Raw genomic sequence first — 276854 nt, forward strand, 5'->3', positions numbered from 1 at the left:
TGGACACAGATGCTCCAGGACCAGGAAAGAATGTTTCTAACTTCCTTCCTATAATAACATGATGTCCTTTTGAAAGGACATTGCTTTATTTGATAAAGATTATCTACCCCCCAAAAGGGGGGGATCTTAACAGCAAACATAATACATAATGATGACATATTGAACAAGAAAAGAAGGCTGGCTTTCACACTGTAACTCAGCACTGCAGGGGATGTCCCAGGCAGGACAGCGAGCAAAGATGAAGTTTGGAGACTCAGAAAACAAACAGGAGTCGTTTCTCACAAGTGACAGGACTCTATACATACAGTTGAAAAAGGATCTATAGATAACCTATTAAAATTAATGAGAGAGTTTATAAGGTAACTAGCTAAAGACCAGTACATGGAATGTTGTATTTGCATATAACAACAGCTGGCATTTAGAAAACAATTTTTACCTTTAGTAAAAAATGCAAATATCTAGGAATAAATCCATCAAAGATTTATATGGTGAAAACTGCTGAGCACTTTTTATGAGTTCCTTCATTCCTCACAACAGTTTAGATAGCTGTAAATACTACTATTATCTCATTCTTATTTTACAAATGAGGAAACTGAAGCACAGAGAGGTTAACAAACTTGCTCAAGGTCACACAGCCACCAGGGGATGAAGCTGTGCTGAGAGCTTGGGTAATCTGGATTTGGAGCAAAGTTAGGCCTAAAACATCTGGATCGAGGGCATACTGAAAGCTGCACCTTCACGTTTGAGGCAATTCAGGGAGGAAGAGAAAAGATTTTTACAATTACTAACTTAAATATTTATTTGTACATTATTTGTTGACTGTCTGCTCCCCATCCCCAACTGTAAGCTCTATGAATAAGCGTGGATACATATCGTATCTCTGTACCAACACTGGGTTAGGGACATAGTAGGGCTTCAATCAACATGTACCGAAAGCCTGGATAATGTTCTTATTTGGATTTGAGACACCAGAGAACGAGGGTATTGATATGAATTCATTGAAATTTCCCAAGAATTTATAGAACCTCCAGATTCTAACAAACTGTGAGCTTGTACCATCAACACTTGGGGTTCAGCGCTGTGTTTCTGCTTCCCCCATGTTAACAGCTTGTGTGTGCTTAGTCGCTCAGTTGTGTCCAATGCTTTTGCGACCCCACAGACTGTAGCCCACCAGGCTCCTCTGTCCATGGAATTTTCCAGGCAAGGATACTGGACTGGGGTGCTACTTCCTTCTCCAGGGGATCTTCCCGACCCAGGGACTGAACCTGTGTCTCTTGCATTGGCAGGGGGGTTCTTTACCACTGCACCAGCTGTTAACAGGCTGGCCACACATTATTACAAGTAACAGGTTAGGAACTTTGCTTCCTGGTCTTGGAGCATCTGTGTCCTCCCATCACGGGACCTGACACTCCATCCTCTCCGCTCTAAAGGTTGTAAATGTTTCCGGCTTGGCGGTGGTCTGGCCTTTAAGGTGACGAAGGACAGGACCCTAGAGCAGCGGCCCTCATCCCTGGGCACACAGAGTCCATTGTTCTGGAGTGGGCCTGGCATTGGGGTCTGTCTATCGCTCTATCACCCCTTGACTCGCAGGCAGTGGTGAGCAGAAAAGGAGGCTCTCCTTAGTCTGGGGTGCCTCTCACTGTCCATCACCTTGCATGGGGACCACCTGCTCTGTCAAACCAAGGCAGAGTGGCTGCGTTTCTGGAATTCCAGTTTAGGAGGCAACGGCTGGCAACTGGTTGAAGGGGCGTCCGTCCCAAGGCCTCGGCGCCACCTGCAGGGAAGGGTAAGAAATTACAGATCAAAGCTGCAACCAGTGTGGTCCTAGGGCTGAAGGGAAGGCTGAGAAGCCATGACCTCTGCCCCTCCTACTTCCGAACAAGCTGAAGGACACCCTCAAAGCTTCCGCTGCCCACACATGAGCTCATCCCGTGTGTGCTTCCTGGATGTGCGGTGAGTCCACGTCTTACTGTTGCCAGGCTTCTCTCCCTAAAGCAGGGCTGGATAGTGCTGCCGCCTTGCTGGGGGCAGAGGTTGGGGCTGGGGGCGGAGTTTGGGGTTGGGGGCGGGGTCAGCATCCTTCCGAGACTCCGCCTGGCAGGCGGAATCAAGTCCTACGCCTCCCGCTGGTATCCACAGCCTTCCATGGGCGGCCTCTACTTAGCTGAACAATCTTATCACGCACTGACTTCTCTCCAGAACTAACACTTCAGCCAGGCTCCTTCCGCATACCTGAGCCCACGCATTCACTGTTTTCCTTCCTGTTCCCCCTGCCAGATATATCCTTTCTCAATTTTCACATTTTATTTTACAAAGTCCATTGTATTAGCAAGGGGCTTCCCTAGTGGCCCAGATGGTGAAGAATCTGCCTCCCAATGCAGGAGACACTGGTTCTAACCCTGGGTTGGCAAGATCCCCTGGAGAAGGGAAAGGCAGCCCATTCCAGTATTCTTTCCTGGGAAATCCCACGGACAGAGGAGCCTGGTGGGCTATAATCCCTGGGGTCACAAAAAGCCAGACACAAGTCAGCGACTAAGCAACAACAACATTGGTATTAATAAGTCCCAAAGTTGTTATAAAGCCCTCCAGTATGATTCCTGCAGCCAGAAGTGAGTCTATCCTGAGTGTTTAATGTGACTGTGTGAACCATTTCACATTACAGTTCTAATCACTGAACAATATTCCATGCAACTGAGGCACCATCATTTGTGTGGACATATTTTTACTGTTGGTATTTGGCTTGCAGTGCCCAAGGCTTTTCTCCTGTTTTGAAGTCCCCTGAAATAGAATCACTGAATATGCATCTTAGGGCTCTGGACAGGGGAAGTCAAATGTTTTCTAAAAGACGTTCAGCACTAGCTGCTGCTGCTACTGCTGCTAAGTCACTTCAGTCGTGTCTGACTCTGTGCGACCCCATAGACGGCAGCCCACCAGGCTCCCCGTCCCTGGGATTCTCCAGGCAAGAACACTGGGGTGGGTTGCCATTTCCTTCTCCAGTGCATGAAAGTGAAAAGTGAAAGTGAAGTCGCTCAGTCGTGTCCTACTCTTAGTGACCCCATGGACTGCCGCCTACCAGGCTCCTCCGTCCATGGGATTTTCCAGGCAAGAGTACTGGAGTGGGGTGCCATTGCCTTCTCCGTCAGCACTAGCAAAACATATCAATTCCACAAAATATATCATGTAGTATAGTGGAATTGATATGTTTACCTTTAATTTCAAACCTACAGAAAATGTGAGAGAATGGTATTATGAAATCCAAGCATGCTTCACCTAGAATTCACCAGTTGTTATTTAGCTACAGCTTCAGCAATATGTGAACCGTGAACTTCCTGATGTTCAAGCTGGTTTTAGAAAAGGCAGAGGAACCAGAGATCAAATTGCCAACATCCGCTGGATCATGGAAAAAGCAAGAGAGTTCCAGAAAAACATCTATTTCTGCTTTATTGACTATGCCAAAGCCTTTGACTGTGTGGATCACAATAAACTGTGGAAAATTCTGAAAGAGATGGGAATACCAGACCACCTGATCTGCCCCTTGAGAAATTTGTGTGCAGGTCAGGAAGCAACAGTTAGAACTGGACATGGAACAACAGACTGGTTCCAAATAGGAAAAGGAGTAGTCAAGGCTGTATATTGTCACCCTGCTTAGTTAACTTCTATGCAGAGTACATCATGAGAAACGCTGGACTGGAAGAAGCACAAGCTGGAATCAAGATTGCTGGGAGAAATATCAATAACCTCAGATATGCAGATGACACCACCCTTATGGCAGAAAGTGAAGAGGAACTCAAAAGCCTCTTGATGAAAGTGAAAGTGGAGAGTGAAAAAGTTGGCTTAAAGCTCAACATTCAGAAAACGAAGATCATGGCATCTGGTCCCATCACTTCATGGGAAATAGATGGGGAAACAGTGGAAACAGTGTCAGACTTTATTTTTTGGCTCCAAAATCACTGCAGATGGTGACTGCAGCCATGAAATTAAAAGACACTTACTCCTTGGGAGGAAAGTTATGACCAACCTAGATAGCATATTCAAAAGCAGAGACATTACTTTGCCAACAAAGGTTCGTCTAGTCAAGGCTATGGTTTTTCCTGTGGTCATGTATGGATGTGAGAGTTGGACTGTGAAGAAGGCTGAGCGCCGAAGAATTGATGCTTTTGAACTATGTATTGGAGAAGACTCTTGAGAGTCCCTTGGACTGCAAGGAGATCCAACCAGTCCATTCTGAAGGAAATCAGCCCTGGGATTTCTTTGGAAGGAATGATGCTAAAGCTGAAACTCCAGTACTTTGGCCACCTCATGCGAAGAGTTGACTCACTGAACAAGACTCTGATGCTGGGAGGGATTGGGGGCAGGAGGAGAAGGGGACGACAGAGGATGAGATGGCTGGATGGCATCACTGACTCGATGGACGTGAGTCTGGGTGAACTCTGGGAGTTGGTGATGGACAGGGAGGCCTGGCGTGCTGCAATTCATGGGGTCACAAAGAGTCGGACACGACAGAGTGACTGAACTGAACTGAACTGGGACTTCCCTGGTGGTCCAGTGGCTAAGATTCTGTGCTCCCAATGCAGGGAGCCTGAGTTCAATCCCTGCTGGGGGAACTAGATCCCACATGCTACAACAAAATCCCACATGCCACAATTAAGATTTGGTGCAGCCAAATAAATTTTAAAAAAGAAAAAACTTAGCCACAGTTGCTTTACATCTCTCTCTCCATATATATATATATTTTTTTTTTTTTTGCTGAATAATTCATAAACATAGTATCATGGTATTTCATTCATCATGAAATACACTCATCATGGTATTTCTCTCTGAAATATTTCATCATGTATACCCTAAGAATCCCTGGAGGAGAGCATGGCAACCCACTCCAGTACTCCAGTATTCTTACCTGGAGAATCCCATGAACAGAGGAGCCTGGCGGGCTACAGTCCATGGGGTCACAAAGAGTTAGACACGACTGAGTGACTAACGGGGGGACTGGACTGATACCCTAAGGACAAACTTCTCCATAATCATAATGCTACTACAACCCCCAAAATTTAACTTTGACATATCATTGTATAATGCAGTCTATATTCAGATTTCCCCAGTGGTCCCAATAATGACTTACAATTTATCTTTGTCCAAGGTTCAACTGAGTGTCATGCATTGCATTTGGTTGGCCCATCTCTTGTCTTCTTTCATCTAGAACCTCTTCTGTACTTTTTTCTTCCATGACATTGACAATTCTTTTTTCTCTTTTCAGTGAAGTATATAATTGATTTACAGTGTTATGTTAGTTTTAGGTGTACAGCAGAGTGATTCAGTTACATATATATATATATATATATATACACACACACACACACATATAGCATATATAAATATATATATATATATATATTTCAGATTCTTTTCCATTATAGGTTATTACAAGATACTGAATATAGTTTCCTGTGCTATACAGGAGGTCCTTGTTGCTCATCTATTTTATAGATAGTAGTATCTGCTAATCCCAAACTCCTAATGTATCCCTCCCGCCACTTCCCCTTTGGTAACCATGTGTTTGTTTTCTGTGTGAGTCTGCTTTGTAACTAACTGAGCTCATTTCTACTATTTTTTAAAGATTTCACAAATAAGTGATAGCATTTGATATCTGTCTTTGTCTGTCTGACTCACTGAGGTGTGATAATCTCTCGGTCCATCCACGCTGCTGCAAATGCCTTTGTTTCATTCTCTTCTACGGCTGAATAGTATTCCATCGTGTATGTCTCATCTTCTGTATCCATGCATCTGTCAGTGGACATTTAGGCTGCTTCCGTGTCGTGGCTATTATAAGCAGTCCTGCTATAAACACTGGAGTACATGTATCTTTTTTAATTAGAGTTTTCTCCAGATATATGCCTGTATGTTTAGAGATATCTCCAGACACATGCCCAGGCATGGGAGTGCTGGATCACATGGTAACTCTATTTCTGTTTTTTAAGGACGTTGACAATTCTTCACGGGTCAGTGCATTGTCTTGTACAACATCCCATTATCTGAATTTGACTCATTATTTCTTCATGACTGATCTTGTGTTCAAGACTCTCATCCAGTCCAGGGGGTGCTGAGTGCCCTCCATTGTTTTATATCAGGCTGTTCAGGGTCTCTGGGTGCAGGGAAGAAGTTGGGGAGAGGAGAGGCTTCTGCTGAGAACCATGATTTCCAACCAGCAGAGCGCCCCTGGCTCATGGCTGGGGGTGGCGGGGCACGTGGGAAGTACAGTCTCCTCCCTGAGCCTGGGGAAAGGATGCGGATCCAAGCAGAGGGGCCGGGGAGGGGTCCTGAGCCTTTGTTCAATTCCTTCCCCCAGGAAAGGGAGAGGGGGCAGTGCAGCCCCGGGCAGTGGCATGGACCACTGTGGAGCTGGGGGTGGGTGGCTACTGGCCCTCGTGCTGCTCAACCCCCTGGCCCTGCCAGCCTCCTCGGCCGTGTGGGGCCAGCCAGGCGAGTGGCAGCCTGTGTGCCCGCCGTGGGCATAAGGGCAGGAGGGAGCCTCAGCTGCCACCTCCAGCCCCACCCCATCCCACGTGCATGTTAGGTGGCCTACTGTTTACCCATGGCTGGCACCTGTCCAGCATGTACTGACGAAAGCTGGTCTGCTGTGGGGATCAGACTTTTGTCTGATGCTACGAGGGAGGGCATGGGGACAGAGAGAGACGGAGAGATGCCTCCACCAAGAGGGACACTGCAATGTCAGAGTACTTGGCTGGTATGTGAACTTGGGCCTTGGACTGTGTGACCTACTGCTGGTGACCCTCACATGAACTACACGCCCCCAAACCTATGCACGTTTCTAACCGGCAACTTTTCTCCTAAAATCCATCCTGTTTTCTTTACTCTCCCATCATCACGGCTCTTCACTTGGGGCCTCTCAACCCTGGCCGTGACCTCTGTTTGTGAAGCCCTTTATCAAGACACATTCAACGAATGTGCCTCTGACCCTGGCCTGACCTTCAGCCACAGCACCCACTTGTCACTCACAGAGAACTGGCCTGTGCCAACCCAGTGCCCCCTCCCTTTCTCCTACTGACCAGCTAAACCAGCCATCCATACAGATGTTCCTGCCTGCTGTGGGGACTTCTCTCAGGTCAGGAGCTCTCAGTCATCCCCACCTTCCTGCTCACCACTCTGCAAATTGCTCCCCGTCAAGATGCTCACTCCCTTCCCCAAAGAAGGAGCCAAAGAATCCTGAAAAGCTGGGGACTTCCCTGGGGGTCCAGTGGCTAAGACTCTGCAATCCCAGTGCAGGGGCCCGGGCTCAATCCCAGGTCAGGGAACTAGATCCCAAATGCCACAACCAAAGATCTCACACGCCACCACAAAGGCCCCTGAAAAGAAGACTCCTAAACAGATGGATGTGCCCTAACCCACCCCAACGTGCCCAGGCTTTATGCATCTGCTGACTGACTCAGCCCTGCCACCCACTCCAGGCTCCTGGGGCCCTTCCTACCCCCATCAGCATCAATAAAACCTCCTGTCTCCTAGGAGAAAACAAAATGAACAAAACCATCACTGGCTACCACTCCCACTGAAGGTGAAAAGTGAAAACCACTCAGCCGTGTCTGACTCTTTGTGACCCCATGGACTGTATAGTCCATGGGATTCTCCAGGCCAGAGTACTGGAGTGGGTAGCCACTCCCTTCTCCAGGGGATCTTCCCAACCCAGGGATCGAACCCAGGTCTCCCGCATTGCAGGCGGATTCCTTACCAGCTGAGCCACAAGGGAAGCACTTACTTCTGCAGCTCACAATCATGACGCTCCGTGAGGATTTAGGTTGGAAAGATTTGAGAATAGTTCTGCCCCAAATGAGTTTTATAAAATAAGAATGAATGTGCTTTTTAATTAACATTAGATAATTTCAGACCCAGAATGCAGTAGGCCCTGTGCTCCATCAATTACACACTATTCCATTTCCTCCAGTGAAGCATCACTTTGTCCTCATTTTGCCGAGAGGAAGTGGAGGCTTAGCTAAGTCACCTGCTCAGCTAGGGTGAGGGGAAGGGCTGAGTTGGTGTCAGACAAGCTCTCCCTGGGTCCTCTCCTCCCAGTTATGCTGGAGGCACATTGAATCACATCCTTTAAGAGTGGAGAGCTCTCCCTCTTGTCGCACAGTCCTGCCAGGGGTCTCCTCTTCCTTCACAGGCCCCACTCCAGGGAAGATTTTCCTTCTCTTCTATTTTTTGCTTGAGGCTGCCAGAGGCCAGTCTTTCCAGTCAAGAGGGAGGGCTGCCTCACCCACAGGCTCTCCCATGTTTGCCTGAAAATGGCTCCAGGTGGTCCAGGAAAGGTTGTATCCCTGGCTCCAGGCCCTGGCCTGAGGGCCCCAGTTATCATTTCTGTCCTTGTGGTATCATGGCTGGTTTGGTTTGGAGGATGGTTCTGGAATTGATGCTTCTGAATTGTGGTGCCGGAGAAGACTCTTGAGAGTCCCTTGGACAGCAAGAGATCAAACCAAAGGAAATCAACCCTGAATGTTCATTGGAAGGACTGATGCTGAAGCTCCAGTACTTTGGCCACCTGATGGGAAAAGCCAACTCATTGGAAAAGACCCTAATGCTGGGAAAGATTGAGGGCAGGAGGAGAAGAGGGTGACAGAGGATGAGATGGTTGGATGGCATCATGGACTAAATGGACATGAGTTTGAGCAAACTCTAGGTGATGGTGAAGGACAAGGAAGCCTGGTGAGCTGAAGTCCATGGGGTTGCAAAGAGTCGGACACGACTAAGCGACTGAACAACAAAAATGGTTCTGGAAGGCAGGCTGATGAAAAGGAACTAAGAAATGAAGTGAAAAGTGAAAATGTAGTTGCTCAGTTGCATCCAACTCTTTGTGACCCCATGAATTGTAGCCCGCCAGGCTCCTCTGTCCATGGAATTCTCTAGGCAAGAATACTGGAGTGGGTTACCATTCCCTTCTCCAAAGGATCTTCCCAACCCAGGGATTGAACCCAGGTCTCCTGCATTGCAGGCAGATTCTTTACCGTCTGCTGTATCAGTAAACAAGGATGCCACTGTCATCAGCGATTCCAGCCATCCAAAGATGAATCTGTGAGTCCTGAAGGCGCCCAGGAAAGAGAATAAAACCTGAGATCCAGCAGACACCAGGCTGAAGCCACTCCTAATGGTGAGCACTGAGGAACTCAGGATGTACTGGCCTCAGATTGGTAAGATAGTATGAAAGGAATGATTTTGGTGAGCCCAGACTCTTGCAACTTCCTATACATAGATAAGTGCTACACTCCTTAACTTGGGATATCTTATTTCCTTTAATGAACAATAATCTCTTGATGTTCAGCCTACCTGCCCTTTGTTGTAAAACTTCTATATAACCTGGCTCTTCCACTCGCCTCCTCAGAGCAGTTTTCTCAGGGTCACCAGAGGTGCTGTCTGCTGCGCTTGAAATCTTAAAAATTTCCACCAAATAAAACATAACTCTCAACTCTTAGGTTGTGGCTGGGTTTTTGTTTTGTTTTGTTTTGTTTGTTTGTTTCTTTGTTTTTAAGTTGACAGAACTTACAGGGCCCATTGCTGCCACCTTCTTTTTCTGCCAGGGTCTTCTGTCCATGGAATGCTCTAGGCAAGAATATTGGAGTGGGTTGCCATTTCCTTCTCCAGGAGATCTTCCTGACCCAGGGATTGAACCCACATCTCCTGTGGCTCCTGCATTGCAAGGGCATTCTTCATCTGCTGAGCCACTGGGGAAGCCCTCTTTTCCTTTAGCAGTCGGGCATGCAGTGACGTCTCCAGCGGTGGCATCCCCAGGGATGGTCACCGCCTGGACGTCGGGCACAGTGGGGTATTAGTAGCCTTGAGCCCAGCTGGAAGCTTGCAAGTACCGGACTCTGCCACCCCCGGATAGGCCTGCACATAACTGGGCTCACATTGAGTAGGGCTCTTGAGCCTGTCCACTGCTGTTTCACCTGGAGGAAGGGGAAGGGGCAAGCCTCCATCTTCTGAGAATCAGTGGCTAGGAGGAGAGGGGAGTGGGTTTTTCCACGAATCTGTGTTCCTATCTTCCAATGAACATCACAGGAATGGACCCTCTGCTGATGGAGCAGAGCTCTGGACTCCAGCCAGTAGGAACAAGCCGGGGTCGGGAGGGCTATTCTTTGAATTGGAAACCAGGCCAGCTGGGTCCTCTGGTGGTGGGAGGAGACGATTCCAGGAAGCGCAGGAGTCCTTGGCAAGAGGCTGGGGAACCTACTTCATGTTTTTAATACTGCTTGTGTAAGCCAAGAAGAGAATGTCAGGGTTCTTTTGATTGCAAGGTCAGAAGCCCAGCTCAACTAGCCAAGATGAAAAGGGAAATATATTGGCTCATTGAATTCATAGGAAGGGGTGTCAGATAGGCCCTTCTGAAAGCAGGCAGAGGCGGGGGTAAGAGATATATTGGAAAGTAATTCCTTTGAAAGTGAAAGTGGATGTTGCTCAGTCATGTCTGACTCTTTGTGACCCCATGGACTATACAGTCCATAGAATTCTCCAGGCCAGAATACTGGAGTGGGTAGCCTTTCCCTTCTCCAGGGGATCTTCCCAACCCAAGGATCAAACCCAGGTCTCCCGCATTGCAGGCAGATTCTTTACCAGCTGAGCCCAAGAATACTGGAATGGGTAGCCTATCCCATCTCCAGGGGATCTTCCTGACCCAGGAATAGGGTCTCTTTACCAACTGAGTTATCAGGGAAGCCCAATTCCTTTGAAAGATCTTTTTAAAAGGGAGCAAACAGTCTCAGGCACAATGTGGCTCTGACACCTTGGAAAGGAAAGTGAGGGAACAGAATCGTGTAGGTGGGACTTCAGATGGCCATGCCCGAGTCCACGTAGACAGGAACGGCCAGGCACGAGTGACCACCACCCTCCAGTTGCCAGGGACTTCCTGGGGAGAGCTGGGTCTCAGCTCATAAGCTGAAGGGGACTCTAGAGACACTGGCAGCGGCAGGCTGACCGTGCCCAACTCACCCACGTGGAATGGCCTTGGTTTGGGAGGGAAACCCACGAGGTGCATCTCATAGCTGTCACAGAAAGCCCTGAATGCAATTTGGCCTCAGAAATGTCAGGAATCTATGGTTCACTGGATGCCAAGTTTCTCTCCATCTCTCAGTCCCATTCTGCTCTGTGGTCAGCTCCATGGTCCTTCACTAAAGACCAGCCTTGTCCACGTGATAAGAAAAAAATGTCCTAGAAGCTTCAGAGTTTGACAAGTACAGCCTCTGCTGCTCCACTCATGGTGCAAAGTCCTGTGCCCTGCGGAAGGGCTCCAACGGGCCCAGCTGGAGTTTGGGGGCGCTCACCCAACTGGTACGGGGAGTAGGACCATGTGAGTACATGGCAGCTCCACCCGGCCACGTCGGTGAAGCAGGAGGAATATCGGGGAAGCTCTCCCCAGAAGGACAGATGTGCTGGATGAGTGAAAGATGTCTATTCCGAGCAGTCTGGACACCTTTTTTTTTTTGGTAATGTTTTTTACTGTGGTAAAGGTCACATTCTTGCACTCCAAAATCACTTTGGATAGTCACTACAGCCATGAAATTAAAAGACACTTACTCCCTGGAACAAAAGCTATGACAATCTAGACAGTGTATTAAAAAACAGAGACATCACTTTTCCAACAAAGGTCTGCACAGTCAAAGCTATGGTTTTTCCAGTAGTGGTGTATGGATGTTAGACCATAAAGAAGGCTGCGTGCTGACGAAGTGTTGCTTTCAAATTGTGGTGGAGAAGACTCCTGAGAGTCCTTGGACTGCAAGGCGATCAAACCCTGAAAAGGAAATTTCCTGTAAAGGAAATCTACCCTGAATATTCATTGGAAGGACTGATGCTGAGGCGGACACTTCAATACTTTGGCCTCATGATGCGAAGAGCCGACTCACTGGAAAAGATCCTGATGCTGGGAAAGATTGAGGGCAAAAGGAGAAGGGGGTGACAGAGAATGAGATGGTTGGACGGCATCACCAACTCAATGGACACGAGTCTGAGCAAACTCTGGGAGATGGTGAAGGACAGAGAAGCCTGGCGTGCTGCTGTTCATGGGGTCTCAAAGAGTCGGACACAACTGAGCGACTGAACAACAATAAAAGTCATGTAATCTAACACATACTCTTTCAACCATTTTTAACTGCACTGTTTGGTGGTGCTAAGTACATTCACATTGTTGTACACCTCTCACCATCATCCACCTCCTGAATTCTTCATCTTCTGAAACTGAAATTCCATCTCCATTAAACAACTAAGTGCCCATCCTCGCTCCTCACCTCCCCCACCAGCCCCCAGCATCTACCAATGAACTTTCTGACTCTATGAATTCAAGCAGTCTGTAAATGTTGCCTCCACTTCCTTGCTCCAACTTACCTTCAGCCACTCATAATCTGCTTTTTGCTCCCACCACTTTGCTGAAGAAGCTTTCTAAGTAACCACCAATTATTTTGGAATTAATCAGCCTGATGGGCTTGTGGGAGCTGTTATCGTGAGTGGTCAGCTAGGGGCTGGTTCTGGTCTCAGTGCCCACTGCAGCACATGCCTCTTGGGCTTGTCTGTCCAGCCTGGGAGCCCATGGCCACGTGTCTCCCTGGGAAGTTCCATTTCTGCCGTAAACAGAGCAGAACATGACACTTGTATAACAACCATGAGACCGCATCCGCCTGGTCATGGCTGATCAAACCTGGATAAACTTGACTTAACCTGTCCCATGTTCTCCTCTAGGAATCTGGAACTGAGAAAGCCAGTCAGTCGTCTGATTGATGGTGGCAGTGTGCGTGAACGCTCAGTTGGCTTCAGTTGTGTCTGACTCTTTGCGACCCCACAGACTATAGCCCGCCAGGCTCCTCTGTCCATGGGAGTCTCCAGACAAGAGTACTGGAGTGGGTTGCCAAGCCCTCCTCCAGGGGGATCTTCCCCACCCGGGGATCGAAACCTCATCTCTTGCATCTCCTGCATTGCAGCCAGAAGCCCCAATGGTGACAGTGGGACCTTGAAAACATGGAGGCAGTGTCATGTCCACGTGAATGAAGCAGCAGGAAAGCTGGGGCAGGAGGGGGCCTAGCTGAGCTAGCACCAACCACCAGACACATGAACCGGGCCATCTGGAGCCATCCAGGCCCCATCGAGCCTCAACACCACAAGACAAAAACAACAGCATGAAGGACCCCAGGTGGCACCAGCCGAAAACCTGTCCTTTGGGGCCTGTCTCAAGTTGCTAATCCGCAGGACCGTGTGCACGTGAGAGGTGGTTGTTTTCAGTCACTCGGTGTTGGTATAATCAGGCAGCAGTGGAAATCTGGTTAGTAAAGAAGGCGGGTCTGACAGAAGGGGGTTGAACGTGATGATGGAAGAAAAAAAAAAAGTTGCCTCTTGCTTGCCACCTGCCTGGTCCAGCTCATTTAATAAACCAGATACATTTGCAAAAGGCAGGTCCCCATGGTGACAGTGGATAAGTCCTTGATTTCCCCCAGGTTCTCTCAAGTGCCTACCTGACCTCAGACAGACAACGAAGAGTTTCTGAGCATCTCCCTGACCCCACAGAGATGGGTCCCCAAACAACCGGTTTCACAGAGCTGTGGAAAGCTCAGAAGACTGTTCTCGAAACCCTGATAAGAGATGACTAGCACTGACCCCAGGAGGAGAGGAGAAGCCTGTGACCTTGACTGAGAATAGAAGTGGGGGCGAGCAATCACTGCTTCCTCTTCTTCCTGAAACAAAGCACAGCAGAGCCAGATGAGATGGAGCGGGTGGAGCCGGCAGCTGCTGCAGCTGCGAAATGAAAAGCCCTCATCAGACTGTTCACGAGGAAGGGGCAACCCACGGGCAGGCAGGCCCTGGGCTTCCTGGTTCTGACCCAGGCAGGACCTCCCAGGGTGTACTCCAGCCTCCAGGCCCAGCCAGATAGCAGGGAGCCTTCAATCTGGGCCCAGAGGCGAGGGTCTTGGGGTCCTCTGGCTAATGGTGACTCCCGATCTGGTCCCAGTCTCAGCCCACTTAGCTGTAGGCTTGCATACCCAACGCTCCCAAGCCTGCAGAACAAGAAGAGGGTTGCAGAGCTGGGGAGCTGTTTCCTTTGGCCCCACACAGTTTCCCAATTACCTTCAGGCTCCTCCTGTGGTGGGTGATCCCAAGCCCAGGGTCACAAGGAGACCCGAACACCTGCCAGCAGGGCCCGCCCTGGCAAAACTGCAGATTCCATCTTTCCTTCCCTCCCACCCTCAGCCCCAGGGGCCCCTCTCCTTTTAAAGGCCTCTGTTCTTATATGTGCAGGATGAGGGGTTAAAATTTCAGAGCTTCAGAGACTCTGAAGGTGATGGGTGGGCTTGGGTGGGGGTGGGAGGATCCACGTGCCTTCTGAAATTACATGCAAATTCTTGGTTTTGTTTGTTTTAAATATTTATTTATTTGACGGTGCCATGTCTTAGTTGTGGCATACGAACTCTTAGCTGCGGGATCTACTTCCCAGACCAGGGATCGAATCTGGGCCCCCTGCATTGGGAGCTTGGAGTCTTAGCCACTGGACCACCAGGGGAGTCTCCAGTCTGCTGTTTTTATGCACATTTTTCTGGAGACAGTTTTCAAATATCTTACCCACCGGCTTGGTGGTCCACAGAAGTTTAAGGACCACTGGTCTATTCCTAGGCTCCCCCAACACCAGCGTTCTTACTTTCCCTTCCTGTCCCCTCTGCCAAGTGAGGCTCTTTTCTCCTCTGCGTCTGTGTGCCTGTCTTCTCATCTGCTACCGCAGGTGTAGAGCATCTGGAGGAACGACGAACAAAGGCCATATGTTACCATACGGCTAGTAAAGCGTAAAGTATGTGAGCTACACCAGACATCTGACTCCGAGAGTGGCACTTGAGCAGTAAATTTAGCTTTAAGCATTCTGGCAGCCAAGGGAAAAATGGATCGCTGAATATTCATTCTCTCTCCAGGATCTGTGCTTTGGCTGTTACCCTGACTTAGTCAAAGCTCTGACTGATAAGGTGGATTCTAGGCACCAAAGCTCCCAGGAGAGAACAGATGGGTGTGCTCCTCTTCCACAGCTCAACAAGCACCCAGTGGAGTGGGTCTGGGAATCCAGATAGTAAACAAGATGGCCTGCCCTGGGGCTGCCCCCAGCTGGTCTGGGGAGACAAGGCCCTCACATCCCTACGCGCTCAAGTATGCTAAACCTCTGTTTCCTTACCTGTGGAATGGGGATAAGCCAAGGGGACTTTGGAGAATTAACTAAGAGCCTAGGTCACAATAAGCACTCAGAACATTTTGTTGTTGTTGTTCAGTAGCTCAGTCTTGTCTGACTCTTTGCAACCACATGGACAGCAGCACACCAGGCTCCTCTGCCCTCCACTGTCTCCTCAAATTCCTGCCCACTGAGTCGGTGATGCCATCCAACCATCTCATCCTCTGCCACCTTCTTCTCCTCCTGCCTTCAGTCTTTCCCAGCACCAGGGTTGTTTCCAATGAGTCGGTTCTTCCTATCAGGTGGCCAAAGTACCAGAGCTTCAGCTTCAGCATCAACCCTTCCAATGAACATTCAGGACTGATTTCCTTTAGGATTGACTGGTTTGATCTCCTTGCTGTCCAAGAAGACTTTCAAGAGTCTTCTGCAGCTCTCCAATTCAAAAGCATCAATTCTTTGGCACTCAACCTTCTTTATGGTCCAATTCTCACATCCATACATGACTACTGGAAAAACCATAGCTTTGACTAGATGGACCTTCGCCTATAGTTGGAGGCCAGACCTGATAGGAAGAGAAATCAGTAGTCCAGGTGGTCAGCAAGCCTGGGCTTTGGGGGTGGCCTGGGCTTGGACGAATGTGCAGGAGGACCAGTCAGCGTGGGGAGGGCAAGCACATTGGGATGCGCGGGCCTGCGTCCCGGAGGAGAGGATCCCAGGGCCGGCTACTTAGATAGTTGGCCTTGTCCACCGAAATACAGCCCTTGGAAGCTGGGCCACAGGGCAGTCTCTGGGGGACCCTGAAAACCGTCCAGGGAAACTGCAAGTAGAGAAAGCCCAGCGAGGGAAAAGGGGCTCTGAGCTACGCAGGACTGCCTGGCTGGGCTGTAGGGCCGCGGGGTCAGGCATCTGGACAGCCTGAAGCGGAACCCACTGTGATGCCCCAAGGACGTTACGTAATGACGTTCGTTACGTCAATCTATGACGTCAATCCAATTCCTGGTCTTGACCAAGAACGTCCCTGCTAGGAGGCTGCACTCATCCTAGCCCACAGGTCTGTACTCTGTCAAGCAGTTGGGAAAGTGTTTCCTAAAAGCTTTCAGTCAAGCCCCCTCTGATGGCAATGCCTTGTCGTGAGGACCCCAGGGCCCCTTCCTCTGAGAGCCCTGCTTCTCCTCTGCCTGAGACCACAGTACATTACTCTGCTGCCTAATTTCCCCAAATTACTACCCCCAGGAAAGGACAGGATGTCTTGCATAGTGGAATGTAGACGTGTCTCTGGTTAAGGAAATACCCTTCAGGCAGAGCAACCTGTCTCCCCTACTATGAGGCAGGGTGAAGGTCTCCACCAGCCTTTGGGAACCACTTCCCTCCCAGAGCGTGTCCGCCATGCTAAGACCACAGGCCACACCCCACCACAGCTCCCAGGAGGGTTCTTGACTCTCGGGGGCAGAAAAAATGTTCACTGTGGGAGACCAGTTCATCCCCAGTCTGCCCATCCTCTGTCCCTCAAAATGCCGTCCAGAAGCACCTTCCCATCTCAGCCCATCTGTCTGACCTGCATCCCTAGCCTTCAAACCCACTTACCCCTCAAGGCAGTATCTCCCCATTGGACTCCTCCATCTTATATCTCCCCACAAATAAACTGTAGAACAGGTGCATGCGTGCGCGTGCACATGCACACACACACCGCACGCACACCCACACCACACGCACACACAGAGTTTATAGAAACACTGAACAAAACAGTCACATTTGATGGAAGATCGCTCATATCTCAGCTCCTCCTGCAGTCTCCTAAAAGTCAACTGTGCTTTTTCTTTGTTTACAGTCATGTCAAGCTGTTTTACTGCTAGAAAAGTAAGAAAATATAAATTTTAAAAATCACTTGTAGAGTCAAGGAACTCAAAGTGACATCTTTGTTATCATTGTTTAGCCTGTTTGAACGCTCCACTGCACATCCCCAAAGCTTGTTTCCCAGCCTGTCACCCAGAGGCAAGAGCTCTGGGGACCAGTCGAGTTTGATCTGAACTATGCAGTGCTCGCCCCCCTCCCACCTCTGTGGAGCCAGCCCATCCCCTCCCAGCCTGTGTGTCAGTTTCACCTCCTCTACGGTTGGCACAGTATTCTCTGTGAAGGTCCCTGCGATGGGCAGAAATGTGTCCCCTAGAGAGGCTGAAGCCCTTGCCCCGAGGGCCTGTGACCGTGACCTTATCTGAAAACTGGGTCTCTGCAGATGCAATTGAGTTCAGATGAGGATGTTGGGTGGCCCTAATCCACTAGGACTGGGTCCTTAGAAGAAGAGGAGAAGAGACACACACACTGACAGACACACAGACAGAGAGAAAGAAGGCCATGCAAGAACAGGAGGCGGTGGCTGGCTGGATGCGGCCACAAGTCGAGGCAGAGCGAGGCTTGCCGCAACTCCAGAAGCTGGGAGGGAGGCCTGGAACAAACCCACCCCAGAACCTTCGGAGGGAACATGGCCCTGCCCACACCTTGGCTGTGGACTTTGGCCTCCAGAGCTGAGAGGAGGAATGTTTTCCATCCTCCAGTGTGTGGGGCTTGGTTCCAAGAGTCCCAGGAAAGAGTGTCTTTGGTGAAGGAGTCCCTAGAAAAGACTTGGCTTTTAAGTTCCCCTCTGTGTGTGCAGCGGGCAGGCCACTGTCAGGCGGTTCTCAGATCCCGGGCTGGGAGATGGGCTGTGCTGGGCGGTGTCACTAAAGCCCGTGTGATACAGGCTCTTGTCCCAATTACAAGTTGGTTCTAGCTGACAGCCACCCTTCTATACAGACATTCATATCCCTACTTCGAGGTGACTCCATAATTCACCATCACTTCTGGAAAGGGGACATTTTGTAACCGATACATGAGCTTGCTTTCAGTTGCTTCCTCCTTTTTCTCAGGGCTTTGCCCCTGAAAGTGGTTTGCTGCCTTGGACAGAAGCCCCTTCTCCTCTCCCAGGAGACAGACACCCATTATTATGGGGGGTGAAGGTGACTATGGCACCGAGAGCCTGCTCCAAGGAGGTGAGGTCTTAGCGAGTCACCGCCCCCGCTTGCAGAGACCCCTCCTGACCCTCCACATGTACTTCGTCGCTCTTCACCTTCATCCCATGGCCCTTCGTGTAAAAGTCCCCTGCATGCTGATCACCAGACCCATCCACTGAGTGCCCTGAAGACCAGGAACATGAGGGACCTCTCTGCAAGGAAACTGAGTCTGGTGTTGAAAAATACAGGCTCTATGGGAATGAAGGGCTTTCCTCGTAGCTCAGTTGGTAAAGAGTCTGCCTGCGACACAGGAGACCCAGGTTCCATCCCTGGGATGGGAAGATCCCCTGGAAAAGGAAATGGCAACCCACTCCAGTATTCTTGCCTGAAAAATCCCATGAACAGAGGAGGCTGGCAGGTTGCAGTCCATGGGGTCACAAGAGTCAGACATGACTTAGCGACTAAATCACACACACACACACACACACACACACACGGGAATGAAAGTCAAAACCCCAGTGAGAGGTCACTGCATACCTGTTAGAATGGCAAAAAAACAGCCAGTGTTGGCTAGGAACAACTGGAGCCCTTATACACTGTTGATGGAAACATAAAATTTGCTTTTTTATAAAGTTTTTTTTAATGTGGATCATTTTAAAGTATTTATTGAATTTGTTATTAATACAATATTACTTCTACTTTATGTTATTATCTATTTATTTTTTTTGGTCCTGAAGCATGTGGGAGCTTAGCTCTCTGACCAGAGGGATTAAACCCACACCTCCTGCACTGGAAGGCAAAGTCTTAACCACTGGACCACCAGTGTTAGTCACTCAGTCATGTCCATCTCTTTGCCCCCATGGACTGTAGCCCACCAAGCTCCTCTCCCATGGGCTTCTCCAGGCAAGAATGCCAGAGTGGGTAACCATTTCCTCTCCAGGGGATCTTCCCGACCCAGGGATCGAACCCTTGTTTCCCACACTGCAAGCAGATTTTTTTTTTTTTTACCTCCTGAGCCACCTGGACCACCAGGGAAGTTGCCCCAATTTTTTTTTTTTTTTAAAGCACAGGCTCTTGAAGCAAACCATTGGATTGCTTTCATCACATACTCTGGGTCACGTGTGCAAGTTCCTTGGACTCTCTGAGCTTCTTTTACCTCATGAGAAAAACTTGACCAAGGACAAGGATGCCCACTCACAGGGTGGTGGAAAGAAAAACAGGGCAACACTTGTAAAGCCCTTGATTCACTTAGGGCTTTACTGAGTGTGCTAAGTACACTTGAGAGTACTTAGCAAAGAGTAAGTATTAAACACATTTTAGTTTATAACGAGTATTTCTATTCCCGGCATCTCACAATGCCGGACACACAAGCAGGTACTCAGTGCATGTTTGCTGAATAAACGAAGGAAGGAATGACCTTGTTCAAATGACCTAATTGCTCTGTACTGTTTCCACATCTATAAAATGGGGATAATAATGGTAGTGATTGTGAATTTTGGCTGTATTTCATAGGAACGGTCTACTTTCAGATACTGGGGGAAACTATATTTAAAGCACAGCAGGTTGGCTCCTTCACTGACCAAAGTGGGAAGGCAACAAGTTAGGAATGGTGGATGCCTCTTCACTGGTGTGGATGCTTGAAGAAGCCCGCTAAGCCATAGAGATGGTCTCAAAGCCCCAGGCTGGTATGAGGAACTGTGCTCTGTTCACCACTGTGCTCTGACTCGGGAGGGCAGCCTGGCTGTTCACCTTTCTCCACCTTCCCCAGCACAACAGTCATCAGAATGTCTGTGTGGTTAGCTTCCACCTAAGGTCTCCCAGGTCTTGCATATTTAAAACAACTGGAAGTTTACCTTCCTCTGTAATTTTCTGGAAGAGTTTGAGTAGGACTTCCCTGGTGGCTCAGGCTGTAAAGCGTCTGTCTACAATGCAGGAGACCTGGGTTCAATCCCTGGGTTGGGAAGATCCCCTGGAGAAGGAAATGGCAATCTATTCCAGTACTCTTGCCTGGAAAATCCCATGGACAGGGGAACCTGGTAGGCTACAGTCCATGGGGTCGCAAAGGACACGACTGAGTGACTTCACTTTCACTTTCACTTGAGTAGGATAGGTGTTAGCTCTTCTCTAAATTCTTGGTAGAATTCAGCTGTGAAGCCATCTGGACCTGGGCTTTTGTTTGCTGGAAGATTTCTGATTACAGTTTCAATTTCTGTGCTTGTGATGGGTCTGTTAAGATTTTCTATTTTTTCCTGGTTCAGTTTTGGAAAGTTGTACTTTTCTAAGAATTTGTCCATTTTATTGGCATATAATTGCTGATAGTAGTATCTTATGATCCTTTGTATTTCTGTGTTGTCTGTTGTGATCTCTCCATTTTCATTTCTAATTTTATTGATTTGATTTTTCTCCCTTTGTTTCTTGATGAGTCTGGCTAATGGTTTGTCAATTTTATTTATCCTCTCAAAGAACCAGCCTTTAGCTTTGTTGATTTTTGCTATGGTCTCTTTTGTTTCTTTTGCATTTATTTCTGCCCTAATTTTTAAGGTTTCTTTCCTTCTACTAACCCTGGGGTTCTTCATTTCTTCTTTTTCTAGTTGCTTTAGGTGTAGAGTCTGGTTATTTGTTTGACTTTTTTCTTGTTTCTTGAGGTAAGCCTGTATTGCTATGAACCTTCCCCTTAGCACTGCTTTTACAGTGTCCCATAGGTTTTGGGTTGTTTTCATTTTCATTTGTTTCTATGCATATTTTGATTTCTTTTTTGATTTCTTCTGTGATTTGTTGGTTATTCAGCAGCATGTTGTTCAGCCTCCATATGTTGGAATTTTTAATAGTTTTTCTCCTGTAATTGAGATCTAATCTTACTACATTGTGGTCAGAAAAGATGCTTGGAATGATTTCAATTTTCTTGAATTTATCAAGGCTAGATTTATGGCCCAGGATGTGATCTATCCTGGAGAAGGTTCCATGTGCGCTTGAGAAAAAGGTGAAATTCATTGTTTTGGGGTGAAATGTCCTATAGATATCAATTAGGTCTAACTGGTCTATTGTATCATTTAAAGTTTGTGTTTCCTTGTTAATTTTCTGTTGAGTTGATCTATCCATAGGTGTGAGTGGGGTATTAAAGTCTCCCACTATTATTGTGTTATTGTTAATTTCCCCTTTCATACTTGTTAGCATTTGTCTTACGTATTGTGGTGCTCCTATGTTGGGTGCATATATATTGAAAATTGTTATATCTTCTTCTTGGATTGATTCTTTGATCATTATATAGTGTCCTTCTTTGTCTCTTTACACAGCCTTTGTTTTAAAGTCTATTTTATCTGATATGAGTATTGCTACTCCTGCTTTCTTTTGGTCTCTATTTGCTTGGAATATCTTTTTCCAGCCCTTCACTTTCAGTCTGTATGTGTCCCCTGTTTTGAGGTGGGTCTCTTGTGAGGCCACCATCACCTTAATACCAAAACCTGACAAAGATGCCACAAAAAAGAAAACTACAGGCCAATATCACTGATGAACATAGATGCAAAAATCCTTAACAAAATTCTAGCAATCAGAATCCAACAACACATTGAAAAGATCATACACCATGACCAAGTGTGCTTTATCCCAGGGATGCAAGGATTCTTCAATATCTGCAAATCAATCAATGTAATACACCACATTAACAAATTGAAAAATAAAAGCCATATGATTATCTCAATAGATGCAGAGAAAGCCTTTGATGAAAGTCAACATTCATTTATGATAAAAACTCTCCAGAAAGCAGGAACAGAAGGAACATACCTCAACATAATAAAAGCTATATATGACAAACCCACAGCAAACATTATCCTCAATGGTGAAAAATTGAAAGCATTTCCCCTAAAGTCAGGAACAAGACAAGGGTGCCCACTCTCACCACTACTATTCAACATAGTTTTGGAAGTTTTGGCCACAGCAATCAGATCAGAAAAAGAAATAAAAGGAATCCAAATTGGAAAAGAAGAAGTAAAACTCTCACTGTTTGCAGATGACATGATCCTCTACATAGAAAACCCTAAAGACTCCACCAGAAAATTACTAGAACTAATCAGTGAATATAGTAAAGTTGCAGGATATAAAATCAACACACAGAAATCCCTCGCATTCCTATACACTAATAATGAGAAAACAGACAGAGAAATTAAAGAAACAATTTCATTCACCATTGCAATGAAAAGAATAAAATAGTTAGGAATAATTCTACCTAAAGAAACTAAAGACCTATATATAGAAAACTATAAAACACTGGTGAAAGAAATCAAAGAGGACACTAATAGATGGAGAAATATACCATGTTCATGGATCGGAAGAATCAATATAGTGAAAATGAGTATACTACCCAAAGCAATCTATTGACTCAATGCAATCTCTATCAAGCTACCAACGGTATTTTTCACAGAGCTAGAACAAATAATTTCACAATTTGTATGGAAATACAAAAAATCTTGAATAGCCAAAGCAATCTTGAGAAAGAATTAAACTGGAGGAATCAACCTGCCTGACTTCAGGCTCTACTACAAAGCCACAGTCATCAAGACAGTATGGTACTGGCACAAAGACAGAAATATAGATCAATGGAACAAAATAGAAAGCCCAGAGATAAATCCACGCACATATGGACACCTTATTTTGACAAAGGAGGCAAGAATATACAATGGAGAAAAGACAATCTCTTTAACAAGTGGTGTTGGGAAAACTGGTCAACCACTTGTAAAAGAATGAAACTAGAACACTTTCTAACCCCATACACAAAAATAAACTCAAAATGGATTAAAGATCTAAACGTAAGACCAGAAACTATAAAACTCCTAGAGGAGAACACAGGCAAAACACTCTCCGACATAAATCACAGCAGGATCCTCTATAACCCACCTCCCAGAATACTGAAAATAAAAGCAAAAATAAACAAATGGGACCTAATTAAAATTAAAAGATTCTGCACAACAAAGGAAACTATAAGCAAGGTGAAAAGACAACCTTCAGAATGGGAGAAAATAACAGCAAATGAAGCAACCTACAAACAACTAATCTCAAAAATATACAAGCAACTCTTGCAGCTCAATTCCAGAAAAATAAACGAACCAATAAAAAAATGGGCCAAAGGACTAAACAGACATTTCTCCAAAGGAGACATACAGATGGCTAACAAACACATGAAAAGATCCTCAACATCACTCATTATCAGAGAAATGAAAATCAAAACCACAATGAGGTACCATTTCACACCAGTCAGAATGGTTGCGATCCAAAAGCCTACAAGCAATAAATGCTGGAGAGGGTGTGGAGAAAAGGCAACCCTCTTACACTGTTGGTGGGAATGCAAACTAGTACAGCCACTATGGAGAACAGTGTGGAGATTCCTTAAAAAACTGGAATAGAACTGCCTTATGATCCAGAAATCCCACTACTGGGCATACACACTGAGGAAACCAGAATTGAAAGAGACACGTGTACCCCAATGTTCATTGCAGCACTGTTTATAATAGCCAGGACATGGAAGCAACCTAGATGTCCACCAGCAGATGAATGGATAAGAAAGCAGTGGTACATATACACAATGGAATATTACTCAGCCATTAAAAAGAATACATTTGAATCAGTTGTAATGAGGTGGATTAAACTGGAGCCTCTAATGCATATATATGGAATTTAGAAAGATGGTAATGATAACCCTGTATGCGAGACAGCAAAAGAGACATAGATGTATAGAACAGTCTTTTGGACTCTGTGGGAGAGGGAGAGGGTAGGATGATTTGGGAGAATGGCATTAAAACATGTATAATATCATATATGAAATGAATCACCAGTCCAGGTTCGATGCATGATACAGGATGCTTGGGGCTGGTGCACTGGGATGACCCAGAGGGATGGTATGGGGAGGGAGGTGGGAGGGGGGTTCAGGATGGGGAACACATGTATACCTGTGGCAGATTTATGCTGATGTATGGCAAAACCAATACAATATTGTAAAGTAAAAATAAAATAAAATAAAACAACTGGAATTACAAGACCTGGATAGGAAGGAGGTGGGAACCCAAGAAAAGGACCAGGAAGAGGAGTTAGTCACTTGCTGCGTGCGCCCATCCTTCAGGGCTCCCTCTAGAGGTGTCTTCAACCTGTGAACCTCCCTTGACTTTTCCTAGATTTTGGGATCCACTCGCAGTGCCCTCTGCGCTGGCCCTAGCCCCACAATCCTCCTGTTTTCTGTAAGCTCTGTGAGGGCAGAGGGGCCTGTCTGTCTTGCTTACTATTGTTGCCCATGCCTAGTGCAGGACTTGGCACAAAGCAGTTCACTTCAGTCATGTCTGATTCTTTGCAACCCCATGGACTGCAGCACACCAGGCTTCCCTGTCCATCACCAACTTCCAGAGCTTGCTCAAACTCACGTCCACTGAGTTGGTGATGCCATCCAACCTTCTCATCCTCTAGCACAATGTTGGCACCCAGTAAATATTTGCTAGGGTTATTCTGAAACCTTTGTGCTAAGTTGCTTCTTTGTGACCCTATAGACTGTAGCCCCACAGGCTCCTCTCTCCATGGGATTCTCCAGGCAAGAAAACTGGAGTGGGTTGCCATTTCCTCCTCCAGGGGAATCTTTCCTAGACAAGAATTGAACCCATGTCTCATGTCTCCTGCATTGGCAGGCAGATTCTTTACCACTAGTGCTACCTTGCTGATCGTGACATTAGAATTGGAAAAAAGCCTCAGCCCTCATCAATATCAACAATCTTATTAAAATGAGAAAGCAGAGACCCAGGAAAATGAAGGGCTCTGGTCCAAGTCCTAAACAGACTGAGGAAAGGTCAAGTGTAAGACTTCTCACTCCAAGTTCAACACATTTCCCCCATCATCCTACCCCTCCGGGTCACTCAGCTCTCCTGTTGGCCTCGGCTAGGGCAGCTCAGCTAGAGATGTCTGAATCAAGACGACATCATAAAGAGAACTTACAGGAACCTTCATCTGTCACTCACGTCCTTCCCCCTGCTGCCAGGCAGAGTGGCAGGTGGGGCTGCTGTTCTGAGATCCCCCTGGGAAAGCTGCAAACCCAGGCAGAGCCCTGGAGCTCCAGAGCCTTCGGTGGCACCCTGTCTCCATGGGAACGGCCAGGGGCACCCTGCTTCCTCTCTTTGTCTTCCCTACGGTTTAGCCTTCGATCCCTGGCATGAGAAATGTATACCGATGCTTCTTCCTTGTCAGATTTGAGCTAAGGTCAGGGAGCAAGAGAGCAATTCAGCAATTAGCTGTATCATATTTTGATTTGAGAAAGCCCATTATTGGCAGCTGGCTAAATTGAACTCACCCAGATAGGGTGGGAAGGAGTGTGTGTGTGTGGACTAAGGTAGAAAAGGGTGGGTGAGAAAAGTCAGGGGTTCCATCCCCAACTCATTCCACAGCCCCAGAACCTTTGGATTGTAATTTTAATGAAACTTTCAGTACACAGATCGCCATTCTTTCCCTGCTCCTGTAGAGGTTCCTGACTCAGTCCTCGGTCGGGAGTGGTCCAGGAAACATCATCTTTCCCACGGGGTCTCTTAGTGGGAGATTTCCAAGGACTCAGGCCTAAACTGTTCCCATCAAGGGTTTACTCTTAGCCCTGTCTCAGACACAGAAGGCCAAAGCCAGGTATCCTTTCCAGACTTTTCCCCAGCAGGATGGAGAAGAGAGGAAAACGGCCACGGGCAATCCAAGCCACGGTGTTCAGGAGATGTCCGGCATGGGTCTCTGGAACCAGGGAGCAAAAGAAGGGAAAGGCCGGGTCCGGCCTAGAACGAAGCTCAGAAGAAGAGCGCGGGTGCGGTCACGTCGGTGGACGTGGGCCAGGCTGGGCTCGAGAGGTCAGATCCGGAGGCCGGGTGGGCGGCTCCTCCATGGATGCGCTGATGTCGCACCAGGTGGGTCTTGCGGCTGAAGCTCTTGCCGCACTGCGGGCAGGGGAAGGGGCGGGAGCCGGTGTGCACCGCCTGGTGGCGGACCAGGTTGGTCTTGGAGCTGAAGCTGCGGGCGCACACGGCGCAGGCGTGGGGCCGACTGCCCGTGTGCACCGCCTGGTGGCGACCCAGGTGCGACTTGCGGCTGAAGCGGCGGCCGCACTGCGCGCAGGCGAAAGGCCTGGCGCCGCTGTGGGCCCTGGAGTGGGCCACCAGGTTGGGCCGCGAGCCAAAGCGGCGGCCACACTGAGCGCAGGCGAAGGGCCGCTCGCCCGTGTGCACCCGCCGGTGTCGCGCCAGGTGCTGCCCGTGGGCGAAGCTGCGCCCGCACTCGGGGCAGAGGAAGGACCGCTCGCCGCCCGGAGTGCCCGGGAGCGCCGGAGTGCCTCGGGGCGCGCAGGCCAAGGGCTCGGGGGCCGCGGGGTCTACAGGGGCGCCCAGCGCGCACTCGTCGCACCCGAAAGGGCGCTCCTCGCCGCTGTGCAGGCGCTGGTGCGTGGTGAGGTTCTTCTTCCAGCCGAAGCTCAGGCCGCAGTGGGAGCAGGAGAAAGGCTTGGGTCCGGGAGGGGAGGCGGTGGGGGACGAGGCAGAGGACGTGGGCGAGGCCGGCGCGCCGGGAGAGGGCGGGGTGCGGCCGGCCGCCGCGTGCACCCTCTGGTGCCGCACCAAGTGCTGCTTGTGCGTGAAGCTGCGGGCGCACTGCGCGCACTTGTAGGGCCTCTCGCCCGTGTGGATGCGCTGGTGGCGGATCAGGTGCGTCTTTTTGCGAAAGCGCTTCTCGCACTCGGGGCAGGGGAAGGGCCGCTCGCCCGTGTGCGTCTTCTGGTGCGAGCCCAGGTGGATCTTCTGGCTGAAGCGCTTGCCGCACTCGGCGCACGGGTAGGGCCGCTCGCCCGTGTGCGTGCGCAGGTGGCGGGTCAGGTGCGCCTTCTTGCTGAAGCGCTTGTCGCACTCGGAGCAGGGGAAGGGCCGCTCGCCGCGGTGGCTGCGTTGGTGCAGCAGCAGGTGCGCGCGCTGCGTGAAGCTGCGGCCGCAGTCGGGGCAGGCGCACGGGCCCTCGCCGCGGTGCAGCCGCTGGTGTAGCCGCAGGGTCAGCTGGTCCCGGAACCGGCGCTCGCACTCCCCGCAGCCGTAGGGCTTCTCCGAGGCGGTCGGGACCCACCCGGCCAGCGCGAGCCCACCCAGTGTCCCTGGGGCCCCCGACTCCAGCTTATACGCGGCGGCCAGAGACCCCAGGTCAGGCGGGGGAAAGGGGCTGGGGCGTAATGCCAGATGCTGGGGCCATTCCGCCTCCTTGTGGGCCTCCCGATCCTCCTCCTCCTCCTCTACCTTCACCTTCCGAATCATCCACTCGTCCCCTGAAAGGACAAAACAAGGCGAGTCTGTTAAACCCCACGTTTGTGGCTCAGCTGGTAAAGAATGCGCCCGTCCTCAATGCAGGACACCTGGGTTCAATTCCTGGGTTGGGAAGATTCCCTGAAGAAGGGAAAGGCTACCCACTCCAGTATTCTATCCTGGAGAATTCCATGGACCGTATAGTTCATGGGCGTCGCAAAGAATGGACTGACTGACTTTCACCTGATCTGTTTGTTTGCCAATAGGACCACCACTTCCTGAAGTCCCTAAGCCTAGCTCCTGCTCCTTCCACTGAAAAGTTCCTGGAAATGTCCAAATCGGAGGACCACCCTAAGTCCTCCTCCCAGGCTCTCCAAGCCAGGGGGTGCTTTCCCCTTGGCTTGCCTGCCTCCTTAAGGAGACCCTGCCGCTATGGTGGGCACCCCTTACCCTCAGGGTTCAGTCTTCAGCTTTCACTCTGAGGGGTCAGAGGCCCATGCGAAGGGGGGCCACCCCCATCTTGCTGTCCAGCCCACTCCTTTCTGGAACCACAGTCTCCCATCTGCAGATGAGCAACTCCCCTTTGTGCCCTGTGAATCCACTGCAGCTCAGCAGGCTTATCAGCAAACACCCCACCTTCCTGGATCTACTCCACTGCCCTCAGGAGAAGGTCTTCCACATCCTCCTGTGGGCTGATCTTGACACTCACCTTGTTTCTGTGATATTTGCTCAGTTGTGTCCGACTCTTTGCGACCCAGGGGACTGTATAGCCCGCCAGGCCCCTCTGTCTGTGGGATTCTCCAGACAAGAATACTGGACTGGGTTGCCATTCCCTTCTCCAGGGGATCTTCTAACTCCTTGCCACTGACCAGAGACCTTTGCATTCCTCCCTGTGGTTTCTCAAAGGCTTTCCCCCTGCTCCTACTCCCTTCATGTCTAGGGCCAGGTGGGAAATCCCGGTTTAAGAAGAGGATTGAGTTTACAGGACATGGGGAACCAATGGATGGTGCCAACCTCTGGAGACACAGGGAAGGCCCTCTGGGGGAAGCAGGTTTGATACAGGTTCCCCTGGTGCTCTGCCCTTCTTGGGCACTGAGATGACCCAGCCAAGAGGAAGGATTTCAGGACCCAGACTGGGAGGGTCCATTTGGGTTTTTCTCTGCCACTAAGCAGCAGTGTGACCACGGTTGAGTCACTTAATCTCTTTGAATTGAGTTTTCTTTGAGTTGAGTTTGTTAGCTTGCTTAGGCGTAAGCAATGGACCGGTTCATGGTGCCTAAATCTTGTGCCATGTCCTAATCTCCTGGGGAACCTTTTAAGTGCATCTAGGGGACCCAGGCCCATGAATGTTTCCTTTCTTTCGAGCTCCCAAAGTGATTCTGGTTTCAGAGCCTTGGAACCAGCTGATTGGACTTCCTGTCTGGCTCTAAAAGTCTGTAATAAATAGCATGGGGCTTGAACTATCACAATTAGATTTCCTTCCAGTTTCTTTTACCCATCCATCCATTTCAAACAGCTCTTTATCATACTGCGCTATCACTTTCATTTTCTTTGTGCAACTTTGCTACCAAAGAACCATCAATAGCTCTCCATTATTTAGAGTATAAAGTCTGCTCTAGCTGCATCTGAGACTCACCCCAACCCAGTCCAACTCTCTCAATACTCCAAGGCATAAACCCCTCACTTCAGGCAAGCTGGTCTCCTATAACCCCAGTTATTAATATGTCAACTTGCCTACTTCTAAGTCAGCCAAGGATGTCTTCCCATCCTCCAGCCTCATCCAAGTTGAAGTCTACACCTCTCTCAACATGGAGCACAAACCAACAAAAGCTTTGACAAATCCAACACATGAGGGTCTCATATAAACACGGTTGACTCTTCTACACTTCCTTGTGATGTGGCTTTATCGTTATTTGTTCTTTTCTTTCTTTCTTCTAGCTCATATTGGTGTCAGATTTCAGTCTCTGGAGGGCAGACAGCTTGAGGATTGCCATCATGTACTGAGAGCCAACTGGAGATGAGGCACTGTGTGTACACTCTCACAAACCTTCACCCAAACCCCTGTGCAGAAGTTACCCTTCCTCCTTGTGAACAAACTGAGGCTCCTGTAGCCTATCCAAGATCACTCAGCTATAAACACGTGGAGCAGGGATTCGAACCCAGGACCACATCACTCTACAGCCCATCTCTTTCTGCTCTACCTAAAACAGCTTAGCCCGAGTGGGCACCAAATAAGCCCTTGTGGAATAGGTGACATCACTCAGGCAAGAGGTGATAAGGCTGGTGGTGATGGAAGGAAGTGATGGGTAGGGTTATGGAGAGAGAACCAACTGTTTGATCACCGTGGATATGGGGGAGATGCATCAAGTACAACAGTTCATCTGGGTAGCACCAAGGTCAGTGGAGATTTGGGGGAGGGAGCAGGTCTGGGGATGACAATGAAAAGGTTGATCGACACTGACACCACGTGTCTTCGTGGGAATCATGATTCAAGCTGTCAACAAGTGTGAACATCGACTGGGGGAGAGAGAATGGAAAGGTAAGACTTCCGGAAGACGTGGAAGTTGAGAGCGTATTTCTCTTTGGTGACTAGCCTCTCTGATTCCTGTTGTCTGTGGATGCAGAATTCCTGCTGGGTGCTGAAGCTCTACAGCAGAAAGGTGGCAGGGCCTGATTCATCTTGGGTTGGAAGGCCCTGGGGTGGCTTTCTTTTTACACGATGCCTGCACACCCCTGTTCCCTCCGCCTGGCCCCCTGGTAGGATGGACTGCTGGGAAGACTCACCTGGGCAGGAGCCCGTGGGCTCAGGCTTGCGTGGTGCACACACCTGGTCTTCTCTGCAGGGAGTTTCAGCTTGTTCCGTGCGGGCACCTTTCTCCGGCCTGGGGGCCTCGCGCCCTGGCAGAGAACAGGCTACCTCAAGGATGCTGCAGACACCAGAGATGGAGAGAGGTCCCCCCTGTTGCCAGGAGGCAGGGGCTTCTGAAACCCCGGCTCCAGCCCCACAGGCAGGACTGGTCCCATATCAAACCTGCAGGGGCTGAATTCCCAGCTGCCCCAGGCCATGCAGGTTGCAAGAGCCACAAGTGTGAGGGGCTTCAAACATGTAAGTGTAAGAGAGTGGAAGCAAGAATGGTCCCTGTCCTGAGGCTTCCAAGAGGCCCTAGGAGGAGAGATGGGGAACTTCCTAGCTACCAGATGGGCCCCAGTTTCCAGGCAAATCACTGGAGAAGATGGGAAAGTCAGAAGGCCAGGTCCACGCCCGCTTTAGGCTTCTTTTCCCTGTATCTGCTTAGCCACCTCTTTCAATCTTACTTTCCCAATGAGGCCGACTCTCACACCTCTATTCAATCCTCCTGCCTGCCCCACCCGCAAAGCCTCTTCCAACCCAGGTTATAAGTGCATTTATTCCTACATTTGTTGTCTGCTAGTCCTCTGTCCTCACTAGGATTAAGCTCCTGGAAGGCAGGTATCTTTTGTCTCCTTGGTCACTGAGGTATCCCTGGTATCTAGAATAGCGTGGGGCACTTAGTAGGTGCTCAATAAATACTTGACGAAGGAAGGAGGACTCCGTCCTGAGCCAGCTTCCATGGTCCCCACTTACCTGAGCTTGTACCCAGCACTCTCTGTTCCTGGGGAGGAGACATCCGCTCCTGGGCATCGTGGGACTGTTCCCCAGGCTCACTTTGGGGGGTCATCTCCGGCTGTCCCACAGAGAGTCCTATTACAGGCAAAAGGATGGGTGCAAGTCAAGCATGTCGTACAGAAGAGGTGATCCAAGACGGTTGCTCTTCCCTGTCCCAGCCCAAAAGAGTTTTCCCTGGGCGTTAAGGAAAGCGAGGTCTCTAACCATCACGGACAAGGGACAACCAGCTTCCCCAGCAGCCTGACCAAATATCAACCTTAGCTGCTTTACATCAAATCAAGGACAGAGATGAATAGATTTAGAGACAGAATAGATTTAACTATCCTGGTGTTCTGTTAGTACTAGCACAACCTCCAGCATGGACCAGGCAGGCATTCTTTGTGATGAAACCAGAAAGGATGCTGCCCTAAAGGCCCCCAGGGTCTCAGGGGTATCAGGGTCGCAGCCTCCTGGGGATGCTCTACCGTCTGAATTAGGGAAGCAGCAGGCCTGGTAACAGTTCATGAGGTTCTCATGGCAAGTATACTGGGGTGGTTTGCCATTCCCTCCTCCAGTGGATCATGTTTTGTCAGAACTCTCCATTTTGACCCATCCGTCTTGGGTGGCCCTGCAGGGCATGGCTAATAGCTTCATTGTGTTATGCAAGCCCCTTTGCCACGACAAGGCAGTGATCCGTGAAGAGCCATCTCTGATGCAATGGACATGAACTTGGGCAAACTTCCGGGAGATGGTGAGGGACAGGGAGGCCTGGTGTGCTGCAGTCCATGGGGTTGCAAAGAGTCAGATTCGACTGGGCGACTGAACAACAACAGGCATGGTATGCCCTTGAAGCTTCCTACTCCCCTGCCCCCCACCCAAGTTCCTCCAGTTCTGTCGGCTCACCCAGGGAGCTGAGGGCCTCCAAGGTCTCTCTCATGGCAACCCAGGGTGACTCCTCCTGGGGATCTGGCCACGGACCCTAAGGAGAACATACATCCTTGTTCAGATTCTCCTCTGCAGCTTCTACCTGGGCCCTGGCTCTGCCCAACCTCTTCCCATCAGCTAGCCCCAGGGGCTCCGAAAGGGATGTCCTCAGGGACGGTGAGGGAGTTGAGGGACCGTGGATTTCAGAAAGCAGATGCCTTTGAAGGTGAGGAAAAGGGCTGAAGCCATTTCTACAAGCTAAGCTCGGGGTCAGCGCTGGAAATCAGCTTCTCACCCCCACCTGCACGTCACTGGGGTCCAGTACCAGCGCATCAGCGCTGCCCACCACCACCCCCTCCTCCCCAGGGCCCTTGCCTGGGGGTGTCAGGAATCAACCGACTCTCTGGGAAGAGGGTGGAGGGTGGGAGACCTGCGGTGAGGAGCAGGGAATTTCGTCTCCTTGGCCCTCCAGCTGTCATCGCAGGAGCTGGTGAAACAGGAGCCAGCCTGGGGTGGGGGTGGGGGGCGGGCCGGAGGTATCACTGCTTGGGGCCACGAGTTGGGGAGGCCGTCGGAGGAGGGTCCTCCCCGAAGGCAGGAAAGAGCTCTTGACAGCATTACCCCAGAACCCGACCTCAAGACCATCGCCCCTCCCCCGCGGGGCTTTCCGAGGCCCGGACACCCGACCCTCAAAGCCCCCAAGGCGGCTCCGGCTCCTGCGGGTCCCCTGCCCATCCCCCAGCAGACTCCCCTCCCCACCCCCACCCCACCCCCGACAGCCTCCCTGGCAGCCGTCCCTGCACCCCTCCCCTCTCCCTCGCCCTCCGCCTTCCGCCCTCTCTCCCCAAGGGAGCTGGCTGGCTCCCCAGCTCCGCCCCCGGCCCCGCCCCTGCCCACAGCCCGCCGGCTCCACCCCTCCCGGCCCCGCTCTGGTCTGCGCTGCACTGCCACCGCCCCCTGACCCTCCGCCGGGGCAGCCTCCGCGGCGGCGGACCCCTCCCCCTCCCCCTCCCGGGGTCCGGGGCCGCCTCCCCCGCCGCTCCGGGCTCTCCCTGCTCGTCCCCCGCCTCCTCACCCCTCCCGACTGCACACTCCCTCCCTTCCTTCCCCCTCCTCTTTTCCTTCCTCCCCTCCCCGGCCCTCTCCTCCCCCACCCCGGCTTCCCTTCTCCTCTCCTCTCTTCACCTCGGTTCCCTCCCCCTCCGAGGCCCCGTCTCCCTTCCCCCTCCGCCTCCCCGGCAGCCTCTCGCTTCCCTTCCCTCCCGAGTCCCACTCCCCAGAACGGCCCCCGCCCCTTTCCCGTCCGCTTTCCGAGCCCCCGCCCCGCCGCCTCCTTCTCTAGCCGCCCCCCACCCAAACCTCGGGGTCTGCGGCTGGGCCGCTCACTCTGGCCCCCGTGCCCGGCCGTGCGCCCCCCTCCCCAGCCTCCCAGCTCACCTCCGCTCCCGCTCGGTGGCCCCCTGCCCCATTTTTTTGCTCCCCGCCGACTTCTCAAGTTTCCCTCCCCTAGCCCAGGGACCCCTTTCGCCTCCCCGCCCCCCGCGCCCGCGTGGCCCCCGCCCCGGCCCCTCCGCCCGGATCTCGCTCTCGCCGCTCCGGGCTCCCGGGCTCACCTGTCAGCGCCCTTCTCGCGCCCCTCCCGAACGCCGGGTCCCCGCGCCTCCCCTTCCTCGCCTTCCCCCGGGCCCCCTCCCCTGAGCCCTCCCCCTCCTTTCCTTGAGGGCCTCCCACCCGTCCCCCTCTCTGGACCCCCACGCGGCCCCCGGTCCCCGGCGCCAGCCCAGCCCTCCGGGTCGGTCTCTCCGCTCTCCGCGGAACCCTGACCTCCCCCACCCCAGCCAGGCCCTCCTCTTCCCCCGTCCCAACACCCAGCTCTCCCCCAGCCCCCGCCCCTCCTGTGCCCTCGGGGCCCCCCTTTCCCAGCCGCTCCCCCCACCCCGCGCTCTCGGCGCCCGCACCCCGGGGGCTGTCACCTGCGCGGCGCGGGCGGCGGCTGTGGGTGCGGCGGGAACCGGCCCCGACCCGGCCCCGACCCGGCCCCGACCCGGGCGCCCGGTTCTCCTGCTCCCCCTCGCGGGCTCTGCAGCTCGGGTGCGGACGGCCCCAGAGACTTGACAGACTGACAGCCCCGAAACTTTGCGGGGAGGGGGAGAGGAGAAGACGCAGAGGGAGAGGGAGCAGGGGAGCTGCGGGGGAGGAGGGGAGAGGGGAGGCGGGTCAGGGACCGGGTGCCCTGGGGGAGGAGGGGGTGCCCAGCGGGGTCCCGGCGGGCAGGTGACGGTCTGGACCAACGACGGCCCGCGGTCGGTGCCGGAAAGTGGGAACGCAGGAGCGGGGAGGGGAGGGGAAGGGAAGGGAAGGGAAGGGAAGGGGTGGGGGAGAGGGATGGGGGAGGGGAGGAGGGAGGGGAGGACGGGCACTCGGGCGGCGAGGGAGGGCGCTGGCAGGCGTGGAGGGAGGAGCCCGGGGAAGGTGGCGCGCGGGGCGTCGGGGGGTGGGGTGGGGGAGGAGGTGAGGAGTTGGGGGGAGAGGAGGGGGGCCTGCTCGGGGGAGGGGAGCTAGCGTCTGGGCTGCGGTCTTTGAATCGCGAGGCCCCGCCAGGAGTGTGTGTGCGTTCGCTGCGTTCCGGCGGCATTGGGGATGGAGTCCCCCGACTGTCGGTCGGTGGGGTCTGTCTGGCAGGCTCCGGCCCTGTCCAGCTCTCCAGCGGATCCCGCTCGGACCCACCCCGACTCGTACCCGCTCCCCCTCCCCCCACCCCATGGTCCTCGGGGCCTCGAGGTGAGCCCGAAGGAGACCAGGCGTGGGCCCCGGTGCCTGCGAAGAACTTGACCTTCGGAGTGGAAATGGGGGTCAGGGCTTCCAACTAGGTCACCTGGGACAAGGCAGGGCTGGTAGGGGGAGGAGGTTCAGGGGTGTGGCCGGAGTCGCTTGGTGTGAAGGCCTGAAGAAGCCAGGGCATCATCCAGGGGAGCCTCTGCCTCCCGGGGGCGGGGCGGGGGGGGGGCGGGTACTCCCCTGGGCGTGATGGGCCGGAGCCTCCTGGCCGGCTGGAGGGATGCCCTCAACCCTCAGAGGACCCCGCCCTGGGCTGTGATGTTTCTCTAAAGCCTTGCCACTGGGACACCACCCCAGTCCCTGAAAGCTCCCCATATCCCATCCTCCTCCATCCAAACTGTGGGCTGGTTCTTCCAGGCCTCCCTCCCTAACCTCCTTCTCCAGTCTCTTCAGGTTCCCTAGAGCAGGGCATGGGGAGGGAGGTTGGCTCTTGGAGCAAAGAGCAGGCTCCCCTGACTGTACCCCCCCATCACTCGGAGGGGATCCTAGGGGACAGAGAGGCACGGTGAGCCACAGGGCCACACCAGTGTTTCTTGATGTCTAGGATGATGGAGACAGGGACAGGGTACCTGGAGGAGCGCAGGGTTCCTCGGGGTCAGCTGTGAAGGGCCCTTCTACCTTCCCTTCTGGATGCGCTGCTTCAGCCAGCAGGGCCGGGCCTGCTCTCTAGACTGCAGGATGGCCCTGGGAACAGAGCACACGGCCCGTGTGCCTGTGCAAGGCCAGAGCACCCGCGTGAGTCCTTGTAACACCTGCAGCAGAGTGTGAGGGCGTGAGGTGCCGGAGGGTGTGTCCAGGTATGCATGTGTGAAAGCTGGGGACAGCTGGGTGTCCAGGTCCTGACCTGGGACCTTTCCAGAGACCCCATCCAGGAGCTCCTGGAGAGATTCACTGCATTCCCTTTTGGCCCAGAAGAATGCCTGGCACGGCTCTGGTTCCTGACAGCCACCTCCTCCTCCCACCACCACACACACACACCCCCACAGGTGCAGTGATTGTGGGGGATGTTTGGAGTCAGGCACATCAGGCTTGGGGGCTGGAGGGTTATGGGATACCAGGCCCAAGGCACTTTCTGGCCTGGGTGTCCTGGGAGCTGGTAACCGGTAACCAGGATGTAACCAGGATCCCCCTGGGGACCAGTAACCAGGATGTAACCAGGATTCCCCTGGGGAGCGAGCTGCTGCTGGCTTCTAACCGGATGCTCCAGATTATTCCATCCGGTTGCCTGGCCCCCAGGGCTGGGAGAGCTGTCTCCAGGGCCCCTCTGCCTCCTGCAGTCCCCCCTTCCTACCCCAAACACTCTTCCTTGAGGCTGGCTGTCATTGCCCTGTCTGAGCTTCCTGGTTCTGGATCCCATGAATCCTAGGGGACCAGGGTGGACCCAGCTGGCCACACGTCATCACCCTCACTAAGAAGTCAGACCTTACAGAGGGACCCCTGGCCCCAAACAGTCCAACCACCCTGGAAACCCCATTCCTTCTGCTCACCGACCCTCGTTTCTGGAGTGCCTGGTTTGTGGGGTTGCGGGGGCAGGAGATACAGAAAAGGGACAGGGGAGAGGCTCAGATACTCTGGACTTGAGGGCCGGAAGGCGGTGGCCTTGTGACTCAACCCTGGAGTGGGTTCATGGCTCCCCTTGAGAATCTAATAGAAGTTGTGGAACTGTCATCAGAAAAGCACTCACACACACAATTTCAAAGTATTCATGGAGCCCCTGTCCCACCCGCCATGATTTCCTGGAGGCCCTGAGGTTTTTACTAGTAAGGAAACTGAGGCCCAGAAAGAGTGTGGTTTGTCCATGTCCACAGTAGTTGGTGGTAGGGCTTGAGAGTGTGGGCTATCAGAGGCCCAGAGTATCTGGCTGTGGCCCCTCATTACACACACAGACACACACACACACACACGTGGATCCCCTTATTACACACACACACACACCAGGAAGGGCACTGTTTCCAGGGAGTGTGGGCTCTCGGAGGCCCAGAGTTTCACACACACACACACATACCCCCCAGGAAGGGCACTGTTTCCAGGGAGTGTGGGCTCTCGGAGGCCCAGAGTTTCACACACACACACACATACCCCCCAGGAAGGGCACTGTTTCCAGGGAGTGTGGGCTATTGGAGGCCCAGAGTGTCACACACATACACACACACACACACACCCCCCCCCAGGAAGGGCACTGTTTCTAGGGAGAGTTGGCATTGGAGGGGACCATGCCATGTGTAGGCAGGTCCAATGTATTTCTGGGCAGCTGGTGCTCTGGGGCACAGGGCTGAGATAAAGCCTGCCCAGTCTCCCAGGCCTCGCCCTCACTGCCTCAGGCTGCCTTGGACCCTCGAGGCCAGGCTGCAGCAGCCACCAGCTTGTGGGGGGCCGGGGAGCCCTGGCCTGGCCTCTCTGCATCCCTGCCGCAGCACGGCCTCCACAGAGCCTCAGAGCCCCCCGACAGGTGACCGGGGGTCACCATGCTGCTCCCTGCCCTCCTCTTCGGGGCGGCATGGGCACTGGCTAATGGGTAAGGAGCCCACCTCAGGGCCTTCTCCTCCCGCCCCGAGATTAGGACCTTCTGGGGTGGCCAGACTCCCTCCTCATCTCCCTCAGCCAGCTTAAGTCAGCCTCCTCTTCGGTAAACTCTCCCAGGGAGTGGGGTCGCGGGACAGGGCCTCTCGGGCAGAGGGGGACGGTGGTCGCAGCTGTTGGTCCTCGTCCGTGGGCAGGCGGTGGTGTGAGCAGACAGAGACCGTCCTGGTGGAGGAGGAAGTCACCCCCCGTCAGGAGGACCTGGTGCCCTGTGCCAGCCTCCAGCATTACCAGCGCCGGGGCTGGCGGCTGGACCTGACCTGGAGTGGCCGTGCGGGGCTCTGTGCCATCTACAAGTGAGCGACGAGGAGCCCGCTGGGCTGGCGAGAGCAGTGGGGTGACCTCCTGAGAGTGGGGGAGGACTGGGGGGTGGCCTGGTGATGCAGGCATTTGGCAAGCAGGTCCGGGGTGGACTCAAGGGGGGCCAAATTGGGGAATGGGGTGGTGGATGAGTGGGCACATCCATGGGCAGTGCCGGGCAGGGTCAAGATGCCTGCTGCCTCTGCCTACCCCTCAGTCTGCCTTCCTGAGATCATTCTCGCTTTGGAAATTGACACCAAGAATGGAAAATTACACATTAAAGCCTCTTAGAGAGCAGGTGACCAGAGGCAATGTCCCAGGCCATTCCCAGGGATGGGGCTGAATGCTGCCATCTTGTTCCCTCCCCCTGCTCCATGGACCCAGACCGCCAGAGACCCGGCCTGCTGCCTGGAACCGGACAGTGAGGGCCTGCTGCCCAGGCTGGGGGGGCACCCACTGCACCCTAGGTAAGCACCCAGGATCAGCCCAGATCCGGGGTTTCCTGGAGGCAGCAGGCTGCCTGGGGAGGGAAGCCGGGTCCAGGCGGAATATCTGGGTCCACCCCATTCTCTCTTTCCATCCAGAGGCCAGCCCTGAGGGCCACTGCTTTGCCACCTGGCTGTGCAACCTGGGGGCAGGCTCAGTGAATGCGTCTGCAGGAAGTCTGGAGGAGTGCTGTGCCCAACCCTGGGGACACAGCTGGCGGGATGGCCGTTCCCAGACCTGCCACAGCTGCTCCAACCACAGTCGACTGGGTGGGTCCGCAGAGTTCCAGCCTGCGTGAAAAGCACAGCCCCAGCCAGGACCCTGTCCCCGACAGGCACCCCACTTAGAATTCTTGAGCTCTGGATCCCTCTGTGGAGCCCACTGCCCTCTTTGCTCAGAAAAGCCGCCCGCCACTTTTGGTCACCGTTGGTAACCGCGCACTGACCACCTCCACGCCGCTTCCTGCGCTCAGAGGTCACCGTTGGTGTATCTCCCCCAGGCAGCACACCCTCCCCAGCCATCCTGCAGCCCCTGGCGGGGGCTGTGGCCCAGCTCTGGAGCCAGCGCCAGCGTCCCTCGGCCACCTGCGCCACCTGGTCCGGCTTCCACTATCGCACCTTCGATGGACGCCACTTCCACTTCCTGGGCCGCTGCACCTACCTGCTGGCGGGTGCGGCTGATGCCACCTGGGCCGTCCACCTCCAGCCCATGGGGCATTGTCCCCAGCCTGGGCACTGTCAGCTGGTGAGGAGGGAGATGGATCCGGACAGAGAGAGGGAGCTGGACACAGGAGGAGGAGGGCCACTGACCTTGACACTTCCTTGACGTGTCACCCGCCCCCTCGCCCCCGCAGGCCCGGGTAATGATGGGACCAGAGGAGGTGCTGATCCGGGGTGAAAACGTCACTGTGAACGGGCGGCTGGTACCCGAGGGGGCGTCTCAGCTGCTCCCTGGTAAGGCGGGTGGGCACCAGGAGGTGGCCCAGGGCCCCATTCACTTCTCTGGAACAGTCTGTCTATCCGCAGGGCGTGGGTCAGAGGGCAGCTGAAGTTGGGCAGCTGGGTGGGCGCCTGCAGCCTCCCAACACCCCCACAGCTGTTGGGAGTCAGCATTTGGAGATGAGGGAGCCTGCTGAGATGCCAGGAGGTCGTGGTCCTCATCCCCTACCCCAGCAACCCGCCCCCTCACAGGGTGACCTGGGGAAACTCCCTCTACTCACCCCCACACCCAGGCCTCAGAGGCGGGGCTTTTATGCTGCTAGATGGGTCAGGCTCCTCCCAGAATTCTGTCTTGCCTCTGGTCTGGGGAGTGAGGTAGGGGTGTGTGTGTGTGTGTGTTGTAGTTTACCTGTAGTTTATTCTCAAGAGTGCATCCATAGTGTTCATGAACTTCTCAAAAGAGGTCTGTGATGGGAAACCAGTGGCTTCTGCTTTAAAGGGTGTAGGGTGCAGAACTCTCTAGGATAGTGAGAAGCCCTTTTCTCCTTCCCAGGGCAGTCTGAGCCCTGGTGTGATGGTGGGAGGGGTGGGGCTGTGACTCCCCACTTCTCCTGCCCAGGGCTCAGCCTGCAGTGGCAAGGGGACTGGCTGGTGCTGTCGGGAGGCCTGGGGGTCGTTGTGCGGCTGGACCGGTCCAGTTCCGTCTCCATTTCTGTGGACCAGGAGCTCCAGGGACAGACTCAAGGCCTCTGTGGGGTCTACAACGGCCAGCCTGAGGGTGAGTGGGGGTGAGGCTTGGTTGCTGCTGTGGGAAGGAAGGGGAGACAGGAGTCCCCAGACACAGCCGCTCTGCCTCAACCTCCCCCAGATGACTTCCTAGAGCCTGGCAGGGGACTGGCTGCGTTAGCTGCCACCTTTGGGAATTCCTGGAGACTCCCAGACTCAGAGGTGAGACTGCAGTGCTGGGTTCCCTCGCTTTCTGCCTGCTCACCCACCTGGTCACCAACAAGCTTTGGTTCACTAGCTAGTTATCTAACCTCCTCCCTGTGGGTTCACAGTGATCCTGGCCCCCCACATCCACTTGGGCTTGCCACTCTGCTGCCCTCCACAGTCCCAGGATGTCTGGGCTGGTGGCCATGAGGGTGGGGTCTTGAACCAGCTGCCAGGGCAATGGCCATTTTCCTGATGTCCTGGTTAATATCCCTCATCCTCGCTCCTTGGCCTGACTCCCATTGTCCCTAGCTTGGGTGTCTGGATGCGGTGGAGGCAGCTCAAGGCTGTGAGGACCCCCTGAGGGGCACAGAGACGGGCACGGAGGCTGGCCAGCTTCGGGCTGAAGCCCAGGATGTGTGCCACCAGCTGCTGGAAGGCCCATTCAGAGAATGTCACACCCAGGTATGGATGGGGGTGGAGGTGGCATCAGGCATTAGAGAGGTGACGAGTGCTAGGGTGGTGCCAAACGGGGCCCCTGGTCCTGCCACCAAATTGCTTTGGGGCATGGGTCAGGGCACCCCGCCCCACTTGCCTTGATTTGATCTCTGGGAGATGAGATGGCCCCAATATGTTATCTCTAAGGTCCTTTGCAGCGTTCACATTTTTGATCGTAAAACAAAGGTGTTTGAGAAGCAAAAGGAGGGAGGCGCTGGATGCTGGTTGCTGAAGGGCTGTCTTGTCTTGGCAGGTGCCCCCTGCAGAGTACCACGAGGCCTGCCTCTTCGCCTACTGTGCTGGGGCCCCAGCGGGCAGTGGGCGGGCAGAGCGGCTGGAGGCTGTGTGCGCCACCCTGGCCAGCTACGCCCAGGACTGTGCGGCTAGGCGCATCGCGGTGCGCTGGAGGAAGCCGGGCTTCTGCGGTAGGGCGGCTGCCTGCCCGTCTCTGCCCAGCCTCTGGCCTCCCCTCTCTGTGGAATCCGGGGATTGACCGAGGGCCCTCGCGTGGCTCCTTTTTCCCTGGGGTGGGGTTCCGCCACTGGGCTCTGGCCGGAGGCGGGGAACTCCTTGGGTCTTACAGCCCACTCCTATACCCCGCAGAGCGCCTGTGTCCGGGGGGCCAGCTGTACTCCGACTGCGCCTCGGCCTGCCCGCCCAGCTGCTCGGCAGTGGGGGAGGGAAGCGAATGGAGCTGCGGGGAAGAATGCGTGAGCGGCTGCGAGTGCCCGCCGGGTCTCTTCTGGGACGGCGCCCTGTGCGTGCCCGCCGCCCGCTGCCCCTGCTACCGCCGACGCCGGCGCTACGAGCCCGGGGACACCGTGCGCCAGCTCTGCAACCCGTGGTGGGTGCGCGGGCCTGGCGGGCCCCTTCGCGGGGGGCTGAAGGGCTACCCGTAGGTCACTTCTGATTCCTCTCTTATGCCATCTGCTCTGCAACCTGCCTCCGTTTTGGAGGAGCCTCCCTCGCAAGTGACCTGTGACCTCTCAAGTTATAATTGACTGTCCTGCTTAAAAACCCAGCGGTCGACCTCCATCAGCAGACCTCTAGTCCTAACGGGAGGGAAGGGAGCGCCGGGGGAGGGAGGGGAAACCAGAGTGTTGGGGGGGTGGGGGTGGGAGGGAGTCTCCAGCTCGGTACCACCCCCACTCCCGAACCCCGGCGGCGCGGACCCTGAGCGCGGTCTCTCCGCCCCTGCGCCCGCAGCGAGTGCAGGGACGGCCGCTGGCTCTGCGCGCAGGCGCCGTGCGCCGCCGAGTGCGCGGTAGGCGGGGACGGGCATTACGTCACCTTCGATGGGCGGAGCTTCTCCTTCCGCGGCCGCGCCGGTTGCCGCTTCATCCTGGTGCAGGTGTGCCGCGCGGGCAGACGGCGGGAGCGGAAGCGGGGGGTCGTGCCAGAGTCCTAGGGGCCCTCGTAGGGGTGCTGGTGGGGGTGGGGGAGAGCAGTGACTGTAAGGAAACCGCTGAATAAACGAGACAGCCGTCCGGGGAGACTCTGAGACGGCCCGGCTCCGGCGGGAAGATGGCAGCCGTGCACACCCTCGAGCCTGCCCTCCGGGTTCTCGCCGCCGCCTCAGGTTCCCGTGGAAGTCTCTCTGTCGGCGCCGCCGCAGGCCGGGGGCGCCACGCAGAACCCACCCGCACAGCCCTTTTCTCACAGATGGGACGGCTGGGCTTGTCACACACGCTCCTTCCTGCAAAACGACCCCGGGGGCGGGCGAGGGGCGCAAATAAAGAAGGGTCCGGCTTCGTCCCCAGCCCTCCTCCCCCGGTAAAGTGAGGTGACTTCCCAGGTTCCGACCCGGCACCTTCTTACACACGTGGACACAAACAGGGGCTCCTGCGACGCTCTCATACGTGTGCACCCTTGAGGGCACTCAGAGACGTGAGCATATGTCCCCACAGGGAGGGAGGGGGAGGAGGCATGTTGCCGGAACCTGTGCATGCGCGCGCGCACGCGCGCACACACACACTTCCACATGTGCACGTGCTTACACACACAGTCACACACTTCCACATGTGCACGTGCGAGTCACACATGCCACAGTCACACATCCCAGCCCTTGGTGAGGGTTAAGCCCCTCACCTCATAGAATGTGGCTGGCTGGCAAGCGGTCAGCACAGTTCTGTGGGAGCTGTCCGGGGTGTGGGCTATGGGTGTCCAGTAAAACAGGAGAGGCCCAGGAGGGACCCTCCCGCACCATCCCCACCACGTTCCTCACCATCTGTCCAGGACTTTGCCAAGCGGCAGCTGCTGATTGTACTGGAACACGGGGACTGTGACGCTGGGAGCTGCCTCCATGCCATCTCTGTCTCCCTGGGGGACACCCTCGTCCAGCTCAGGGACTCAGGTAGCCCCAGCTCTCAGGGTTCCTGCCTTCCAGGCCTTCCGCACCCAACAGCCCTCCGGAGTGGCCTCCTTCCAGCTCCCCTCTCCCCGTGGACTCCGCTTCTCTCCAGCACTTTCTGGCCACACTGCCCTGTGGTTCCTGAACCCAAATTCTCCAGCTATACTCCCACAACCGAGGTCACTGTCTCAGCTTTCCCCTCACTCTACCATCTTCTGCCTGCCCCATCTCAGGGGAAAATACAGTTCAAAGGGTTCTGAAGGAGCTGAAAGGCTTCACGGTATACCTAGTCCAGGCAGGCCCTTCCCAGCTCCTCCTGCACACTGACTCCAAGGGCAAAGGCCAAGTGGGTGCCAAGTGTCCCATGGGGGTTGCTCAGGTGGGATGGGTGACTTCCCAGGGGTCACTTTGGTTCCCCTTGCTCAGGGTGAGCGGCCCACTGAGACAGAGCTCCCCACCTCCTACCCTGGGTCCTTCCCTTTCTTAACAGCCCCATCCCGAAATGTGCCTTCCCTCCACCTCATCGGCCTAGCCCAGCCCTTTGTAGGTGGCCCTCTCCTCCTATTCCAGGAGTTGTGCTGGTCGACGGTCAGGATGTGGCCTTGCCCTGGAGTGCAGCTGGGGGCCTCAGTGTCTCCCGGGCCTCTTCCTCTTTCCTGCTGCTGCGCTGGCCTGGTGCCCGCATCCTCTGGGGAGTGTCTGACCCTGCAGCCTACATCACCCTGGACCCCCACCACGCCCACCAGGTGTGCCCAGAGGGTGGATGAGTGGCTGGGCCCGGCTGCTGTGGGCCTGGGTTTGACTGTCCTGTGCCCACTCCTGCGGCCCAGGTGCAGGGTCTGTGTGGCACCTTCACCCGGAATCAGCAGGATGACTTCCTGACCCCTGCTGGCGATGTGGAGACTAGTATCACCGCCTTTGCTAGCAAGTTCCAGGTGGCAGGCGGGGGAACGTGCTCCTTGGAGGCCAGCACTCCGCTTTCCCCCTGCAGCACCCACACTGAGCGCCAGGTTTTCGCGGAGGTAGCCTGTGCCATCCTGCATGGCCCAACCTTCCAGGTAGCCAGCTTGGGGGCACTCGTCCTGTTTGCCCCTGTAAGATGGGATCAATACCTACCCTGCCATCCTTCTGGGCTGCTGGGAGGGCCTCGCTCTGAGCCATGCTGAGCACCAGGAGGTGGCAGTGGGGAATCCATAGGAAGGAGCTGACCCATTTCCTTGTCTCCCTCCAAGGAGTGCCACGGGCTGGTGGACAGGGAGCCGTTCCACCTGCGCTGCTTGGCAGCTGTGTGTGGCTGCACCCCTGGCCGGGACTGCCTGTGTCCCGTGCTTGCGGCCTATGCTCGGCGCTGTGCCCAGGAGGGTGCCCTGCCTTCCTGGAGAAACCAGACCTTCTGCCGTGAGTCTGCTCAGCCAGCTAGCTGCACCCTTACTGCATCCTTCCAGCACAGGGGGATCCAGGGGCTTTGCAGCAGGGGAGGGTCCCAGAAGGATCTCTGACCTCTGCAGATTGCTGGCTTTGCTTTCTTTGGAGGCAAGGGGACAGAGCAGCCCTTGACCTGCATGTGTCTCTGTGCCCAGCTGTCCTGTGTCCTGGTGGCCAGGAGTACCAGGAGTGCGCCCCAGCATGCGGTCGCAACTGCGGGGAGCCTGAAGACTGTGGGGAGCTGGACAACTGTGTGGCCGGCTGTAATTGCCCCCTAGGGCTGCTGTGGGACCCCGAGGGCCAGTGTGTGCCCCCCAACTTGTGCCCCTGCCAGCTTGGGGCCCATCGCTATGCCCCTGGCAGTGCTACTATGAAGGACTGCAACCACTGGTGAGAGCGGAGACCTGTGGGGGGAAGCAAAGAGCTTGGGGGTGAAAAGGTGGAGCTTAGAGAAACAGGGTGACAGATGTGGGGAGGATGGCATGCCCATCAGAGCACTGATAACATCCCTCAGTTGTGGAGCACTTTAGGGCTTATAAAGCACTTTTATGTACATTACCTTATTTACTCTTACTTCTTGTGTGTGTGCTAAGTTGCTTCAGTCGTGGGATTCTATGGACTGTAGCCCTCCAGGGTCCTCTGTCCATGGGATTCTCCAGGCAAGAGTGCTGGAATGGATTGCCATGCCCTCCTCCAGAGGATCTTCCCCACCCAGAGATCAAACCTGTGGTCTCCTGCAGTTTCTTTGCCTGCTGAGCCACCAGGGAAGCCCAATACCCTAATAAAGTAGGAAGTAGAAGAATTGTTGCCATTTTGCAGATGAGAAAACTGAGGTGCAGATAGGCTAAACAGCTTGCAGAGTCACAGAGCTTGTTAATGACTAAGGACAGAACCCAGGTCTCTGAATTCCAGTTGAGTGTGGTCCAGAGGCTCCTCTAAGAGTTAGGACATAAAGAGAAGTTGCAGATCTACAGACACTGTGCCAGAGTCCAGGGTTTGGTGGGTGAGACTTCAGTGAAACCCTTCTCCCACCCGTACTGGGAGTAGGGTTGTTCAGTATCTTGGCCCCTCCCCAAAGCCCAGAGAATGGCCCCTATTGGTGTTGGGGCAGGCTGGCAGTGTGTAATCCCAGGTGTGGCCAGGTGCTTGTCACACTTCTTGTGCTTGGGGCAACTGGGGTTGGGGGTGAGACATTCAGGTATCCAGCATCGGAGCTGGACCTTCCCACAAGGTTAGGGGCTCTGGACCCCCTGGGATCCTTAGGCTGTCCCAGGGCAGGTCAGGGGCCTGGAAGTGAGGTCTTTTCCTTGCCTCCCAACTTTCGGCAGTGTCTGCCAGGAGAGGGGCCTCTGGAACTGCACTGCTCACCACTGTGCTCCGCCCCGGACCTTCTGCCCCCGTGAGCTTGTCTATGTCCCTGGAGCCTGCCTCCTCACCTGTGACAGCCTTGATGCCGACCGCACCTGCCCCCCAGGCAGCCCGGGGGGCTGTGTCTGCCCCCCAGGCACCGTGCTGCTGGTATGTCTGGGAGGGGCTCCGCTAGCCAGTGCCCTGCCCTGGTCCCTGGCTGGGTGTAACTGGCAGGGAGGGGGCACCAGGCAGTCCTCCATGGAGCCCTTTGTCCCTGGCCTCTGCTAGGAGGAACGCTGCGTGCCTCCTGAGCTCTGTCCCTGCCGTCATGGCGGCCAGTGGTACCTGCCCAATGCTACAATCCAGGAGGACTGCAACCTGTGGTATATAGGCCCCGCCCTGTGACCTGTGACCCTGTGACCTAGTGACCCCTGGCTGGGGGTTGGGATGATGGGTGGGGCGGGATATCCAGACAGGCCTGGACAGTGGAAGCTCCCAGCATCTCTCTGACCTGAGGGTTTGTCTGGCGTTGCCTGGAATCCGGACTGCTGCCTCTCCGGCATTCAGCCCATTGCCCCCCGACCCTCTGCAATGGGTCCTGGTCTTCCTGATGGTTTCCTCTCCCCTGTTGCCCACAGCGTGTGCCAGGGTCAGCAGTGGCACTGCACGGGCCAGCGGTGCGATGGACGGTGCCGGGCGTCAGGCGCCCCTCACTATGTGACGTTCGACGGGCTGGCCCTCACCTTCCCCGGGGCCTGCGAGTACCTGCTGGTGCGAGAGGCCAGTGGCCAGTTCATGGTCTCCGCCCAAAACCTGCCGTGCGGAGCCAGTGGCCTCACCTGCACCAAGGCGCTGACTGTGCGGCTGCAGGGCACCGTTGTGCACATGCTCAGAGGTGGCTGTGACATTGAAGGATGACGTGGGCCAGGGAGGAGGGCCTCCACCCGGGTGGCATCACAGCTCTGCGGGAACAGCTGAGGCCTGGGGTTTCACACATCTCCCCACTGCTAGCCATCAGTCCCGGGGTGGGGAGCTGGTGACTCTTCTCTTGGTTGGGAATCCTGATTCTGGAAGGCTCCAGGAAATTAAAGCCCAGAGAGGTCTAACGATTTGCTCCAAGTCACATGGCTGGAGAAGCAAAGGAAAGGCTGGAGGGGAGGGAGGCTGGGAGGGCCTCATGGGGATCTCGGAGCCCCTGGACCCTGAGGCCGGGCCTGAATGCCTCTGCTCCCCCACAGGCAGGGCAGTGATGGTGAATGGGGTGAGTGTGACGCCCCCCAAGGTCTACTCAGGCCCCGGGCTGAGCCTGCACACCGCCGGCCTCTTCCTGCTTCTCAGCACCCACCTGGGCCTCACCTTGCTCTGGGATGGAGGTCAGCACCCCATCCCCCAGTCATCTGACCCATGCCCTGCAGCTCCCCCCCACCCTGAAAGTCTTCCTCTTGTGCACATCTGATCGGAGTCTCCAAATTACGCTTTCATCATTACGTCTTTCTGCCTTATGAAAGCAATACCTCCTCGCCAAAAGAAACAGTTGGAAAAAAACCAGCAAGTTTTAGAGAGAAGAAATAAAAAGAAATCTCCTAACAGCCCACCACCCAAACCCAAGCAGTGGGTGATTTAGAAGTAACTTGTTACTGAGAAATCAAAGGAAATCCAAACAGCCCCTGGTGTGGGAAAAGTCATCTGCAGTGAGGCCTCTGGGACTGGAGGGTGTCACAGTCTGTCCTGGACTCGGGAATCCCGCCCTCTGGAGATTTTCCTTACCCCACCTCCAACCTGAGTTTAGTTAAGAAAGTAGGCTCTCACTTCCTGCCCTGAGTCCCCCATAGGTAGGTCTCATGTCTGTCACCGCCAAGCATCTGCCCCAAATGTGAGGGAGCCAGCTCCCCCACTGAGGGGTTGGTACCTTTGTCAGATGGTCAAACCAGCCCACATAATATATGTGTCTAGGTCTTCTCCCCACTCCTTGTAGCTCAGTTAGTAAAGAATCTGATTGCAATGTAGGAGATCCGGGTTCGATTCGTGGGTCAGGAAGATCCTCTGGAGAAGGGCATGGCAACCCACTCCAGTATTCTTGCCTGGAGCATCCCATGGACAGAGGAGCCTGGTGGACTGCAGTCCATGAGGGTCGCAAGAGTCAGACACGACTGAGCGACTAAAGCACCACCACCAGCAGGTCTTCTCCCCACTCCCAGCCCTGAAGAAGGCCCCCAGATCCATCTCCAGAGCCCCCCTGCCACACTCTCTGTCCAGGCACCCGGGTCCTGGTGCAGCTGTCCCCCCAGCTCCGCGGCAGGGTGGCTGGCCTGTGTGGAGACTTCGATGGAGATGCCAGTAACGACCTTCGGAGCCGCCAGGGGGTCCTGGAGCCCACAGCTGAACTGGCCGCCCACTCCTGGCGCCTCGGTCCTCTCTGCCCAGAGCCAGGGGACCTGCCACATCCCTGTGCAGTGAGGATGGCTGGAGAGGGGGGGAGGGTGGAAGGGGGCAGCTGCTGGAACCCGGGGTGGGGGGTGGTTCCAGAGGTGGGGTGCTGTGGAGGGGTCTGGCTGGTCCACAGGGGCATCCCTGCAGGTGAATGCCCACCGGGCTGGCTGGGCCCGCGCCCGCTGCGGGGTGGTGCTGCAGCCGCTCTTTGCCCGGTGCCACGTGGAGGTGCCCCCGCAGCAGCACTACGAGCAGTGTGTGTATGATGCCTGCGGGTGAGAGGGGCAGGCCTGGGGACCCAGGGTGGGTGTGGGTGTGTCAGCAGGGGAGTGGCAGGGGGGCTGACCGCTCCCTCCCACAGCTGCGATTCGGGGGGCGACTGTGAGTGTCTCTGCTCGGCCATTGCCACCTATGCAGATGAGTGTGCCCGGCACGGGATCCACGTGCGCTGGCGCAGCCAGGAGCTCTGCCGTAAGTGTGCCCAGCCCTCGGTCCTTGATACCCCATCTCACCACCTGCTCAGCTCCTTTGGGGATACTTCTGGCCTGAGAGCCATTCATTCATTCATTCATTCCTGGAGTGCTTACTATGAGCCAGACGCTGTCCTAGATGAACCAAACATGCTGAGATCACTGCTCTGTTGCAAATAGCCTTGGCAGGCACCCAGCAAGACATCCACACCATTCATACACCTAGGTGCCCTCCACGGGCCTCGCTTTGGGCTGGCTTGCCCACTGCTGTTGCTTCCTGGGGCCCTCGCCCCATGGTGACACAGGCCTCTCTCCTCCACACCCAGCTCTGCAGTGTGAGAGGGGCCAGGTGTATGAGGCCTGTGGCCCCACGTGCCCCGCCACCTGCCACGACCACCGTCCTGAGCCTGGGTGGCCCTGCCGGGCCGTCGCCTGTGTGGAGGGCTGCTTCTGCCCTGAGGGGACTCTGTTGCATGGTGTGTAGGGTCAGAGTGGGCAGAGGGGAGGGGGCTCTGGGTAGGAGGGTGCAGAGGGGCCACAAGGCCGTGGTGATGGGGTGCCCCTTTGGCTGGAGCCCTGCCGTCTTTGCCCTCAGGAGGTGTCTGCTTGGAGCCGGCTGCCTGCCCCTGCGAGTGGGGGGGCAGCTTCTTCCCACCGGGCACGGTGCTGCAGAAGGACTGTGGCAACAACTGGTGAGCAGGGGCGGGGGGGTGCCCCTGTGCCCTGGGCTGCCCAAGCCCAGTGCTGCCGCTGATCCCCGGACGCCCTGTCCTCAGCACGTGTCGGGAAAGTCAGTGGCTTTGTGGGGACGATGGCGGCCGCTGTGTGGAGCCCGGGCCTGGTTGTGCGGAGGGAGAGACCCCATGCCGCGAGAGCGGGCACTGTGTGCCCCACGGGTGGCTCTGTGACAACCAGGATGACTGTGGCGATGGCTCAGACGAGGAGGGTGAGTGTCCTAGGTGGCACTTGTCACTACAAGTGGTGGGTCAGGCCTCCGATGGAAGCACGAGTCCTAGGGCTGCTTCCTAAGCTGCGGGTCCAGTTGCCAGCCGCTTGTGGGCAGGGTTCAACCCTGGTTTCTGATGTTGGGGCTTCTCTGGGGGCCTCTGTGGGTGTCCTGAGCCTGCTGGCCCTCTCTGCCCCAGGCTGTGCCACCCCGGTCTGTGGCGAGGGGCAGGTGTCTTGCAGCTCCGGCCGCTGCCTGCCCCTGGTCCTGCTCTGTGATGGGCAGGACGACTGTGGAGACGGGATGGATGAGCAGGGCTGCCCGTGCCCCCAGGACTCGCTGACCTGTGCCGACGGGCACTGCCTGCCCCCGGCCCGGCTCTGTGACGGGCACCCCGACTGTCCGGATGGTGCTGACGAGGAGTCTTGCCTGGGTTAGTGGTCCCTATCCGGGCTCCAGCCCACGAGGCATCTGTCTCGTGAGCCCCAACCTGCCTGCCTCCCCTCCTTCACCAATGCAGGTTCCTGCTGAGAAGTGGGCACCTGTGGGCATGTTAGAGAGGGCATCCCAAGGAGCAGTACCCTGGGACCAGCCCCTCTCTCTGGCTACAGGGCAAGTGGACTGCGCCCCTGGGGAGGTGTCCTGCGTCGATGGTACCTGCCTGGGGGCCATCCAGCTGTGTGATGGAGTCTGGGACTGTCTGGATGGTGCCGATGAGGGGCCTGGGCACTGCCCCCTCCCCTCTCTGCCCACTCCTCCTGCTGGTACCTTGCCTGGCCCCTCTGCTGTCTCCTGGGAGACTGCACCTACCCCCCTGGCCAGTGTCGGCCCTGGTGAGCCTCCTGGAGGAAAAGGCATTAAAAAGCTGGCATCTGGAGGCCTGGGATGGAGGGGACAGGGTCTCAGGGGGAGACCTAGGGGCACATGGTGGGGAGTGGGGGAAGGAGCAGGGTCCAGACCAGCTTCCTGGAGACAGCGGAATGAAGGAGGCGAAGGGAGAGAGGACTGAAAAGAGTCCAAATCTTCCCAGGAGTTCAAAGCCGCCTCTAAACGGAGTGGCGTCTTTTGGGAATTCTTGGATGAGGGGAGAGCTTTAGGAAAACCAATCGGTCATCAAAATGCGAGAGGGACTGGACTTGGGGAGGGGCCCAAGGTGGGGGGAAGGCCGGGCGCAGGGAGGGGGCCCGGAGGGGCTTGGAGAGGGGCGGCGGCGGTGGAAGGGCCCGCCGGCCTGCGGGGAGTTGGTCCGCCCCGCCGGGGTCTAGCGAGGACGTCCCCGCAGCGCTGCCCTGCGGCCCCTTGGACTTCGCGTGCGGCAGCGGCGAGTGCGCGCCCCGGGGCTGGCGCTGCGACGGCGAGGAGGACTGCGCCGACGGCAGCGACGAGAGCGGCTGCGACCGGCCCTGCGCGCCGCACCACGCGCCCTGCGCGCGCGGCTCGCACTGCGTGGCCGCGGAGCAGCTGTGCGACGGCGTCCCGCATTGCCCGGACGGCTCAGACGAGGACCCGGGCGCCTGCGGTGAGAGCCCGGGCGCGACACGCGCTGGCGGGCGAATCGCCCTCTCTTCCCACCCCAACCCGGGCGCCCCCGCTAGAGAGAGTGACTTAGGTCTAAGGCATCCGAGCCTGGAGCGAGTTTTGTGCTCCTTGAATCTCTTCTGGGAAACTCTGAAAACTTCTGCTCGCCCACCCAGCCTGGGGAGGGTGGAGGAGAGTAGAAAGGGCTTTCTGTCTTTGATAAAAAGGCGGCCTAGTGGCTGTGCCGCAGGGGGTGGACCTGTTTGCGGGGGCTCCCCTCAGCCTCTTCCCACCAAAACTGGGGGCTCCTTTTGTGTCCGTGCAAGTCAGATCTTCACTGTCCTGACTACCTGCGGGGGGTGGGGGGGGGTTGGGGGGTGGGGGGGTGGTGGCGCTGTCCATAGGCTCCATTTGCTGCCCTCCCCATGGCCTGCCTTCCTGCACCCTCCCAAAGGTGTCTCTGAGCCAGGCTGGATCCCCTGTGGTTTTTATCTCATACTTGGCCCCCTCCAGGGTTCCCCTGTGACTCAGTGGTAAAAGAATCATCCTGCAAGGCAGGAGATTTGGGTTCGATCCCTGGGTTGGGAAGATCCCCTGGAGAAGGAAGTGGCAACGGACTCTAGTGTTCTTGCCTGGAGAAGCCCATGGATAGAGGAGCCTGGTGGGCTCTAGTCCATGTGGTCACAAAGAGTCAGACACGACTGAGAGATTAACATTTTGGGCTTCCCAGGTGGCGCTAGTGGTAAAGAACACTCCTGCCAGTGCAGGAGACACAGGAGACTAGGGTTTGATCCCTGGGTCGGGAAGATCCCCTGGAGGAGGGCATGGCAACCCACTCCAGTACTCTTGCTTGGAGAACCCCATGGCCAGAGGAGCCTGGTGGGCTACAGTCCATGGGATCGCAAAGAGTCGGAAGACTGAAGTGACTTAGCATGCATACAACCCCTCCATGCCTTTGGAGCCCCACCCCTTACAGGCTCCACCCAGCTGTCCCCTTGCAGGGGTCTCCTCCCCTGTGATTTGACTCCCCAATTGTGCCCGAACCCTCAGTGGCTCTGGGATGGGCTCCCTGCCTGTCTCCAGGGTGAGGACAGGGTGGGCATGCTGTTCCCCTGATGGAGGCCAAGTCTGATGAGGGCTGGGGACGTGGCTCTCCCTTCCACCTAAGTGTTTTCTCTTCTCTTCTCTCAGAGAGGCTGCAGGCCCCAGGAGGCCCCAACCGGACAGGGCTTCCCTGCCCAGAATACTCCTGCCCGGATGGCCTCTGCATCGGTTTCCAGCAGGTGAGGCTGGGGAGCGGGTGGTGCGGCAGGCCAGAGCCCCCAGTGCCATCAAAGCACGAGTCGCCCTGACCCTACTGTTCTGACCCCAGGTGTGCGATGGGCAGCCCGACTGTGAGCTGGCGGGGACAGCAGGGCCCTCCCCAGAGGAGCAGGGCTGTGGGGCCTGGGGGCCCTGGAGCCCCTGGGAGCTGTGCAGCCGGACATGTGGGCCCGGGGTGCAGGGCCGGAGTCGCCGCTGCTCGCCCCCGAGCCTCCCGGTGCTGTGGCACTGCCCCGGCCCAGAGCGCCAGACTCGGGCCTGCTTCGCGGCCGCCTGCCCAGGTAAGGGGTCGCTTGGGTGCCAGGAGCCCAGTGTGGCGGGTGGGGCCTGTGGAGAGCAGGGGGGAAGAGGAGGAGGGCGCTGGGCCTCCCCCAGCCTCACAGCCGCCCCCCACCCCACTGGCCGGCCCTTGCTCCCAACAGAGGACGGTGCATGGACCTCCTGGTCGCGCTGGTCTCCATGCTCTGAGCCATGCGGGGGCGTCACGGCTCGCCACCGGGAGTGCCATCCGCCCCAGAATGGTGGCCGGACCTGTGCCACGCTGCCTGGGGGCCCTCCCAGCACCCGGGAGACCCGTGAGTGGACGGGAGGCGGGCACGGTGGAGGGAGGGTGGAGGGGCAGTGGTGGGGGGAGCTTGTCCCTGATGGGGACCCACCCGCGATGACCTCCTCCCAGGGCCCTGCCCTCAGGATGGCTGCCCCAACGTCACCTGCTCTGGGGAGCTGGTGTTCCATGCCTGTGTTCCTTGCCCTTTGACCTGTGATGACATCTCTGGTCAGGCCACGTGCCCCCCCGACCGGCCCTGTGGTGGCCCAGGTAAGGGGGCTCTGGACCTGGGGTGCGGGGGGCCTGTCTGCCCGGCCGAGCTCTCTGCAGGGAGGCCTCACTCCGGGCCTCCCTCAGGCTGCTGGTGCCCTGCGGGGCAGGTGCTGGGTGCCCAGGGGCGGTGCGTGTGGCCACGGCAATGCCCCTGCCTGGTGGACGGCAGCCGCTACTGGCCCGGGCAGCGTGTCAAGACTGATTGCCAGCTCTGCGTCTGCCAGGACGGGCGGCCCCGGCGCTGCCAGCCCAGCCCAGACTGTGCAGGTGAGCCCCACCCCGAGCCTTCCTGAGGGGCTCTGGTCTCCCCCAGGGGCCTCTGGTCTCCCCCAGACTGCCCCACCTCCCCCAGCCCTGACTCATGGCCCCTCCTCAGTGAACTGCGGCTGGTCAGCGTGGTCCCCCTGGGCTGAGTGCCTGGGCCCCTGTGGCAGCCGGAGCGTCCAGTGGTCCTTCCGGAGCCCCAACAACCCCCGCCCGGCCGGTCGAGGGCACCAGTGCCGGGGCCTCCACCGCAAGGCCCGCAGGTACCGTACCCCAGGAACCGCACCTCCAGCTCCCAGCTGGGAAGCTGCCTGTGTGCGCCCTTCCTCACTCGAAGTGCTTCCACGGGCCGGAGCCCAGATGAGGACCACCCCCATTGTGTGCCCTGTTAGTCTAAACACCAGGACTCCCAGCACATCTTTGGGGACCCTTGGCCTTCTACATCAGTTTTATGCCCAGTAGGTCCAAAAGGGGGATGTAGGGAGCCCACAGGTCCGCGGGTGGGTATGGACCCTTTGGTCTGCACCCTGTGCGTCTGGAGGTACCTAGGTTGAGGCTTGTGGTGGGGAGTAGCCATATCTGCCTGCCCAGCCCACTTTGAGACTGGCTTTACTGGCCAAGGGCCTTGGCACAAATTGCTTCCACCAGCCTCTCCTGGGTCAGCTGCAGTCGCTCTGGTTCAGGGGTGGGGTCAGGGTGATGGGATGACCAAGTGTCCCCTGTGGCCCAGGACTCTCCAGGACTTGTTATCACCGAAAGTCCCGAGTCCTGGGAAATGCCTTCCTCAGGCAGGCCAGGGTGGGCTGGTCACCAGGTGAGGGGTGGCCCCCCTTCCCAGGTGCCAGACAGAGCCCTGTGAAGGCTGCGAGCAGGACGGCCGGGTCCACCGCGTGGGGGAGCGCTGGCGAGCGGGCCCCTGCAGGGTCTGCCAGTGTCTGCACGACGGCTCGGCACGCTGCTCCCCCTACTGCCCACTGGGCAGCTGCCCCCAGGTGAGGCGGGCCAGGGGGCGCCCAGGTGGCCAGCAGGGGTGGGGCGAGGAGCGGTGTGTAGAGGCCAAAATTGTGGGTGGCAGTTGATGGAGCGGGCCGGGGACGGGCAGGTGGCCAATTCCGCACGTCCAGCCCGGCTCTTGCATCCGTAGGACTGGGTTCTGGTGGAGGGAGTGGGGGAGTCGTGTTGCCACTGCGTGCCGCCTGGTGAGTGGGTCTGGGGGGCGGCAGAGGAGGTCCAGGGGGAGGATGATGCAGGGAGTCAGAGGTGGTTGCACCAAGTCCCGGGGGGTGGGGGTGGCACTGGCTACCCCAGCCTCAGGGTGAGGGGAGCCTGGGTTGTGGAAGCTGGGCAAGGAAGGGGCCCTCTGGGTGGGGGGGGGCCCTAAGACCGGGCCTCAGTCTCTGCCTGCCTCCTCTGACCTCCCCAACGAGGTCACCCTTGAGGGTACTTTCCTTTCTCCGGTTACCATGGGCTGGATCTGGTTCCTTTCTTGTTCCCTCTAAGAGCAACCATGACCAAGTTGGACTTTTCAAGATCGTCTTTACTTGGAAACTGAGTCATAAATAAAACAGAATACAAAGGCTCAAAAACGGATGCACTTTGGGGCCCAGATTTCATATCTTTAAAGTGCACCTACAGGCTGCTGAGGTTAGGAGAGCGCCCGCCTGCACAGTGGCACAGGTGGCTGACTGCACAAGTTACGTGGCGAGTGGGGACCAGACTTTAGCTTGAAAGACCTCTTTCATCCAGAGATGCCCTTTTCTGGTGCCCACAAAGGTCCCCTATTAGCGACAGCAGCCCTGATCAGGAACTGAACTGCAGCCGCTCGGTCCTGGCCCCTGAAGTGGCTTTGGGCAGGTGGCTTTAGTTTGTGTTCTCTAAATACATTCAGTGGAAGCGAAAACCCCTGACTCACTTGGGGATGGACCTTTCCCAGCTGTGGGAGGGGGGCGCTGTTGCCAAAGCTCTCAGGGAAGTCTTGGGAGATACAGTGCTCCAACATGTGGAGAGAGGTGAGGGCCGGGGCCTGGTGTGAGCCTGTCTCTCCTCCCCCGCCTCCAGGAGAGAACCAGACGGTCCACCCCATGGCCACTCCCGTGCCCGCTCCGACCCCCAGCCCTCAGATCGGAGCCCCTCTGATCACCTACCTTCTGCCTCCCCCCGGAGGTAAAGGCCACGGGCTGTTGGGCCGAAGGGGGATGTTGCTGAGGGGTTGTCCAGCCTGGGAGGGGAGACCGGATCACTGGACTGTACCTCTTGCCTCCCATGGGGAGGACGGTTATCCTAAGGATCTAGAACCTCAGCCCAACCTGTTTCCTCCCTACCCCTGCCCTCCCTGGACCAGCCTCCAGTGACCCTACAAGGTCAACCAGGTGGGCTCTCAACCCTCCACAGCACCCCTTGTGCCTTCCTAACTATGGCCCCGGCAGGCTCCAGCCCCTCTCTTGTGCACCCAGATCCTTGCTATTCACCCCTGGGCCTGGCCCGACTCCCCGAAGGGAGCCTGCCTGCTTCGTCCCAGCAGCTGGAGCACCCCGCCTGGGCTGCCATCCTGAGGCCTGCCCCGGGGGCGCCAGGCTGGAGCCCCGTGGAGCACGCTGATACTCAGGGGCACACCCCGCCTCCCTACCTGCAGCTCGACCTGCTCCAGCCCAGGAACCTCACTGGTCAGTGGGGAGACAGCAGAGGCCGGGGCTGGAGAAGGAAGGGGTGGAGGATGGCAGGCTGGGGGTGGCACTCGCTGCTTTAGCTCTGCTCCCTGCCCCTCCCCCAGGCATCATAGTGCAGGGGGCTGGGTCCTCAGACTGGCTCCAGGTCAGCAGTGATGGTCTACACTGGCACAGCTATCGTGACATCCAGCCTGGCACTCAGCCTGCACCCCAGGTACCACCCACTCGGGCCCCCTGGACCAGTGGCCCACCATGCCCTTTTGTGTGGGGCCCACAGTCTATGTTCCCAAGGGGTTTCTTGTTTCTGGAGGGACATTTCCTACTTTAGAGGCTTGTTCAGCACCTGTTAGTAGCAGGGACAGTGTTCTGTGGGGCAGAAGAGCCACAGTCGAAAGGGCATCAGACACGATCGAAGTGGCTCAGATGGGGGGCGGCTGTGAGAAGCCCTACTGTGGAGGGAGGGAGTTTGGGGTGATAGCGAGTTCAGTGAGGGCCTTGGGGTGTGCAGAGAGTAGCTGGGCACAACTCTGCCCTCCTGGGGCTAGCATCCTCCCCAGGGAGACTCAGATGGTAAAGAATTTGCCTGTAATGCCGGATACCCGGGTTCAATCCCTGGGTGGGGAAGATGCCCTGGAGAAGGAAATGGCCACCCGCTCCAGTATTCTTGCCTGGAGAATCCCATGGACAGAGGAGCCTGGTAGGCTACAGTCCATAGGGTCACAAAGAGTCAGACATGACTGGGAGACTTCACTTTCACTTTCTTTGCCACGTGTGGGCACTGGCCTGGCTCTGGGGACACTGCAGTGGGCACCCTGCCCTCAGGAAACTAGGACCGGAGCCCCTCAGCCTTGAGGGGCCCGGATGACTCATACTGGGAGACCATGATCGCTGGGATGGCCCGGTCCATGCCATGCCATGGAGGTTGGGGGGATGGGCAGAGGGGGGCGCGCAATGGGCAGGGTCATGGTGGCAGCCTGAGCAGACACCCCTATGCTCGTAGCTTTTCCCCAAGAACTGGAATGGCCCCTCCACAGTGTGGATGTTTGCCCGGATGGTGCAGGCGCGGCACGTCCGGGTGTGGCCTTCTGATGGGCACCACCAGGCTGCCCCCAGCAGTGATGCCAACCTGGACGGCCCCCTGCGGGTGGAGCTGCTGGGCTGTGAGCCAGGTACAGGCTGGGCTGGGGGAGGGAGAGATGGCAGTGGGCAGGAGGGATGGGCAGGAGTCCTCAGCCATCCCCCACCCTGCCATGTCCCCACTGGGCAGCGCCCCTGTGCCTAGGGGTTGGGCACCGTTGTGTCAGTGGCGAGTGTGCCCCCAGGGGGGCCCCGTGTGACGGTGTGGAGGACTGCAAGGATGGCTCCGATGAGGAGGGCTGCGTAACGCCACCCGCAGGCGCTGGCAGGTATGGGGCACCCTGCCACCCGGCCTGGCCTTGGTTGGGGGCCCAGCCTGGTGGGAGGAGCCTGTGTCACCTTCAACCCAAAGTGCCCGTGGGTCTGGATGTGCTGAGTCGCTGTAGCTGGGCGCCTTCAGAGGCGCCTTCCCACGTGGGATTCTGTGCCCTTGTCCTGGAGCTGGAGATCAGTGGTTCTCAGAGGGTGGTCCCTGGACCAGAGGCATCAGCATCACTTGGCATTTGGTAGAAATGCAGACTCTCAGGCCGCAGCCTGGACCTGCTGAGGCAGACACTGGGGGGTGGGGGTGCCCAGCCCTCTGCTTAACAACGCCTGCAGGGGACTCTGACCTTTGGGACCACGGTGGAGGGCATCCCTATGTCTAGTCTCAGCGGACAGTGCCCTCCCCAGGCCCGCCCAGGGATGACCCCCTGCTGGGATGGTGCTTCCGAAGCTGGGAGGGCCCCTGGAGCCCCCGTGGTTATTTTTCTCTCAGAATCGAGTCCACAGCCTGGAGCTCCGCGCCCTCCTCCGCCCAGCCTGGACAGCTGCCCCCTCAGCCCAGCGAGGTGTGTGGGGAGACGTGAGCCCAGCGGGTAGGGCGCAGAGCCTGGGGCACCCCAGCATCTCAGCAGCCCTGGTCCTCACTCCCTTCGCGCTGTCAGACAGCGTGGCCTCCCTGTGCAGCCCTGGTATTCCTTTCTCCATCGGGGCTTCGGCCTTGGGCCTCCTGGGGCCAGCCTGGTGCTGGGCTGGGGGCCAGAGGGTGCAGGGAGCACTGGGCGGATGCTGGGCCAGGAGGAGTCAGGGAGACGGGAGAGGTGTAGAGGCCCATGTACCTGTAGCGTGGCGATGCCCACAGGCCGGTACCAGGGCATCAGGTGCTCAGAGCCAACCCGAGCCCATAGGCCCCGGAGGCTTCCTGGACAAGGCTTGAAGGATGGGAGGTGGGGGGTAACGTAGAGATGGGGGCCGGGCACTTGTCCCACAGGAGAACAGCCTGGTGGGGACCCCAGAAGGGAGAGTGACCCCAGCACTCAGGCACAAGCCTGGGCGGGCAGGAAGAACAGCTCCTGAGCTCCTGGCACTTGGGGGGTGTGGAGCCCGACATCAAAACTGCACACCCCAGCTCTGCCCTGCGCCGTGGAGAGGGTTGGAGCTGGGGGTCCGAGTGCACTCCCGGAGGGGATGAGAAGCTGGACACCAGGCTGAACTGCCCCCGGGCTGGGGCCTCACCGGCAGCTGACCATCTCCTATCTCTGCAGGGTCTGGCAGAAGCAGAAGCTGACCACTGGCATCCTGGGCGGGGGTCACCCGTGCCCCCCACAGGTAATGTGCCCAAACTCCAGGCCGCCTTCCTGGCCACACCCCCCCGACCCCTGCCAGCCTTCCTGTTCTTTCAGGGCAGGGGGCTGTTACATCTCTGGAGTTCAGTTTTTTGACCCTTCTTGTCCTCTGACTGAGCAAGGGGGGCTCAGGGAGGCAGGTGTGGTCCCCGTGGACTCCTTGGCCAGGTCCAGCCCCTGCCCACCATCCTGGACTCCAGGGTACGAGGCTTCTGGCTGGTCCCTGGGGCTGAGCCTGTGCCCTGCAAGGGGTGGCTGCCTTCCCCAGGCCCCTGGCCCATCTGTGGGCTGCTGCCCAGAACTCCCTCTACCCCCCACCCCTGCACACACCCATTTCAGAAGCGTTTGCAGGCAGCAGATGTCTGTCAGTGGGCACGGGAAGCCAGGGTCACCCAGTTAGCGGGGTCCTAAATAGGACAAGGAAGGGGCTCCCGTTGTGTGCCAGCCCCCCCTGCAACCATGGCCACCTGGCCCTTCACCTGCACGAGGGCCCAGGAGAGCGAAGGTGGCCAGTGAGGGCTATCAGGGCAGCTGGGAATGACCTTCTCTCTTGGGACGTGTTGGGTCCATCTCACCACCTGCCCGGAGCCTCATTTTCCCCCTCTGTGAGCCCAGGAGCACTTATAATTGGTGCATATGGTCCCTTCCAGAAAGTTCTGAGTATAGCTATTCGGAAGCCTGGCTAGCAGTGCTTCTGCATCTCTTGTGAGAAGCCGCTTGAACCATCGCTTGGGTCCACAGAATGCAGACCCCCATGACGAAGGCTGCTCTCATCCCAAGTCTGGTTCTAGAAAAAAGGCTGTCTTTTTAAGCATGAATCTCTTGTACAAAATAGGTTCATCCCTCTTTTCCCTGTAGCTGCCAGGAGGCTCCTGGCCGATTTCTCTGTACCTGCAGTAAAGGGCTGGTGCTGAGTCTCTGGCCAGGCAGCTCCTCCTGCTGCCGTTTGTGTTTCTCCATAAACGTTGACTTTATGGTGAGTTTCACTTGGAGGCTGCTGTGTGTGTCTTTGTGAGTGGAGAGTACACATCTCACTCAAAACTCAGCTTTTCTTCTGCATTCAGTTAAAACCCTTCTTGTGCCCCTGGGACGACCGAGTCCCTTTTCCATTTTGATCTGAAGCCCCTCAGAAGGTGGGGTGTCACCTGTCACCACCCCAAGACCTGGAAAACCCTCTGGAGGGCCCGCGTCGGCCTTATCTCAGGGACAGGGAACTGATGGGCTCCCCCTCCCTCCTGCACTCCTAGGCAAGGGGCCAGCGAGTCTTGGGTCCGAGCCTCACCCAAGTCCTGGGGGATCTGTGCAGACTGTGACCCCCACCTCCCAACCGGAGGCACAGGCCCTGAGACCGGAAATGGCAGCTGTGACGGTGCTCCCCCCACACCCCATGGTGACGCCCGAGGTTCCTGCTGGTGAGATGCCTCCTGCCCTGTAGAGACGGCGTCCCCGTAGAGGAACCGAGCCCCTGAGAGCTTGGCTGCTTTGCTCCAGGTCACATAGCTTGAGCTTAGGGGCTTGGGAGGATCAAGCCTAGGATCCAAGTCTCCCGAGACCACTCCCTGCTTTTCCGTAATCCCACGAGGGGCAGGCAGGGAGGGCACAGCGGATGTCAGGAGGGAGGCTGGGGGCTGCTAGGAGGTGACAGAGGAGAGAGGACAGGGCTGGGGAGGGGGCGATGGCCGGTCAGCTGGCTGCGGTGGCGCCCACAGGACGGAGCACCACGCCGGGGCCCTTCCCGCATGTGCAGTGCAGCCCAGGCCAGGTGCCCTGCGAGGTCCTGGGCTGCGTGGAGCTGGAGCAGCTGTGTGACGGGAGAGAGGACTGTCTGGACGGCTCTGATGAGAGGCCCTGCGGTGAGCACCCTGGAGAGTCTGGTGCCATGTGGGTGGTAACAGCAAGATGGCTGTAGGTTTGTGGAGGTGCCTACCTCTGTTTTTAGCATATATGAGAAGGTCCTGGGAAAGTCCTGGCCACGGGGAGTGGAAGGAAACCGACTGGGTTAAAACAACCAGCAGTGTGTGTTTTGGCTGGTAGTGAAGGGGCGGCATGGGATAGGTGTTTTATAAAACCTCTCTGACCTTGGAGGTTGTTCATCCATCCATCCATCCATCCATTATCAACCCATCTATCCATCCATCAAAGTAGACCAATATGCTCAAAGCCTAGTTTTCAATCAAGAGAAGAACAATCAAGTATAAGCCAATAAGGGGAAGGATGGAGTGTTAGCCAGTTACTCTGGGGAAATCCATCAGGAAGGGATACCTGGGGAGTGAACTGTTCTGGCTTCTCTTGGGACATTCAAAGAGCTGTTGACAGAGAGACTGAGATGGTGTGTGGATGGAAGACCACCCCACTCATAGCAGAGGGAGGCCTGGGTGCTGGGCTGGGTGGGTGTGGGAGGAATCAGGAGGAAGGGAAGGCCAGGCCAGGGTCAGCAGGTTAAGTTCTGCGCTGGGCCTGGGGTTGAAGGGGTCAGTTTATCACCGGCCGGAATGACCTGTGCCCTTGCCCTTCCCCACCCCAGCATGGGCAGCGGGCACCGTGCCCTTCACCGTGCCCACCACCACCCTGCCGGGGTTGCCGGCCTCCAGGGACCTCTGCTCCCCGAGCCAGCTGACCTGCGGCAGTGGGGAGTGTCTGCCTGCCGAGCGGCGCTGCGACCTGCAGCTGGACTGCCAGGACGGCTCGGACGAGAATGGCTGTGGTAGGGGCGAGGCTGGTCCGGGTCAGGCCGGGGGCCGCCCTGGGGAGGGCCCGCTCCCGCGTGAGTCCCTCTCTGAACTCGGCCGGCCCGTCCCTGCAGTGGACTGTGGCCTGGCACCCTGGTCTGGCTGGAGCAGCTGCAGCCGTAGCTGTGGCCTGGGCCTCGCCTTCCAGCGCCGGGAGCTACTGCGGCCGCCCCTGCCCGGGGGCAGCTGCCCACCGGACCGGCTCCGCAGCCAGCCCTGCTTCGTGCAGGCCTGCCCAGGTAACCGGCCTCCCCTCCCAGGCCTCCCCGTACCACCCCCCGCCCCCCGCCCAAGGTGGGACACCCTCACGGGGAAATGCCCCTGCTCCCCCTTGGGACCCGTGTGTCCGGCTCCGGGACTCTAGGAGGACAGCCCCCTCCGACATCCCAGCCTTGCCTCCCCACTGAGGGCTTGTCCGAAGGCGGCTCCCCGCCCGGCCCCCTTCCTGCCGGAGTGTGGGAACTGGAGCCGCGGCCAGCCCGCCCCAGAGGGAGGCTGTGAACAGGCGGCGACGCTGGTCCCGGGCTCTGCGCCCGAGGCCCCGCGGCGCTTTTGTTCAGGGAGGGGCCCCAGCCCGCCGCATCCTTGCATCCAGGGTTTCCCACGCGGGCCTTCCTCCGCCCGCAGGCAGCCTTTGTAACCCCGCTTCTCACCGCTGCCTCCAGGGGGCGCGCCGCCCCGGGATTTCCTTTTCGGGGACGAGAGCCTTTATCCCCAAAGGCCTTTCCACACGTCACCCACCCTACCCACCTAAGGGGGCTTTCCTGGGACACGAGAGGAAGCTGCGGAGGCCTTGGGGCGCTGCCTTAAGCCACCCCGCTGGCCACTGCCCAGATTCCCCCGCCCCTTGGCCCTGCTCTCTCTAGCGGGGTGGCAGCTCTTGGGGTTCACCGCCTGGTTCACCCCCGTTCTTCCTCCCGCTCCCCCGCAGTGGCTGGGGCGTGGGCTGAGTGGGAGGCCTGGGGGCCCTGCAGCGTCTCGTGTGGGGGCGGCCATCGGAGTCGTCGGAGAAGCTGTATGGACCCCCCGCCCAAGAATGGTGGTGCCCCCTGCCCCGGGCCCCCCCAAGAGAGGGCACCCTGTGGCCTGCAGCCCTGTGCAGGTGGCACAGGTGAGAGGAGCTGGGCTGGGGCGGGGGGGCATCTGAGGGGGGAGCCCCGGGGTGGGGGTGGGGCTGTGGGACCCTTCGCTGGGCCTCTCAGTGTCTCCTGCCTGGTGCCCATCCTCCACTCCCCCCCACCCCCATCCCCCAGACTGCGGGCAGGGCCGAGTGCATGTGAGTGCTGAGCTCTGCCGGAAGGGGCTGGTGCCACCGTGCCCACCCTCCTGCCTGGATCCTGAGGCCAACAGGAGCTGCAGCGGACTCTGTCTGGAGGGTGAGGCGCACCCAGCAAGCAGGGGTGCTGCGGGCAAGGTCCTCGGGGGTGGTGGGGGAAGTGTGGGCGTCCAGCAGGCCCACCAGCCCTCCGTCTCCATCCCGCCTCCCTGCTGCCCCCCATTCTCCGGCCTGAGAGCCCCCTCCCCCACCCAGGGTGTCGCTGCCCCCCCGGGCTCCTTCTCCAGGACGCAGGCTGCCTGCCCCTCTCCGAGTGCCCCTGCCTTGTTGGCGAAGAGCTGCAGCAGCCAGGCGTGCCCTTCCTCCTGGATAACTGCAGCCGATGGTCAGGTCGCCTGCCCGCCGTGGGGGGCGGGGGGGGCGGGGCGGGGGGGGGGGGGGCGGGGCGGGGCGGGGCGGGCGGGGCAGGGTCAGGGGCCACTCCCCGCCTTCCGGTCCTGACCTCCGCCCCCTGCCCCCCGCCACCCCCCCAGCGTGTGTGAGAAGGGGGCCCTGTTGTGTGAACCAGGGGGCTGCCCCGTGCCCTGCGGCTGGTCAGCCTGGTCGTCCTGGGGTCCCTGCGACCGCTCCTGTGGCTCTGGCCTGAGGGCCCGGTTCAGGTGTGCAGGCAGAGGGGCGATGGAACCGGAAGGGATGGGGCGGCACGGGGCGAGCGGAGGGCCTCGGGGTGGGGGGGCGGCGAGGGGCGGGGTGGGGAGCGGTGCCCACGCTGCCTCTCTCCTCAGGTCCCCCTCCAACCCTCCGGCTGCTTCGGGGGGCGCCCCGTGTGAGGGCCAGAGGCAGGAGCTGCAGGCCTGCTACTCGGCGTGTGGGGCAGGTGGGTCCCCGCCAGCCTCCGTCCTCCAGATCCTGCCAGGAGAGCGCGGCTGGGTCGAGCCTGCTGGTCACTCTGCTGGGTGGTCAGTCCTGGGTGGTCGGCGCAGCCTCCCCCATTCAGGAGGCGCCCTCGGGAGGAGATGAAGGCCTGGGCAGGGGCGCAAGTGTCTGACAGCAGGATGGAGGCGTGAGGCTGGACCTGGGGGCGGGGGCAGAAAGAGAGGGCTAGTTCAGGACCTCCTGGAGCCCAAGACTGATGCCCTTGTTCCATGGCGGGGGGGCCCCCAGAGCCATCCCAGCGGAGGTCTGTGGGTCTTTTGTGAGCAGGCAACTGGGCAGGGTGAGAGCAGGGAAGTTGGGGTGCAGCTGGGGGCCCAGGGGATCTGGGTGCAGTTTCTGAGCAGGAGAAGGAAGGAGGGGCTGTTGGAGAATGGCAGCTGGCTGTCTGAGGGGTCTCTAGGATTTCCTCACTGAGGCTGAATGAAGGACCGTTGTTTAGAAGGCTCTGGAAGAAATCATGAGGGCTTTTGGAGGTACCTTCCAGGCCCCCAGATAGAGGTGGGGGCCCAGTGAACCAGATTCAGTTCAGTTCAGTTCAGTCGCTCAGTCATGTCCAACTTTTTGCAACGCCATGGATTGCAGCATGCCAGGCCTCCCTGTCCATCACCGACTCCCGGCGTTTATGCAAACCAGATTCAGCAGGAAGCTAAGCTCTGAGAGGAAGATCTGGGTCCACGTTTGGGGTCCCGCAGGGGCAGAGACCATGCCTGCCCTCACGAGCCCTTCTCTTGCCCCTGTAGCTTCTCGGACCTCACCCCGGTTGCCCTGAGCCACCCCCGCCTTGCAGGGCCCCATTCAGCCTCCCACCTTTTTCCTTGCAGAGGTGCCCGGCTGGACACCCTGGGCTCCCTGGTCTGCCTGCTCCCAGAGCTGCCTCGTCCCTGGAGGGGGCCCAGCCCTGCGCAGCCGTTCCCGGCTCTGCCCCGGCCCCGGGGACACGTCCTGCATAGGAGAGGCCACCGAGGAGGAGCCCTGCAGCCCCCCTGTGTGCCTAGGTATGGCACCTTCTGGGGGGGGCCCTCGGGTGGGGTGAGGCATGGATGAAGAGAAGAACACTTTGGGAAGGGTGGAGGCAAACCTGGCTGTTGCCCAGAAGCTTCTCCCTGGCCCCCAGTCATAGCCCCCCCGGAAGCCCAGCGGAGGATGCACAGGGTGGACCTGGCCTGAAAGCGTGTTGAGGGCAGCCCTGGAGGTGTGGGTGTGGTGGGGGCTGAGGCTGCTGTTCAGACCCTGCAGACCTCCGGACCGCCCCCCCCCCCCCCCCGCCCACCCTGGCCATCCCCCATCTCTGCCACGTCCCTGACCGTTGTTGGCTGTCTCTTCCTCCCAGGGCTGGGTGTCTGGGGTCAGTGGGCCGCCTGGTCCGCCTGCTCTGCCCCATGTAATGGGGGCGTCCAGACCCGAGGGCGCAGGTGCTCTGCCTCGGCTCCTGGGGACCCCGGGTGCCAGGGACCCCACAGCCAGACCAGGGACTGCAACACGCAGCCCTGCACAGGTGAATGTCCCCTTCCCGTTCTCCAGCCCGCTTCGACCAGCCGGCCCCGGGGGGTGCTGACCTTCTCCCCACCCACCTTCGCTTGGCACTGACCTCTGCCTCCAGGAAAGGCTGTGCCTTGAGCTGACTTGGCCCTATTTCCTGTCTCCTTCAGCCCCCAGCTTCCTCCCCCACACACCCTCCCATCTCCCAGGCCCTTCCGTGTGCCCCCTGCCGAGACCTGCTCTGTCTTCCCTGTGCAGCCCAGTGCCCGGGCGACATGGTGTTCCGCTCAGCAGAGCAGTGCCGCTGGGAGGGGGGCCCGTGCCCCGGGCTGTGCCTGGCGCGGGGCCCTGGGGTGGAGTGCACTGGCGTCTGCACCGCTGGCTGCGCCTGCCCTGCGGGCCTCTTCCTGCACAACAGCAGCTGCCTGCCTCCGAGTCAGTGCCCCTGCCAGCTGCGCGGGCAGCTCTATGCCCCCGGAGCAGTGGCCCGGCTGGACTCCTGCAGCAACTGGTGGGCATCAGGGTCGGGGAGCGTGGAGTGGGGAGGCCCGTAGCCACGAGGTGGGTGGGCGTGGACTCCCACCAGCAGCGGGGGTGCTCAGCATGCCTCCATCCTGACATGAAGCCCGGAAGGGCGGGCGTCTGTAGGAACTATCTAGCTTGTTTACTTATGGGGAGACCGAGGCTCAGTTGAAGGAGGTGATTTATGATGGATCTAGAGCCTAGAGTTGTTCTGAGAGTTGGTGCTGGACAGGGAGGCCTGGCATGCTGCAATCCATGGGGTTGCAAAGAATTGGACACGACTGAGCCACTGAACTGAACTGAGAGCCTAGAGTTAGGCGAGCAGGTCTACGTTCTCCTTCCAGTTGCCTCTGTTTCTCTTTCCTGAGTATAATTGACTTCCTGGGACCCACTTGATTTCTGCACAGAAACCTTGAATCGCCCAAGTCACAAAGCTGATACCAGGAATCTGCCAGCAGAGGGGGCACTAACCCCATTCCTTTTTTTGTTATTATTTTTCTTTATTCAGTTCATTTTTATCTTCCTTTTTACTTTCTATGTCCTGGTCCTCCCCCAATCCCCACCTTCATTCTTCCTCTCTCTCCTGCCCCTTTCTCGTTTTCCTTTCTAGATTTTTTTTTTCTGAAATGTCAACATTTTTGAGGAGTGGGTTTTGAAACATTTACTGGAGAAAAACAAAAAGGAGGAAAACCTCAAAAGAGAAATCCAGGAGACTCAAACTAGTATCTACTCCTTCTGAGTAGCTCCTAACTGTCCTGGAAGAGTCACTCAAAACCATCTCTACAGTGTTTAATAAATATAAATGGAATAAAATTACAAAAAGGCAAATTCTTTTTATCAAGGCAATAAAACCATGGGACAGAGGGCAGCATGGTGCCTGGGGGTGTCAGGGAGCTCGTGGAGGGTGGAATTGGGGGAGGAGGCTGGGTGAGAATCCTTGGTCACTCACGAACTCCACGTGGGATGTAGGGCAACTTGCTTTACTTCCCAGACCCTCGGGTTCCTCTTCTGTGTGGTGGACACCGCGTCCCAGCCTCTTCTCCCTGGGGGCAGGTACACAGGGGTGCAAGGGGAAGGCTGACTGTGGCCTCCCTGGGTCCTCTCTCTGCAGCACCTGTATCTCTGGTGAGATGGTGTGTGCCTCGGAGCCCTGCCCAGGTACCCCCATACTCGGGGCCAAGGAATTGGCAGTGGTTGGGTCTCAGGGATTCTGGTCCCTTCAGTAATCAACCTGGTGGTGTCGGGGGTGCCTTCAGGAAGTTGGGGTCCAGGGAGGACTTGACCTGTCTCACACATCCCGTGTCTCTCCCCCACACCCACCCTGGCAGTGGCCTGTGGCTGGAGCCCCTGGACCCCGTGGAGTCTCTGCAGCCGCAGCTGTAACGTGGGCGTTCGGCGGCGCTTCCGGGCGGGCACAGCTCCCCCTGCTGCCTTCGGGGGGGCTGCGTGCCAGGGCCCCAACATGGAGGCTGAATTCTGCAGCCTGCGGCCATGCGGAGGTGAGAGCCGCAACTGGGGTCCTCAAACCTGGGGACTCCCTGCCGTGGATCCCGGGACAGGTGCAAGGGCCTGCCCAAGGAGATGGCATGAGGGTGTGGTTCCCCGGGAGCTCTAAGAGGGGTCCTCCCTGGAAGCCCTGTTCCAGGTGGTATCCTGGGGCCTCCTGAGGAGGGGTGAGGTGTCTGGAGGTGGGTGTGAGGTTGCTGGGGCCTGGGATCCGGGGGGTGGAGTGACCGGGGGGGCCTGGGTGTGACGGGCAGGGCCTGCAGTGACCTGGGTGTCACCCCAGGTCCTGGTGGGGAGTGGGGCCCCTGGTCTCCATGCTCTGTGCCCTGTGGGGGCGGCTACCGGAATCGCACCCGAGGGAGCAGCGGGCCCAGCCCCGTGGACTTCTCCACCTGTGGTCTGCAGCCCTGTGCGGGTGAGGGCACCCACCTTCTCCTCCCTACCCCTCCCAGAGCTCCATCAACCCCTCCCTGTCCCCCCAGGAACTCCTATTTTGGAGCTTCCGGGGAACCCCATGACCTTCCCGGCCACACCTAGAGCTGATGCCTTCCCCCCGGGGGGAGACCCTGGGGGAGAATCGAACGTGCCTGGGCTGAGCTGTCCACCTGTGTCCCCCAGGGCCAGCGCCCGGTGTGTGTCCCCCGGGCAAGCGGTGGCTGGACTGTGCCCAGGGGCCTGCGTCCTGTGCAGAGCTCAGCGCCCCAAGAGGGGCTGACCAGCCCTGCCACCCTGGCTGCTACTGCCCTTCCGGGATGCTCCTGCTGGTGAGTGTCCCCTGCCTGGCCTCCTCAGGGCCTGGGCAGGGGCAAAGCCAAGAGTGTGGGGTGGGAGGGAGGGAGAGCCTGCAGGGTTGAGGACAGAGTGCTGAACTTGGGACACGTGGTTCTGCTCTGCCAGCTCCATGACCAGCACGTGACCCTGGGTGAGTGGCCATCAGGTCTTTTCTCCCAGAAATTGGGGGTCCATGCCCCTCCCCATGGCCCTTGCACCTGATGGTGTGCATTTACCCAGTGCTGGAAATTGGGAAGAAATGGGTGTTTGGAAGGAGTATCCGTGACATTTGAGGGTGGGTGCCTGCCAGGTGGGTGCTGAGCTCTGCTTTGGGGGAGCGTGGGCAGAACGCGCTGGAAACCAGAAGGCAGTGGAGGGTTTTTGATTCCAGAACAACGTGTGCGTGCCCACCCAGGACTGCCCCTGCACCCATGGGGGACGCCTCCACCCCCCAGGCAGTGCTGTGCTTCGTCCATGTGAGAATTGGTGAGGATGCCGCCCCCTGCAACGGCCCTGTGATCCCAAGGACCCTCTGTCTCTCCTCTGCATTGGGGGTGGGGGAGTCTTGGCCTCCATGGGCCACAGAGACGCCCCCTCTCACAGGCACAGTGTTCAGTAAGCCTGCGTGTGCCCCTCGCCTGCCCCCTCCTCATCAGTCTCCCTCTTCCCACCTGTCTCTGTCTGCTGGGGCTGTTCCCAGTCCCACTCATCTTGTGGAGTTTGTGGGCAATTCCTGGCCTCCCCTGGCCTGTGGCTGCATCCCTCCCACCAGCTTCACATGGCCATATCCTCCCTGGGTCTTCACATCCCCTCTGTCTGTACCTTTGTAGAAGGACAGCAGTCACATTGTGTTGGGGTCACCCTAACGGCTCCATTTTAACTTGATCACCTCTGCAAAGACCCCCCTCTCCAAACAAGGTCACAATTCTGCAGTCACGCTCACATGTTAGGGCTCTGACATGTGAATTTGAGGGGACAGATTCAGCCTGTAAGAGCTCCCCCACCATCTGCTGCTTCTCCACCAGCTCCTGTGTCTCTGGGCTCATCACTAACTGCACCTCCTGGCCCTGTAAGGAGGGTGAGAAGGGGGCCTCTCCTGACTTCACTCCCCCTGCCCCGCCAGAGTGGGTCTGTGCAGGGGTGGGAGGGAGGTAGCACTGGGGAGGAAAGCCCTTGGGAGAGGGGGGCAGGGAGGGGGCGGCCTGTCCTATGCACCCTGCCCCTCGCCCTTTGGGCCCCTTCGGCCTTCCATTGCTCTGTCCTCTCTGCCTCTCCCTGCTGCGCACCCCAGGTCAGCCCACGTGGTCACCCTGGACCCCATGGAGCGAGTGCTCGGCCTCTTGTGGCCCAGCCCGGCGCCATAAACACCGCTTCTGCACCAGGCCCCCCGGTGGGGCACCGTCCAGCATGGCCCCGCCACTCCTGCTGTCCTCGGTGCCCCCTCTTTGCCCAGGCCCCGAGGCAGAGGAGGAGCCCTGCCTCCTGCCAGAGTGTGACCGTGAGTCCTGTGGAGCCCAGACGTGCCCACCACCTTGCCCCAGTCAAGCGCAGCCCCTCGCCACTGCTTCCTCTTCTGTTCCCCAGGAGCTGGAGGCTGGGGCCCTTGGGGACCCTGGTCCAGCTGTAGCCGGAGCTGTGGAGGGGGTCTCCGGAGCCGGAGCCGAGCCTGTGATCAGCCCCCACCCCAGGGCCTGGGGGATTACTGCGAGGGGCCTCGGGCCCAGGGGGCGGCCTGCCAGGCTCTGCCATGCCCAGGTACCTGCCAGGGACGGCGGTGGGGGTCAAGGAGGAGAGGTGGGAAAGCTGTGGGGGGCATTCTGGGGAGGCGAGCAGGGAGGTGGAGGGGCGTGAGATTGAACCGCACAGCTGTCAACCCAGCCGGGTGCCCTCCTCCCCCCCCACCCCACCCACTCCGCAGTGACCAACTGCACCGCCATCGAAGGGGCGGAGTACAGCGCCTGTGGCCCTCCCTGCCCTCGCTCCTGCGATGACCTCGTGGTGAGTCTGGGCTCCTGACGGTCACATTGCCGGACGGCAGGTATGGCCCCTCTGACCTGGGGCCGTCCGCGGTTGGAGGGAAGAAAAGGGGTCAGCGCCCAGCCGGCCTGGCTCCTGATTCTAGACAGCAGCGGGAGTGAGCCTCATCCAGCAGCCCTTGTCGTCCTTACACAGCATATACGTTTCTCGGTTGACACGTTTTATGATAGAAACAGCAGGAACGCACAGGAAAAGGGCAGTCCTTTTGATGGATCATCCATCCGAAGCCCCCCGCCCAAGCGCGTTGGTGCGCAGACCTTGGCCCTGTGCGCGCGTGAGTGCGCACGCGCCTGCCGGGGCGAGGGGCCAGTCCAGGACCATGGAGAGGGACCCAGGCCGGCTGCCGCCGGGGGTGGGCGCGGTCCAGTGGCGCCTGCGCAGTGGCGAGGACGCGGCCCCGAGTCAAAAGATGCTGGAGCAAACAGCTAGGGCGAAGGGACGGCGCTTTGAGAAGCCTTGCTTGGGCCTGTCCAAGGGGGACGGGAGGCTCCACACGGAGGCGGGAGGACCAGGACACGGTGTCTGGTCCCGACCTCTCCCAGGGAGTCCCGGCGCCTTCCCAAACGCCCGCCGCTCCCGCCAGCTTTCCGGTCCCCGGCTCCTTCCGTCCTAGGAGATCTGCCTTGGTCCCCACTCAACCCTCCACGGGGCCCAACGTCTGGAGGATACTCCATTCAGGGAAGCTCCTCGCAGGCTGTCCCTTCCCCACTCTCCTCCCCTGGAGGAGAAACTCCAGTGGAAACGCGGCTTAAACTGTGTTTAGAAAAGACAGCTATGACCTGGAGCATCGCACTTCCTCCCCTCTGCACCCCTCTCCGCCGCGCCCCCCTCCCCACCCCCGCAGCCTCCTTCTTCACTTCATCGTGGCTCCCGGCGCCCCCTTCCATTCCGCAGCAGTCCCCTTGCGCCCCCGGCTTTCCACTGACCTGGGCCCTCCCTTCCTGTCCCCCAGCACTGCGTTTGGCACTGCCAGCCCGGCTGTTACTGCCCCCCAGGCCAGGTGCTGAGTGCCGACGGCACCGTCTGCGTGCAGCCCGGTCACTGCAGCTGCCTGGACCTGCTGACTGGGGAGCGGCACCGTCCAGGGGCCCAGCTGGCCAAGCCTGACGGCTGCAACTACTGGTGAGGGCCGGTGGGGGCGAGGGGCGGCGTGCGGGCAGGATGCCACGGGTGAGGGCAGGGCTAGTCCACTCCGTATCTCACACACCTGAGCTCTCCCGGTCTCAGCTGATGCACACTAGGCTCCCACAAGCTCTGAGAAGATGCAGCAGGTACCCTAATCCCTGGTCTGACAGGTGGGGAATCTGAGGCAGCCAGCTCTGGGGATCTGGGAGACTTTGAAGAGCTGGGCTTGTGCTTTGAGGGGACAGGGGGTGGCGCTGTGGTGTTTCCTCCTGCTGTCTGGCTTCCTTTAGCCGCAGACGACCTGTGGTCACTTCCCCATAGGACTGAGTCCGCAGGATCCCTGGGCATGCCTGGAGTGGGTCAGGGAGCAGGGACTAGAGGTGCTGGAGAGTGGGGAGGGGGACTGAGACCTCAGAGGCTGGAGGTGGGGGAAAGGGGAAGGGGAGGCAGACAGGGAGGGGTGTGTTTGGAGGGCACGGTGCGAATGAGCTGCCCTCTCTCTCTGTCTGCGTGCCCCGCCCAGCACCTGCTCCGAGGGCCAGCTCACTTGCACAGACCTGCCTTGCCCAGGTATGTACCCTGCTCAGAGCAAGGTGAGAAAAAGCAGTGTCCTGGGGCGCAGGGAGGGCTGGGACCGGGAGAGGGATGGCTGCACCCCAGGGCTCACCATTCACCCCCACAGTGCCTGGCGCCTGGTGCCCGTGGTCAGAGTGGACAGCGTGCTCCCAGCCCTGCCAGGGACAGACGAGGACCCGCTCCAGGGCCTGCAGCTGCCCGGCTCCACAGCATGGCGGGGCCCCATGCCCCGGGGAGGCAGGGGAGGCGGGGGCCCAGCATCAGAGGGAGACCTGTGCCAGCACCCCCGAGTGCCCAGGTGAGACGCCCCACCAGGCGGCACTAATCTCAGTGGGCTGGGACCTCTCGGGCCTCCCAAGGCAAAGGGATGCTTTTGTATTTTTGCCGCAGTGGATGGAGCCTGGAGCCCGTGGGGACCGTGGTCTCCCTGTGACGTGTGCCTGGGGCAGTCCCATCGCAGCCGAGAGTGTAGCTGGCCCCCCACCTCTGAGGGAGGCCGGCCCTGCCCTGGGGGCCACAGGCAGAGTCGCCCCTGCCAGGGCAATTCCACTCAGTGCACGGGTGAGGATTTCTGCAGAGATGGCAGGTGGTGGTGGTGGCTTGTAAGGCTAGGGAGATGCTACCTCTGACCTTTGATCCCCTGCATCTGACCCGCCCCCCCATCTCACCCCCGCCCCTGGCCCGCACCACATATACACATGCATACCACTTTCTTTGAGGGAGAGCCCTTAGGGCACTCACCCCATGGAACTGGGCAAGTGAAGGTCCTAGCAGGTGGCGGGCATGGCAGGAGGGCTGGTCACCCAACTCTGTGGACGCGCCCCACCCCCCAGGGTGGGACCCCCCAAACCCACCCTTTCTGCTTCCCTCCTGCTGCAGACTGTGCAGGTGGCCAGGATCTTCTCCCCTGTGGGCAGCCCTGCCCCCGCTCCTGCGAGGACCTGTCCCCTGGGGTCGAGTGCCAGCCAGACTCGATGGGCTGCCAGCAGCCCCGCTGTGGGTGTCCCCCTGGCCAGCTGTCCCAGGACGGCCTTTGCGTGACCCCCTCCCAGTGCCGCTGCCAGTACCAGCCTGGAGCCATGGGTCAGTGCCTCCCCCAGCCCGCCCCCGAGCACAGCAGTGCCCTCCCGCCTGGCCCCTGCCACTTTGCCCACGGGGGCCAGCCTGGGACTGTGGGACAGGAATGAGCAACTCTCACGTCCCGGGGCTGGTGCCTGTTGGGGCTTCTGTGTCCTCCGCCCGCCAGGACCTGGGTCCCCCCAGGTGGAGACAGCGGGGTAGAGCCCTGAGCAGGATTGGTGATTGGCTGAGCCATCTGAAGCACCCGCCCCCTTCCTGTGCCCTCAGGGATCCCTGAGAACCAGAGCCGCTCTGCGGGGTCTGGGCTCAGCTCCTGGGAGAGCCTGGAGCCCGGTGAGGTGGTGACGGGGCCGTGTGACAACTGGTGAGCCAAGAGCATCAGGGAGGTGTGGGCTGCCAGCCGGGCAGGACGGCCCCGGGGGAAGCGGGCAGGGCCCTGTCTTCTAACACCCCACCCTTGTCCCCAGCACCTGTGTGGCAGGCATCCTTCAGTGCCAGGAGGTGCCCGCCTGCTCAAGGGCTGGGGCTGTGGGGCTCCTGGGGCCCCTGGGAGGACTGCAGCGTCTCCTGTGGTGGAGGGGAGCAGCTGCGCTCCCGCCGTTGCCCGCGCCCCCCCTGCCCCGGGCCTGCCCGCCAGAGCCGCACCTGCCGCACCCAGGTCTGCAGAGGTGAGCCCCGGCCCGGACTCTGTCACTCCTGATCCCCATCCTGGCCTTTGACCCTGACTCATGGGTTGCCTTTTGACCTCTCCCACCCCATCGCCACATGCCACCCCTCACCCAGGCCAGTGGTGGGCAAACAGAAGAGGAAGCAGGTGGATTTGGGGGGCAGGGGAGACAGTAGGAGAGGGTGTGACCCAGGGCCTGGCCCAGGGAGGGTGTGGTCCGCAGGACTCCGGGGGGACACAGGAGGGGATGGGCACTGGGGGGAGCGGAGGTGGGCACAGGAGGCTGCGAGGGCGGTGTGGTGCGGGTGCTCACTTGAGGGTTCCCTTCAGAGGCAGGCTGCCCGGCTGGGCGTCTGTACCGTGAATGTCAGCCCAGCGAAGGGTGCCCCTTCTCCTGCGCCCACGTCACGGGGCAGGTGGGCTGCTTCTCCGCTGGCTGCGAGGAGGGCTGTCACTGCCCCGAGGGCACCTTCCTGCACCGTTCGGCCTGTGTCCAGGTTAGGACTCCCCCTGCCAGCAGCCCAGGGCCCTCCCCTCCCCCGTCAGCTCTTGCCTCTGCAGACCCTGTGGCCTCTGGACGGCCTCTAAGTGTCCTGACTTAGAGCTGGTGGCCCTGAGCCCCCAGGCAGGGGAAGGGACACACCGAGTCGGGGACAGTTCCCAGCAGAGCTAGACTCAAACGCAGGCGTCCCTGTTCCTGGCTCAGGCCCTTTCCACCTCCCTTGCTCTCCTCTCACGGGTTCCATCCTGTAAATGGCCTCTGTTGACCCTGCCGTGTCCTGGCTAAGTGCTCTGATCAGGAAGGTGCCTGGCCAGCTCTGGTCAAGCCATAGCCTTACATTGCTCATGGTCAGCTCCCTGACGCAGGTACACAGTCCCACTTGCTATTGGAAGTGCAGTCTTAGGACCCAGAGCTGTCAGGAGCATCTTTCCCACCCGTCTCCTTCTCCCCATCCCGCTTCCGAGGATGTCCATGGGGGTGGGGTGGGGCAGGACTGGCCCATGGCAGGTGGCTCCAGCCTGTGTCTCTGCACTTTCTCCCCCATCCCAGGAGTGCCCCTGTGTGCTCACCGCCTTGTGGCTGCAGGGGCTAGGAGCTGCCGGCGCTGACCCGGGGGCTCACCTGTCTGTTCTGGGAGAAAACGGTCAGCCTCTTGGGCCTGGCGATGAGTTGGGCTCGGGTCAGAGCCTCCGTACAGGCTGTCACAACTGGTGAGGGTGTGAGAGATTTGGGGTGGGGGGAATTTGAGGGGGATGATGAGAGTGTAGGGGATTTGGGGCGGGGATTTGAGGGTTAGGGGGTGAGAGGATGTGTCGAGGGGCCCTGGGCGGCCCTGCACCCCTTCTTCCACCCCCCGCCCCGGCCGCTTGACCCCAGGCTCACCCTAGCTCTGTCTCCTTGCCCTTGGGGGCTGACGTGTCTGCCCGCACCCCTTTCTCCTGGGGTCCGAGCTGCCGGCCCCTCATCCTCACACCCTCTCCCCAGCTCCTGTGCGCACGGGAAGCTGTCCTGCTCCGTGGAGGCCTGCTCCAAGGCTGCTGGTGGCTTCAGCCCCTGGGGTCCGTGGGGCCCCTGCTCCCGCTCCTGCGGCGGGCTGGGCACCCGCACCCGCAGCCGCCAGTGTGTGCGCCCCATGCCCGCTCCTGGTGGCCAGGGCTGCCACGGGCCCCACTGGGACCTCGAGTACTGCCCCAGCCCGGAGTGCCCAGGTGAGGGAAGGGGGGTGGGGTGGGAGGCGTCTGGCTGGCCCTTTGTCCCTTCCTGTCTGTCCATCCCTGTCCCCGCTCTGGGTCTAGCTTAGTGTTTCTCTTCTGCTCAGATACGTTCAACCAAATTTCTGGAACTCTTGCCGAATGTGTGTGGGGGGTTGGGTAGGAGAGTGAGGACCCTGACCTTGGAGTCCAGGGGCTCAGATAACCCATTTCAGCATGGGGGGTGTGCCCTGTAGGAGAATGCATGTGCTCGGGAAAATGGGGGAGGTTGAGAATTTTCCTAGGGGTACGGTCTAGGAGGGCTTCCTGGAGGAGGTGGCATCTGAGGGGGTCTGAGGGATGGAGAGGACTCAGACGAGCGTTGGAGGAAGGGATGCCAGGAATCAGGCATGGCCTGAGCAAAGGCCTTGCTACTATGAGCAAGTGCTGTGCTGGGGGCCTGGGGTGTCTGGGCTGAACCAGAGAGGGACAGGTTTGGGGAACTTGACCACCGGCCCTGGGGCTTCAGCCTCATGCACTTCTGTCTGGGAAACACTTCTGAACAGGTTTCCTTTGGCACAGGGGCTGCAGGGTCCACGGCGGAGCCAGCGACAGGCCTTCCAGGTATCAGACTCCCCAGGTTCCCACCCCGATTCCCTGCACCCCTCCCTTGGGGAAGAGCAAGCCCCGGGCCTCCTCCCTCCCCAGCCCTGCTTCGAGCCCAGGAGCCCAGGGCTGACTCCTTGGGGGTCTCCTCTCCCCACCCAAGGCGGCTGGGGCCTGTGGTCCCCGTGGTCCCCCTGCTCCGGTACCTGCACAGACCCGGCTCACCCCGCTTGGCGCAGCCGCAGCCGCCTCTGCCTGGCGAACTGCACTGGGGGTGCCGCTTCCCAGGAACGCCCCTGCAACCTGCCCTCCTGCACAGGTGTGCCTTCTGGTCCTGACCTCTGACGCTGCTCCGGGTCTGGACCCTGAACCTCCCCTCTAACGCGTCATTCTAACCCCAGCCAACGTCCAGCCCCAAGCCCCACATCTAATACTCCTTGTGCAAATATGGAGTTCTCAACCTGACCCTGGGCCTCCTTTGTGAACCCCAACGGCTGTTGGAGAGCCCTGCCACCTTCCACCCATCCTCACTCATGTGGGTACCAAATACTCCCCCCTAAAAAGGTCCCATCCAAATCCCTCAGCCACCCTGGGAGTCTGGGACTACTGTCTCCCCGCCCTGAGCCACTGTCACCCCGAGAGAGGGGAAACCAAGGCCCGGTTGCCAAAGCCACACGACAGTCAGGGTCAGATCTGAAAGGGGGGCAGGATGGGGCATAGCCAGCTCCCGCTGAGGAGGTTGGCACTTGAGCTGGGCCGGGGAGGGTGGGGGTCAGGGAGCTGGCTGCAGCTCAGCGGCATCCTGTCCCGCCCGCAGAGTTGCCCCTGTGCCCGGGCCCTGGCTGCGAGGCCGGGAACTGTTCCTGGACTGCCTGGGCCCCGTGGGAGCCGTGCTCCCGCAGCTGTGGGGTGGGCCAGCAGCGCCGCCTGCGGGCCTACCACCCCCCAGGGCCCGGTGGACACTGGTGCCCTGACGTGCTTACAGCCTACCAGGAACGCCGCTTCTGCAACCTGCGAGCTTGCCCAGGTGCGGTGGGCAGTGAGCGCCTGGCCAGACTGCCCTTCCTGAGCATCAGTGCCCCACCCGACCCCGGGCCCTTCCATCTCCAGCGTGGGACCTCGCCCCAGGCTCGGGGGACACGTGGGGGTCCCTGCCTGAGCCAGACCCCTGGTGCAGCCCTTCTCTGGCCCATTCAGTGCCTGGAGGCTGGTCACGCTGGAGCCCCTGGTCCTGGTGCGACCGGAGCTGCGGAGGGGGCCGGTCCCTGAGGAGCCGCAGCTGCTCGAGCCCCCCACCCAAGAACGGCGGCGCCCCCTGTGTTGGGGAGAGGCATCACGCACGGCTCTGCAATCCCACGCCCTGTGGTACGGCAGTGGTGACAGCCCTCCTGCCCTTGCTCCCTGCGAAGCTCTCCCCACCCCCTCCTCTAATTTCACCCCCCACATCGCTGTGCAATGTGGATGGGGGGCAGGCTGCTACCTCATCGGCCAGTGAAGGAAACCGAGCCCCACAAGGGCAGATGGTGGTGGGGCCCGGGCTTTGGGCAAGGACTACCAGTGGCTAGGGCTGAGCTGCCCAATCCGCCCCCACTGCCCACCCCCACCTGGGACTAGAGCTCATCCTTTCAGCTGTGACCCACCCCCCCCCGCTTCAGTTCCTGGAACCACCCGGTCAAGAGTTTCAGGGGGTTTGAGGATAACAGTCTTGAGATACCTGGTGCCTGGGAGGTCCACTGAGCCAGCCAGGTTGTCACCCCTGCCCCCCACTCCAAGCTCCAGCTCCTTCTGAAGTTGGTACTTCCAAGCTCACTGACCCTATGGACCCTGTACTCTAAGGCCCACCACCTCTATTAGGACCACCCCCCACACTGATCACCCCCCATCCCTTCCATCCTTCTCTGGATGAACACAAAGGAGCCACATAAGTGAGAATGCTGGCTTTTAGATGCACGCATTCAGTCCACCTCACAAACACTTCTCAGGAGCAGGCTAGGTTCTGGGCACTCACAGTGAGAGGAACTGACTGTCACTCAGTGTGTCCTCAGGACCCCCAGGGTCTCCCCAGGACCCCAGGCTTCCCTGGGCACCAGCCTGGGGGAGGGGAGGGACGGGTCATACGGCTTCACGGAGGTCAGGGTGGCCCCCATGGGGCAGGGGGAGGGTTCCCGAGTCCCAGGGCTCAGGGCCTCTTGACTCTGGTCTTCCTGTCTGCCCAGAGGAGGGCTGCCCTGCAGGCATGGAGGTGGTCAGCTGTGCCAACCGCTGCCCCCGCCGCTGCTCAGACCTCCAGGAGGGGATCGTGTGTCAGGAGGACCAGGCCTGCCAGCAGGGCTGCCGCTGTCCCGAGGGTAGGTGCTCCCTTCAGGCACGGCGGGGCAGCTCAGGGGGAAGGCAGAGGGGGGCCCTGGGGCGTGGGCATCAGCTCTGGAGGGCCGCCCCCCGCAGGGTCCCTGGAGCAGGACGGCGGCTGCGTGCCCCTTGGGCACTGCGAGTGCACGGATGCCCAGGGCCACAGCTGGGCCCCGGGGAGCCAGCACCAGGAGGCCTGCAACAACTGCACGTGCCGGGCGGGGCAGCTCTCCTGCACCGCCCAGCCCTGCCCGCCTCCTGCCCACTGCGCCTGGAGCCGCTGGTCAGCCTGGAGTCCCTGCAGCCGCTCGTGCGGGCCCGCAGGGCAGCAGAGCCGCTTCCGGTATGGGGCAGGGCCAGCCTGTCTCACCTCGCTCCACCGGGGCCTCCCGCAGCCTGGACGCGGCCTCCTGGACTGCCGGGGTTCCTGGATCCTGTCCCCGCCGGTGACTTTGTGCCACCCGGTGACCTGGCCTTGGCTTTGGTCCCTGGTCATCCCTGCCTTTCCTTAGCCACCTCCACACCTGTGCTGGGCTTCCCCACGGGCGGTGGGAGGCGTGACGAAGGGCCCGGGACCATCTCTCACCTTCTCCGCCCCGGGGCACCACCCAGGTCTTCCACGTCGGGCTCGTGGGCCCCGGAGTGTCGGGAGGAGCAGTCCCAGAGCCAGCCCTGCCCTCAGTCCCCGTGCCCACCCCTGTGCCTGCAGGGCACTCGCCCCCGCTCCCTGGGGGACAGCTGGCTGCAGGATGGATGCCAGCAGTGGTGAGCCCTGGGGCAGGGGCGGGGGGCAGACAGGGGAGGGTGCCATGCTGCTGGGCAGCAGCGTCCCTGAGTCTGGGCTCCTCCCTCAGCTCCTGCACCCCGGAGGGCATCATATGTGAAGACGCCGAGTGTGCAGGTCTGGGGGTTCATTCCCAAACCCCCTACCCTGCTAGCCTTCCACCTTGGCCTCCGCTTATCAGCTCTGTTTGTGTTTCCCTCCCGCCGTGTTTCCAACCGCCGGCCCCTGTGTGCTGAGTGTCCCGTCCAACCCTCTGCCTCTTTGCTCCTCTGATTTCTCTAACCTCCCTGCTGCCTCCTGCAGGGCTCGGGGCCTGGACGCCGTGGTCCCCCTGGTCTGACTGCCCTGTCTCCTGTGGAGGTGGAAACCAGGTCCGCACCCGGGTCTGTGTGGCCTCGGCCCCTCCCCGAGGGGGCTCCCCCTGCCTGGGCCCCGATGTCCAGAGCCAGCGCTGCGGGCTGTGGCCTTGCCCGGCGCTGCCAGACACCTGCTCCTGGGGCCCCTGGGGGCCCTGCTCCCGCAGCTGCGGTCCGGGCCTGGCCTCTCGCTCTGCGTCCTGCCCCTGCCTGCTAGCTGAGGCTGAGCCCGCCTGCAACAGTACCTCCCCGCGCCTGGACACCCAGGCCTGCTATGCGGGGCCCTGCCTGGGTGAGTGCGCGTCAGAAGCGAAGCCCCCTTCTCTGTCTCCTACTTGCGCAAGATCCAGAGAATGTTTATTATTATAATCAAGTTCCAGATTATCTCCCCAAAATATACGTCTGTTTATTTCCTCCCAAGGGATTCCCAGGTGGCTCAATGGTAAAGAATCTGCCTGCCAGTGCAGGAGCCACAGGGGACCTGTGTTTGATCCCTGGATTGGGAAGATCCCCTGGAGGAGGGCATGGTAACCTACTCCAGGAATCTTGCCTGGAGAATCCCATGGACAGAGGAGCCTGGCAGGCTACAGTCTGTGGGGTCACAAAGAGTCAGACACGACTGAGTGACTGAGCAAGCATGCACCTCCTCTCAAGACTTTTTTCAGTGTTTTCCCTCTTCCACCATCAGTCCTTTAGAGCCCTGTGGCATGTGACCCTCACTGCTGGGTGGCAGGGAAGCCCGCCAGCTGGGACCTTTCGGAATTCTTGGCTTCCTTTGGCCCTTTGCCTGTTCAGGGTGTTGGCTGGGGCTGGGATGAGAGGGGAGGGTGGGTGGGAGAGAGGCTGGGGAGCTCAGAGAGGCCCTTGGCTGAGCCCTGGCCCCACTTGGTCCCTAGAGGAGTGTGTGTGGAGCAGCTGGAGCAGCTGGACGCGGTGCTCATGCGAGGTGCTGGTGCAGCAGCGCTACCGACACCAGCGGCCCGCGCCCGGGGGCGCCGGGGCGGGCCCCCCCTGCACTCGACTGGACGGCCACTTCCGGCCTTGCCTCACGGGAAACTGCTCCGGTGAGGCCCCGGGAGCGAGGAGCCGGGGAGACGAACCCTGGCAGGGGCCTCCCGGGGTCCCCAGGGGGCACCGCCAGCTCCTCTTAGAGTGATACTCAGGGTGCCCAGGTCCTCAGAGGGGTGGCCCGCGCCTGCACGGACTCTGCCCTTGGCTGGGACCCTGCTCCAGCTGCTCCCTGCCTCACCCTCGCCCCCACCCTGCCCCACAAGCCTTCACCGTGGTTTTCTCACTTTGCAGCCACAGGCCCAGCTGTGCCTGTGTGTGTGTGTGTGTGTGTGTGTGTCTTTTCTGTAGTTGCAGCAAGTGGGGGCTACTCTCTAGTTGCAGTGCTTGGTCTTCTCACTGCGGTGTCTTCTCTTGTTGCAGAGCACATGCTCTAGGGCACGTGGGCTTCAGTAGTTGCAGCACATGAGCTCTGTAGTTGTAGCTCTTGGTCTCTAGCGCACAAGCTCAATAGTTGTAGTGTACGGGCTTAGTTGCTTCTTGCCACATGGGAGCTTCCCAGACCAGGGATCGAACCTGTGTCTCCTGCATTGGCGGGTGGATTCTCTACCACTGAGCCACCAGGGAAGCCCCCCAGCTGTGGCTTTGTGTCCACTGGTAGCTGCCCCAGGCATGGTGGGTCTTTGCCCACTTATTACTCCAGCTGCCCTCCATCTCCACCCCTCTGCCTCCCACCTGCCAATCCTGGGAGCTACCTGCCAGGGCTTGAACCCCCTGCAGCCCGCTGGCTCTCCTGGGTCCAAACAGTTGGAGGTGCCTACAGGGACTGAGTGGGCATGGATGGGGCAACACTGGTCTGCCCTTACCTACTGCAGGGGGGCAGTATCCTGCACTCTTACTGGGTGACTTCAAGGGGAGGTGATGGGACCACGCACTGTGCCCTCTGGGTTTGGGGGGCAGATGGTGTCTCTGGGCTACACCCTGCACCAGCCTGTCTGCCTGCCTGCCTCCCCCTGCAGAGGACAGCTGTGCGCCTCCCTTCGAGTTCCAGGCCTGTGGCTCCCCCTGCACTGGACTCTGTGCCACATACCTGAGCCCTTGGCTCTGCCAGGACCTGCCGCCCTGCCAGCCTGGCTGCTACTGCCCTGAGGTGAGGAGTGGAGCCAGGGGAGATGCCCCAGGAGGAGGGGTCCCCTGTCCATTCTCCCGCACCTCCTACCCTCCCCTCCGAACCTCTCATCCGGACAGCACTGCACATTCTGCCAGGCGGCCGTTTGCCCACACCATTGACTCGGCAGCATGCACGGCACCTGCTGGGGGCCAGGCATGGGTGGGCATTAGGGTGACGATGAGATGCCACCAGGCCTTGTCCCCTGTTCCCTTCTGCACAGGGGCTACTGGAGCAGGCCGGAGGCTGTGTACCCCCAGAACAGTGTAACTGCCAGCACGTCTCAGGAGAAGGAGCTGGGGTGACCCTGGCCCCTGGGGACCGCCTGCAGCTGGGCTGCAAAGAGTGGTGAGTGTTGGGGGTGAGGGAGGTGGCACCAGAGGCCTGGGACCAGGGACTGGACCAGGGAGGAGGAGGGGTTCCACAGGGTGGCCTGACCCCCGCAGAGAAGGCCAAGCAGAACCCCAAGGTCCCAGCCTCCCCCTGCTCCAAATGAGCCCAGAGTCCAGGTTACCCCTACATGAGCCCCCCACCCACCAACCCACCATTCTGGGCTGGGTCCTGCCTCCTGGAGCCCACCCTGACCACCCCCTCCCACAGTGAATGCCAGCGCGGGGAGCTACAGTGCACCAGCCAAGGCTGTCAAGGTAACTGGACCGAGGAGACCAGCTGTCCCTCTTTTTCCAGGACTCGGGTAGGGGGCTGGATTTCTGCCCAGGATTTCGGTGGGGGTGGTTTTTTGCCCAGTACTGGGTGGGAGTGGGACTTGGAACGTTCATTTCTAGGACTGGGACAGTCCCAGACAAACCAGGATGGTTGGTCCCCCTACTCCAGCTCTCCTGTTTCTGGAACTTTCTGGTCACAACAGGAGCCTCTGGTTCCCCATCCACTGTGGTCTCTGGGTCTGGTCGGGGGAGTCCCTGGGAAGGACGCTCACAAGCCGCCCTTCCTAGGTCTTCTGCCTCTGAGCGGCTGGTCTGAGTGGTCACCCTGTGGGCCCTGCCTGCCCCTCGGCCTGCTGGCCCCTGCCTCCAGGGCTGCCCTAGAGGAGCGCTGGCCCCAGGACACAGCTGGCCTGTCCCCCACCTCGGCCCCCACGCTGGCTTCGGAGCAGCACCGCCACCGCCTCTGTTTGGACCCTGAGACAGGGAGGCCGTGGGCCGGGGACCCAGACCTCTGCACTGTGCCCCTCAGCCAACAACGCCTCTGTCCAGACCCTGGAGCCTGCCAAGGTGATGGGGGAGGCGGGCCACGTGGGGACGGGGCCCGTGGGGGCGGGGCCATGTGGGGCTGGGGATGGGCGGGGTCTGGTAAGGGGCGGGGCCTGGCCGGGTAGGGCTGGGCTCCGCTATTCATGTCTGTTGGTGGGGGGGCCCTTAGCTGGCTGGCTCATCCTCCTGCTAGACTCCAGGGTCTGCTGGATTTGAGGTTGGGAGGGGGCAGCAGCTGGAAGAGGAGGAAGGGGACTCAGGGCTGCAGAGGGAGCCAGGGGGCGGGGGGTGGGCCTGGACACTGACTCCCGTTTTCTCTCCCCAGACTTATGTCAGTGGGGTCCCTGGGGGGCCTGGAGCCCCTGCCAGGTGCCCTGCAGTGGGGGATTCCGGCTGCGCTGGAGAGAGGCCGGGATCCCCCCTGGAGGAGGCTGCCGGGGGCCATGGGCTCAGACTGAGAGCTGTAACATGGGGCCTTGCCCAGGTAATGGATCCAGCATTGAAAGAGGGGCCGGGGATATGGCCTGTGGGGTGGGGTGGGGGCTGCTGCTTCAGCCCCTGGAGGTGCCCGTGGAAGGCTGGGGACTCCAGAACACCCCAGCTCAGACTCCGACCTTCTGGTCTGCAGGAGAGAGCTGCGAGGCCCAGGACACCGTGCCCACCCCTGACTGTGCCAACCAGTGCCCAAGAAGCTGTGTTGACCTCTGGGACCGCGTGGAGTGTCTGCAGGGACCATGCCGCCCAGGTGGCCAGGCCATGCCCACCGCCTGGCCCAGGGACTCTGGGGAAGCCCACTGCCTCCTGCTGCCCAAGAGCTTGTGACCTGGGGCGGGTGGACGGCTGGGTCATGAGTTACAGGGCAGCAGAGTGGATCCCTGGGTCACTTTTAGTGACCAGCTGGGGGTCCTGACTGAGTGAGCCTTGGTCAAGATGTGCTGTGTCCTTGGGGTGCTCTGGGGCAGCCTCAGAGGTCCCCAAGGTGGGTCTCCACACACGGGGCAGCCTAGAGAGGCCTGATCCTGTGGGAGGGGCGGGAGGGAGGGCACACCAGGGCTGCCCTAGGCACTGGAATCCCTCTTGCTGAGAGAGGGCTCCCCGTGTGCACCTGCCACATCCTGCTTGTCCCCCCACCCCCTCTCCCAGGCTGCCGCTGTCCCCCTGGCCAGCTGGTACAGGATGGGCACTGTGTGCCTGTGTCTTCTTGCCGTTGCGGCCTCCCCAGCCCCAACGCTTCCTGGGCGCTGGCCCCGGCTGAGGTGGTGCGGCTGGACTGCAGAAACTGGTACGAATGCCCTCCAATGGCTACATGGGGATGGGGAGCTTTGGGTGGGAGGCTCGGGCCAGCCCAAGGAATGGGGCATCGGTAGGGAGCAAAGGCTGTTCACCCTGACTCTCGGGGCTCTGAGCCCTTTCTGCACACCCCTGCCCCCAGCACCTGTGTCAACGGGTCCCTGGCGTGCTCCTCCCATGAGTGTCCAACCCTCGGGCCTTGGTCAGCCTGGAGCAACTGCTCTGCTCCCTGTGGTGGGGGCACCACCAAAAGACATCGGAGCTGCAAGGAGGGCCCCGGGGTGACACCGTGCCAGGCCCAGGACATGGAGCAACAGCAGGACTGTAACCTGCAGCCCTGCCCCGGTTAGTGCCCAGGGTGGTAGGTTCCTGCCCAGCCTGGGGCCTGTCCTGAGGACCCCCCTTGGACTCCACCTCACTCTCTGCTTCCCCTCCACCCCCAGAGTGCCCACCCGGCCAGGTGCTCAGTGCCTGCGCTGTCTCGTGCCCGCGCCTCTGTTCGCATCTGCAGCCTGGCACCCCCTGCATGCAGGAACCCTGCCAGCTTGGCTGTGACTGCCCCAGAGGGCAGGTGGGTTCGGGCGCTGTGCCCTGACTCTCGAGTCGGGGACCAGGCTGGTGGGGGGGCAGGAGTGGTGGTCACATGTAACTCGAACTTGCCCCGCCTCAGCTACTGCACAACGGCACGTGTGTGCCCCCTGCCGAGTGCCCCTGCACCCAGCTGTCTCTGCCCTGGGGCCTCACCTTGACTCTTGAAGAGCAGCATCGAGAGCTGCCCCCAGGGACTCTGCTCACCCAGAACTGCACCCACTGGTAAGGGCCGGGAGTGTGGGTGGGGAGAGTGTCAGGGTGGGGTGCTGGGAGTACGGGTGGGGAGCTGAGAATGGGGGTGGGGAGGAAGGCATGGCAGGCATCTGAAGAGAGCATTTGTCTTCCCAGCATCTGCCAAGGTGGAGCCTTCAGCTGCTCCCTCACTGACTGTCAGGGTGAGATGTGGGCTGCCCAGTTTCCTGCTGGTCCCTCCAAAGCCAAGGCCAGGCTGCCCTGATGAGGGGAGAGGGGCCAGTGCTACCCTCCAGCCACCAAGCTGGGCCCCACTACTATATGGGAGGGTGGATAGAAGCTGAGAGGTGGGTTTGGAGACCAGGATATCTGGAGGCTGCTGGAGCCGAGTGGGCAGTGCTGAGGAGCGGGGAGGGACCTGGGGTGCCCAGTGTGGGAGGGGGAGGGTGGAGGCTGGACCCAGGGCTGACCTGAGTGGTGGGATGGGTGGTCTTCCCTGGCAGAGTGCCCCCCCGGAGAAACGTGGCAGCAGGTGGCCCCCGGGGAGCTGGGGCCCTGCGAGCAGACGTGCCGGGAACCCAACGCCACAGAGACCCAGGGCAACTGCAGTGGGAGGCAGGCCCCGGGCTGTGTGTGCCAGCGCGGGCACTTCCGCAGCCAGGAGGGCCCCTGCGTGCCCGTGGATCTCTGCGAGTGCTGGCACCATGGGCGCCCCCACCTGGTGAGCCACTGTGGCCCTCAGTGCCCCCTGGCCCTTCCTGACCCAGGGCTCTGGACTACTGGTTTGTCCCTGGCTCCTACCCCTGTACCCGGACCCGCAGCAGCAGGCAGCTTGGCCAGCGGCTGGCACACTTGGACCATCTCTGGCCCCCAGGGGCCCACCTCCCTCCTGAAACCCTTGCTGCCGACGCTGGTCTCAGGCCACTGCCCTGGCCAGGCCCCTGGGTGGGCTCGGGGTGGGGGCTGGGTAACAGAAAAGTCTGTGATGGGGAGGGGGGTGTGGAGAGCAAGTTCTGCCCCCCTTCCCCAGCCGGGATCCGAGTGGCAGGAGGCCTGTGAGAGCTGCCGCTGCGTCAGCGGGGAGAGTATCTGCACCCAGCACTGCCCCCCGCTCACCTGTGCCCAGGTACCCACCTGAGCCCCGTGGCCCTGGGCTCCTTCCTGGGTCCCTCCCTGAAGGGTGGTCTCAGGGCCTCAAGCAGGCAGTGTGGGGCACTGGGCCTTCCTCCTGAGCGGACTGGGGTGCCCCCTCCGTCTGCAGGGTGAGACGGCCGTGCAGGAGCCTGGAGGCTGCTGTCCCACTTGCCGCCAGGAGGCTCCGGGTACGCCGGGACGGGGGGCCCCTCCTGCCTGCTCTGGGCCCTTCTCCCACCCCCACCCCCTGCCCTCGGGAGGCCACCTTCCCCCGTCCTCCCCACCATGTAGATTAGCAGAGTGAAGACCCCCCGGCACTGCGTCACAATACCAGGCCACCCCACCCAGCCTGCCCTGCTCGGGTCCACGCTCTGTTGCCTCATGAAGTCCCCTCATCACGGTCCACTCCCTGCCCTGCCCCTCTCCTACAGAAGAGCAGCCCGTCTCCTGCAGGCACCTCACGGAGCTTCGCAACCTCACCAAGGGCGCCTGCTACCTAGAGCAGGTGGAAGTGAACTACTGCAGCGGGCACTGCCCGTCCAGCACCAACGTCCTGCCTGAGGTGAGCATGGGGTGGGGGGCCTGCCGGCTCAGGGAGGCAGCTCAACCGGCAGACACCCAGGGCCTGCGGCTGCGAGCCCAGAACCCAGGCAGAGCCCAGGGGACATGAGCGACAGAGTCATCTCGCAGGCCTACAGCTGATCAGAGCCAGGTGGCCTGGCGACCTCAGTGGGGCTTGGGCTCTGGAGTCTGCTGCCTGCCTCCTGCCCCTCCTGGGGCTTTTGTCCCGCTCCTCCCTACTGTGGCCCCACACAGCCCCTGGCACCTACTTTTCGGCCCACTGTGCCCCTCAAGACAGGCCAGCCAGAACAACAGAGAAGGGCAGGGAGGCGCTGAGTTAACCCGTGATACAGTGAGCGAAGGCTGAAGGGCAGATGTTATCCACGGTAGTCTCGTCCTGGGCGTTGCCCAGAAGACTGAGACAGAGCTCCGCTCTGCGTTCACCCTCCTGGTGCCGACCTCCTCAGGAGCCCTGTGTCACCCTGACTCCCCCAGCCCTGAGCCTGGAGAGCTGTGGCTCCGACCTGCCCGGCATCCAGCCATAGTGGAGCCTCACTCGGCTCCTGGCCCTGCCTCAGCCCACCTGGCCAAAGTAACCTATGCCTGGAAGACAAAGGTGCTTTCCCACCTGGTCCTCAACCTGTGGCCACTCTCCTGCTCCTCCGAGCACTCCTGAAACCTTCTGGAAATGCCTCTCAAATCACTTTTTGGGTTTTTTTTTAAAAACACAGAGTGAGGAGAGGACAGTTAATACATTTTTTTTTTCTGGGGAGGAAAAAGTAAGTGGCAGTGGGATACAGTCGGGGGAGAATTTTTTTCTGTTGTCGATCTTTAACTTGGTATTGTGTGAATGTATGATCTACTTAAAAATAAAGTTAGAATTACATGTAAAATTAAATCAAACGTTCAGCAGGACTCACAGAGTTACTGTATAATCATAAAGCAAGAGTGCCTGCTTTGGAGTGAGAACTCACTTTGCACTTAGGATCGGACTCTGCAGTTGAGGACTTCATTATTTGTAGGTTCAGAAATTACTACTCTGTCTCTTCAACTAGACTTAGAAGTAGACCCGTGTTTTTCCCCACTGCTACCAGGATGCAGTGATGAGCGTGTTAAAAAAGCACTCGTTTAACCTGCAAGTTGTTGGATGCTCAGACGGGTGGGGCCTGGAATGGAGGAGGTGGGCTTCTTGGAGAACTGGGGGCTTGGTGGTGACACGCCCCCCGCCTGGCTTCCCTATTTGGCGAAGAGGTCTGGGAGCTGAGATCTTGGGATCTGGTTCTCCCTGCACTCTGCTGTCTTGGATAGGAAAGGCCAGGGAAGGCAGGTGGCTTGGGCAAACTCTTTGCCCCTCCCCAGCTCAGCCATCCGCTCCCTCTCGCCCAGGAGCCGTACCTGCAGAGTCAGTGTGACTGCTGTAGCTACCGCCTAGACCCTGAGAACCCGGTGCGCATCCTGAACCTGCGCTGCCCTGGCGGCCGCACAGAGCTGGTGGTGCTGCCGGTCATTCACAGCTGCCAGTGCAGCGCCTGCCAGGGTGGGTGTGGGCGGGGTTCCCGGAGGGGCGGGGTTCTTTGTGGGCGGGGTCTTGGGTGGGGCAGGGGCGGGGCCGGGGCTTAGGCCGGGGTCTGGGGTCACCTGAGGCCAGGAGCTGGCCAGGCCGGGCGCGTTACCCGACAGCGCCTCGCGGGAATTTCCTCCTCCGAGTCCTTCTGCTCTGCTCCATTCCCCTTCTTAGCATTCTTGTTGGTTTGTTCTCTAATCACACTTAAGCCCAGATGTTCGGGGTCAGGCACATCAGGTTCGAATCCCAGCTCATCCATTTCCTTCCTTGTTGAGGTTCCATGACCTCGTCTTTACACCCAGGTGACGATCTGCACAGGCTTGTTGGGAGGACTTGGTGAGAGGCTGTATGCGAAGTGCCAGGTTCTCTATAAACACCTGGTACACGTTAACCCGAGGCCACCACACAGTGTGGGGGGTGAGAAAGAGATGGAAGGGCGCTGAGAACGCCTGGGGCAGAAGCTCACCGTGACTGCGGTCTTCCTCCTGGCGGCTCTCCCTTCCTCTCCTGCCAGTTTGCTCAGCACCCTCCCTCTCTCCAGCCCCATCCCTTCCCAGCCCGATTACCCTGCCTTTTTTGATAGCGCATCTCCCTTTTATTTGTCCTCCAGGAGGTGATTTCTCAGAGCGCTGACGGCTTCCCTGATGAGGCCTGCACTGGCCATCATGACCCCTCCTCCCATGCCCCGTCCCCCATCCCCTATTCTAGTTCTAGCATATTCCAAATAAAGTGACATTGGCAGCAAGCCCGTGTACAGAGTCTGCATCCCAGGATTCACAGGGGAGGGGAGGTGGGCTGGGAGTTGTGGGGGTGGGAGGGTGGGTTCTGCGCCCTGGCCTGGACCTGCACAAGGACTGCCACCTGGGAAACCTCTGCGAATCGCTCATGCTAGTGAACTTGGGCAAGTCACTTCCCATATCTGAACCTCAGATTCCTCATCTTTAGCAGTTGGGATGTAAAGTCTTAAGATTTCTGGTACGAGACATCTCTAGGGCCCCAGGTCCCATCCCTCACCCCATCTGATAGCAGCTGCAGCTCTGGCAGGCATTTCCATGCAAGATACATTCATCTCATGCTGAGGTCTGCTTCTCTTCCTCCTTCTGAAAAGTTTTATTGAGATATAATTTAGATCCTATGAAATTCACCCATTTTGAGTTTACACTTTGATGACTTATGGAAAACACACAAAGTTTTATAAAAGTTGACTTTCATAGAAAACACACACAAACATCACCACAGGCTAGTTTTAGAACATTTGCATTATTTCAAGCCAATTTATGATACATTCTTCCCACCTCCAGGCCCAGTGATTGTATAAAACAATCCATTTTATTGGGTCCGTCTGGTCAAAGCTATGGTTTTTCCAGTAGTCGTGTATGAATGTGAGAGTTGGACTATAAAGAAAGCTAAGCACCAAAGAATTGATGCTTTTGAACTGTGGTGTTGGAGAAGACTCTTGAGAGTTCCTTGGACTGCAATGAGTTCAAACCAGTCCATCCTAAAGGAAATCAGTCCTGAATATTCTTTGGAAGGACTGATGCTGACGCTGAAGCTCCAATACTTTGGCCACCTGATGCGAAGAACCGACTCATTGGAAAAGACCCTGATACTGGGAAAGATTGAGGGTGGGAGGAGAAGGGGCTGACAGGATGAGATGGTTGAATGGCACCACCGACTCTATGGACATGAGTTTGAGCAGGTTCTGGGAGTTGGTGATGGACAGGGAAGCCTGGCCTGCTGCAGTCCATGGGGTCTCAAATATTTGGACACGACTGAGTGACTGAACTGAACTAAGATGTGCCTGTTCTGGACACTTTATATAAATGTCTGGCTCCTTTGTATTAGCATGATGATTTTGAGATTCATCTGTCAAGCAAAATAAATAATACAGGAGGTTGCAAATAAATTTATTGGGAACCTTAAGAATTACAATTCAGGAGACATGGATACGGGTAACCCTGAAGGAGTGTTCTGAGGAAGAGAAAGATTTGGGGGCTAATAAAAACAAAGAGCCACGAGGTTGTTTAAAGTTGCCTGGAGAGAGTGGATTGAGTCTGATGTGAGTCAGAAAATAGTTGTCGATAAGTAATCAGGTGGTGCTAGTGGTGAAGAATCCGCCTGCAAATGCAATCCCTGGGTTGGGAAGATCCCCTGCAGTAAGAAATGGCAACCCATTCCAGTATTCTTAGCTGGAAAATTCCATGGACAGAGGAGCCTGGTGGGCTACACATGGGGTTGAAAAAGAGTCAGACATGACTGAGCATATTACTAATACTAAGAATCAGGAGTCATTTTAAAGAAGGCCTGTCAACGGAAGAAAAACACGCTACCTAAAAATTGCCTGTTTTATTTGGAGCCCTTACTGAGGACTATGTTTTGGGAGACAGCCTTTCAGACAGCTCTGAGGCAGTGGAGGAATAATAGGAGATTTTTCTGAGGAAAAAAAAAATGTAGTTGAACATCAAGTGATTATTGCTAATCACAAAATACTGATATCTCCAGTTAATGATTGTAGTGCTTTTCTATGTATGGGAAGATGCAAGAGTCTGGGTTCATTGAAATTATCCCTTACCTATGCATCTTAACTATTTGGGTCAGTACGCTGTTTTCCTCCATCCTGAATCCCCTCAGGGTACAACCATGGGGCTGTGGCTACAGTTGTTGATGGCTTGATGGCAGCAACAATTATTGTTAACTAAAATAGCATGCAACATTGCTTTGTCCGTGGATCCAAGAAGTAAACAGATGATCATATTTTAGGGTAAGGGTCTGGTTAGTATCTTGAGTTTCTGGAAGGTATTCTGGACCCTGTATTCCCCAAACCAACAAATCAACAAGACCCTGTATTCCCCAAGCCAACAAGTCAAAAGATCAGATTCCACCCAGGCTGAGAAATGAATAAGTCACACGTCCTTAATGGACTCTCAGCTCCATTTTCAAGAGCTCTCTTAGCAATACCAACTCCATTTTTATTTTCCTTTCCTTTCACACTTTCATATTACAGCATGTGCCAACAGCTTGTTCCCTTTTGTTGCTGAATAGTAATCCATTGTGTGGATATGCCATATTTTATCTACGCATTCATCAGTTGATGGACAGTTGAGTACTTCCTTGTTTTTGGTCTACTATGAATAAAGCTGCCATCAATTCAGTTCAATTTAGTCATTCAGTTGTGTCTGACTCTTTGTTACTTCATGGACTATAGCATACCAGGCTTCCCTGTCCATCACCAACTCCTGGAGCTTGCTCAAACTCATGCTATAAACATTTAAAGCTGCTATAAACATTCCTATACAAGTCTTTGTGTGGTCATGTTTTCATTTCTCTTCGGTATATACCTAGCAGTGGGAATTGCTAGGTCATATGGTAAGTTTAACCTCTTAAGAAACTTTCAAACCGTTTCCCAAAGTGGTTGCACCATTTTACATCTCCCTCCCCTGCCCCTATGCCATCCCCACTTCTGCCCCAAAATGTACCAGGGCTCATTTCTCTACATCCTCTCCAACACTTGCTGTTATCTTTCTTATTTTTTTTTTTATTACCCATTCGGTGGGTATGAAGTTGTGTCCCATTGCAATTTTAATTTGTATTTCCTTAATGACTAATGAAATGGCTAGATAACATCACTGACTCAATGTCCATGAATCTGAGCAAACTCTGGGAGATACTTAAGGACAGGGAAACCTGGTATGCTGCAGTCCATGGCGTCGCAGAGAGCCGGACACGATTTAGTGACTCCACAACAAATGACCAATGATGCTGAGCATTCTTGTTCATGTGCTGATTTGCCATTATATAGATTCTTTTCACGGAGAAGGCAATGGCACCCTACTCCAGTACTTTTGCCTAGAAAATCCCATGGACGGAGGAGCCGCTAGGCTGCAGTCCATGGGGTCGCTAAGAGTTGGACATGACTGAGTGACTTCACTTTCACTTTTCACTTTCATGCATTAGAGAAGGAAATGGCAGCCCACTCGTGTTCTTGCCTGGAGAATCCTAGGGACGGGGGAGCCTGGTGGGCTGCCGTCTATGGGGTCGCACAGAGTCTGACACCACTGAAGCGACTTAGCAGCAGCAGCTTCTTTTCAAGCTTCTTTTGCTTTCTGCCCCAGGGCTTTCTGACCACAGAGTGTCCACCTGGCCTCCATACAAGCACAGCTAGAAGTACAAGTGTGAGGACCGAGTGCAGTTACCGTCTCGTTGGGCAACTCTCAACTTCTGGGGATGGGAGCAATGGATGAATGCTGAGCTCTCCTCCTCCCATTGTTCAATGGACTATTATGGGGAGGGGCATTCTGTATAATTCTTAGAAGTGGAATGAAGCTCCCAATACCTACAGCAGTGACCTCGAAAACGATCCATCCATCAATTTTTCCTCTTCCCTGCTTAACCCTCCCAAGTCCCAAGGTCTGCTCTCTTGGGTCGCTTTCCAGGACCAAACCTTGGTCTCCAGCTCTGCTTCCAGGATGGGGTGGAGAGGGAGGAAGCCAGGCTGGACACTTCTGCTCCAATGCCCAGTGATTCTGTATTTACCCTCTGTCCCTTCATGTTCCTCAGACCACCCCGACAGGAGAGTCCTATGCAACTGCAGTTACTGGCAAAAATGGGAAGGAACAGACGCAAGAACAAGCAATCTTATAGCCCAATCAGAGCACTCTGCCCTTACTGTTGGGCCCTGGAGAGTGGAGAGGGTAGAGGACGAACCGCTCTGTCCAACCGAGACCCTGTATTCCCCAAGCCAACAAGCGGCTCTCGGAGCCGCTTACTGAGCCTGGACTGCGCTTCCCATGATGCCCCGGGCTGGGGGGGTGCCGTAAAGTGGTTCGCCCGGTGCGACGCGAGTACCGGCCGCGTGCCTCTCCGGGAGCCGCGAGCGCCACCGCCCCCTCTGAGGAGGCACTGCCGATTCCGGGCCGCGCTCCCTCCCTCTCGGGCACCCTCCCCTCAGGGAATCCGGGTTCTCTCAGGTGGTCGCGGCGGCGGCTGCGGCCTCCTCAGGCCAGGCCGCGGGGGGAGGGGGCGGCCTGACGGCAGTGGCGGGGGTGGCACGGGCCACCGAAAGCGGGGCCATGGAGCCCAGGGAGTCGGGGAAGGTAGGCCTGGACGGGCCCCGGGGCCGTCATTCCCCTCCCGTCGGTCCCAGGTCTGGGCTCCGGCGAGGCGGGCGCTACAGGAGGAGTCCGCGCAGATGAGCCCCCCTTGCAGGGAAGGACTCGCCCGCTCGCCCGCCTCTTCGTTCGCTCTCCCGGCGAGTCCCGCGCAGCCTTCCGCTCCCTCCCTCCGCGGCTGGCTCAGCCGCGCTCTGCCGAGTGGTCGCCCCGTTGGTGCTGGGTGGGTGACCCGCGTAGTGGAGTAATGCGTAAGGGCTTCCCGTTTTCCCCAACGTTGGCGTTTAGAGGCCTGTGGTGTTTTAAGGCTTTGAGGCTGGATAAGACACCAGTGCTGGGAGCCAGGGGAGGGCAGGGTGAGGGCTTGGCCCTGCCTAGATGTCTCTTCCCAAGAAAGGGCTGAGAAGCAAAAGACTTGGCATCTGGAGTATTTCTTGCCAATTTCTACTTCGTGGAGTATCTGAATATTTCTGAGAAGCATATTCCCGTAAATTTTTCTTCAGGCTTTGGGCAAGAAGCTGAGTTGTAAGAAAAGGTGGGGAAGAGTGCTTAAAGACAGAGTTAAGTGGGTTTGGCAGGATTGCTAAGAGCTCAGAGTCTGTCAGCAAAGACCAGCGTGGTCGCATGCTTTTGACTTGGAGACCATGGCAGACTTTGGGGACTAAGATCTTTCTGGATATTCTTTGATGCTAGTTCTTGAGGGTTGTTTCTTCTCTGGCCAAAGAGGAATGTCTTCAGCAAACATTTTCGAATGCGGATTGAGTCTCTTTTTTTAAAAAATTGCTCGTTTAATAAGCCTTTGTGGTCAGGGATTTAAGTTGATGGAGAATCTGGAAGTACAGGATAAATATGAAATGACCACTTTCCTCCAGGAACTCTCCTGCAGTTTTCACCTCAGTAACATGGACAAGCGCGGCAGGGTGGCCCCACAGACAAAAGAGAGAAAGAATCAGGAGGGTATTTTGATGCTGTACTTATTCCTGGGAAGACTGGGAAAGACTTTGAATTACAAAAGTAGTTACTCCTTGCTTAAGCATCTTTTCCTTACTCAGCCCTCTCCACAGTGTATTTTCCAGATGTAACAACCTATAAACAGTCCAACAACCTAACCAGAGGAAGATTGAAGATGCCCTGCCTGCTAGCCTCATACTTAGCACTTTAGGGCAGCGGTCCGCAGCGTTTTTGGTGCCAGGGACTGGCTATCTGAAGGACAGTTTTTCCACGGACCAGAGGGGAATAATGTTGGGGGGAGGGTGGTGACAGTTGTGGGAGATGGTTTCAGGATTATTCAAGCACATTGTATTTATTGTGTACTTCTTCTTATTCTTACATCAGCTCCACCTCAGATCATTCGGCATTAGATCCTGAATGTTGGGGGACCCCTGCTTTGCTGTGCTGTGCCATGCTAAGTCACTTTAGTTGTGTCCAACTCTTTGCAACCCTAAGGACTGTAGCCCGCCAGGCTCCTCTGTCCATGGGATTCTCCAGGCAACAACACTGGAGTGGGTTGCCATGCCCTCCTCCAGGGGATCTTCCCAACCCAGGGATCTGACCATTGTCTCTTATGGCTCCTGCATTGGCAGGTGGATTCTTTACCACTAGCACCAACTGGGAGGGCTTTCCTGGTGGCTCAGACGGTAAAGAGTATGCCTGCAGTGCAGGAAACCCAGGTTCGATCCCTGGGTTGGGAAGATACCCTGGAGAAGGAAATGGCAACCCACTCCAGTATTCTTGCCTGGAAAAACCTCGTGGATGGAGGAACCTGGCAGGCTACAGTCCATAGGGTCACAAAGAGTTGGACACGACTGAGCGACTTCACTCAGGAAGGGGGAAGCCCCAACTCACTCACTCAGGAGTTGGGAAGCCCCAACTCCTGCTTTAGGGGATACAAAAAAAGTAAAGGAAATGGCCCTTGCCCTCAGGTAATATCCGAGGTTTATTTTAAACTGAACCTGATTTTGGACAGGGGAAGCAAAATGTAGTGGGGAAGAAGGGCTATAAACAATTGGCATTGCAAATTGGAATTAGTGATTTGAGGTTGATTTCAAGCGATTCTGTCCATTTGTAGACTTTCTTAGTCTTTAGTTTGAAAAGAGAGAACTACAAATATTTTGGGAAGTGGAAGAGAAATTTTATGTCCTTTTCAGGAAAGTGAAAGTCACTCAGTCATGTCCGACTTTTTGCATCCCTATGGTCTTCCATGGAATTTTCCAGGCCAGAATACTGGGTAGCCTATCCCTTCTCCAGGGGATCTTCCTGACCAAGGAATCAAACTGGGGTCTCCTGCATTGCAGGCAGATTCTTTACCAACTGAGTATGAGGGAAATCCTTTTCAGGCCCAATCACTAATTGAAAACCTTGGGGACTGGAAATTTCATTCTTGATTCTAATCTTGATTGCAGGATATCAAAAGGACACCCTTTCCAGGTGTATGCGTTTTTTTAGCTTGGGGAATGAGAATGTTATTCAAAGATAAAGTGATTACAGAACAAACTAGACATGTAAGATGATATGCAGATGACTGATGATAACTAAGGTCTGGGTAGAATAGCTGTGCTATTCTAAAAGTGAAAGTATTAGTCACTCAGTTGTATTCGACTCTTTGCAGCCACATGGACTGAAGCCTCCTAGTCTCCTCTGTCCATGGCATTCTCCAGGAAAGAGTACGGGAATGGATAGCCCTTCCCTTCTCCAGGGGATCTTCCCAATCCAGGGATTGAACTGAGTTCTCCTGCGCTGCAGGCAGATTTTTTACTGTCTGAGGTGCCAGGGAAAGTTCCATTCTTTATATCACTCTTTTGGCTCAAAGCTGGAAGACTGGGGGCGTCCATGTGAGGTATTATTGATCTATTATTAGAATCTTCCTTTGATGCTATTTTGTGATATTTATTAAGTAAAGGCAGTCTTGGCCTATAGGATTGGGTGTGGGGTGTCTTGCTTGTCACTGGCAGAAGAATGGATAGAGGTCAAAGACTTCCCTGTCACTCTATACCATTATCCTGTTTCATTTTCTTCCCAGCCCTTATTACTGTATAAAATTCTCACATTTATTTATTTACTCACATGTTTGCTGACTCACTGTATGCTATACCCCAGCTAGAATAGTGGAGCAATATATGGCATGTAATAGGTTCTCAGTATTTTTTGAACATTCAAATGACTCAAGATAACATGTCTGCAGAGGCCTTTCTGCTATAGGTGTGGGTGCTATGACAAACACCGTGTTCTGTGTCTGCTGGGAGATTTGTTGGTGCTGCCAGATAGGGGTATTTATTGTATATTTGTTTATTGCCTCAACAACATCTCTGGTTCCTGGTCACCGACCTCTAGCAAACCTCCTCCCCTTCCCCTAGAAGTGATTATTCCCTTCTCATTTGCTCTCTGGACCCAGTTTTGTTGTTGCACTTATATCATAGTTGTCTGTCACCTCCCAAGGGGTTTTATTCTCCTTGATGAATATTGTGTCTTTTATATATTAGGATCTCCAGGCACACACAGAAACAAATAAAATGTGTATTCAGTGAACAAATGAATTAATGCCTATGAAATCCTGTGGTGGTCATGGGAGGAAGGGTGGTGATGGTGAAGGTGGTTATAAAATAAGATAATCAGTGTAAGCTTCTGAGCACCAGGCATCATAAGGGCTTCCTGCTCAGGGGAAGCAGAAGTGCTTTGCTCGGTGGACAGGAAATCCCTTGAGAAAGAGATGGACTGTGAGTAGGAACTTAAGTGGTTGGTGGAAGTGGGCAGAATCGGGGAATCTGAAGACTGGGTGTGTGGAGGGAAGAAAGGAGTAATATAGGGTTGTGATTACAATTATATTTACCTGACCTGACTGCAGTAGAGGTTCCAGGTGGGGCAATGTCTAGAGCTGAGGAAGGGGAGTCAGGCTCAGATCCAGGGAACTTGGTGCTGGGCTCAGAACTCAGCTCTACCTATAGACAGTAGGAATCACTAAAATAGAACATCCAGGGATATTCCTTGCTGTCTGTGTAGGTAAGAAAGTCCTCCTGTTCAAGCAGATTTGTGTGTGTGTGTCTGTGTGTAGGTGTGTGTTTTACATTGCAGTCATCACAAGGCTCTTGTGGGAAGATACTTCTTTAGTATCTAAACATTCAGCCCTGGCCGTGTTCTCCGTCCTTGTGGCACTCATAGAGTGATGGGTCCGGTGGCTTTCATTATGCCCACCTGTTCCCTCAGGAAGGCAGGGTGCGTGGAATGAACAGGGAGCCCTGCTTGCCCTTGGTCACACACTGACCTGTCCTGGTTGGAACAGCTTGCCCTGTCGCCTTGGTGTGCAGTAGTCCTGGGATTTTCCTTTGTTATAATCTTGAGGGTTTTCTACCCCCTTTCCCGCATTGGCTCTCCTTAGGCCATATCCTGTGTGTATCTGTTTCCTGTCTGATTGCCTGCTTTTAGTGGAGTCCATCCTGCAGTGTGCTTGCAGCAGTTTTTTTGAATTATAATCATATTTTGCTTTGGAAGACACTCTGAGAATGAATAGTTATTTAAAACATACACATTGGCAGTACAATTCTATTGTTACTTTAAAAACTGTTCATACATATTCATAGACAAAAGACTTGCAAGTTGCATATCAAATGTAAATACTAATTCTTTTTCATTGGGGAGATTGTGGATGATCTTAAAGCATTTTTTGTTTTTGTTTTTTGGCTTTCTGTCTAAATTTTCTGCAGTAAATATTGATTTACAAGAAAAATGCTCAAATTATTTTTAAATATACAAATCAATAGTGACTTATAAGAATTATGTATACTGTTTTTCTCAAGAAGCTTCTTTGCTGAAGTTAGATATTTCATGTACTTAAAATTGGAATATAAAGTTACAGGCAAATTTTTAAAAATGTACTATAACTTGCTATAAATGGAAATAGCCATTGGACTATTTGGACTTACCAAATAGTCCCTTCAGTGTTGTCACTTTGAAACGGCCGATACCCCAAGGATGTGATTTCCCAAAATGTTTTTCTTTGGGGGAGGGTTTTTTGTTGTTGATAATTTTATTTATTAATATTATTTCTTTGAGTAGCTGATAAATGTTGGTGGTACAAAATTTAAAAGGATAACCAGCAACAGATTCTGAGTGTTTTCTGATTATTTCTTTTATAACCACTTGGTTCATGGCTGCAATATCTTACTTCTCTGGGGCTATTGATACTTTTGTTTTTTACAGACTGTTTTCCTCCCTGCCTCACATCCATTTCCTCAGATCCTTCTCCCCCTGCCCTCACCCCCACACCCCCATCTGTTTTGGACTCTGTCAGGTGTAAAAGAGCCTTTTGCTATGTCTTGGTAGTCCAGTTGTTTGCTGACTCTAAACAATGGAAAACCAGAATTCTAACTTGAAGCTCTGATCATGTGGGAAGGAGGCTCTTGCAATCTTGGAGCCTGTGTAAGGGGTCTGGCATTTGTTGGCAAACAGCTTTCCCCCAACTCTTGTTATTTTAGCCTTGCTGCCTTCACTCCCAGGCCAATGGTTCCTGGGGCGGCCAGGGCCTGAGTCTCTCTCTAGAGAGACTCAATAAATCCTCTGATTTACTGGTGTAACTTGGGTTGTTTGTCTGCTGTTGGGTGAGAATTCAGTTTTCTTGGGTCTGCTCAGTTACTACTTTTTCATCTGCTTTTCAGTTAGCACAATTATATTGCTATTGTCCCTTTGTTGTGTTGTCCATCCTAGTGGGTGTATCGTTTGGGGTTTTTTCATGGGAGAAGGGTGTCTTTTAAATTCACAGGAGGAAGCAAAATTCAGTGTACTTGTTGAACTTGCCATCTTAATCCAGAACTCCTTGAAACATTTTCTGAATTTCCTTGCCCCTTTCTGGTGGAACCGCGCTCCTTTACAAGCCCCATGGAATGTAGTTCTCAGTCTTAAAGCCTTGCCCATCTTGATCATTGACACATTCACAGTCATAGTTCTCAGTGACATTTGACTATTTCTAGAAATTGGATACATCTTCCTAAGTGAATATTTACCACGTTCAAGATTTTGCAAAAAGAAGCACTGTTGGTTGTTTCTGATGCACTGGCTGAGAAGTAATGGGTCCTGTGGGACAGCAGGCGAGGAGCGTGCAGGGAGAGGATTGTGAGAGTCCAGAGTCAGCCTTCGTTACAGCACTTTGGTTTCAGGGTGTGGCCCTCCCTAGAACAAGGGGGTCTCGTCCCCTCTGTGACTTGCACTCAGTGGGGGAGAGCGATGAGGTGCACTCCTGTGTGTAGACTGATGGTGCCCCCTCCTCCAGTCTGATCTGTTTCCAGAGTAGATCCCAGTAGATCCCACCTCTGTTCCCAGGGTGCCCTCAGGTGATTGTGAACACAGCCGTGGAAGACTAAGGAGGAACTTGGTGCTTACCTGGTGTCATTTTCCCTTCCAGGCTCCTGTGACGTTTGACGACATCACGGTGTACTTGCTTCAGGAGGAGTGGGTGCTGCTGAGTCAGCAGCAGAAGGACATCTGTGGTTCTGACAAGCTGGTGGCACCCCTGGGTATGGCTCCTGTTCACTTCCCCACAGCATTCCCAACCATGTCTGACTGTGACATGCTTGCAAATTGTCTGGAATCTGACCATTTATCCCCCAGCATCTTGATGCTGTTTATCCACTCAGTCCTCTATCTGTCTTAACTGCCTGTGGATTCACACATCATGCTTTCTCTTTTCCACTTAAACTGGCCAAGAGAAGTGGGGAAATTTGGTGTGCCAGGGCTAGACCTGGATGCCTCGGCATATCCCAGGGCACCGGGGGCAGGGGGAGCCCCACCTGTGGACTGTGCTGCTGGAAGGTGGGTTTTGTTTCAGTGCCCAGAGGACACTGGAGGTGGTGGGCAGCGGTGGAAGAAGCCTCAGATCTGCAGCGTGGAAATCTGGTCTCAGTGCCGGCTCTGCCACAAGGCCTGGCCAAGCCCATTAGCCTTTTTGAGACTTGGTGTCTTTCTTCACAAGCTTTCCTTTTTCACAGGCTTGTTGTAGTGGTTTAATGAAATGAAACAACTTAAAAATTTGTGCCCAAGTAGATAGTTTTCATCTTTTTTATTTTCTGAATGTCCTTTCTCTCCTCTGTGGATAGACTTCCAGTACCATGGACAGAGGTGATTGTAGTTCATTGTGTCTATGTGCATATATATTCTTCTGATTTCAATTTGATGATCATCACCATGCATTTCCTTACTTCTTTTCATCTTGGCCCTTGTCTAAGGTTTATGGGGCCAACAGTCTCAGCTCTCTTTGGATGGAGGGGTTGCGTTCTTTGTGTCTACTAAAAAGTTTAAAAACTGATGATTCTTTTAAACGAGAAGTTGCAAAGTAGCACTGGGCCAGATTTGGCTTACACCTTTTTTCTCTTTTTTTTTTTGGTTTGACTTCTTTAAAATGCTTAAATAAGGGGCTTTCCTGGGGGCTCAGTGGTAAAGAAATTGCCTGCCAATGCAGGGGGCACAGATTTGATCACTGATCCAGGAAGATCCCACATACCTCAGAGCAACTAAGCCCATGCACCACAAGTATTCAGTCTGCGCTCTAGAGCCAAGAAACAGCAACTACCAAAGCCCACCCACCCGAGAGCCTGTGCTCCGCAAGAGAGGCCCCTGCTACGAGAAGCCTACACACCATTAACTCAACAGTAGCCCCTGCTTTCTGCAACTAAAAAGGAAGCCCATGCAGCAAAGAAAACCTAGCACAGCCAAAAATAAATCAGTAAAATTATATATTAAAAAAAGTACTTAAATTAGTTGTCAGTATATAGCCATGGAGGGGAACACATAGAAATAAGATTTCTGGCTTCTCTTGAAAACTGGGATGGTCTGGTCGTGCTGACCCTGCATTTATTTTTTTTTTTTTTTTACATGAAGCACCAAAGGCATAGATCCAGCAGCTGACTGATCCGCTGGGGGCTGGGCATCGCGGCCGCCCTTCGGAGCTTCTTCCGCGGTCCCGAGGCCGCTGACCCTGCATTTAATTGATGGCCTCTCCTGAATTTGAGCAGCTGCCGCTACCTGGGCTCAGATCCACAGCCTCCCCTGCTTCCCCCTCCTTCCCCCACCCCCGCACTTGGTTTCCTCAGATTATTGTCTGGTCCCCCCAGCATTTGAGTTTGAGCTTCTGTTCTGAACCAATAGTTTTCATAACCTTTTTAACCTGTGTGACCTGGATTCAACCTCATAGTGCTTTTCTCTGTTCCTGACTCAGGATCAACTATTGCCAGCCCGGAGCTGTTCTATAAATTTGAGCAAGGGCCAGAACCGTGGCTCGCCAGTGTCCAAGGTCAGAGGAGTCACTTGAGCCCCAACCCAGGTGAGCCTAGACCTGCCCCAGGAGGAGGGGTGCTTTGCTGGAGGGAGGGAGCAGGAAGCTGGGCCCCAGGCCTCTGGCCTCGTCCTCTGCTTCTCCCTGTGCACCAGTTATACACGAACGCTGCTACCGTCCCCTCCTACCGGAGAAAAGGGAGGTGGAGCTACTTCCTCCAGGAATGGCATCAGGGAAGATTGCTCTCCCTTGTAGCCTGTCTCAGATGGACCACACAGAGCCCTAGACTTCACAGACACTGACTTGTTTTGGTTTGTGTTTGGCTCTTAACTTTGGACCTATTGAGTCTATTAGTAGATTTGTGCTTCCGGGATTGGTAATGGACCATTTCGTGGTCCAGTGGCCTGGAGCAAATACTGTCAAGTCCTTGCCTACTGGGCATCTGAACTTGTTGGTGCATAAGAGCAGTTAGAGGTGTCTAAGCTGCATTTCAACTAAGGCGTGAATAAAGAAACTTCTGGTTTAGCTTAAAGAAGAAAAATCTTAGTGAGGTCCTGGGAGTTTTCGCCTCTCAGAAGGGATGTGGTGTGAGAGAGGGCTGAAGTAGCCCTCCCAGGGGGGAGGTGCTCCAAGATGGATGCAGCTCAAGGAGAACTCTCTGGGGGCCAAAATTGTCTGCCCAGTAGCGGGGTGGGGGGTGTTCTCTCACTCTGAAGATACATGAGCCAAGTGCAGATGCCTGTCTGGCAAGGGTACCAAAGAGGGGGATTCCTGCTAAGTGTGGAGTGGTGGTGTTTGCTTCAATTACCTCTTTAACCCTACATTCTCTGAGTTCAGTGTTCAGTCTCTAGTAAATAAGTCTGCTCTCCTGAAGGCTGTGCCACTGTCTTAGGCTGCACAGGTCAAATTGTGGAGCTCTCTTTTTGAGCAGGTGTATCTGTCCTTTATATTAGGGAAAAGAACTTTTTCTTAAAGTCCATTTGTTTCTTTGGGGTTAGGCAAAGTGAGCCTGGGGGGCTGGGAGCTGGAGAGAAGAGAACAGGGACATAGTGGGTCACTTTGTGGCTATGGTTCCAGCTTTCATAGAACGTGGATCTGAGCACCTCTGAGTTGCAGTGACTCAACCTGTAGGATTTCAGAGAAAATTCCACCTGTCTCTTTTCTCTATAGGAAAAACCAAGATGGGCTTCGTGGAGGAAATGGACATGCAGAGCTCATCCAGAGAAGCTGGACTCTACCTGCCTCCTCAGAAGGAAGCCTGTCTGTCCCACTTCAGCTCAGAGAGAGGCAGCCTCCAGGGAGACTGTGCAGGAAGAAGCAGCAAACCCTCCAAACCCCGATCCATCCAGAAGTCGTGGTTTGCGCAGTTCCCGTGGTTGGTCATGAATGAAGAGCAGACGGCTCTCTTTTGCTGTGCTTGCCGGGAATACCCATCTGTCAGGGACAAGCGGTCAAGATTAATAGAAGGTTATACCGGACCATTCAAGGTGGAGACTCTCAAATACCACGCCAAGAGCAAGGCCCACGTGTTCTGTGTCAAGGCCTTGGCGGCACGGGACCCCCTCTGGGCAGCCCGTTTCCAGAGCACCCAGGAGGTGTCTGGTGATGTACTGGCCAGCCAGGGGCCCTTCTTCCCTGCAGATTATCCCATATTTTACCCCCCAGGGCCTCTGGGGGCCTGTGATAACGTAGCCCAGCTCCTGCCCAGCTCGAGAGCTGCCCTGGGGGACCCTGGAGGGAATGGAGCAATTCCTGCATTGTACCTGGATCGCATCCCTGATTTCAGGCAAACAGAAATCGTTGATGACATCCGCAGTTCCTCAGATGATAACATTTTATGTAATGACTCTGCTGAACCCTGTGGCCAGGTAATATGTTTATAATGATGGCTCAAGGGGGAGGATTCCGTGCTGACAACAATGTATATTGCATGATGATGGTGGAACAATTCCATTAGCCACAGCTGCTGCTAACATTATCACGTTACCATAAGCTGCCATGCTTCAGCTGTGCCAGGTCTTATTTTAAGTGCTTTACATGTATCAGCTCCTTTACTGACCACAACAGCCCTACTACTATTATCTCCTTTTGGCAGATAACAAAACGTATTAGTGGGGCCAAATACTCTAACTTCTGACATTAAGAGAACAGCTACATTCAGAAAAGCCATCTTTATCCAGAATCTAAAATGACCACAGAACTCCAGAAATAACCCACAACCATAAAAACAGCTGCAGAGCTCTTAAATAATCAATGTAAAAGATATGTTTCAGCTTTAACTTTGGACTCATGTTTCTTCAGACTTTGTGTAATGTGTTTTTAATGCTGCACAGAAGGGGGTGGAGCAAGCGTAGTTAAACTCACCTTGTTGGGCAAGAGCTAAGATGTAGCCAGAGAACAAGGGCTCGTGGTGCTGCCCTCCTGCTGAGCCCCTGGCCGCCAGCCCAGGGCTCTCCTCCCAGCCCTGCTGCACTGATGAGACCTCCAGACTCCACTTCTCACCTCAGGCCTGTTTATCAAATGCAACAGGTTTAGTTTCTGATTCTTTGGAAAATTGCCCTGCAAGGAAGCTGTGTTAATTGAGGTCTCTGAGTAGCCAGATCCATCCCCCTTTCTCAACTCCGCCCCCCACCATATAAGCGGGGTTTTACTACAAGTCATTTTGAGCAGCCCCTTTTAGTATTCTGTTGAGAAGAGCTCAGACGTTCCTTATTCCTAACATTGTAGGTAAAGTTAGTAAGTTCAGATTTTTATGGAATCCAGAAAAGGGACAAAGCTCATTTCCCTTCATGTTCCCTCAGTGTTTAGGATTAGAAGATGATAAACAGGTCTAACCTTTTATAGCCTAAATTCCTTTAGCAGTAAAGTGTGTGTTAACCTAGTCACTGAACAGGATCATCTTTACTTGTTGTTTTACTGCTCTTTCCATCCTGATGGGGAAACTCAGCAGTGGCTCAGAGGCAGCGGCCACCTTTGCAATGGTAGATGAGCAGAAGGTGCTCTCGAGGACGGGTGCAGCCACGAGGCTCTGCGAGACCCTCTTCCTCAGTGCCCTGTCCTTTCCTTCCCAGAGAGAAGAGGAAGGGTCTTCCCTTTCTTCTAGGATCACGGTGAGGTTTGTGTAGTTGTTACCTACCGACTCTGGGCCACACGTTTGCTCTTTTGACTTTGGTGGACAGCTGAATTCTTCAGAGAGCGTCTGGGCCTCTTGGCAGGCTTCCCAGGAGAAACAGGCCATGAGCAGGATCCCTGGAGCATCATGCTGGGTGTCTGATGTGAGAGGAGTACTGAGTACCTGCTACTCTTTGTTGCAGGATCCTTCTGAGGAGGGGCTGTTGGAGGAGCTCCCGGTGGTGTTTGAGGATGTGGCGGTGTATTTCACCCGGGAGGAGTGGGGCGCGCTAGACAAGTGGCAGAAGGAACTGTACAGAGACGTGATGCAGATGAACTATGAGCTGTTGGCGTCCCTGGGTAAAGATCCGAGAAGCCTCTCTATCTGTGCCATCACTGGATATGGGGACCCGCGAGGGTGGCTCCACTTGTCCTTGTCGTCCCCTTTCTGCCCTCTCCCTGCATGTAGGCAGAGAGCGATTAGATCTTTGCATCTCAGAACTCTCCCTGCCTCGGGGTGCTGTGCTTTTTCTCCTCTTCATCCACCCGTCGTCATCCATCTTCCACCAAACACCTGCTGAGCGCCTACAGTGTGCTGGCTGAACGGGCACGAGTCAGGGCTCTGCTTCCAAGAGACAAGCAAGTGTGGGAGAGACAGGCACTTTAATAAGAAACTGGAAAATAACACAAGCTTTGTAAAAGAGGTTCAGGAAGCACCCTAGGGCCGCTGGAGACAGTGGCTTAATGTGGCCAGGCATCCGAGGGAGGGGTAAGGACAGGCTTTACAGAGAATGAAGTGCTTTAATTGCGCTGAAAACCAGGCGCAGAAGGAGGACAGGCTTCTAGACATGACAGAGCTGGGGACGGCGGGAGCGGAGGCAGGGAGGCGAGAAAGGGTGTCCGGCTGGACTCCTGGATTCCTACCTCTGCTTTGGCCAGTGCTGCTTCATCCCAGGGCCAGCGGGGTGGGCAGGGCCGGCCCGGGTGTCCCTGGGCTATAGGCCCCAGAGCATGATCCGCACGCGCTGCTGCCACCTTCCCGGAACAGCCTCCTCTCTTGCATTTGCTCCTTGTTCTTCTCTTTGCCTCCTTTATCCATCAGGCAGCCCAGATTTTCACGTGGCACGAAAAAGACAACTCTTCATCTTAAACGTTATTATTACTAGCCTATATTGTAACAAAAGCCTTGCAGAACAGGCTGCTGTACCTAACTTAGGAATTCCACCAGCGACCTGGGTCATGACTTCTACAGAATAAGGAATCCGAGTATTTGTGGCTTACCTGGTGTCATGTTGCCGGCTCACAGCGCCCTTTCCTGGGCACCTGAGTATTTTCTGTACATCCTTGACCAATATACAACTTCTTATCATTGTTCACAGTTTTAAATGGCTCCTCAAATGTTGAGAAAGGATGTGAAAAATTGTTTCTTTCATGAGGACAGAGGTATTGTACTCGTGTCCTGGGCCAAGGCCTTTGAAGCACACCTTCAAAGAACATTACTACCATCCACAGTGTCTGAGAGAGCCAGTGAGCGAGGGGGAGACTGGTTTGTAAGAAACCAATCTCACAGGAAGTTGGCTTTTCCTGTGAAGGAATGAGCAGCAGTGGTGCCCTCTGCCCTCTGGGCCCCTGCGGAAAGTCATGGGGAAGACGGGTGACCGGTGGTACAGCAGTGTGTTTCCCATGGCGTGGGCCTGACTTGGGTTGTTGAGCTGGACCATGTCATCTAAGCATGTTTTATCCTTTTCTTTTTAACTTCTATATGTTCGGAAGTGGGGAAATCTTCAGTAAGTAGGCCTCTCCTCCGGGAGAACTGAGGTGCAGAAAGGGGCTACTGCCCTGGGGTGAGGCTGGGGTTGGCTTGGGTCCTGGGTCTCTGTGGTCCGGTGGGCCTCAGACTGCATCACAGCACATTTGCGCTGTCGATTTCCTTGTGCTCTTTTCATTCGAGGAAACCCAGCTAGTTCTGTAGTTTTTCTTGTTAGGACTTACAACTAGTAGATTTGTTCTTTTAGATTTTATTATTATGGTACCTGTTTTTTAAAAAGACAGTCTCAATTTGATGCAGTCAGATTTAATGTTAATCTGTCAGTTGTGCAGCAGTTAAACTGTTGTCGACTAAAGCTTTTCAGCTGGTATTTTCCAGGTCAGGTTCAGCCTCCATGGCCCCACCAGTTGTCTTATCAATAGGACTGAACTTGTAGAGGACAGTCACTTGATTATGGAGAAAAGAAGAGGTTTGTGCTTTGATTTTAGTGCTTTCCTCTGCCAACCTTTACTTTTGTGGACTTGCTCATTTAGAACTGTTTATCACTATGTAGAGTTCTATCTGTTATTTTATTTCAGTATTTTAAATTCTGGTTTCAAACTTTGGCCATATTTGGTGATATCTCTTGCTCCCCTCACCCCCAAAAAAAGAAAATTCAGTTACATTTCACTGTTAAGAAATTAACAGTTGTCATTACAGAAACAGACAAGCCAATACAGGCACTATGTGGTAACCCTTGTTTTTACTAGTAAAGGTGTCATCGTATGCGGAGTAGCAGGTCACTCACTTCAGGTGTGCAGTGCCTTTTCTACAGGTGAGCTCATCAGCGACAGCTGGACCTCACAGCTGGGAGAAGAAGTCAGGTCACCAAGTGGAAAGAAAACTGAGTGGGAGAGCCCTCAGTGACATGAGTGGGAGTTAGAGTGGCTTATGTGTTGTTTGGGAGGCTAGCTGCTGCACGGTGAGCCGTATCTGGCCTCCCGGTGGGGCCCTGCTGAGCTAGAGAGAAAGAAGCAGTGCCAGGAGCCAGAGGGGCTGTCTCTAAACCGGTGCGGGAGCCAGCCTGCCAACCCTGGGGTCAGAGTAGCCTGAAAGGGTCAGAATCTGTCTTTGCAAGCCAGGCCATTTTTCTGGACTTTGTGTGTGTGTGTGTGTGTGTGTGTATCAACATGCACATGCGTGCACGTGATATATTTATATCTCTTCAGTCACTTTTCCATTATTAAGACATGGAGAATCTGTTTGCAAATTCCCTCTGTTTCACTTGTTCTGAAGAGATCAAAAAGAAAAGGTTTTTTAGCACCATTTCAGCCATAGTTTCAAAGAGCTGTGCCTGGGGTTCAGCACTTCTGGGGCCACTGCTGCAGGCAGTCAGAGGTGACCGATCCTCAAGGGAGCGTAACTGAGGCAAACATTTTCAGGGATATTCAGTCTCATGTACGATTTCAGTTAGTCTTTAAAAATATTGCTTCATAATTATGTTTTTTAAAGACCTTTATTTATCTATTTGATTTTTTGGCTGTGCTGGGTCTTTGTTGTGGTGGGCGGGCTTCGCACTGTGGTGGCTTCTCATTGTGGAGCACAGCCTCTAGGCGCGCAGGCTCAGTAGTCGTGGCTCACCAACTTAGTTGCTCTTCAGCATGTGGAATCTTCCTGGACCAGGGATCGAACCCGGGTCCCCTGTATTACAAGGCGGATCCTTAACCACTGGACCACCAAGGAAGCCCAATAATTATATATTTTTTTAATTGAAATAATTCTCATATAACAAAAAAATGACAGTTCCTGTCCCACCAATCTCTATCACTGAGTCCTCCTCACCAAAAATTTTTAGCTGTTTTTTCCAGTAACTGGTTTCATTATGCCTAAGAAACACACATATATAGACATTGTTTTTAAAAGCACAAACTTCAGCAGGATGCATTTCTAAAACAGCTTCAATTCTTTTCCATCACCACTTGCTTGGGTCACCTCTTTGGGGATTTTCTTTTTTACCCTTTGCATTGTTAAAAGAAAATTAAGAGAGCTTTCCTGATAGGAATATTTTATTGAGGAAGAAACAAACTGTTCATGAACTGGGAGACTTCACACCCAAAGTGGTTAAAAGTTTGGCTCTCAGCAGGTAATGCTCGGTTTATAAAATGTGAATTAAGGAGTATTTTTTTTATTGTGATTATATTCTCTCTAGGGTAGTAGCACTGTTAACTTTTTCTTGTGTGTAGCTAATTGTCTCAGAAGCTGTATAGTCACTCTGACATGAAAGAAACTTAAATCTTGTTTAAAACCAGAGTCAGCATTTTGAGGAAATTAGGACAGTTTAAGATTTGGTTATGTGGTTATGAGTGTTTGGTCCAGGGGTTTATTCAAAAGGTGGCCCCTGGGACTTCCCTGGTGCTCTAGTGGTTAAGACTCTGCCCTACCACTGCAGGGGACATAGGTTCAATCCCTGGTCAGGGAACTAAGATCCCGCATGCTGAGGCCAAAAATAAAAGCAAATTGTGGCCTCCATTTTGGCTTTCTTATAGGGTGAAACCTTGAGTGGGGCCCATGACTTGTCACACTCAGGTAACAGATAGGCCTCCAATCACTTTTTAGTCACATTTGTGTTTTCTAATTTTAATTAATAAAATGACCAATACTGTACTCTTCAAAACTGTCCTGATTAGGAGGAGAACTCTGGGAAGAGCACCAAGAATCTGTTTCCTTACCTGGACAACAGTTGCACTGGTAGAATCTGTCTGGTGTAGCTATTTTGGAACTCTGAAATCTGTCAGAGGCTTTCAGCTTACAGGGGAAGAGTTGGAAAGTAAATTGTGGTTAAGTTTTGTCAATTTCAGCTCTTAGCACAGTAGCAGCTGCCCATCTCTCTCTCCTACCACAGTGCAAGCGGCTGTACTGTATGACTAGAGCAGGTTGAACAGAGTTGGCAGGAATTGGGGTGGGCCAAAAGGGCACTGTCCTCTAAATATCAGTCAGGGGTCAGTGCTCTGATCACTGACTGCTGCTTCTCATCACAGAGGTGCAGACCAAGAAGTAAGCAGCCAGTGTTGTATACCTCCCCTATTGCTGCAGATTCTTCCCCCTCCTCTTTTTCTCTTTTTCCTTTTTTGGAAACCAGACATTAGAGACTAGGACATTCAAAACCATATAGGAGGAAAACTAAGACAGTGAATTTGCATGACTAGGGAAGGACTCGAAAAGACCTGAGAGGACTTTAAGTTTACACCTCAGGCTGATATTTGGCACAGAGATAGCCTATAATGATTAAAAAATTAAAAAAAAATAATAATGGTAACCCAAATCAATAAAAACAGCAAACCTTGGGGACAGGGGAGAATCTTGATTTCCAGAATTACCACATTATTAAGATTCAAATGTCCAGTGTTCAACAAAAAAATCACAAGGCACACAAAGAAATAGGACAGTACGACCCATTCAGAGGCAAAAATTAAACAAAAACTGTCCCTGAAAAAGACCTGATGGCAGGTATACTAAATAAATACTTTAAAACAACTGTCTTAAACATGCTCAGAGAACTTTAGGGAGATGTGGAGAAAGTCAAGACAGAAATGTATGAATAAAATGGAAATATCAATAGAGAGAAAACCAAAGAAGTATCCAAAAAGAAGATTGAGAGCTGAAAACTACAACTGAAATGAAAAATTAACTAGAGGAATACAAAAACAGATTTGAGCAGGGAAAATAAAGAATCGGCAAGCTTGAGGATAGGACAATGGAAATTATGGAGCGCCTGAAACAAAAAAGTCAAAGAAAAATGAACAGAGCCCAAGGGACATGTAGGAAACCATCAAGTGGACCAACATGCACATTGTTGGAGTCCCAGAAGGAAAAGAGAGAGAGAAAAGGAAAGAAAGAATGACTAAAATCTCCTCAGATTTGATCAGAGACATGGTGGCTCACACTGGAAAGAATCTGCCCACAGGGTGGGAGACCTGGGTTCGATCCTTGGGTCAGGAAGATCCCCTAAAGAAGGGAAAGGCAACCTACTCCAGTATCCTTGCCTGGAGAATCCCATGGACAGAGGGGCCTAGTGGGCTACTGTCTGTGGGGTTGCAAAGAGTTGTACAGGACTGAGCGACCTACACTTTCACTTTCACTTCATGAATACAAATATCCAAGAAGCTCAGTAGACTTCAGGTAAGATGAACTCATACCCACACTGAGACACACTGTAGTCCAACTTTCAAAAACAAAGAGAACCTTGAAAGCAGCAAGAGAGAAGTGAATCATCTCATACAAGGGACCTCAATATGATTATAAACAGATTTAACTTCCAGAGGCCAGAAGGCAGTGGGCAGGTATATTCAAAGTGCTAAATGAAAAAAAAAAGTCAACCGAGTCCCATATCTGGCAAAACTGTCCTTCAAAGGTCAGGGTGGAATTAAGAGATGTCAAGCTAAACAAAAATTGAGGGCGCTCCTTACCACTAGTTGTTCCTTGCAAGTAACACTCAAGGGAGGTGTGCAAGGTGAAAGGAAAGGACACTAGACAGTAACTTGAAAGCTTATGGAGAAATGAAGATCTCAATCAAGGTAAATACATGGGCAGTTATAAAAGCTGGTGTTATCATAACAGTGGTTGGTAACTGTACCTTTTGTTTGCTGATGATTTGAGAGACTGGTACATTTAAAGGAAAAAAAAAAACAATTATTAATCTATAAGCTAGTATTTTCTAACTTTTGCAATTCCATATCTTATTTTCTACATAATTTAATACATTTAAAAGAATTACTAGTTTATATTTTGGGACACATGTATATAAAGATGTAATTTTGTGACATCAATGATGGAAAGAGATGGGGAAAGTTGTAAAGGAGCAGTTTTTGTATACTATTGAAGTTAAGCTAAATTGAAATTAAGAGTGTTGGTACTTTAGGATGTTAAATGTAATTGCCATGTTTGTTGTTGTATAGTCACTAAGTCATGTCTGACTCTGTGATCCCATGGACTGTGGCCTGCTAGGCTCCTCTGCCTGTGGGATTTTCCCGGCAGGAATACTGGAATAGGTTACCATCTTCTTCTCCAGGGGATCGTCCCTACCCAGGGATTGAATCCCTTTCTTTTGCGTTGGCAGGCTGATTCTTTACCACTGAGCCACCTGGGAATTCCTAAATGTAATTCCCATGTAACCAGAAAGAAAATAGCTATAGAATATACACAAAAGGGAATTAGAAAGGAATTTAAACGTTTTCACTACAAAAAATAAACACAAAAGAAAATGGTGATGATGGAAATGAAGGGCAAAAGCCTAAGGCATATGGAAAACAAATAGCAAAATGACAGTCATAAGTCCCTTCTTATCAGTAATTACTTTAATTGTAAATGGGTTAAACACTCCAATCAAAAAACATTGTCAGAACAGATAAAAACACATGATCCAACTTTTTGCTGTCCATAGGAAACTAATTTTGTACCCAAAGACACAAATAGATTAAAAGTGAAAGCATGGAAAACAATATTCCATGCAAATAATCAAAAGAGAGCAAGAGTTGGCTATACAGGTATCAGAAAAAATAGACTTTAAATCAAAAAAATGTATAAGAGACACAGATATTATATATTTATAAAAGTTTCAATATAGAAAGAAGATATAAAATTATATATATAAACCTAATGACAGACTCTCAAAATTTGTGAAGCAAAAATTGCTAGAGTTGAAGGAAGTAAACAGTTCTATGATAATAGTTACAGACTTCAGTATCCCAGTCACAATAATGAGTAGAAAAACCAAAAAGAAGATAAAGAAATAGAGTACTTAGACAATAACCAACTAGATCTAATAGATATCTACTAGATACAGCACTCTACCAAAAAGTAGCAGTATTCACATTCTTCGCGTATGCACGTGAGGCATTAGATTATGTTTGGTGACAAATTAAGCCTCAATAGATTAAAAAAAATAGATATTAAACAGTATCTTCTCCAAATATAATGGGATGAGGTTAGAAATCAATAACAAAGAAAACTGGAAAATTCACAAAATTGTGGAAATTAAGCAACTTTAAACAACCAATGGATTAAGGAAGAAAATCACAAGAGAAATTAGAAGATACTTAAAGATGAGTGAAAACAAAAACAACATATCATTTTGATGTGGGACAGAATAAGTGGTGCTAAGGGGGATATTTATAGCTATAAATGCTTCCATTAAAAACAAGAGAGATCTTAAATCAACAACCTAACTTTACAACTTAAGGAACTAGGAAAAGAAGAATAAACTAGACCCAAAGCTGACAGAGGGAAGCAAATGATAAGGGTTAGAGCAGAGATAAATAGACAATAGAAAAACAATAGAGAAAAATCAGTGGAACCAAACGTTGAAAAGATCAACAAAATTGACAAACCTTTACCTACATAGACTAAGAGGCACAAGCAACAGAGAAAAAAATAGACAAGTTGGGCTTTACGAAAACTGTAAAATTTTGTGCATCAAAGGACATATAACCCAGGGATTGTCTAGTGGTCCAGTGGTTAAGACTTTGTGCTCTCACTTTAGAGGGCCTGGGTTCAATCCCTGGTTGGGGAACTAAGATCCCACAAGCCATGTGGCATGGCCAGAAAAAGAAAAAAAAAAATACAACACATAAACCTAATACAAAGTCAGCACACACAATGGGAGAAAATATTAGCAAACCATATATCAGATAAGGGGTTAATACCAGACTATACAGAGACCTCCTAAAACTCAACAGCAATAAACCTGATTAAAAATGGATACAGGACTTGAATAGGCATTTCTTCAAAGAAGATGTACAAATGGCCAGTAAACACATGAAAAGATAATATCACTCATCATTAGGGAAACATAGATCAATGCTACAATGAGATACCACCTCACACCCATTAGGATGGCTACTATCAAAAAAAATGGAAAACAAGTACTGATGAAGTTGTGAAGAAATTAGAATCTTTATGCCTTGTTGGTGGGAATATACAATGGTACTGTCACTCTGGGAAAGAATATGGCAGTTCCTCAAAGAGCTAAAGAGAGAATTATCATGTGTGTATGTGTCAGTTGCTCAGTTGTGTCTGACTCTGTGACCCCATGGATTGTAGCCCACCAGGCTCCTCTGTCCAAGGGATTCGCCAGGCAAGAGTACTGGAGTGGGTTGCCATTTCCTTCTCCAAGAATTATCCTACGACTCAGCAATTCTACTTCTGGGTATATATCCAAAATAATTGAAAGCAAGGTTTAAACAGAATAGCAGCAATATTTTCAGAATATTCTGAAAACAGAATAGCAGCATTATTCACAATAGCTAAAGTGTGGAAGGAACCCAAATGTCCCTGGATGGATGAATGGATGAGCAAATGTAACCTATACATACAATGGAATATTATTCAGCCTTGAAATGGAAGGAAATTCTGACACATGTCAAAACATCGATGAACCTTGAGGACATTATGCTAGGTGAAATAAGCCAGTCACAAAATGATAAAAACTATGATTCTGTTTACAGTAAATAATCTGAAAAAGTACTTAGAATGGTCAAATTCAGAGAGACAGGGACTTAACTGGTGGTCCAGTGGTTAAGAATCTACTGTCCAATTTAAGTGATGCTGGTGTGATGCCTGGTCAGGGATCTTAAGATTCCACCTGCCTTGGTGCAGCTAGGCCCATGGGTCAGTTTATGTCTTCAATTTTTTCTAGGCCCGGGTTCCTGAGTAGTCCCACAACTCCAGGAAATGCAGGTCATACGTCATTCCCATTAGGCAGAGGAAAGAAGCCACCCCACTCTACCCTTCCCCATGGTAGTGTGGGGGACTCAACAGTACACCCAACAGCTCTTTCCAGAAACATCTCTAATATCCAACTCCCTGACATCTTCACGTCCAGTGTTCTGACTCCCTCTTGGTGGTGGAGCTTTGGGTTACAGCCCAGTGTTTCAGCCATTCTTTCCAAGTAGGGCTCCGGTGGTCTAGCTTTGGAATGGGGAAAGAGTTGGCTCCTATTTTGAGGGGGCCTTTAAAACAGGCAGACAGAACCACACTTTAATATCCTGTTGCATATATTTATTGCTATTCCTGATTTATTGATTTTAGATATTATCTATTGATTCCTACTGTGGAGGATGAAGATATGGCCCTCTTACATCACCCCAGACCCCCACTTCTCTTCCTTCCATCCTCTCAGAACAGGTATATCATACTTTTTTGGTTAATTCAATGTGAATTATTTGCCTAATTATGTATTATTTACTTTTAATCAAAGTGACATATGATGATGTTTCCTCTGCTGTAAGATTCCCCCCCCCCCCCCCCCCTGCCGGAATTGAATTTTTTCTTATTTTTTATTTTTTTAGTTTTCTGTGCTATCACCACTTCTTCTCAAGTTCTCCCTGGAATTATACAACTCCTCAAAGAATTTCTTCCACATGATCGAACATCCTGTGACTTATCTCACTTTTTTTCTGGAGATGTCTATCACTGAGTCTTCCGTCCCTCTGCTCTGCCTAAGCTAGTTATTCTTTAGGCCTGCTGCATATCTGTGGCCTTGGACTTTCTTTTGTCTCTCTCCTATTTTCCAGATCTATTGTTTCTTTTAGGTTTACGTCTTCATTTTATTGGAGCACATCCTTCAGTAACTTTCTAAGAAAGGGTTCATGGGAGGAAATATTTTAGAATCTGTATGTCTAAAAATGCCCTTATTCTGCTCTCACAATTGATAACTTAGTTTGGGTATAGAGTTCCAGGTTGGAGATGATTATCTTCAGAATTTTGAAAGCACTGCTTTTAGGTTTTACAGGTCCTGTTGAGAAGTCTAATTATATTTTTATTCCTAAATCTTTGAACACTGCCTGTTTTTCCACTCTTAAAGGTTTTAAGATCTGTCCCAGTGTTTTGAAGTACTTAGTGCTTAATGATATAAATGTTTTTTCATCATCTTTTGTTCTAGGTATCTGGTGCTTCCCTTCCATGTGGAAACATACTTTCCAGTTTGAGGAAACATTTTTGTATTATTTCTTCCTTCCTATTTTTTCTTTCTCCCAAGTCCTATTAGTTAGATATTAGACTTTCTAAATCGAGTCCCTGGTTTTGTTTTACTTTTTACTTTTTTTCCTGTTTTCTGCTTCTGTGTTTTTTCTTCGACTTTCCTAGAGATTTCCTCCATTTTATTTTCTAACAATTCTATTTAATTTTAAAAAATTTCTTCTATCATATTTTTAATCTCAGAGTCTTCATTGCTCTTTTCATGGATAACTATTATGACTTTTCTTGGTGGGAATATTCTCCTTTTTAGGGGAGGGATTGAAATTTTGTTTTGCTTCTATCTCTAGTTCCTTCCATTCTTTTTCCTTCTTGTTTCATGTTCACAGTTTGTCTTGAATAAATATCTTTAGGTTCATTCATATTTAAGAATAAAGCCTTAAAAACTGACTGGAATCTCTGTGTGCATGGCTGGGACTCAAGGGGTAGGTTATGAAAGGTTGCTGCTAAGCCGTGAAAGATGCTGGATTCTTGGCCTCTGGAGGAGAGGATTTCAGTCCAGGGCCAGTGATGAGGCTTAATTGCTCAGAGCTTTTGTGTAATAAAGTTTTATTAAAGTATAAAAGAGATAGAGAAAGCTTCTGACGTGGACATCAGAAGGGAGCAGAAAGAGTGCCCACCTGCTAGTCTTTTGCAAGCTGTTTTATGTCTGTTAGAAAGCTATTAATCAGATAAGAGAGATACTTCGAGGCTGAGGGAGTTTCACCAGGCCCCTCTTCCACAATATGCATTTTTGAGATAGGATGGCCCCCAGCCATAAAACAATTGATATGAAATCAGCCCAAGGTTTGAGAAAAGAAAAAAAGTTAGTCTTAGGTGGAACCATTTTGAAGAAAGGCAAATTCCAAAGCCAATACATAGTTTCATTAACATAGCTTAAGAAAAATATTTCCATAAGAAAAATGCATTGGTTAGCTCAAGGTTTGAGAAAAGTTAAGTTCAGGTGGGACCAGGTGTCGTCATGGCAACACAGAATTTTAAGAAGACCGCCTTTTAATTTTGTATAGAGAAGGAAAAAAATCTGACCCTTGTAGTTTGTTTCCTCCTGCCGCTTACGGGAGAGATAAGAAATGTCTGACACTTGCAGCCTATTTCCTCCATTTGGAGACCCCTGGCCTTCCTGCCTGTTAACCTCTCAGTTACATTCACTGTAGGGTGACCATCTGTGAACCTGGATGTTTCACTGAAACACCTTCCAAAGGCTGGATCCGTAGGTATTTTGGTGAGGGGGGCTGGGGAGGGGCAGGTCTGTTTCTCTAAAGAAAACTTGTGGTCTCCTGCATGGCTGTATGCCAGGCTGGTGTTTCTGAGCCCTGGAATACAACTTCTGGTCTGTAGGCTGTCTTCATCTATTTGCATTGCAGTGGTTCTCCTTCATCTTTCACTCACCCCACCATCCCAGGGCCTAGAACCTTTCTGGTTAAGTTTTTCTGTGGACTAATCTCTCTTCTCCCCGAGGGAGGGTGGTGGTATTTTCCGGTTTCCTGGACTAGGTGAGAGGAGCTGGACTTGAACAGGTCTCTTCTTGGCCACCACCTTTTGCTGTGCCTGGTGCCTCCAGGTCCTGGCTCTTGTGGGGACTCTGAGGTCAGCCTCACTTTTTTCTCCTTGTTATCCCCTCTGCTGGTGTTTGGTGTTCAGCTCTGTCAGTTCTTCTCTTTTATCTCCTTTCCTTCTAAAGATGCATTAACATTTCTAGTGCAGTGTCTCTCTTGGGCTTATGCTTCTTTTTACTGCTATTTTTCATTTGCCCTCATTTAAGAGATGTTTTAAGAAGGATATGTGTTCAGTCTACCACAGATTAATAATCTATTATATTTTCATTAGTAATAATATGTGGGTACACACACACACACATGAACATATAAATATATCCCAGTGATCTGAAGATGAATAGTGAAAATAGTCTCCCTTTACCTTGTTTTTCAGTCCCTCAACAGAAATGCCCACAGTTACCAGTTGCTTGCATATGTCTTTCCAAAAAAGTTTATACACCCATTCACATTGATACATAAAAAGCATGTAAGTAGAGATGATGGATTTTATTTTAAATCAAGAGAGAAATTTTTTCACATACCCCTGAAGACTATTTATGTTTTCAGTAAAGGGCAGTACTTAACCCAAAGACATGAATCTCTTTGAGGCTGATTTCAGGGCCCACTGCTGGTATAGACACAGCGTTAGGGGCCTTTCAAGTGCCCCGTGTAGTAGCCACCTGCACCAAGGCCAGCCATGGGTGTCTCTGAGAAGCACGTACAGGGGACAGTTGTTGGTGACCCTCTCCCACTTCTTGTGTGACTTTATCTTCCCTGTCTTCTTTACTTTTGGCCTCTGTATTTCTTCCTGTTTTCACCCTTTCCCCTCTAGATGTATGTAGCTGACTCATGGCTTCCATGTCTGGCCCATGGAGCTAAGGGATACCCCTAATCTGGCTGCCTTTTTTGGGTTTTAAGAATCAGTTGGAACCCTAGACAGGTATGCTTTCATCGCACCCCTAGTTGAATAGATTTTATCAGGAAATACACCCGAGGCCTCCCCAGGTCTTTTGCGTGGGTTGCTTGACTTGATAGTCCAGGGCCGTGACGTCACTATGACTCTTTGTCCCTGAAACAGGGCCTGCTGCTGCCAAACCAGACCTGATCTCAAAACTGGAGCGGAGAGCTGCACCCTGGATCAGGGACCCACATGGGCCAAAGTTGGGGAAAGGCCGTCCTCCTCCAGGTGGGTCTTGATCTGCCAAGCACTTGAATTGTCTGTCCAGGGGCCAGGCAGCTACAGGATGTCACACAGTGTCAGTTCAGCCACACTCGTGTGACTCTATTGTGCATGGGGCCCTATGTTAGGCCCTGGGTAGAAAAACATGAATATGAAACTAACCCTGCCTTCAGAGCATAGAATAGTCTGAGAAACTGGGACTGTTTGGGAAAAGTAAGGAGCTTCGATGAGTGGAGGTGAAACCAGGATGGTGTGGTAGAGCTGATGGGGGAGATACGTGGTGGACACTGGTCACGAGGAGCCATGTGACCCACAGGCCGTGAGCCTCGCCTCCCTCTCCCTGCTCCTCTGTGTTTAGCGTCAACACTGCTGGTCTGTGGGAGTTAGCAGGTCTGCATATGTCCGTCAGTAACTTATTGGCCCCTAGCTATTGTGTTGGAGAAGGCAATGGAACCCCACTCCAGTACTCTTGCCTGGAAAATCCCATGGACGGAGGAGCCTGGTAGGCTGCAGTCCATGGGGTCGCTAAGAGTCGGACACGACTGAGCGAATTCACTTTCACTTTTCACTTTCATGCATTGGAGAAGGAAATGGCAACCCACTCCAGTGTTCTTGCCTGGAGAATCCCAGGGACGGCAGAGCCTGGTGGGCTGCCGTCTATGTGGTCACACAGAGTCGGACACGACTGAAGTGACTTAGCAGCAGCAGCTACTGTGTAAACCTCCATGCCCCCTTTGTTTCTCAGGCTAATAAGAAGACTTATGGATGTTTGCCCTCATTTCTTTATGGTGCCTTGAAAGAGGATTAAGACCATCCAACAGCATCTACGGCCAAGGTGGTTAATTAAGCTTATGAGCATCTGATGTCACGTGATCCCAGGGTAGCTGTGTGGGTAGAGAAGGGGCGGCTGGCTGAAGCAACCATGAGGATTAGCACATAACCCGTGGGGAGCCAGACTGGCTTTCAGAGAAAATAATGGGAAAGGGTTTCAAGAGAAGCCACTCCTGGGAAGATCCCCTGGAGAAGGGGACAGCTACCCACTCCAGTATTCTGGCCTGGAGAATTCCATGGACTGTATAGTCCATGGGGTTGCAAAGAGTCCAACACGACTGAGCAACGTTTCACTTTTCACTTTCTGATTTCTAGAAAGGTGGAGCCCATCCATCTTCTCTGCTTTGCATAAGGGGTACTTACTGAATTGGGGTGTCTTAGCTGATAGGAGGCTGCAGAGTCCTGGGCAGCAAAACCAAGCACAGTCTGATTTGCCCCAAAGGGAAAAAGAAGACGGTGGCCGTTAGAGAGGCGCACATACAGGCTTCGGCTGTAGAGTCCTCGTGGCTTCCAGTTCCTTCTGTGGAGACGTGTACCTCCTACTGCAGGCCCCGCCTTTGTGAACTGGAGGCAGATGGACAGGCGAAAATCAAGAGGACTTACAGACCCCGCTCAATTCAGAGGTCGTGGTTTGGGCAGTTCCCGTGGTTAGTGATGGACCCCAAAGAGACCAAGCTTTTCTGCTCAGCTTGCAAAGAAAGGCCTAGTCTCCATGACAGATCATCCCGGCTGGTCCGCGGCTACACAGGCCCTTTCAAAGTGGAGACTTTAAAGTACCACGAAGTCAGCAAAGCACACAAGCTCTGTGTCAACACCGTGGAAGTCAGGGAGGACACCCCACAGGCCGCCGCAGTCCCCGAGATCTCCAGTGACCTGATGGCCAACATGGAGCACTTTTTCCACGCCGCCTACTCAATCGCGTACCACTCAAGGCCCCTGAACGACTTCGAGAAGATCCTGCAGCTCCTCCAGAGCACGGGGACCATGATTTTGGGCAAGTACCGAAACCGTACCGCCTGCACGCAGTTCATCAAGCACATCTCCGAGACTCTGAAGAAGGAGATCTTGGAGGACGTGCGCAACTCCCCGTGCCTGAGCGTGCTGCTGGACGGCGCCACGGACGCCTCCGACCAGTCCTGTGTGGGCATCTACCTGCGCTATTTGAAGGGGACGGAGATGAAGGAGTCTTACCTCACGCTGGCCCCCCTCCACAGCGAGACGGCCGACGGATACTTCGAGACAATCATCTCGGCTCTGGACGAGCTGGACATCCCCTTCCGGAAGCCGGGCTGGGTGGTGGGCCTGGGAACTGACGGCTCCGCCCCGCTGCGCTGCGGGGGCGGCCTGGTGGAGAAGCTCCAGGAGATCCTGCCCCAGCTGCTGCCAGTGCACTGCGTGGCCCACCGGCTCCCCCTGGCCGTGGTCGACGCCTGCGGGGGCATCGGCCTGGTCAAGAAGTGTGACCGGCACATCCGAACCGTCTTCAAGTTCTACCAGTCCTCCAACAAGAGGCTGAATGAGCTGCAGGAAGGCGCGGCTCCCCTGGAGCAGGAAATGGTCCGCCTGAAGGACCTGAATGCCGTCAGGTGGGTGGCCAGCGAGAGGCGCACGCTGAACGCGCTCACCCTGAGCTGGCCCGCCCTGGCCAGGCACCTCCAGAGCGTGGCGGACGCGGGTGGGCAGGTTGGGCACAGGGCCCAAGGCATGCTGAAGCTGATGAAGGGCTTCCATTTCCTCAAGTTCTGCCACTTCCTCTTGGACTTCCTGAGCCTCTACCGGCCTTTGTCCGAGGTATGCCAGAAGGAGATCGTGCTGATCACCGAGGTGAACGCCACGCTGGGGCGGGCCTACGTGGCACTGGAGACCCTCCGTCACCGGGCAGGCCCCAAAGAGGAAGAGTTCAATGCTGGCTTCAGGGACGGGCGGCTCCACGGCATCGTGTTGGAGAGGACTGAAACGTCAGAACAGTGGTTCCAGGCAGACAGGGAGAGAGTGGTCCTGACGGGGATCGAATACCTCCAGCGCAGGTTTGACGCTGACCGTCCCCCGCAGCTCAGGAACATGGAGGTGTTTGACACCAAGGCCTGGCCAAGTGGGATGGCCCTGGCCAGTTTCGGGAATGACGACATCCTGACCCTGGCCAGGTATTTTGAGCTCTCACTCCCCCCAGGATACAGCGAGGAGGCTCTGCTGGAGGAGTGGCTGGGCCTGAAGGCCATGGCCCAGAACCTGCCCTTCTCCATGCTGTGCAAGCACGCGCTGGCCCAGCACCGCCGCTTCCCCCTGCTCAGCCGGCTCCTGGCCCTGGTGGTCTGCGTGCCTGTCTCCACCTCCTGCTGTGAGCGCGGATTCAGTGCCATGAACCGAATCAGGACCGATGAGAGGACCAAGCTCTCCAATGAGGTGATCAACATGCTTATGATGACGGCCGTGAATGGTGTGGCGGTCACAGAGTATGACCCCCAGCCGGCCATCCAGCACTGGTACCTGACCTCCTCAGGCCGGCGGTTCAGCCACGTCTACACCTGTGCCCCGGTGCCGTCCCGCTCCCACGCAAGTAAGTATGCACAGCAGAGCTCCTAGACGCAGGGACGCCAAAGAGGAGAACCTCAGCTTCCCAGCCCCGCCCTGAGCTGACAGCCTGGTAGATTCCGCTCAAGTCAGCTGTTACCACAGGCTTGCTCCAAGGGGTCACGTGCTTAACTGTTTGCTAGACCGGTGGGTGCTCAGGACAGGTCACCTTTATAATTCAGCTAGACAGGCTGGGCGCCCACACTGCAGGCTGCAGGGCGCAGCGCTAAGAGCAGGAAGTTCCAGAGCCAGGCTGCCCAGGTTCAAGTTCTAGTCGTGCCGCTAACTAGCATGTGACCTCGGGCAACTTAATCTCTCTGTACTTTGGTTTTTCATCTGTAAAGTGAATTAATGACTCTGGGAGATGGGAAGGGACAGGGAAGCCTAGAGTGCTGCAGTCCATGGGGTTGGGAAGAGTTGTTTACAACTTGGTGACTGAACAACAACTACAAAGGTGCTTAGAACAGTGTCTGGCGAGTAATACCCATGGTGTCCGTTAGAGGCTCAGCTATGCCCAGGACTAACTCGAGGACTGGACGAGTGAGGGCAGGGACACCACCTTGTCATGGGCTGTGGGGGCCCTGTTTGCAGCAGGAAGAGGTCAGTGCAGGTCAGAGGGGCTGTGAGGACTGTGCTGCGTGGAGGAGAAGGTTAGAGGTTTCAGGCAGGGGAGGGGTCCATGAGGAGAGCCTCTCAACTCGCTTGGAGAGCTGGGCCGGGACTAGGTTTGAGGGAAGTGATATTATCCTGGAGACCCAGTTACTGAAAGTCTTAAGCAAGAAATTTTCCTATTTTCAAGTAGTCACTGAACAAAGAAAACCAGAGCTTCTCCAGGCTGTGCACGGGTCTCCGTCCTGTTGCTTCCACTCTCATTCTGTCTCGGGGTCTGTGGTCATCAGCAGTGGACTGGCCTCAGGGTTGACAGGCTCCACGGGTAGCAGGGTGGCCCTGGGCCTGCTGCTGGGTGGTGGGTGCAGGGAGGTGGGTGGCAGAAATGGGGAGAAGGAAAGAGGGTGCTTCTGAGATAGGGTCCTTCACCCAGCATCTGTTGAACGAGTTGCTCTTTGAGCCTGGCCCCCAGAGGTGGAGGAGAAGGTGCCCTCATCCATGCCCTTCTGCAGGTTGTAATCACAGGGCAATGGGACTGTACCTCTGAAGCAAACAGAGAACCCAGCCAGATTTTATATAACAAAGCCTTCCTCCCCAGGCAGTTTCTCAGCCTTGGCACTGTGGACATTCGGGGCCAGATAGTTTTTTGTTGTGGGGGCCCGTCCTGTGCTCAGCCAACCCCGGCTTGCCCACTACACACCCACTGGTTACCAGCAGCACCTTCCGGGTTGTAGGAATCAGAAATGTCTCCCTCCAGACTCTGCCTAGGGTCCCCTGGGGGCAGAATCACCCCATGAGCTCCGCTGCCCTCGGGTGGAAGAGTCCGCAGAGTGGGACTCACTTGAGCCCTGGAGAGCAGTCCTTGTCCGCCTCCAGTCTGTTCTGCCGGGGGTTACTCTCCCAGCCTCCCTTGGGTGCAGCTGGATGTGGGGGGGATGGATGATCACCTGAACTGTTCTCTCCTGCTCACTGTGGCTTCTCTTTCCTCCCACACGAGGGGCAGGGCTCAGGAAGAAGACTGGTGCACTCTGCAGGGAGGAGCCCACCGCCTGGAAGCCGCCTGGCCCGTCCTGCAGGGAACCAGTGGAGGTCCTGACGGCCTGTGTCTTGGAGCCTCCTGAGAGGCTCCCATGTCCCCTCCTTGGCCAGGAGGCCCCAGGCTGTCCTGCTAAAGCACTCCTGTAGTAGGAGCAGGAATCTGACGAGTTCATTCCTTGGAGCCCCATGCTGCCCTGGCCTTGTGATCGTGGTGACAGGCCCTTGGATTCGAGGCCACCCGAGTCTTCATTGGGTGGGACGCTAAGCACTGGGAGGTGGGCAGTGACAAGGCAGTTAAAGCCACACCCCAGGGAGGCCGGGGGTCAGGAGGTACACGGCCTGTTTCCCGGGGCCCTTCTCCAGGCCCAGGGGGACCTCACAGCACTTAAATTTGCATAGAGATTCTATCTCAAGCTCACTTTCAAGATGCTTCAGTACGTAATCCCATCATGAAATCCTCAGCTTCTGGTGGCAAGAAGACTTTTCTGAAGTGGGAATGACAGCTGGGGGAAGGGCTTGAAGGAGCACTCCGGCCCCTGGGTAGTTGGGGAGCATCCAGGGGGCCACCCACAGCCTGAGGCATGAGGTGAGGGCAGGGGGTGAGCAGTACTGGGGCCGGCCTGGCTCTGGGCTGTGTCCCCCTGGCTCCATAGCAGAAGCAGGGAAGTCTCAACACACAGGAGACCTGCCTCAGAGGCTGTCTCTGCCTCGTCTCGGGGCCTGCCTCTAGGATGCAGCAAGCAGAATCCCTGCACCCTGAGCAACCAACAGCTCCTAGACGGGAGGAGTGTCTCCCTGGAGGGGCCTGGCGCTTCCCACCAGTCCAGCCTCTGTGTCATGCCAAGCCCTGGATTTCTGCGGAGCAGAGCGTATGGATGAGTTTGCACTTGGGGGGCTTGGGATCCAGCCCCAGCTCTGCTTCAGGCAGTGGGTCAACCATGATGGCCCCCTTCCTGTCTCCTGTGCCTTCACGTCCCTCTACGTGAAACGGCAGCAGAGAAGCCAAGTGCCTGTTAGTGCCCGGCCTCCGCGGGACTGCTGGCTGACAGCTCCTCTGTGGGCAAAGACGGGCCTCAGGAGGCAGAGTGGACTTGGCTGTCATCAGCTCTTGTCCCTGTCCCTTGCTACCCATGTCCTTATTGTGGGAGGAGGTGCCCTCAGCATAATGGTCTAGTCCATTCTTCCCAGAGGTGCTCTGGGGACCAGCCTGGGAATCAATAGGGGTGTTGGTTTAAATGTTTCAACGCAGACCCACCTGATCAGCTCCCCGGGACTGTTTCCCACAGGCCCCCCAGGAACTTTGCGGGCTCACTGAAGCCTGAGAAGACCACCCCGGCAGCATAGAGGGTGTCCCACACGATTCGGTTCCCCTTGCCTCTCCCCGTCTCCCTTTCCACCAGGAAGTAGGGCATGTTTCCTTCCAGGGCAGCTGCTCTGGGGAGGCCTAGGCTGCTTAACTGGCCAAGTACGACGTGGTGTCTGCCTCCTGCCTTCCTTCCCACAGGTGGGAAACCAGGGGAGCTTGGAGGGAAGGCTTCTGCCTTTCTCTGGCTTTAGACAGGCAAGATGTAGCGCTCCATCCTGGCTTGCTGCTGGGCCCCAGGTGGGGTCCCTGCTCTGTGCTTCAGGCCCAAGCAATCTGACCCTTGAGCAGACCCTGGAAGGGTGCTGAGAGCCCCTGAGATGTTGGTACCGAGTGCCTCATGGGCAGAACCTATGGTTCCCAGTGTTCCTGACTCTGCCTTACTGCCATCACTTTCCTGTTTTCTTCAGCTTTGAGCCAAGAATTTTGTTCTCGCTTCCTGCCTTTTAACCTTTGGCAGTCTCCAGCGCTGTGTCCTGGGGGCTGAGCTGTACCGTGGGCCCTTGGAGCTCTGGCCTGGCCACTGTCCACACAGCCAAGATGGAGCCCAGGCCTCCCGACCCATTCACATGGGGCTCTACAGGGAGTTGAGGGATCCGCCCTTGGCCAGTTGCCGAGGGTATGAATTGGCGGGGTGGAAGAGAGAAGGGCCCTTTCAAGTGGGGGTTTTATAGCTCCCACCATTGGGATTCCCATTGAATGACATTCCCGCAGCATCCTCCCCGTGGCAGCTGCCATTCTTTAAGACTCCTCAGAGCAAGAGACTAGTCCTGTCAGCCCCACTGTGCGTTAGCGCCACTGCACAAACCCCATGTGAGGCGGAGGCCCACCAGAGCCGCCCCTGCCCCTCCACACCTGTGCTCTCAGGAAGCCTCCAGTGCCAGCTGTGAGAAACTTGGGCCCCTTGGGCAGGGGGACTACTGAAAATGCTGTTTATCATGGGAAGTTACGCTGCCCAGTTCCTCAAGGAGCACAGCCATGCTCTGGCTCCCCTCTGTTAGCTCATGGAAAAGAGGACGCTGGCCATTTTGGGGAGGACCCCAGGGCCGAAGCATGGCGAGACCCCCCCAACCCCTACCCTTGCCCAGGCTGGCTCCTGCGTTTTGTTTCAAGAGTCTGGCAGCCTTTCAGACCCCAGGGCCTGGAGACCCCACTGTTAGAGAGCCTGCCTACTTTTTCCTGGAGAAAACAAGCTGAAGGGCGCTGGGAATGGAAGGAGCGAGCGCTCTGTCTTTGGCCAGAGCCCTAGCCCTGCCTCCACTCGTTCCCCGCCTGTGGTCTCCATAGCGATGCCGAGAGGGCTGGCAAGCTCAGTGACTAGCGGTATAACCGACAACGTGAGTTCGATAGCCATAGAGACCAGGCAGGAACTGGGGGCCGGCCCCCGCCCTCGCCAGACGCGGAGGAGGTCAGCTCCTCCAGACCTTTTCCTTCCCTCAAACCCACGTTGAGTTCCTAGGGTGCTAAGGACCAGGTGATGATGGGCCTGTTCCCTCCATCCAGGGGTCCGTCTGCCGAGGTCCACTTCTCTAGTTTCAAAGATGTGCAAAACACGGTTTAAGAAAACCATGTTCGATTCTCAACCTTTGTGCTATCCGAATAAAGCATAGCTTTTCCCCATATGTGCCTCTATCCCGTAAATCCTATAGGAAACCGGCTGGGCGGATCAAAGGTCCCCTCCGTCCCGAGAGTCTAGCTGCCGCGCATGCGCGAGCGGGGCGGCAGAACGCGCTCTTTCGCGGCGGCAGGGTCCTGCTGCGCATGCTCGGAGTCCCCTGCCCGGCCGTGACAGGTACCCAGCGGAGCATCCGCAGCTCTGACCCGCATCCCGCGCCTGGCCATGACGGCGCACTCCTTCGCCCTCCCGGTCGTCATCTTCACCACGTTCTGGGGCCTCATCGGCATCGCTGGGCCCTGGTTCGTACCCAAAGGACCCAACCGCGGGTAAGGATCGCGCGCGGCCCAGCCTCCCTGGGGACCCCTCTGCGCCTGGGCCCACCCCTCCTCCGGCGCGAGGCGGCAGCGGGGCAGCGGGCACTGGTCCCGGCGCGCGGCGCCCCCAGTCCTCCTCCCGGGTCCGCGCTGGGCCGCGTACAACCGGGAACAGGCGGGCTGTCGGGTCCAAAGGGCAGAGAAGGTCGTGCTGTCGAAAGGAGGAGACAGCCAAGCCCGCGCCGCCCCATGCCCCCGCGCCTGGGAAGATAAAGTCTGGTGAGCCACTGATGCAGCTTGTCCATTCCTGCCCAGCTGTGACCTTGAGCGTCCCTCACCCCTTCAAGCCTCACTTTCTTCTTGGGTCACTGGGGGTGATGATGACTCCTGCCTTTTAAGGCTGCTCTGAGGATTACACAAAATAATGTATATAAAACTGTTCGTTGTGCATGGCACATGCTGTATGGAATAATTTTTAGCCAGTGTCAATATTTCTTGGGGGCTCCCAGCAGGTTTCTATACCTGTTGCACCACTCACGGGTTTTTGCTTCATGGTCTCTTCAGCAGTGATGGGCCCTCACCCTTTGATGACAAGTTCCTCAAGGTGGAAGACTGCCTTTTCACCACTGTAGACCCCAGTGCCCAGCTCGGGACTGGACCATGGTGCTTGGTAATGTTGAGAGAATGGATCAGATGCTGATGTGTCTGGCACCAACCTCAAGCAGAGGTCATAGGGCCTGGTTTGGGTTAGGGTTAGCCTCAGCCTGAGGCTGCATATGGATGTTGCCTCTGTTTTTCAAGATTCTCGGGGCTGAGGTCCCATGGCCTCACCTTGTAAACCATTTTAGTGCATCAACTCTCCAACACACTGGTGAGTTTTTTCTTCTAACTGAAGTCTCTCCTGCTGCATTTAAAGCCTCTGTTTCCAGTCTTGGAGTGGGACTCAAGGCAACAAGTCCCTATTCTCAGCGTAACTGCTTTCTCTGCCTCAGAGATGACCCTCGGTCTCCTTGCTTCTTGCTCTGTCTTCTGTCTTCCTTCCCTTTGCCCAGTGAATTTTGGATCCCGGAGACCACTCCACGGTGGGTGGCTGCAAATGCAGCTGTGTGCAGTGTCGTTCTCCAACATGACTCCTCTACGATGGAGAGACAGTGGGTGATGGAGAAGGGAGATAGGTGAAGGGAAAGATTGATAATGTAAGTTGGATGTGGTCGAGGTTGGCTTCCCCAAGAGGTGACACTTAGAGTTTTTCTTTTCCATCTAGCAATTCTTACCCAAGTAGATCTCAGCCTCCTTGTGTTCAGGTGGCATCAAGAAGGCCAGAGGAAAAGGGGTTGGCACCAGGAGCTCTTTCTCTGGCCTTGGCCTTGGCCAGGCCAGATGGAGGGTGCTGCTTCCATCCATCCTGACCTGACATCCTCTTCCATTGCAGAGTGATCATCACTATGCTGGTGGCCACTGCTGTCTGCTGTTACCTCTTGTAAGTACTGCTCTCCCAGCTCCTAGTCCGAGGGGGCCCTTGTCCTCCCTTCTTTCCTCCTCTCCCAGCCCTGCTCTCGCCTCTGTCCTGGTACCGACACATTCAGCTCTTGAAAGGCTGAGTCTGTAAACCACAGAAGAAGAGGGGTTTGGAGTAGCAAAGAGAGCGACGGGCTGGGAGTTATGAACTCTGGGTTCTGGTTCTGAGTGTATCATCTGGACAAGCTCTGCCATGTCCATGGGCTGCAGTTGTCTAATCTGTGACACGAGTGAGTGGGGCCCACTCGGTGCCTGTTGTCCCCGATGGGCATCAGAATCCCCTGGAGAGATTGTAAAACACAGGTTTCAGGGTTCCACCTTGGACTCACTACATCATAGTTCTCACAGTCTGCACGTGGGAATCTGTATTTTTATTTAAAATTTATTTATTTGTCTGCATCAGGTCTTAGTTGCAGCACACAGGGTCTTTTGTTGTGGCATGAGGGGATTAGTTGCCCCACATGTGGGATCTTAGTTCCCCAACCAGGGATTGAACTCACATCCCTAGCACTGGAAGGCAGATTCTTAACCAGTGGACCACCGGGGAAGTCCCTCCAGGAATCTGTACTTTTAATGCATGCCCCTGAGTGCTTATGATGCTGACTATTTAGAACCACTGGGTGAACAGTGGTCTTCAAAGTTGGCAAAGTCAGTACATATAGAATACTGTCCTATATTCCAAGTCCTGGGATACAGAACACATACCAAGAGATGGGAGTGCCTGGACCATGTGAGGGGTCAATTTCCACATCAGTAGGGTCTAGGTGTTCTCTTTCTGTAAGTGCCTTTCATGGTAGCCCCTCCCCTTTTACAAAAGAGACACTCCACCATTGCTCCCCAGTTCTGTCAGCCTGCTCCATGTTTAAATCTCCCTGGCTGCCAAACTGACGAATAAGTCCAAGCTCTGGTTTTGAGGGAGGCCTCTCTCATGAGCAGTTGGTGGTGGCGGTTTACTCGCTCAGTGGTGTCGGACTCGTGCGACCCCATGGACTTAGCCCACCAGGCTCCTCTGTCCATGGGATTCTCCAGGTAGTTAAGCCATCTTAAGTCAGAATGGCTTCCCTCTGTGCCCCTGGGGGCCGTCTTACCTCTTCTCTAACACCCTGAGTCCAGCCCCAACACAGGGATCTTATAAATCTACAAAACAAGTCACCAAACCTAAACCCAAACCCACGTGCCCTGACTGAGCCCCGGAGCTGGCTGCAGTGTGGATGTCTCCAAGGGACCCTTCCCTCTCTGGAAGCCAGACCATCCATGCGCTGGGTGGGTCATGTGACCACTGGCATGACGCACAGTGGAGTTCCCGGTGCCCTGGGCTCACCCGCGCTGTGCTGTCCCTGGCAGCTGGCTCATTGCCATCTTGGCTCAGCTGAATCCCCTGTTCGGGCCCCAGCTGAAGAATGAGACCATCTGGTACGTTCGCTTCCTGTGGCAGTAACCGTCGCCTCAGCGGCCCCAGGTACTGCTGGGCAGGCGGGTGGGCGGGCAGGCAGGGGTGGGGAGGACGAGTCAGGCAGGGTTGCAGGACTTTGCGTGTGGACGAAGGCTGTCATTTATTAAGAAGAACAAGCCCCTGAGCATCTGCTCCGTGCCCCGCACCCCGCCAACCCCATGCTGTGCTGGGCAGCACAGACAGAAGATCAGGGTCCTGGGGGGAGCACGTGGGCCCAGCCTCACTCGTGGGTTTGCAGACCCCTGAGGAGGCAGCAGAATCTGTTGGGAGGGCGGGCTCAGGGGTCGTGGTGAGCCCCGCTCCCCAAGGCGGGGCTGGGGGACAGGGTCTCCACCGCGAGGCCGTGACGCTGTCACGTGATGTGCTTTCAGGTGCCCCCGCTGTCCGGATGACCGTGGCTCCACTGTCCCTGATGACTCTTTTGTCACCGTCCCCCGTCTCCGTCCCCCTAGCTGTGTCTGGTCCCTCTGGGCCCCCTCCCCTAAGGCCTGCCGGGTTCTGGAAAGTCCCGCCTTCCCCAGCTCAGGAAGGCCGGGCTCAGAGCCAGCCAGAGCAGCCGATGTCCAGCCCTCAAGTTCCTTCTGCCCGCTCCTCCCTGAGTAGGTCCTGGCCGGGAGCTGACTAGGGTGGGGGCTGCCTTGTACTACAAGGGGGAGCCCAAGGCCGGCCAGGCGTCCTGGGGAGGAGGGCTTGGAGCCAAGATGCTCCGAGGCTGGAGAGGAAGCCCTGGGGAGGAGGCCGGGTCCTGCACCAACGGGTTCTGTGATCCTGGACCATCTGCCCATGTGAGTTCCTCACCTGTGAGATGGCCGTGGCGAAGGCCCCTCTTGGGAGTTCTCCTTTGATTTTCTGACATGCTTTGATGTGAAATTTCTGGAAATGTTGACATAACGGACAAACATTAACACACAAAAAGCACCACAGTAATTTGGATCAAGATTGAAAAGCTTTATGTTCAGCATCCTTTATCCTCTGAGTCACTCAAAGGGGCTTGCTCAGGAAGTGGCATCTTCTCTGCATGTCCTTTCCCCGCTTCCTCCCCGACCTGGGCCTCCCTGTCTGGGGATCAGGCTCCCTCCCTTTCCCAGGGCTCAGCCTGAAGCAGCTACCCCCGCACCCCAGGCCTAGACTCCCTGTGAGAGGAGGATTTCTGAGCCCCTCGAGGTCGCCTGGATGGAGGGAGGGTGAAGACAGACAGTTGTGAGTGAGGTGTGGGCGGTGCCGTTGGCCCTGAGGACTGTCCCCAGTGTGGGCTGGGGAACCCCTGGCCTGGTGAGGACCGGAGGCAGAGCTTGCGGGCATCGGACCAGAGGGAGCCTGAGGCCCCAGCCCATGTGCTCACTTCCCCCAGCAGAGTTGGGGCAGACACCTGACAGTCCCAGAGCTGACTCGCTGTGCTGCCTCCCCGGGGCGGGGGAAACCAGTCTCTTGTATTTATTGACTATTTATTTGATTGGCATTTTGTTCAGCGGGCATCTGTTTTGGCGCGGTGGCAGAACATGGTACATCTCCCCTGGATTTCTTGGCTCTGGGCTTGGCCTGTTGCTCAGATGGGGGCCTCCCTTTGACATTCCTCCACCCCCTTTCCAGCTCTCTTGCTGTGCTGAGCTCTGTGGCCCCCTTGGAGTGGGGTGCTGAGTCTTGCGGCCATGTCTAGTGACTAATGAATGAAAGGTGGGGAAACTCCTGTCTAGGGGCAAACTCCTGGCTGAGGCCAAGTTTGCTGCCTGCCGCACCCCTGCCCACCCAATTCCCGGTTCCTCGGTGGGTGGATTTGAGGGGCAGGAAAGGGGCCTGGCAGCTGCTTGGAGCTGCAACCCTGGAGTATGGACATCAAGGACTACGTTTTCCTGAGACCTGAGAGTGAGTACAGCTTCCCGGATTCTGCCCAGAACCAGGCCTGGCAGGAGGAGGAAAACGGAGGACTCGTTCAAGTGGAACCTTTGCCCACCTCCCAGCTGTGATTACAGAGAGTGCACGGCCTCTGGGGCTCTGCAATAAAGCCTGTCCCCAAATTGCGGAGCATGGCCTGCTCTTTCCTAAGTGTTCCTAAATATCCGTGGTTCCCTGCACAGGGGAGGGTGATGGAATGAGCAGAGAGGGGAGCTCCTGGGAGGAGCAGCTGGGAAGCTAGGGATGGGGTGCATGGAGAAGGGACTGGGAGAAGCGAGGAGCCTGGATTCATCCAAAGCAAATGTGGAGCCATGAAAGGGATGGGGGGCGTGGGATGTGACGCCACTAGGCTTCTAGGATGATCTCTGCTCTGGGCGTAATGGGCCCCAGATGAGAGTGGTGGGGAGGATGGGGCCCCATGAATGGGTGAAGGGCTAGTTAGGAGCTCAAGGGGCCCAGCGAGGGCTGTGGGAGGAGGGATGAGGCAGGATGCACCCTGCAGGGAGCCGTGGACGAAGGGGTGCCCAGGACCTGGTGGCTGGAACCTTTCAGCAACAGACCACAGAGGAGAAGTGATGACCTGGGGCATCCTGTATGTCCTGGTGAGCCCAGTCTCCCCATGGAGATGCCCAGCAAATGGTTGGATGCTTGGGTTTGGAGATCAGGATGAAGCTGTGGCCTGAAGACCTGAGATGTGTGTGTGTCTGTCCCTGAGTTCTCGCTGAACTGGGCAGTGGCCTCTGTCCCGGGGAGCCCCCACCCCTGACTCTCCCAGGGCAGGCAGACCCCTCCCAGCAGGCTGCCTCCCCTCCCCTCCCTTCCTTCCTGCCTTTGCAGCCATTCAAGGAGAGCGAGCTTGGGACACCCTCCCGGGGTCTGTGCCCACTTTGTGTGGATGCTGCTGCTCTCAAAGCTCGCACCCCACCTCAGTGCAGGGACGAGGGGAGACAACAGGGCGAGCAGGTTTTGTCAGAAATAAACACAATCAGACATTAGTTAAAGCTGTGAAAGCACGTTTTATTCTGTAACAACTGACAGGGAAATGAGAACACTGCGGGGTCTGGGCATTTTGGCAGGAAGGTGAAGGCAGAGGGGAGGTGTGGACAGGGCCCAAGCAGAGCCAGGAGTGAAAAGTCACGAAGGGTTGGTAGGCACAAGTGCAGCTAGGCCACTGAGACCGGGACACGGGTCCGGGCCTTCCTGAGTTCATCTCAGGAGGGTTCTTAAGAGCCGCCCCTGGGCTGCAGGAGATACATCTCTCTCCCAGAGGGACCGAGGAGGATCCACGACCATGAATGCGCTAAGAAAGGGTGGAGGGGTGGGGATCAGAGGCCCGGGGTTGGGCACTGGCTAGAACAGACAGTATATTCTAACAGTACATCCTTCTGACGGCTCAGAGCTTGGTCAGACAGGAACCCGACGTGGCCGGGTTGTCCCAGGGATTCGGCTTAGGCAGCCAGAAGCCAAGCCAGGTTGGTCGAGTGTCCTAGTGCCGGGTGTGGATGGGCTTGTTGTTTGTTTCAAGCAGGAAGTACTCTCCTACCCACCTTCCCTTGCCAAGTGGGATGGGAATCAGTAAATGACTTCCTCTGACACAGACACTCACTACATGAAGCAAACGATCCCTGAAGATGGGCAGTGGGCAAGGGTGGGACGCCCCCGCCCGCCCCTAGTGTCATAGTGGGAAGCTTAGCTCAGCTGCACGCACAGAGGCTGGCCAGCAGAGGGCGGTGCTGCCCAAAGAATGGAGACCTCAGACCAGATTATGCTGTCATTGGGGGTACAACTGCTTTGCACTGATGTTGGAGGGTGCGGCAGTTGTAGGGAATAGGGAAGATTTTCCAGATGGTACTGGAGCATGGATGAAATGTCACTGAACGATATGTAACTGCAACATCCAGGTATTTCTGGGGAAATCCAAAGGGCAGAGAACTAAGGGACCTTGACAACTGGATGCTCCTGTAAGGCCTGGCTTCCTAATGATCTTCCGTGACTTATCCCCACCTCAACATCCTGAGACCTGGCACATTCCAGTTTACGGTAGGGACACCCATTGGCCCAATGGGGAGGATGGAGGTGTCTGTTACTGCAGGCTGCAGGGCCACCCTCCCTGCTGAAACACCTAGAGCAAGGCCTGTGATGAGGGCCTTTGGGTTGCTTTGAACAAAAAATCAGTGTGCAGATAACACTGGGAATGCGAAGAGCAGAGAAATCAAGTGGGGGTGATCACTATCCGCTCCTGAGAACCTCCAAGGTCATGTGCGGGGCATGATCTTTGTTTATACGCCTTGGGGTTTCCAGGAATGGAGTCAGTTGGCAGCCACTGCAGTTCTGCTTGACTCGGAGCCAGAAGGGTGAGGGCTGGTGACCAAAGTCTGTGCTAGCTCAGCCCACGCTCCGTGTAATGAACCTGGATGAGAATCACCCAGAACAGACAGGCCCATAGAATGCTGGGACTAAAGCCAGGCCCATCATGACAGGGTCTCCAGGGCTGGATCGAGGATCCCAGACTTTTAATCCCAGAACTCTGGGTTGTTCTTAGGCAGGCCCACACAGGTCTTAGGACCCGAGTTTTGGAATCATGCAGTGGTATTTCTGTGCTGAGACATAAAGAGCCAGAGCTCCGTGGAGCCCCTGGAAATGCCATCTAGCAGTTTCAGGAACACCAAAGCCTTCGGGGATTACGGGGTGTCTGAGTGGACTCTAATCCCAGTGCCACGTGGTCCAGCAGAGGCCAGGTGAGGGACGGGGTGTCACACAAGCCCAGCTGAACTTTGGACTCACCCTGCAGGCATCTGCTCCGAAAAGGGTTGGGGTGGATATTCTTAGAAACCCATACAGCCCCCACCTCAGCTCCCTGATCTGGGGATTAAGGGCTGTGATGGCAGCAAGGCTTTCCCTTTGCAGTAAAGGTCAGCCTTTCCTCCCCTGACAAAGACCCGGGAGACATCAATGAGTGATCCTCTGTGCCTGACCACTCCCAGTCTAGTACAATGGGAGCATGGGGCCACAAGGACTGTTGCCAAAGTCTGGGCTCCCTGTGCCCCAATGCCGAATAGAAACATGGAGACAGAGTTTGGAGGAAGTTGAAAAGAGTAGCTTTATTATTTTTTGCCAGGCAAAAGGGATGCATAACAGGCTAGCACCTGAAGAGCTGTGTCCCCCTCTCTTAGGAGTAGGGAAGAAGATTTATATCCTCTTGAAGGTCTTGCATTTTTTTTTTCTTCCTTTTGCAAAGTTTCAGAGTGACTACAGCTGGCATCAGGCAACTCAATAGCTGGGTCTGGTGTCCCTGAAGTTATTGGCCTGTGACCTTCTTTCTGAAATGCAGGGTGCTACAAGAGGATATATGGGGGGAGAAGAATGCCAGGTGCAGGGTATAACCTGCACCCTGAAGATTTTTGGTTTTATGGAGTCAGAGAGTAATTAGCTTGGTGAAGGACAAGGCCAGCTACAAGTGTCTGTTAGTGGTAACAGATAAAGAATACCCAAGGTTGTTTAACTTTTGTAGGCCTGTTTGGCCGGTATGTGCCAAAGGCTGTTCACTCATTTCTGGTTTTGTGGCAACAGGATCATGGCATAGCCTGCAGCCTTCACCCGTGCTGATACCAGGGGTAACAGCTGTGCTCTTGGTCTGCAGCAATTGATTCAGCAAACAAGTTTTTCTCTTTTTTTCTGTCTGCTCAGCCTCCCAGAGGCTGTTCACCTTGACTGAGCTGCAGGAACTGGGCTGCCTGAGTTCAAAGTCCAGCTTCTCCAGTAATTAGTTGAGTGAAAGTTATTTAATCTTTCTGAGCTTCGGTTTTATCACCCAGTTGGAATGATACTACTAGTGCCTGCCTTGTAGAGGTTCTGAGTGAAGAGTGAAGTCGCTCAGTCATGTCCGACTCTGCGACCCCATGGACAGTAGCCTACCAGGCTCTGCCGTCCATGGGATTCTCCAGGCAAGAATACTGGAGTGGGCTGCCATTTCCTTCTCCAGGGGATCTTCCCAACCCAGGGATCGAACCCCGGTCTCCTGCATTGCAGACAGATGCTTTACCGTCTGAGCCACCAGGGAAGCCCTGTAGAGGTTGTGACTGTGTGATAGATGGGTTAATAGTGCCTGCCTCCTCAATAAATGCCATCAACCAATCACCTGACTTTTACATAGTAACTCTATTTTCATGGTTCCCTTCATTCTGCCAGGATCTCAGCTTCCTTCACCTTTTCTTATTCCCATCACAGACTCTACACCGATCCACCTTGTGGAGCAGAAAGTGGCAAGCACCCTGAGTGCTTTGATGTGTGAGATAGAACCTGGGAAATACATGCCACAAAAAATACCCAGAGCTTGTTTATGCAGTTGTATTTCTGTGCTTTGCATTAAATGTTCTTAACGTAGTCTATAAATGTACTGTCCTCTTGATAAAACACTCATGCTTTGGGGGTGTGGGGATGAAGAGGGAATGGGTACTAGACTAGATCTGCTGAATCTAAAGTTCTTGGGGAAAATAAATGTTTGAGAAACAACCAGGAGATTTCTTAAAAAGCAGAATATTGATAAGAACACTAGCCCTCCTAGATATTTAAAAGTATTATGAAGTCACAACATGAGAGGCTACAGAAATGAAAACAATGGTGTTAGCACATGAATAGACAAGTCAATAGAAGAGAAGAAGAGTCTAAAAATAAACTCAAATTGATAAACATGCAAAGCAAATCTGTGAGGGGAAGATGAGTAAAGGCAATGAGGAGTGTGGGGACTCTCTCCCTCCTGGACACAAAATTACTACCGGCTGCATCAAAGATTTAACAAATGTAAATGAAACTATAAATGTACCAGAAGAAGACGTAGGGGGATTTAAAAAATCACCTCCTAATGGGAAAGGTCTAAGTAAGAGGGGAAACAAAGAAATCCAGCAGTGATGAAGATAAAATGGATGAACTTTAATTAAAATTTAGATTTTCTGCAAAGCAAAAAGAACAACCTGGAGAAAAAAGATGAATGGAAGACAAGGGAAATGATTTGCAACCCATGACATATACAGAAGAACTGTACAAAAAAGATCATGATGACTTGGATAACCATGATGGTGTGATCACTCACCTAGAGTCAGACATCCAGGAGTACGAAGTCAAGTGGGCCTTAGGAAGCATCGCTATGAACAAAGCTGGTGGAGGGGATGGAATTCCAGCTAAGCTATTTCAAATCCTAGAAGTTGATGCTGTTAAAGTGCTGCACTCAATATGCCAGCAAATTTGGAAACCTCAGCAGTGGCCATAGGACTGGAAAGGTCAGTTTTCAGTCCAATCCAAAAGAAGGGCAATGTCAAAGAATGTTCAAACTACCACATAATTGCACTCATTTCACATGCTAGCAAAGCAATGCTCAAAATCCTTCAAGCTAGGCTTCAACAGTATGTGAACCAAGAACTTCCAGATGTTGAAGCTGGATTTAGAAAAGTCAGAGGAACCAGAGATCAAATTGCCAACATCCGCTGGATCATGGAAAAAGCAAGAGAGTTCCAGAAAAACATCTACTTCTGCTTCACTGACTATGCTAAAGCCTTTGACTGTGCAGATCACAACAAACTGTGGAAAACTCTTAAAGAGATGGGAATACCAGACCACCTTACCTGCCTCCTGTGAAACCTGTATGCAGGTCAAGAAGCAACAGTTAGAACTGACAAGGGAAAAATGGATTGGTTCCAAATTGGGAAAGGAGTATGTCAAGGCTGTATATTGTCACCCTTTAACTTCTATGCAGAGTACATCATGTGAAATGCCAGGCTGGATGAAGCACAAGCTGAAATCAAGGTTGCTGGGAGAAATAGCTATAACCTCAAATACGAAGATGACACCACTTGCAGAAAGTGAAGAGGAACTAAAGAGCCTCTTGAAGAAGGTGAAAGAGGAGAGTGAAAAAGCTGGCTTAAAACTCAACATTCAAAAAATGAAGATTATCACTTCATGGCAAATGGATGGGGAAACACTGGAAACAGTGACAGATTTTCTTTTCTTAGGCTCCAAAATCACTGCAGATGGTGACTGCAGCCATGAAATTAAAAGACACTTGCTCCTTGGAAGAAAAGCTATGACAAGCAATGTATTGAAATGCATATTCAAATTACTTTGCCAACAAAGATCCATATAGTCAAAGCTATGGTTTTTCCAGTAGTACAGATGTGATAGTTGGACCATAAAGAAGGCTGAGTGCCAAAGAATTGATACTTTTGAACTGTGGTGTTGGAGAAGATTCTTGAGAGTCCCTTGAACTGCAAGGAGGTCAAACCAGTCAATCCTAAAGGAAATCAACCCCGAATATTCATTGGAAGGACTGATGCTGAAGCTGAAGCTCCAATACTTTGGCCACCTAATGGGAAGAGCTGGCTCATTGGAAAAGACCCTGATGCTGGGAAAGATTGAAGGCAGAAGGAGAAGGGGCCAACAGAGGGATGAGATGGTTGGATGGCATCACTGACTCGATGGACATGAATTTGAGCAAGCTCCAGGACTTGGTGATGGACAGGGAAGCCTGCTATGCTGCAGTCCATGAAGTTGCAAAGAGTCAGACACGACTGAGTGACTGAACAACAGACATATACAGAGGTCATCAATAAGACACAGCAGGTTAATGGCAAAGGAGACAAGCAGGCAATTCACAAAAGAAGTGGTAGAAGTGACTTTCCAGCATGAAAAGATGCTTCCCATCATTTATAAGCAAGGAAAGCAAATGGAAACAACAATGTAACCCCATCATTACCTGTTATGTTAACAGAGGTCAAAACTGCTGACAAACCATAACAGATATGTCTCCTAATAGTCACAGTCAGTGTCGCCTGCAGCTCCCCTTGCTCTGAATACTTCCATGCACACTAGCTGACTTCCAGCTGTCAGCACTGTCTTCCTGCCCTGTGCTGCAGGCTGGAAGTGCTGTCAGGAAGATATTGCCATCAGCACACTCTTTGATTGATAGGGCTTGCATGTACATGCTCCTGGGGTTTCTCCAGCTCTGGTGGCCCCCTGAGTGGATGGTTTGTGCTTCTGTCTCCATTATGAGGTGTGTTCCCTGGGCAGCCTACCAACGCCATAGAAGAAACATGGAAAACAGACCAACCACAAAATGACCTGGAGCCCAGTGTTGCCAAACCTCGGCAGAAGCAGAGTCACATGAGTGAAATATAAATGCTTATTGTTCTGAGTCAGGGTTTTCAGGCGTTTGATATGCAGCATCGTGGCGGCATAGCTGACTGATCAGCGTAATGACAGGTCTAGCACAGGGTGACATACATGTTGTGTTTCTACTCGCTTGTTGATGATGCTCGAATTACTCCAGGTTCTCCTGTTACAATGAGCATCCCTCCATAGGTCCTTGTGCACCGGTGCTGGAGCTTCTCTAGGCTGTATGTCTCCATGTAAAGAGCAGAGTTGTGGGTGGTGTTTACTTTCAGTGTCACAAGATATTACCAAATTGTCCTCCAAAGCAATTATTTACACTCTGACAAAACTTACAGGAACTCCTGGACTTCATTTGTTACTCAGCCTTTTTTATTTTTTCAACCAGATAATGTGTGTAAAATGGTATCTTGTTTTAACTTACATTTCACTAATAATACCTGATGAGCCTGACTCCCTTCATCTGTTTGTTGGCCATTTGGATTTCCACTTCTCTAATTTGTTCATATTGTTTGCTTGATTTTCTATTAGACTTTTTGGGTCTTTTTCTTACTGATTTATAGAATTTCTTTATGTATTTTAGCTACAAGTTCCCCTAATCCCATACAGCTAGTGCCAGGAAGAGAGATGGAAGAAGACAGTGTGTGTTGGCAGGGGGGTGGGGGGTGGGGGGGGTGGAGTTCAGTTCAGTTCAGTCGCTCAGTTGTGTCGACTCTTTGTGACCCCTGGGCTGCAGGATGCCAGGCTTCATCACCATCTCCCGGAGCTGCTCAAACTCATGTCCATTGAGTCGGTGGTGCCATCCAACCATCTCATCCTCTGTCTTCCCCTTTTCCTCCTGCTTTCAATCTTTCCCAGCATCAGGGTCTTTTTTAATGAGTCAGCTCTTCACATCAGGTGGCCAAAGTATTGGAGCTTCAGCTTCAGCATCAGTCCTTCCAGTGAATATTCAGGACTGATTTCCTTCAGGATTGACTGGTTTGATTTCCTTGGAGTCCAAGCAACTCTCAACCAGTATATTGCTGGTAACCGAAGTCCTTTTCTTTCTTTTTCCCCCCTTTTCTTTTAAATTAGCACCTTTCTTCATTTATCTAGTTATCCTTACATTCAACTGACCAGTTCTTCACTTGATTCCCTTGCTCACCACAGACCAGTTCCTGCTGTGCTCTGTCTCTTCTGTGTCTGGCATCAAGTAGAACACAAATATGTCTTGAGTAAATGGATGATTCTATGAGAGCCATTGCTCTTATTTCTGTAAGCTTTGTGGGGATAGCGTGGGGGTCAAAGAGCCCATGCCACTACAGGAAGATGGGTTAGGAGCAGTGGTGTGCTTGAGCCTACTTGCACCAGAGAGGCACTTCAGCATGTCTTCCCAACACCATGATCAGCGATCCTATGTTTGTGGCTTGACATTGGATTTGGTGAGATTATTTATACTGTGAAGTTGGAAAACACTGCAAATCAATGCTTCCCCTCCCCTCAAGAGCTGGTTGTTAAACACTTACCAACACAACACTGACTTACGGCAATTAAAATGTGTAGAAACAAGCCAATGTAGAACAAGACCAGTGGTAAGTGAAATAAAAAGCCATAGTTGGAGGAACGTATCACTCTAGACTTGTGGTGCTCAGAGACAGGGTTTTAAGTTACCCCAGATTTGAGAAGACTTGGTATCCTGAGGCCCTGGATTAGGGAAAGGAGCTGAACCTTCAATGTCAGCTCCAGCTAGCAAAAGTGAAGGGCAGCAGGGGGCACCTGGATTTGAACCAGGGACCTCTTGATCTGCAGTCAAATGCTCTACCCCTGAGCTATACCCCCTGATGTAAGTGGAGGCCTTAGTACTACCTTTTACCTGTGTAGCCATGCCCAACATCCCTATAAATTTTTGCCACAAGGTGTTCACCAGGCTGGGCCTGCTCAAAGCTGCCAAACCAGCCTCACTATAATTTTACTCCCTTGATGCAAAACAAGCACCAGGTTCCCCCTCCCTGTAACCACCTCCCTGCTCTTTCTGGAAAAGCACTGACATTGGTGTTTATAGCAGGAGGGGCCTTCAGGGTCACTGGTCTATGCCCGTCACAGTGGGCATCTGAACACAGAGATTCAGGATTACTGGTCTGCCCAAGCACACACAACTCCTCACAGATAAACTCAGGACCTGAATCCACTTCTCCTGACTTTGGGTTCAGGACCTTATAACTAAGCCAGTGAGTCTCTTATCTTCCTCTTTTCCCTATCCTCTATCAGTCAAAAAATGTAAAGGCTACAGAAGAGGAGTGTTTTAATAGATTAATGAGGAGTTGGGACCGTCAGGGGAACTAGAGCGTGGGCTTAGCAGAGCACAAGGAAAAGCTAATGGGGACACCAGAATTTGACCTTGGGCATGCTGCACCCTTCGGGCCAGTCCTCAGATTTCCTGTGTTCAGGAAGCATCTTGGGAGCTTGTCAAACATGCAGATGTGATGTGGGGTTAGGAACAAGCTTCTTATTGAGGGTCTGGGGGATCCCACTTTGAGAAACACCTGTCACGGATCTATATCAGGTCCCTTGTGCGCCACCTGCAGGAAGACTTAGGTACTGAACCCCCAGGAAGGGATGGGTTAGGAATTCTAGCTCCTGCCACAGGGTCAGGCTGAGCTGGTGGGCAGAGGCAGGATGAAAACCAAGGACCACAATGAGATTGCTCATCCTCTGAACTCTGTTCTTGACCCGTGGTTCTTAATTGTAGGGTGTGTCAAAATCACTTGGAGGACTTGTTAAAACAGGGATGTCTGGGCTTCCCCCTGAAAGTTTCTGATTAACAAATTCTCAGGTAAATTCTCTGATCCTGGGGGTCTAGGGCCATGCTTTAAGAACCGCTGCTCTAGATCCACAAATCTGTGACCAGGCCCTTTCACACTCGCAGCCACACCCAGGGTACCTGTTCATCCTTGCCTCATCTGTGTGTTTACTGAGCACTGGTGCCTCCTCCACTCCATCAAAGATCCATATCCTTACACCCCCCCCCCCACCCCTTTCTTCCCATTGCCTGCTGGGAGCCCCTGTGAGGGTCTTCTTTGTCATGAATTAGCTCTTTTCCTAGTTTACCATTCAGGAAACTAAATCTAAAGAAGCTTCTGCAAATATGGGGAAAACTCATTCAAGGGAGTCAAGGAGATCCAGCTCTTCTGTCCAGAGCAGCCCGATTCAAGCTGAAGATCTCAGTCTGCCTCAGAAAAATTCAGCCCAGGGAGTTGTATTATTACATGTATATTGCAGATGAGGAAACAGAGATTGGGAGAGTATCTTTGGCCCCACAAAGGAAGTCGCTCAGGAGAGAAGGCAGTTCCAGATATCCCAGGGGTGTCATCCTTCAGCTTTGCATTTCCTTGTTTCTCTCTGGGTTCATCTCCCTTCTTTCTCCTTAATTCATTGAGGTTCTGATCCAGGTAATGCTCTTAGGTTTGGCACATCTGTAATGTCTTTCTTTTGTCCTCTTGCTTCAATGTCAGTTTACCAGGGTTCAGAATTCTAGATTGTGTCTACAGCCATAGCACCCTGAACGCACCCAATCTTGTCAGAATTCTAGGTTGGAAGTTATTTTTCTTTATACCTGAAAAATGTATTTTATAAAACTATAAATTATCAGTAAAGACAACTTTATTATTCAATTGCTCTTCTCACCAAAGTATCAAATGTAAAAAAAATTTTGAAATGCATGCATGGTTCATGGGTCTGGCTACACAGCTAATTAATTTTACTTATTTGTGCCTATATTTTCACTTACACAATTTTTAAAAATAACATTTTCCTAATTATGATAAATAATAATAAAGTGCTGTACTCAGTATGTCAGCAAATCTAGAAAACTCAGCAGTGGCCACAAGACTAGAAAAGGTCAGTTTTCATTCTAATCCCAAAGAAAGGCAATGCTGAATAATGCTCAAATGACCATACAATTGTGCTCATTTCACATGAAAGCAAGGTAATGCTCAAAATCCTTCAAGCTAGGTTTCAGCAGTACATGAACTGAGAAATTCCAGAAGTTGAAGCTGGATTTAGAAAAGGCAGAGGAACCAGAGATCAAATTGCCAACATCCATTGGATCATAGAAAAAGCAAGAGAATTCCAGAAGAACATCTACTTCTGCTTCATTGACTAGTCTAAAGCCTTTGTGCGGATCACAACAAACTGTGGAAAATTCTTAAAGAGATGTGAATACCAGACCAACTTACCTGTCTCCTGAGAAACCTGTATGCAGGTCAAGAAGCAACAGTTAGAGTGAAAAAACTGGGTTAAAACTCAACATTCAAAAAAACTAAGATTTTGGCATCCAGTCCCATCACTTCATGATACATAGATGGGGAAAAAGTGGAAACAGTGACAGACTTTATCTCCTTGGGCTCCAAAATCACTGTAGAATAGTGTCTGTAGTAACAACATTAAAAGACACTTGGTCTTTGGAAGGAAAGTTGTGACAAACCTAGATGGCATATTAAAAAGCAGAACATCACTTTGCCAACAAAGGTCTGTATAGTTGAAGCTATGGTTTCTTCAGTAGTCATGTCTGGATGTGAGAGTCGGACGGTACAGAAGGCTGAGTGCCAAAGAATTAATGGTTTTGAATTGTGATTGCTGGAGAAGACTCTTGAGAGTCCCTTGGACTACAAGGAGATTAAACCAGTGAACCCTAAAGGAAATCAACCCTGAATATTCATCGAAAGGACTGATGCTGAAGCTGAAGATCCAATACTTTGGCCACCTGATCCAAAGAGCTGACTCACTAGAAAAGACCTTGATGCTTAGAAAGATTGAGGACAGGAGAAGAAGGGGACGACAGAGGGTGAGATGGTTGGATGGCATCACTGACTCACTAGACATGAGTTTGAGCAAACTCGGGGAGATGGTGAAGGACAGGGAAGCCTGGTGTGCTGCAATCTGTGCGGTCACAAAGAGTCAGACACAGCTTAGCGACTGAACAACAACTATAATAAAGAGGCAATAAGAAGGTATAAATCCACAGGACAAACAGTATATGGATGAGATAATTAGTTTGACCTGGAAGGAAAAACCAAAACAGCTAACGTAGTCTGTAGAGAAATCATCCAAGAAGTAAGCACTTCTGTGGGAGGCGCAGGGGAGGTTGGAGACCAGAGGGCGTTACTGAGGGATGCAGTTCTACAGGTTCCCACTGGCTCTCGGAGAATGGATGGTAATTGCCATCAACTGCATACCTGGGTGTTATGACATCGTGAATTGGTGCTAGTTCAGAACCTAGAACGGCCTGGGGGTATAGCTCAGGGGTAGAGCATTTGACTGCAGATCAAGAGGTCCCCGGTTCAAATCCGGGTGCCCCCTGCTGATTTTCTTTCCATCTGGAGACCACACATGTGGTCACTGTAGATTAGATCTGAGTACCGCCAACCTTCACCTCCACCCCAACCCTGCTTGTTGGGAGGCTTTTAAAATTAGGCTACTTTCCTCTAGGGGGGCTTAGCAAACAGAACATGGAAGGAGTAAGGAGAGGAGAGGAAAGGTAGGAAAGGTCATCTTCTGACTCAGGAAATGGTTGGAAGTTTTCCTCATCCAGCATTAGAGGCTTTGTCTTGACCCTAAGAGCTGTGTGTGTTTGATCAGCTCTCCCAATTACTATTACTATTTCTGCTTTCAAGTGAGTTAAGAAGGTCCAAGGAGCTACCTGAATTAGCAGCTGTGCCCCACAGACTCCGGGGAAGAATCTGGATATTTTTATTTGAAAAACAGCACATTGTCTGCTCTTCCTACCCAACCAGGACTATCTGATCAGACACATTTGGGGGAAGATGATACTGGATGATTCTCAAGGGCATTTTGTCTGAACACGGGCTTTCCAGATGGTGCAAGTGATAAAGAACCTGCCTGCCAATGCAGGAGACTAAGAGACGAAGGTTCAATCCCTGGGACGGAAAGATCCCCTGGAGGAGGGCATGGCAGCCCACTCCAGTATTCTTGCTTGGAGAATCCCATGGACAGAGGAGCCTGGCAGGCTACAGTCATAGGGTCGAAAAGAGTCAGACACAACTGAAGCGACTTAGCACGCACATATGATTATCAAAGCCAGTGCCCTCGACAGGGCCAGGAGCAAGGAGGGAGAGGGCAGACCTGGTGGGAAAGTCGTGCTTCTGCCAGGGGGCAGACCCCCAGGTTCTGGAAGCCACAAACATCTGGGTGACTGGCTGTGCTATGGGTGGAAAGGTGCTTTTTAGATAATAATGGCTCACAGATCATTTAAACACATATCACGAGGTCTCTGATTCATAATCCAAGTAATGCTACTGCTGTCACTTTAAAAAATTAATAGACTTTATTTTTTTAGAGCACTTTTAGGTTTACAGAAAATCTGAGCAGAAAGTTTAGAGAGCTCCCCTCCATCCCCTCACCTCAGCTGCCCCCTCCCAGGTGCCCCATTATTAAATTTTATATTAGTGTTGTTGTTGTTGTCCAGTCATCCACTCATGCCTGACTCTTTGCAGTCCCATGGAGCACATGCAGCACATGCAGCACACCAGGCTTCCCTGTCCATCATCATCTCCCGGAGCTTGCTCAAACTCATGTCCATTGAGTCAGTGATGCCATCCAACCATCTCATTCTCTGTGGTCCCCTTCTTCTCCTGCCTTCAATCTTTCCCAGCATCAGGGTCCTTTCCAATGAGTCAGTTCTTCACATCAGGTGGCCAAAGTATTGGAGCTTCAGCATCAGTCCTTCCAATGAATATTCAGGACTGATTTCCTTCAGGATTGGTTTGATTTCCTTGCAGTCCAAGGGACTCTCAAGAGTGTTCTCCAACACCACAGTTCAAAAGCATCAATTCTTCGGTGCTCAGCCTTCTTTATGACCTAACTCTCACATCTGTACATGACTACTGGAAAAGCACAGCTTTGACTAGATGGACCTTTGTTGGCGAAGTAATGTCTCTTCTTTTTAATGTGCTGTCTAGGTTTGTCATAGCTTTTCTTCCAAGGAGCAAGAGTCTTTTAATTTCATGGCTGCAGTTACCATCTGCAGTGATGTTGGAACCAAAGAAAAGAAAGTCTGTCACTGTTTCCAGTGTTTCCCCATCCATTTGCCATGTAGTGATAATCTTCGTTTTTTGAATGTTGAGTTTTAAGCCAGCTTTTTCACTCTCCTCTTTCACCCTCATCAAGAGGCTCTTTAGTTCCTCTTTGCTTTCTGCCATAAGGGTGGTGTCATTTGCATATTTGAGGTTATTGACATTTCTCCTGGCAATCTTGATTCTAGCTTGTGCTTCATCCAGTCTGGCATTTCACATGATATACTCCACATATAAGTTAAATAAGCATGGTGACAATATATAGCCTTGACTTATTCCTTTCCCAGTTTGAAACCAGTTGGTTGTCCCTGTCCAGTTCTAAGTGTTGCTTCTTGATCTGCATACAGATTTCTCAGGAGGCAGGTAAGGTGGTCTGGTATTCCCATCTCTTGAAGACTTTTCCAGTTTGTTGTGATCCACATGGTCAAAGGCTTTGGTGTAGTCAGTAAAGCACAAGTAGATGTTTTCTGGAACTCTGTTGCTTTTTCTATGATCCACTGGATGTTGGCAATTTGATCTCTGGGTTCCTCTGTGTGGGGGTGATGGTGGTGAGATCAGACAGTGCCATCTCTACTACTGGTCTTCGAAACATTGTTAAGAAAATTTGGAGAAAATATCTGCAGTGCATATGTCCAGAATATATAATGAACTGAGCCAAATATAAATATATAAAGAATTCAACAGTAAGACAAACCCAATGTTTTAAAGTAGGCAAAGAATTTGTAACCACACTTCACAAAAGAAGACATACAAATGGCAAAAAAGCACCTGAAAATGTAATCACCATTATTATTCACCTGGAAATGCAAATGACTAAAATGAAAAGGGCTGACAATAAAGTGCTGATGAGGATTGGAGGCAATTTGAACATTGTTCCTAGGAATATAAAATGGCACAAACACTTTGGAGAATAGTGTGGCAGTTTCTTACAGAGTTAAGCATTATTTACCATAGACCCCACCATGGTCACTCCTATCTTACCAAAGATAAATGAAAACTTCTGCCCTCACAAAGACAGGTCTGTTCATAGCAGTTATCTCACACGCTAGTAAAGTAATGCTCAAAATTCTCCAAGCCAGGCTTCAGCAATACATGAACAGCGAATTTCCAGTTGTTCAAGCTGGTTTTAGAAAAGGCAGAGGAACCAGAGACCAAGTTGCCAACATCTGCTGGATCATGGAAAAAGCAAGAGAGTTCCAGAAAAACATCTATTTCTGCTTTATTGACTATGCCAAAGCCTTTGACTGTGTGGATCACAATAAACTGTGGAAAATTCTGAAAGAGATGGGAATACCAGACCACCTGATCTGCCTCTTGAGAAATCTGTATCCAGGTCAGGAAGCAACAGTTAGAACTGGACATGGAACAACAGACTGGTTCCAAATAGGAAAAGGAGTACGTGAAGGCTGTATATTGTCACCCTGCTTGTTTAACTTATATGCAGAGTACATCATGAGAAACCCTGGACTAGAAGAAACACAAGCTGGAATCAAGATTGCCGGGAGAAATATCAATAACCTCAGATATGCAGATGACACCACCCTTATGGCAGAAAGTGAAGAGGAAATAAAAAGCCTCTTGATGAAGGTGAAAGAGGAGAGTGAAAAAGTTGGCTTAAAACTCAACATTCAGAAAACTAAGATCATGGCATCTGGTCCCATCACTTCATGGGAAATAGATGGGGAAACAGTGTCAGACTATTTTTTTGGGCTCCAAAATCACTACAGATGGTGACTGCAGCCATGAAATTAAAAGACGCTTACTCCTTGGAAGAAAAGTTATGACCAACCTAGATAACATATTGAAAAGCAGAGACATTACTTTGCCAACAAAGGTCAGTCTAGTCAAGGCTATGGTTTTTTCAGTGGTCATGTATGGTTGTGAGAGTTGGACTGTGAAGAAAGCTGAGTGCCAAAGAATTGATGCTTTTGAACTGTGGTGTTGGAGAAGACTCTTGACAGTCCCTTGGACTGCAAGGAGATCCAACCAGTCCATTCTGAAGGAGATAAGCCCTGGGATTTCTTTGGAAGGAATGATGCTAAAGCTGAAACTCCAGTACTTTGGCCACCTCATGCGAAGAGTTGACTCATTGGAAAAGACTCTGATGCTGGGAGGGATTGGGGGCAGGAGGAGAAGGGGACGCCAGAGGATGAGATGGCTGGATGGCATCACTGACTCAATGGACATGAGTCTGTGTGAACTCTGGGAGTTGGTGATGGACAGGGAGGCCTGGTGTGCTGCGATTCATGGGGTCGCCAAGAGTTGGACACGACTGAGCAACTGAACTGAACTGAAAATTGAAAAGAATCCAAGTTGTTAACAGGGTAAATGGGTAAACAAATTATTCTACATTCATATAAAGGAATTCTACACAGCAATAAAAATGAATGAGTTCCTGATTCATACATCAGCATGGCTGAATCCCAGAAACATTGCATTAAGCCAAAGAGGCTATACATAAAAACTGCATAGTGTGTAGTGCCATCTTTATGAAGTATTAGGGAATGTAAACCTAGTCTTTCATGACAGATGGCATATTAGCTGTTACCTGGGGCACAGGGTGGAAAGTTCATTGGGAAAAGGTGAAGTGGTTTATTACTTTATTATTACTGGATGTGTGTGTGGATAGACATATCCCATACCTTAATTGTGAAGGTGGTACTCCAAGTAAACAAATTTGTCAAAATCCACTGCAATGCACACTTAAAATTGGGACATTGATTGGATCTAAATCATGCCTTAAAAAACCAGAAATGTATTCCTGCAGGGAGAGACTATTAGAATAGAATAGAAATGCATTAGAATATGGAGCCTAGAATAGATTCCTACGCATATGGGAGTGAAAGAAGGCTGGGGTGGGGGGGCAGAAGTAATCAGCGAGGAATACACACTGCAGGAGGATCAGCTCTAAATGAAAAAAAGGTCAGATGAACCCCCCGTCTCAAATCATGCACAAAGGTCAAGTTCAGGTGGGTTAAAGGCCCCGGGGTGGAAGGGACCTTGGGGATCGGTCAGTGGACAAGGAAGACTTGGTCGCCATCGGCCCGAAGCTCATGCCAGCGCTTCTTCCAAGACCATAGAGCTAAACTAGCACGATTATAAACAAGCAAACAAGTCTCTCCCCGCCCCCTCCAAACTAGCACCCTTAAACTAGAACAAAGTCTATTTGGGCAGAGCAGTGAGCGACTTCCGGCGGAGGAGCCGGCGGGACCCCACCGTTTCCGGTCGGGGCCCGCCGCGCCTGCGCACTCCCTGCTGACTGCTGGTAGGAGGAACTTAGGCGCCTCGGGACGCGGGTGGGCGCAGAGGATCCCTTGGGGTGTCGCTTCCGGAAGTCCGCCCCGGAACCTGGACTCCTCCCCCTTGGCTGTGCTGGGCCCTGGGCGCCTCCTGGTAGGTCCAGCTGCTGCGCTGCGCGAGGGGGTGGTAGGCGGCGCCCTGTTCCCAGCTGCGGGGCCGCGGCCGGTTGTTGGTGGAGGGGCGCGGGCGTCCCGTTTCCGTCGGCCCCGCCGGCCGGCCTGACCCTCGGCAGTAGGTAAGCCGGGGAGCGGGCGTGGCGGTCCCTGGATTCCAGGGGCCGAGGCGGCTTGTCCTGACCTCGGCCCAGCGGGCGGCCCGGTCTCCCCGGTCTTCAGAGTCCGTGCTGGACAGCGAGCTCATGTCCATCAGTTAGTCTATGCCTGGAACTGTCGCTCGATACCTTGATTCGAAGAACTGACTCATTGGAAAAGACCCTGATGCTGGGAAAGATTGAGGGCGGGAGGAGAAGGGGACGACAGAGGATGAGATGGCTGGATGGCATCACTGACTCGATGGACATGAGTTTGAGTGAACCCCGGGAGTTGGTGATGGACAGAGATTCCTGGCGTGTTGCAGTCCATGGGGTCACAAAGAGTCGGACACGACTGAGAGACTGAACTGAACTGAACCGAACGTCACTAATCCTTCACAAGTCAGTGAGGCAGGTGCTGTTCTCCCTGTTGTGTAGACGGGGAAACCGAGGCTCAGTAGTGGGAGGAGCACACAGCTCTTTGCCCACAGGCAGGATTTAAGCCCCCATAGACTGGCTCTGGAACTTGATGCTCTCAAGCCACTATGGAGAGCAGCCTCGCAGAAAAGAGCCAAGTGTGTGTAGTTTAAAACACCTCATTTTGTGTCACTTTTTGCATATGACGAAACCTAATGATGCGTGTTTGTTTCAAGCCTCTTCTTTAGGGTTTGCGTGCAGCCAAGTGTGCACTTGGGACCAAAGCCGGAAATGTACAGTGGTTTGCTCTAGGCTTTCACATCCATGTGTTCCTATAGTCCCATCCTCTTCTTCACCATCTTCTATCTCCTCCTAGCTTGAGTGGGTAGGGGGATGAGAAGCCCAGGACTTGGAGGCTCATCCAGTGCTTTGAAGTCCCCTGCAGGTCTGGCGGGGATGGACTGGCACCACCCCCCTCCCTCCACCCCCCAGTGCATGGGCTCACAGAGGTGGGGGCTGGTGACTGAGCAGGGTGAAAACGTCTCTCTGGCATAGGTCCTGAATGCCCAGGGTAGGCTGAGTTGCAAATGAGGCGCTGGGGTGAGGCAGGCCTAGGAGAAATAGAAAAGTGCCCCCTTTCCTTCTGGGCCTGCGCATGGGAAAAGGCCTGGTAAGAGTTGTTGTTGAGGTGCTAAGGCATGTCCGACTCTTTGCAACCCCATGACTGTAGCCCAACAGGCTCCTCTGTCCGTGGGATTGTCCAGGCAGGAATACTGGAGTGGGTTGCCATTTCCTTCTCCAGGGGATCTTCCTGACCCAGGGATCAAACCCACGTCTCCTGCCTGGGCAGGTGTATGCTTTACTCCTGAGCCACCTGGGAAGCCACTGGTGAGGGTGGTGAGGAAACCTCTGATGCATGGAGGCAGCGCCTGTGCTGAGGCCCCGCCTGCCTCAGGCTCAGCCAGCAGGTTGCTGCCTCTCTGAGTATATGGCTTCCCCTTGGGAGTCTGTAGGCTCCTGGGCATAAACTGCCTGGGTCCTCCCCGTGCCCTCACTCAAGGACTTGCCTGCCACCCCAGCATCCTTCTTTGCTGTGTCGGGGGGGAAAAAAATAGATTCTTTCTCGTCTCTGATAACCCCTTCCACCTCCCGGCCTGACATGCACCTGTGCCTCGAGCCCCTCGCCCTCCGGAGGCTCCTGCCACCAGGCCTTCCTATCTTCCCACTGCACCTTTGCTCTGTCTTGAGATGGAGCTAAGCCTTTCCCCTCCTGACCCTTTGACACTGCAAGCGCCCGCACCCCCTGCTTCTCATTGTGTAGCTGGGGGCTCCAGCCACCTCATCCCACTGAAGTGACCCTGTCTGTGCTTTCTGGAAGGGCTTCCCTTGGCCCTCCCTAATATCACTTAGGTGTTTCTCTGCCCTCTGCCCATAGGGCACCTTTGGAGTCTGCTCCTCCTCTACCCTCCCCACAGTGTGTTGCCTGGGCAACCACCCTCCCCTCTCTTCTCCTGCCAGTGTTTTCCCTCCGTTTCTATGGGGACTTTTCCGTGGATCTGCATCTTTAGCTCAGTACCTGTCATGTCTACTCCTGAAGACTTGTTGCAGGAGAACCTTAAAATCGCCACATCTGTAGCTGATCTGGGTTACTGGGGAGGACCACTGTCCACTCCTCCTCCACACAGCGGCCCAAGCACACCTGCCCCCCCACATGGCTCTCCAAACTGTACCTTCACCTGCAGCCCCGCCGCCATCACCTGCTCCTCTCCCCCCCGCCCCCCATTCGCTTCTCAGGGCGAGGCCTGCTTCTGTGGGGTCCCCCCCACCCTCCAGCTCAGCCCCAGACTGTCCATCTTGTCATCATCCTCGAAGGTGCGTGTGTCAGCTGTTATGAGACGTGTCACAAACGATCTCTCACTAATAACCAAAGTCTTGGAGTTTGTGGGTGACTTTCTTTTTAAATTTTACACTTTGGATGCGTGTAGACTCGAGGCCAGCTTTCGGCAGCTCTCATCCTGCTGTGCTTCGTTGGAGAGAAAGGGGCGCTTTACTGTGGGTGCCGCCCATCGCCCTGGGTTCCTGATCTGCCCAGGGCTCTCTGTCCAGAGACGGGGTTCCTCAAGAGGTAGCCCAAGGGGAGCCACCCTTCGGAGACAGCACTAAACTCCGGTGTCATAGACTCGGTGTGCCTCCCGGGCAGCCCGCCCGGGCTCTGCAGCACTCGCTCCGCTTGCCTCGCTGTTCCCAGGTTGTCTTGTCGTCCTGAGCCCCGCGTGCCAGCTGACAGCTCCTCTCCCGTGTGTGTATGTTTAGGGCACAGTGCTGGCTCACGGTAGATATTGACGAAGTTTTGTTAAATAGTCAAGTGGATCAAAGTTGTCTGCAGAATACACACAGACTGGTGGGATGAGGCTGGTCGGGGACGGAACAGGATTGGTGCCCTGGGGTCCACTCGGGCCCTCGGGTGAAGGTGTTGGGGTGTGCCCCGGGCTGCAGCCTGACTCACAGGTGTTATGCTTTTCTCTGCCCTCATCCGTGAGCACAGGCGGGACACAGGCCCGCCTCCGGTACCCTGCTCTGCGGGCCCAAGAGCGACGGAGCCGACAGACTGCTCGGGTCCTCTGCTGTGCCACGGAGCATCACGTTGCTGCTCTGGGTTTCCGTTTCTTCAATCAAAATAAGAGCAGAGGGGAGTCCCTTCTGGTTCTGACATCTAGAGCCCTTCCTCTGGACCACGGCAGTGTCTGGCCCTTCGTCTGTGCCTTGACCCGGCCCCTCCGCGGCTTCCCCTCCAGCGGGCTCCAGGTGCCTGGTGTGGTGGTGGCTGACTTGGTTGTCTAGTGATGGGCTGGGGCGGTTTCCTCTCGGTTCTCCTGAGGCCTCTCCCACTGGACAGGGCTCCTCGGTGGCAGGAGACAAGGGAGCAGAGCGGGCTCCGAGGGGAGGAGATGCTGAGTTGCCCTGATGGAGGCTTGGGAAGCCTCAGGCTGCCTTGCTCCGCAGGACTGAGTGATGTCCCTGTTTTCCTGGACCCTGTGGGTGCCCAGGACGCCAAGCCTGGCCCCCTCTGCTCCCATGGCCTCGTGACAGTGTGGGCACCCATGGCTCTCCCCGGGAAGCCTGCCCGGCGCCTTGGAGCCCTACGTCATGGTGAGGTCAGCCCCCCCCGGGGTCCCACGGCCCCGCGGTGCCCCCATACAGCCCACAGTGGGGCTCTCCTCTTCTTGTCGTGCGAGTGAGAATTTCATTCACGTCTGCCTCTCCCGCCAGCCTGGGGGCCTACCTGCATGCAGGGGCCTTGCCTACTGTATACTGTATCCAGCATGCAGAAACGTTGTCAAGTGCCTACTAGGTTCTGGATAAACATTGAAAAAAAAAAAAAAGAAACAGTGTTAGCGTGGCAAAGAAGACGGACAGAGACACCACTCAGGTGCCAAGGGCTGTGGTTCTGCTGGGTCCGGAAGAGTGAATGTCAGGCCTCCCTCGCCAAGGAGGGAGGGGTCTGGAGAGCTCTGTCCTTTGATTGATCTCCGGTGGTCATGACTCCTTAGGTCCTCCAGCGTTCCCTTCTCCCCACCTCTGGCCTCACGTCCCCCCTCAATGGTGCCCACGGTCAAGAGCCCACTAGGCGAGAGCCATCCTCTTCCGCTTGCCTTACAGCCCGGGCCCACATTCTCACTGCCCCAAGCTCCCAGGCCTGTCAGAAGTAGAAAAAGTCATAAAGCCCTGCAAGAAGCAGACGTCCTCAGGATCCGTGGGGCAAGAGCCCCCGATGTATGCTGACTCTTCCAGGACTAGACCCATGACCCCACCCACCATTCCGGCTCCTCCCGGCTCCAAGTTCGATGCCAGAGCTACCAGCGCCCCTTGTGGGCTCAGCCAGGGTGCCAGGCAGCACCTGCTGGAGACTGAGGTCAAGCTTGAGTTTGCAGACGTAGAGGAGAAGGCCAGCAGTGGCCCCCAGAAGACCAGAAGATGGGTGGGAGGGACCCTTCCCAGCAGAGGAAGAGAGCCCGCCCCCTGCCCAGCAGCCTGTGGGTCCCCGTGCCTGACCAGGCTTTCCAGGAGGGGCAGGAGGGAGGTCTCCTGGGCCTCGATGTCCTCAGTGAGGAGACGGGCCCACTGCCTGGGGAGGCCTGGCCCTGGCTTGGCTGCCCCCTCTGCAGATTGTCATGCCCTTGGCCAAAGGAGAGACTCCAGGCCCTGCGGCCTCCTATCCGTGCCAGGGCAGGGGTGCCCTGTGCAGCAGGGGGAGAAGGTGTGCAGGTGTAAGGCCTGCGGACGGTGCGAGGTGGGGGACCCGGTGCTCAGCCCTGGCCAGGCCGGATGGGCTTGGAGGCAGGCCAGCCCAGCAAGGCTGAGGAGGCAAGGCTGGCCGGCATCCTCATAGCCCATCTGGCCAGAGAGACACGTCACCTCAAGAAGCAGAAGAAGAGACACTTGCTTCCTGGTGGGGGCGAGCAGCCGCCTGGCCCTGAAGCCGCTGTGCCTGCAGAAGCCGGGGAGAACCGTGCAGGCCGAGGCCAAGGGCTGCACCTCCAGGCTGTCCCCGGGTCAGCGGCCCTCCCCGACATGAGACACTTCTTTACTGTCAACTTGCAGGAACGTCGGCTGGGTCACCCGCATCCCATGCCAGTTGAGTGTCAGGCCTGGTGAAGTGAAGGGGCAGCCCCAATGCTCGCGTCTGTCCCATCACTTGGTGGGGAAGCACAGGGCTAGAGGCAGGAGGCCCCAGGGGGCAGCGGGGAGGGCCACCCGAGAAGCAGCAGAAGGGCCTGGCCTTGGTGGGCCAGCAGCCGTGTCCCTGAGGGCCGCCGTCACCATGCCAGCGCCCGATACCTCACCTCTGGAAGATAGGGACAGACAGGTGATTCCGCGTGGGCCTCCCCAACCTGCTCCCCCTCTAGAGATGACCCTGCCACTCCCCTGATTGTGGTCGGGCAGGACCCAGGTGGCACGTATGCCCCCCAACCAGCCCCAGGCCCGGGCCTGGAACCAGAGCACCGCGGAGCTCCTTTGTAGCCCAGCCCTGCCGCTCTCCTTTGTCTGGTCTCCACCCTTTCAGGAGGTTCGTGGCCCAGGGGAACCCTTGCCACCGCCTCCCGCCTCGGGCCTTCTCCCACAGAGCAGAGCCCCTGCTCCACGAGGCGATGGGTGAGCAGGTGCCGGGCCGAGGGCGTCTGAGTCCACCTCACCGTTCCGTGGCAGCCGGGCCAAGGACGTGAACTCCGTGGATGTCACTGCCCACCAGGGGGCCCGAGGAGGCAGGCGGTGCTTGGGGTCCGCGGGCTGACCCTGGGCCGCACTCCGGAGGACAGGCTGCGGGGCCAGCTCGGCCTGTGGCTCTCGGACCCGTCTCCCCGTGCCCAGGCTTCCTGGAAAGAAACTTCCACGGACCACTGGGTGTCCGTGCACTGCCGGCCAGAGTGGCTGGTGGGTGCAACAGCGGCCGCCTGCTCGAGTTTACGAGAATTAGCGGCTGGGCAAGGCGGGGGCCGCCCTGTCTCCAGGCCACCTCCTGGAGCCTGACTGACAGACCAGTCATGTGCCCACGACCCTTCTGGGTGGCAGCTGAGGAGGTGTGCGCCGCCCAGGCCGCATTCCGCCCGGTGCCACCCCAGCTGCGCTACCCGCATGTCTCCTTGGAGTGGAGCGCGGGCACTTCGAGGAGCGGAGTGCCTGGGAGATGGGTGCGGCCGTGCAGCCAGCCGAGGGCCTGGCCCCTGCAGCTCTCCACGGACCACCAGCTTACTGAGCTCTTCCACCGAGAGGACCGTGCCAGACCCCTGCTTAAAGGGCAGGATCGAGACCATCCTCCCCGAGGGGGTGGACATGTACCACTGGAAGCAGGGTCTTGTGTACAAAGTGAAGGAGCTCATGCTGTCTGAATAGCCCGTGCCACCCTCCCCTTCCCTGCAGGGCCCCAAGGCTGGGCGGGTAGAGGCCACCCTGAGCGACAGAGGAGCTAGGAGCCCCGGGTCAGAAGGGAAGGGCCTGGGGGAGCCAGTGCAGAGAAGCCGGCCCCCCTCCTCCGGGTCCTCACTGCTGGGCCAGAGCGAGAAGAGCCTGTTGGAGCGGCTGGAGAGCGTGGGGCTGCTGGCCTCTGAGTGGAGCGATGCCTCCCGCTCCACGGAGAGCCACCTGGCTAGCATCATCGTCAAGAAGCACCTGCGTGAGAACAAGACAGTGGGTGCCCAGGAGGACCCCTTGGCTTACTAGAAGAAGTGGTGGGACATCTGGCCAGCCCTGGCGAGACTGGCCACCACCTACCTGTCCTGTCCTGCTCCCCCTGCTGACAAGCGCCTCCTCTGCAAGTGTCTTTGCCTCCCTGGGCAGCCCCACCATCATGGAGTACAACTCCCTGCTCCTGGTGGAGACGGTTAAGCGTCTTCTCTTCTTGAAGACCAACCTGGAGCATTTCTCCAGCTACACGCCCCCTGCCCCTCATTTTCCCCTGTGGAGATCTGGCCTGGGAGAGGCAGAGCTGGGAGTCTGAGCGCTTGGAAGCCCCAGAAAGCTGCCCTGGGGGATGGCTACCTAGATGAGAGAAGTGGGCAGAGCGTCCTGTCCTAGGATGGCCAGATTCTGAAGCCTGTTTGAGAAGAATGAGGACGGTTTCTCAGTTATGGCCAGGTTGCCAGTTTTGTTTTCAGGGAGAAGCCGTTTTCCATCTGCCCACTGCTTGCGTTACTGCCGGCGGCATGTGTGTGGAAAGGTGGGCCATGTTCCTCAGTGACTTGAGCCGTCCCGCCCCGTGTACGGGCGTGGTGCCCCTTTAAAGTGTTGCCGGGTAGGGAGGGCCCACATGCAGCTAGTCTGTGTCGGCTGTGACGGCCCTGGAGGGCGGCTTTCTCAGAGGGGCCGGGGCTGGGGAGGTGGGGGTGCCACGGGGAATGTCCTCAGCCGCCCTTCCTGGGAAAGGAAGATACAGCAGCCACCTCAAGAGGGAGGTGCCCATGCACCCGCTGGTCTCCTTCGGCTCCGTCCCTTCCAGGGCATCCCGGGTGCCAGAGCCCTGGGGGGCTGGACCACCCGGCTCCTGTCGGCAGGCGTGCAGTGGAGCAGACCTGAGACTCCTCTCACGGCCGTTGTCACCTGTAGTTGTTGCCAGGCTGCTGGGAACCTCGGGGTTTCTTGTTTGTACAGTGAAAGTGGTCTCAGGAAGCCAGAAAGGGCGTGTGTTCTGGTACCCACTGGCCTGAGTTCCTTTAGGGCCGGGCACAGGCCCTGGGGGTGTGGGAGTCCCAGTGCTGGTGGGATTGGGTGGGAGAAGGTGAAAGGGTGAGGCTGGAGGGCCCGTTCGTCCCACGAGGCGTGAGTCCGGCTCTCCTGAGGCGCTGGGCCGCTGGGAGCCGGGCTCTGAGGAGGGAAGGTGGTGGAGGCCGGGAGGCAGCAGGCTCGCCTGCACTCTGGCCCCGGCCATGGGGGCGAGCCCCGGGAACCTGTCCCCTCTTCCCCGCCGAGTCACTGTGGCTAGTTCACTGCAGGACATTCAGGAGAAACTCACTGTGATCGTTTTTGCTCAGTAGCCCTCGTGAGCTCTTTACCTTGTGATCGTAACCCTCTGTACTAGTCGGTCTGCTGTGTGCTCATTTGAGCAGGGTCACCTGGCTCCTTGAAGAAAGCCTTGTGCAGCTGTGTTCAGTGGTTGCAACAGCGTGACCTGAAGTCACCTCCACTCTCTGCTCAGGTGGCGTCTTCTCCCCCGCTGCTGGAAGGCATGTGTGTGTGGGGAGGGGACGCTGTCCTGGGGGCCATGTATTGGTCGGTGCCGCCATCCCTCAGTCAGCTCTCAGGAGAGGCACCCTTGTGGTGTGGCGTCACCCCCAGTGGCTTCTCCACGTTCCCGGAGAGGGGAAACCTGGACTAGAGAGGCAGGGGGGCGTCTGAGGAGGCAGGCGGAAGGCAGGGGTGAGAGGCTTGAGGGTCCTGAGCTCTCGGAGGCTCAGGCTCTGGAGCAGCCGTGCCCCACCAGGGGCAGTTTGGTCCCCCAGATGCTTGGACGGTCGTGGCTTGTGGGGGGTCACTCCTGTCCTCTTGTGGGTGGGAGATGGGCACACAGCAGAGGCAACACCTCGTTCCCAGGCGGCGCCCGGACCCCATCTGCCTGGACTCAAGCCGGCCTCCTGAGGCTGGCGCCACGGGCACCCCACCCCTCATCCTTTCTGCACCCACATGCCTGAGATGGAGCTGGGCGTCTGGTCACGTGGCCAGGCTCCAAGGCCACATTCTCCGTCTCCGTGGCTCCCTGACCGCCGCGGGGTCGTGGTCTCTGGCTCCTGCGTTTATGGCAGGACTCCAGTGCCCCTCACCTGCCCCCCACCTTGTGGGCCAGATCAGGTTTAACCTGACGTGGCAGTGACTGCGTCGCCCCGCTGCTTACAAACAAACCCTAGCAGACGCTTCCGTGGAGTGAGCCAGGCTTCTCAGCAGGTACCTCCGTGCTTTGGGACAGAAACTTTGCTAGAAATGAAGGTGGAGCTGGGCTGCTGCAGATTAAAGATATGGGACCCCCTTCTCAGAGGTGGGGTGGGGGCGGGATGTGTTGGCAGCCCCCACAGCTTCCTAAGGGGTGTGGGAGGAGCTCTAGGTCTGGTTTCCTTGGTGGGGGGGAATGAGAAGTGACGTTGCTATGGAGACACAGCCTGGGAGCCTGACCACGGCCCTGGAGCCCCGGGCTTTGTAAACAGCAGGATTGAATGGCCCTGTGGTTCTCCGTGGGCACCACCCTGCCTGGCCTGGGCCTGGCTGGTCTGCAGGTTGGGGAGCTGCCACTTGGAACAGAGGTTTCTGCTTGTTTTCCTCTCTGCCTGAACCCTGACCCCTCTGTGCTCCTCTGGCATGGCAGCCACCCCTCCCCCAGGCTGCCTCCCTTGGGCTCTGGGCTTTCGGTGGCCCCTGGGTCTCTGCCTGTCCCAAGGCCACTGGCGGCCTGGAAGTCCCCTCCCTCCCCTTTTCCAGAGCCAGCATCGGGGCCACCCTGTCCCTGCCTCCAGGATGGCTTCCCGGACTGTTCCACCTTCCCTCTCCAGCCCCTCTTTGCCTACTTGGGAAACGGCATCACGTTTGTGGCTGGAATCATGCTCTCTGGCTTACGGGAAGGGACATTCTGTTGAGGCCAGAGTGAAGAGCTGGTCTTGTCAGGCAGGGGTCGGGGGAACAAAGGCGTGGGGCCTGGTGGTGCTGCCACTCACTCCCTCGACCCCAGCTTCCTCATCTAGGACTGAGGGCTGGGCGCTCAGCCCCCACAGCTGCCACCAGGGTAGACCATGGAACCCTGAACCCATTTTGAGTTCATTGCTGATGTTGAAAAAAAATCGAGTCGAGAACACCTTGGAGGGAATAAGGCAAGGCCCAGGTGCTCTGAACTATGTTTGCAAAAGCAGGGCACTCCCAGGAAAGAAGCAAAGGAGATTGGCGACTCTGGGGGCCTGTGTCTATTCAAAAATAGATTGAAAGGGTTTGAGACGAAACGTCTAAATTCATGATACTCACAAGCAGTTACTGAAAAAGGAAAGGAATGAGATTGTGCACACTGGGGGCCGTGGAGGGATTGTAGTGTCGGGCCTGAACTCCATCCAGGACCCCCTCAGGTGGGGGCCTGTGCCTGGCTGGCTCCTGCTATGGGGTCTTGGCCCTTCTGTGCCTTGGGCTGGAGTCCTCCGGTCCTGCCGGGCCCCTGCTGAAGGTCCGTGGTGCTCAGAGGTCCATTCACTGTTCGATTGTCTCTCCTTAGGGACCTGCTGGCCCTCGAGTGAGGGTGTCGGAGACGTGTCCAATCTGGGCCCAGGCTGAGTGGAGGGGGCGACCCGTGGGGTGAGCAGCCCTCTGACCACCAGTGGCACCTGCATCGCAGCTGCCTGACCCCCCGGCCCCCTGGCCCCATTTGGTCTCATGGAGCCTCGGGGCGAGAAGTCAGGAGAGGCTGACGGGGTGCGCGTGACGCCCCAGCTGCTCAAGGCGCGCTCGGGCGAGTTTGCCCTGGAGTCCATCCTGCTGCTCAAGCTGCGGGGCCTGGGGCTGGTGGGCCTGGGCTGCCTGGGGGACTGCCTCGGCCTCGAGTGGCTGGACCTGTCGGGTAACGCGCTCACCCAGCTGGGCCCGCTGGCCTCCCTGCGGCAGCTGGCCGTGCTCAACGTGGCTGACAACCGGCTGACGGGCCTGGAGCCCCTGGCCGCCTGTGAGAACCTGCAGTGTCTCAATGCTGCAGGCAACCTGCTGGCTGGGCCCGCGCAGCTGCAGTGCCTGGCGGGGCTGCGGGGTCTGGAGCGCCTGCGGCTCCGAGACCCGTTGGCGCGGCTCAGCAACCCGCTGTGCGCCAGCCCCTGCTACTGGGCCTCAGTGCGTGAGCTGCTGCCCGGCCTGAAGGTCCTCGACGGCGAGCGTGTGAGTGGGCGCGGCAGCGACTTCTACCAGCTGTGCCGGGACCTCGACAGCTCCTTGAGCCCCGACCCTGGTGCCCCTGGCCCCCGGCCCATGGAGGCCCAGCCTTGGGTGGAGCCTGGCTACTGGGAGGCCTTGCCCCCACGCAGCAGCTCCATCCTGGAGGAGGCCTGCCGCCAGTTCCAGGACACGCTGCAGGAGTGCCACGACCTGGACCGCCAGGCCTGGGACAGCTTGGCCCAGGCCATGCGGGCACTCAGCCCCGCGGGCGCCACTGCCGCCTCCTTCGTCTTCTGAAGGCGCCCCGGGGCCCTCGGTGGCCTCCCTGCTTGTCTGGACAGTTTTGTCCCACTGCTTGTTGCCCTTCAAGGAAAACTCCCCACGTCCATCAAAGATGTACCTCCCTCGGGCCCTCCCCAAGCAGCGGGCTCAGCCTGAGGCTGTCCTGCTACCACCTAGAAGAGCGCCTGGGAGGAGGTCCCTGGCCCCTTCCACGGCTACAGCTGCTGCCTGTCCCAGCTGCATGAGCCTGAGGCTCGGAGGAAGAAAGCAGCTTGGTCCTAAGGCTGCAGCTGGGGGAGGAGGGGAAGGCCAGCCTCCTGCCCCTCCCGCCCTGGGAGACGCCGTGGCTGAGCTTGCTGGCGTGGAAGCTGCATTTACCCATCTCCCTGGTTCTCCTGCTGTGTCCCTTGCTCCTGGGTCTCCCTGGAACCTCCACTGTCCCCATTCCCACCCATGCTCATCCCTATTAAATTGTTTTAATTAGTATCAGTACACGTGGGCGTGCTTGGTTTTCCCAAGAGGAAGCCCCTGAAAGCAAGACTGGGTCCTCCACCCCCACGTCTGGTCTCCCCTGGGCAAGGAGGAGGTGTCTGCAGCTTTCTGGGTGTCCAGGCAGCTGGGTCCTGCCCCCTCCTCACCCCCCACCCCCTCACCTCGGGGCTTTGCTTCCTCCCTGTGAGGCCGGAGGACCAGGGCCTTTGCTCACACACAGGCTGCCCTGCAGCTGAGCTGGGGGAGGGAGGGAGGGAATTCGAGGGAGCGTGAGAACTCAGCTGAGCACAGCTTTATTAGCTCAGGGGTCAGGGGGTGGCCCCTCCCCGGGCCCAGAGGAGGGAGGCGGGCTTTCACTGGCGACCTCCCTTCCTTCCAGGAAGCCGGGTGACTTCTAGAGGAAAGGGAAGAGAAACAGGCCAGGCGTGAGGGAGGCGGTCTTTGCAGGCTCCCAGGCCCTGTTCCCCTGCCTCCCGCAGCCCAGCTCCAGCGCCCTCTCAGTCCTCCCGTTCCCCTCCCTCCTGGCCACCTACCTGCCAGGCCTCAGCTCAGGGGGACAAGGCTTTGATGAAGGCAAACTGTCCGGGGAGGTAGTAGCTGTGGGGGTCCTCGCCGGCGCGCTCCACCCTGCTGCACTGGGCGTCCTGGGCGTCGTCCAGCTCCTGCCAGCACAGGGCCACTCGGGCGCCCTGTTCCTGCCAGCGCCTACCACCCCCGCCCCCCCTCCCAGGGAGTGTCTGGGCTGAGCCCAGAGCCCCTCCTCACCATGCCCCTCCCCAACCTCTCCATCCAGGCCTCTCCCAAGGCCCAGTCTCTCCACACCTTAAAAGTCCCCTCCTCACCCGTTGAACCTGAGTCTGTATGGGACAGTGCACCATCCGGCCCAGGACTTGATCTTTTGAGTCCAGCTTGATGCAGGCCAGGCATTTCCGCTTTCTCTGGGGAGGGGGCGTGGGGGCCAGAGAGGAAAGGGGTGAAGGGAGGCGTGCAGCCCTGTGAGGGCGGAACCTGGGGCCAGCCTGCAGTGGGGCCCGTTCCTTTGGCAGGCCAGCTGGGTCCAGGCGAAGCCTAGCTCTGGATTGGGAATTTTCAAAAGTCAGAACTATCCTGCAGTTTTCAAACTGTGTGTTTGTGTGTGTGTGTGTGTGTGTGTATTTGTGTGTGTGTGTATTTGTGTGTGTGTGTATGTGTCTGTAGGCGGCACTTAGTTTTCAAACTCTGTGAGTTTGTGTGTGTGTGTGTGTGTGTGTGTGTCTGTGTGTGTTTGTGTGTATGTGTGTGTGTGTAGGCGGCACTTAGTTTTCAAACTGTGTGTGTGTGTGTCTCTGTGTGTCTGTCTGTGTCTGACACAGCCAGGTTCTCCCCACCTGGCTTCCACTGTGCTTCCATCTGTTACATTTATTTGTGTTTTCTGTTTTCTTGCAAGATTTGAATTGAACACAGGGATCCTGGTGTAAAAGTCCAGAAAAGCACTAGTCTAATCCAGCACTCCTTCAGCAGAGGGCGGTGACTAAGGCCTTGACGAGCCAGTGCAGGAACAGGACTGGGGGTTGGCAGAGGTGGTTGTGCTCCGAGCCCAGGGATCACCCCCATGGCACTGACTTGGCCCCCAAAGTGGCTGATGACAGTCAAGCCCTCTTAGGAGTCGGCCCAGGCCGAGCCATCCTCCCCTTGAAAACTCATGTGAAATGGGAAGTTCACCAGGCCTAAGGTGGGGACCACGGCCTCCTTCCACCAGTGACCTGCAGCCTGGGTGGACCTGCTCTGGAGCCTGTGTGTCTGTCTTCTTGCCTGTCGCGGCCCCCTCAGCCCACCCACAGCCATCACCGCCATGGGCGCAGGCAGGCAGGCCGGTCAGAGCCAGGGAGGCTGCCCCACCCCAGGGTCTCCAACCTCAGGCTTCTCCAGCTGTGAAGCCCGCCGCCCACTCCTGCCCGGTGCACGCGCCCTGCCATCAGCTCACCCCGTTGGGCTTGACTTTGCAGTCTTCTTTCCTCCAGTCTTTCTTCCGACAGCTCGTCTGCTGGAGCTTGAACTCCAGCCTCACAAACTGCCCAGCCGGGAAGAGCTGCCAACAGACAAGAGAAAGCCCGCGGCCCAGCTGAGCGGGCAGAGCTGTTGCGGGTGTGACCTGTCCCTGCTCCCCAGCGGGCAGCAGCACACCCTGGGGCGGGGGCCGGTGGCCTCTCTGGAGAGCTGGGCGGCTTGCTGGGGCCCAAGTATCGGTGCACCTGCTCTCGGTGGGGGGCACGTTCTGGTCTCCCGATCCCCGTCCCCACCCTCCCCTCTCTGGGCTGGCGCTCACCGTGTCTGCCGCATTGTCCACGCTGGTCACCTGGAAGGCCCACAGCACGGGTGGATGCTTGTGGAACTCCTCCAGGGCCACCTGCAGGCCCCGGTGCTGGGCCGTCGTGAGCTCCGCCCTGCCCAAGCCCATGGTGCCCAGCCCCAGGGCCAGGGGGAGCAGTAGCTGCCACATGGCTTCACCTCCGTCTCCTGGACCCTGCAGAGGGCTGTGTGTGGGTCCGGAGGAGGAGCCACCGCTCCTGGGCCCTGTGGCTCTGGGGCCCTGTCTGGTGGGCTCCGGGCAGAGGTGGGGGGACACGGAGTGGCCCTGCAGACCCCCATCCCCACGCCCTGGTGTTCCCCTGGCCCGTCCCTCTCCTCCCACCTGGCCCCACTGTTCCCAAGCCCAGCCCAGGTTGGCCCTGTCCGAGGTAGGTGCTGGGTCTGCTCCAGTCCTTGGGCCAGCAGCTGGGGAGCAGGGCCTGCTCCCGCCTCCACCTCCCTGCCCCTCCCTGCCCCCGCACCCCCCCCCCCCCCCCCCCCCCGTCACCCCCTGTTTTCTGGTACACAAGGCTCCAGCCCCGGATCCTCACCATCGGGGCCCGAAACTGGGGGTGGGGTGGGAAGGAATGGAGGCTGGCTGGAGGCTAAATATTTTGGGGAGGACCTAAACAGGAGGGGCCCAGGGCGGGTGGGCTTTAGGAGCCCACTTAACCCTCGCTGTGCTGAAAGAGCCCGTTGCCATCAGCCCTACCGCCTCCGCCCGCCCCCGCCCCCCGCCACTGCCCCCAGAAAATGGGGGTCCCTCCTCCGCCCCACCTCCTCTGTCTTCTTAGGCAGAGTTTTTCTCCCTTGCCTTGTTCTTTTCTGGAGCCTTCTTCCTCTCTCAGCCCGCCAACCCCGCACCTCAATCCGTGTGACTGGGGTTGGGGGCGCCTGAGGGCCGGACCCTCCCCGAGAAATCTGCCCGAGAGCAGCCTCCCGAGGACCAGAAAGCCCCAGGTGTGGAGATCCAGGTCCCGCCGGGCAAAGGTGCCAAGCCGTCGCCTCGAAGACAGGACCGGGCTCGCGGAGCAGCCAACAAACACCGGCCTCCGGAGCTGCGCCCTTTACCCTCCCCGCGCTCCCCCCGCACTCCTCTCCCCCGCCTCGAGGTCTCCCCTCTCCTCCTCCCCCGCGCCTCGGGGTCTCCCCCCTTCCCCTCTCCCGCGCCTCGAGGTCTCCCCCCTTCCCCTCTCCCGCGCCTCGGGGTCTCTCCTGCTCACCTCCTCTGCTGCGCCTCGGGGTCTCCCCTGCGGCCCCGGCCTCTTCCCGGCACCCGTCAGGCTCCCCCGGCGGCGCGCCCGTCTCCTCCCACCTCCTCCTGGGCCCCCTCCAGCGCCCCGCGGCTCCTCCCCGCCCGCCGGGACCGGCCTTGGCCGACGGCCCTCCCGGGATTCCCCTCCTCATCCCCGCCCTGCACTGTCCCGCCCTGCCCTCCCGTCCCCTCCCGCTGGCCCAGCGGGCCGCCCCAGCCCGGCCGCTGCCCTGCCCCCAGGAACAGGGCGACCCCTTCCCCTCAGGCCCCTCCAGGCCGTCCCCAAGACACTCATTCCAGAAAATTCTTCCCAGAAATTCAGACATCCTCAAACCCCAGGAGACTTCGACGAGTCATTTGAACCGTCCCCCTGCAGCCTGGAACCACACTGAGAAGGAAGGGGGTCTCCAACACCAGCAAACATGTCAGGCGTGAAGGATCACGTCCCATCTGTGGTGGCAATGGTCTCCCAGGGTCTCACATGTGGGTGGAGGGCGCGTGGTGGGGTTCTGAAGGCTGCTGGGGGGTCAGGGGAAAACAGGCGCTCAGCTCCTGCTCAGTTCAGTCGCTCAGTCGTGTTCGACTCTTTGCGACCCCATGAATCGCAGCACACCAGGCCTCCCTGCCCATCACCAACTCCCGGAGTTCACTCAGACTCAGGTCCATCGAGTCAATGATGCCATCCAGCCATCTCATCCTCTGTCATCCCCTTCTCCTCTTGCCCCCAATCCCTCCCAGCATCAGAGTCTTTTCCAATGAGTCAACCCTTCTCATGAGGTGGCCAAAGTACTGGAGTTTCAGCTTTAGCATCAGTCCTTCCAAAGAAATCCCAGGGCTGATCTCCTTCAGAATGGACTGGTTGGATCTCCTTGCAGTCCAAGGGACTCTCAAGAATCTTCTCCAACATCACAGTTCAAAAGCATCAATTCTTTGGCACTCAGCCTTCTTCACAGTCCAACTCTCACATCCATACATGCTGCTCCTGAGCAAATAAGAACAAGCCCTGGGACTTGGTGTGTCAGCCACCAGGACCACTGCTACCTAAGTCCCGGGCCCTCTGCCCGTTGCCCACGGAGAGCGAGTGAAAGCCGCTCAGTCGTGACCGACTCTGCAACGTCCATGGAATTCTCCAGGCCTAATACTGGAGCTGTTTCCTTCTCTAGGGGATCTTCCCAACCCAGGGATCGAACCAGGGTCTCCTGCATTGCGGGCGGATTCTTTACCAGATGAGCCACCAGGGAAGCCCGCACGGAGACGACCTGGTTTAACCACCAGGACCCCTGCATCTTCTGCTCCCTTCTCTGCAATGTGGGGGCCAGAGGCCCTCCCGCTAGGGGGTTGTTTGGAGGATTAAACAGGAAGATGTATGGAGAGGGACAGATGACCCGCCTTTGGTCCCCTCCCAGGCACCCCTGGCAGGATTCTCCACCTGGAGCCCAGAGCGTCCTTTGCAATGTCCCCTGGGGGTTCCAGAAAGATCCTCGCCTTCAATTAGCCAGTACTGGGGGCTGAAATCCCACCTTGGACATTTCAGTCCCATCTGCGAGTTGTCAGCAATCACTAAGCAGAGATGAGAGCTGGGGGTCTTTGTTCTCCAGGAACTTCCTCTGGGCCTAGAGAAACAGCAGGGCCACGTGCTGGGGGAGGCCCAGGAAGTGGGTGACCAGAGAAAACTTCTAAGACAAGGTGGACTTGCGCTGAGGAAGGCAGGAAAGTGACCCTGCTTTCAGCTGGGGCTGCCTCAGGCCTGGGGCGAGCAAGGAGGGCTGGAGCAGGCAGCGGGCAAGGCAGGAGAGGGGGCCAGGTGCAAACACAGGAAGGTCACTCAGCCAGATAGAACGGCCTGTGGGCGAAAGGAGCATGAGTGGCGGGCAGCACAGGGCTGATGAGGGCGGGGCTGCCATGCCCTCCTCCAGAGGATCTTCCCGACCCGGGGATCGACCCCGCACCCTTGTCTCCTGCATAGGCAGGCAGGTTCTTTACCACCAGCGCCGCCGGGAAGCCCCGTTACTGTTCAGTTCAGTTCAGGGGTTACTCAGGGTACAATCGTGAGCTCAGCGTCAGGTGACCCAGGCGAGCAGCGACAGCGCTTAGCTGTGTACTGGTGGTTAATGATCTTCCCGGACATCACAGTTGAAAGCAGAAATTCACATATCCGGGTCCTTCTGACAAAGATTTCAAAATGTGCCCAGTTGCTCAGTTGTGTCTGGCTCTTGGCGGCCGCATGGATTGTAGCCCACCAGCCTCCTTTGCCCATGGAATTTTCCAGGCAAGAATACTGGAGTGGGTTGCCATTTCCTCCTCCAGGGGATCTTCCCTACTCAGGGATTGAACGCACGTCTCTTACATCCCATGCATTGGCAGGTGGATTCTTTACCACTAGTGCCACCTGGAAAGTCCTTGGTTATAGGAGTGTTATATTGGTGAGAAAACTTACAGTAATTTAAAATTTTTGATTGTTGAATATCTGGTTAAAATTATTTTTGAGATTTTTTTTTTTTTTTGCATTGCCACATGGCATGTGGGATCCTAGCTGTCTGACCAGGGCTTGAACCCATGACACCTGCACTAGAAGTGCAGAGTCTTAACCCATGGATCCCCAGGGAAGTTTCAATGTTCTTTTAGTTTCAGGAAAATATTGGTACATGTTTGCTCATGCTAAGTCACTTTAGTCGTGTTTGTGACCCTATGGACTGTAGCCCGCCAGGCTTCTCTGTCCATGGGGATTCTCCCAGCAAGAATATGGGAATGGGTTGCCATGCCCTCCTCCAGAGGATCTTCCCGACCCGGGATTGAACCCGCGTCTCTTGTCTCCTGCATTAGCAGGCAGGTTCTTTACCACTGGTGCCACCTGGGGACGTCTCATTACTGAAAACCTTAGTAAAACCCTTCCATGACTCAAGCAATGAGTGTTGGCAAAAAAAACTTTTTCATTGTCTTCTACTTCTTTCAACAGTCTCATAAACCAGTGATGTTTCATGGCATTTGCCCTTAAATACTAAATGATTTTAACTGTAACCATGACACTTGCATACAGCCTGTTCAGAAAAGTGAACACAAATATTTTCAATATTCAGTGGAATGAAGCAACACGGGAAACATTGGTCTCTTGTTTGAAAACTCCAAGACCTCAGCCACACTGGCCACATGTCAGGTGCTCATCACGAACGACGTGTGTCTACCTGTGCTCACACATGCGTAGAATGTTTCTAGAAGGAGAAGCAAAATGCTGTGGCAGTGGTTGCCTCTGAGGAGAGGAGCTGTCTGGCTCAGAGAGGGGAAAGACGAAGGAGAGAGGAAAGCAAAACAGCACGCCCTTTGTATCTGTACAGTCTCATACCGTCCGGTTAATTTGTTGTTTGCAGTATAAAAGTAATTTTTTTTAAGTTTAAAAATCACAAAGCAAATAGAGTTGTTGAAAACTCACTCTGGCCAGCATGTGGAGGGTAGACAAGAGGGGAGACAAGTTCAGGTGCAGGATGCCCTCAGTAGGAGAGAGACAATGGAAGCAGGTAATGAACGTGGCAGAAACCAGGGTGATGAAGATGGAGACAAGCAGACGGGTAAGAGGAGGTTAAATCCTTCACCTTTATTTACCGTGTGCACTAATTTCTGATCCAGTTATGTGTAATCTGCTTTTCATCAGGCTATTATGTTTTAAGTTCCATTAAAATTTTTCTGGACGTTCTATTTGCTTCTTTTTCAAATCTTCCTATTCCTTTCGGCTGCTCTTTTGGGCTTATTGGCCATTCATATACCTTCTTTGGGAGAAGGCAATGGCAACCCACTCCAGTGTTCTTGCCTGGAGAATCCCAGGGATGGGGGAGCCTGGTGGGCTGCTGTCTGTGGGGTCGCACAGAGTCGGACACGACTGAAGTGACTTAGCAGCAGTAGTAGCAGTATATCTTCTTTGGAGAAATGACTGTGTAACTCCTTTGACCATATTTTAACTTGTCTGTTTGTTGTTGAGTTGTTGGAATTCTTTATACGTCCTGCACGTTAACCCCTCGTCAGATATATGATTTGCAAATACTTTCTTCCACTCTATGGGCTGCTGTTCTACTTTGTTCGTAGTGTCCATGAGCTTTACATTTTCCTGAAGTTCAGCTTATCTACTTATTGCTTCTTTGCTCAGTTGCTCTGTCTAGAACTTCCAGTATTTTGTTGACTAGAAGAGGTAAAAGCAGATATTCTTTCCCTTGTTCCTGATCTTCAAGGAGGTTTCAGCTATTTTTGTCATTGGAGTATGATCTTCACTATGTGTTTCTTTTTTTTTGTTTGTTTTGTTTTGTTTTTTGTTTGTTTTTATTTTATTTTTAAACTTTACATAATTGTATTAGTTTTGCCAAATATCAAAATGAATCCACCACAGGTATACATGTGTTCCCCATCCTGAACCCTCCTCCCTCCTCCCTCCCCATACCATCCCTCCGGGTCGTCCCAGTGCACTAGCCCCAAGCATCCAGTATTGTGCATCGAACCTGGACTGGCAACTCGTTTCATACATGATATTTTACATGTTTCAATGCTATTCTCCCAAATCTTCCCACCCTCTCCCTCTCCCACAGAGTCCAAAAAACTGTTCTATACATCAGTGTCTCTTTTGCTGTCTCGTACACAGGGTTATTGTTACCATTTTTCTAAATTCCATATATATGAGTTAGTATACTGTATTGGTGTTTTTCCTTCTGGCTTACTTCACTCTGTATAATAGGCTCCAGTTTCATCCACCTCATTAGAACTGCTTCAAATGTATTCTTTTTAATGGCTGAGTAATACTCCATTGTGTATATGTACCACTGCTTTCTTATCCATTCATCTGCTGATGGACATCTAGGTTGCTTCCATGTCCTGGCTATTATAAACAGTGCTGTGATGAACATTGGGGTACACGTGTCTCTTTCCCTTCTGGTTTCCTCAGTGTGTATGCCCAGCAGTGGGATTGCTGGATCATAAGGCAGTTCTATTTCCAGTTTTTTAAGGAATCTCCACACTGTTCTCCATAGTGACTGTACTAGTTTGCATTCCCACCAACAGTGTAAGAGGGTTCCCTTTTCTCCACACCCTCTCCAGCATTTATTACTTGTAGACTTTTGGATTGCAGCCATTCTGACTGGTGTGAAATGGTACCTCATAGTGGTTTTGATTTGCATTTCTCTGATAATGAGTGATGTTGAGCATCTTTTCATGTGTTTGTTTATGTGTTTCTTATGTATGGTTTTACTAAGGAGATAATTTCCCTCTATTGCTGGTTTGTTGAGTGGTTTTATCATGAATGGGTATTGAATTTTGTCACATGCTTTTCCTGTTTCAGTTGAAAAAAAATTTTTTTTCCCCTGCCCTGTGAGGCTTGTGGGATGTCAGTTCCCTGAGCAGGGATTGAACCTGTGCCCTCCACAGTGAAAACACAGAGTCCTACCCACTGGACCTCCAGGGGATTCCCTATGTGGCTTTTCCCTTCATTCTGTTAATATGGTTTTTACATTGATGAATTTTCATATGTTGAAATATTGGGTGGGTCAAGAAATTTGTTCATTTTTTCCCCCTTATAAGCTAGTTCTAAGAGCACTGAATTGTTTTTAACTTCGTTTGAAACAATTTTGTTAGGCTGTATTGTGATAGCTGTCTTATCAGCATGCATTTAAAAAAGAAACTTACCAAAATTGGTGAATTTTTGTGTAGCCACCTTAATATGGAAGATGGAAGAAAAGAAGCAATATTTTTGGTGTATTATGCTTTATTATTATTTCAAAAAAGGTAAAAATGCAAAAATAAAAGACTTGTGCAGTGTATGGAGAAGGTGCTGTGACTGATTGAAAGTGTCAAAAGTGGTTTGCAAAGTTTTATACAGGACAATGCTCCCTGGTCAGGTAGGTCAGTTGATGTTGATACTGATCAAATCAAGACATTGATTGAGAGCAATCAACGTTATACATCTTGGGAGATACCTGACATACTTGAAATATGCAAACCAAGCGCTGAAAATCACTTGCACCAGCTTGGTGATGTTCATTCACCGCTTTGATGTTTGGCTTCCATGTTAAGCAGAAAAAAACCTTCTTGACTGTATTTTCACATGCAATTCTCTACTTAAATGTAAATGTTCCACTTTAAAACAAATTCTGACGGGCAATGAAAAGTGGATACTGTACAATAATGTGGAACAGAAGAGATTGTGGGGCAAGTGAGATAAACTACCACCAACCATACCAAAGGCCAGTCTTCATCCAGAGAAGGTGTGTTGTGTGTATGGTGGGAATTCAAGGGAATCTTCTATTATAAGCTCATTCCAGAAAACCGATTAATTCCAGTAAGTACTATTCCCAGTTAGACCAACTGAAAGAAAAGCATCTGGAATAAGTCACCACAAAATGCTGACTTCCATTAGGGGAACTCAAGACCGCGAGTTTCTTTGATGACCAGGCAAACACTGTTACAGTTTGGCTGGGAAGTTCTGATTCATCCACTGTATTCACCAGACGTTTCACCTTCAGATTTCCATTTATTCCAGTCTTTACAAAATTCTGTTAATGGAAAAAACTTCAATTCCCTGGAAGACTGTAAAAAATCACCTGGAGCAGTTCTTTGTTCAAAAAGATAAAAAGTTTTGGGAAGATGGAATAATGAAGTTGCCTGAAAAATGGCAGAAGATAGTGGAAAAAAATGATTCCACCACCATTTTGGTGAATATGTTGTTCAATAAAGTGCTTGGTAAAAATGAAAAATGTGTCTTTTATTTTTACTTAAAAAGAAACTTTTTGGCCAAGCCAATATTTTTGCATTCCAAGAATAAATCTCACTTGGTCGTGATGTATAATCTTTTTAATAGCTGCTGAATTTTTTTGCTAATATTTTGTTGAGGTTTTTCGTTTGCATCAGTGTTCATGAGGGATATTGGTCTATAGGTTTCTTATAGTTTTTTTTTTTCCTTCCTGGCTTTGGTATCAAGGCAATGCTGCCTTCATAGAATTATTTAGGAAGTGTTCCCTCTTCTTCAATATTTTGGAAAAGTATGAGTAATAACTCATATTACTTCTTTAAATGTTTGATAAAATTCACCAGTGAAGCCATCTCATCCTGAACTCTTTGTTGGGATAATTTTGATTACTGACTTAATCTTCTTGCTAGTTATAAGTTTAATCAGATTTTTTATTTCTTTGTGATTTACTTTTGGTAGGTTTTGTGTTTCTAGAAATCTGTCCATTTCATCTAAGTTATCCAATTTGTTGGCATACAATTGTTCATAGTAATCTCATAATACTTTCTATTTCTGGACAATCAGTAGTAATGTCTCTACTTTCATATCTGATTTTAGTAATGTGAGAGATATTCTTGACTTTATCTTTTAAACCTTTCATTGTGCTTTTAAGTTAAAATTTCATTTGTGTTTTTTAGCATCCAAAACTCTTTCCTATTTAAAAATACCATCCTGTAATGATAGTATTTCTTTATAAAAGTTCCATCTGCTCATTATTTCAGTTCATAGTTTTGGTCTTTCATGTCAAAAGCATTTCTCAAATGAAAGTTTTGTGGGAAATTTGAGGCCTTGTCGACTGGTGGGCTGCCCTATAGGATAATCAGGTGGTAAGCCTGAATTTTTATTATTGTTTGAACGATTCCCAATATTGGAATTATTCATAGGTCTTTTCTTTGTAGCCATCCAATTTTTCCAAAAAAGAGTCCTCTGAGTTCTTGCGTGTGGCTGGGGTCGCCAGCTGGTTGTGTTCTGGGTGCCCGGTGGGGTCAGGGGCTGAGAGCCATCATTGGCACAGGGACTCTGACTTGCCGCTTCCCCTCTCATTTGGGCCACTCACCTGGTTCTGAGCACCCTGTGGTCCTTGTTGCTCCGTGTCCTCTGCCTGCCTTTTGTCTATGGAAAACTTTAGTCAAAGAATAAGTGTAATCAGATAAGAGAGACATGTGGAAATGAAGACAGTCCGAGGAGACTAAATAATAATAATGTAGTCGTTAAGCACAGTCAAGGACCTTGAGTTCTCAAGGGCTATAGATAATATTCTGAGTCATATCCTGTGAGCTGTCTGATGGATACCAAAACCCCAGGTGGAGAAGTTAACTACACAAAGACCAGACTGTACCCACAACGTACATAAGCTGCCACAATTCTGAGAACTGGCCTCAAAGAAATGGGAACCAATGGACCCTGGAACTGAAGATTAACTGGACCTAAAGAGGACACTGATCAGACCACCGAGGACCAATTGGAAGAAGACTGCCGGAGCTGACGGTGCTGTTTCTGCTTGTAGTTCCTCCCCCCGCAGCCTCACTGCCTCTGCTGTCTATAAAAGCTCTTGCCCCACTGATTGCCAGTGGGGGGATGTCGGCCTTTGGACAGGTGTCCGCCACTCTCTCCCCCTAGTTGCCAGCATCTGAAATAAAGTAAACTTTCCTTTCCCCCAACCTGGCCTGTTTATTGGCTTTTGTGCAACGAGCAGCCGGACCTTGCACACTCCTCTAGGTACCAATTCTATTTTTACAGAGCAAAGCCTCCAGTCTGCAGCAGAGTCTAGGTCCTATAACTTGGAGCTATGCACTCAACTTGATATTTTGAAAAGCCAAGTTTTTGTCTGTGACTCTATAATCAGGTATGTTTGTGATAGAAAGAACAAGGCTTGGATGGATAAGCTGAAAAAATAAAAATCTCCTGCTTGAGAATAAATGTATGGAAGGATAAGAAATCAGGGGGCCATTTTTAATGTTTTCACGTGGCTGGAGACGAAACCTGGATTTTAATCAGTGGATGCACCTTCCATTAATGTAACCTACCATTATGACGACTCTTTCAGGGAAATTCAGCAAACTGATTGCACCTTTATCAAGTGCATTTAAAAAGTCAGCTTGATGAGTGCGAAATATTTTCCTAAATCAAAATGGTCAGGAGGTTGTTTGTCCAAAAGTTCCCAATGAGCCCGTTAAACGCACCCCAGGATCTACCACTAGAGGGCGATGGTGAGCACAAGCTAGGTCTGCACTTACAAAGAGTTCCCTATATTTTTCAAATAACAAGGCTGTGGAATTATTTTTCCTACATCCTTGCAGTAGCCTATCATTGCGTTTTGATGCCGGGTTTGCTGGGAAAGATTGAAGGCGGGAGAAGAAGGGGACGACAGAGGATGAGATGGCTGGATGGCATCACTGACTCGATGGACGTGAGTTTGAGTGAACTCAGGGAGTTGGTGATGGACAGGGAGGCCTGGCGTGCTGTGATTCATGGGGTCGCAAAGAGTTGGATACGACTGAGCGACTGAACTGAACGAAACTGAACTTAACCCTAAGGACTTCTCATAACTCCCTCTGACTCATAAACCATGCCAATCTGTTGCAATGATTTTGGATATGACTTTCTGTTATGTATATAGATATAACCTGTCTGTTATGACTGTAAAGGGGCACACACAGCAAGGATAATATTGTAAGCAGCATCTTGGTGAGTGAAAAACACTTAGGGTACTTGAGATGCTATGAAATGCGATACTTTTCAAGTGTTCTTTTTTTAATGGAGCTAAAGCTTGCTTTATTAATTTAATTTTAAATTTATTTTTAATTGAAGGATAATTGCTTTATGGAATTGTATTGGTTTCTACCAAACATCAACGAAAATCAGTCAAGTGTTCTTTTTAAAATGAATTTTACTTGGTATATTATTTATTGAATGTAGTAATTTAATGCTGATAGAATGTTACCATGTAGTAATGCAACATGTTACAGTGTTTTAATGTCTAATAACATCTCCAAAATGAGCCTTATTAAATCCTGCTAAGGGGAAACTTCCTTCTCATGTTTTGAGACAGAGAAGGCAAACAAGTTCTGAGACTATCAGAGATTTCTCTGGCCAGCTCCAGAGGCACCAAATTTATCTGTGACCCAGATTTGATCTGGAGCTGAGCGGAAGGATGCCAAGTTGAAGCCAAGTTTACACTCTGATTCCTCTGACTCAAGTGGCTTTATTCAAAAGGAGCTGAGTAGGAATGAGCTGAGGTTAGAGGCAACATTTTTGTTATTTGGTCTGAAAGTCCAATACTTTGGGAACCTCATGCAAAGAGTTGACTCATTGGAAAAGACCCTGATGCTGGGAGGGATTGGGGGCAGGAGGAGAAGGGGACGACAGAGGATGAGATGGCTGGATGGCATCACCGACTCGATGCACATGAATTTGAGTGAAGTCCGGGAGTTGGTGATAGACAGGGAGGCCTGGCGTGCTGCGATTCATGGGGTCGCAAAGAGTCAGACACGACTGAGCGACTGAACTGAACTGAACTGAAATAGGCACAGATGGCATATTCATAAACAGCAGTATGTGGCATTCACAGGAAACAAAACACTTGAAAATACACCTGCCTTTCTAAGTTGCAGGCCTCCCAGAGGATTGTCTTGTGCTTCTGAAATGGAGCAGGACCCTGTAGTCCTTGCTCCCCACAGTCCTCTGCCTGCCTTTTGTCTGCAGAAAACTTTAGTCAAAGAACAAATTGAACCAGAGAAATGAGAACATACACAAACAAAGGAAAACAGTCAAAGGGGACCAAGTAATAACAATAATAATGTAGTCACTAAGCATAGTTGACGACCTTTAGTTCTTTCTCAAGGACTCTCTGAGCATATCCTGGGAGCTGTCTTATAGATACCAAAACAACAGGTGGAAAAGTTAACTACACGATGTCCAGACTGTACAGAAGCTGCCACGATTCCGAGAACTGGCCGCCAAGAAATGGGAACAGATGGGCCCTGGACCTAAAGATTAACTGTACCTAAAACAACCAAGATGATGCAGGTCAGACCACCAGTGACCAATTTGAAGATGACTGTCAGAGCTGACTGTTCTGTTCCTGCATGTAGCCCCCTCCTTCTGTCTATAAAACCTCTTGCCCCACTGGTTACCGGAGGGAGCCGGGAGTCGGCCTTTGGACAGATGTCCGCCCTCCCCTGCCCCCAGTTGCCAGCATCTGAAATAAAGCAAACTTTCCTTTCCACCAGCCTGGGCTGTTTATTGGCTTTTGAGCAGCGAGCAGCCAGAAGGTCACACACACTCTTTTGGTAACTCTTCCAAATCAAGCTTGGCTTTAAGCTACCCACTCCACTATTCTGGCCTGGAGAATTGTATGGACTATTATAGTCCATGAGGTCACAAAGAGTCAGACACGACTGAGCGACTTTCACATTCACGTTCAAGCCAAGAATGGATACACCCTGGCCTCTGAATCCATCTTTTGAATTTAGTTGAAGAGGACAGAGCCTGATGCCAGTCTGCAATAGAAAAAGACATAGATAAGGGACTTCCCTGGTGGCCCAGTGGTTAGGACTCTGAGCTCCCAATGCAGGGGGCACAGGTTTTATGCCTGGTTAGGGAACTAAGATCCCGCAGGCTACTTGGTGCTGCCGGGAAAAAAAAACCAAACCAGATAAAGATGAGATTTGACAGTGAAAGCGTGAAAATGTCAATTTCTAGAGGAAATCAAGTACTTTCTCTCTTGGCTGAGACACCAAGGTGATTGATTCATGGCAGCTCCTCCTGGCAATGAGTGATGCCTGGACCAGACCCCTAACTGGGGGTAATAGTGGTCGCCAGGATGTGGAGCACCCTTCTCCCCGCTGAATGGGTGACTCTAGCCACTTTCATCCCCCTTGGAGCCAGAGGTTCTTCAATGATTCCTGCCCTTCAGTTACTCTGCAATAATGTTCCAGATAAAACAGTACATTCACAGCACCGCTACCAACAATCAGAGCCCTTCCAGTGGGAAAGCTACAAACTGAAGTTTTCTCCCAGGTTCCTTGTTCTTTGCCTCACTCACATACTGATTGGAATTTTTCTGCAAGAAAAAAAAGTTTTTTTCCCCCTCTCACTAAAAGTTCTGTCCAACTCCAACGACTGCTTAACAAGCAGTAGCCAAGGGAGGAGGTTTGAAGGTCATTGGTTGACAGCTGGGGGTGCTCTTTGGCTGCTCTGAGTGGTCTAATTAAACTCACCTCACCATGGAGTTGAGAACTCACATTTCCTATTTCATTTGGTCCGCAAACACTCCTGGAGTTCCTGCCAGGGGCTGGCACCTTTCTAGGGGCTGGCTGTCTAGAGGATTCTCTGGTGGCTCAGACGGTAAAGAATCCGCCTGCTGAGCAGGAAACCCGGGTTCAATCCCTGGGTGGGTAAGATCCCCTGGAGAAGGGAATGGCAACCCCCTCCAGAATGCTTGCCTGGAGAATCCCATGGACAGAGGAGCCTGGAGGGCAGAGTGGGACATGACTGAGCGACTAACACTCACTTTCACTTTTCATGTAGTGCATAAAAAAGGTCAAATCCCCGACTTCATGTGGCTTATATTGTGCTGGGTAACTGAACAAGAGTTATTCAACTGAAGTGAGTGAGTGAAGTTGCTCAGTCATGTCTGACTCTTTGTGACCCCATGTAGCCCACCAGGCTCCTCTGTCCTTCCTGGATCTTCCCTACCCAGGGATCGAACCCAGGTCTCCTGCTTTGTAGGCAGATGTTTTACCGTCTGAGCCACCAGGGAAGACCCCTATTTAACTGAACACATGTCCAAATAATGTCAGGTAGGTGATCAAACCTATGAGAGCAATAAAACTGAGTAGGGGGCTAGAAGGGGATGGGGTGGGAGTGGGCAGTGGGCTGAATCAGGGCTATAATCCCTTCCCAGACCCTAATCCCTGCCCAACCCTAATCCCTACAACCTGGGAATGTTACCTCCTATGGCAAAAAGGAGGTGGCTGCGCGGGCACAGGAGGGCCTAGAGGAGCTATTCTACGTTGAAGGTCAGGAAGGGCGGCAGTGAGGAGATACCCCTCATGCAAGGTAAGGAGTAGTGGCTGCGGTTTTCTGGAGCAGCCGTGAAGAGATACCCCATGCCCAGGGTAAGAGAAACCCAAGTAAGATGGTAGGTGTTGCAAGAGGGCATCAGAGGGCAGACACACTGAAACCATATTCACAGAAAACTAGTCAATCTAATCACACTAGGACCACAGCCTTGTCTAACTCAAAGAAACTAAGCCATGCCTGTGGGGCAACCCAAGACGGGTGGGTCATGGTGGAGAGATCTGACAGAATGTGGTCCACTGGAGAAGTGAATGGCAAACCACTTCAGTATTCTTGCCTTGAGAACTCCATGAACAGTATGAAAAGGCAAAATGATAGGATACTGAAAGAGGAACTCCCCAGGTCAGTAGGTGCCCAACATGCTACTGGAGATCAGTGGAGAAATAACTCCAGAAAGAACGAAGGGATGGAGCCAAAGCAAAAGCAATACCCAGTTGTGGATGTGACTGGTGATAGAAGCAAGGTCCAATGCTGTAAAGAGCAATATTGCATAGGAACCTGGAATGTCAGGTCCATGAATCAAGGCAAATTGGAAGTGGTCAAACAGGAGATGGCAAGAGTGAACATTGACATTCTAGGAATACGCAAACTAAAATGGACTGGAATGGGTGAATTTAACTCAGATGACCATTATATCTACTACTGCGGGCAGGAATTCCTCAGAAGAAATGGAGTAGCCATCATGGTCAACAAAAGAGTCCGAAATGCAGTACTTGGATGCAATCTCAAAAATGACAGAATGATCTCTGTTCGTTTCCAAGGCAAACCATTCAATATCACAGTAATCCAAGTCTATGCTCCAACCAGTAAAGCTGAAGAAGCTGAAGTTGAATGGTTCTATGAAGACCTACAAGACCTTTTAGAACTAACACCCAAAAAAGATGTCCTTTTCATTAAAGGGGACTGGAATGCAAAAGTAGGAAGTCAAGAAACACCTGGAGTAACAGGCAAATTTGGCCTTGGAATACGGAATGAAGCAGGGCAAAGACTAATAGAGTTTTGCCAAGAAAATGTACTGGTCATAGCAAACACCTTCTTCCAACAACACAAGAGAAGACTCTACACATGGACATCACCAGATGGTCAACACCAAAATCAGATTGATTATATTCTTTGCAGCCAAAGATGGAGAAGCTCTATACAGTCAGCAAAAACGAGACCGGGAGCTGACTGTGGCTCAGATCATGAACTCCTTATTGCCAAATTCAGACTGAAATTGAAGAAAGTAGGGACAACCACTAGACCATTCAGGTATGACCTAAATCAAATCCCTTATGACTATACAGTGGAAGTGAGAAATAGATTGAAGGGCCTAGATCTGATAGATAGAGTGCCTGATGAACTATGGAATGAGGTCCGTGACATTGTACAGGAGACAGGGATCAAGACCATTCCCATGGAAAAGAAATGCAAAAAAGCAAAATGGCTGTCTGGGGAGGCCTTACAAATAGCTGTGAAAAGAAGAGAAGTGAAAAGCAAAGGAGAAAAGGAAAGATATAAGCATCTGAATGCAGAGTTCCAAAGAATAGCAAGGAGAGATAAGAAAGCCTTCCTCAGTGATCAATGCAAAGAAATAGAGGAAAACAACAGAATGGGAAAGACTAGAGATCTCTTCAAGAAAATTAGAGATACCAAGGGAACATTTCATGCAAAGATGGGCTCAATAAAGGACAGAAATGGTATGGACCTAACAGAAGCAGAAGATATTAAGAAGAGGTGGCAAGAATACACAGAAGAACTGTACAAAAAAAGATCTTCATGACCCAGATAATCATGATGGTGTGATCACTCACCTAGAGCCAGACATCCTGGAATGTGAAGTCAAGTGGGCCTGAGAAAGCATCACTATGAACAAAGCTAGTGGAGGTGATGGAATTCCAGTTGAGCTTTTTCAAATCCTGAAAGATGATGCTGTGAAAGTGCTGCACTCAACATGCCAGCAAGTTTGGAAAACTCAGCAGTGGCCATAGGACTGGAAATGGTCAGTTTTCATTCCAATCCCAAAGAAAGGCAATGCCAAAGAGTGCTCAAACTGCCGCACAATTGCACTCATCTCACACGCTAGTAAATGCTCAAAATTCTCCAAGCCAGGCTTCAGCAATATGTGAACTGTGAACTTCCTGATGTTCAAGCTGGTTTTAGAAAAGTCAGAGGAACCAGAGATCAAATTGCCAACATCTGCTGGATCATGGAAAAAGCAAGAGAGTTCCAGAAAAACATCTATTTCTGCTTTATTGACTATGCCAAAGCCTTTGATTGTGTGGATCATAATAAACTGTGGAAAATTCTGAAAGAGATGGGAATACCAGACCACCTGACCTGCCTCTTGAGAAATCTGTATCCAGGTCAGGAAGCAACAGTTAGAACTGGACATGGAACAACAGACTGGTTCCAAATAGGAAAAGGAGTACGTGAAGGCTGTATATTGTCACCCTGCTTGTTTAACTTATATGCAGAGTACATCATGAGAAACCCTGGACTAGAAGAAACACAAGCTGGAATCAAGATTGCCGGGAGAAATATCAATAACCTCAGATATGCAGATGACACCACCCTTATGGCAGAAAGTGAAGAGGAAATAAAAAGCCTCTTGATGAAAGTGAAAGTGGAGAGTGAAAAAGTTGGCTTAAAGCTCAACATTTAGAAAACGAAGATCATGGCATCCGGTCCCACCACTTCATGGGAAATAGATGGGGAAACAGTGGAAACAGTGTCAGACTTTATTTTTCTGGGCTCCAAAATCACTGCAGATGGTGACTGCAGCCATGAAATTAAAAGACGCTTACTCCTTGGAAGGAAAGTTATGACCAACCTAGATAGCATATTCAAAAGCAGAGACATTACTTTGTCAACAAAGGTCCGTCTAGTCAAGGCTATGGTTTTTCCTGTGGTCATGTATGGATGTGAGAGTTGGACTGTGAAGAAGGCTGAGCGCCGAAGAATTGATGCTTTTGAACTGTGGTGTTGGAGAAGACTCTTGAGAGTCCCTTGGACTGCAAGGAGATCCAACCAGTCCATTCTGAAGGAAATCAGCCCTGGGATTTCTTTGGAAGGAATGATGCTGAAGCTGAAACTCCAGTACTTTGGCCACCTCATGCGAAGAGTTGACTCACTGGAAAAGACTCTGATGCTGGGAGGGATTGGGGGCAGGAGGAGAAGGGGACGACAGAGGATGAGATGGCTGGATGGCATCACTGACTCGATGGACGTGAGTCTGAGTGAACTCTGGGAGTTGGTGATGGACAGGGAGGCCTGGTGTGCTGCGATTCATGGGGTCGCAAAGAGTTGGACATGATTGAGCGACTGAACTGAACTGAACTGATGGCAAAAAGGATGGCAGATGTGATTAAGCCAAGAATTCTGAGATGGGGAGATTATGTTGGGGAAATAAAATTAAAAACAAAATCACCTGCTTGCGCTGGAAAGCTCTGTACCAAGGTAGAGGAGAAAGAAAACAGTTTTATTATTGGATAAGCATTAAGCCAGCAAGATGCACATCACAGGCGATGCACAAAGAGACGGCAAAGACAGAGAGAAATGTCATGCTACCTAATAGCCCAGCAGATGCGACCCCACTACACACGTGTTCTCGAGGGAAAGCATAACCGGTTCTGGGTGAAGGGACCTGATAGCACCATTCGTCACACAGAGTTCGCCCTACATTCACCTGGAATTGGCGGCCACCCGGGAGAGCTAACTGCCTTCCTGCAAAGGAAGCACACACTTCCTGGATCTCGGTGACGATGGAGGAGGTTTGCATCTTGGAGCCGGGCACTGCTGAGTTAGGCTCCTACCTCCCATTGGAGGGGACACTGGCTGCTGTTCCTCTGATGTTTGCGCTTCGAAGAGATGGCTCCCAGATCCTCAAGAAACACAGTCCTGGATGTAAATCTGGCAAGAGGCTTAGTGAGTTTTTCAAAATATTTACATACACCTCAAAGGCACAGAGAAAGGACTTCCAATTAGAAGTTTCTAAAGAAAATGCCCCTAGGGATAGGATGGGAGGGGGACTTTTCCCGCTTTTCGCACCAGGGAGAATTAGAATGTTTTTCTTAGTCTGCACTTGTATCTTCCCTTACATTACCCTGAGAGATCTGGGTCCCCCCCCCCCCGCCCCGCCCCCAGTGTAACCACAAGTGTCCTCATTAGAGAGACGCAGAGAGAGGGTTGACTACAGCAGAGACAGATGTGGCCACAAACCCAGATTGCCACCCTGCTGGCTCTGATGCCAGAGGAAGGGGCCCCGAGCTGCAGAGCACATGGGAGGCAGCGCTGGGAGCTGGAAAAGGCAGGCCCAGCTTAGCCCTGGGAGCCTCTGCAGGGAATGTGGCCTTGCTGACACCTTGCTTTTCACCCAGTTGAAACTGGTTTCGGGGACTTCGGACATCCAGAACCGTGAGAGAATAAATGTGTGTTGTCTGAAGCCACGGATTTTGTGGTCATTTGTCATTTGTGATCTCACCCAGGTCGGGGTGCAGAAGGGAGAAGAGGGTCATTGGGGAGCATGTTGTGAGGAGATGAGGTGTGTGAGTTTGTTAGTTGCTTGGTCGTGTCCAACTCTTTGTGACCCCATGGACTGTAGCCCACGAGGCTCCTCTGTCCATGAAACTCTCCAGGCAAGGACGCTGGAGTGGGTACCATTCCCTTCTCCAGGGGATCTTCCTGACCCATATTTGAGCCCAAATCTGAACAAAGTGAAAGAGAAACTACAAAGAGCTGCAGAAAGAACAACCCAGGCAGACGAAGCAGGGACTCCAGAGGCTCTCCCTGCGGTGGATGGGCTTTTGAGGTCACCTCAAGTTGCTGGTGGGAGGTCAGATCCTGCAGAATCTTAGAGGCCCTGGCAGCCCATTGCCATGTTGTCACATGGGCAGAGCGCCACCCGATCTCTGTTTAAAAGGATCACATGGTCTGGGAGACTGGGCTCAGGGTGGCCGGGGCAGGGTGCGGAGAGCAAACGGCAGCTCGCCGGGCAGGAGCAGTCAGCTGGCAGGAAACCCGGTTTTCTTTGGACCAACTGTGTTCTTTCCTTTCAGGAGAGCGGACCCCTGGAACTAGACCCACAACAGAAGCGCCTTGTTGGCCCTTGGCCACAGGGCTGGGGGTGACATTTGACCTCGGCCTGGGGACTCTGTAAGGGTCTGTCCTTGCCTTGTGTCCTGAGGTCACGTTCCTGCATTTAAGAATGGTTTGGGAGCTGCAGAGCGAGGAGCACTGTGACCTTTTCCTGAAGTTTCCACAGGACCCAGCAAGACCCCTTTCATGCAGGATGCTGACCTTGGACAGTCTGGCTTTCACTCCCGCTCTCCCTGTGGGAGGCTGGGAAGACTCTGGGGGTCGAGGGCTGCGGGAGCACCTGGGGGTGACAGCGCCCCTGTGAGGCCTCCCCTGCAGACGTGTCCTCCACCATGGTCAGTGGGGAGGAGCTTCCTGCCTCGTCCCCTCACTGTCTGCTGTCTGGGAAATGAGCTCTGAGGGTTTCCGAATTGGTTTTGGGGATGCTGTGTGAAGCCAGAGAAAATGATACAGTGGACCAAAGTTTTCTATCTCTTCTCTTGCCTCCCTATTGGTTCTTTCAGAAATCAGCAACACGTATTTGGCTTTATTTCATATGAATTACTAACTCAAAAGGCTTCCCAGGTAGTGTTAATGGTAAAGAGCCCACCTGCCAATGCAAGACACGTAAGAGACATGGGTTTGACCCCTGGGTTGGGAAGATCCCCTGGAGAACGGAATGGCTACCCACTCTAGTATTCTTGCCTGGAGAATCCCATGGACAGAGGAGCATGGTGGGCTACATCCATGGGGTCGCAAAGAGTCGGACATGACTGAAGTGACTTAGGATGCATGCACACGAACCCAAGAGGTACTTCCGTCGTTAAACCAACTTCCTCTAAGCATCCTTCGGCACCAAGGGGAAGCAGCACGGACCATTTCTGTTGGGCTCTTGGTCAGGCCCAGCAGCAGGCAGTGGCACTGATAACATACTTGCTGGGTGTCATGGGCAAGACCCGTGAGCAGGGCCAGGATGCTGTACCTGCTAGAGGGATGCAGTTTTCCTTCTTGTGGATGCGAGCCTCCTGCTAACCAGTACCTGGGTGTCTTGGAACTGGGCAGGACCCTGTGGGGACTTCTCGGGGACAGACCCCTCCACCAAATTCTTGGCTGTAGCATCTCTCGGAAGTACCTAGATAACAGTATCTGATGCACATTTCCTGAGTTGTTTTACAGCTACAACCCCCACCAAAAGGAAGAATTTAACTATTTGATGACCATGAGCTTGAGAGTTGATCATGCGTTAACTCCCGTGACACAGCTCTATTACTCCACTGCCAGCCAGAGACTGACCACCCACCAAGACTCCCCTCCCTCACCTGGCCTTTAACAATGCTTGACTCATGAGGAGGGAGGGGGGAGGGGGGTTAGGATGGGGAACACATGTACACCCATGGCGGATTTATGTCAATGTATGACAAAACCAATACAATATTGTATAGTAATTAGCCTCCAAAAAAAATAAATAAATAAAGTGGGGAAAAAAAACAGAAACAAAAACGCTTGGCTCTAAAGTGGAAACAGAGACACAGACATAGAGAAGAAGCAAACGGATGCCAAGTGGGGAAAAGAGGATGGATGGATTGGGAGATGGACATTGACACGTATACACTACTAATACCGCATGTGTGCTAAGTCGCTTCAGTCCTGTCCGACTCTTTTTGATCCCATGGACTGTAGCCCACCAGGCTCCTCTGTCCATGGGATTCTCCAGGCAAGAATACTGCAGTGGGTTGCCATGCCCTCCTTCAGGGGATCTTCCCAAACCAGGGATCAAACCCAGGGCTCTTACATTTTCTGCATTGGCAGGTGGATTCTTTACCACTAGCAACACCTGGGAAGTCCTTTGTATTAATATAAAATAGATAACTAGTGAGAACCTACTGTATAGCAAAGGGAACTCTTACTGTTCTATGGTGACCTAAATAGGAAGGAAATCAGAAAAAGAGGGAATATAGGTACCTGCATGGCTGATTCACTTTGCTGTACAGCAGAAACTACACAATATCATAAAGCAACTATACTCTAATAAAAACTAATTTTAAAATATTCTTATTAAAGCTTCAAAAAGTGCATTGCTGAAACCCATCAAGGAGTTTGCGTTTTTTGAGCACTAGCTGTCCTGGACTCCTTGCTTGGCACCTGAATTAAATGCTGCACTTTACTTCACCACAATCTGGAGTCGATTGGCTTCACAGCGTGCAGGGAGCAAGTGGATCCAAGTTTGGTTCGGTAATGTCTTCACAGGGGATTTCTGGAGACATTGCCCCCTGTACCCCTGGCAAGCCCACCTACCTTGCCATGTAATCCAGTAGTGGGGGTGGTCGTGGGTTCACACACCAGTAAGAGGGAAGAAGAAGCCTCCCAGTGTCCCTCTCTAGTTCCACTGTCCACTGGGCCCCTGACCCTGTACAGGCCTCTCTTTTTCTTGCAGGCATGTTGAAGCTGAGACTGTGTCCACGGGGCTAGGCCATTTGGCTGCTTGGATGGTCGTAGAACTGTGCCTCCCTAAAGTATGTTGGGCGGTGAATCCCCTAATGCCAAGGTTCTAGAATGTCTGCCTGAGTGAAGGTCAGCAGTCCCTCTACATTCCTGTGCGTTTCCTCTCTGCAGAGGGAACACCCTGTGGTTCTATATTAGTTCCCTTCATCTTTGCCAAAAGGCAAAGGTACAGTGGATGGAAAACTTCTGACTGGACAAGAGATACTTCTAGTCAGGACTGGGGACTGTAGAGTAAGTTGCTCTTGTTGTTCAGTTGCTAAGTTGTGTCCAATTCTGCAACCCCGTGGACTGCAGCATGCCAGGCTTCCCTATCTTTCACTATCTCCTATAGCTTTCTCAAACTCCATTGAGTCAGTGATACCATCCAATCATCTCATCCTCTGTCGTCCCCTTCTCCTGGCTTCAATCTTTCCCAGCATCAGGGTCTTTTCCAATGAATCAGCTCTTCACATCAGGTTGCCAAAGTACTGGAGTTTCAGATTCAACATCAGTCCTTCCGATGAATATACAGGACTGATTTCCTTTAGGATGGACTGGCTGGATCTCCTTGCAGTCCAAGGGACTCTCAAGAGTCTTCTCCAACACCACAGTTCAAAAGCATCAATTCTTCGGCACTCAGTCTTCTATATGGTCCAACTCTCAAATTCATACATGACTACTATAAAAACCATAGCTTTGACTACACAGACCTTTGTCAGCAAAGTAATATCTCTGCTTTTTAACATGCTATATAGGTTTGTCAAAGCTTTTCTTCCAAGGAGCAAGGGTCTTTTAATTTCACGGCTGCAGTCACCATCTGCAGTGATTTTGGAGCCCAAGAAAATAAAGTCTATCACTGTTATCATTGTTTCCCCATCTTTTTGCATGAAGTGATGGGCCCAGAATCAAGGCAAATTGGAAGTGGTCAAACAGGAGATGACAAGAGTGAATATCGACATTGTAGGAATCAGCGAACTAAGATGGACTGGAATGGGTGAATTTAACTCAGATGACCATTATATCTACTACTGTGGGCAAGAATCCCTTAGAAAAAATGGAGTAGCCATCATAGTCAACAAAAGAGTCTGAAATACAGTACTTGGATGCAATCTCAAAAACGACAGAATGATCTCTGTTCATTTCCAAGGCAAATCATTCAACATCATGGTAATCCAGGTCTATGACCCAACCAGTAATGCTGAAGAAGCTGAAGTTGAACGGTTCTATGAAGACCTCCAAGACCTGCTAGAACTAACACCCCAAAAAGATGTCCTTTTCATTACAGGGGACTGGAATGCAAAAGTAGGAAGTCAAGAAACACCTGGAGTAACAGGCAAATTTGGCCTTGGAGTACAGAATGAAGCAGGGCAAAGGCTAACAGAGTTCTGCCAAGAGAACACACTGGTCATAGCAAACACCTTCTTCCAACAACACAGGAGAAGCCTCTACACATGGACATCACCAGATGGTCAACACCGAAATCAGATTGATTATATTCTTTGCAGCCAAAGATGGAGAAGCTCTAGACAGTCAGCAAAAACGAGACCGGGAGCTGACTGTGGCTCAGATCATGAATTTCTTATTGCCAAATTCAGACTTAAAGAAAGTAGAGAAAACCACTAGACCATTCAGGTATGGCCTAAATCAAATCCTTTATGACTATACAGTGGAAGTGAGAAATAGATTTAAGGGACTAGATCTGATAGATGGAGTGCCTGATGAACTATGGACGGAAGTTTGTGACATTGTACAGGAGACAGGAATCAAGACCATCCCCAAGAAAAAGAAATGCAAAAAAGCAAAATGGCTGTCTGGGGAGGCCTTACTGAGAAAAGAAGGGAAGTGAAAAGCAAAGGAGAAAAGGAAGGATATACCCATTTGAATGCAGAGTTCCAAAGAATAGCAAGGAGAGATAAGAAAGCCTTCCTCAGTGATCAATGGCAAGAACTAGAGGAAAACAATAGAATGGGAAAGACTAGAGATCTCTTCAAGAAAATTAGAGATACCAAGGGAACATTTCATGCAAAGATGGGCTCAATAAAGGACAGAAATGGTATGGACCTAACAGAAGCAGAAGATATTAAGAAGAGGTGGCAAGAATACACAGAAGAACTGTACAAAAAGGATCTTCATGACCCAGATAATCACAATGGTGTGATCACTCACCTAGAGCCAGACATCCTGGAATGTGAAGTCAAGTGGGCCTTAGGAAGCATCACTATGAACAAAGCTAGTGGAGGTGATGGAATTCCAGTTGAGCTTTTTCAAATCCTGAAAGATGATGCTGTGAAAGTGCTGCACTCAATATACCAGCAAATTTGGAAAACTCAGCAGTGGCCACAGAACTGGAAATGGTCAGTTTTCATTCCAATCCCAAAGAAAGGCAATGCCAAAGAGTGCTCAAACTACCGCACAATTGCACTCATCTCACATGCTAGTAAAGTAATGCTCAAAATTCTCCAAGCCAGGCTTCAGCAATATGTGAGCCATGAACTTCCAAATGTTCAAGCAGGTTTTAGGAAAGTCAGAGGAACCAGAGATCAAATTGCCAACATCTGCTGGATCATGGAAAAAGCAAGAGAGTTCCAGAAAAACATCTATTTCTGCTTTATTGACTATGCCAAAGCCTTTGACTGTGTGGATTACAATAAACTGTGGAAATTTCTGAAAGAGATGGGAATACCAACCCACCTGACCTGCCTCTTGAGAAACCTATATGCAGGTCAGGAAGCAACAGTTAGAACTGGACATGGAACAACAGACTGGTTCCAAATAGGAAAAGGAGTACGTGAAGGCTGTATATTGTCACCCTGCTTATTCAACTTATATGCAGAGTATATCATGAGAAATGCTGGGCTGGAAGAAGCACAAGCTGGAATCAAGATTGCCAGGAGAAATATCAATAACCTCAGATATGCAGATGACGCCACCCTTATGGCAGAAAGTGAAGAACTAAAGAGCCTCTTGATGAAAGTGAAAGAGGAGAATGAAAAAGTTTGCTTAAAGCTCAACATTCAGAAAACGAAGATCATGGCATCTGGTCCCATCACTTCATGGGAAATAGATGGGGAAACAGTGGAAACAGTGGCTGACTTCATTTCTCTGGGCTCCAAAATCACTGTAGATGGTGATTGCAGCCATGAAATTAAAAGATGCTTACTCCTTGGAAGGAAAGTTATGACCAACCTACATAGCATATTAAAAAGCAGAGCCATTACTTTGTCAACAAAGGTCCGTCTAGTCAAGGCTATGATTTTTCCAGTGGTCATGTATGGATGTGAGAATTGGACTATAAAGAAAGCTGAGCACCAAATAATTGATGCTTTTGAACTGTGGTGTTGGATAAGACTCTTGAGAGTCCCTTGGACTGCAAGGAGATCCAACCAGTCCATCCAAAAGGAAATCAGTCCTGGGTGTTCATTGAAAGGACTGATGCTAAAGCTGAAACTCCAGTACTTTGGCCACCTGATGAGAAGAACTGGCTCATTGGAAAAGACCCTGATGCTTGGAAATTTTGAGGGCAGGAGAAGGGGATGACAGAGGATGAGATGGTTAGATGGTATCACGGACTCAATGGACATGGGTTTGAGTGGACTCCGGGAGTTGGTAATGGACAGGGAGGCCTGGCGTGCTGCGGTTCATGGGGTTGCAAAGAGTCGTACCCGACTGAGTGACTGAACTGAACTGAACTGATGGGCCCAGATACCATGATCTTCATTTTTTCAATGTTGAGTTTTAAGTCAGCTTTTTCACTCTCCTCTTTCACTTTCATCAAGAGGCTCTTTAGTTCCTCTTCGTTTTCTGTCATAACAGTGGTATTATCTGCATATCTGAGGTTACTGATATTTCTCCTGGCAGTCTTGATTCCAGCTGTGCTTCATTCAGGCCGGCATTTTGCGTGATGTACTCTGAATATAAATTAAAAGATGCTTACTCCTTGGAAGGAAAGTTATGACCAACCTAGACAGCATATTAAAAAGCAGAGACATTACTTTGTCAACAAAGGTCCATCTAGTCAAAGCTATGGTTTTTCCTGTGGTCATGTATGGATGTGAGAGTTAAAGAAAGCTGAGTGCAGAAGAATTAATGCTTTTGAACTGTGGTGTTGGAGAAGACTCTTGAGAGTCCCTTCGACTGCTTGGACATCCAACCAGTCCATCCTAAAGGAAATCAGTCCTGAATATTCATCGGAAGGACTGATGTTGAAGCTGAAACTCCAATACTTTGGCCACCTGATGTGAAGAGCTGACTCATTTGAAAAGACCCTGATGTTGGGAAAGATTGAGGGCAGGAGGAGAAGGGGATGACAGAGGATGAGATGGTTAGATAGTATCACCAACTGAATGGACATGAGTTTGGGTAAACTCCGGGAGTTGGTGATGGACAGGGAGGCCTGGCATGCTGCAGTTTATGGGGTTGCAAAGAGTCGGACATGACTGAGTGCCTGAACTGAACTCTGCATATAAATTAAAAAAGCAGGGTGACAATATACAGCCTTGACATACTCCTTTCCCAATTTGGAACCAGTGTGTTGTTCCATGTCCGGTTCTAACTGTTGCTTCTTGATCTGCATACAGGTTTCGCAGGAGGCAGGTAAGGTGGTTTAGTACTCCCACCTCTTTTAGAGTTTTCCATGGTTTATTGTGATCCACACAGTCAAAGTCTTTAGGATAGTCAATGAAGCAGAAGTAGATGTTTTTCTGGAATTCTCTTGCTTTTTCTATGATCCAATGTATGTTGGCAATTTGATCTCTGGTTCCTCTGGTTTTTATAAATCCAGCTTCAGTTCAGTCGTTCAGTTGTGTCCGACTCTTTGTGACCCCATGGACTGCAGCACGCCAGGCCTCCCTGTCCATCAGCAACTCCCAGAGCTTTCTCAAACTCATGTCCATGGAGTCGGTGATGCCATCTAAGCATCTCATCCTCTGTTGTCCCCTTCCTCTCCTGCCTTAAATTGTTCCCAGCATCAGGGTCTTTTACAATGTGTCAGTTCTTCACAATAGGCGGCCAAAGTATTGGAGCTTCAGCATCAGTCCTTGCCATGAATATTCAGAACTCATTTTCTTTAGGATTGACGGGTTTGATCTCCTTGCAGTCCAAGGGACTCTCTAGAGGCTTCTCCAACACCACAATTCAAAAGCATCAATTCTTTGCTGCTTAGCTTTCTTTATAGTCCAACTCTTGAACATCTGGAAATTCTTGGTTCATGTACTATTGAGCCTAGCTTGGGGAATTTTGAACATTACTTTGCTAGCATGTCAAATGAGTGCAGTTGTGTGGTTGTTTGAACACTTTTTTGCATTGCCCTTCTTTGGGATTGGAATTAAAACTGATCTTTTCCAGTCTTGTGGCCACTGCTGAGTTTTTCAAATTTGCTTGTATATTGAGTGCAGCACTTTCCCAGCATCATCTTTTAGGATTTGAAAGAGCTCAGCTGGAATTCCATCACCTCCACTAGCTTTGTTCGTAGTGATGCTTCCTAAGGTCCCCTTGACTTCGCATTCCAAGATGTCTGGCTCTAGGTGAGTGTTCACATCATTGTGGTTATTGCATTATGAAGATCTTTTTCGTCTAGTTCTCCTGTGTATTCTTGCCACCTCTTCCTAATATCTTCTGCTTTTGTTAGGTCTGTACCATTTCTGTCTTCTATTCTGCCCAATAATATTAACTATTATTATTAAGCATCTTAGGGTCCCTGGTCGCTCAGATGGTAAAGAATCTGCCTCCAGTGTGGGAGACCTGGGTTCAATCCCTGGGTCAGGGAAGATGCCCTGGAGAAGGGAGTGGCTACCTACTCTAGTATTCTTGCCTGCAGAATTCCATGGAGCCTGGCAGGCTATAGTCCATGGGGTCACAAAGAGTCGGACATGACTGAGCAAGTAACACACAGTAAGTATTTCAGTAAAAACTCAAGTATTTTCTGATTGCACGCATAGAAAAATCCATTCTTCTATAATCATCAAACTTGGCTTACGTGCTACAATATCCATTCTACCATATTTTTTGAACCTTAAAACTCTGACAAAGTTTCTGACAGAATTTTTTCATATTTGTAAATTTTGTATGCTGCTAAGTCACTTCAGTCGTGTCCGACTCTATGCGACCCCATAGACAGCAGCCCACCAGGCTCCTCCGTCCCTGGGATTCTCCAGGCAAGAACACTGGAGTGGGTTGCCATTTCCTTCTCCAATGCGTGAAAGTGAAGTTGCTCAGTCGTGTCTGACCCTCGGCGACCCCATGGACTGCAGCCTTCCAGGCTCCTCCATCCATGGGATTTTCCAGGCAAGAGTACTGGAGTGGGGTGCCATTGCCTTCCCCAAATTTTGTATAGGATAAGTATAAAAGTTACACTATTTAATCAGCAAATAGAAAACGACTATGAGAGGTAAAATAAAGCCTGGAAAAATGGAGGGACATGAATCTTAAATCTCTTCATCTGGGTTTTTTTTTTAATAATGACAAGAAAAAATGTTAAATATTGACAGGAAATTCTAAAGTTTATTTAGAAGAATAAATGAGTGATTTTTATTTATTCATTCAGGTAAGAAGTGGATTTATGGAGAGAGAAACACACTCCACAGACAAAGTGTGGACCATCTCAAAAGGAGAAGCGATAAATGAGTCATTTTAGCTAAGAAAGTTTTGGGGAGAAAAAGGAAATCTGTGTATAAGGGGAGTACTTACACTAATAGATATTAAAACATTTTCTGTCATAAAAATACAAATATAAAATTGAATTTGGGGAGGGGTGGTGTGATCTCTCTAAATATAAGGCAGAAACCATAGAAGCCTTTTACTTTAAAAGCGGTGCCCTCCACCCCCAAACAAAGTGAAATAAAACCAATTTCCCAACTTTTTTTTTGAGGTATTGATTTACTATATCATATTTGTTTCAGGTATACAGCATGGTGATTCAAAATTTTTATAATTTATACTCCATTTATAGTTATTATAAAATATTTGGTATATTCCCTGTGATCTTATATGAAATAAAATAAAGGATACAATGTATCCTTGTAGCTTATTCTTATCTCTGTAGTATATCTACCCTTATCTTGCTCCTCCCTCCTTCCCTCTCTTTATTGGTAGCCACAAGTTTGCTCTCTGTATGTGTGAGTAAGTTTCTTTTTTGTTATATTCAGTAGGTTCTTTTATCTTATGTTTTAGATTTAACTTATAAATGATAACATAACAGTATTTGGTTTTCTCTGTTTGATTTATTTCACTAAGCATAATATCCTCCAGGTCCATTCACATTGTGGCAAAGGGTAACATTTCATTCTTTTAAGGCTGAGCAGTATTCCATTATTTATGTACACCACAACTTCTTTATCTTTTTTGTCTGTTGGAGGACACTTAGGATGCTTCCCTATCGTGGCTATTGTAAATAATGCTGCTATGAACATTGAGATGCATGTATCTTTTTGAATTATTTCCAGATATATACCCAGGAGTCAATTTCCCAACTTTTTAAAATGAACAAACAGAAAAGTGGGCAAAGGGACATAAGCAAATTCACAAAAGAGAAAATACAGTTAATAAATAACTACATGAAAAACAAGCCAGTTAGCTAGTAATTTAAGAAGCAACATTCAAAACAACGAGAAAGAACAACTTTAAATTTGAAAAAACAGCCTGTATTTTCAAGGATATGGAAAAGGGGGCATTTCTCATAATAAAACCAATAAATTTTTCTCGAAGATAGTTTAGAAAACGTTTGAAAAATATACTTTGCCTTTGACCTGCCAGTTCCCCACTTCTAGAATTTTTAAATCAGGCATCTGCAATAAAATATGAATCCATGATACAGAAAAGTAGAAAATGTATATGCAGTTATGTTGCAATTAAGAATCTTGTTATAAAATAATATTTTATTGTAAATTCACAACATTGTTAAGCGGAAAAGGCAGAATACATCTGTGTAAGGCATTACCCCAACCTCAAACAGCATAGATAAACCTAGAAAAAAATGCCCGATGATGCGTATGTTGTTCAGTCGCTAAGTCGTGTCCGACTCTAGCATGACAGGCTTCTCTGTCTTCCACTATTTCCTGGAGTTTGCTCAAACTCACATCCAAAAGGATTCCTGATGGTGATACATACCAAGGCATTAAATGTAATTGACATTTTACATTACATTTAATGTAAATGTATGAGGTAAGTATGAGAAATCTGCATATTTTATATCCTATTAATGCAACAGACTTTGTGTTTTAAACAATAATTGTACAGAACGGATACGTGTATGCGTACGGCTAAGTCTCTGCTGTCCACCTGAAACTGTCACAACCTTGTTAATCAGCTACACTCCCCAATACAAAATAAAGTTTTTTAAAAATTGTACAATTATAAAGTTGCCTGTGTTGAAAAGCATAAGACTACGTGAAACTGTCCAAGTCTAGAAAACCCAGTAAGTGTTTCGCTGGGAAAGCCAAGGCCACCTGCTAGACGGTGAGTCAGGGACGCAGACTCGCACCTGCCTCCGCACTCGCCCTTGGGATGCGGTGCGTTTCCAAGCGCAGCGCCCCGGGTGCCAGGACCGCCCGCGCCCCGGGTCCCGCAGGCACGGAAGCCGGGGAGCCTGCGCTCGGCTGATTTCTGAAGCGAGGGCAGCCCGTTTTCAAAGTTCATCCCATCGGGCCTTTCCTTTTTTCCAGCTCTGAACTACCCAGAAGCCGACTTTCTCGGGTCAGCCGTGCCCCTAGCCCGGGCTCAGCCGCTGCGCTATTCGTGTTCTGCGGCGCGGCCAAAGGTCCAGGTGGCCGGAGAAGCGGAGGGGGTCGACTGGGTGGGTGGGGGTCGAGGAGCGCCCTCGCCAAGGCTCGGGCCAGCGAGGCCGGGTCTCGCCGAGTGACCGCGGTCCGGCCACGCGGTCGCCCAGGGATGCGCGCTCGCCGGGAGGGACAAAGGGTCGGGGAAACCTGAGCCGGGCCAGTCCCGGAAAAATCCGGCCGGTGGAAGCCATGGCAACGGAGTCTGGGCCCCCGCGCGGCCCGCGAGGGGGCGCTGGGGGCGGGAGAGGGGCCCCGCGCGGCCGGCCCCGCGGCCCGCCCCGCCCTCCGGCCTCGGCCGCCGGCCCGAGCCCGCGACTGACCCTCGGCAGCTCCTGTAGTCACGTGGCGCTGGGAACCGGCGGGGCGGGCGGGGGTGGGGGGGCTGGGCACGGGCCTGGCGGTGGTGAACCCGAACCTGCTGCTGTCGCCGCGGCGGGGTGGCGAGCGCGGCCGGCGCCGGTCTCGGGCCTCATGGACGCGCGACGCGCCTCCGTGCTCCCCGCCGGAGAGGTTCGTCCCGGGCAGGGCGCGGGGTTCCACGCGGGCCCGTGGTGGTGGTGGTGGTGGTGGTGGTGGCGGGGGGTGGGGGGCGGCCCTACCTGCGGGGCGCGTGACCGGGTGCGCGCTGTGTTGGGGCGGGGGAGTGCACTGCTGGACCGAGTCCGGGGGCGAGTCCGCGCACCTGCGCGCAGGCTCCGCGAGCCGCGCTCTGCGTGGGGACCAGAGAGGGGGGCCCCCTTCGGGGAGCGCGGAACCGTGTGTCCGCGAACGTGGACGGGGGCGGGGGCGGAGGGGGCCAAAGCACAGGCTCGAATACAAAAAGGTGGGGGGTGTGGGGGTCTGCACGGCCCTCTGCCACCTGGGACGCGGCAGGGGACTCTGCCCGAGTCCTCGTCACAGGAGCACGCCTGGCAGCCCCCCCTGGGAACACGGCCTGGAATTCCTGTCGGGAGGAGGGTGGGGGAAGGGGAGCCAGCGGGGATTTCAGAGTTCCTGCCCTCGGCCCGGGGGCCATTGGCCATTATCATGGACAGTTCGTGCTGTGACCTTACCGGGGGAGGAAGTGAGCCTCCAACGCAGCCCCGGGCTTCCTTGGTGTAGGGGGCACGTTCAGTTATTAATCTATGGCCACTGAGGTCACTCTGCCCGGCGGGGTGCCGGGGTGGGGGAGGGGGCCGTGGCTGCCGAGGACACAAAGATGACTTCCCTCGGGGAGCCCTGAGCCTCACGCACGCGTCCTCTCCCCTCCCCGCAGGTAAGGCTGGCCTCTCTGCCACCGGAGGTCTGAGGTCTGCCATGGGGGTAGGGGTGTCTTTACTGCTGCAGTTTTCGCTGACATCCGGGGGCTACCCGAGTGTGGGCCGAAGCAGGCGCTCCAGCCGCAGAAGTATCCCCGGGAACAGCCCCAGGAGGAGCTGGGCCAAGCCTCATCTCCAGCTCCACAGCCTCCAGGGTAGAGTGTGGCCTTCTTTGTTGGCTTCTCGCACCATTTCGTGGCCCCAGTGCCCCGCTGCGGGGTGGGGGGTGGGGGGGGGGTGGGGTGGGGGGTGGTGGAGCGGGGAGAAGGGGGGCCGGGGACGGGGGAGAGGGGGGAAGTTTCACGTTCATCACATCCTGGGAGTCTTCCCAGGGCTCAGTCTGGCCGCTGGGAATGAGTCATGTCTGTGCTCCTGGAGACGAGTACAGGTTCGGGGGAACTTCGGGGTAACTTGTGAATAGGCAGTGAAGGTCCCTTAGGAGTCTCCTCACCACCCCATCTGGCAGTGAGTGTAGGAGACTCCCCTGCAGGAGTCTGGGTTCTCCCCGCTCTGGAAGAGCTGCCCATGGGGCAGCCTCTGGCGGGGCTGGGGCAGGCCGGGACAGGGGACAGAGATTACAATCTCCTTCCCTTTCCTTGCCCCAGTAATCCCAGTCCCCCGAGGGAAGGCAGCGAGGCAGGCTCACCCCCGAGGGCAGCAAGCTGTGGGTGTTCTTTGGATTCAAGAGCGCTCTCCTTCCTGCAGTGTCCTCATCACGTGCGGGGGCGGAGGGCAGGCGGGCAGAATGCGGGCACAGTCTGGGCAGGCAGTGGCCTGGCATCGCGCTGGGCTGGCAGTAGCATCCGGAGCTCTCTCCTGCTCCCGAGAAGGGGCGGCCGTTCTCACTGGCTCTCCTGGCCGTGGGAGGCTGAGGCTAGGGAGATCAAAGTGCCTTCCCTAAATCGGGATTAGATTGGAGCCCTTGTCCGGGTTCTGCCGTAGGTTTACTCTGTGCCCCCGGGGCAAGTCCTATCACCCTTTCGTGCCTAACAGTGGCTTCATCCATCAGACAGGGAGTTCGTATCTCTTGACCAGCCTCACTGAGTTGCTGCGAAGCTCAGATGTGACAAGAGCAAATAGAAACAAGGAGAGGGAAGCACTTGGGAAAGCATATAAAGCGCTGAAGGGGGAGGTGACTGCGTGTTTTGGTGAGTCCCAAGGCAGCAATCCGACTTCCCTGGTGGCTCAGACGGTAAAGCGTCTGTCTACAATGTGAGAGACCTGCGTTCGATCCCTGGGTTGGGAAGATTCCCTAGAGAAGGAAATGGCAACCCATTCCAGTACTTCTTGCCTTGAAAATCCCATGGACGGAGGAGCTTGGTGCAGGCTACTATCCATGTGGTCGCAAAGAGTCGGGCACGACTGAGCGACTTCACTTCACTTCAAGGCAGCAATCTTTGTGCAGCCAGCCCTGGCGTGTTTACTCCATGCCGGAGGGGGATTCCAAGAAGGGTCAGGGTTCTTCCTTCTAGTCGTTTCCAGGGCCAGTAAAGACATAACAGCAGATTTACTTGAAATGCTTTCTAGAAACCCAAGATGGAAATAACATAATAGGAGGAAGCAGAAGAGTAGTCTAGTGGTCCTAATTCCAGGGCTGGAGGAGTGGAGGGGGCAGGCTCCTCTTGGGTCCGCTGGGAGGGGCTGGTGGGGGGGAAGGTTGTGTGGTTCTCCAGCGTAACTGTGCCTTTCCACCCTCAGCAGAGGAAGAACCGATGCTGGAACGTCGCTGCAGGGGCCCCGTGGCCATGGGCCCGGCCCAGCCCCGGCTCCTTTCCGGGCCCTCCCAGGAGTCGCCCCAGACCCTGGAGAAGGAGCCCCAGGGGCTAAGGTCGCGAGGCACCGCCGCGGCCCAGTCCGGAGGCCAGGCCCTAGGTCGGGCCCATCGCTGTGCCCACTGTCGGAGGCACTTCCCTGGCTGGGTGGCCCTCTGGCTTCATGCCCGGCGCTGCCAGGCCCGCCTGCCCCGGCCCTGTCCCGAGTGCGGCCGCCGCTTCCGCCACGCCCCTTTCTTGGCATTGCACTGCCAGGTCCATGCCGCCGCCACCCCAGACCAGGGCTTTGCCTGCCACCTCTGCGGGCAGAGCTTCCGAGGCTGGGTGGCCCTGGTTCTGCACCTGCGGGCCCACTCGGCGGCGAAGCGGCCCATCGCCTGTCCCGCCTGCGAGAGACGCTTCTGGCGGAGAAAGCAGCTGCGGGCCCACTCGCGGCGCTGCCACCCCCCGGCCCCTGAGGCCCGGCCCTTCATCTGCGGCAACTGTGGCCGCAGCTTCGCCCAGTGGGACCAGCTGGTGACACACAAGCGGGTCCACGTGGCCGAGGCGCTGGAGGAGGCAGCGGCCAAGGCCCTGGGGCCGCGGCCCCGGGGGCGCCCGGCGGTGACCGCGCCCCGGCCGGGTGGGGACGCCGTCGACCGCCCGTTCCAGTGTGCCTGCTGCGGCAAGCGCTTCCGCCACAAGCCCAACCTGATCGCTCACCGCCGCGTGCACACGGGCGAGCGCCCGCACCAGTGCCCCGAGTGCGGGAAGCGCTTCACCAATAAGCCCTACCTGACCTCGCACCGGCGCATCCACACGGGCGAGAAGCCGTACCCGTGCACCGAGTGTGGCCGCCGCTTCCGCCACAAGCCCAACCTGCTGTCGCACAGCAAGATCCACAAGCGCTCTGAGGGGTCCGCGCAGGGCGGGCCCCAGCCGCCCGCCAGCGCCCCCGAGCGCACCCCGGAGCCCCCTCCGGAGCCGGCCCCCGAGCCCGCCGAGGTCCCGGTGGGGCCCGGGCAGCCAAGCGCCGCGGCAGAGGCCCCACCCTCTCTCCACACCTGCGCCGACTGTGGGCGGGGCTTCCGGCTGGAGCGCTTCCTGCGCGCGCACCAGCGGCAGCACGGCGGCGAGCGCCCCTTCGCGTGCGCCGAGTGCGGCAAGCATTTCGGCAAGAAGACGCACCTGGTGGCGCACTCCCGGGTGCACTCGGGCGAGCGGCCCTTCGCGTGCGAGGAGTGCGGGCGCCGCTTCTCCCAGGGGAGCCACCTGGCCGCCCACCGGCGCGACCATGCGCCCGAGAGGCCCTTCGTGTGCCCGGACTGCGGAAAGGCCTTTCGCCACAAGCCCTACCTGGCCGCGCATCGGCGCATCCACACCGGCGAGAAGCCGTACGTCTGCCCCGAGTGCGGCAAGGCGTTCAGCCAGAAGTCCAACCTGGTGTCCCACCGGCGCATCCACACGGGCGAGCGCCCCTACGCCTGCCCGGACTGCGACCGCAGCTTTAGCCAGAAGTCCAACCTCATCACCCACCGCAAGAGCCACATCCGGGACGGCGCCTTCTGCTGCGCCATTTGTGGCCAGACCTTTGACGACGAGGGGAAGCTCCTGGCCCACCAGAAAAAGCACGACGTCTGAGCGGGCCGGGGCGGCAGAGGCCGAGGGAGGGCGGGCCCGGGCGTCGTTCACACTGTGCCCTCTGCTGCTGCTGTCGGCGAGGGGGGTGGCGAGGTGGGGTGAGCCGGCCCCATTAGGGAGGGAGGTGCCCCGCTGTAATCAGGGAGTCCACTTGCAGAGCAGGGACCCCGGCCTCCCGCTGGTGTTTGCTAAGGTTCGGTCCCGACTATCCTGTGCCCTAGAAAAGTAGCAATAGCAGCTCCACCCACCCTTTAGAGCCCTCCGGCCGGAGGGGCCACCAGTGGACAGGAGGACCCCTCTGGTGTTAACGCCTTAACGTCCCATCTCTTATTATGAGTTCCTTCGGCTCGTTTTTTTTTTTTTTTGCAAGTAGGTGTGGTTCAGCCCTTAGTGAATGAATGCCCGGGAGGATCAGTGGAGCAGCTGGACACACCTGGCAGAACCTGCCGGCCTTGTTGGGCAGCACCTGGGTCTTTTCCAGTCCTGGGAGGCAAAGCCGAGCTCCTCCAGCCTGCCCCAGCCCGGCCCCTCGCTCCTGCTGCTGCACAGGCACCCAGATTTGGAGAGACCCGTCTACTGTTAGTGCCCTGGCTCCCCTTCCTCCCCCGAAAGATCAGTTCCGCACCACCCCCCCCCCACTCGCCCCCCCAGAGCATCTTCCCACGCTGCGACTGCCTTCATCCAACCACCCTCCCAGCACTTAGAGCAATCCCATGGCTGTCAGCCGCCCTGTGTTAGGGCTTTTGTCCGTACACCCCAGCCTGCCTTCACTCCCTTCAGAGCTCAGCACGTTGTGGGGAGGACTGCCCCATTGCTAACAGAAGGCCAGCTGATGGGAGGTGGGGGTGAGTTTCCCTTCCAGCATTCTAGCGTGTGGATCCCCAACCTCTGCTTGAACACTTAGGTGACAGGGAATCTCCTGAGGCCCTGGTTCTATTGTAGGATAATTCTAATTGTTAGAAATTCTTCCTTATAATGAATGAAGTCCGCTTCCCTGTAATTTCTACTGTTGGGCCTTGTTCTCTGGAACTAAACACAACCACTTAACCCTCCTTTTCCAACTAGAGAATAAAGATCTGGTTTTAGAGCTGGTGGCTGTAAGTGTTCCTTTGTCCTGGGGAGCTGTGGAAATGGAGGGAGGGGCGGCTGTTCCACACCACCAGGGGCTGGGATGGGTGAAGCCTGGATTCAAGCTTCTCTACTACCCCTAGCTGTAACCCCCGCCCCGATCTAGGGTCAGGCACCCTCAGCAAGTGGACTCTAGGAGTCCAGCCTTATGTGGGGTCAGGTCAGCCCCACTCAGTGTCAGTCATCTGGGAGAGAAGGTCTGACTTGCTGCTGTCCTGATGCGCCTCCCTGGCTGGCCTGAAGGAATGCTCATGTCTGTTACAAGGTATGCTTTGCTGCACTGGTTGTTTCACATGCATTTGAGTGCCTGTTTTTGACAGGCTCTTCTGACTGTCTCACTAGTTTCTACATAGATTTCCAGCACCTAGCACAGAGTCGGGTGCAACCACCATTTGTTTGTATGACTGGCACCTTGGAAAGAAGTTTACCTAAATTATCTAACAACTTAGAGTTCAATAGGTACTCGCTTTTTTTTTTCTTTGCAGATGAAAACATTTGCTCAAGGTCATATAACCATTCCTCACCAGAAGCAATTCAAACCCGGGTCTGTTCAACCCGAAAACCATGCAGTTGCCCACCGCTGCGTGTTTAGTAGCCAAACGCAGTGCTGCTGCTTTTGGTGTAGACAAGTATTAAATATCTATAGTGTGCTTGATGCAGTGGAAACTGGGAGTTTACAAAAATAAGACCCAATCTTACCCCTAAGAGGCCTAAGTCTGGGAGGACCTATTCCTATACACAGATTGTGAATTTGAATAGAGAGAGATGGATGTGGGGTGGGGTGGGTTCTAAATGCGTAGGATGGAAGCAGACAGCTTCAAAGTTTCTTAGAGGTTTATGGGGTTATGGGCCCACTTCAAAACCTGTGTCATGGAGGGCAAATGATCTCTCAAATGACCTAGGAACATGACTCAAGAAAGCCCCACCTAAATATGTCTTTTTAAGGGAGCTCAGGTGGTACCAGTGGTAAAGAATCTGCCTGCCAATACAGAAGGTGCAAGAGATGCACATTCCATCCCTGAGTCAGGAAGATCCCCTGGAGAAGGAAATGGCAACCCACTCCAGTATTTCTTCCCTGGAGAATTCCACAGACAGAGGAGCCTGGTGGGCTACAGTACCTGGGGTTTCTAAGAGCTGGACTCGACGGAGTGCTCTCGTGACTGAACAGGCACATGACTGAGAATGCACAAGCCATGCCAGGGCAGCGCAGTTTCAAGGGAAGGGAGCTTTTTTTTCAAGTGATCAGGAGAGTAGCTAGATGTCTGAGGGTGATGGCAGGAAACAGGTCCTCAGGCATCAAGGGTTGGGATGGGGTGACTGGGGAAAAGGATGAAGGTGAGGGAATGTGATCAGGGTTCCTGACTTCCTGAGAAGTCATTACTTGTAAAGGAAATGCCTGGTGGTGGGTCCCCTAGAAACATGCCTGCCCACTGCTTTGGGGCAAAGGGTGAGGAGAGGACCGAAGTTCAGGGAAAGCCACAGAAGTGACCTTAAGGGGGCAAGGACAAAGTGAACTTGCCCATGGCTCCTTCCCAAGTCCCTCAGGGGGCCTGGTGGGAGCTGAGTCCTTGCTCAGCAGGGCATGTGAGGGATGGCCCCATTGGAGGGGTCAACATGCTGCCAAGAGGACCTCCCCTTCTAAAGAGTCCAGGGTTTTTTTTCCCCCTCCTTCTACAATTACAAAGTATTAAATTATCAAATTTAACAATGAAGAGATATTTAGGTTTTTTAAGGTGAAAGTTATCCTTTACTTTCCCCCACTCCAGCCCCCCACCCCCACCCCCCCTTGTGGCTTTTCTCTTTGCATCCAGTAAAGAGTGCGGGGGTGGCCTTCCTGACATTTTCCCTGTGCCTTCACAAACACGCATGTGCAGCCTCCCTCTTGTTTTCCATCAAGGGAAATAGGATCCCAGATGTGCTTCGTTGTTTTCCACCCTTGAAGCAGGCTTGGTCATGAAATGTCCATCTGGAGGAAGTCTTTCACTCTGTTGAAAGAGGGAGCAGGCCAGAGAGTGGAGATGACTTTCCCACTCACAGCCAGTGGCAGAGCGGAACTATAACACAGGAATTCCGTAAGTCTTGGTTGAACTTCCTCCTAGGTACTCTAGAAAATAAGATGACGGAGACTCTTTAAAGGGTTGATAACCTAGTGATGGATAGGGAGGCCTGGTGTGCTGCAGTCCATGGGGTCGCAAAGAGTTGGACATGACTGAGAGACTGAACTGAACTGAACCTAGGGATGTCTGGCCACTGGGTAGGGTTTTACACTTTACAAATGCTTCTGTAGACCATAGAACCAATTAGGGTCCTGCAAAAACCCAGGGTCTCTCAGGATCTTCAGGGGATTATTTCCAGGACTCCCCTGGATAGCAAAATCTTTGGATGTTGGAGTCCCTTCTTTAAATGGTATTGCATTTTCATATAACCTTACTCACTCATGTCCTCTTGTATACCTTAAATTACCTCTAGATAATTATAATACTTAATGTAAATGCTATATACAGTTGCCTGCACCCGGGAAAATTCAAATTTTGCTTTTTTTGGAACTTTCTTTTATTTTCACCTGCATATTTTCATTGGGCTATTGGTTGAATTCATGGACGTGGAATCGGCAGATGTGGACAGCTGACTGTAACTAGGAAATTATTAACTCTTACAGATGAATAAGTCAAAGTCCAGGGACAGAAAGTATCTTTTGTTAAAAAGAAAACAGAACAAAACTGCACACGAAGACTGTGGCAAAACATAGAATCTTGGGCTCCCGGTTCCTCTTGTGATATGAGGCTAAACAACAGCTGAGCTCGCGGGCAAACGCTTAGTAGACAGTTGCTGACTGATTAGAGTAAGATCCAACGGTTTAACAGTAAGGTTTGTAGGAAGTCTCAGAGTGAGGCCCTGGCTTTTCTCTGTATCAACCTCATGTCCCAAAGGCGGTTTCTAAGCAGTTCCAGACAGAGTGTGCCCGTGGGAGTTGCCCTAGCTGGCCGGCCCATTTTGAGCTGGCAATGAGGAATTTTATTGACTTTATAAAGGAGCATTTCCTTCCGATCAGGGTGGGTAGATGAGAAAATCCTCTCTTCTGAAGGACTAAGACCCTGCTTGGCCATCTGAACGCTGCCTCTAAATCAGCAGTCGCACTCCACTCAGGAAAGTTAATTCATTGTTTCCTCAACTGCAGGGCGAAGGGTTGGATTTAATGATGTCTAAGTCTCTCCTGGAAACCCCGGAGTCGTTTATCACGCACTTACGACGTGCCTAGGGCCGCGCGGGTGCGGAGGCTGATATCTCTCTGGTCACACGAGACGCGAACATCTCTCTAACACCTGGTGTGCTGTCGTGCAAAGTGCCACCACCATGATACATGCACACTCGAGTGTGAGCATTGGAGCGGGCTCTGTGTATCTTTTTTTTTTTTCCTCCAGATTCTGGCTCCTACGGCGGTGCGGGCGCGCAGCTGGCGTCGGACCGAGAGTGGCCCAGCGACTGGAACGGTTTCAGAGCGCGCGTCTGCGGGGCAAGGACCGGGAGGGGAGAGTTCGGCGGATGGGAGGAGCGGGTGCTGCGGTACCGTCAGGTCACCAGTTACCAGACATCGCCTTCATCCCTCCTCCCCCACTGGGCGATCAGAGCCCGGCGCCCGCCCGGCGGCCAGAGCTTTAAAGTCCGGCTGGGCCGGAGCTGGATTCACTGGAGGCGGGGTCAGCCGGCTCGCCCCAGCCATTGGCTCTGGAGAACAAAGGGGCCGCCCCGCAGGCTGCTCCGATAGGGCTAAACTGGTCATCTGAGACGCTCAGCCAATCAGATGGCGGGGCGGCCCCGGGGATGGCCGGGCCCGCCAGCCAATCAGGGGTACGGGCCCGCCCCGCCCGCCCCGGGACTGGCGGGGGCCAGGGGAGCTCAGTGCCCAAGTCGCCCCGGGGTGGCAGTTCCCGTTAACCTTAGCCACAAAGTCAAAGGTATTTATTCCCGTCCCCTCCCTCCGAGTCCCTCTGAATCTGGGCGGGGAGGGGCGTGCGGAGGGACGGGCCGTGTCGAGGGCCAGCGCCCGGCTCCTCCCGCGCCGTTTACACCCAGCCTCGGGCTGGGGGCGGCCTCCGGGGTCCCTCGAGACCCCCGCCCCTCGCGCTCTCAGTCCCGAACTTTCCCCAGCCTCGCACAGCTCCCCGGGAAAAACGGGCTCGGGTCGTGCGTGGAGAGGGGCTGCAGGCCGGGGCAGAGCTGGAACGGGGGGCGTGAGAGCTGGAGAGGCGGGGAGGTGAGCTTGGGGTTGGGGGGACTGCCCCTCGGCCTCCCCTGCCCGCCTCTGGGCGCGCTCTGCCAGAGACGGTCCCGATGTTTGGGAGTGATGCCAGCCTCCCCCAGAGACCGAGTTCCTGCAGGGGCGGGAACCCCAGTGCTCGCCGCAGAGTGACACATAGTAGGTGCTTAATAAATGATTAAATGAATGGGCCCGAGCTTGGGGGCGAGAACAATGAGAGGGAAGCACCACGGAAATCGAAGGGGCGCGCGCGCGCGCGCGCGTGTGTGTGTGTGTGTGTGTGTGTGTGTAGGGGTCTCCCCGAAACCTCCATTCCAGGAAGACCGGCACAGGAAGCCAAGATCTTAGTGGGGATGGGGGTCGGCGCTGGGGGTTTCTTCCCTCCTGAAGGTGGAGATGCGGTCCCGCTCCAGCCCTTTGGGAGGATGGAGCCTGGTGCGTGCTTGGTCCTCCCGACCTGGGATGGGGTGTGGCCAAAGCCCCGAGGCAAGGCCCGTGATGGCCAGACTCCACTATGAGGTGTCCATTTTGGGTCCCAGGGTTCATCTGTAAAATGAAAAGGTTAGAGGGTATTAGTCTCCTTTCAGCTCTAAGGTTCCCTGGTTCTGTGCTTCTAATCTGTTTTGGACTTACGTTTCTTTTATTTAAATATTCCTTTGTTAACATTTATATTAATGGTTTACAGCATGCTGGATCTTGTGCCGGGTGTTGGGGAGAGAAAGGCTCCCTGTGTTTAGATGTTTACAGTCATGCTTTTGAGACAAATTATATTATTGTACCATGTGGATGGTACTGGGTTGGGTGGGTGCACAGGTTAAAAGGAGAAGGTCCTTGCTCTGAGCCTGGTGAATCCACACGGGCTTCCTGGTGAAAGTGATCCCTGGTTTGGTCTGGGCAGAGAAGAGTTGGGCAAGGGTATTCCAAGACTGATGACAGGTGTTCCAGACACAGCAAGGTCAGGGAGCTGCATTTGGGGACAGTGGGGTAGGTTGATGGTGCAGTGAGAGGTGCTCAGAGGCCAGATTTTAAATGGTCTTGGCAAAAAATTTGTAGAAGTACCTGAAAGTACTGGGGACCCGCTGAAGTTTTTAAGCAAAGGAGTATCATGTTTAAACTGAAATTTGAGGAAAATTGCTCTGAGTCTGGATGGTGGATGGATTGGAGAGCAAGGTGAGCTGTAATATGGGTGCTGCTTCCAGGTGAGCTGAAGCTTGTAGCCATGGCAGGTGTTGGAGGTATTAAAACAGCACTAGTACGATTTAGTGGCTTGTGAACTGTGAGGGCTGCACTCTGCAGTAGTGAAAGGTGGTGAGAGTTTTGAGAGGCCTGGAGAGTCCCCCCTGGAGGGGCAAGGGATGCCCAGGGCAAAGTGTAGAGCTGGTCCGTGCACCCCTTGGTGGAAGCTTACCCCATTGGTGAGGGGTAAGCTGTGGAATCTCAGGTTTCCTAGGATGGGGGTGGCCTGCAGGAAAGGAGCAGACAGGCTATGCAGAAGGAGACCTGAGCTCTAACTCATCCAAAAAGGGGAAACACTCCTTATCCTTGTCATGCTCCTGTGAATACAGCGCGGGATTGGAAAAGCGTTTATGAATTAAAATGTGATAACACTTCCAAGTACTGTTAGCAGCCGGTTTCATTCCTTGTCTTCGGTCAGGTAACTGGGGTCCCGAAATCCTGGCAGGCTCTTGAGTCTTGGGCTGGGGCAGAAGAATATGTGTGCTGCTCTGTCTTCTGAAAGGAAGTGGGCAAAAACTGGCAGTGTGGATGCCATGGGGGGGGGCAGGCCTGGGGCGGGCAGGCGGGGAGTGGGGCGGTCCCGGCAAAGGTCGGGCAGGGCTGGTGGGGCAGGAGTCCCAGAAGGCGGGCCCTTGGGGACTGGTGTGGGGTTGAACCCGGGACCTCTGGGAGGTAGGTGGGCGTGACGGGATAGGTTCCCAGGGGATGTTGAGACTGAAGTCCCTAAATTGGGCTGTTCCTATCAGGGCAGCCATGAGGTACCATTCTGAGGTCCAGCTGAGGAGCAGGGAGCGGGTGATGGCCATGCAGCGACCTAAAAAGAACTTTTGCACCTCGTGAACCTTTCCCAGAGTCCTTTCGCAATGTTTGCCTGCACTGCTTGGTGGAACAATTCTCCGCAGAGGACCAAGAGTGATTTCTGTTTGCAGATGGAGACAGAGGCCCAGGGAAGGAGACTGGCTGGTCCAGGGCCACCTGGCTAACCAGAAGCAAGCCGGGTCCCCAGGTCTCAGGCCTCCCGGTCCTAGGCTCCTCCTTCCTACCGCCTGGTCTCTCTATGGGGTGCCGGCCTGCCCCGTCCCCTTGCTGCCTGCCTCGTCCCCTCTCCTGGGACTGAGGACCACGGTGTTTGGGAGTCCAAGGCCTGAAGATGCTGGCGTAGGAGGAGGGGATGGGGCGGCACTTAGGAGCCGTAACAGTAGGCGGTGCAGGGGAACACCTGATCCAGTGGTGAATAGACCCCAGGAATGAGGGTGGAACAGGGAGGGCGATGAGACAGGGAGATGGGGTGGGGGCCCTGGAGGGGCTTGGGAGGTGCTGTGGGACTTGTAGAAAGATGCTGGGCATGCCTGATGCTGGCATGTGGGATGGAGGCAGGCCTGCAGGTGGGGGCGGAGGTGATGCTCACGTGGCCTGGCCTAGTCTGCCTGCCTGTCTGTCCTCAGCACAGGGCCCTAGAAAGTGGGAACAGCAGTTGTCCTGCCTTTTTGATATCATTTAAAAGCCACTTGTTGGGGATTGGTTTGCGTGTCCTCCTTGGTCATAAACTCTGGAGGAGAGGGAGGTGTGAGGTCTGGTGGGTCCTGGGATGGGGGTTCAGAAAGGGTGCTGATTATCCAGGGGCCAGCCAGAGCCCATGCCCAGGAACCAGGCCTCCTGTGCAAGTGGCCTGCCTGGGATCGGCTTTGGAAGAGGGCCTGGGGACTGTCTCCTGGGAGACAGAGGCTGGACGAGCCCCTTTCCCCCCAGTAAAGTCGGGGTGTGAGGTCCTGGGGCTTGCCTGAGCTGAGCCGGTGGAGTGTCCAGGGCTCTTTAGTCCAGCCCCCTGCCTGGCTCTCAGGCCCTGCCCCACTCAGGCCGGAAGAGACCATCCTCCCGGCTCAGCCTCCATCTCCTGGGAGAGATGGTACCTGGAGCTGCTTTGTGGAGCCTGGCTCTGCAAGCAGCCTTGCCCCTGAGAGCTGTCTACGCCCTGCTCCCCTGGGAGGCCAGCTCCCGTTGCTGAGCAGAGCGTGGGGTTCCTGTGTGGGCTCCAGGGGCCTCTGGAGACTCTGAAGCCGCTTAAAGAGGGCCAGTTTAGAGTGAGCCGGTAGGGAGGGTGTCTGGGGAGAGGGCTCAGAACCTTTGGGCGTGGGTTGTTCTCAGGCCCCGGTGATGGTAGAGAAAAGACGGTTTACAGGCTTTTAGGAAGTTGAGTGTTTCCCCACCTGATGTTGGCAGCAGACCCCCAGAGCAGGTGTTTTCTGTCACCTTCACCACTGGGAACCCAGGCCGAGAGGAGCAATCATTTGCCCAGGGCAGCGGAGCTAGAACTCAGGGCCCCTGTTTCTGGGTCCCTGCGTGCCTGGGCCTGAGTAGGGGCAGCGCTGGGAGCAGACTGCAAGGGGCAGACTCGGAGGCTCAGCTTCCCATGGGAGTGGGGGCGGCCTGCTGTCGCCTCCAGACTGCAAGGGGCAGACTCGGAGGCTGAGCTTCCCATGGGAGTGGGGGCGGCCTGCTGTCGCCTCCAGACTGCAAGGGGCAGACTCGGAGGCTCAGCTTCCCATGGGAGTGGGGGCGGCCTGCTGTCGCCTCCTGGCTGGACCCCTCCAGCCTGGCCTTGAGTCTCGGGCTGCCCTGGCCTGCTGGGCCCAGCCTCATCTTCTTTCTAGAGCTTTCTGCGCCCTTCCAGCTTCTCCCCGTGCTGACTGACGCCGCCCCTGCCCTCAGCTCACCCCACAGGCGACCCAGCAGGTGACTGTTGCCTGTTGCTTCCCAGCTCCCTGTGGCCTCGGTGCCCCCCGAGTTCCGTTCCTTGGAGCAGTGGACCTGGAGGGCTGGTCGTAGCTCCCGAGGACACTTGTGTCAGCAGGGAGTCACAGTGCTGGAAGGGTAGTGACTTGTGCTCATGCGGTCCACGGTGGCACGCTTGTCTCTCAGTGGATCTGTAGTTTGTGGATTTCTTCATATTTCAGTTTCTCTGTACTTTGCATGTGCAGTTTTGCAAGCGTTCTTGTATGTGTGAGTATCTCTGCATTTCTGTATCTTTAAACTTGTGTGTAGTCAGCCGTGATGGATGTGAGATAGGATTATGTCCGGATGAGTTTGTGTGCATTGAGTGTTCAGATCAGTTTCTTCTCATGTGCCTATGATTGTATTTTATCAATATCCTTTTAATTGAAGTATAGTTGACTCACAATGATGTAACTTCTGCTGGACAGCAAAGTGATTCAGTTATACATATATATACATAATAAAGAAGGTATATATACATGCATATATATACATTCTTTTTTTACTATTTCCCACTGTGGTTTATCATAGGTTATTGAATATAGTTTCCTGTGCTCTATAGGAAGACCCTGTTGTTTATCCATTCTCTGTATAATAGTTTGCCTCTGCTAATCCCAAACTCCCAATCCATCCCTCCCCCGATGCCCTCCCCCTTGGCAACCACCTGTGACTGTAAACCTTAAATGAAATATCCATTGATGTGCACTGAACTCCGTTTTCCAGGCAGAGGACATCGTTAGCTCATCCTGAGGTGTCTGTCATTTGTGATGAAGCCCTGGGGCCAGGGGACCCCCCCTGGTCAGTCCTCCCATTCCATGCACTCATTCAGTATAAACTGAGCACCTTCTCCATCTCGGGCCCAGGCAGGCAGGACCCCCCCACCCCCACTCCCTGGAGCTTTATATCTCGAGCAGAACTTCATGAACTTGGAAATCTTCTCTTCCATTGGATGTTATGCTAGCTCTAGCCACATGTGGGCATTGAGCACTTGAAACGTGGCCAGCATGATTGAGAAACTGAGTTTTTAACTTAATTTATAGACACTTAAATAACCACATGTTAGTACAGGGGCCAGACTCCTGAACGAGGTCCTGGTAGCTTAAGGTTTGATGCATCCCTCACCTTCTCTTAGAGACGGCGTGGTTCAGGAGAAGGCACGGTCCAGGAGAAGGCACAATGGCTGGGGTGGGCCAACCCACCTGGCCTATCCCAGCTTGTTAGGTTCTGGCTGCAGCCTTCCTAGCTGTGTAACCTTGAGCAAATTGCTCAACGTCTTGGAGCTGGAGCCGTGTATCCTTAGGATGAAGTGGGCAATGCTTGCTGAGTGCTTGGTACACTGTCTGTCTCCCGGTCCCTAATGAGTCTTGGCTGGCCAGCCCCTCTTTCTCCCAGAGCCAGCTCAGTACCGAGGTGTCCAGGGAACACCCCCTCCCCAGTGAATGAGGTAAGGACAGACAGGGTCTGTGTGTCCCCAGAGGACTCTGAGAGCACATTGTCAGGGTGGAGGCTGGCTGGAGCCCGCGAGCCTTTGCCCATCCCCTGCCAAACACTGGCCTGCGCTCCTTGCTGGGGGTCTTGACTGCTGGTATGAGGGCAGGGGGGCAGTCAGCTTGATGGGGAGAGTACCTTGAGAAGACTGCCCCCTGTCCACAGTTTCCCATGGGGAGGGGTCTGGGCAAAGCCAGCAGTGGCTGAGGATGAAGACCTAGGTATGGCCCTGGAGGGGAGCCGGCCTGGGAGCTGGGCTTTGGCTGAAGTTTGGGTGGTGCCACCCTGGAAGCCTCAGTTCCCGGTGGAGGGCACGTGGCCAGTCCCGCTCCACTGGTGACAAAGGCCACACGAGTTGCCACCTGCTTCTTCCCCACCTGGGGCCTGAGTCTGTGAAGAGAGCTGTCCTGGGCTGGTGGGGAAGATCCAGGGCCCTGAGATCAGGCGGATGTGGCGGGGTGGCCTGGACATGTCCCTGCACTGCCCCTTCCAGCCCATGGGCTTTGTCCAACAATGGCCACTGAGCGCCTCCCCCTCCTCAAATTCCCGCTGAGCCCAAAGCTCCTCTGTTACCTCCCCTGTCCCCCCAGACTGCAGGCCCTGCTGTGGACCACAGTCCCTCATCATGTGGCCTGGCGGTTGTCATGGCAGCTGCCCGAGAGGCCTTCCCATCCCGGGGCTCTCGTCCCACGGGGGCCTGACCCAGAGCCAGGGCCGGGAAGGGGGAGGCGACAGGGCCCTGAACCGAGACCTGGCCCTGGTGGGTGTCCTGCCCCCAACGGGACCTGCCAGGCCGGGAGGGGAGAGGTCATCAGAGGCCAGAGTCGGGGTGCTGGTGGATGGGGACCAGTCCCCTCATGGCCGGGGTGTTCTGCTCACTGGGGCCCTGGGCATGTCTCCCTCCAGCCAGCAGAGCGATGTGTCTTGTGGGTGAGAAGGAGCAGCCAGTGCCATGTGGCAGGCTGAGGTGTGCTGTGGCCTTGCCGTCCTGGAAAGATACCACTGCACACTGGGCCCTTCCAAGGTCTGGCCATCTCAAGGGTTGGCCTGCAGGGCTCCTGTCGGCCTGGGTTCCAGACACATTCCCGCTGAGTACACAGGTGGAGGTGGGCCCCCGAGACACAGCCCCTGTCTCCGCTCTTGTTCCCTGTGCCTCTCCTCCTGTGCCCTGCCCTGTCCTTTCTCCCTTCTTCCCCTCGGCCCATGAGGGTCCCTTCCTTCCATTTCCACTTCTGGTCTTTGTTGGACCATGAGCCGCTTGGTGACTCCCTGTGAACTGGTCACCAAGAATCGAAGCCCTTCTGCCATCTGAGACTATTTTGAGTTCCTGGATATCTCCTAAGACACAACGGATCAACCAGGATAGATTTGATTTGGCTGGAGAGGCCTCAGTTGTGTTGTGTAGGGGTTTCATGAATGAAGCCAAGACCCACCCACTGTCCTTGTCCTGAATTGTGGCCTGAGCCTCCACCCTCCCTCTGAGATTCCCTGCGTTGAGGTGACCTCCCTGTTCACCAGCAGTCGGAGTCTCCTTGGGCAGATGTTGAATCTCCAGTTGGTGAGAAGCTGCCCCACAGTTCCAGGGCCCTGGATCTTTCCCACCAGCCCAGGACAGCTCTCTTCACAGACTCAGGCCCCAGGTGGGGAAGAAGCAGGTGGCAACCTGGAGGGAAGAGGTGGTGCTAAGGCAGGCGCACCAGCATCCATCAGGGGCCCTGAGGCCCTGTTTCTTCTGCACCTCAGGCAGGTTTCAGCATCTCTGAGAACCCACAGCAGGAGTATATAACAGATTCATGTGGGAGAAATAGAATTAAAAACAAAATCTCCTTCCTACCCTGGAAAGCTCTGCACCAAGATAGAAGAGAAAGAAACAGTTTTATTACTGGATAAGCATTAAGCTAGCAACATGCACGTCACAGGCGACACACTAAAAGACTACAAAGACAGAGAGAAATGTCATGCTACCTTATAGCCCAGCAGATGCGACCCCACTACGCACGTGTTCTTGAGGGAAAGCATAACCGGTTCTGGGTGAAGGGACCTGATAGCACCATTCGTCACACAGTTTCCCCTACATTCACCTGGAATTGGCAGCCACCCGGGAGAGCTAACTGCCTTCATGCAAAGGAAGCACACACTTCTGGATCTCGGGGAGGATGGGAGGAGGTTTGCATCTTGGAGCCGGGCACTGCTGAGCTAGGCTCCTACCTTCCATGGGAGGGGACACTGGCTGCTGATCCCTTGACATTTGCACTTCGAAGAGATGGCTCCAGGTCCTCGAGAAAGGGTCCTGGCAAGAGACTGAGTGAACTTTTCAAAAGATTTACATATACATTGAAGGGGGAGAGAAAGGGCTTCCAGTTAGATTTCTAAAGAAAAGGAAAGAAAGGGGAGGGAGTCTCTTTCCCTTTTCTCAACAGGGAGACAGACCTTTCTATCAGATTTGTATTTCCCTGACACCCTTGACCCCCCACTCAGATTCCCAGCCTGGGTCCCTGCCCCAGAGTGGCTGCTGGGAGGGGAGGGGACTTGGGAGAGGGAAGTGGGGAGGCCGTCTGGGGCCTGAGGTGCAGAGCAAGTGGGGGCTGGGCCCCTGTGCCTGAGTGGTGGTGGAGCCCAGGTATGTGGGGCAGAGGCTGGGGCCCACTGGGAGTGCAGGGAGGCCAAGGGGGCTGCTGGCCCGGGAAACGAGATCCGTGTCCTCAGGAGGGGCCACCCACAGCACCACGGGGCAGCTGCTGTACCTCTGAGTGCCCGCAGCTGGCAGCCTGTTGGTGCCACACACGGCTGTCTGGTGCCAGACCCCGACATGGACGTGTCGGGGATAAGCAGACAAGGAAATACCCTGTCGGATGGCGGAAGTGTCGGGGAGGAATGGGAGGTGGAGCCAGGATTGTGATTGTACACAGGGTCTCCAGGGAAGACCACTCAGAGCTGGTGACCTTCGGGCCTGGAAGGGGCAGTGGCCACACAGGGACCTGGGAAGGGGGCACCCCAGGCGGAGGCGATAGAGCAGCAGGATCCTGTCCTGGTCGTGTTCCAGGCACCAGATGAGCCAGTTGGGAGATGCTCCAAAGACCCAAGCTTAATGCTCACCGTGAGCCCAGAGTGGTGGGTGAAGGACCAGGCCACTGGGACCCAGGTTGGCCGTGTGTGTGTTCCCATGCTGGTAGGGGGGATGGCAGGAAGGCCTCAGGAGGGTTTTTCACTGGGACATGGATGGGGGCTTTGAAAGACAGGGGGCTGGTGATTTTGGAGGGACAGTTCTGCCCCCCCTGCCAGGGTGTCCTCATACCCATAAGGGGGGGTCTCTAGACTTAAAGAGTTTCCTGATTCTCACGTGTGGCCTCCTGCATCCCTCACCCTGCAGGTGTTGAGAGTGTGGACATCAGAAGCCCCAGGACCCTGCCCAGCTGTGCCATCCAGCCACCTCCGTGACTGGGCGCATGTTGAGGGGTTCAGTTTTTTCTTTAGAAAGTGGGAATTGTACACATTTTACCTGCTGAGTAGGTATATACGCGCTATGAAAATTCTTGCACATTTCAATGGAAGCCATAGGTAGAGAGACGTGAAAGAGTGGGACTGAGGACTTCTCTGGTGGTCCAGCGGCTAAGGCTCCTGCTTCCACTGCAGGGAGCACAGCTTCCATTCCTGGTTGGGGAGTTAAGATCCCACATGCTGTGCGATGTGGCCAAATTAAAAAAATAAAAGGGACCACCCTGTGTGAGGTCCATTTGTCCATTTGTCTCGGGCCAACCCTCTTCTTCTGCTTCCATCCCACCCACAGACGGCCGGGCGGGGAGCCAGGCTGATGCAGACGGACCTCCAGGGATGGAGAATGGCCTGGCTGGCGGCACAGGTAAGAGCATGTGGGCAGGTGGGAGCCCCCCGCCGCCTCCTCCCCTGCCCTGTCCCTCTGCAGCTGAGCAGGGCTTGCTGGTGGCCAGTAGGCCCACAGTCTGGGAAAGGATGGAGCAGACACAGACTAGGGGGCTAAGAGCTGGACAAGCCCAGCCCCTGCTTGTCAGGAATAGGTGCACACACATACACACCCCACATACATACACACCCCACATATACACACCACCACACACCCCGTTAGTGCTAGATCAGGGAGTACACCGTGTTCTTGCTGGTCGTGTACTGAAAGCCAGAGCTCTGGGGAAGACACGTGGTTAGAACAAGCAAGCCCTGCTGTCTGTCTGTCAGGAGAGCATCTCCAGTTCGGTCCATGAAAGCTTCCTGGGTCTGTCTCAGCTGATGCACTTAGAGCCGGTGGTGGTGGTGGGAAAACACAGCCGTTAGTCCTGGTGTCTCCCGGGCAGGGGGCGGGCACCACTGAACATGGGAAGTGCCCTCTGGAGACCCCTCCCCAGGTGCCCGCTTCCTGCTTCCAGGATGGAGCAGCCCCAGGTCTAAGACCCGCTCTCCCAGCCTCTGCAACAGGCCCTGCAGAGGGTGCGGCCGGGCTGATGGGAGCTCTGAGCCTGAGAGAGGGGACGGGACCTGGGCACTCTGCCCCTCGTGGGCACAGTGACAAGGTTTCTTTACCTCCTGTTCCCTCCAGGGGAGTTGCCCCGAAGGCCCCAGAGCAGCCCCCGGCCCCAGGACAATTACTACGGTGGACCTAAGGTGAGACAAAAATCAGGCAACAGAATAAGAAAGAAAGAAAACACTGGCTCACAGAGGGCCAGTATGCTCTATGACACTCTTCTGTTCTGCGACTGAGTCCTGACACCTGGCAGTGAGCTGAGCCACCCACTTCCAGTCTCCCCACCCGCCCAGGCTGTCACTTTGAATGCTGAGAGCACTCGTGTGTGTGTGTGTGTGTGTGTGTGTGTGTGACGCCGACATTAAAGTAGTTACAGGAAAACCTAGGGCAGATGGTTCCAAACGTTTTAGCTGAAGGGCTCCTTTTTTTTCCCCCCAAATTTTAATTTTTTAACACCAAAAACATTTTGCATTGGGGTATAGCCAATTAACAATGTTGTGATATGTTCAGGTGAACAGTGAAGGGACTCGGCCATACAGATACGTGTATCCGTTCTCCCCCAAACCTCCCTCCCATCCAGGCTGGCACATAACATGCAGCAGAGGTCCATGTGCTGTTCAGCAGGTCTTAGTTGGTTAGCCATTTTAAATATAGCGGTGTGTCCATGACCTTCCCCAGAGTCCCTAACTGTCCCTGCAGGACCCTTTTGCCCACATAAACTAATAAGGGGGATCCTAATTCAGACACGAGCAGTGGGCTCCACCAGGCTTTCTCTGCCCATACGGCAGCTCCTCCACCAGGAAGAAGTGGGAAAACCCTGGGGCCTGGGGACCCCTCGGGCCGCAGCCTTCCAGGCTCCCACGCCTGCTGGCCGGGCTGAAGGAATGACTCTTCTGGACGGCTGAAGGTTTGAACGTAATTGAGACTTTACCTCTTTTAAGCACCCTTTACTTTTTTATTTGTATTTGAATGTATTTTTAAAACCGTGGTGAAACATACAAAACATGAAATCTACCACTTTGCCCCCTTTGGAGGGTACAGTTCAGTGGCACGAAGGACATTCACGTAGAGGCACAGCATCATCACCATCCATTTCCTGACGTGTCCCATAACGTCAGAACCTGTACCCATGAAGCGACAGCCCTCTGTTCCTCTCTGTTTCTTCTGAACCATGAAGACGTTTTAAAAATGATGCATCTTTATGCTGACTGAGGAGCAGTACCCTTGGAACCGGCAGGCAGAGGCCTGTTTCCCTCTGTGTCAGTGTCTGATCCCTAGGGGAAGGTGCCCGGGACGACCGAAGTCCCAGAGCATGAAGGTCAAGGGTCCATACCCACCATCGCGGGCTTCAGGGCCTCCCCATACAACTCAGCCATGTATGCCCCCCCAGGGCCCTGGAGCAGTGGATTCAGGCTTTCAGGCTCCACTATACATCTGGCTGGGAGGGTGAGCCTTCTGAGGCATCAGCCAGCGTGATGGATGTTAGGCTACGTTTAATCAGGGAAAGGCAGTGGCTTTTGTGGGGTTCTGGGGGCATTTGTGGGCTTCTTTGGCAGTGTGGTGTGGTAAAGAATCCACCTGCCAAACAGGAGATGGGGGTTTGATCCCTAGGTCAGGAAGATCCCCTGGAGAAGGAAATGGCAACCCACTCCAGTATTCTTGCCTGGGAAATCCCATGAACAGAGGAGCCTGGTGGGCTATAGTTCTCAGGGTTGCAAAGAGCTGGACACGACTTGGCGACTGAGCATGCACACATGGGGGCATTCATGGGTGCCTCGTCACTTGGGGACAGTGGTGCCCCTCTGACCTGATTGTACTTTGGATTCACTACTCAACCACCAATCTGGACAGCCGGGCCTGTCAAAGACGTCCACTGGCCAACAAGTCAGTGCATCTAAGGGAATGTTTGATAATTGATGAAACTCATTACACATGTGTTTTTGATTGCTGCCAGTACACAATTTAAATCACTGCTTTCATTTTCAAATTACTACTCCTGATAAAATGATTTCTCACAAGCAGCACCTGGGGAGGACCCATGGCATTGCTTTGCCAGGAGGAAAGCTGGCCCCTTACGGGTGCTTTCTGTAAGGGAACCCCCACTTCCCTCCCTCGCCCTACCACCAGGGTCACCACATTGGTTTCTATGCTCTCGTGGGGCCAGTGAGGCTGTGGAGTGGAGCAGAGCTCTTTGGCCTCAGAACTAAAGGCCACTGGATTAAAGGGAAGGTTTTCTCTTTATTTCCTAAGATAGTTAAAAGATGTACAAACTATAATGTTTGAATTTTTATGAGAATATTCAAATAACACATACAAAATGCAAGTCCCCTCTGCCTGTCCATCTATTCCTGCTGTGGTCCATATCACCTGCCAGGTGACCACCATTGTGGGTTTGGTGTAAACTGGCCCGGATTGAGCATGTGAATATACACAGAGAGGCATGGCTTTATTTTCCATAAATTGGAGCATACTTCTGATACTGATTTTTAATGTGTCATTGTTTTCTCTTAAAATCTTTTGGAAATCTTCTCACATGAGCACATATAGCTCTTTTCAGTCTCTGCACAGTTCCCCACATTATGAAGGGAGAGAACATTGTATTAGATTGTTATTGATAGGTAATTTCGTTGTTATCCTCCTTTTTGCTTATTACAAATAGCACTTCAGTGAATATACTTGGACATTCCTCTTTGGACTCACATGTATTTCTTAGGATAAATACCTAGAGTGAAATTGCCGGGTGGAAAAGGTGAAGGATTGTTGTTGTTCAGTCGCTCAGTCAGTGTATCAGTCATGTCTGACTCTTTGCGACCCCATGGACTGCAGCACGCCAGGCTTCCCTGTCCTTCACCATCTCCTGGAGTTTGCTCACATTTGCATCCATTTAGTCAGTGATGCCATCCAACCATCTCATCTTCTGTCATCCCCTTCTCCTCCTGCCCTCCATCTTTCCCAGCATCAGGGTCTTTTCCAATGAGTCGGCTCTTGGCATCAGGTGGCCAAAGTATTGGAGCTTCAGCACGAGTCCTTCCAATGAAAATTCAGGGTTGATTTTCTTTAGTATTGACTGGTTTGATCTTCTTGCAGTCCAAGGGCTCTCAAGAGTCTTCTCCAACACCACAGTTCAAAAGCATCAATTCTTCATAAAGCTTTCTTTATGGTCCAACTCTCACATCCTTACATGACAGAAAGATAGAACACATTTATAATTTTAATAGGCATTGTCAAGTTATCCTCAAAGAGTCTGAATTCATTTATGCCCCCAGCATATCCATGTTGTGCTTATCCTCCTGTGTAGTTTTCATGTGTATCATGAAGTCAGGATATTATCAATTTCTTCAATATTTGCTGGAGTGATGGGTGAAGAGATGCTACACTGTTATTTGGCACTTGTTAATTACTAGTGATGGTAAGCCTCTTTTCATCTATCTATAGAGGTCCTTTAAGTGAAAGTTGCTCAGTTGTGTCCAACACTTTGCAACCCCATGGACTATACAGTCTATGGAATTCTCCAGGCTAGAATACTGGAGTGGGTAGCCTATCCCTTCTTCAGGGGATAGCTGGATAGTTCGATTCCTAAGCCAGGAATCGAACCAGGGTCTCTTGCATTGCAGGCAGATTCTTTACCAACTGAGCTATCAGGGAAACCCCCTTGGTCTATTAATATTAATCCTTGGTCTATTATATATCTGCATATGTGTTCTCCTAGACGTGCGCGATCCAGTAGGTGGCCAATAGCCACATGTGGTTATTTAAATTTAAGTTAATTTAAATGAAAGAAAAGAAGTTCAGGTCCTCGGTTGTATTCGCTACATTTCAAGTGCTCTGGAACCATGAGTGGCTAGAAGCCACATGTGTTGGGCAGCTTGGATGCAACAAAACATTTTCACTCTTGTGGAAAGCTCTGTTGGGAAAGGCTGCCCCAAACAATCATTTCTACTTGACTCATATGTGGGACTTCTGTCATACAGGTGTTTTAAATTTAGTTTTTATGTTTTGCATCCTATTTAAGAAGATTTTCAATTACTTCTGGATTCTAAACAAATTCTCCTAATTCTTCTACTACTTGTATTTGCTTCTTTTAAGCCAGCACTTAAATCCATCTGGAACTGATTTTTATAAACTGTATGAACTAGAAATCTAACTTGAATATTTCCCCCAAATAATTAGTTGGTCCTAAACTGATGGCACCCCACTCCAGTACTCTTGCCTGGAGAATCCCATGGTTGGAGGAGCCTGGTGGGCTGCAGTCCATGGGGTCACAAAGAGTCGGAGACGACTGAGCAACTTCACTTTCACTTTTCACTTTCCTGCATTGGAGAAGGAAATGGCAACCCACTCCAGTGTTCTTGCCTGGAGAATGCCAGGGACGGGGGAGCCTGGTGGGCTGCCGTCTATGGGGTCGCACAGAGTTGGACACGACTGAAGTGACTGAGCAGCAGCAGCAGCAGTAAACTGATGGGTAGGCCAGCCTTTCACTGTTGACTTGGAATGCTACTGTGTATAATGCTACCGTGTATCACTTATCAAATATTTCTGTTCTCTTGATCTATCTGTTGGTTATGTGTATTCAACGCTTATAATTGTTTTTAGCTTTTTTTTCTTTTTTTTTTGGTGGGAAAGACCCTCACTCACAGCCTCACCTTACCTGGCTCACTTTGGAGCAGCCATGTCAATAACAACTGCATCTGTCAAGACTTCTTAAAAATGGACTTTATTTTTTAGATCAGTGTTACATTTACAGGAAAAAATGCAGAAAGTTCAGGGAGTGCCCTATGCCCCCTCTCTCCAGTTTCTCCTATTAAAAAAAATTTTAAGATTTTTTTTTTTTAATGTGGGCCATCTTTCCAGTCTTTACTGAATTTGTTACAGTATTGCTTCTGTTTTATGTTTTGGTGTTTTGGCCCTGAGGCATATGGGATCATAGCTCCCCAGGAATTGAACTTGCACCCTTTGCATTGGAAGGTGAAGTTCTAACCCCTGGACTGCCAGGAAGTCCCCATTTTCTCCCATTATCAACATGTTGCATTAGGGTGGTGCATTCGTTACAACTGATGCACCTTTATTCATACATTTTTATTACATAAAGTCCATAGTTTACCTTGGGGTTCACTCTTTACGTTGTGCATTCTGTGGACAAACGCTTAACGTCCTATACCCACCACTATAGTATCATTCAGAGCAGTTTCACTGCCTAAAAATCCTCTGTGCTCTGCCTCCTTCATCCCTTCCCCCTGATCCTTCAACCCCTGGCAGCCACTGATCTTTTTTTCACTGTCTTCGTAGTTTTGCCCCTTCCGGAATATCATATAGTTGGAATCATACAGTGTACCTTTTCAGATTGGCTTCTTTCACTTAGTAATATGCATTTACATTTCCTCCGTGTCTTTCCATGGCTTGAGAGCGCATTTCTTTCTATCACTGAATAATACCCATTGTATGGTACACCGCTGTTTATCCAGCCCCCCACTGAAGGACATCTCTTGGATGCTTTGGAGTTTTGACTGTTACAAATAAAGCTGCTGTAAACATCTGTGGGGAGGTTTTTTTGTGTGGACATAAGTTTTCAACTCCTTTGGGTAAATATATAGGAAAATGATTTGCTGGATTGTATTGTAAGGGTATATTTAGTTTTGTAAGAAACTGACAATACTGTCTTCCGAAGTGGCTGTACCATTTTGCATTCCTACTAGCAATGAGTGAGAGTTCCTGTTGCTTCACATCCTCGCTAGCATTTGGTGTTGTTGGTGTTTTGGATTTTAGCCATTCTAACAGGTGTGCGGGGATAGTATTTTAGCTTTTAATGTTGCATAAGCCAGATTCTTCCTTTATCATTTTTAGACTTTGTGGGTGACTTACTACACAGTAAATTTTATAAATTACCTAATTAAGATTATACTGAATTTGAACGTTGGTTTGGAGTGAAAAGCTTCTTATCTAGAAATATGATGTACCTGTTCTTTTATTTACATTTTTTATTCATTCAGTAAAGTAACAGTTTTCTTTATGTTTTGCTTATACATTAGGTATACTTACAGTTATTTTATTGCCATTAAAAAAGTTATGAATTTTAATTTTTTTAAGCTGGTAGTTTTGTTGAAACTTTTTATTTCTAATACAAACTTCATCAGTGGATTCTCATGCAAATGGTAATTATAGGTTAATAATAATCAGCAAATGACAGCTTTCTCTTAATCTCCAATATTTATATATATCTTTCTTTTTTCTCTTTGTTCCTAACTGGACTAGGCTTCTAATCTTTTGCCTTTGGTTATTACATTTGCTACAGTTTCTAGTGCAACTCCTTTGTCAACTTCAGGAAATTACCTTATGTTCCTAGCTTGCTAAGAACCTTCTTCCTTTCTTTTTCCCTCCCTCCCTTCCTCCTCCTAACTTCTTCTTCTCCTTCTTTTCCTCCAGAAATGATGTTGAATTTTATTGTGAGCCTTTTCCACCTCTATTGAAATGGTTCAGTTCAGTTCAGTTCAGTCACTCAGTCGTGTCCGACTCTTTGCGACCCCATGAATCATAGCACTCCAGGCCTCCCTGTCCATCATCAACTCCCGAAGTTTACCCAAATTCATGTCCATCGAGTCGGTGATGCCATCCAGCCATCTCACCCTCTGGCGTCCCCTTCTCCTCCTGCCCCCAATCCCTCCCAGCATCAGAGTCTTTTCCAGTGAGTCAACTCTTCGCATGAGGTGCACAAAGTACTGGAGTTTCAGCTTCAGCATCAGTCCTTCCAATGAACACCCAGGACTGATCTCCTTTAGAATGGACTGGTTGGATCTGCTTGATGTCCAAGGGACTTGCAAGAGTCTTCTCCAACACCACAGTTCAAAAGCATCATTTCTTTGGCACTCAGCTTTCTTCACAGTCCAACTCTCACATCCATACATGACCACAGGAAAAACCATAGCCTTGACTAGATGGACCTTTGTTGGCAAAGTAATGTCTCTGCTTTTTAATATGCTATCTAAGTTGGTCATAACTTTCCTTCCAAGGAGTAAGCATCTTTTAATTTCATGGCTGCAATCACCATCTGCAGTGATTTTGGAGCCCAAAAATATAAAGTCTGACACTGTTTCCACTGTTTCCCCATCTATTTCCCCTTAAGTGATGAGACCAGATGGCATGATCTTAGTTTTCTGAATGTTGATCTTTAAGCCAACTTTTTCACTCTCCTCTTTCACTTTCATCAAGAGGCTTTTTAGTTCCTCTTCACTTTTCTGCCATAAGGGTGGTGTCATCTGCATATCTGAGGTTATTGATATTTCTCCTGGCAATCTTGATTCCAGCTTGTGCTTCTTCCAGCCCAGCGTTTCTCATGATGTACTCTGCATATGTGTTTGGTATTTAACAAGTCAGTGTCATGAACTGTGTTGAGGCATCTTTGTTTTCCTGGGGAAGATCCAGCAAAGTCATGATAGGTTGTTCTCTTAACATTGCCAAACTTGCTTTGCCAGTATTTTTGCTTGTTTTTTTACATCTACTTTCAAAGAATGATAAACCTATAATTTCCTGCGTACCGCACCCTTGCCTTGTTTGGGGTCATGTATCATGTAAGCTTCCCCTGCACATTCCCCACCCCCCCCGCCCCCCGGCCTGCCTAGTCATGGTCATGGTCTATATAAGCTGGGAACAGTCCTTCCCTTGAAGTTTTAGTAGAATTTGTTTGCACAGTTAAGTGACCTGTTAGCCACTTTTGAGGTCTAACTTTAGCTTTCTTTTCAGTCTCTTCTATGTTTATGCAGACATGGTTTCTACCTCGTCTTGAGTCAGATTTGTTAATTTATTTTCTCACAAAATCCATTTTACATAGGTTTTTCAAATTGATATGTCTATACATAGGTTTTGGGGATTCATCAGAATCCTTTCTATATCTTTCTGTTCCCTTTATCCTGTAATCTCTGCTTTTGTCTGTGTTGATTCTTTCCTCTTACTTCCTTTGGGTTTGTGTCACTGTCTTTTTAAGATGGGCACCTGTTGCTTAGGGTTTCTCTCCTTTGTTCACAGTTATTTTTTTTTCAACTTTTTTTTTTTTGGCTGCACAGCATGTGGAGTCTTAGTTCCCTGCCTGGGGATCAAACCCGTATCTGCTGCTTTGGCAGCATGGAGTCCTAACTACTGGACTGCCTGGGAAGTCCCTGTTTCATCTATTTTTATAGGCCATAAACTTTTTATTGACATATAACACACATAAGAGTGCACAGGTCTCAGGCTCTATAAATTCTCAAAGTGAACATGCCTGTGTAACCAGCACCCAGATCCACAAGAAGAACATATATATATATATATATACACACACACACAGAGAAAACACAGAACATATATGTATATACATATATATACACACATATATATGTGTATATATACATATGGATATATATATATATATACACCCCAGAAGTGCCCCAGGCCCACTTCCAACCACAGCACCCTCTGTCAGGGACATTAGTCTTAACTCTAACTCATCCTTTAGTTGCCAGCTTTTGACCTCTGTATAAATGGAATTCAGATAGCCTGTATATGTGGTGTCTGTAGCAGACTTTTTCCATCATGGCTTATGTCCAGGAGCCTGGAAGCAAAGTTCCCGGCAGACCTGAGTCTGGTCTAAAGGGTGGGTTAGTAACAGAGTGTGCCGCTGGTGTGTAGGCTTCCTTTAGTACAGGACAAGGCAACACTTAACCTGTTCCGGGTGCTGAGAGCTTTCTGGCTGGCTTTCTTGTTCTTGGTTTTGTTGAAGAAAGGAGAAGTTGCCAAGCGGGTGAGGTGATCATGCACCACAGCTGTTGCCCGGGAGCCACCTGGCAGTGATGTCAGCCTTGGTTGCCCAACCTCTGGGGTACTGGGCATGCACTCACCCAGCAAGCGCCCAGCATGTCCATCCTCTTAGGACGAGAACCAGATGTTTTGAAACTTGGCCACTTTCTGCTTGCTCCCTAAGTCAGAAGACTCCCCTGGATTGGCTTCTTTATCTTCTTAGACTCTCCTGGGCTTCAGGGTAGAGGAGGCGGGCAGCGATGTGTTTGACACCTGCAACACGCTCCGTTTCTTTCTTCTCTGCCCTCCTGCACATTCCAACTCCTCTGACTTTATTGTCCTTCCCACTCTCCCTCGTCTCTCCTTTCTCCTTTCCCCCATTTCCTCTTCTCCCTTTACTATATTCCGTCTGCATCCTTTTCTCCTGTCCCGTTTTCTACCCTGCCCTACCCTCCTGATGCTCCCTGCCCCCCACCCGCCCTTTCCCTCCATCTTAGGAGCACAGCACTCACCGAATGACTCTCCCTGATCTCTCTCCCTTTGCCTCCGGCAGGAGATGGGCTGGTGATGAAGATCAAGCAGGAGAAGCCAGAGTGGCTGCTGCAGACGCAGGCCGCGCTTTCGCAGAAGGATAAGGAGAACATTTTCCGGCCTCGTCGGGTCCCCCCGCCATGCCAGACGGCGGCGGGGAAGTCTCAAGCCTGGGGGCACCCGGACGGGACTGGGGGTCCAAGGTGGGCCCCTCCCTCTGAGCAGGCCGTGGGGCGGGCAGGCCGGGCTCCGAGGGCGGCCTCCGGCCCCCTGAGCCCAGCTCTTCCTGCTGGCGAGGGTCACTTCGTGTGCCCGGACTGTGGGAAGAGGTTCAGCTGGTGGTCGTCGCTGAAGATCCACCAGCGCACGCACACGGGCGAGAAGCCGTATCCGTGCGGCAAGTGCGGCAAGAGCTTCAGCCAGAAGCCCAACCTGGCGCGCCACCAGAGGCACCACACGGGCGAGCGGCCTTTCTGCTGCCCCGAGTGCGCCCGGCGCTTCAGCCAGAAGCAGCACCTGCTCAAGCACCAGAAGACCCACTCCCGGCCCGCCACCCACCCGTGCCCCGAGTGCGCGCGCTGCTTCCGCCACCAGGTGGGCCTGCGCATCCACCAGCGCGCGCACGCGCGGGACCGCCAGGGCCCCCGCGCCGGGTTGCAGGCGCTGCGGCGGGACACCGCAGCCCCCCGGGGTCGGCGCCCGCGGCCGGGGCCCCAGAGGGGGCGCCCCGAGTGGGCTTGGCTGGGGCTCGGCCAGGGCTGGTGGCGCCCGCCCGGGGCCCGGCCCGCCGCCCCCGGCGAGCCACGCCAGTTCATCTGCAACGAATGCGGCAAGAGCTTCACGTGGTGGTCGTCACTGAACATCCACCAGCGCATCCACACAGGCGAGCGGCCCTACCCCTGTCCCGAGTGCGGCCGCCGCTTCAGCCAGAAGCCCAACCTGACGCGCCACCTGCGCAACCACACGGGCGAGCGGCCGCACCCCTGCGCGCACTGCGGCCGCCGCTTCCGCCAGAAGCAGCACCTGCTGAAGCACCAGCGCACGCACCAGCCCGGCGCCCGGGCCGCGCCCCGCCCCGGCCGCGCCGCGCTGCGGGCCTACCCTCGCGCGCGCCCCGCCGCCCCCGCCCAGCCGCCGGCCCAAGCCGTCCCTGGCCTGTCGCCGCCGGCCCGGGGCCCCTCGCCCGCCCGGGGACCCGGGGACCTGCCGTGGGGCCGGGCGCGGACTGGGGCGCCGGGTGAGCCACGTCAGTTCATCTGCAACGAGTGCGGCAAGAGCTTCTCGTGGTGGTCGGCGCTCACCATCCACCAGCGCATCCACACTGGGGAGCGGCCCTACCCGTGTCCCGAGTGCGGCCGCCGCTTCAGCCAGAAGCCCAACCTGACGCGCCACCGGCGCAACCACACGGGCGAGCGGCCCTACCTATGCGCCTCCTGCGGCCGCGGCTTTAGCCAGAAGCAGCACCTGCTCAAGCACCAGCGCGTTCACCTGGGGGCTCTGGCGCCCACCCTCAGCGCCAAGGGAGACGCGCTCTAGTGAGGCTGGACCCACGCAGGCCCGTGGGCGGGGTGGGAGGAGGCTTGCCTGGTGCTTGTGGGCGAGTGACCAGGAATGGTGGCGCTTAGAACTGCAGGGGCTGAGACCCTCTCCAAAGGTGCCTTCCTCAAGGCTCCGAGACCTGACAACAAATTCCTGGAGCGTCCCCAAAAGGGGATCGGGAAAAGTCCCGGGAGGGGCCGAAGGCAGAAATAAGATCACATCCCACACTGTGGAGCCTGGATGTGTCCTTCCTTGGAGGTGGGACCCCAGCTCTCAGGCATTGAATGAGGGGGCTGTCGGAGGCCTTGGGTGAGATGGCCCAAGTCTGGACTGGTCAGCTGTGGCCGTCCAGGGTCAGTCCCTGGGGGGGAGTCTCAACAGACTGAGCGATACCCAGATGGGAGCTAGAAGCAGCAGCTGGCGAGGGGCAAGCATGTCCCCAGTGCAAGGCCAGCGCCCAGCACTTAAAGGCCACTCAATACATGTGTTAGGAAGGCGTGAATGGCTTGATGGCCCTCAACCCTGAGTACCCCACTACCCTGGGTGCTATCCTGGGCGGCCTGAGCCTAGGACTGGGTTGTGTGTGTATGATGGTCACGGCTGGGACTCGGAGGGTGGTCTCACTGGGCTTTGGTTCCTTGGGAAGGGCCCTGCAGAGGGAGAGCGCCCAACGTGCTGCTCCCACTCGGTGGACGCTGCCTGGGACCCTTATTGATGCTGATGTCACAGAAGAGAGAAATGAAGGACTGCCTGCCTCACGTGGTCTCCTTGTCCTTTCTAAGCTGCCCTCCTGAACTCCGGGTTCCTGTGTGCTCGGAGGCATCCATTTGTCCCCCACCCGGGCCGGGGCAGCCAGTGGCCAGTTCTTGCTGGGGGTGGAGGGAAGGATTCTCTTCCCCCTTTCCCTAAGACAATTTGATCGCTTCACACATAACCCCCTCAACCTCTAGCCCCGCTGAGGTCACTGCTCACACCCTTCCAAAAGCAGAGTCATCTGGGGCCCTAGTGCTAACAGAGAACCCAGGGCTCCAGCCCGACTGTGGCCTTGGACCAGGTCTTCCCACATGAGAGAGGAGGGAATTGCAGAGGGGTGGGTATGGGGTTGGGGAAAGTGGGAGGGAAAAGGGGGACCCTAGGATGATTCTGTAGGAGGAGCTCTGCCTTCCTGCCTCCCAGGGGCCCACCGGGTTCTCCCTTGAACTCAGACAGTGTGACCTTCTCTGGGATCTGTGTGGTCACCCTGGCTTCCGGCCACCCCTCTTTTCAGGTTTTATTTAATCCCTTTCATCTGGCAGGAGCATCACAAAAAGACATGGAGGTGATCCAGCTTCCCTGGGTAACACAATGCTGGGGATGGTTAATGTGCAGCCAGGGCTGCTGACTCGTGGTCCCGGCCTTTGATTGCAAACCACGCTGTGTGAAACCTCATGAATGGGCGAGGTGTGTCCATCCGGGAGTTCAGCTCTGAGGACCAGCTGGAGGCCAAGTCAGAAGGGTTTCCCTGGGCAGCCTCTCTGGCCCTCCCCAGCCCCAGGGGCTCTGCTGTCTCCCTGTGATGTCCTGCCCTTCTCCTGCAGTGCCTCCCCCAGCTTGCCCTGCTCAGGGAAACCGGGTGCCTGGGATCCCATCAAAACCCACTTTAATGATGGGGAACTTGCTTCCTCAAATCCTGAGGCCAACGCATGCAAGCCCTCCTCCTCCAGGAAGCATCCCAGAGGTACCATGTCTGTGATACTGAAGAGATCAGCTGGGCAGGAGTTTCTGTACAATGAATGTGTTACCATTCACAAATGTCCTGTGTTTGATGATCAGATCAATCAAACAGCTGTATTGGTAGGATTTGGGGTTAGTGAGGTTGGTTGCAGCACCCCATCCACTGCCTCTTCCCCCCACCCCCGGCCACCAAAGTCATGAGAATGAATGCCTGTTCACTGACCCCAGGTGACCACCCCCTCACAAATGGGTGCTCTGGGTCACAATGGGGACAGGACCAAGTCCGTCAGACCAAGAGTAACTGAGGTGCAGGTCCCATTGGCCAGGTCAGGATGGTGAGATGGCAGAGCACTGATTTCCTAAACAAGCCTCTAGTGTGCCAGACACTGTGTCAGACCTCAGGGACGGTGTGATGAAGAAGCCACTGTCTTCGTCAGCTCAGGTCAGCAGAACACCACCACAGGCTAGGCGTTTCAATGATGGACACGTGCTTCTCACAGTCTGGGAGGCTGGAAGTCCAAGATGAAGGAGATGGCAGGTTCTTTTCCTGGTGAGGGCCTGCTTCCTGGCTTGCAGACAACCACCTTTTCTTGGTGTCCTCATGTGGTGGGACGGAGAGGGAGAGGGAAAAGTAAAGAGAAGGAGGACCTGGTCTCTCCCTTCCTCTTCTTAGACACTCATCTCACCAGGCGGACCTCACTCGCATGACTTTTGTTGTTGCTGTTCAGTCGCTCAGTCGTGTCCCACTCTTTGCGACTCCGTGGACTGCAGCTCGACAGGCTTCCCTGTCCTTCACCATCTCCTGGAGCTTGTTCAAATTCATGTGCATTGAGTCAGTGATGCCATCCAACCATATCATCCTCTGTCGTCCCCTTCTCCTGCCTTCAATCTTTCCCAGCATCAGGTGATGCTGATGAGTGATTTCTAGTGAGTCGGCTCTTTGCATCCGGTGGCCTAAGTATTGGAGCGACTTTGTCTAGACCTAATTCCTATTGCCTCCCAAAGGCTCCATCTCCAGATGCCATCGTACTGGGGGTCAGGAATTCAATATACAAATTTGGGGAACACAGTTCAGTCTACAGCAGTCATAGTCCCTGCTCTCTAGTTCATTTTGATACATAGCTTGGAACAATCTGTATACAGTTAATTCTTCAACAAATCATTCCCAGCCCTGGCTCTCCCAACAAGGTTTTCTTATTCGACATCTCACTGTGAGCTGTGAACTGGGCAGGACAGAGATATAGGGCAGTGGGTGGGGATGGTGGGACTAGTTCACCAAGAGCCCTTGCAAGTGGATGGTAGGTCCTAGACTTCCTGTTAGCCTAAACCTCTTCCACCTTCACAAGGCTCAGGCTTCTCCAAGGGAGGTCTGGCATCGTCAGCTTCAATTTTTAATTCCCTTTCATTTAAAAATAATCAAACTAGGTCAGAGAAAATTTAGGAAGAGGCACGCCATAAAATCAAAGACAAGAAGATCAGACCTGGCCTTGTGTTTTACAGTTCAAAACGTTCCAGAGCATGCTGAGATTAAAGGCTTGCGTGGGGGAACAGAAAACAACCATGAGTAAATAAATCAGGATCCTCAAAGACTTATTTATAGCCTATCCACAGCCGGGTAAGTGCAAGTCTGCAGTGGGGACCCGGGGCCAAGCTTCCAACACAACGGATGAGCTTGGTGAGGTGGGGTTCCAGGAACTGCCTACAGCATCGTTGTGTCTTTTGTTAGGAGCAGGCTGGGAGTTATAACAAATGACTTAGGTACTGGGCAAATGCTTGTCCTTGGCAAGCATCATGAGCTTCGACTCAGCCAGGCAGATGGCAGCCTTCTTGGGAGAGTGTGGTTCCCCACTGCCCAGCCCCAGGGAGCAGTCCCAGGACCAGGGGAGAGAGGAGGACCAGCAGGGACTAGGCAGGAAGTGCATTGCAGGAGTGAAGCCTCTGCTGAGCTTTTTACTTTTTCTTTTTTAAAGTAGTTTGGGTTTGCTAAAGAAATAGCCTTGACCTTTTGGCAAGAGGAGTCCTTGGGGCTGAAAACAGTAGGCTTTTACATGATCCCAGCAGACAGAGGGAAATGAATGATCCCAGCATAGGTTGATCTTTGGGTTAAAAAGAGACCAGAGTCTCCCAGATCTGGAGGGGGAGGGGCCCTAGACCAGTACTGTTCAGAAGAAGTTTCTGTGATGATGACATGTTGTACATCCGTGCCCCCCAATGCCATGGCTACCAGCTATGTGTGGTTGTGGAGAACTTAACTGTAGCTGGTGGGGTGGAGGACCTCAGAAAACATGAATTTTCCATTTTACTTGATTTTAGTTAATTTCAATGTAAAGAGCCACATGTGGCTATTGGACAGTACAGCCCTAGGAATAATGCTCCTATTGAGAAGAAGTAGAAATGTTTTCTCTTGTCCCCATCTCTCACCCCAGTCTAAAAAGAGCTTTCTTTTGTTTTTGGGAATAGCGGATAGATTCTGTTCTGGGGCTAAATTCTGGCCTTAACCATGTAAGCTGGGGGACCTTGGGCAAGTCACCTAGGAGCTCACCTAGGTGCTCCAAGTCACCTAGGAGCATGTAGTATGGGTTCCTGGTACACAGCACTCAGTCAATAAATGATTGCTGTTGTCATTTAAAAAATGGCCCCCATGTCTGGCTACTTGCCCGGCATTTGTAGAAATGGAAGTCGTACCATGGAAAGAGAAGAAAACATTTTCCCCAAACAGAGCTCAGTTGCCATAGAAATTAGCTGGTATCAAGCAGGCTGCAAGCTAAGGGGTTGAATGGATGTTAGGTCACATCTTGGGTTTTAATTTCAAGGAAAAAGAACATGGGAGCAGATGAGAACTCATGCCCAGAACCCCACAGCACCATCCAGGTCTCGCAGTGCCTCCTGGCCTTCGGAGCCGTGGCCGGGGCTGTAACTTGCCTGCAGTCCCTCACCCCTTACACATCACATCAGCACACTTGCTGGCCGTGGCCCGCCCCCCCCCCCCCCCCCAGGTGTAATTGGCAGACATGCATTCATTCATTCAGCAGACACTGACCGAGGGTCTATGATATGCTGGGCTCTTGGGATACAGAGACGTTGAGAACACAGTCCCTGCCCTTTGAAGCTTGTGGGAAAACCTGGTGGGAAAACCAAACTGAGCTAAGTCCCCTTGGAGATGGAGGTTAGGGATCACCGTTCAATCTGGGGAGATGGGATGAGCTGATGGAGGCCGGTGGCATGGTCACTGAACTGAGTGCAGAAGTGCTGGGGCTGCAGCCCAGAGCTGGGGGAGCCAGAGGATGACCAGGCTGACCTCTGTGAGAGAGCACACGTGTCCAGGGGAGTCAGGGGGATCACTGGTCCAGCCAGTGTGCCCCGGAGGTGGGGGAGGGAGGGAATATAGGGCCCTGGGCAGGACTCAGCTGAGCTGGACACACCTCTACCCAGAGGGGGCTCACGGGCCAGCTGTTCTTGGCTGTGAGCAGCCTGGGCCTTTTTTTTTAGGGTCCAGAGTCCAGCTGTCACATGAGCCTCGCGGATGGTGGGGATCTCCATGCCAGCCCCTGGCCCTGCCTGGACGGAGAAGCATGACTGCGTTTGCAGAATACTTCCTCGCTGCCATTCTATTGTGCTCACGACAGCACATGCCAACGGCAGCAGGAGATGTGTGCGGGGGTGTATGTGTATGAAACCAGAGACGTGAAGTGAGTCAGCAGAAATCACACACAGGCAGGGCAGAGGAAGGAGGCTTCCCGGAGCCCTGGGCATTCCACTGGGAGCAACGAGTTTTAGGTGGTGGTGTCTGCCTCCCCCACCCCCCTGGCTGTGTTCCTTCCCTTTCTGTGTTAGTGTAGCTTACCCGGAAATATGGCACAGCTGCTAAAAATAAGGGTGATGTCCTCAGGTATATTATTTTGCTTTTGAGGAATCTGGTCATTTCCTAAGTGTTCCCATTTCTCCTGAAGCCTGTGGGAGAGATGAAAGCTGGTCGCTCTGACGGGTGATGTTTGCAACCAAAGAGAGCTGGGTGGCATGGCTGTTCATGAACCAAGTCCACGGGCCAGGTGGGGTGTGGGTGTGGGTTATCGTCAGTGGTTAGAGGTCCTTTTGTCAATGCCATGGGAAAGCTACACTTGGCCCTGGAGTAAACATCTACCTTGGTGGCTTAACGTCTTTGGCTTTCCCAGAATTCCTCCCCCACCCCACAACTGACTGTATTTGAAATACCAATCTCCTTGGGATGTCTCCTCTGGGGAGCTCCACAAACCTCAGTGAGGGGCTACTGGAGCAGCGTGGATGGGGTGGGTCTGTCAGAGGCTGAGAGTGACCCAAGGGGGGACCTGCTGGGATGAACTGGTCCACGGGGCGAGCTGTGAAAGCTGGTGTTGGGAGTGAGGGATTGGTTTTACTCCCAGATGGACCCCCCCACCTGGAATTCATTTCCCAGGCCCTGGAAGGGACCTTGGGTGCCTGCAGGGCTGCGGGGGGCACCTCCTGAGGCTGGGGGACTCATGCCTCCCAGAAGCCTTCATCAGGGATAATGCCACCCCAACAGCCATATCCACTGTCTGTTGTAAGGAGCCCTGCCTGGGCCTTCCGGAATCCTAGCAGTATTTTCCACCCGGCAGCTGCAGAGGGCCAGGGCAGAAAGGGCCAACTAATATTCCTCTGCGTGCGTGCATGCACGCATGCTAAGTCGCTTCAGTCTTGTCTGACTCTTTGTGTCCACCGCACCCCCCCCACCCCGCCCCCCGCCAGGCTTCTCTGTCCATGGGATTCTCCAGGCAAGAAAATACTGGAGTGAGTTGCCTTGTCCTCCTCCAGGGGATCTTCCTGACCCAGGGATTGAACCTGAGTCTCTTATGTCTCCTGCATTGGAAGACGGAGTTCTTTACCGCTAGTGCCACCTGGGAAGCCCAGAATGTTCCTCTAGCACTTTTAATTTAAAAAATCATTTTCCTTCTCCAGCCTCAGTTTCTTCATCTGTAAAATGTAAATTTGAGGGTATTTTCCCCTTTGGGATGAGATTATTCCTTCCGATCCTGGTCAGCACAGTTTCTGTTTCTCCACTGAGGGACCAGGGTGATGCCACGGAGAGGGAGCTGGGCCTGCCTTTCCACCTGGACTCTGCCACATGGAGCAGTGGGGAAGGGGGGATGGGGAGAGGCAGGGGTGGGGTGTTGGCAGAGCCACTCTGTGTTTCAATTTTATTTTATTTTCCCATCTATGAAATGGGATAATAACACTTGTATAGGTCAGCCGGCACTGGTTATTGGAAGGCTCCCGTGAGATAATACATGGGAAAGGGCTTTGTAATGAGAGAAGTAATGTCTAGGTAAGGTGTATTATTAAGTGACATTTGGAAGCTGGAATTCAGCCCAGCTCTGTCCACACCAGCTGCCTCCCCGGGGTGTTACAAGTGACTCTTGCATGGGTTGTCTTTAGCTTGACTGTAATGGGCTCCTTTGTGGGAAGGATGGGATGGTAGGGGAATAAGTATCTCTTCTATTCCACCCAGTCATGTAGTCATCTTGATGGCATAACCTGATGGTAGACTGGGCTCTGTCTCCCACCCATGAAGCCCCTGCTCAGAAAGGTTCCCCGGGGGTGGGGTGGGCAGCTTCCTGCGTTCACAACTTTCTCTCTTTTGCAAGGAAAGGCTTTGTCCTTTCAGCGCCCCCAGACCCGGCTTCTCAGGCGCTGGGGCCAGTCTGTGGGCCTGACTAGGGTAGCTCGGCTTCCCTGGTGGCTCAGACGGCAAAGAATCCACCTGCACTGCGGGAGACCCTGGTTCAATCCCTGGGTGGGGGAAGACCCCCTGGAGAAGGGAATGGCAACCCACTCCAGTATTCTTGCCTGGAGAAGCTCCATGGACGGAGGAGCCTGGCGGGCTACAGTCCATGGATGGGGTCGCAAAGAGTCGGACACGACTGAGCGACCAAGCACAGCACAGCCGTAGGATGAGGGAGGCAAGGCTGTAGCTCTAACTGCTGAATCGGGGGGCCTCAGGGAATCCTGAACCGGGAATGGCTGGGACAAGGGGACCTGGGGCGATCCGCCCGCCTAGGCGTCCTGACAGCCCCTACCCCCCGGCGCCCCGCCTGGTTCCTTTTCTTGCCCCGGGCGGGAGCCGCGCTCGCAGCCCTCCTCGGTGCTCCAGCCAGGCTGTGGGCGAATTAGACCTCCCAGCCTCACGGGGCTGCTGTGCGGCTGCGGCGACGTTGGCGGCTGCGGCGCTGCGAAGGAGCGGCGGGCTGCGGGGAGGCGGCGCCTCGCGAGCCCCGGGCCGGGTCCGGGGCGGAGGCCGCGGAGGGAGGTTACCGTATTTACCCAGGCCGGTGCCGGACCCTTGGGGGCGGGTCACTGCGGGCGCGCTACCGTATTTGCCGGGAGCCGCGCAGACCCTTTCCGGGAGTGGCGAGCGCCGCGACTTAATTACGTATTTATCCGAGGTGGCGTGGTTCCCCCCCCCGACCCCACCCCCGGCGTTGCGGGAGCGGGGTGGGTTGCACAAATTCCCTAAGGGAGCCAGGGCTTGCAGCGGAATGGGGTGGGTTGCTGCAGCAGAGTGGGAGGCCTACATATTTTCGTGGGGGTGGGGTTGCGACGCAGAGTTTACCATATTTCTCCAGGATCTCGCTCTGGCCCGAGGAGCTGGCAAGGTTGTGTGCGGGGGTTCGGGTGGGTGGGGTCAGCTCTTCCGATTCACGCCGCGATCTGATAAGAAGAGCGGTGTTGGAGGCTGGCCGTCTTTTTTGGGGTGAGGGAGAAGGGGCCCCTGGAGGCTTTGCGGAGAGTTACCGTATTTGCCTTGAGCAGCGCAGACTCGAGGAAAGAGCCACTGCTGGAGGCCGGAGGACCTGGGGCGCCGCCTGGGCTGTGAGTGCGGGATGGGATGGAGGAACTTGCCGCCAGAGAGACTGGGGACCGTGGCCTGAGACCCTCTCGGCGGGCGGGGCCCTCGGCCAGGGGTGTAGCTGGGGGAGTGGGGAGGCGGCTCAGAGGCAAGGCCAGGCTGAGATTGGCCCAAGGGGACAGAGATGATCTGTCTTTGCAAACATCCGTGCAGCTGCCTGGGGAAAGATTTGGGGGTGGGGTCTGTTGCAAGTAGTCCTTGTCCCCTTCCCCGGGGTGAGTGGTGTTCCCCGGGGGCCTGAGGGTAGGGGGAGACAGAGGGGGTGCCTCTGGGACCCCACTCTGCTGGTAGGTCCACTGAGGCGGTGGTAAGCAGGGAGATCTGCAAGTGTGGAGAAGGCCTGCATGGAGGTCCAGGTGAAGGGCCAGGAGGCTTCCCTGATAGGGGTGGGGGATAGCATGGGGAGAGGTCAGCTCGACCCCTTGAAGCAGGCCTCAGTGCTCTGCAGAAGCTGGAGCCCAGGAACTGGGGAGGCGTGAGGGTGTTGGCCACAGACAGCGCCCCACAGAAGCAGTGGTCCTTTGGGTCCTGATAACCTGTGGTGGCCAGGAGAGCGGTGGTCTTCTGTGTGTGTGTTTTGAGGGGCACTTAGCTGGTGAGCAGCTAGTACATTGAGAAGAACTTTTGACAGTGAGGAAATTTACAGTCTAGTCCCGGTTCACCTTGCTGGGCGACCTTGGGCAAGTAAGTCGACCTCACTGAGTCTTGGTTTCCCCATCTATAAATTGGGGTTCAGTAAGCCTGCCCCTTCCTCGGGGCTGTTGTGGGCAACAATTTAAGAGGGACACAGTGCTCTGGGAAAGAGGATCCTTAGGAGAAGCAGTGTGAAGGAGATGGAACTGAACTTGGGGGTGTTTGTTGAGCTGAGAGTGTTCCTCAGCCTTGGGCCAGGTTTTCCTGGGGGGATGCCAAGAGGAATCAAGCTGAGACCCGCCCCCTGCGAGCTTACACTGTGGTTCAGTGACTTGCAAACCTTTTACAGGCATGCCTCATTTTGATAAACAAAGAGCTGCTGCCTTTAATGTTTAACTGAGGTTACTTTCAAGTTTACAGGGCTTTTGTTTTGTTTCTTCTTTTAAGCTTTGCAAAAATATCTTTAAACCACTGTTGACCCCACCCTTCCCTCCAGATTGGGGATGTCTGTCCCTCCCCTCCTCCTTGAGACTCTGGTTGGAGGGATAAGGCGCACCCGGGTTCAGGACAACTTATAAGACTGGAAGCCCCTGAGTATTACTCATCAGCATTTATTCCATGCCTTGTGTGGTAGGCACAGCGTTTGATGTGGGTCATAAAAGGAAGCAGGTCTGTCCTTAAGATGCTCACAGATTAGGGAGACAGAGGTGGCATGACCGACCGTGTGCTGTGTGATGCATGAGGGTCACAGGGTTGGGCCACGTGGCTCAAAAGAAGCTGGAGGGGTCAAGGAAGGCTTCTAGCAGGAGGTGTCATTTGAGAAAGGCCTGAAGGAGGGGTAGGATGTGATTAAGGGGTAGAGAAGAAAGAAGGACATTCCAGCAGGGGGATACTGGCTCGAACAGGACTGGGGAGTGATGGGCACTGAGGTTGGGTGCTGGCCGACCCTCGGGTGCCCTCTGACTCCTCTCTCTGCTTCTGCCTCCTCAGGGGCCGGTGATTGCAGCTGGACGTGCCCATGACCGAGCTGGCATCCTCCGGGGTCGGGTCCCCTACGGGGGACGGGGAGGAGTGCCTGGGGGACGATCGAGGCCTGGTCATCCACCACCCGGCGGAGGAGCAGCCGCACCGCTGCCCGCTGTGTGGCCAGACCTTCGCCCAGCAGCCCAGCCTGGTGCGGCACCAGAAGGCGCACGCCGGGGCGGGCCGCGCAGCCGCCTTCGTGTGCCCGGAGTGCGGCAAGGCCTTCAGCGTCAAGCACAACCTAGAGGTGCATCAGCGCACCCACACGGGCGAGCGGCCCTTCCCCTGCCCCGAGTGCGGGCGCTGCTTCAGCCTCAAGCAGAACCTGCTCACGCACCAGCGCATCCACAGCGGCGAGAAGCCGCACCAGTGCGCGCAGTGCGGCCGCTGCTTCCGCGAGCCGCGCTTCCTGCTCAACCACCAGCGCACCCACGCGCGCATGCCCGCGCCGCACCCGCGCCGCCCCGGCGTCTTCGGGGAGCGCAGGCCCTACTTTTGCGCCCGCTGTGGCAAGAGCTTCGCGCGCGAGGGCTCGCTGAAGACCCACCAGCGCAGCCACGGCCACGGGCCCGAGGGTCAGGCGGGCCATTTAGGCCGCGTGCTCTGATACGCACAGAACCTGCCGCCGCCGCCGACTGTTTTCCGCCCCAGAGCCGCATCTGTGACCCCTGGAGATGCCGCTGTGCTGGGGCCCCCTCTCTGGATGGGATCCTGGGAGACCGTGAGGGCTGGCTTGGGAGGGGGGAGGCTCTCAAAAGGAGTGGGCCGCTGCCGGGCTTGGGCCGCCGCCTTCCTCTCATCCTCCAGGACCCTCCGGGTGGCTGCACCCGGCTGCTTTGGGCCCCAGTGTTGGTTTTCCTCCACAGGCACACCCAGCTTAGAGCAGGTGAGACCTAGCGCTGGCCAGAGCCCTCTCGGTCTTGTTGGGGGTCACGTGGGGAGGGTGGGGCAGACAGGGCTTCTAGGTGTAGGACTGTCTTCTTACTAGATCCTCGTTCCCTGAATACCAGAATTGAAAGCCACCCGGAGAGGACACTCTCCGCAATCCTCAGGCCTCCCCCAGCCCCAAGGTCTCCTGGCACAAGTGCTTCCTACTTAGTGCCTTTGAGAAGTCATTTCACTTCACGACACAGTTTGCTTATTTGTAAGTAGGGGCTAAAGATGAGGAGGGCCTCCTCCTCCCGGGAATGTTGTGAGGACTGTTAAGTTTAGCAGATAAGAGGAGGTGACATCATTAACTGAGTGCCCCAGTGTGCCAAGCTGTGTGCTGAGTAGGGTCCTTGGGAGGAGCATAGCCCTGTCCCTGGGGTGCTCATACAGGGTGATGCCGCCTACTGTAGGAGACAGACTGAAAGTGTTCTGGGGGGTGGGGAGGTGACTGGCGACACCCAAGGCAATTTGATGGTTTGAGCTGGGTCCTGGGGACTCATAGGGAACATAGAACCTTCCATAGAGTGTGGAAGGTTTCTAAGGTGGGTGTCTGAACTCAGAGGCTTATATTTGCTCTACAAAGGATTTGTGGCAGGGAGAGGGGACACCAAAATATTTAATGGAAAGAGCCCAGTGAGTGCGAGTGCAGTTCAAGGACAACTAGAGGCATGGAGGAGAGATGGAAGTAGGACCCGGGTCCTGGGGTCGTCCGGGCAAGGGAATTGAGGTCCCCCGAGCGGCTTGGCCAAAGTCATGCAGTGAGAAAGGGGCGAGCCATGACCTGTCCCCCAGGCCTCAGATTCCAAGCTGATGCTTGGGCTTCTCCGCCATGTGGTCAACAAGGAAAGTGAGGCTCCCCCAGGCTGGCCCTGAGTCACACATAGGAGTTAGTGGTGCAGCAGTGCAAGCCTGGACCTCATTTTGAATTCTGGACCCCAAGACCCTGTATCTCTCCTGTACCATCATTAAGAGATGCTACTACAGGTGGGAAAAATGTGGCTTTGAGGAAGCGGGACCATGTAGTAGGAGGATGGGCAGGGGCATTGGTGGGAGATATGGGTGTCTGCAGGGGACATGACCTCCTGGGTGGTGGGTTGGGAGGAAGGCAGCCGGGGGCTGGGAGAGGACCTGCCTCCACAGGGCCCTTGCTCCACACCCAGGCTGGTGCTCAGTGCTGGAGACCCGTCTCTGCCCTCCCTCCTTTCCTTAGAGCCATGTGGCTTCTCGGGGATCAGTTGTCCTCTGCCTGCCGCCCGTATGTGGCTGTTGCAATGTGGACTAGTGCTTAGTGGTGGAGATTAAGAGATTAAGTCGGGACCCAGGACATCTGGAACCAAAAGTACCCTGAACCCATGATGTCTCATTGGTAAATGGGAGTATAATCTTGGGGGTGCTTGGTAGGGGCTAAGAGGATGCAAAATTCTGAACTGGGTGCAGGGGGCCCATGACTGCTCCCTCCTAGCCCTGGCTGAGTGGGGGCCAGGTGGGGGCTGGGCGGGGCCATGTTCCACCCCAGACCTGACCCTGGTCTCTTTGTCTTTACGCACAGATGTGGAGTGGTCAGGAGCTCTGGGCATGTGCAGGGCACCTCTGACACAGAGACTTGGAATGGGGCCCTGGGCCTGCGCCCCAGCATGAGGACACGTCCCCTAAGAAGACCTACCTTGGGAGGTGAAGGCAGAGGGTCCGATGGAGCCTGGAATTGGAGACAGACTTTGTGCCTTGGCGGAAAAACTCCCCGGGCTTGCTGGGAGTTACAGCCAGAGAAGAGGTGGTCCTGGCTGCCCCGCCTCTCCTGTGGTAGCAGCGATGGTGCCTGTGTGGGGAGCCCACTTCTGTGCTCCCGCCTGGCCCACCAGAGACAGGAAGTCAGCTGCTGGGGAGGACACAGTGAGTGGAAGCAGACACCCGGCTCCAGAGGCAAGACCAGCCCCCCATGGATGAACACGCCTGCAGGCTTCCCTCTCCTTTTAGGGCAGTGGTTTCTTCACACTTTTGGGCTCATGAAGCCCTCTGGCAAGATGGCAAAGGTTATGAACCTTCTCCCCAGGAAGACGCACACATTCACGGGGAAGCAGAATCTACGAGGGATTCCAGGAGCTCCGGGACTCCAGGCCGAGATCCCCGGGCCCTGGGGCTAGCCCGCCGCTCCTTCTTGAGCTGACACAGAGTCCTGGGTCAGGATCTTCGTTCGAGTCACATTTCGTTTCCCCCACTCCGCACCCATCGACCTTCCTTCCCTTTTCAGGAATAAAGAATTCTGAGGAGGGGCCCTGAATAGTCATTCTGTTCTCCCACAGCCCACAGTCGGCACATCAGGAGCCCCAGTTCCCTTCCCCAGCCGTCGTCATCATTGGGAAGCTTGGAGGGGGCTGGTCTGCTCTCCTCTGGTTTGGGGTTGCTTGTTCTGGCTTCCAGAGTGCTGGCGGAGAGGGCGAGGTGGGAGGCTGGGGAGGAAGTGGCACCTCCCTGCTGGTGGACGCGAGCTCCGGGCAGGGAGAGAAGCTGGCAGACAAGCTTCTGTGTGTCCACAGGGCACAGAGGAACAAGAGGAGGGCGAGGCTGGGGCCAGCTGCAGGGCAAGGGCTCCTCCAGGCTTCACACCTGGCCTGGAGCTCCCTGGCCTCCCCAGAGTGGACCACCTCTCAGAAAAGAGGGGACTGACTACGGCCGGGCTGGGGTTTTGGGGACAACCAGACTTTGTAAGGTGAGTTATAGGGAGTGAAACCCTTGAGGGTGGGAGAGGCCTTTAGTTATGACATGCAGGTCAAATCCCAGAGATGTGAGTGCCGGGGTGCTTGGGAGTTGTGTTGAGGTGGGGGCTGAGGTTCCCAGGGCTGAGCTGGGGTTCAGTCAGGGTTGCTGGGGGGCTCCCATGGGTCTCTGGTGCAGTTTGCACAGGGGTTCTTACCGACCCACCTGCCATGCGCTGGCTTCTGGGATAACAGGCTGCTCTGCGGGGGTGAGGGAACAAGGCCCCATGCTTCTGGAACTCCCCTCACTTGGGTCCTTGGCCCACCTGGGGGGACCCTTGCAGACGCCCCTGCTCTGCTCATCTCCTGCCTCCACTGGTGCCGGTCTGACCTGTGCCCCTCTGCCCACCTCCGCTCTGCCCTCCTGAGCCCTCTTCTCCGCCAGGCCTGCCTTCTGGAACCACCTAGCACACACCCCTCCCTCCTCGGAACAGTCCCTGTGTTAACACACCATCTCACCCCTGAGAGGTGTGTGCGGGCTTATATTCCAGTTTCCTCTGTGTGTGTGTGATCTCTGCTGAGACGGGGGGCAGGCGAGGGGCTCCCTGAAGGCAAGGGCTGTGTCCTTCCTTCTTCAACCCTGGCAGGGTCTAGTGCAGGGCTTGGCTCATACACCCAGGAAGTAGTTGCCCACTGGCTGGTGGATCCAGGGCTGGAGGCCATGGGGTGGGAGGTGGATGGGGGAGGTGTGCCCACTGAGTGCATTTTACTGGGCTGTGGGCTGGTATCCCGGACAATAATGGGAGGTCATGGGAGGCCTCCAGTTCTCCCCTCCTTGGGGCAGTGGGACAGGAGAGACCCCATCCCCGCCAACGCCCCCGCCCCCTGACCCCACCGCAACCCAGTCTGGCTCCTCAGGAGTGTGTGGCATTGGATGTCCAGGGTGGATGTCTCCCTAGGTCACCGATGCCTGCCGGAGCTGACTAACAGGAATTGATGTTTTCGCAACATCAGCTCATGTGAGGAGTGATCATTTGAGCTCAGCTGGGAGCAGGGAAGCCTCTACCTCGGCCTCCTTCATTTTCCCTCTCCCCGAGGGAGTTACGTTCAAGGTCACAGAGCTCCAAAGTCACAGCAGTGAGTCAACTTGGGCTCCCCCCAGCTGGCTAATGACTGCTACTGGATTTGGGTAATAGATGGCTATCAGGGCGTCTTGGAGTAAGCCCCCACAGCTTGCCCAGCTTGCGGTCAGGCAGAACTGCTGAGAACCTTCGAGGTGGTTCCCTCTGCCAGTCCCTGAGCGCTGGGATGCCTGGGCTCCAGCCCATCCCCACCGGGAGGCCCTGGCCAGTCCTGTCTCTCTTCTGACTCTGCTCCTCCTGTGTCACGGGTTGCGAGACTCGAACGAGTACGTGTGTAAACAGCGTGCACTGAAGAAAGCATGCAGAGGCAGGGCCGTGTCCTGCTGTGTCTCCCACCAAAAGTGGGTCTGGCCGCTAACACCCCGCTTCACAGCCTGGAGTCTCCTGCCGCAGAAGGCGCTGGAGCGTGGGGTTGTTGAGGCCTGCCGCCAGGCTGCCAAGACTTGGATGAGTGATTTCCCCTCCTGTCCCTGGTGAGGGCGGGCCTGATCATGGCCCATGGTCATGGGCTCATTCCCGAACTTTCCTTCCATGCCTTGCTCTTCGACTCAGACCTGGGGCTGCGTCAATCACGTCTATCAGCCGACGGGGGTCCTGAGTCAGGGTAACTCGTGGACAAGGGCCTGGGAGACCTGGCTCAGGTCGGGGTGAGTCAAAGCAGGAACCTCTTTCAACTCAGATCCACTGACACCTTAAAGGGGAACCATGGGATCTGTAACTGAGAAGGGCGGGGACTTGACCTTGTTGCAGGGACCCAGCCCATCTCCCTCTGCTGCCTCCCTGTCTCGCAGGGCAGGAAGGAGCAGGCAACAGCTCTGCCTTATGCTTGCCCAGGCTCACTTCCTTCCCTGAGGGTCAGAACCAGCTGCAGGGCTGACCGTCCTCGGCCGGAATCTGTTGATGGTTTTGCCAGAGCAGTGGCTCCACCAGATCTGGGGAGGGCCACATGTTGGACGGCTTGGCCTGGGCACACGCCGCCCCAGGAGGCTCAGCTCCACCTGGAGGCCATGATGTGTGTGTTTGTGGAGGGGAGGGACGAATCACCAGGGAAAACCAGAGTTGAGAGGGCGGGCGAGTGGACTCCAGGTGGCAGTCCAGCACCCCTGCTATGCCCAGCAACCTCGTGGTTTGTTATAACTGCAAAATTGCAGCCCCCTCCCAACTCTAATCAGAAACGGCCCTTTAACAAGAGGTCCAGGCTGTCATGTGTGCAGGTGGTCTGCCCTACCGTGCTTTCCCACCTCTCTCGGGTGGGCCTTTTGACTCCGACATGACATCAACCCTACTGTGCAAAAAGGCGGGAGACTAAAGCATGTCATTTGTCTTAAGCAGCTTGTGGGGTGTAGAGACAAGACGCTGTCTCCGCCTCCAGGAACCTCCAGGGTCCAGGACCCCAGACACAATGCCCCTCCGTCCCACGTCCCCAGGGACCAGAGCATTCATCGGCGGTGCCCAGCCTGGCCTGGCCAGCCTGGCTTTATGAGAATTTTCCATCAGCACAGAGCACAGCACAGGAGAGAAAGGTCCAGGAAAGGGCCGGTCCTGGGAAAACAGAGCAGCTCCTCCACCCATTCTCTGCACCCTCCCTGACTCCCCTCTCCACCCTCCTTCGAAGCATCACTAAGCCTCCCTCTCCTCACCCTAGTAATGCCCAGGTGAGAGGATGTCTGTGGCGGAGGCTGCTGGGACCCTGTGGATTCCCTTTGCAAGCTGCTTCCAGTGCTGACTGCTAAGGTTTGCAGCTGCTTAGCCTGGGGGCTGCTCCCAGACCATCCCTGCCACTGCGAGTGAGTACTGACCCAGCAGTCACTGTGTCTGGGTGTGGGGCCAGATCTGAGGGCAGCCTGTGCTGGGGATCAGGCGACACCGGGCTCCTGCTGCGACCACATCCCTGGCTCCTTCCCCAACCTGAGCCTGCGTCCCACTCCCTTCTCCTGAGAGGCCTTCCCAATACTTCTCATTCCCCTTGAACAGAATCTTTGGCTCAGGCTCCACTTCTTAGGACCTCGATCTAAGACAGTATCGCTGAGACATACACGCTCAAGTACATGATCAAAGCATCTCGCGCAGACGAGATCGTGACTAGTATCGAGTTCTGCCTGCTGCTATAGGCTTTCATCAAAGAGCGCTGGTGGACAGATTGGAGGTGGTTGTGTCCTTTGTGAGGTGGTGAAACCCACATAGAACAGATAGCCACTGCTTTTCTCATGCCAGCCTTAGACTTAGGTAGCATTGCAAACACAGATGCTTCAGACCAGCATATTAGCTTGTTGTGTTTGGACACACGTGCTAAGCTGCTTCAGTCGTGTCTGACTCTTTGTGAAGTCGCTCAGTCGTGCCCAACTCTTAGCGACCCCATGGACTGGAGTCTACCAGGCTCCTCCATCCATGGGATTTTCCAGGCAAGAGTACTGGAGTGGGGTGCCATTGCCTTCTCCGCCTGCATCGGCAGGTGGGTTCTTTACCACTAGTGCCACCTGGGAAGCCCTTTGTGTTTAATAAAAATCATTTTTAAAAGGCTATTGTTAGGCAGAGCACCAGGGGACCAAGGTGGCTTGGAGATGTGGAAAAGACCCCAGGGGCTGAGCTGGTCCTTCTTTGCCCCTGGAAACCTGCGAGCAGACAAGTGGCATCCTAGATCAGGGTTCAGGCACGTGGGTTCTGGAGAGCCTGAGTTTATAGGAGCAGCATGAACTGTGCCCAGGTGTGGGGACTGAGGGATTTGGGAGCAGGGTGGTGTGATGGTGCCTGTGGGTCCCCAGAGGTGGCAGAGACAGTGGCTGGGGGATAGAGGGGACAGGCAGCCTCAGGCGCACGTGAGCACCCCCAGAAATGACTGGGGGGTATGCACCGTGGGCTCCTGGGGGAAAAGTGGGCTCCTGGGGGAGAAATGGACCCCGCAGAGTCCTGGGGCGGGGGAGCGCTTGGTCTGTATGTAACAGCCTGTTCAGGCTGCTGGAGCAGGACGCTGGCCACTGCTTTCCCACCTCGCCTCTGTGCTGGCTCAGGGGGCCTGTTACCGTGTTTTCTCTGCCAATGCCCTTGACAGCCCGGCTGCCTGCTCTGTGTGCCCCTCTTTATTCCAGCTGCAGAATTCTCCCCTGAGAATTCCAGGGACAGGATTGATGTGACTAGTCACCGTCCCTCGGACGGAGCTCATTCTCCCCGTGCTTCCCATGTGACCTGTGAGCCTGGAGCTGGCATCCCAGGCACAGGCCCAGTGGCTCCGCTGAAAGTTCCAGTCTCGGGAACTTGGAGATGCTTGAGCACGTGTTCTTGGAAGGGGGGGTCAGCTGACAGGCTCCTGGGGTCTGACTTGTCCAGCCCCGGACTCTGGTTTCTCCCTCACTTTTATGTGCAAATCTCTCTGCCCCTGCCCCCACCCACCCCCCGGGATAGGTGGGGGGCATGTTGGTTTTGATTGGATTCGAGCTCTGGGTAGGGTGCTGGAGTTGGAACAACAACAACAAAAATCCCCTTTGGATCTTCTTTATATTCTCATGACCTCTGCCTGGCTGGTGTATGTTAATATTTGCAGTCGCTTCTCCTTAATGCCTGGAGAAGGTAATATAAAGGGGGACTGTTAGCTTGGCCAGCACTCTGAGTATATTCAGGAAATCCTGCAATATGAGAAAATCAAGGGACAGAGCCAGTGAATACAACAGTCCCACTTATGGGATGATATTAAAAAAAAAAAAAGGTATCATTGAGAGGTTGTATTCTGTGAATACAATGAAATTAGAAATGCAGGCACACTTGCGAGAGATTGTGGGTTTGCTTTCAGACTGCTGCAATAAAGTGCATATTGTAATGAAGCGTCGCGTGAATTTTTTGTCTCCTAGTGCATATAAAAATTCTGTTTACACTATAGTCTGTTTAGTGTGCAATAGGATTATATCCCAAACAAAACAATGTATGCCAACTTAATTTAAAAATACTATATTACAAAAAAATTCTAACCATTATCTGAGTCTTCAGTAAGTCCCGGAGTAACATCAAAGATCACTGATCACCAATCACTGTAAGGTAATATGTTAACATTATTTCATGTCACGATAATGAAAATGTATGCAATATTGTGAGAATTAGAAAAATGTGACACAGACATGATGTGAGCAGATGCTGTAGGAAAAATGATACAGGTAGATTTGCCCAACACAATATTGCCATAAACTTTCAGTTTGTAAAAAATGCGTCATCTGTGAAGTGCAATAAAAAGATGTACACCTATAATTAACAAAAAGATGACAAAATGAATGAATGACGGTGAAAACACCACCTTACAAACCTTGTGTCACGCAACTATAATTTACCCTTAAATATATTCATCAGAAGAGAGGACATTTTGAAAATCAAGAAGTCAAGAGTTTAACTTAAAACGTTAGGAAAAGAACAACAGAATATGCCTAAAGAAAGAGAAAAAATAATAAGAAAGGTAAAATTTAATTAAAATAGGAGCTCAGATTGCTTTATTTGGGAAGGCTTTCAACCTCTAATGATTCTTCATATATAAACAAAGAATAGTGGGGAAAATATCCCCAAATGTTTTAATGAGGCTGGTATAACCTTGAAAATGAAACCAGACAAGGACAGGACAATGAAGGAAAATTTTCAGCCCGTCTCACATATGAGGATCTCCACAAAAATCCAAAATAAAATATTGGCAAGTCAAATCCAGAAATATATTTAAAAATGTATCATGACCAAAAAGGCTTTATTAAAAAAAAATAAAAAGGTTTCAACATAAGGAAAATCTATTAAAGAAATATGCCACTGCAACAGATTAATGGGGACAAAGCATGGCCATCTCAGTATAATCAGAAAAAGCAGTCTTCCTCCTCCTCATCTGGGTATACCTTCCTCCTCCGCATCTCAGTATACCTTCCTCCTCTGCTATTTTTTTAAAGTGAAAGTATAGTTGATATTTGGAGAAGGCAATGGCACCCCTCTCCAGTACTCTTGCCTGGAAAATCCCATGGATGGAGGAGCCTGGTGGGCTGCAGTCCATGGGGTCGCTAAGAGTCGGACATGACTGAGCGACTTCACTTTCACTTTTCACTTTCATGGATTGAAGAAGGCAATGGAAACCCACTCCAGTGTTCTTGCCTGGAGAATCCCAGGGACGGTGGAGCCTAGTGGGCTGCCGTCTATGGGGTCACACAGAGTTGGATACGACTGAAGCGACTTAGCAGCAGCAGCATAGTTGATATTAGCATTATGTTACTTTCAGATATATAACATAGAGATTCAAATTGTTTATAGATTATACTCTAAAGTTATTATAATAAAATACTGGCTATATTCCTATGCTGTACAATGTCTCTTTGTAGCTTATTTATTTTATACCTCTAGTTTGTACCTGCGAGTGGCTCAGACAATAAAGAATCTGCCTGCAGTACAGGAGACGTGGGTTTCTGGGTCAGGAAAATCCCCTGGAGAAGGGAATGGCAGCCCACTCCAATATTCTTGCCAGGAGAATTCCATGGACAGAGGAGCCTGGCAGGCTACTACCCCTGTCTTGCCCCTCACTCCTTCCTGCTCCTCACTGGTAATGGTGAGTTTTGTTCTCAATATCTGTGAGCTTGTTTGCTTTGTTACATTTATTCATTTGTTTTATAGTTTAGATTCCACGTATAAGTGATAACGTACGGTATTTGTCTTTCTCTCTCTGATTTATTTCACTAAGCATAATGCCCTTCAGGTCCATCCATGTTGCTGTAAATGACAAAACTTCATTTTTAATGGCTGAGTAGTATTCCATTGTATATATATACATATCTTCTTAATCCATTCATCTGTCAATGGACGCTTAGATTGCTTCCATATCTTGGCTATTGTAAATAAAGCTCCTATAAACATTGTGTGTGTGCTCAGTCGCTCAGTTGTGTCCAATTCGTTGTGACCCCATGGACTGTAGACCACCAGGCTCCTCCATCCGTGGAATTCTCCAGGCAAGAACTGAAACAGGTTGCTATTTCCTTCTCCAGGGGATCTTCCTGAGCCAGGGATCGAACCCTTGAGTCTTGTGTCATCTGCGTAGGCAGGGGCTTCTTTGCCACTGCACCACTGCACTGGGTGCATGGATCCTTTCAAATCAGGGTTTTCATTTTCTTCAGATACATACCCAGGACTGGGACTACTAGATCATATGGTAACTGTATTTTTAGTTTTTTGAGGAATCTCCATACTGTTTTCCATAATGATGGCACCAATTTGCATTCTCATCAACAGTGTAGGAGGGTTCCCTTTTCTCCACATCCTAATACTTGTTATTTGTGCTCTTCCTACTCTTCTTTATCTTTTAAAAACTCACACTCTCATGGGTAAGACTTTGCCCCTGTTCCCGCTTCCTGGAATATTCTGGAAAATTCTGCTCCAAGACATTCCCAGTGCTCTCTTGTCACTGAGATATCTGTATAGCTGTCATCTCATGGAGACATTTCCTAAACACTTGACTCAAGAGCTCCCTATCTGTGCTTTTCCCTAACAGCCAGCTTTATTTCCTCTGCCACAGTGATCACAGACTTGACCTTGTTTATTTATCTGTTGGCTTGTTCATTATCTTTCTCTTCAAATGTAAGCCCCAAGGGTAATGGGACTCTGTCCATCCATGGCCCAGAACAATGCCTGGTACAGGTTAGGTGCTCTATAAATACTGATTGCATCAGCTGACTTGAGTTTCTTGGCCGTTCAGTTCAGTCAGTCAGTTCAGTCGCTCAGTCGTGGCCGACTCTGCGACCCCATGAATCGCAGCACGCCAGGCCTCCCTGTCCATCACCAACTCCCGGAGTTCACCCAAACTCACGTCCATCGAGTCAGTGATGCCATCCAGCCATCTCATCCTCTGTCGTCCCCTTCTCCTCCTGCCCCCAATCCCTCCCAGCATCAGAGTCTTTTCCAATGAGTCAACTCTTCACATGAGGTGGCCAAAGTACTGGAGTTTCAGCTTTAGCATCATTCCTTCCAAAGAAATCCCAGGGCTGATCTCCTTCAGAATGGACTGGTTGGATCTCCTTGCAGTCCAAGGGACTCTCAAGAGTCTTCTCCAACACCACAGTTCAAAAGCATCAGTTCTTCAGCACTCAGCTTTCTTCACAGTCCAACTCTCACATCCATACATGACCACAGGAAAAACCATAGCCTTGACTAGATGGACCTTTGTTGGCAAAGTAATGTCTCTGCTTTTTAATATGCTGTCTAGGTTGGTCATAACTTTCCTTCCAAGGAGTAAGCATCTTTTAATTTCATGGCTGCAGTCACCATCTGCAGTGATTTTGGAGCCCCAAAATATAAAGTCTGACACTGTTTCCACTGTTTCTCCATCTATTTCCCATGAAGTGATGGGACCGGATGCCATGATCTTCATTTTCTGAATGTTGAGCTTTAAGCCAACTTTTTCACTCTCCTCATTCACCTTCATCAAGAGGCTTTTTAGTTCTTCTTCACTTTCTGCCATAAGGGTGGTGTCATCTGCATATCTGAGGTTATTGATATTTCTCCTGGTAATCTTGATTCCAGCTTGTGTTTCTTCCAGCCCAGAGTTTCTCATGATGCACTCTGCATTTAAGTTAAATAATCAGAGTGACAATATATAGCTTTGACGTACTCCTTTTCCTATTTGGAACCAGTCTGTTGTTCCATGTCCAGTTCTAACTGTTGCTTCCTGACCTGCATACAGATTTCTCAAGAGGCAAATCAGGTGGTCTGGTATTCCCATCTCTTTCAGAATTTTCCACAGTTTATTGTAATCCACACAATCAAAGGCTTTGGCATAGTCAATAAAGCAGAAATAGATGTTTTTCTGGAACTCCCTTGCTTTTTCCATGATCTAGCAGATGTTGGCAATTTGATCTCTGGTTCCTCTGCCTTTTCTAAAACCAGCTTGAACATCAGGAAGTTCATGGTTCACGTATTGCCGAAGCCTGGCTTGGAGAATTTTGAGCATTACTTTACTAGCATGTGAGATGAATGCAATTGTGCAGTAGTTTGAGCATTATTTGGCATTGCCTTTCTTTGGGATTGGAATGAAAACTGACCTTTTCCATTCCTGTGGCCACTGCTGAGTTTTCCAAATTTGCTGGCATATTGAGTGCAGCACTTTCACAGCATCATCTTTCAGGATTTGAAATAGCTCAACTGGAATTCCATCACCTCCACTAGCTTTGTTCATAGTGATACTTTCTAAGGCCCACTTGACTTCACATTCCAGGATGTCTGGCTCTAGGTCAGTGATCACAGCATCATGATTATCTGGGTCGTGAAGATCTTTTTTGTACAGTTCTTCTGTGTATTCTTGCCACCTCTTCATAATATATTCTGCTTCTGTTAGGTTCATACCTTTTCTGTACTTTATCGAGCCCATCTTTGCATGAAATATTCCCTTGGTATCTCTAATTTTCTTGAAGAAATCTCTAGTCTTTCCCATCCTGTTGTTTCCCTCTATTTCTTTGCATTGATCACTGAGGAAGGCTTTCTTATCTCTTCTTGCTATTCTTTGGAACTCTGCATTCAGATGCTTATCTTTCCTTTTCTCCTTTGCTTTTCACTTCTCTTCTTTTCACAGCTATTTGTAAGGCCTCCCCAGACAGCCATTTTGCTTTTTTGCATTTCTTTTCCATGGGGATGGTCTTGATCCCTGTCTCCTGTACAATGTCACGGACCTCATTCCATAGTTCATCAGGCACTCTATCTATCAGATCTAGGCCCTTAAATCTATTTCTCACTTCCACTGTATAATTATAAGGGATTTGATTTAGGTCATACCTGAATGGTCTAGTGGTTTTCCCTACTTTCTTCAATTTCAGTCTGAATTTGGCAATAAGGAGTTCATGATCTCAGCCACAGTCAGCTCCCGGTCTTGGCCATTACTGGGGCATATTCAGGAAATTCTACTGTATGGAGAATTAAACTTGTTAATTGTTTTAAGTATAAGGAAGTCTTTTTGAGACAGTTAATAGTTAGCAAATTTGATATGTCACTATCTTTGACATTCAGTTGAAAGTTTATTGATGTCAGTTTTTCAGTTTTCTTTGGGTATTGTGGAATGATAATAGTCCTTAACTTTTTTATAATTTTGCAAAACCTGTAAGCCCTAGGCATTCTACCTGAGGTGTCTAATGGAAAAATGGACCTTTTGGGGGGAATTATGTAATTTCTGTATTTCTCTTTTTGTTCGTGAATCCAATAAATGGAATTTACTTCGTTTTAGGGGGCAAGTTGTGTGCGATTTTCGGTTGACTGTGTCCTGAGGTGTAGGCTGCACGTAGAGTTAGCCACGCCGCTTGTCAGATGCCAACGGGAAAGACGCGCCCTCTAGCGCACATTTCGAGAACTGATGTGGCGTGAATTGGACTTTGTTCTCTGAGGCTTGCCTGGCTGCGTTTTTATTACAGTGTACAAGTCAGGGACTATGTAGGCCGTTAGTAAATATTTGCTGGATGAATAAATAGAACCACGAGGCTTTCAGAGTGCCCTATGGAAGTGAGTAAAAAAAAAAAAAAAAAGCAGAGCTGTAAACTGTCCCTTTAGAGATGAAGTGAAGATTGATGATAACACAAAGGTTGATGAGAAGAGAAATACGGAGGTAATGAATTTCAACATATATTTCTTGTCTGAGTTTCAAGAGGGGAGAAGAAGAAAACATGGAGTAACTTTCCAAAGAGAATGAGCCAAAAATCCGGCAATGAAAGTTTGCTCATCAAAGTTTATTTAAAGGGACTTTTTAAATGGGAATAGGCCCCAAATGGGGCGAGGCACAAACTCCACAGGCTGCTGAATCGACCACAAGGTGAGAGAAAAAAAGAATGTAATAAGAGTGGGAAAAACAAAGACCAGCTGAAAACGGTGGGTTGTTTTCATCTGTAAGCAAATCTTTAAAATATAGACGCTATACTTACATGTGGAATCCAAAATATGACACAAATAAACCTATGTACCGTGGGCTTCCCTGATAGCTCAGTTGGTAAAGAATCTGCCTGCAATGCAGGAGACCTGGGTTCAATTCCTGGGTCGGAAAGATCCGCTGGAGAAAGGATAGGCTACTCACTCCAGCTGTTGGGCTTCCCTTGTGGCTTAGCTGATAAAAAATCTGCCCATAACGCAGGCGACCTGGGTTTGATCCCTGGGTTGGGAAGATCTTCTGGAGAAGGGAAAGGCTATCCACTCCAGTATTCTGGCCTGGAACATTCCATGGAGTGTATAGTGCATGGGGTCACAAAGAGTCAGACACGACTGAGGGACTTGCACTTTCACTTTCACTCTCATAGGTGGCGCTAGTGATAAAGAACCCACCTACCAATGCAGGTCAGACTTAAGAGACTGGATCCCTGGGTCAGGAAGATTCCCCTGGAGAAGGGAATGGCAATCCACTCCAGTATTCTTGCCTGGAGAATCCCATGGACAGAGGAGCCTGGCGGGCTACAGTCCATGGGGTCGCACAGAGTTGGGCATGACAGAAGCAGCTTAGCGTGGCAAACCTATCTGTGAACAGAAACAGATTGGCGGACATAGACAGCAGACTGGTGATAGGAGCAGACTCCTGCAAAGAGGAGGGGCTTGAAGAATGGGTGGACTGGGAGGCTGGGGCTAGCGGATGTAAGCTTTTATATACAGCATGCATAAACAGCAAGGTCCTCCTATATAGTACAGAGAACTATATTCAGTATCCTGTGATAAACCATAATGCAAAAGAACACATTAAAGAATGTGTATAAACATATAACTGAAACACTTTGCTGTACAGCAGAAATTAGCACAAAATTGTAAATCATCTATATGTCAATAAAAAGATTGATAATATATAGCTGTTATTAGGAAAACTTGAATACTTATTGGATATTTGATAGTATGGAATTAGTAACCAGGTACTGTGCTTGCACAATGAAAGAACACTAATGTTTAGAGATACACAGGGAATGAAATGCTCTCTGAAATTTGCTTCAAGACCTTCTGGGGCATGGGTGTGAGAAGGTGCAGCTAGAGATGAGGCAGTATTGACTGTGTGTTGATGATTTGAAGCTGGGTAAGGGGACTGGGGGTCGTTACAGCCTTCTGTCTACCATTGTCATGTATTAGAAGATTTCTGTAATAACAAGTTGAAGTATCGTTGAGCCCAATCCTTCAAGCCCTTAGAATGTTCCCTTCTTAATACTTCTGAAAAAGCAGAAGTGTTGGGGTGGGGAGGAAATGGTTGAGGCTGATTTAAAGTCTTAGTTTTGAGCCCTTTCCTTTTGTCCAAAAGATGAGGATGGGGAGGAGTCCAGAGGATGCCCTCTTAAGGGGTGATGCCATATAACGGGTCTCTTCAAGATGAGGAAAGATGATCTAGTTATTAAATAGGTAATTGAACCAAATTACTTCGTGGTCGGATCGACTTAAGGATACATTAACTGGAAAATTTGAAAACTTTCCCAAATGCTACTGAGGAAATAAAATTGCCTCAAAGACAATCAGCTAGTTGAGTATGAATCAATTTTTGACCTCGAGAATGGCAGTCCTAATCTGGAATGCCTTGAGGGTTTTTGTTGTTGTTGTTGAACTGAATGTGTTTAAAAGGAAAACTGACATAAAGCACTTCTGAGAGAATCCTAGGTCTTTGGTGTGATTATGATCACAGAGGAGTCTGATCCCTTGGGGTGGAGGTGGGGTGCAATGCCTGTGAAATACCAAGAGAGCTGGTGGGGGATGCTGAGCCCCTGCCTAGATTTCAGAGGCTGATGCTCAGCTGTAACCGAGTTCTTTGAGTGAATGGCTGCTCTTTTGAATTTTTGGAAGTCATTTCTGTGTTTGCTTGAACTTAGAAAAATTCTAAGGAACTCTAGAAATGACTAGGGAGTGCATCGAGAAATGCAGTGTTAATTCAGCTTCTAGTAGAGACAGGTTCTAGGCTCCACACTCTGGATCTTCTTTCTGGATGAGGTGGGATGGGCAGTGGGATGCCATGGGACTGCTGTTTGCATTGCTGGTGCTTCCGCTGACTTTTCAGTGACCACCACACAGAAATGGCTGAGGTTGGAAGAGCGTGGGTTTCGGGATTAAAACTGGGTTAGAATCCCAGCTCTGCCACTTCCAGGTGTGATCTTGGGTGAACTGGCTCCTAACAGGAATTTTCTGTTTCTCTGCCTGAAGAAAGGCATGAGTGCCTGTTGGGGAGTGTCTTTCTATTTTTTTGTTATTTCCTAACTTTAAAAAACAATTGAGGTATAATTGATTTATAGTGTTAGTCTCAAGAGTATAGCACAATAATTCAGTTATATATATATATGTGTGTGTGTGTGTGTGTGTGTGTGTGTGCGCACTCGAGCGCTAATTTGATTCAGTCATGTCCGACTCTTTGTGACCTCATGGTCTGTAGCCCACCAGGCTCCTCTGTCCATGGGATTCCCCAGGTAAGAATACTGGAGTGGGTTGCCATGCTCTCCCCCAGGGCATCTTCCCGACCCAGGGACTGAACCCAAGTCTCTTATGTCTCCTGCACTGGCAGGCGGATTCTTTATGACTAGTGTCACCTGGGAAGCTCTCTCTATATATTCCTTTTCAAATTCTTTTCCCTTATGGGTTATTTCACAATATTGGGTTGAGTTCCCTGTGCTATACATTAGGTCCTTGTTGGTTATCTATTTTATACACAGTAGTGAGTATATGTTAATCCCAAACTCCTAATTTATCCCTCCCCCCATTACCCTTTGGTAACCGTAAGCTTGTTCTCTATGCTGTGGGTCTGTGTTTTGTGAATAAGTTCGTCTGTGTCATTTTCCCAGGCTTCACCCCTAAACGATAGCAGGTGGTATTTGCCTTTCCCTGTCTGGCTTACTTCACTTAGTGCGATGAGTCTCCCTCTTTCCAAAGCGCTTCCTTCAATGTCCATTTCGGGGCTGCACCCCTGAGTCCTTGTCCCAGTGTGGGACAGGTACCACCCCACCCTGGCCGCCTGCACCCCACCTGGCAGGCGGAGGAGATGCATGTCGGGGAGAGTCGGGGGGACCCTTGAGAAGGGAGGGCCATGGCTGGCCCTGGGGATCTGCACCTGAGTAGGGGTGTGGAAATGCAGTGATCAGCGGGTCGGGATTTCCAGGACTTCTAAAAGGACCCTGATAAACCCTCCAGACCTTCCACTCAGGCTGGAAGAATAAAACGAGCAGTTTCTGTTTCTCTAATTTGAGGAGTTTGAGAAATGGCAGCCAAACTTTCTTCATTTCCACCGTGAACAGGATGGAGGTGAGTTTTCCTTGCCTGAAACCTTTCTGCTAGTGCCAGCTGTTAGTGCCCCCCTCGCATGGGGTGTTAGTGCTGAGTCTCAGGTGTCCCTGCCTCATCTTTCCCTTCGAGATGCTGCAGATCCGGTGAGGCCCAAACCCTCCTTTCTGTGGGGAATCACTCTGAGACCATATGAGATCTGAGGAGGCCTGGGAGTTGTGGTGGGCACAGTGCCATCCAGAAACTGGGGAGCCGAGGGGGACTAATTGGGCTGAAGAGACCCCACTCCCAGGGGTCTCAGGCCTCACCTGGAACAGGCGCATCTCAGGAGAAGGCAACATACTAGACATTTGGGGGAGGTGATGGAAGCTCACGGCCCAAAAGTCAGACCATGTGCAGAGCTGCAGGAAGAGGCCACACACCTGCTCCTATGTTGCCACCTGGGACCTGTAGGTTTTTCCTTCACCTCCCCAGGCAACCTTCCACTTTCCAGAAGCAAGATAATAGAACGTGCTTCCTATTTGTACTGATGCAGAATGTGATTTCTAGGTGGGTTATTTCTAGAAGAGTCACCAACATCTTCTGATGAAAGACTAATTCCAGGTGCTCTGTGGGGCCCTGCAGAAGCCTCTGGAACACTGCATGCCTGGGCTCTCTTATAATTCATTAGGCTTCTGGGACGCATCTCATCAAAGACAGGAGACACTGTGACTGGGAGTCAGGGGACCTGAGTGTCATATCTTTGCGGTAGCTTTATGTTTTTAAATAGAAGGGTGACTTCTTAGTTTTTAAGTTTTTCCTAGCTTTATTGAAATATTATTGACATATAATATATGTAAATTTAAGGTGTATGATTGGGCTTCCTAGGTGAGTCAGTGGTTAAGAATCTGTCTGCCAGTGGAGGAGACGCAGTTCCCCTCCCTGGATCGGGAAGATTCCCCTGGGGAAGGGAACGGAAACGCACTCCAGGATTCTTGCCTGGAAAATGCCAGGGACAGAGGAGCCTGTGAGCTACAGTCCACGGGGTCACGAAGAGTCGGACACGACTGAGTGACTAAACACACAACAAAGGTGTACATGGAGATGATTTGATTTTTGTATATACTGCAACATGCTTGCCGCAGTGAGGTTAGTTAACACCTCTCTCCCTCACCTTTTTGTGTGTGTGGCAGTAACATTTGTGATCAAATCTCTTAAGGACTCCCAAGTATATAATGGGATTAACCTCCTTCTCTGCTTCTCAGAAAGTGCTGACTCAGTCCCGGGCACAAAAGAAGGTCTTGTGGGAATCTCAAGGCCACCATCGGCAAGCTAGGCTTCTGGGGACATTTTTGTTTAGCTCAGATGTTCTTAGGAGTGTTGAATTGTTCTTCATTATCTATCAGTATTTATCTAAAATGCTCTGGAAGGTGGGCCATGGCTGGGCTGTGGTTTGTCTGAGCCTGGGACCTGGCCCTTAGCCCCCGAAGCCGGAACACCTGCAGCTGAGATGTAAGAAGCAAGCGGCCTCCGAGGCCCCTCCTGGCTTCCTACTTGTGTTCTGGCCTTGCTGTTGCTCTCGGTGCCCCCGAGTGGCCTCTGTGCTTGTGCTTAGTCGCTCAGTCGTGTCTGATTCTGTGATCCCATGGACTGAAGCCCACTGGGCTCCTCTGTCCATGGGGATTCTCCAGGCAAGAACGCTGGACTGGGTTGCCATTTCCTTCTTCAGGGGATCTTCCCAACCCAGGGATCAAACCCAGGTTTCCCACATGGCAGGCAGATTCTTTACCGACTCAGTCACAAGGGGAGCCCAAGAAGACTGGAGTGAGTAGCCTATCCCTTCTCCAGGGAATCTTCCTGACCCAGGAATCGAACCAGGGTCTCCTGCACTGCAGGTGGATTCTTTACCAGCTGAGCGACCAGGGAAGCATGTGGCCTTAGAGCAGGATTTTTTAATAATTAATAACATGGCCTTTATCTGCTTATTAAAAATCCTGCTCTTGCATCCCTGCCAGCCAGCAGCCCGGGCAGCAGGGACAGATGTTCTTTTGATAAAATCCTGCAGGTGTGATGATAACACCTGCGGATGGAGCAGCTGCCTTCGGCATTCATCATCACATCTCCTTTCCAGCAAGGGGATTACAGCACCTCGAGATGCCCGAGTCTAGACAACTACATCAGTAATACATGCCGCAAGAAAGAAAGTGAAGTGAAGTCACTCAGTCCTGTCCGACCCTTTGCGACCCCATGGAACGTAGCCTACCAGGCTCCTCCGTCCATGGGATTTTCCCGGCAAGAGTACCAGAGTGGGTTGCCATTTCCTTCTCCAAATATATGCTGCAAGGGGGAGAGAAATTAGATGGTTGCTGGAGGACAAAGTGGGTTGAGAAAATATTCTTTTTTAAAGATGGGAGAAGAGAAGGTTGGAGGGGGTTGATGGGGGTGAGGGGAGTGAATGGACTACAACACAGAGAGATGATGCCCTCTCAGAGTCCACTGAGAATGGTGATCTGGCTGTAGAGACAGGGCAGGTTCTTGTGTCTCCTCTGGGGCCATCTGCGTTGCAGACGGAGGCATGGTTGATGGAGAGTTGGGAGACTCGGGCCACCTTTTGCCTAGCTCATTCATGTTCTCCTCTACCTGAGGGCTTCAGACTTATCTCTTCCTGACTCTTGACCTCCCTTTCCTTGGATCATTTATTTGAGAAAACTTTTAATTACAAATTCTTTCTCTGCCTCTTTGAGATGTAACTCTTTTTAAAAGCCTCCTGCCAGTTTTACAACCCAGAACTGTCTTTCTCAAGGCCATGGGAGCTGTCTACCCCTTTGAAATGTAGCCACCTATCTCTCTTCTGCCCAGGAGGGTCAAGCCTGGCTTTGATGGGCTCCAGTGAGCAAACACACACGGCCTCATCACAGTGACAGGCTTCCCCAACATCCACCAGTACTTTTCCAGCGGCTCACCCCGGCCCTGAACATCCTTCCTAGTGTTTGAGTGGTTGAGTTCGGTCTTAGTCCCTGTTATCAGAGCCTTGAATAGTCTTCCTGGCCTGGTTGCCTTTGTCTGCTGCAGTGGTTGCTATTGTTGTTGTTTTTATTCTTAATTGGAGGATGATTACTTTACAATATTGGGTTGGTTTCTGCCATACATCAACATGAATCAGCCATAGGTATACATATGTTCCCTCCCCCTTGAATCTCCTGCCCACCACCCATCCCACCCCACACCTCTAGGTGGTCACAGAGCACTGGATTTGAGCTCCCTGCAACATACAGGAGATTCTCACTGGCTATCTATTTTGCATATGGTAATCATGGTTGTTGTCTTAACTTATCTTATTTACTTAGAGTTGACTTACAGTGTGGCGTGTGCTAAGTCACGTCAGTCATGTCCAACTCTTTGCGACCCCATGGACTGCAGCCCACCAGGCTGGGTGTCCTTGGGTATTCTCCAGGCAAGAATACTGGAATGGGTTTCCATGCCCTCCTCCATGTATCTATATCTATGTATTCTTTTCCAGATGGTGGTTTATTGCAGGATATTGAATATAGTTCCCTGTATTATACAGTAGGACCTTGTTGTTTATCTATTTCTATATACAAGAGATTGCATCTGCCAAGCCCAAACTCCCAACCCTTCCCTCTCTGCTTGGCAAACATAAGCCTGTTCTCTGTGAGTCTGTTTTACAGGTAAATTCATTTGTGTCATATTTTAGGTACCACATATAAGGGATAGCACATTGTATTTGGCGTTCTCATTCTGACCTACCTCATTTAGTACGAAATCTTGAAGTCCATCCATATTGCCGCAGATACCATTATTTCTTTCTTTTTTATGGCTGAGTACTATTCCATCGTATATGCCTATACATCACATTTTCTCTAGTCAGTCATCTGACGATGGACATTTAGATTGCTTCCACATCTTGGCCATTGTACATAGGGCTGCTGTGAACACAGGGCTATGGATCTTTTTGAATTACAGTTTTGTCTGGACATATACCCAGGCGTGGGATTGCTGGATCCTATGGCAACTCTAGTTCTAGTTTTTTGAAGATCCTCTATACTGTTTCCACAGTGGCTGCTGCAGTTGGTTTTGACGCCTCCCCTGGGGTTTGGCTTCTGTTGCCCTTTGCTGTGGAGGCTACAAGGACAGATCCTCGTCTTCCGGGCTGACCTCATGCCCACGGGGAAAAGCATGCCTCCGAGGTCCAGGTTTTTGCTTTGACCTGGTAGTTGCTTATTGCCTTCTTGCTTTTTGGATGTTTTTGAGAAGATTTAAGTATCTTTATCCTGTTTAGTTTTAGTTATTTTCAGTGAGAGGTTGGTGTGAATAATGTGGTAAATAGGGAACAGTCATTACCTTTTGGATGTCTCTGCCTGCCCTGACTCTAGAGCCTTAAACTCAGTGTCCACAAGCTCATCTCCCCAGAAAACCCCAGCCTCTCATAGCCTGAGCTCCACAAAGGCCACTAGAAAGTGTGTGATCCCAGCCATCCCACAGCTGGTCAGCCTTTATATAAAATGAGAATATACCTCTTCTTCAAGTTAAGTGTTTATAAATAGGCATGTTATTTCCTAATAATAAATATTGTAGCAAACAAGGACTCTGTTTGAGTAAGACATTTAATTTCATCCCCAAACCGTCAAAATATACAAATTTAGTTACAAGACACTTTTACTGCCATCTGCCAAAATTGTAGTAAACACACATGTCCTGTCTTTGAAAGAAAACAACATATAATTTTTTTTTTCTGAAATAAGAAATGTCTATGTTGTAAGTAGCACTCCCTTTGATCTGGCAACTCGAACACTTGTAACAGCCATGCTGAATGAGTCTTTTTTATTCTTGTGCCATTTCTAGCTCCTAAATCTGTTCCTTTCTCCATCGTCCATTTTCCTGTCACTGTTTTAGTTCGGGTCTTTATTCCTAGCTTGGACTATTGTAGTAGCCTCTCACTGGTCCTGCAGCCTGACCCTGTTCCCTCCATGGGCTCGAGCTGCTGTCCTTACTCTGCCTGCCCGTCGCATTGACCACTCTCCTGCCTGAAAGTCCTTTCCGGGGAAATTTCCAGATGCCTTTCAAGACTGTGGCTGGGCTGGAGCGCCCCTATGTAGTCTCCTCCTCCTCAGTGCATGCTGCTCCCCTCATTCTAGTACCTGCTGCAGGAAATGGCTGGTTTACAGGTTGGTTGATGAGTTTTTTTTCCCACTTGTTTTTTTCCTCCATCTTGCAGGGTTGACAGGCTTCCTCTTTGCTTCCATGGCCCCCTGAACACACCTCTATAGCAGCATCTACATATATTTTGTATCCACACATTTAGTCTCTTTTCCCTCATTTGATTGAGCTCCTTGAACCAGAGACGCATCTGGAGAGTCTTTGAACCTCTGTGTCTGACACTGTGCTTGGTCCTGGTAGCTTCTTCCTTTCTCGCAAAACATGTGCCTTCCTGGCTTATCCTGTTTCTGGAAGTCCAGCCCCTCTTCCTCCCCCTGCTGGAGGGGAGGAAGGGTGTCTTACTGGTAGAGCCCTTGCAGAACCCCCTCACTTCAGTTCAGTCGCCCAGTCGTGTCCAACTCTTTGAGACCTCATGGACTGCAGCACGCCAGGCTTCCCTGTCCATTACCAACTTCTGGAGCTTGCTCAAACTCACGTCCATCCAGTCAGTGATGCCACCCAGCCATCTCATCCTCTGTCGTCCCTGTCTCCTCCCGCCTTCAGGGGAGTGGTTTTGCTGCCCTTGTCATTACCCTCAAGGCCACTAGGGGGCAGAGAAGTCCCATCCTTCCCTGGATCAGGGCCCAACCAGAACGCTGCCTTCCCTGAAGAGGTCCATTCTCCAGGAGCCAATGTGTTGAAGATCATTTTGCAAACTGGTCGACTCAGCAAATAACCAACTTGCTAAATCATGGATGAGTTATCAGAAGCTTTGATATTCCTCAGAGTGCTTCCCACAGCTTCTATTTCATCTAAAAATGAGGGAGTTTTTCTTGATCTCAGTTCATCGTCTTCTCAATTTTGGGGACATGAGATCCCATGAGGCCTGTGACCCTGCCATGACCTGACCTCCACTTCCGGCAGTGACACAGCTGGGATGTTGACTGACCGAGTGGCAGGCTTCTACCTGATGATTTTTAATGAGTCTATTTTATGTGAAATGGCCCAGTGCCCCAGGCAGGATGAAGAGAGTCTTCTTGGAGGAGGGTCCTCCTTACTAAGGAGTGGTATTGGAGAAGATTCTTGAGAGTCCCTTGGCCAGCAAGGAGATCAAACCAGTCAATCCTAAAGGAAATCAACCCTGAATATTCATTGGAAGGACTTACGCTGAAGTTGAAGCTCCAATACTTTGGTCACCTGATACAAAGAGCTGACTCATTGGAAAAGATTCTGATACTGGGAAAGATTGAGGGCAGGAGGAGAAGGAGGCGACAGAGGAGGAGATGGTTAAATGGCATCACCGATTCAATTGAGGATGTGAGTTTGAACAAACTCAGGGAGATGGTGAAGGACAGGGAGGCCTGGTGTGCTGCAGTCCATGGGGTCACAAAGAGTTGGACACGACTGAGTGACAGAACAGCAACAAGCAGGATAGGTGATGGGCGAGCCTTTGTCAGTTTCCCCTCCAAGGTGTGTCCCTCTTGGTGGCAGACTGAACTTGAAGACCAGCCCAGAGGGGAGGGGGACCCCACGGGGACAAAGCAGCCCCTCAAACCCGGTGCAGTTCCCACTGCTCCTCCTTCCACGGGTTGGTCCCTGGAGGCTCAACCCACCTCAGACATTTCAAGGACTGCAGCCTGGTGTAGCAATGTGAGCTCAAGGGCCTCTGCACAGTGACTGAAAGTCCTCTCCCTGGAAGGACATTAAGCTAAGCGGAAAAAGTCAGTCACAGAGGACAAACACCGTCAGATTCCAGTCTCAGGAAGTATCCAAAGTTGTCCAAAATCATAGACGCATAAAATAGAAGGTGGTTTACCAGGGGTTGGAGGAGGGGCATTTGCATTGAATGGGCCTGGGCTTCAGGTATTCGGATGGAAAAGTTCTGGAACTCTACACAACGTGGAGAAGACACGTGATGCTGCTGAGCTGTACACTTAAAAATGGTCAAGATAGTGGATTCAGTGCTACACAGTTTGAGGTGGGTTTTTTTTTTTTTTAACCACAATAAAATAAAATAAGTCTTCCTCTGCGTTCGACCTCCTCCTCTAGTAAGAAGCTTTGAACACTTATGGCTCAGGGAAAAGGGTTTTGTTTTATGAACTCTAGGAAAGCATCGGAGGTCTAGCATTTCAAATGTTTGACTACCTCCGGGCAAAGAACTTGAGTTCCCCCAGGAAGCAGCGCAGGTCCGAGACCCCAGTTTCTCCGGGGATGGGATTCAAGGAGGGCCCCCACCTCGAAAGGCAGGAGAGCCGCTGTTACAGGAATCCGGGAGCGCTCCTGCAGGGCCGACGGAGGGCAGGGACACGGTGGGAGAAGGTAAGCTGTGTTTGCGGGTTTCCATCCGGATCCACAGGAAAGCTGGGGGCGGGGTCCTGCGGGCCCTCCCCACCGCTGGCCCGCTGCCCCCAGAGGCACCCCGTCCTGGGCCCTGGGCACAGCCAGCCTTCTCCTCCGAAGGCCCTTTCAGAAGCTCGGCTGAGGCTTAGCGCCTCTGCCCCGCGGGGGCCCCCGCCTGTGGGCGTGCCGAGCTGGGTGGGCGCCGGTCCCTCTCAGACTCCGACCGCCCTGACCCTGACGTTCTCACCCTGCTGATCTGGCGTAGCTTACTGAACTTCCCCTCCCACCGCCCTCGAAATCTATTTCTAGAAACCTCTTCCTCTTCCGAATTGCTCCTGACTGCCCTTCTCTCCTCGCGCGGCTCCTCCATCCCCTAAGCGGACCGAGCGGCCTCCTCACCCAGCCCAGCGGCAGGCGGGACCCGGCGGCGCTGAGGCTGAGAGACCAGGGGACCGAGGTGCGTGTGCTGCGGGGTGCCTGGGCACGGGGCGGGGGGCGGGGATGGGGCAGGGGAAGGCGGCTGACCCCCAGGGCGGGACACGGCCACCTGGAGGGCTTGCTTTCAGGGGCTCTGGGATGTCTCTCCCGCTCCAGCCTGCGGCGCCGGGGTTTTCGGGGAGGGGGCACCCAGAGGTTCCCGCCGTCCCAGGAGTCATGCCCGAGGGCAGCCTTCCCAGGAAGGGGCAGGTCTGGGAGGGGCTGCTCTCCCCACCTATGAAGGCCTGGAAGAAAAACAAGGGGCGCGATCCGCTCCTCGAATCCCCTAATTTCACGACTGTGACACAGAGTACTATCCCCCCACCCCCGCCCTTGGGAATTCAGCGATAGCTGCCTGCCTCCTTGAGAAGCAGGGGGCAGGGAACCTGGCCATTTGGACACTGATTTTCCACATTCACTTTCCTGTTATTTCCCAGTTCAGTTCAGTTCAGTCGCTCAGTCTTGTCCAACTCTGCGACCCCATGGACTGCAGCAGGCCAAGCCTCCCTGTCCATCACCAACTCCCAGAGTCTACTCAAACTCACGTCCCTTGAGTCGGTGATGCCATCCAACGATCTCATATTCTGTTGTCCCCTTTTCCTCTCACCCTCAATCTTTCTCAGCATCAGGGTCTTTTCCAATGAGTCAGTTCTTTCAATCAGGTGGCCAAGGCTCATTTGGAGCTTCAGCTTCAGCATCAGTCCTTCCAGTGATCATTCAGGACTGATTTCCTTTAGGATGGGCTGGTTGGATATCCTTGAGGTCAAAGGGATTCTCAAGAGTCTTCTCCAACACCACAGTTCAAAAGCTCAAAAAAAAAAAAAAAAAAAAAAGTTCAAAAGATATTTCCTAGCCCTTGCACAATTAGGATTCCATTAACTGTGCATTGAAAGTGGTCAGTGTTTGGTCAGAAAGACAAAATACTTTCAGATTTTATCTAAATTTAAGCCTCCTAGGCTGTCGCATGTGAACTCTTTTCCTTCCTCCTGCTGGGCTGGGACTGAGATCTCTCCAACAAGGGCTCCAGAAGCTTCTCTGACCACCTTTTTCAGTACGCGTGGACTGCCCTTGATATGGGAGGAAGCTTTGGTTGGATGAATGCCTGAAGCCATGTTCCCCTTTGAGCTATATCCTGAGAAGAAGGTGGAGGCTGCCTCAGAATGTCAGCAGGAGTTCTGGAGAAAGTCTGTTTGTCTGTCCTTTTCTCTCTGTTGCTCTCTTGGAGTCTCCAGAGTGGTCTGGCAGATGATGAGAAAATGTGAGTTATCAAGGAGAGAGTGGGAGTGGGTTGGTTCCCTTTTGTCCTTAAAAGGATTTTCTGTACCCTTAGGAGAAAATGGTACAGGTTGGACAATTGTGTGTATGTATGTGTGTGTGTATATATATATATATATATATATATATATTCACACACAGAGGGAGAAAGAATTAGTTCTGATTGAATATGGCATCATTGGCTGGAAGGGGTCTAATAAACACTCATCCATTTCATCATGATGAGGAACCATATGAAACAATGATGTGTACTTGGGAAATAAATTCCTTTTTTCTTTGGCCTGCTGAAGGTCTCTGCTTCCTCAAGCTTATTTACTCACTAATCTTTTAAAAAATTTAATGTGCAAAAATATACCACTTCTTCACTTGATCAGGAAACAATGTAAAGTCACTTCTCTTTTATTATTCAAAGTTATTCAAATTATTACTCTTTTGTTATTTATTATTCAAAGGGACATCACTTCAGTCTCCCTGTCCACTTCTAGAAACAATTTTTCTTCCTTTCCTCACATCTGTCACTCTCACCATTTGTTGCACACCATTCATTGAGCATGTACTATATGCCAGACATAATATTAGGACTCAGGGACATAGAACAAGACAGGCATGGTCTCTGCTTATAGAGTTTCATGCTAAGGGCAGCAAAGATAAAATGAAAAAAGTAAACACAATAAATAACACTAGATAGAAGCAGTGTTATGATGGCAATAAGGAGAGTCAGGATATGGGGAATTATGGTGAGGATGTCTTTGTACAGGGGTGTGTCTGGGTCAGAAGAGGCTCTTAGAAGGGTCCCAACAGTGACTGGGCTTCTCTCCTTGCCTTAACCTTAGAGGTGCATGTTTTGAGCTGAGATGGGCTTTGCCTCTTGCATCATGTGGAGATCCAGCAGATGCCTGTAGGGAGGAGCCAAGGCCTCCATCCATGGCCCTGATGAGCTTCTCCTCAGCTCAGCCCTATATTTCCTCTAAGGGTGAAGCTTCTTGAGGGCAGGTGTATGTCTTTCCTTTGCTACCTTCTCTGATTCCTTCCTCACAGTCCACCAATACTCTTCTCATAAGAGGCGGGAACTTTCAAAATAGCTGCACAGAATAAGGGCTTTTCTCCTTCACTTTCTTCAGCTGTGGTTCTTTGTCCTTCAAGTCAGTAACCATCTGCTCAGTCATAGCGAGTATGTATTGAATGTCTTCTTGACGTTGTAGATATGTTAGTGAATGAAACAGAACAATTTCCTTCTAGTAATGGGGAGACAAAACAAGAAAGTGATAAGCAAGTGAATGCACCTTTCATTGAAAATGGGTACTGTGTAGAAAAATAAAGCAGGGCAGGGGATGGGGTGTGTTTGTGGGGTGTGGGGGGAGAGTAACTTTTAAATATAGGATGACTGAAAAAGGCCTCTTGAACCACAGAAACAGGTCTGGTGGAGACCTAAAGGAAGTGAACCTGCCTGGCATAAGTCTGGGGGGAGAATGTTCTAGCTCAGGTAAGCCACCAGCATGAAGCCCCAAGGTCACATATTTGAGGACTATCAGGGAGGCAGACAAAGCAAGGTGGAAACAGGTGGTGGATGAGGCCAGATCAGGCAGGGTCTTGTTCAGTTCAGTCACTCAGTTGTGTCCGACTCTTTGCGACCCCATGGACTACAGCACGCCAGGCCTCCCTGCACATCACCAGCTCCCAGAGCTTGCTCAGACTCATGTCCATTGAGTTGGTGATGCCACTGTGAAGGCTTTACCTGCTCTTTGAATGGGTAGGAGGCCAATGGGGGACTTGGGGCGGATGAGTGATACCGTCTGTCTCAGTGTAGAAGGATGACAGATTCTAGGAGAAGGGTAGAAGCAGGAAGTTAAGTTATTGAAGTCCAGTTCAATCTGGAAAAACCAGGAGGGGCTTGACACAGAGGTGACATGCTGCTGCTACTGCTGCTGTGTCGCTTCAGTCCTGTCCGACTCTGTGCGACCACATAGATGGCAGCTCACCAGGCTCCCCCATCCCTGGGTTCTCCAGGCAAGAACACTGGAGTGGGTTGCCATTTCGTGGTGTAAAATGGAGGGTTTCCAGGCAGACAGGAGGTGGGGGTGCATACTAGGGGACTGGAACTAAGGGAGCAGATGTGAGGTGGGGTCCCCGATTGTGAAAGGCACCTATGATTACAGGCCACACATTCCTTCCAAGCCCACAGGAGACATTTACAAAAATTTTATTCGGCCAAAAAGTAAACCTCTACCAGTGACAGCTATTTCATACAGATGTTGTTCTCTGACCATAGAGCAATAAAATTCAAAAATAAATGAAAAGATAGTTAGTCTCCCAATGTATTTTTTAATAATCGCTTTTTAAAATTTATGGGTTGGAAAGAAATCACAGTTGAAATTAGAACATATTTAAAACTGATCAACAAAAAGCAGCAGCATTGGGATGTCAGTTCTTCTCAACCAAAGCTGTGAATTCAATGCAATAATGTTCAGCATTTCATCAGGAAAGTGACAACTGATTGAAAAGTTCTAGAGAAGATGAAAAAGCTAAGAGTAGCAAGAAAATTTTGAACACGTGCAAGGGGTTAGGACTTGCTCGATCAGAAAAGTAGGACTTATTTTAAAATTATACTAATGGAGTCATATTGATTTTGGTGATTAAGGCTTTCTGGTTCACAAATGGACCAAATCCAGGGGACACAACAGAGAACCTTGGGGCACACTTGGACAGTAGGGTCCCTGGTACCTGACAGAATCATCTGGGAAGGATGGACTACTGGAGAAATGGATGAGGAAGCTTGGTTCTTTCTGTGGATTCTGAATCAGTTAGGAACTAAAGATGACTCCCACCCGGGCTTCTCAAACGTGAAGGTTCACGGGAATCACCTGGAATTTGTGAAACTACAGGTGCTGATGCAGGGGACTGGGGTGGGGCCCAGGACTCTGGGTTTCTAACAGGGACCCAGTTGTTGGCAATATTGCTAGTCTGTGAATCCCATTTTGAGTAGCAGCAGCTTAACTTGTAAGACTATTGATTGTTTATTTAACCAAGGGGTCCAGAGGGTGTTCCAGCAGCTCAGTGACATCATCAGGGACCCTCTTTATCCTTCTGCTCTGCCAACTTTAGCTTGGTGATAAACGTTGACTTCTCGTCCCTCCTATTTGTTGCCCCATTGCCCACAATATCTGCTGTGATTTCCTGCAATCACATTAAAATTTCATGCAAGAAGGGGCAAGAGGTGACAACAGGAGCTCTCGACTTGAGTCTGCCCTTACCATCAGGAAAACAATAGCATTTCCAGAAGCCCCAAGCAAGTATTCCCTAAGCTCTCACCAGGGAGAAGGGGGTCCCATGGACACCCTTAGCTGGAAGGGAAGTTGGGAGAGAGAATGTATTAGTTTCCTACTGTTGCTGTTACAAATTGACACAAACTTAATTGCTCAAAACCCAAAGATTTATTATTTGACAGTTCTGGAGGTCACATGTCCTAAAATCAAGGTGCTGGGCAGGGCTGTGATCCTGAGAATCTGTTTTCTTGCTTTTTCAAGCTTGGCTCATGACCTCTTCCTCCATCTTTAAAGTCAACAATGTAGCATTTTCGAGCCTCTCAGTCTCTGATCTCTGCTTCTGTTCACCCATCTCTTCTCACTCTTGAACCTCTCATAACGTGATTATATTGGACCCACCTCAGTGACCCTCATAGCTAAGTCGGTAAATAAGATGCCTGCAATGCAGGAGACCCAGGTTTGATTCCTGGGTTGGGAAGATCCCCTGGAGAAGGAAATGGCAACCCACTCCAGTATTCTTGCCTGGAGAAACCCATGGACAGAGGAGCCTGGCGGGCTACAGTCCACGGGCTTGCCAAGAGTTGGACACAACCTAGCGACTAAACTACCACCACCATGGTGACCCAAGGATATCTCCCCATCACAAGGTCCTTAGTTATACTGGCTAAGCCCTGAACCAGGTAAAGTAATGCACTTGGTCACAAATTCCAGGGATTAATTAGCACATGGCCATCTGTGTCCCCCCTGTATCTCAGTGAGTGTGTAGATTTCCTCCAGCATGTAGAGTTGGTGATGTGTATTGAGAAGGGGTCGGTGTTTGTTTAGAATCAACAATATTTTGACATTTTTACCAATATGGATTTATTTTTTAATTTATTTTCTTTCTGCTTTTTTTTTTTTGGTGTTGGGAGTACAGAAGAATTTCATTTTCTCCTTCATCATTTTTAAGGTTTTCCCAAATTTTACAACAAACACTTATAACTTAATAAACCCCACTCCTCCCAGTCTGATTTTCAAAAAGGAAACTAGAGGGTGGTAAAATACCCAGCTCTGAATTGAGGTCTAGCTAGCAAGAACATGGGTTTGTTTTAGAGACAAGAGCACAGAGAAGAATCTGGGAAACAGGATTCCTTGTCCCCGTCTAGTCTGAGTCTAGGACTTCAGTTGTCCAAATCCTCAGAGAAAAGAGTCAGAAAGAGAAGGTACTTTCATGCTGTTCCTCTATTCATTCTGTGAGTTGATTACTGAAAGTGAAAGTGGCTCAGTCGTCCGACTCTTTGCAACCCCATGGACTGTAGTCCATGGAATTCTCCAGGCCAGAATACTGGAGTGAGTAGCCTTCCCCTTTTCTAGGGGATCTTCCCAACCCAGGAATCAAACCCAGGTCTCCCGCATTGCAGGCAGATTCTTTCCCAGCTGAGCTTTGATTACTGATGTGTTTCTTTTTTGTCCCAACAGAAGCACTCGAAGCCCAAGTCAGGAGAGCGAGTCAGAGCAGGGCTCCTCCACAATGGAAGTGAGGCTTCTTCTCTTAGGGAAGCGTGGCGCAGGGAAAAGTGCCACAGGAAACAGCATTCTGGGCAAAGCCGTGTTCAAGTCCAGGTTCAGTGAGCAGCCGGTGACTAGAAGCTGCCAGAGAGAGAGTGGGATCACGCAGGGGAGGGAGGTTGTGGTCATCGACACCCCCGACCTTTTCTCTTCAATAGATGACATTGCTTTTGTGGATAACATTAAGTGCTGCTTGGAGCTCTCGGCTCCCAGCCTCCATGCTCTGCTTCTGGTAGTTTCCCTTGGCAACTATACGGTGGAGGACAGACAAACAGCCGAGCACATCCAGAAGGTGTTTGAAGAGAAAGCCAGAAGGCACACCATTATCGTCTTCACTCGAAAGGACGAAGATGGCTCGCTGGAGGACTATGTTAAGAACAACACATCTCTTCAGGACTTGGTTCAGTGCTTTGGTGGTCAATACTGCGCTTTCAACAACAAGGCAAGTAAGGATGAGAATGATGCCCAGGTGAAGGAGCTCCTCGGCAAGGTCAAGTATTTGGTGGAAAACAACGGACCATATGCGGTGAACTTAAGGGATGAAGACCGTAGCCTCCAGGTGAGAATTCTTGTTAAGGTCTCCAAGGATCTCTGTTGTTAAAGCTGGTGAGATAAAGACACAAATAAGTGAAATGTTGCATAGGATTTTTTTTTTTTTTTTTAAGGACACGGCAACCCACTCCAGTATTCTTGCCTGGGAAATCCCATGGACAGAGGAGCCTGGCAGGGCTCCATGGGGTCATGAAAATGTTGGGCACGACTTATCCACTAAACAACGACAGCAATAAGGGGATATTTATCCATAAACTGGAAAGATGAGGCTACTTTACTTGCAAATTAATAGATACATTTAAGTCCTTTTCTGACTTTACCCTTCATAGTACTGGACACACAAATGACTCATTAGACCCTCTCTTCCCTTGGCTTCAGTAAAACCACACTCTCCTTGTTTTCTTCTCCTCTCTTGCTACCGAAGAGTTTGCTGAGTCCACCTCTACGGTCTCTAACAGCTGACATCTTCAGGGCTTGATTCAAGCCCTTCCTCCACTCTTGACACTTTTTTCTCCCTCAGGTGATTCTGCATTTTTACAGCTTTGAGCTTTAGCTATGGCTAATAGTTTCCAAATTAATCCCTTCAGTCTAGGTCCTTCCTCTGAGTTCTGATTCCTTTATCCATCCAATTGCTATTTGACGTTGCTCTCGTAGTGTATCTCAAAATTAACATGTCCAGAATTTTGTTTTTCCCTCTGAAATCTGTACAACTTCAGTTCTCTTCTCAATGACTGTCTTGCTCACCATGCTTTTCAAACCTAAGCGCAGATGTCAGCTTTGAAACCACTGCCAGCTGGCATCTGGCTTCCAGGGTGTCATCGTCTTGTGTGACTGAGGCACCTGGAAGCCACCTGCTTCTCTCTGTCACCATGACTACCATCTGATCCAGGTCAGCCTCTGCTCCTGCCTGTTCAGTTCAGTCGCTCAGTCATGTCTGACTCTGTGACCCCATGGACTGCAGCACGCCAGGCCTCCCTGTCCAATACCAACTCCCAGAGTTTACTCAAACTCGTGTCCATCGAGTCAGTCATGCCATCCAACCATCTCATCCTTTGTCACCCCCTTCTCCTCCTACCTTCAATCTTTCCCAGCATCAGGGTCTTTTCAAATGAGTCAGTTCTTCACATCAGGTGGCCAAAATATTGGAGTTTCAGCTTCAGCATCAGTCCTTCCAATGAATATCCAGGACTGATTTCCTTTAGGATGGACTGGTTGGTTCTCCTTGCTCTCCAAGGGACTCTCAAGAGTCTTCTTGCCTGTACTATTTTACAATTACTCTTTTCCCCCCTTATTCATTCTTGTGCCTTACCCTTCCTGCACCCATCCATTTCACACAAATAGGTGGAGTGCTATTTTAGTTGATTTTAAGACTTCTGATTTCATGCCAATTTAAGAAACATTTTATTTATTTATTTTTTATTTTTGGCTGTGCTGGGTCTTCATTGTCGCCCATGGGCTTTTTCTAGTTGTGACAAATGGTGGCTACTCTAGTTGCAGTGCACGGGCATCTCATTTCAGTGGCTTCTCTTTTTGTGGATCACGGGTTCTAGAGTATTCAGGCTTCAGTAGCTTTGGGACTTGAACTCTAGAGCCCAGGCTCAGTAATTGTGGCACCTGGGCTTAGTTGCCCTGCAGCGTATGGAATCTTCCTGAACTAGGGATTAAGCCCATGTCCTTTGCATTTTCAGGCAGATTATTAACCACTGGACCACTAGGGAAGTTTCATGATTTCATGCCAGTTTAACTGTGGGGAGTGAGGCTTCTCCAGGCAGTTGAAGGGGATGTTAATTATGTGTTTGGCTGTCCATCCTTCATTGTCTCCAGTTGCCTGTCTGGATGGGGAAGGATTCAAATTGTGCTGGATCTCACGTTAGAAGCATCACCTCTCTCCTGGGGGTGCAGTGAAGGAAGAAGACCTTGGAGATAACATGGGAAGCTTGATTTCCAATCTTCTCCCTTCCCTGTCCTTCAAAGGCACTGCACAAGCCTCACTTGACTGGTTTCTTCTTCCAGGGAGTCCAGAAGCTCTCCTTAAGCTTCTGGATTTTCTCCAGGAATAGCAAGGACCCTGGGAGACTTTGGAAAGAATTACTGTTACTAGTGGAAATAGTATGGGCTTCCCTGATGGCTCATAGGGGGGACTGTGGGAAAGTAAATTTAGAAAGTGCTTTAGGAACAATCCCTGGGTGAGATGGCATTTAAGCCCCACAAATCCACCTAGACATGGAAGTAATCCAGATGTCCATCAAAAGATGAATGGATAAAGAAGCTGTGGTACATATATACAATGGAATATTATTCAGCCATAGAAAGGAACACCTTTGAATCAGTTTTAATGAGGTGGATGAACCTAGAATACAGGTAGATGAACCTAGATACAGAGTGAAGTAAGTCAGAAAGAGATAAACAAAGAGAAACCCAACCTTCTTACTTCTGGGAAGCCTATTGCAGCAGTAGCAACAGTGGGGTCCCAAGATCAGTTTCATCATGGATGAAACTACACAGGCCAGCAGGGACCATGACCGTGACCATGACTGATTTGCCCACATTCTAATCATCAAATTACTCTGAATTATATACTTGTGTCTCCATTCCTTTACATTGTGAAAAACAGATTTTAGATCTGTGTGCCTCATTTCCCCTTTTCGTTTTCTTTCTAGGATTCTGTGAATGAAGACACATCTCAGCATAGTATGAATGAAGACACATCTCAGAGGAAGGACCATCCACATGGTAAGATAATCCTTAAAAACTGTTAAGCTCATATCTGTATTCTTTTGAATGCATCACGCATCAAAATAAAGTGGAAAATTATCTAGATAAGTTAGAACAAAAACTCATCCTGTAATAATGAGCAATGTTGAGCATCTTTTCATGTGTCTATTAGCTATCTGTATGTCTTCTTTGGAGAAATGCAAGCTTAGGTCTTCTGTCCACTTTTTGATTTGGTTGTTTGTTTTTCTGGTATTGAGTTGCAGCACTATTTGCAATAGCTAGGACATGGAAGCAATCTAGATGTCCATCAACAGATGAATGGATAAAGAAGTTGTGATACATATATACAATGGAATATTACTCAGCCATGGAAAGGAACACATTTGAGTCTGTTTTAATGAGGTGGATGAACCTACAATATAGGTAGATGAATCTAGAATACAAAATGAAGTAAGTCAAAATGAGAAAAACAATTATTGTTTATTAATGCATATATATGGAATCTAGAAAGATGGTGCTGATGAACCTATTTGCAGAGCAGCAATGGACACACAGACACAGAGAACAGACCTGTGAACATGGTGGGGGTGGGGAGGAAAGGGTGGGACGAATGGAGAGATTGTAGCATGGAAACATATACATTACCCTATGTAAGATAGATAGCTAGTGGGAATTTGCTGCATGACTCAGGGAATTCAAACCGGGGCTCAGCGGCAATCTAGAGGGGTGGGATGGGGTGGGAGGTTCAAGAGGGAAGGGCCGTATATATATACCTATGGCTGATTCATGTTGATGTACGGCAGAAATCAACACAATATTGTAAAGCAATTATCCTCCATTTAAAAATAAATATTTTTTTGGAAAAAGCTGGAAAAAAATAATGCATCCTGGAGCCCTAGCTGAGGCTGGGGCCCACAGTTTGTCCCCGAGGGAGTCTCAAACATTTGTGAGTAAGTGCAGCACCAGCAGAGGCTCTGGACATGGCACAGGTGCCCCCAGCCTTCTTGCAAATGTTTCAGAGCTGGGCTTGCCTCTTGCAGCTTCTTTCCTGCCTCAGCCTCTTCTTCCAGCCTGGCATCCCAATGTTGGACTCCTGCTGGAAGCAGAAATAAATCCACATGTATGCCTGCTCAGTGGTGCCTGACTCTTTGCAACCCCATGGGCTGTAGCCCACCAGGCTCCTCTGTCCATGGGATTCTCCAGGCAAGAATATTAGAGTGGGTTGCCATGCCCTCCTGCAGGGGATCTTCCAGACTCAGGGATTAAACCCTAGTCTGCATCTCCTTCACTGGCAGGCACATTCTTTACCACTGGGCCACCTCAGTTCAGTACAGTTCAGTTGCTCATTTGTGTCCAACTCTTTTGGACCATGTGGACTGTAGCACGCCAGGCTTCTCTGTCCGTTACCAACTGCTAGTCATGGTGGTGGTGGTTTAGTTGCTAAGTCGTGTCCGACTCTTATGATCCCATGGACTTTAGCCTGTCAGGCTCCTCTGTCCATTGGATTCTCCAGGCAAGAATACTGGAGTGAGTTGCCATTTCCTTCTCCAGGGGATCTTCCTGACCCAGGGATCAAACCAGGGTCTCCTGCATTGCAGGCAGATGATTTACCAACTGAGCTATGAAGGAAGCTGAGTAACTCCTGGAGTTTGCTCAAATTCATGTCCATCGAGTCAGTAATGCCATCCAACCATCTCATCTTTGGTCATCCTTTTCTCTGCCTGCCTTCAATCTTTCCCAGCATCAGGGTCTTTTCCAGTGAGTCAGTTCTTCACATCAGGTGGCCAAAGTATTGGAGTTTCAGCTTCAGCATTAGTCCTTCCAATGAATATTCAGGACTGATCTCCTTTAGGATGGACTGGTTGGATCTCCTTGCAGTCCAAGGGACTTTCAAGAGTCTTCTCCAACACCACAGTTCAAAAGCATCAATTCTTCAGCACTCAACTTTCTTTAAAGAAAGCTTTCTAAAGAAAGCTGTGCCACCTAGGAAGCCCAAAATAACTTCATGGATAACACTAAACAGAATAACATCTGCAGAATTCCGAGATGGAGCTCAGTATCCATGTGGTGATTGCTTTTAATGGTGTATCGTGCACAGAGCATGAGTCAGTATGCACAGATCTGCCTCGTTTTGTTCAGTGGATGTAACTGGTTCATGGTATGGGCATACACAACTAATTCAGCCATTTTGTTGTTGTTGTTGATGGACTCCTGGGTTATTTCCAGGCTAGTTCTGTGCAAGAACTGAATATTTCACACTAAGATAGATGAGATCTGTGTTCTTGTAATTGTAAATCAAACTTACAATTTTAATAATGAAAATTATTGCAGCTGAGGGCTTCCCCGGTGGCTCAGAGAGTAAAGAATCTGCCTGCAATGCAGGATCGACACTGAAAATGAAAGTGAAGTCATTCAGTCGTATCTGACTCTCTGCAACCCAATGGACTGTAGCCCACCAGGCTCCTATGTCCATGGGATTTTCCAGGCAAGAATACTGGACTGGGTTGCCATTTCCTTCTTCAGGGGGTCTTCCCAACCCAGGAATCCAAGTCGGGTCTCCCACATTGCGGGCAGACTCTTTACTGTCTTGAGTCACCAGGGAATCCTGACGTTATGTGCTGGGAAATACATTGGGTTGGCCAAAAAGTTTGTTCAGATTTTTTTCATCACATATCACATTTTATGGAAAAATCTGAAAGAACTTTTGGACCAAATATATATATATATATATATATGTAAAGCCCATAAATTATTTAATCTTCATAGCATATAATATATAATTCTCACAATAACCCAACAATATAGTCCTCATAACAATCCTATAAAGAAGGTGCTATTTTCATTATTCTCATTCTACAGATGAGTGAAATTAGCCAGAAATACGTGAATTTAGACAGCGATAGGGAGTTAAAGTTCTGTCGATGGCCTTCAGCCAAGACCCCCAGAATATTTCTGTTATTGAACAAAATTGGGTTGAATGATTTGAGACAGTAAGGGAATATCACACATGATGGGGACCAAGAAGCACCATAGAAATGATGGGGTTGGGGAAGACTTTCCATAGGACGTTGGCTTGTGTGAGGTGATTTTGGGGAAAGTAGTAACTCTTCCAGGCTTCCTTGCTGGTTCAGCACTGAAAGAATTTGCCTGCAATGCAGGAGACCCAGGTTTGATCCCTGAGTCAGGAAGATTCCCTGGAAAAGGGAATGACAACCCACTCTAGTATTCTTGTCTGGGAAATCCCATAGACGGAGGAGCCTGGTGGGCTACAGTCCATGGGGTCGTGCAGAATCAGACACGACTGAAGTGACTTAGCAGCAGCAGCTAAAAATACAGGGCATTTCCATCACCTTAGGAGTTCTTACTCTCCTTTCTTGAAAGGAGCCTCTCTCTAGACTTCCATTGATATGAGTTAATTTTGTGTGTTCTTGAACTTCAGATAATGACATTACATAGCATGTGGCTTTGTGTTTGGCTTTCTTCACTTAGCGTGTTTTGGAGACCCATCTAGGCTGCATATCAGTCCATCACTTTTTGTTAAATTCCTGAGTTGTGTTCTATTTTATGAATATACCACTAAGATGCATTTTAAACTCACTCTCCATGGTTCTGCCTTAGGCCATGAACTTCATGCCCCAGTACTTAACTTTGGTAGCAAAATAAGAGGAATTCCAAGGCTCAAGACCAGTGAAGGCCACGTTTAACGTTTTCACGTTCCTGAGAAATCTCAAGCCCTTTACACCTCTCTTAAGTTGGTCATGGCCCTTTTCATGGCTTTCACTTTGATGGGTAGCTTCTGGCTGGGACTACAGGTCTCCTGGTTCAGAGCATCATGGCCGTTCTCTACAAAAACTGGCAACAAGAGATTTTCAAAAACGCAAAAGAGGTTTATGAGCTATCCTAAAAGCTGTCCACATCTCTGTATTCTACTGTGAGAATCAACTCTGAATCTGTCCTTTTGTCCCAGGGTCAGGGGAGCAGCATCAGCAGATGACAGGATGGGAACCGAGCCCCTGGCCGCCAGCCCTGAAGGTCCTGCTGGTGGGGAAGCGTGGTGTGGGGAAAAGTGCAGTTGGAAACAGCCTTCTGGGGAAGCGGGTCTTTGAGACTCGATACAGTGAAAAGCCAGTAACCCAGAGGTGCATGTCTGAGAGCAGAATCTGGAGAGAGAGGCAAGTTTTGATCATTGATACTCCAGACTTCTCATCTTCAAAGGACATTGAACAAGACCTTGTGAACAACACCTACCCAGGTCCTCATGCTTTCCTGCTGGTGACCCCCCTGGGCTCCTTCAATGAGAAAGATGACATGGTGCTGAGCACCATCCAACGCATTTTTGGGGACAAATTCATCGAGTACATGATCATTCTCCTCACCAGGGAAGAAGATATAGAGAATCCAGACCTAGAAAAGTTCTTAGCCAGAAGTAAAAGGCTCAAGGAGCTCATCAACAAATGTAAAAACCAATACAGTGTCTTCAACTACAGAGCTACGGAGGAGGAGAAGCAATGCCAGGTGGATAAACTCCTGCAGGAAATTGTGAGCATGGTGCAGCAGAATGGGGACAAGCCTTGTACTTTCAGAGAGAAAGGTAAGTGAGGTCTAGAAAATCTTTTATGCATACTTAAAAAGTAGACCTAAATGTCCAAGAACTTTATTTTCTGAAGGGCAGAGAGGACATCAAAATGACAGGTATCATCTATTGACCAACTCTTCTCTCTTTCTCCTTTATTTCTCAAAATTTTTTTAAATTTTATTTTATTTTTAAACTTTACATAATTGTATTAGTTTTGCCAAATATCAAAATGAATCCGCCACAGGTATACATGTGTTCCCCATCCTGAACCCTCCTCCCTCCTCCCTCCCCATACCATCCCTCTGGGTCGTCCCAGTGCACCAGCCCCAAGCATCCAGTACCGTGCATCAAACCTGGACTGGCAACTCGTTTCATACATGATATTATACATGTTTCAATGCCATTCTCCCAAATCTTCCCACCCTCTCCCTCTCCCACAGAGTCCATAAGACTGTTCTATACATCAGTGTCTCTTTTGCTGTCTCGTACACAGGGTTATTGTTACCATCTTTCTAAATTCCATATATATGCGTTAGTATACTGTATTGGTGTTTTTCTTTCTGGCTTACTTCACTCTGTATAATAGGCTCAAGTTTCATCCACCTCATTAGAAGTGATTCAAATGTATTCTTTTTAATGGCTGAGTAATACTCCATTGTGTATATGTACCACTGCTTTCTTATCCATTCATCTGCTGATGGACATCTAGGTTGCTTCCATGTCCTGGCTATTATAAACAGTGCTGCGATGAACATTGGGGTACACGTGTCTCTTTCCCTTCTGGTTTCCTCAGTGTGTATGCCCAGCAGTGGGATTGCTGGGTCATAAGGCAGTTCTATTTCCAGTTTTTTAAGAAATCTCCACACTGTTCTCCATAGTGGCTGTACTAGTTTGCATTCCCACCAACAGTGTAAGAGGGTTCCCTTTTCTCCACACCCTCTCCAGCATTTATTGCTTGTAGACTTGTGGATCGCAGCCATTCTGACTGGCGTGAAATGGTACCTCATAGTGGTTTTGATTTGCATTTCTCTGATAATGAGTGATGTTGAGCATCTTTTCATGTGTTTGTTAGCCATCTGTATGTCTTCTTTGAAGAAATGTCTATTTAGTTCTTTGGCCCATTTTTTGATTGGGTCATTTATTTTTCTGGAATTGAGCTGTAGGAGTTGCTTGTATATTTTTGAGATTAGTTGTTTGTCAGTTGCTACATTTGCTATTATTTTCTCCCATTCTGAAGGCTGTCTTTTCACCTTGCTTATAGTTTCCTTTGTTGTGCAGAAGCTTTTAAAATTAATTAGATCCCATTTGTTTATTTTTTATTTTATTTCCAATATTCTGGGAGGTGGGTCATAGAGGATCCTGCTGTGATGTATGTCGGAGAGTGTTTTGCCTATGTTCTCCTGTAGGAGTTTTATAGTTTCTGGTCTTACATTTAGATCTTTAATCCATTTTGAGTTTATTTTTGTGTATGGTGTTAGAAAGTGTTTTAGTTTCATTCTTTTACAAGTGGTTGACCAGTTTTTCTAGCACCACTTGTTAAAGAGATTGTCTTTAATCCATTGTATATTCTTGCCTCCTTTGTCAAAGATAAAGTGTCCATATGTGCGTGGATTTATCTCTGGGCTTTCTATTTTGTTCCATTGATCTATATTTCTGTCTTTGTGCCAGTACCATACTGTCTTGATGACTGTGGCTTTGTAGTAGAGCCTGAAGTCAGATATGTTGATTCCTCCAGTTCCATTCTTCTTTCTCAAGACTGTTTTGGCTATTCGAGGTTTTTTGTATTTCCATACAAATTGTGAAATTATTTGTTCTAGCTCTGTGAAGAATACCCTTGGTAGCTTGATAGGGATTGCATTGAATCTATAAATTGCTTTGGGTAGTATACTCATTTTCACTATATTGATTCTTCCAATCCATGAACATGGTATATTTCTCCATCTGTTAGTGTCCTCTTTGATTTCTTTCACCAGTGTTTTATAGTTTTCTATATATAGGTCTTTAGTTTCTTTAGGTAGATATATTCTTAAGTATTTTATTCTTTCTGTTGCAATGGTGAATGTAATTGTTTCCTTAATTTCTCTTTCTGTTTTCTCATTATTAGTGTATAGGAATGCAAGGGATTTCTGTGTGTTGATTTTATATCCTGCAACTTTAATATAATCATTGATTAGTTCTAGTAATTTTCTGGCAGAGTCTTTAGGGTTTTCTATGTAGGGGATCATGTCATCTGCAAATAGTGAGAGTTTTACTTCTTTTCCAATTTGGATTCCTTTTATTTCTTTTTCTGCTCTGATTACTGTGGCCAAAACTTCCAAAACTATGTTGAATAGTAATGGTGAAAGTGGGCACCCTTGTCTTGTTCCTGACTTCAGAGGGAACGCTTTCAATTTGTCACCATTGAGGATAATGTTTGCTGTGGGTTTGTCATATATAGCTTTTATTATGTTGAGGTATGTTCCTTCTATTCCTGCTTTCTGGAGACTTTTTA

The 276854-nt window shown here is 52.9% G+C and overlaps 11 protein-coding genes and 2 non-coding genes across 49 annotated transcripts in view; 10 read left to right on the forward strand and 3 right to left on the reverse strand.

Moving 5' to 3' along the window:
• Window positions 1-23656: 23656 nt before the first annotated feature.
• On the reverse strand, window positions 23657-34343 carry ZNF467 (zinc finger protein 467). Of its 6 annotated transcripts, none has more exons than XM_003586025.6 (5): window positions 33981-34336; window positions 31987-32062; window positions 31063-31179; window positions 30243-30356; window positions 23657-27481 (listed from the first exon to the last, which is right to left on the reverse strand). In XM_003586025.6, exons 2-5 carry the CDS (start codon window positions 32018-32020, stop codon window positions 25971-25973), a joined length of 1776 nt encoding a protein of 591 aa, XP_003586073.2. In that variant the 5' UTR covers window positions 32021-32062; window positions 33981-34336; the 3' UTR covers window positions 23657-25970. The 6 variants fall into 6 exon arrangements, with proteins under 6 accessions (XP_003586073.2, XP_010802966.2, XP_010802968.2 ...); XM_010804664.4 differs by lacking the exon at window positions 33981-34336 and adding an exon at window positions 32438-32712; XM_010804666.4 differs by lacking the exon at window positions 31987-32062 and having other exon boundaries at window positions 30243-30417; window positions 33981-34343.
• A 2814-nt stretch (window positions 34344-37157) lies between these two features.
• SSPO (SCO-spondin) lies at window positions 37158-88838 on the forward strand. The gene is given in 104 exon segments (NM_174706.3): window positions 37158-37360; window positions 37563-37721; window positions 38110-38192; window positions 38301-38480; window positions 38711-38955; window positions 39065-39164; window positions 39769-39927; window positions 40018-40097; window positions 40392-40544; window positions 40831-41002; window positions 41181-41421; window positions 41784-41928; window positions 42813-42930; window positions 43498-43673; window positions 43758-43985; window positions 44160-44325; window positions 44508-44742; window positions 45681-45870; window positions 45991-46085; window positions 46341-46597; window positions 46941-47075; window positions 47959-48155; window positions 48280-48407; window positions 48494-48603; window positions 48929-49078; window positions 49198-49294; window positions 49379-49548; window positions 49748-49981; window positions 50160-50381; window positions 50831-51067; window positions 52258-52349; window positions 52439-52670; window positions 52812-52964; window positions 53066-53206; window positions 53294-53476; window positions 53586-53736; window positions 54312-54465; window positions 54618-54672; window positions 55532-55636; window positions 55927-56136; window positions 56244-56353; window positions 57140-57308; window positions 57407-57545; window positions 58034-58106; window positions 58803-58866; window positions 60131-60295; window positions 60593-60736; window positions 61408-61587; window positions 61687-61851; window positions 62544-62723; window positions 62866-62988; window positions 63144-63273; window positions 63422-63547; window positions 63674-63765; window positions 64646-64819; window positions 65155-65319; window positions 65562-65814; window positions 66937-66983; window positions 67154-67324; window positions 67615-67746; window positions 67950-68095; window positions 68494-68588; window positions 69128-69180; window positions 69394-69600; window positions 69687-69857; window positions 70021-70100; window positions 71092-71261; window positions 71788-71834; window positions 71947-72138; window positions 72231-72401; window positions 72720-72923; window positions 73188-73284; window positions 73388-73436; window positions 73438-73588; window positions 73918-74084; window positions 74639-74799; window positions 75074-75297; window positions 75862-75903; window positions 76049-76204; window positions 76703-76912; window positions 77083-77250; window positions 78102-78233; window positions 78331-78577; window positions 78847-78999; window positions 79089-79135; window positions 79322-79666; window positions 80271-80438; window positions 81402-81532; window positions 81774-81898; window positions 82151-82197; window positions 82504-82782; window positions 83087-83245; window positions 83390-83506; window positions 83905-84043; window positions 84194-84396; window positions 84495-84622; window positions 84722-84864; window positions 84991-85037; window positions 85338-85555; window positions 85865-85960; window positions 86096-86156; window positions 86400-86530; window positions 87916-88066; window positions 88704-88838. Coding segments are annotated over 104 exon segments (15441 nt in total). The 5' UTR covers window positions 37158-37310; the 3' UTR covers window positions 88727-88838.
• Window positions 78678-164261, reverse strand: RARRES2 (retinoic acid receptor responder 2). Of its 7 annotated transcripts, none has more exons than XM_059885490.1 (6): window positions 163501-163522; window positions 162927-163124; window positions 162585-162689; window positions 161464-161559; window positions 161155-161283; window positions 78678-78687 (listed from the first exon to the last, which is right to left on the reverse strand). In XM_059885490.1, the coding sequence occupies exons 1-5, from the start codon at window positions 163501-163503 to the stop codon at window positions 161170-161172; spliced, it is 516 nt and encodes a 171-aa protein (XP_059741473.1). In that variant the 5' UTR covers window positions 163504-163522; the 3' UTR covers window positions 78678-78687; window positions 161155-161169. The 7 variants fall into 7 exon arrangements, with proteins under 7 accessions (XP_059741473.1, XP_005205858.1, XP_005205860.1 ...); XM_005205801.5 differs by lacking the exons at window positions 78678-78687; window positions 163501-163522 and adding exons at window positions 160899-161015; window positions 164173-164261; XM_005205803.4 differs by lacking the exons at window positions 78678-78687; window positions 163501-163522 and adding exons at window positions 160899-161015; window positions 163814-164261.
• ZNF862 (zinc finger protein 862) lies at window positions 92957-126093 on the forward strand. Of its 2 annotated transcripts, none has more exons than XM_059885364.1 (8): window positions 92957-93186; window positions 99593-99704; window positions 101402-101506; window positions 102629-103326; window positions 104773-104929; window positions 117960-118067; window positions 119335-121449; window positions 123076-126093. In XM_059885364.1, the coding sequence occupies exons 1-8, from the start codon at window positions 93163-93165 to the stop codon at window positions 123255-123257; spliced, it is 3501 nt and encodes a 1166-aa protein (XP_059741347.1). In that variant the 5' UTR covers window positions 92957-93162; the 3' UTR covers window positions 123258-126093. The 2 variants fall into 2 exon arrangements, with proteins under 2 accessions (XP_059741347.1, NP_001178209.3); NM_001191280.3 differs by having other exon boundaries at window positions 93163-93186; window positions 123070-123257.
• On the forward strand, window positions 126241-131398 carry ATP6V0E2 (ATPase H+ transporting V0 subunit e2). Its single transcript, NM_001097574.2, is given in 4 exon segments — window positions 126241-126417; window positions 127838-127885; window positions 129268-129382; window positions 129748-131398. Coding segments are annotated over 3 exon segments (246 nt in total). The 5' UTR covers window positions 126241-126313; the 3' UTR covers window positions 129362-129382; window positions 129748-131398.
• TRNAC-GCA (transfer RNA cysteine (anticodon GCA)) lies at window positions 140174-140245 on the reverse strand. The gene has a single exon. It is a non-coding gene; the product is annotated as a tRNA-Cys (tRNA).
• Window positions 143693-143764, forward strand: TRNAC-GCA (transfer RNA cysteine (anticodon GCA)). The gene has a single exon. It is a non-coding gene; the product is annotated as a tRNA-Cys (tRNA).
• On the forward strand, window positions 148765-160623 carry LRRC61 (leucine rich repeat containing 61). 4 transcript variants are annotated; one of them, XM_059885757.1, is made up of 3 exons: window positions 148926-149032; window positions 152010-152269; window positions 159201-160621. In XM_059885757.1, the coding sequence occupies exon 3, from the start codon at window positions 159359-159361 to the stop codon at window positions 160142-160144; it is 786 nt and encodes a 261-aa protein (XP_059741740.1). In that variant the 5' UTR covers window positions 148926-149032; window positions 152010-152269; window positions 159201-159358; the 3' UTR covers window positions 160145-160621.
• On the forward strand, window positions 154699-155683 carry ZBED10 (Putative protein ZBED10P). Its single transcript, XM_059885983.1, is given in 4 exon segments — window positions 154699-155110; window positions 155113-155186; window positions 155188-155234; window positions 155236-155683. Coding segments are annotated over 4 exon segments (981 nt in total).
• Window positions 164262-191783: 27522 nt separating the features above from the next.
• Window positions 191784-199132, forward strand: REPIN1 (replication initiator 1). 8 transcript variants are annotated; one of them, NM_001075521.1, is given in 4 exon segments: window positions 193744-193865; window positions 194662-194808; window positions 195663-195801; window positions 196352-199132. In NM_001075521.1, a coding segment is annotated over 1 exon segment (1680 nt). In that variant the 5' UTR covers window positions 193744-193865; window positions 194662-194808; window positions 195663-195801; window positions 196352-196365; the 3' UTR covers window positions 198046-199132.
• A 1923-nt stretch (window positions 199133-201055) lies between these two features.
• ZNF775 (zinc finger protein 775) lies at window positions 201056-225010 on the forward strand. 8 transcript variants are annotated; one of them, XM_059885783.1, is made up of 4 exons: window positions 201056-201245; window positions 202596-203129; window positions 212715-212786; window positions 222736-225010. In XM_059885783.1, the coding sequence occupies exons 2-4, from the start codon at window positions 202976-202978 to the stop codon at window positions 224247-224249; spliced, it is 1740 nt and encodes a 579-aa protein (XP_059741766.1). In that variant the 5' UTR covers window positions 201056-201245; window positions 202596-202975; the 3' UTR covers window positions 224250-225010. The 8 variants fall into 8 exon arrangements, with proteins under 8 accessions (XP_059741766.1, NP_001073842.1, XP_059741767.1 ...); NM_001080373.1 differs by lacking the exon at window positions 201056-201245 and having other exon boundaries at window positions 203066-203129; window positions 222736-223328; window positions 223818-224483; XM_059885784.1 differs by lacking the exon at window positions 201056-201245 and adding an exon at window positions 211837-212069 and having other exon boundaries at window positions 203073-203129.
• Window positions 225011-230713: 5703 nt separating this feature from the next.
• LOC112446454 (zinc finger protein OZF) lies at window positions 230714-237726 on the forward strand. Of its 6 annotated transcripts, none has more exons than XR_009494287.1 (4): window positions 230714-232612; window positions 234490-235408; window positions 236245-236436; window positions 237002-237087. XR_009494287.1 is itself a non-coding variant. In NM_001435202.1 (3 exons), the coding sequence occupies exon 2, from the start codon at window positions 234518-234520 to the stop codon at window positions 235127-235129; it is 612 nt and encodes a 203-aa protein (NP_001422131.1). In that variant the 5' UTR covers window positions 232670-232829; window positions 234490-234517; the 3' UTR covers window positions 235130-235408; window positions 237002-237726. The 6 variants fall into 6 exon arrangements, 4 of the variants coding, with proteins under 4 accessions (XP_024847005.1, XP_024847003.1, NP_001422131.1 ...); XR_009494286.1 differs by lacking the exon at window positions 237002-237087 and adding an exon at window positions 236663-236751; NM_001435202.1 differs by lacking the exons at window positions 230714-232612; window positions 236245-236436 and adding an exon at window positions 232670-232829 and having other exon boundaries at window positions 237002-237726.
• A 17625-nt stretch (window positions 237727-255351) lies between these two features.
• The window catches only part of GIMAP8 (GTPase, IMAP family member 8), a 31464-nt gene continuing 9961 nt past the window's right edge, over window positions 255352-276854 (forward strand). Inside the window, exons 1-6 of one of the 3 annotated variants that reach the window (XM_059885986.1) lie at window positions 255352-259595; window positions 260267-260414; window positions 261487-261692; window positions 266431-267079; window positions 269733-269805; window positions 273755-274378. In XM_059885986.1, coding sequence (XP_059741969.1) covers window positions 261595-261692; window positions 266431-267079; window positions 269733-269805; window positions 273755-274378 — 1444 coding nt within the window. In that variant the 5' untranslated portion in view covers window positions 255352-259595; window positions 260267-260414; window positions 261487-261594. Of the gene's footprint in view, window positions 259596-260266; window positions 260415-261486; window positions 261693-266430; window positions 267080-269732; window positions 269806-273754; window positions 274379-276854 lie in introns of those variants that run through there. The other 2 variants (XM_059885987.1, XM_005205941.5) reach the window with 2 other exon arrangements.

The sequence above is a fragment of the Bos taurus genome, chromosome 4 (genome assembly GCF_002263795.3).
Source record: "Bos taurus isolate L1 Dominette 01449 registration number 42190680 breed Hereford chromosome 4, ARS-UCD2.0, whole genome shotgun sequence".
NCBI classification, from domain to species: domain Eukaryota; kingdom Metazoa; phylum Chordata; class Mammalia; order Artiodactyla; family Bovidae; genus Bos; species Bos taurus.

What these genes read in the sequence shown, in the direction of transcription:
- LOC112446454 (XM_024991237.2), top strand. Translation starts at nt 234,518, where the DNA reads ATGACCGAGCTGGCATCCTCCGGGGTCGGGTCCCCTACGGGGGACGGG.
- REPIN1 (XM_024990608.2), top strand. Translation starts at nt 194,652, where the DNA reads ATGGGGGTAGGGGTGTCTTTACTGCTGCAGTTTTCGCTGACATCCGGG. An exon ending in CCAGCTCCACAGCCTCCAGG is followed by an intron (nt 194,809 to 196,351) that starts GTAGAGTGTGGC and finishes TTCCACCCTCAG; the next exon opens with CAGAGGAAGAACCGATGCTG.
- LRRC61 (XM_059885756.1), top strand. Translation starts at nt 159,359, where the DNA reads ATGGAGCCTCGGGGCGAGAAGTCAGGAGAGGCTGACGGGGTGCGCGTG.
- ZNF467 (XM_003586025.6), bottom strand. Translation starts at nt 32,020, where the DNA reads ATGAGAGAGACCTTGGAGGCCCTCAGCTCCCTGG. An exon ending in GGAGGCCCTCAGCTCCCTGG is followed by an intron (nt 31,180 to 31,986) that starts GTGAGCCGACAG and finishes TGCCTGTAATAG; the next exon opens with GACTCTCTGTGGGACAGCCG. An exon ending in GCCCACGGGCTCCTGCCCAG is followed by an intron (nt 27,482 to 30,242) that starts GTGAGTCTTCCC and finishes TTGTCCTTTCAG; the next exon opens with GGGACGAGTGGATGATTCGG.
- ZNF862 (NM_001191280.3), top strand. Translation starts at nt 93,163, where the DNA reads ATGGAGCCCAGGGAGTCGGGGAAG. An exon ending in AGCCCAGGGAGTCGGGGAAG is followed by an intron (nt 93,187 to 99,592) that starts GTAGGCCTGGAC and finishes TTTCCCTTCCAG; the next exon opens with GCTCCTGTGACGTTTGACGA. An exon ending in GAAAGGCCGTCCTCCTCCAG is followed by an intron (nt 118,068 to 119,334) that starts GTGGGTCTTGAT and finishes TTTGCCCCAAAG; the next exon opens with GGAAAAAGAAGACGGTGGCC.
- RARRES2 (XM_059885490.1), bottom strand. An exon ending in TGGACAATGCGGCAGACACG is followed by an intron (nt 162,690 to 162,926) that starts GTGAGCGCCAGC and finishes GTCTGTTGGCAG; the next exon opens with CTCTTCCCGGCTGGGCAGTT. An exon ending in GCAAAGTCAAGCCCAACGGG is followed by an intron (nt 161,560 to 162,584) that starts GTGAGCTGATGG and finishes CCCCCTCCCCAG; the next exon opens with AGAAAGCGGAAATGCCTGGC.
- ZNF775 (XM_059885783.1), top strand. Translation starts at nt 202,976, where the DNA reads ATGGCGGGGCGGCCCCGGGGATGGCCGGGCCCGCCAGCCAATCAGGGG. An exon ending in CCTTAGCCACAAAGTCAAAG is followed by an intron (nt 203,130 to 212,714) that starts GTATTTATTCCC and finishes TCCCACCCACAG; the next exon opens with ACGGCCGGGCGGGGAGCCAG. An exon ending in TGGCCTGGCTGGCGGCACAG is followed by an intron (nt 212,787 to 222,735) that starts GTAAGAGCATGT and finishes TGCCTCCGGCAG; the next exon opens with GAGATGGGCTGGTGATGAAG.